The sequence below is a fragment of the Agelaius phoeniceus genome, chromosome Z (genome assembly GCF_051311805.1).
Source record: "Agelaius phoeniceus isolate bAgePho1 chromosome Z, bAgePho1.hap1, whole genome shotgun sequence".
Classification (NCBI taxonomy): Eukaryota; Metazoa; Chordata; class Aves; order Passeriformes; family Icteridae; genus Agelaius; species Agelaius phoeniceus.
In genome coordinates, this window is record NC_135303.1 from 71,073,261 (window position 1) to 71,307,680 (window position 234,420).

Below are 234,420 nucleotides of genomic sequence, written 5' to 3' on the forward strand. Positions count from 1 at the left end.
TACTTAAATCAATACTTATTATTTCATCAGCTGGCACAGAAAACAAAGTTCCATCCTCAAAATACCACTGCACAGTTCCCAGTGTTATTAATTTCTTTTTTATTAGCATGGATATTACCACAAAAATATGCTGCTAGCTGAACTTACAAGCATGATCCTGTAAAGAAATGTGCAACTATAGCCGATACCTATCGAAACCAAGTGAGCACAAATGATTTCTAGCTCTTGTGATTTTATCATGAGTCATATCTAGTGTTTTCCTTGAGTCACACATTTAGGAGCCTCAACCATGGTGCCCATAATTACATTTTATAATTTCATTACTGCGGTGAGAAAGAGAGGAATCTGTCAGTTTACATATATGCATCAAGACACTGAGCATGCAGGCGACACCCTTGGTCACATGCCAGACTATTTTGTATCAAATTTTGGTGATACAAAACCAAGGCACAGTTACAAAAGTGCTATCTGCTAATGGTAATTTTTGAGTGAATGCTCAACAAGATCCACATACATGAATTCCAACGTGTCTCCTTTGCTGTGTAAAAATTTCAGAAACTGAAAGAAGTTTCATTTTTTTTCCTCACAGAGAATAACAAGTATTTATTGGACAGCTTTTGATAGCAATGGTATGCCATTCCACCCATGTATAAGATGGAACAAGCCCAGAACTGCAGGGACATAGATGAAGTTAAATCTTATGGTTGGGTTATTTTTTCCTCTACCAACCAAATAAAATTAATGGTCAGTAAGTAAACAACACTGACTGGGCCTTGGTTGCTAAAAGCTGTTATTCTGTTCTATGATTTCAAAATGATTCAAATGTTATTCAAGGTACAAGTGGACATGTAAGAATCAACACTTTAAAAATCAGAAGGTGACTGAGAAAACAAGTGAAGACATAGTTTATATTTTAAAATTCATCTCCTCTGAAAAGCCTTGAAACTCTTACTAAGTTTTTAAAAGCCATAAACAAATTGCCTTTCAATATCCACATAAACATCTGCAAATCTGAACCATTGCTGAGAGCAGATTCTGCTATTGCAGCACTGACCAAAACAACTTAAGGCAGTAACAGGAACAAGAAAAAAACTTCTCCTGCCCTCATTTCCAACACGTAAAACTTTCTCTCAGGTTGCACCCAGCAGGAAGCAATTCTGATTCCACAATGGATAAAGCAGATGAACTAACAGATCTCTGTCACATCAAACTGTTACAATATTTCATATATAAACTAATTTGCCATTTAATATGGAAAACCAAAAAGACCCCAAAATAAACTCTCTCCACGAGACATATTCAAGCAAGCATGAACATAAGGGTTCAACAGAGCTTAATGCATTATGGGAAATTTGCAACAAAATCAACTATGAGCTTCTAGAACATGCTGTCATTTGCTAAAATAAGTAAGAATGTGCTCTGGCTGCTATTCTTAAAAACATTCCCATCTGGCCTCAGCAAACAGGAGAAGAGTGATGCAATTTTCATGGCACCCAAAGCCTCAAACCCAGACACTCATCACCTAGGTGTTAGCAAGCCCTTACACAAGGCTTCTCAAATTACTGCTTCCCACCAAGACCTGAAACTGGCTCCCTTTAACATCTGTTAATCTAATTGGTTCCTACGAGCCCATAACAATTAAACCTGTTGTTGCAAGGAGCAACAGGGAAAGGGGATTTTATATATCCGCATCTGGGCTGTTAGCAGAACAAATGGACTGCATCTTACCAAGGGCTCTCACCAAAATTTGGTTACTAAACTGTGAGAAAAAGAACAAGCCTCAGATGAAGCTGATGGCCTCAGCAAGTGGGCTGAGCTCAACGTACTGATTAGCTGCTCTGTCACAACAGCAGTCACAAATGGGGACCAAGGCTGCCCTATTTCTCTAGTCATCAAATGCAACAAAGTTAGCGAAAGGGATGTCTATATCCATGGCAAAGATGGATTGAAGAACTCATTCAAAGAGTAAACAGAATTTTTGCAAGATCTATTATGAAGCTGACAATTTTTGGTTAGCCTGTAATAAGAAGGAAAAGAATGGAACCAAAATCCTTGTTTAGATTCAAAATATTTTTTCAAAAGGGATGTAATGCAACAGCTGAAGAAACTGAGCTCTTTACTTATGCAAAACACTTTAGTGTATTTCAAGTAGAAATAACTTTTTTTCCCGTAAGAAGAAGTGAAAATGGAACTAAGTAATAGCCAGCTCAGTATCAGCCCTGGTCCCTTTTCCAGACATTTAAATACATCTCTGTGTACTCACAGCAGATTGTCACCCTCAAAAGGAATTTTCATATATCTAAGCAATGTGAATAAAGGCTTGCAGAGCAGGAGCTGCTAATGATACTCAGTATCATTAGCCTACAGAAGAAAAGGAATGAAAACTCTGTAGTAAGTTTTGCAGATGTCTAAGCACAAACATCTTACACTCTGAGAAAGCAAGTAAGCCCTGTGGTTTTATGGCAGTGTACCGGAGTAATAAAGCTTATTTCTTGTCCTTTCTACAGTCTAGTTTTAAAATGATTTAACAAAACCCCTCTCAGAAGTGTATTTGCTCTGTGCTCTCTGCTATACTTTCCACCCTAGAATTAAGCCCCAAAGCAGCTGAGCACAACACTGAATTGAGGTGACATCACAACCCTCAGAAGTTCCTCAGAAGCTCCTTCAACAGTCTAACATTTTAGACACCTCACACTTGGACACCTGAAAGTTTACTAGCTCCCATCTTGGGGTGTAGGAAGAACAACTGTTATTTATTTTGTGGGAGACAGGGAATTAAGCTTTCAGCCTTTGTGTCCTTGCTCTCTAGCCACTGGCTTTCATTTTTTAAACAGTTTTGCTTGCTATTCATCCCTTTCTTAATCTGCTTCTCTAATTTTCATCAATCTTTGTGAAACTCTACAAAGTCAACTTTTAAAAACAGAAATGCTTTTAACAGAGGAGTTGAGACTTGATACTCAGAAGTGAATGCAGAAACTTCTCGCTTTTCCATGTGTATTATTTCCATGCGTATATTTTCCAGAGTATTATAGAAGATCTGAATGTATCTGAATGTATCAGATCTGAATCTGTATCTGAAAACCCTTTCCCCCCCCACTTTATGGGTGCTTCCTTAGATGGTGACAACTACAGACAACTACTACATTCCACTACTTCAGCCAAGAAACAATTTCTTTTCTCTGATTATTGCAATACACTTCAAACATATAATAATTCGGTCATTTTGAATTGAACTCAGGCAACATTAGAAGATTGCTCAGGTTATGTAGAGATATCTGATGCTTTAATAGGTAAAATTATTAAAAGTGTGCCAACATAACCAGATTACTTCTAAGGATACTCAAATACCTTTAAACACACAAAACTTCTGATAGGCTTTCCATAGGTTTAATGTTTTGAGCTGTGCCTCCAGATGCATTTGGAAAAAAGAACATAGCAGTCTTTCAGACTGTCACACAACATGCTAAAAAATATGATTTTGCACAGCTAATCCTAATTCCTATCTCATCACTGTTAGTTGAGCACCATCCTAAAACAGAAGTGATGAATTTTTGAAATAACTTGCTGAAATGCAGCACAGATTAGTGTGCTATTATTGTCCATGCATTTCCTTTAATAAGAAGGAACTATAACATATATTAGTGATGAAAAGAAATAAAAATAAATGGGATAAAGGCTTCCCAAGTGAGAGTCGTGGCATCTGGTGCACTTTCTTTTGATTCACTTAGATTACTCAACATGCAGACAAAGCAGCATCCCCTCTACGTGACACAGTCTTAGTATGCTAGTATTAACTTTGAGGTAGAGTTGCTCCAGCTGCCAGGAAAACAATTATTAAAAAAAATACAGCAACAAATAAAAAGAACTTGATAACAACTATACATGAGAATGCTGGGGAGGCAGACTTAAAAAAATGCTTTAATTGCACAAAATATAATGTCTTTACATATGCCCGTGCAAGAGTATTTTATTATCATACAGTTTCAGGAAGAAATATGAGCAATAGTAGCCAATTTCATGAGAGAAATATGCTCAGCACAATCTGGAAAACTAGTTGGACTTCAATGGATGTTTTCAACCTCCCTAATATAGAATTTCTTTTTGTTCTTCTCAGATTCAACTCTTCCAATACATGAAAAAAAAAATATCTACAGGGAAAGATTTCTCCCTCATTTAATAAAATCCATAAATCTTTAGAGATTATAAATTTTTTTCACTGTCTACTGCATTAAATTTTACCCCCAAAAGAATCTTTAGGAAAATATTTATCTTCCTGCATGATTTCTATAAGAAGTGGATCAGAAAACAATGTGGAAAGGACTATGGCAACCTTCTACAAGTAGACAAAACTATTTTGCTTTAGGGAAAAAAAAACAGATTTAAAGAGATATAAAAAGCACAAAACCAAAGAAAATAATCAGCCTACATTTGGTACAGCGGGTTTTTTTTTTAATTACAGCAATATAGAATTTTATCAAGCTTTTAAACTATAACATTTAATATTTAGAAACAATAAAATACTTATTTTAAATGCATTCTTCATGGGCATATTGAAGTATTTTAGGATATTAGTATATAGCATAAGATTGACCCATCTTTGGGTCTGGTATGTTGCCTCACCTCCTCCCATCCATTCCTCCCATCCATTATATGGCACTGAAAGTTGGTAATGTTCTCTCGCTGTGATATAGCCCTTGTCTCAAGTCCTTCTGCACTACCTGGCAGGGATCTGTGACTAGTGCTCTGAGGGAAGCATTACCCCTATGCAAAACTGCAGCAGTATGATCAGAGCACAGCACTCAACTGTCAGGGATACCTTACTACATACATTAGTATATGTCCTCAATTAACTCACATCCATGATCTCATGCTGATTTAAAAATCAGTGAAGGAATTCTGGTGGTTTCCTGGTATTCGTAACAAGTTCAGCCAGCAATCTTTGCTCATCAGGCTGTTTGTAACAATCATTGAATGCTTTTTCCATGGTCTGCCTCCATAAGTTATTGGGGAAAAATATATTCTTACATTCCAATTATGCACATTTAGACGCACAAATTTGAACAGCCGTCAACAGGTTATTTTCCAGCTTGCTTAGAGGCTGTAATACCTTCTTCCATTTAATTGCTTTGGGAAGTAATTCAACAGCTCCAATAGTTTAAAGCAAGAAAGGCCAGAAGGATGTAAGAAAATTCCTCTAGGGGACATTGAAGAAAAATGGTAAGATAGCCTCAAGAAATGCAAAAGGAATTCATTATTTCAAGCAGCTCAGTTCTAGTTGGTAATAAAGTACTTGGCACCACCACTGAGCTCTCTGCACTTACTTTCTTCATAAAGTTAGTCATCCAGGGTTGAAAGCAGGTTTCAATGAAACTGTTGGTGAGTTCTGTCACAATTTATATAGATTTCACTGACAGTTTCTCTTCAAGAATATTTCTTTTCCCAGACATCATGATGGCCGTTTTTAAAATAATTATTTGCATGCACAAGGATAACACATCTGCTTATCTCCAGACACATGTTGAGCATTCAACTCACAGATCCTGTACTTTGGAAACAAGTCAGTAAGCTGCAGTATGTGGTAGAAGAAAGAGGGTGGGGGGGGAAGGAATAATGGTAAAATGTAGTCTATTTAGCACATCTGAAAATAAGCTTAAGCTCAGTTTAGTTCCAGCAGCTGCCTATAATGGAAAAAATGAAGACTGGCCGTTGCCAAAGAAGTGGGCAGTAAGAAATAACAGATGTGAATTTCAGCAACATCATTGGCTAGGTCCTTTTCACAGATGCTTGAGAGCCAGGGTCCCTCTTGGGCCGCAGCATTCTCAGAGGCACACTTGCTTTTTCTCCTGCTGAACTGTTGTTCCTCCTGCTTAGCTGAATTCACTCAGCAACCTCGCCCATGAATGCAACTGACAGGAAACATCCATGTCCTCACAAGCATGTGTAAAGGCTCCTCACTTAGTCAGTACATTTTCCAAAATCATATTAATATTTCATGTCTCTCTTCCTCAGTCCTGTTCATCCCTTTTTTGTTTCATGGAAACTTATGGTGAGTGGGGAAGACAGGTCCTTCAGGACAAAATCTTAGTACATGAGGCTCACAAAGAAAGCAAGATCAAAGAAACCAATTTAAACTGTTGCGTACATTTTTTAGAGAAAGGGCAATGAGTGAAAAATGCCCCTTAAAGAGTCAACTCCAATTACACAAATAATTTTCAAGGATGAATCAAGTTTCTTGATGGAGTTTAAAGGGGAAATTATGAATATAAGGTCTGTAGAAACTATCACATCAAGAGCAGCTCCTGTCACCCAATTTGCAGGGTTAAATTGACTTCAGTTTAAATTAAAATAAAATGAAAGGTTATATTTAGGCATTAGAAATATGCCTTGAAATTGTAATGCAGATAAAAAGATAACTGTTACTTTAGGGAAAAAAAAACCAATTAAAAAGTTGTATTAGAAAAAAATATACCCAGTACCAGCAGCTAATATCATCAGAACTGTAGCTGGGCTGTCACAACCATTATAAGACACTATTCTATTGAGTTCAAAATATGATTGTGAAATGCAGCTCTTAATAAGCCTAGGTTTCCATGCTATGTCTCATTTGGTATATTTATTACCTGTTGCTGAAAGAAACAGCATCACTCTTCCCACCTACTTCCAGCTGCTTATTGTGTCTTTGTCCCTTTTGTTGCATCTAATAATTTCTCATCCACAGGACCAGCTAGGCTAGCATAGGTTCCTGATTTAGTTTTTCTTCACTGGCAGTTAGGGGTTTTTTTTCTGAATCAGCTGCTTACCTTGAACTCACCTTGGGACTGGGAGCTGATGCAAGAGAGGGAAAGAACAGGCTGAAGTATCCCTTTTGGCATCAGCCTGAGTTGCACAAGACCAGATGCAATATTAAACCATGCTCTGGAAAACATTACTAGTTTTCTTCTTGTAGAAGAAATATTCAAGTGTTTTCAGGATTCCACATAATACAGTAAGTTTCTGAGAGCTAATGGGAAACTGAGAGGAAAAACTGTAATACTATAGCAAATGAAGGACTCCACAGGACAACAAAGCACAGTGACAAGGACAGAGGCTCAATATGTGGACAAAAGGTTTTGCAATCTAAGTCGACAAGAGAAGTAAGAACTCATTACCTTTCCTAATATCACTTAGCAGGTTAATAACAGAGGCAGAAGTCAAGTGCAGGAGTTGGGACAGGCAGCTCTATGCACTACATCACACCTCTTCCTGTAGCAGCAATTGCTATTTACTCACTGCTTCTGGTACGGCATCTCCATGTCACGAACCACACTAGGTTCCATTAATAATAACACAAAAATGAACCATTGCATTTGCTAATCCATAAGCAAATTATTAGTTCAATGTAGTTTACTCCACCTGAAAGTTGATAGTGCCTTCTGAAAAACTTGAAAACATAATATTTTTCTGACTCAGTAACATGTCCTTTATTCCCTCTAATGACAGACAAAATTAAAGAAAATGGAAAAAAGAATTCCAATTTTATTTTTGTTCCTATTAAATGGAAGTGAGGTGAAATTTGGAATTAGTACTTTTAGATTATAGGTGTTTGTTTTTTGTTGTTGGGTTCTACAGGGGGTTCACCGGATGGGGGAAACTGTTTTGTGATAGTTTTGTGTTAGGCAAAAGAGACACACAGGACTTTTTTGGTCTTTAGCTTTTTGTTTATTGTTATCTTATCTAAAGTTTTGCACACTGTCTAAACTAGACTCAGCACGCAGAAAAATCTACTTGTGCTGAGTCATCTCACTGGAGTGTGGATTACCATCAGCCATGACGTGAGGTCCTGGAAGGATCTTAGCACCTCTGCACTAAGCAATCACTTTTTGCCTCATATTATATGGAAAACAAAAATAACTGGTGCTTTCTTGCCTAATACAATTTCAGAGTCTAACCATTATGTTTATTAGAAAAGGCATTAATAAGCTTCTATCATACTTATATTTAAACAAAAGGAGCACACACAAGTGTGCTATATGAATGCTCAAAAGAGTAAGCAAAATACTGAAGATTTTATTAAGAGATTAGCAGAAGGTAATTTACTCCTTTAGAGTTTTATCTTAGTTGTTTTTTTATTGCTTCCAGTTACAATCTTATTAATTATTTTGCTACAATGGAAGATTTTTATGCAAATAAGTGCTTAACTATTTTCAAATGTTTCCCCAAGACAAATTATGCCATGCCTTTGAATAAAATGTAGACAACTTGATTTTGCTGTGTTCACAAGAGAGACAACATTATTTACATATTTTGTTATGAAGGAAAAGTTATCATTTCAATTTTCATTTAAACATATTAGATCCTCACAGTTAATCTTATCGGTTGTGCAGTTTTATCATCACCACTACACTTAACCCTGTACACTGGTTTCCCACCTGCTGCTGCTAACAGTTGCTCAAGTTGTTTTTTAAGTTTGGTTATTAATGCACATGCTGTGTTTTGGTTCTGTTAAGTGTTATAGGACTCCCCCCTTAGCTGGTCTGAGGCACATTATTATAAAGTAAGTTATATTATCTGTAACACTATCCAAAAAGCAATTCAAAAGAATTTAATAAGAGTCTCTTCAATTCTTAAGCATCTTGTTCTTAAACAGCATCAAACTTGGAGAAAAGAATATCTGTATTTCTTGTTGAATATAGATTTATGAACTGTCTATAATGCTTTCATTCCGTCTGTGCACTGATGATTACATGGATACAACAGTTTAGTCCTAGTAATTGTCAGGCAGTGGAGGATGGCAGCAAGGGGCAGATTAAAATGTAGGCAAAAAAGAATTATCCAGAACTAACTGAAAAACTTTAAATTCACTTATCTAGTTTTTCTAGCTAAATGCTAGCAGAAATAAAGAGGACATAATAAATACAGACCTACATGAATGCAAATATTCTAAACTGAGATGCATTCTAAGTTGTTACTAAATGCTAATTTTTGAAAGGAAGAGTAAACATACTTTTCAGAGACCATTACAGCAAAAAAAGAAAAAACAAAAAAATCAAGGCAAAGGCTTCTCACTGCATTGGTCATCAAAGTAAACAGCACATGGAATGAAATATATGGGTTCTAAACATTTGCTGCCAACAGCACTGAAATCAAACAAAATCCCTTAAATATGAAATATTTCACGTAAGTTGGCTCTGCCATGGAAACCAGAGAACTAGAAACATTACATTATTCCAAATAACCATCTCTTGGTAAGAAAATGCAGTTGGTTTTTGGAAGTATTATTTTGCTCTTCTTCCATTGGTCTCTTTCTCCAGGCAGCCAGAGACAGGACAAGAGGAAATGCCTTCAAACTGCACCAAGGGAAGGTTCAGGTTGGACATCAGGAAGGATTTTTTTACTTAAAAGGTGGTTAAGCATTGGAACGGGTTCCACAGGGATGTGGTAATCACCATCCCTGGAAATGTTCATGAAACAACTGCATGTGGTGCTTCATGTCCTTAGCTGGTATGGTGGTGTTTGGTCAAAGGTTAGACTCAATGATCCTGGAGGTCTTTTCCAATCTTAATGATTCTATGATTCTTTTCTATTATATAATTATTAAGTACAAGTAACACTGATTTTATCTGTGTGTTTATAAGGCTGTCTCTGACAGCCTACACCTACAGACAGGGAAGTGCAAATAATATATTCATAAAAAGATTACAAAACTCACTTTTTAAAGTATTTTAAATTTTTAAAATTCTTTCTTAGATCCTTCTTGTACTGTTCTCTAGTCAAAATGATACATATTTGGCACACACAATGCAAAGAATCAGCAATAAGCATAAGGGATCAGGAAAATAATTTAACTTTACAAAGGATACCACAGTTTGCAGAGGTGGAGTTAAAAACTACAAAGACTGCAGTTTAAAGAAAAAAAATTAGTCTTGTAAGCCGAATTTGGTAAGTAATTTATTAACTTACTTCAGGTTTCTAGAGTGATATTCTATAATGATCTATTCTAGAATGTTATCTCATTCTATAATTGCTAAACATATAAATTTACATTATTCTGAAAAGCCAATTCAGGCATCATTATTTTAATTTTATAATTCTTGAAGTTACCTTCAAAAATTATCATATTAATATTTTTCAATATATAATTTTTGAAGTTACCACTTCAAAAAGTACAGGTAGAACTGTTACTTTAAAGTTTTTTCAAAGTCAGGGTGATATGAGGAGAGGCTTCACTTATCAAGAGCAGCCAATGAAACTACCCCCTCCTCTCCTTCTTAAAATTTCTACTTAAATGCTCTGGACAGGAACTTGGTGCTCAGAAGAAAATATTCAAAAGGTATAAACTACTGATCAACTTCCATCCTTCCTTTGCAGTAGTAAAACTTCAGCATGTGAAAACACAGAAAATATGATCAGAATTTCATGGACTCACCACTGTTCCAAATCCTTAGGTCTTAGTCAACCACTTCAAACACCTGGCAATACCTATAGAAAAAAATTATGTAAAACATAAGAAACATACAAAGACAAAAACATCAAAACAACATTCATGATTACTATTGGTGACTGGAATGGGAAAATTTGTTCTTGTAAGAGATTATGTGCACATGGGTAATGTTTCACTACAAGGCCACTTTTGCTTGGCTAGAAACGCAGCTATTCTAGACATCACTCCAACCACGAAGGCACTAAGAAAAAGCACAAACCCTCGACTTCAGGAGGGTAGACTTCAGACTCTTCAGGGGTCAGTTTGGTGAAGTAGCCATGGGAAAAAGCCCTGGCTGGGAGAAAGGCCCAAGAAAACTCACTAATATCCAAGGATCACCTCCTCCAAGCTCAGGGACTATGAGTCCTAACAAGAAGGAAGTCAGGCAGAAATGCCAGGTCTGCATGGATGAACAAGGAGCTTGCAGACAGACATACACCAAAGGGCAGAAGCAAGGACAGGTAGCCTGGGAGGAATGTAGAGAGAATGTCTGAGAAGCCAGGAATAAGGCTAGGAAAGCTAAAGACCTGATAGAATTAAACCTCTCCAGAGACATCAAGGACAACAAGAAAAGTTTCTTCAACAGGTATGTTTGTGATAAAAGCAAGATGGGAAAATGTGGTCCCTCTCTGCAAGGAAACAGGAGATGTGGTTACCCAGGACATGAAGAAAGCTGAGGTACCCTGTAGTTTTTTTGCCTTGGTTTTCACTGGCAAGTGCTCCAGCTATGCTGCTCGAATTGCAGAAGGCTAAGAAAGACATGGAACTACTGGAGAGGGTCCAGTGAAGGACTACAAAGATCATCACAGGATCACAGAATATCCTGAGTTGGATGGAACCCACGAGTCCAGCTCCTGGCTCTGTGCAGGATAATCCCCAAAATCACTCCATATGACTGAGAGCACTGTTGAAACACTTCCTGAACTCTGTCAGGCTTGGTGCTGTGACCACGTCTCTGAAGAGCTTGTTCCAGTGCCCAGCCACCCTCAGAGTGAAGAACCTTCTCCTGATATTCAGGAAATACAGCTTCATGCTGATTTCCCATGTCACACCACTGCTCAGCAAAGAGATCAATACTTATCCATTTCAGCTTGTGAGGAAGTTGTAGACTGCAGGGTTTTGGTTAGGGGACTGGAGTATTTTTCTTCTGAGGAAAGGCTGAGAGAGAAATCACACAATTTAGGACAAGATCAGGTTTGCAACCATCCTCAGCACCTGAAGATGCACATGTCCATGGAACCTAATGTTGCAGAAGTCCATGGGACCCCATGAGATACATTCTGAGTAAACAGGACAATATCCACCACATTTGAGAATTTGTGGCAGTCTGGTGAAGTTCCCATTGACTGAAAAAAGGGAATTGTGACCTCCATTTAAAAAAAAAAAAGGGTAGAAGAGTAAGACTACAGGCCAATCATTCTCACCTCTGTGCCCACCAAGACAATGGAGAAGATCTTCCTGGAAACTATGCTAAGGCACATGGAAAATAAGGAGGTGACTGGTGACAGCCAATACGGCTTCACAAAGGGCAAATCATGCCTCATGAATCTGGCCTTCTATGATGGGATTACACTGTTGAAGATGAGGAAAGAACCACTGATTTCACATACTTGGACTTGTGAAAAGCATCTGACATGGTCCTTGTCTCTAGACTGGAAAGACATGTATTTGACAGATGGACCACTCAGTGGATTAAGAATTGGCTGGATGGTTGCAGTCAAAGAGTTTCAGTCAAAACTCATGTCCAAGTGGAAACCAGGGCTGGTGTTCCTCAGATGTTGGGTTTTGGGACCACTGTTGTCTAACATCATTGTCAGGGACATGGACAGTGCAACTGAGCACACGCTCAGCAAGTTTGGTGACGTTACCGGGCTGTATGTGGTCAAGACACTGGAGGGAAGGGATGACATCCAGACAGAACATGACAGGCCTGAGAGGGGGGCCTGTGCAAACCTCATCAAGCTCAAGAATGATGCATCCTGATGAGCAGGAAATTGGGCAAATGGGGCTAGGGATCTGCACAGACAAACAAGGAACTCCTGTCATTAATCAAGAGTAAGCAGGAAATACACAGGAGATGGAAGCAGAATCTGGCCATTTGTAATGAATATAAAGGGAGGCTGTTAAAACTAAGTAGAAATGACACAAGGAAAGTCAAGGCCCACCTAGTATTAAATCTGGCCATTGATGTCAAAGACAACAAGAGAGACTTCTTGAAATATATCAATAACAAAGAAAAATAAGAATTTTGTGGTCCTGTTGCTAAATGGAGGGAGGGACCCTGGTAACAGAGAATGAAGAGAATCCAGAAGAATGACATTTCACTGAATGTCTTCTTTGCTTCAGTCTTAACTGACAAGACCAGCCCTCAGGGTTCTCTGACCCAGGAGACATGGGTAAAGCAATTCGGAGTGAAGACTTTCTCTTGGTCAAGGAAGACAGGGGTAGAGACCACATAGGTAAACTTGACATCCACAAGTTCCACATGTCCTGATGGTATTCATCTATAAGTGCTGCAGATATGACTGCGAGACTGCTCACAATGGAAGAAAGCAAATGTCAACCTAGCGTTCAACAAGGGAAAGAATGAGGACCCTGGAAACTACCAGCCAGTCAGCCTCACCTTGATCCCTGGAAAGGTGATGGGAACACCTCATTCAGAAAGGCTATCCACATGGGTGATCAGGAATAGTCAGCATGGATTCACTCAGTTAAATCCTCCTTGACCAACCTGATTGCCATCTTTAATGAAACCAGCACCTGGAGGGATGAAGGGAGAACAATGGATATTGTCTACTTTGACTTCAGTAGATTTCCTTAGACAAACTCAGGGATGTGGGCTGGATGAGTGGACAGTGAGGTGGAGCAAGAACTGGCTGAACAACTGATCCTGGAAGGTTACAATCACTGTCACAGAGTCTAGTTGGAGGCCTCTCCCTAGTAGTGTCCCTCTAGGTTCAATGCTGTACTGTTTAACTTCATCCGTGAGTTGGATGAAGGGGCAGATGCCTGATCAGCAAATCCACCGATGATACAAAGCTGGGCAGAGTGTCCAATACCTCTGAGTGCTGGACAGGCTGAGGCAGCTGGGCCTGCTCAGCCTCGAGAAGAGACAAGTGAGAGGGGACCTCATCAATATCTATCAGGATCTGAAGAGAGGTATCCAGACAATGGACCAGGCTCTTCTCAGAGGCACTGAGTAGTAGAACAAGAGGCAATGGGCAGAAACTGATGCACAGGAAATTCTACCTGAACATGAGGAAGAACTTCTTAACTCTGTGGCTGACTGAGCACTGGAACAGATTGCCCAGAGAGGCTGTGGAGTCTCCCTCATTGAAGATAATTTAAGAACTGCCTGGACACAATCCTGTGCCATGTGCTCCAGGACATTCCTGCTTGAGCAGGGAGATTGGAACGCAGGATCCACTGTGGTTGGTCCCTTCCAACAAAATCCATTTCATGATTATGTGACCTTCTAGCAGACTTCCAGTACCTGAAGAGGGCCTAAAAGAAAGTGAGAGAGTGTCTTTTTACAAGACCATGTAGGGATAGAACAGGAGGGAGAGGCTTTAGACTGAAAGAGGACAGGCTTAGATTAGATGTAAGAAAGAAATTCACTGTGAGGGTGGTGAGAGATTGACACAGGCTGCCTGGAGAAGTTGTGGATGCCTCATTCCTGAAATTTCCACAGCCAGGTTGGATAGGGCTTTGAGAAACCTGGCCTAGTAGAGGATGCCCACAACAGGGGGCTAGAAGCAGAAAACCTTTGAGATCCCTTCCAACCCAAACTATCATCTGTGAACTTATGATTCTATGAAGCAGTACACATAAACTAAACACACAAAAAATCACATATTTTTCTGTTCCTCTATTCTACTAATGAAGTATACCTATCAAAATCTGAAAATACATTTAGGATTATTTGTACATCCTGTGGCAATTTATAATAACACTTTAAAATCAAGTATGACTTAGGAAGAACTCCAAAAGATCCTAAACCACTGCAAAAAAACCTGACCAACATAGCCTGGTCATTCCAAAAATGTACCTATAAACTTCTGCCACCCTATTTCATGGAATTAAGCAAGGACAAACACAAATTCTTGTACCTGAAATGGACTAATCCCTTGGAGAAATTGGGCACTGGCCACTCAGGGCACACTTCCTGAAACAGAGTTTGGGTCCAGGCAGAAAGTGGTTTAAACACGAGCCAACAGTTAGCCTTGGCAACAAGGAAGGCCAAAAATATCCTGGAATATGTCTACAGGCTAAGATACCACCAATAAGCTATTATTCACCTTCAGCCAACACTTTCAGGAATATACATCTTGAACAGTTTTCTATCCCCACTACCAAAAAGCGATAAATTAAGGTGACAAAAGTAAGGTTAGGTTGATTCAGCAATACTGAAATACAGAATTTCCCATGGTAATAGCAAATCCTTCGTTTTTATACATTCATCAGGACAAGATATATGAAAAACTTCCCCTTACATAAACAAACAAAGTGACTCAGAAAGTCAGTTCACTCTTACAAAGGGAGATAATCTGGCCTTGGTGAAGATGGTTTAGCAACAGAAAAGCTGAAGTGCAGAACTTCCAACAAAGTGTGCTTCTGAGGACAAAGGAAAGTGTACTAGGAGCTCTGCAAAGTCAAACATAGCTTAAAATGGCCTCTGAATTCCTGGCACATAGACTATTCCTTCAGGAAAAAAAAAGAAATAGCATCAAAAAACACCAACTGACTGGACCAAGCTGCTGTGATTTCTTCAACTTTTCAGTCTCAAAAACAGCTAGCACAGCAATGAAAACGTAGCAGTGTTAGCAGAGACAGAGACTATTTTCAGGAACAAAAAGGGCCAAATTGTTTTCCTTAAACTCAAGTACCAAAAAATGCAGGATCAATTTTAAGTACATGAAACATGCCTAATTGTCTGAATAATCCATTAGGTGCTGCTTATAAGGAAGAATTCCTCGCTTGGAGTCTGAGCTCCCTAAAAAATAGTGCAGTCAGGGTAAGACAGGATCAGCCCACAGAGGAAGCTGTAGAAAAGCCTCTCTTTCACAGAGCCATCCACCTGCCAAAGGCACTGCAGTGTTCTTCCCCACATGTACACAAAAACTCAAAAAATACTAAAACTTTGAAAAAAGGGGAAAGTAAGTATATCTTAAAAGTCTCCTTTTTGTCACCACTTTTGTGACAAAGCTAATAAGAAGAAATTCCACACACCTTCCACTACCCCATCACCACACAGACACTTCCCTTATGCTGCAACAGGCCAAATCCTCCCAAACAAATCAAAATGGGAAAAACACATGTATGCTTTCATTCTTTCTCTCAGGAGGTCTTACAGATTTTGCAATAGCTCAGAGAGATTTCTAGAACAGCTGGCAAAAACACACAAAATCTGTTTCTTCCTTTCTACCCAGCTAGCTGTAAGTTTGATTGCATTAGCTCCACCCGTCCAAAAAAGGTGGAAACACCACATGCTTCATTTTTAGCTCCTTTCTCATTTGCAAGAGATAAATGTCTTAGCGTAACTAAGAGAGAAAGAGTCTCTATAACAAGCAGAGCCATTGATTTAAAGTTCTCTTATTTATAGTCAACAGGAGAATCAAATAGACTGGATACTGCTAAGAGAACACAATGGGTTTGATAACATTCCCATGTCACATACCCTGTCTTTGTACACAGTAGGAAGTGGGTATACTTAGGCTACCCAGCACAAATACAATAAAAAAAGAATACAGATATATCTGCTGTATCTTAAAACATCCTTTTCAAGTAGCTTTTTCTTCAGATATACTACTGTGTGATACTTCCATGTATTATATAACGGCACGTACTGAAATCAAAGAAATATTTGCTTACTTCAAGAAGGTTTGTATGACCAATTATGTCACTATGAATAGAAATAATGCATTCAATGGGTTCTTTGTCTTTTGCTATCGATGCAGAACAACATAAAATGAAATTAAAAAAAAACAAGTAGCATTTCATATGCGTCATTAAGGCTACCTTCATAAATAACAGCAAAACAAGAAGGACAAAGTATGCTCTTTAGGGATACTCTGATAGTAGGTTAAAAAAAACCCTCACAAGTAAAACTGCCCTCTAAATTAATGAGAATGCTAAACACCATAGGAAGATAAAAGCTCAAGATATATAACAGATTTTTTAACAATTCTTCTCAGGCTCATTATTTTCTCTTTCACACAAACCTACAAAAGAAAAAAAATGCAGTTTTCCTTTTTCTATAATCTACCTAATTTGTTCAATCTAGATCATGCTATGTATCTATCTGTAAGTAATTTAAAGCAAATTTAAAAGAGTCATAGAGAGCAGCTTAATTTACAAGCTGTTTCAAAGAGAACAGAAGAAAAAATCCTATTTCATACTACAAAAATATTTTCCCCTGATGCACCTGTCCTGAAGTTTACACTTAATAAAAGCCAGATGTACTTCTAATACACTGATCCCTGTTCTTAATGTCAGTTTTCCCAGTGCACCACCTTTACCAAGAAGGCAGCGCAGCATAGTTTTATACATCATTAAAATGTTTAAACCAAATAATACATTTTTATAATCCTAGCAATTCTCACAATACCAAGCAGAATAAATACAGAAGCATTAAGAGACCTGCACTGCAGATGATAGATCCCTCTTAGCCTTTTACCTAATACAATAACACTGAGTGGTAAATGAATCAAATTACGTTTCTTAAACAAGCCAGTCATTACCAACCAAAGCAAAAATATGCAAATTCGGCTTTAGTAAAGTTATTATGTAAAATTTGTTTTGGCTTCTAAAGTTTGTTTCAGCTAAGCATAAATCCTTATTTGAAGTTTGTAATACAGAACATCAGCCATGAGCCTGATACCATATTCACTGAAGTCAGTGGGAATTCTTATCTTTAGCATTATCCATGAGGATAAAAGGACATAAACTGTTTATTTTAAAGGCAGTGTAACAGCACTTAACAAGTTCACTTTACACCATGCCTCTTGAGTCACATCTCTGAGCCACAGGGACTACAAAGCAAAATGGCAAGTCCCCCTTCCACAACTGCCCCACAAGTTATACCATAGCCAGCACTTCGATCTTCCTCAGTACAACCCTCTACCAACTCAAGGCAACCTAAGCTTTGCAGCACTAGCTCTACTAAGTAAATCTACAGCACTAAAATTGTTCTTTGGCTCCATTTTGGTCACAGAGCTGCTCTAGTGGCCACCACAGAGAAGAACCAGACAAGAAATGATTCAGAAAGCAGCTTCACCCTGGGGCCAGCACTGCCTGCTGCCTGCATGCAGATGGTGAGAGGAACAGGTCCCATGGGCAGCCCAGTGACCATCAGACACAGGCAGGCTCCAGGCCAACACCACAGCAGGGTGGGGGATGGAACAGGAACATTGGCAGCACAGCTCTAACACGGACTGATGGCACCAGGCTGGGCTGAAACACACTTCTGGGTCCCCAGGCAAGAGCACGGGCAGGACCCAGGGGAGGCTGAGTCACAAGAGTGCCCTGGAGCCCTGACATGCGGTTGCTAATCAAATGCTCTAACCAGTGGCATGCTCCTTAGCAGTGAGCTAGAATCACTTGGCAAGCTCAAGCTATTCTTCCTAAATGTCAGCTGGCTTAATAAGTAACAACTTTTGATGAGTATTTATTAGCATTTGAATTACTGTTCCCAGATTACCACACACTGGCCTGCAAAATCCTAAATTTACAAACAAAGCTGTCTTCTGGCAGAAGTGAAAGAGAATGTTGCCAAGGGAGACAAGTCAGTTATCTTTTCCTGAAGGTCTAGAGGTGGCAACTGCAGAGTTTCATTACGTCATAAGCAATTAACAAATTCTTTTATTTAATCTGTACCACACACACTCTTTAAAGCAACAGCTGCACGGTTTTCATTGGTTTTCAACCTCACACCTCCTGCTCCAGCCAAAATTATAGTCAGAGTATCATCACGGTGATGTGACTATTACAAATCAATGAAACAACCATTAGACTGGCCAAATTGCCTGATAACATTCCTGCATTTTCCAGTAATGCTGCATTATGACTGAATTAGGAACCCATTTGTTTTGTGGTTTCATCCTAAAAAAAAAAAAAAAAAAAGAAAAAGGCTTAAAGCACCATCCTTCTCTCCCTCCAAATAAAAACAGACCTGCTTTAACACTTGAGCTTTCTTTACATTTGGGACATGATATCTAACAAAGCAACCAAACACAGAACCAACTTACTGAGACACAAGCTGTTAAGAGTTCTCAAAATACAAATTCAAACTTCTCTATGGTGTCAGGAAAACAAAATTGTTTATGCATATATTCTACATTGAACTAACTTCCATACCTTCTTTGCAGTTTTCATCTACATTGAAGCAACAAAAATATACACACAAACAGTAGTTTATCAAACTAAAGCACCCAGAGGTATAACCTGTGACCTTCTTCCATTGAAAAACTGCTTTTTAAACCTGAAAGACTTCAGTGATTCATGCAATGATTTTGCTAAGTGACAAAATCTTAGGCCATTCAATTTGATGCCAGAGCAAACTTCTTCTATCAATAATTTATCTAGTCATTATCCACCTAACACACCTATCATGCACTCAAGACCTTAATTCAAGGCTAAAAATATTACATATTAATTACACATTAAACTGTAGTCACATCTGCTACAGCTTATGTCCCAGAACCCTTCTTCAGTCTTGTAATAAAAGAAAACTCAAAATCCAAAACCCAAACCAACTGTAAGTAAAACTAAATGAAGATGAGACTCTGAGCAACATTACACGTGCCTTTGTTGAGCATTTCAGTAAAATCATGTTATAGAAATGAAAATCCTTACTCAAATACTATCTGCCCAGTTTTCCAGCTCTGGAGGACACCCTGCATTTTCTGCAGACCTCCAAAAGCCCTGAGCCATTTCCATCCAGCATGCTTTTCCAGCTGGACCTTACAAACCCCTCCTCTGATGCTAACCCAAGAAAAGGAAATGAGCAAACCACTGCCTAGTAAGTGTTAAAGGGCATATTTAATCTGCAGATGGAAGAATTAACTAGCCCTGGGGATGGTGGGAATTGAAGAGCAACTAAAAAATACATTAACTGTGGTTTTGTATACCACAGTGATGCTTTTTTTACGCCTTTTAATTTTTTTTCATTTTAAGCTTTTTCTGAAGCAAATTTACTTAAAACACTACTAGAGAAACAATATTTTCAGAAATGTTCTGGCAATACAAACAGAAAATCTAGGTTTAGTTTTTCCTGTAGTCAGTAACATCCTCTTCAAAGACTGTCACAATATGTATTTTGTAAGAACTTATAAATATCATTTAAACTCCTTTAAATATTTTAAAAATTATTATTTAACATCCATTTCTGAGTAAAATGGAGATATAAGTTCTTGACTATCTGAAAGAGCAAGATTTTCACAAGAAAAAGGGCAGAGATAAGAAAACTCTCTAGTTCTATGTCAGAGGCTGATACGATGAAACAAATTCACAAAATTAACAAAATTAACAAATTAACAAAACATAATATGGGGAACAACACAAGCATAACAAGGAAACAAACTCCCTTGCTAAAGGCCCTCTCATGCCAAGATCTTTTTTTTTAGGTGTATTATCATACCTCCCACTCACCTCTCAGCAAAAACATACTAAAGAGCTTGAAGCTGTCTCAAACCCCTCTGTCAAAACCAAGGCATGCAATCTAAACCCATTTAAAATATTCTCAAAGTATTACTCATCAAAAATCCTGTTTCTCATTTGAGTTCTACTAGCACCATACAGACCTTTTATCTGTATCCCAGGTTTTGGCTATTAAAGGCAGAAGACAACTACTTTTCTACTTTTTATTAAGTCTTGATAATGTACACAATGTCTACATTGACAACATCCACTAAGTCATGTTTAAAGAACATTAAATACTTAGCCACATATTTCATTCTAGACAAAGGCTAAAAAACAAGATATGGGGATATAAAGATGTTTATTTTGAATGTTATTATATCTTTTTTTCCTTCTGCAAAGCATATAAACAAAATAATATCCATGATAGAAAGTTATTTTGAAAGAAAACATGAAAATTTAAGGTCAAGCAGACCTCCCCAAAAACAAAGAAAAGCAAGAAATTGGTCAGTTCACAAAGAACAAGCAAAACAGCTCTAGGAAATCCATATGAAAGATTTGTTTAAAGAATATATAAACTCTGATCTAAGCTTCACAGAGCTCTCCAAAAGTCAAGCTAAGAGACAACATGGCTCTGGAACACAACAAACATTTCTGAAAGTTCCTTCTGTTCTCTTCACCTCTCAAAACACTGTATTTTGCTATCTTAGTAGGAATTAACATTTTAATTGGCTTTGGCCATTTGCTCACTACCAGAATAAACATAATGATGAACCTGATGGTGAGAAGTTCAGGAACAGCCAATGATGCAGTTAGGTGGAGAACGCTGTGGGAGGCAGGAAAATGTACCGTTACTAATCTCCTCAAGCCCCATTTCAGGTTTTGGGGGCAACTCTTTTATTTTCAAGCCAAAAACCATACACAGCTGAGTTCATAGCCTTTTTAACCTTTCAATATAATATAAGGCTAAACATCTAAGGGAGTTTAAAAACTTTCAAGGACCTACCATAAACCCTGAAATATGACATAATCTTGTCTGCTTAATCAAGTTCATCAGATTTAAGAAGTGATAAATTTATTAGATTCTCTCTTCACACTCCCACTCCCTTTTTTTTTGAAGTGTCAGTAAGGCAAATTATTTCCAGGCTACACGGGATCAAGTAACTGAAAATAACCACATGTATGTAAACTACACATTTTAACAACAGATTCAATTTGGCAGCAGCAGAAAATGCAGATTCCTATGAGGAGGTACTATTTTTCTAGACCTATACATACTTCAAAGAGGGCAATCACACAAGGAACAAATATCAACAGTTTTTTTTCTATGAGTTTTCTTATCAAGTATGGAAAAAAGTATTTCAAAGAAGAATCCAACAATTCCTTAGGTCTGAGTGACCTTCTAATGCACTGATCCATAATAAGAACTCTGTAAAGTTGAAGCTCTAAGTTTCAGAGTCCCCAAATAGTGATCCTTTCTCCCCCAAAACTAGCTTTCTAAAGTATTTATATAAGCTGCCTTTTTAAGTGATTTTTCCAATGAATGCTTAGGTTTAGAACACAACATGAAGAGGTTTTCTGACATAATTGCTTTCTTATGGTTTTCCAGCAATTGAACATGGACTTTAAATCTCTTACAGGCAAAGCTGACTGGTTTAAGTTATTGTTTTTGAGAGCACACAAATGATATGCAACTACTCTTCAGTATTCTTTACAGCATCAAGAGAGCTCTCAAATCAATGAAAATTTAACATACATACACAGTCTCTCTTCCATATCCATTCACATAGTATAGTCCAGCTCCATTCAGATGGTCCCCTGAGGTTTTGGCTCTCTAGAAAGAGTTAAATATCTGAAACAGACCCTTGTCATGTTCACATATTAGTACTGTTTTCAAAGGGCTGTTCAGAGGATGAGCACTGAGAACAATGCAAATTCTCCACTCCATGCTCAACTAACAAAGCATCCAATCGGTTCACACTGAGCTCCAGTTCATTTTGTGTCCAGATGTAAGTGATTAACATTACACTGTTTGAAACTTAATTCCACATCTGTTCTTCTGTGGGACTTGGAAAACAGATGAAGTTTTCTGACAATTGTTTGCAGAGTAGATAATCGCAAGCATGTGTAATAGTATCCCAAAGTGCAAAAACACCATGAGTATAAGAAGCTTTTTTTGCTGAATGTTTTTGTTGCTTTTCTAAGTAAGATAAAAAAGTAAGATACACTCAGATGGAAATGATTAATGCATTCTTAAAAAGTCATCATCTATAACTAAGAAGGCAAAGCAAAATCGAGACTTTCTTCCTAAAGATCATCATTTCACATCCCAGTATTCTACCCAGTCAGCAAAAATTCATTTTATGGCCTATCAGGTAACTTTTAAAAGTTACGCAGAAGTGGCAAATTCCTGCAGAACTACAAAACACAAAATATATTGTTTTGTCATGGAGCACTATAGTAGTGAGAGAATGTGCTGGGCTATAACAGTATGACAGTCAGCATCTTTTGAACACATCACAAACTTAAGTGATATGGCTGAATTTTCTTTTGATCCCTAGAAAATAGATAAGCACAGAAAGGAAAACTAGATAGCAATTCTTCACTGTATTTGCCAAAATAAGTGCAGACAGCATCAAAGCATATTGGGAAATGTTAGGCTCATGAAAGCACTTCTTCTATGGAAGACACAGTTATACTGAAGAAATCTGCCCAGTTTCCTCTGGATGCTTAATTCCATATTTGCTCGAGAAATGATGGAACAAATTACAAAATAAACCATCCACTGACAGACATCAAATGTAACAAGTGCTTCCTCCACTAAGTCCTCAAGACGAAGAGCAGTAGAAACTATGAAAACATTAGTCCAAATTTCCTCTGTCTTTTAGGCAATACTTCTACTGACCAGATAGTTCTAACTACTTTATTTATGGTCTTATGATATCACCTTGGACCTTCATCTGACCTCCACATAAAACAAGCACAAGAGTTACATTATCTACACTGATTGAGAAAAATTCACAGGGAGGGCTCAAGGTAGATGAAAGACACAGTTTTTAAAAAAGATTTTCTAATTAATTCTGGGATAAAAGTAAACTGCCAAGACTAGCTTAATTTGTTAGAGCAGTGTGCTAGGGCTGTGTGTTTGACCCCCTAATGCGCCATTCACTGAAGAGTTGGGACTTGATGATCCTTGTGGGTCCCCTTGCAACTCAGAATATTCTGATTCTGTGAACTATTAGTAAGCTATATATAAGAATGCCTCTGAGAAGGGCCAAAATTTCAGTTCAGTCACACACAAAGAAACCAGATACTGCTGCCAAGGGCTACCATGATACTGTGAACTTCCAAATACTTAGTGTTTTCTTAAAAATGTCTGAGAGACTGAATTACCTCACATTGGAAAAGGTGTTTTCAAACTTTTCTATACAATCACTATGATTAAAAATATGGATTAAAACAGAAGCTCAAAAAAAAACCCAAAAAACCCCAACCCAAACAACCAAACAAAATCATAACATTTTATTTGTAAAATAAGGAAAGTCATTATTTTGAGTTCTGTTACACACACATGTATGCACGCACACACACACGCTCCCCAGTACTGGTGAGAGTGGAAACCAGGTTAAACTTGGATAGTTCCATGCAGCCAGTGTGTCACAGCAGATGAAGAACAAGAATGAGAAATAGAGAAACTTCCTTAAATCTAAACAAAGAAAAGGTGCAGAAGAAATCGAGTTCAAATAACAGAATCCATATAATTTATGTAAAAATAAGCTATTCCAATAAGAAAAAGAAAGGTCTGTCTTCTATAGAAAAGGACGGTGATGGGTTCTAAAAGTATTCTGATTAACACAATTGCTGACACTACTTAATTAGGACAGCCATTTAAAATGCATATGATAACTAATTACACGAATTAGAAGGCACAAAGAGGATGCACTGTATGTTATAATTATAAATTCTCATTTTCATTATGTAACTTAGAGAGTATCAGAAAGGCAAAATTTATAATGCAGAGCATGTGATCAGACAGCATTGTGCTTTCAAATAAATGTTCCTAACAAATCTGAATTAAAGTCGCTACAACACTAAAAGGATAGGCAATATGGCTTCACTAAAGATTAAAATACAACAAATATCCTTAGTTATACAGAAAAAGTAGGCAGGTTGCGCAGATATGAATGCCATGTCCATCAACAAACTGCAAACAATAATGACTTTGAGTTTTATTCTTTGATTAGAAATGTGTTTAAAGAAATCACTGAAGGCTTTCTGAGGCAAGTGAAGATCAGACAAGTTATTAACTGTCTGCAGAGAGCATCAGGTGAACAAATGAAATTCCCTGCTACACGTACTATCCTGCTGATGTCAGGACAGCACCAAAGCTAAGCATCCATGCTGATGAGTTATGCACCAGTCCCATGCAAGTCCACTTCAGCTGTTGGGAAATGTCCCAAGGAAGGGTCTTCATTCTTCCATGTGCTGTGGGCACTGAAAGAGAGCTACTTCTATTTTTTTAGTTTGAGTACCCTCTGCCAACATAATTTCCTAAAATACTACCGCATAAATATAACATATACATGCATAAAATACTACTGCAAAAATATAACATATACATGCATATGTAAAAAAAAACCAAATAACAAAAAGCGCCATATGCCCATATTTATACCCAAAAGGCTACAAGCATATCTACTTTAAAGACTGCTATAGGACTTTTCTCCAATTGTGACCAAAAAGCTAAACGAAATTCAATATGCACACAAGACCCATGGGTCTCTTCCACTTTGTCCTTCTGTAATTGTACTAAAAGCTTGTCTGGAGTCTCTCCCTCAGGCATCTGGAGTTGACACTTCTCCTATTTATCCAGCTAAAGAAAGGTCCCCTGCTTCTTCCCTGCCAATACCATGAAGAATTTAATGTATCAGCAGGGACTCGAAGCTTGAAACTCGATCCACTATTTTCATAAAACGATTCACAGACTTACACTAAGTTTTTTGACTTAAGAGCAAAGGATTTCCATAGAGCAATTTGGGGCTAGATTAAACCACTCATGTTTCCATCAGTGGGGGAGGGAGGAAGAGGACCATAACATGCAGCCACCAAATTGATTTTAACATCCTGAGACAGAAAAGAAATTCCTATTCAAGTCCCTTCATACCTTCTTAAAAAATCACAGCAGCTATTTAATGACTCCCGTGAAGTAAGAAGGGATGAGCACAAAGCAATAAAAAGCAAATTGAGGAAATAAAATAAAATGGGAACCAAAAAAATATTTTGTTTTTACTTTACAGGAGGGAAGACAGTGGTTTGGAACTTGATTTTACTTCATACCAATACAATGGTATGGTATGGACACGTACAGTGGTATGGATAACAATAAAGAAAAATCAATGGAGAATTTGCATCAAAGGAGCATTGATGTGCAAAGCTGAACCAATTCCCCTTTTCATATCTACAAAAGATGACAGGTACTCAACACAGAAGGACATAATATTCTATCACATATACTGAGGAACCTGTAGGCTGCCTTCACTTCTATTATACCAATAGGTAAACTGAACAACAGCAAGGCTAGTTATTCTAATTTTAGGTTTTTTTGAGAATGGAGTACTACTTTGACTGAAAAATTGCTTGCTTGTGCAAGCATCTTCAGTTTCTTTGAAACTCTAAAAGTGTTCCATTAACACATCAGCCAAACATCCAAATGTGTAAAACATGGAATCTACTTATAGTAAAAAGCCTTATCCCAGGATTCCTGAAACAGATAAAAAATTTACAGCAGGTTTTCTTCCAGCTATTTAAACAAATAAAAGATGATAGCTCTCAAAGATGGAGTTCTTTTTGGTCACCAGAAATCAGAGAGAACTGCTAGTCATCTATACAGTCTTTAATAATATGAAGTCTCCAAGAATATTAAACACCTTTTTAATTGATAGGGTACCCGCCATTGAGATCCTAAAACCTGTTTTCATCTTCTAAATTATGAATCAAAGTCACTAAGATATCTCAGAGAGTTGGGATGCATAAATATAATTTTTTGATTTTTAACGAAGAAGCAGGTTGTTATAGAGACTTTTCTAGAAGCACAGCAGAAAATAAATTCATCACAGGACAAAACTCTTGGTTTACATATAATGATACATTCACAAAAATCTCAGAATCACAAAATAGTTAGAGATGGAAGGCAGCACTGGAGATCACCTTGGTCCAACCCCCCCTGCCAAAGTAGGGCCACCCAGAGTATGGGACATAGGAATGCATGGGTTTTGAATGTCCCCAGAGAGGGAGACGCCATGGTCTTCCTGGGCAACCTGTTCATTGCTCAGCCACCCTCAATATAAAGAAGTTCTTCCTCATTTTGAGGTGGAACTTCTTGTATTTATTGCCACTTGTCTTTGTGCAGCTGGGCACCACTGAAATGTCTGGCACCATCCTCCTGGCACCTGCCTTTAAGATATCTATACGCATTGAGGCGATCCCAACCCAGTCTCCTCTTTCTAGACTAAACAGGCCCAGCTCCTTGTAGGAGAGATGTTCCAGTTTGTAGCCTCTACTGAAGCATAAGGATTGAGGATGGACATTGGAAGCACGAGCTGCCTGTAAGAGGAAGATTGTTTTCACTAACAGGAACTATGTGTCTTTACGAGTTATAGGCAGGATAGCCTTCACAAACATTGACTTTACTTCACAAATAGCCCAGAAAGGATACCAATATGCTAGAATAAACACTGCCAAGTTTCTGCAACTTTTTCGTATCTTCTGGAAACAAAGTTCATCCAGGTAAGGCCATTTAAGATTCTCCACCCAGGTGCAGTGTTCAAGCTCGCAAAACTGCAAGTAATTTAGAGGAAACGCTACGTTAAAAAATTCAGTCATTAAACAGTATCTTCCTTTCTTTCTCTTCTGAATATGGTATATCTGCAATATTTCAGCACTTACAAGGGGCTTATAAAAAAGAGGGAGAGTGACTTTTTACACAGGCACATAGTGATAGGACAAGGGGAATGGTTTTAAACTAAAAGAGAATTTTAGATTAGATGTTAGAAAGAAATTCTTTCCTGCGGAGGTAGTGAGGCATGGATCAGGCTGCCCAGAGAGGTTGTAAATGTCCCATTCCATGAAGTATTCAGGGATGGTGCTTTCAGCAACCTGGTCTAGTGAAAGGTGTCCCTGACCATGGCAGGGGGATTGGAAATAGATGATATTTAAAGGACCCTTCCAACTCAAAGCATTCTATGATATTTCTGTTAAAAATACTTTAGATGCTAAAAGTGGTTTTAGAGAAAGAGACTAGTCATAAGCACATTGATGAAAGATTAAATATAATCTTTCATCAATGTGCTTATGACTAGTCTCTCTCTAAAAAAAATCTTTTTAAAACTCAACTGAACTTTAAAAAGAGCCACAGAAACTAAATAATGTTAATTTCTAGGTGTACATTTCAGGCATTTGTAACATTTCTCTCAGATATTCATGTGAATTAGTACCTCTTACAATCGGTTATATATAGTACATACATAGTTATCTGTAGCACATGTTCTTCTGAAAGACTGTACTTCTAAAAGGAGGGTTTCATCTCTTTTTTTTAACTCTTACAGCCTAAACTGCTTTCAATGAAAGACAAGTAGGTTTGGATGAGATGACAGCATACATTGCTATTATGCTTGGCTCTCAAATATCTGTGCCTAATATAATGGCTTCCCACAGACTCAATCAGGAGCATCCTGCTCCTGAAACAAGTTTTTTTTTTAATGAATAGAATCAAAGATTAATTAACGAAAGGCTACTTCATTTTCTCTAATCATCAACATTATTGTCTTTCTAAATAACACTCAATATTTCTGCAATCACATTACAATCAAACTCCAAAAATATTTGTATGTGACTTTAAAAGCCTAATCAGGGAATGTTCTTCCTGATCACTTCGGATTCCTCAATCATTCCTTCTCACAATATTAAAAGTCTATTAAAGTGGACCAGAAGTAAAGAACCTAAGAGTCCACAGATGTAGTTTCACCTATCCTTTAGTCATACTTGGGGTTTTTCTTCATACTTTGGGTAATATTAAGATGCCTATAACATTTGGCTTGTTAAAATTTATTGCCTACAATTATCAGCTAGCAAGCATGAAATTCAGAGGTATAGAAAACTTCTCTTTCTTTATCTTCAAAATCAGAAGCTGTGGAGCTTTTGTAAAATTATATTTATTTAAAATAATAATGTTAGGCTACAAAGAGCAGGTTCTTCACTAAAATAAGTATTCATAATTTTCAGGTTTATCTTAACATTGCAGCCAAAATTATTTTTATTGAATTTTAGTTCATTTAAAGCTTTAATTTAATTAATAGTATTAACTACCTACCACTGAACAATTAAATTACTAACATTCAATGAAACTATTACTCTGGTGTGCCTTTTTTGATCAAAGACTATATTGCAACACCACGGTCTGCCTGAAAGGCAAAGCCCTGCTTACTGACAAATTTTCAGAGTTTTGTTTAATGTCCACTTGCATTCAAAGGACTGAATTGCTAAGACAATAAACTGATGAAGAAGAGTGAGCACAATGGACAGCCCAAGAGTCGCTGTCTGATGATGACCCTGGAAGATATTCTGATCTTCACACCTGTGATTCTGTGATCCAACAGTATGTGGACAAGACTTAAAGAAGTTCTTAATAGCAATGAACTGGTTGGATACAAATGCAAAAATGCCTTTCAGACAGATAAAATCTAATCTGCAGTACTAAAGAGCCTGTGGCCCAACAACTCATCTCTACACCAACAGTCTGGTCATAGACAAAAATTCTGTTTATTTTTCCTTTCAACTCCATGGAAAACATCCAATTCTTTGGGAATCTTGTCCTAGACTGATAGACTACTCCCATCTTTCTATCTGTATGAAAAGACAACCTTGTTCAAAAATTCTTTTGAACCTTAACTTTGGAGTAAAGTTTTTCAATTTTAGCACAGATTATTTAAAGTGAAAATGTCATAAGGTTATTTAGCATTTAGAAAATTATTTAAAAAATAGAATGAGAAGGAAAAATACAGTGGCAGAATGCGTTTCATTATTTATAAAGGCAAACAGAAGCAAAAATCCTTCTCTTTAATCACCCATTTAATGAATATCTGAATAAAACAAATTAAATGCTTTTTTCTAGATTATAAAACAAAAGTCTTTGTTATAAAATTCAGCACATGATAATTATGCTTAACACTTCCAGCAGAAGAATGGAACAACTTTGAGACTTGTACAGGAAAGTTTGTGAGGCCAACCATGGGACCAAAAGAAATTTTTAATATTCCTACAAAACAAACAAAAAATCTTGCATGGCATCTTGCTATGCCATATTTATGCAGCAGTCAAGTATGACTTTTAAGCCACAATTAACATAAGTAATAAATCGTAAGAACTGATACTTTAAGCTATTGCCTGAGAATGAGAAAACATGAAATTGCTACTAGTGTTTTTTTCATATAGAAGAACACAGCTCTTTAGTACTGAGACTGTGTGCAGTAGAGATGAAAGACACTCATCATGAGGAAGGACAAATAAACCCCTTTAGTCCTTTACAGTTTATATTGCTTATTGTATACATAGATTGTGTAAATTACTACTACTTAAAGTAAAACATTAATTCCTAGGAAAGCAAGAAGGACACACTTCCTTCATTGAAGTGTTTTGGATAAATAATATGCTTACATTGTCCCAAACAGTTTTTACATTAACTATTTCTACTGCCTTTTACAAAACAAATAAATTCCTCTATTCAGTCGAAACAATATCGGTAAATTAAGAGTACTTTCCTGGTTCAACACAATGTCAATGGGATTTCCACTTGTTTCCTGCTTGAATTTTAAGGAAGAGTTTTTCTGATAAATGCATCTTTGCTATTTCTTTGTATTACACACACACACAAAAAAAAAAAAAAAAAAAAAAAAAAAAAAAAAAAAAAAAAAAAGATTTCTGTCTGCCAGACAGGCAAGGTGAGACTCTCAGCCAGGTGAGTGACAGCAACTCTATTCACATACCTAACACCATGAAAATCCATCTAGCTGAGATGTTCTGTGAGATGTTCTGATGTGCATATAGTTCATTTTATATGTTATGCAGTTTAACTTCACACCCAATTATTTTCATTTTCTTTCTTCCTATATTCAGACATAAACTATGCTGCAGCCACCAAAACCAATCACAACCAGCTGCCACAGTGATTTCAAAAGTATACTTTGCCCTGAGAAACTAGGCTAGCAAAGTAAAATTGGTTTAATAACAGTAAGCTAATGGATATCCTTTCATGGACACACATACCAGGTTAAATTCGTGATACCAGGTCAGCTTGCAGCAATTTCCTGTCTCACATCCCCCAGTACAAATACAAAAAGCAAATGTTTAGATCAAAATGAGATCCACGGAGAGGTCTGCCACTGTTCAGTGTTTAAGGCCGTAAGAACCGTGTCTGCAAGAGAGATGTGATCTCCACTCTGTTCTCCTCCAGTGCTAGTAACACGATCAGGGCCAACATCCCTTTCCCCACCACACCAAGAGAGCTCAGCTCCCAGCTGGGCACTGGCACAGCTTCAATAGGACCAGACAGGGTGGCCACATCCTAATGACCAAGCCAGTTCCAGCCCCTCTGGCCAGGAGAGGTGGGACAATCTGAACCACCTCAAAACAAGGACAGAAACACACCTCCACAGCCAGGTCCCCTAATGATTTGCTGACCATATACGTGGGGAGCAGAACAGCGCCTTAATACTCAAGTAATGCTTTTTTTTTCTTTTCCTTTGCAAAACAATAATGCAGAAAATTTTTTTCAGGAAAGAGTTACAGTGCTGGCTTCACTTCCAAGCCAGTAAAGTGTGAGATCATGGGGGAAAGGTTTCTTCCCCTCAACATCCTTGTCATGGACCATTTACTCCTCAAGGAGATGCAGAGGCTGAAACACACTTATGCATTTTCCTCCTTTAACATATCTGTTCTATGAGGCAAGGAAGAGATCTAAATTTTAAAAATTTACTTTAAAAAGAATATAAATACATTTGATTTTCACATAAACATTATAGACTATACACATGTTGCTTGCAGTTCTCCCATACCTGAATGTATCTGGTGACCAGATCAAGAAATTAATGTACAGCCAAGATGCCTCACATGCATGCACTGCTTGCTTTTTAGAAGTTTTCACTCTGCTTGCAATCAGCCTCCTTCAGTTGTGTTTGGCCCCTCAGCTACAATATCTCTGCTCCTTTCAAAGAGAGCTGTTCTCTCACTCTTTCCAATCTGGCAACCCACCCTCCATGACCCATTCCACCACCATTTTTAAAGGACTGTATCAATGGCTTTTATCTTTGTTCCCTTTCCTGTGGAAACTAAAATTTCTGGAAACTTTATGCCTCCAAACAGCAGCAAAGAAAACTGATTTTTTCCAGTGTGCAATTCCCTTTGCTCTGCCCATCCGGAGCCACTGGATTCAGCAAGTCACCTACTTGCAGACATATGGGCCAGCTCCTCCACCCAAGTCCCCTCATAGAATCAATACACAGAAAAGGGATGTAAAATAGTTGCAAAGATACAAAGAGCTTATAAAAGCATAAGAGTTTTCTAACATAACCTTTAGATTGCACATACACAAATTCCCCAGTGCTATACAAATACTACGGATCAATTTTAAACCTTTACTTACATGTATTCAACACCTTAGTAATTTCAAGATTACAATAGAGGGAGCATAAGTGACGCTCTTTTTACTTTCATTACATAGTTTTAATCTCTGTTCTAATGTATGTTCAGAAAACAAAGAGCTTAGCTAAAGCATACATTTTCTAGAGAATTATTTTTAGTTTGCTTAACATTGAAGGAATTCACTACAAGCTCTCCACAGCATGGAACAACGCTCCCACCAGTCTCTCTGTTACAAATTAATGAAAAGCTGACTGCTCATTCTCTGCCTAAAGGCATCTACCATGCATCATAAACTTCAGTCATGGGCACTGAGGAGCAGATCAGGGTACAACCTCACCAAAGCAGTCCAAAGGAAGCTCTCCACATTCAATGCAGCAAGATGATACCTTAAGCCTTCTACACAATTAGTTCTCATGTACTCTCCTCTTTCTCTCATTACCAGATTTCTCCAAAAGCAACATACATTCAGAAAAAAATTTACAGGCTCACTGACCCTCTTTAAAGCACAGTATGCAGGAGAAGCTATGTATTTTTAACAGCCAACTCCACTGCTGAAATGTCATGTTGAATTTGAAGGAAAGAACAAGTATCAAGTATTTGCAAAATTGCATCAAAAAGACTCAACAGTGATCTTTCCATTAAAGGCCCTGCTCTAAACAAAACCTATGAAGTATTTTAGCTGTGTACTTTGGAACAATGCCTAGAAACAAGGCTACAAAGATCCCCCCACCCAAACCCCTGCTCTTTGACTGGTATTTATCAACAGCAAAGGAAGTATAAAATTATAATATGAAATCACTTGCCTACACAAAAACAATAACCCAACCTCTAAAGTAACAACAAAAATGTTATATATGCTAAGTAAATTTTTGAAAGTGCTAGATACTGCTTTAATTCAACTGCTCCTGCTTATGTGTGAATAACTTTAGGCTATTACTGACTACTGGAAAATGACTTAATTTTGAAAGACAAAGAAAATTTAAATACTATACCAAATTCAAGGCTTATAAGCCTTGTCAGTCAGAATTCTCTGTTCCCAAAGAAAAGGAACATCTTACAATTTCAAACAGAGAAGAGCCAATGGATTGTAATACTCTTAACATGAACACTGTGCAAATTATTAGATAATAGTACAAGCTATTTTCTCAAAAAAACCCACATTTTAGCTCATCATTTATGATCAAAGGGCTAGAAAGCATTAGTATACCCACCAAAACTTATCATTTGGTTTTGACTTCTGTAACTCAAAACAACATTGATAAATGTGCAGAGGAAAGACCCATAAAACATTTTCCTTTGACTTTAAGTTTAGTTTTTCACAGCAGGCCATGTATTTGTCCCACCTTTTGCCTGCCAATCTGGCGTATTCTGCATTCTGGCAGTCTTTCCTTGAAATTCTTCAAGGTATGCAGCTCCAGGTTTACACATTATAGACCATCACAGGGTCAGCACAGACTTGGAACTTCTAGCCTGAAGTTGAAAACTGCACAATACACAGTATCTTTCATGCAACCTAGCAAGGATAGATGAATCATCTCTCCAATCCTTCTCAGGCTAAGGTTCCTAATACAATGTATGAAGAAATCACACAAAACAAAGAGAGCTATATTTCATCAAATTTTAGAGGAGTGAAGTCTGAATTTTTTTAGTTAAAATTTATAGTGTTTGTCTGCTAATGGAAAACTTGCATCTGAAATAAATCCTTATATGGCAAAGATTTCCTCAGCTATGGAAAACTAATTAAAGCAAGCAGATCCATGAGCTCTACTACTAATGAAGCTTACTATTGTCGGATTCATGCTTCACAGTTGATCAAGCTTTGAGAAGTCTGCCTTTCTGCTGGTGGCTGAAACCAATCAACTGAACAAAAATATTACATAGAGAAAGAAGCACCTACAGATCCCAGCATAGAAATCCAGGACAATGCCTTGCATCAGGACTGCACAAATTACACGGGAGGGAAGGTCTCGCTGTGCATGCTCCTTTTTTCCCTGTCACCACAGAATTATGCGGTTTCCAGGCAGAAGTGAAATACTAAAGAGGACTCAGACACTTCTCCACTATGTTCCAAGAGCTTCTTTGTTAAATCTTCTCCCAGTACCCACTGTCTCATGCTCAACATGCTCACATTCAGCAGTGCTACAATGTCCAGCCCTGCCCACTGCTCCCTGTTCTGTAACCCTTTGCACTGCCCAGTGCTAATGCACGAACCAAAGCTGCCACAACAAACACCCACAGTGCCCTTTCCACCACTGTATGCCAAATAAACTCTCTCTTTCCTGCAAGGCCACAAAGGTGCAGCACTGCTGGATGGGGACTAATAGGGCATTTCATAAATCACAGATAGGCCCATATGCAGGTCAATAGGGAAAACAAAAGGCACAACTGGACAGCCAGGACACCTGGAGAGAGTTCTTTTACAGGCTCAACAGACTGGTCACAGTTCAGATCCACTTCATGACCAGGTAAATGGATGATTTTCCTTGGAATGAAAAGCAAGTGTTTGGTGTGGGTTTTTTTAATTTAAAGTAATTTTGCTCCTATTTAAATGAAATTTATCTAACTGAATTGGTACTTCAGCCTCACCAGCTGTTTGTCAACATGCTTTTCAAACAAAGTAAAATGCTATAATAAGATTGCCTTCATTATTCTTAAATTTTTACATAAAAATAAAGGGAGAAACCATAAAAATACAATTGTTGCAAGTGCTTTTGGCACCAAAAAATGCCTGTGGAAATAACTTTCATCAAATAACAGCAGCCACTGTTAATGACTATGTACAGGACACAAAGGGAGGAACTTCAGTATTATACGACTTGTAAAAATTATCATAATTTTCACAATCTCGTTCCTCCTTAGTTTATATATGTCACCTAACCTCTAATTCATAGGATCTTAGTTAACTAAAGAAATCTTCACTCCGTTTTGCTGATAACAAAGTAAAAAATTTCAGTGCTTTGGCCACCAAGTGGATGGTGGTGCTTTCACAGTCTTGTGAGATTGACTCTTCATCAGAAGACTGTCAGACCTTCCAAGCCCAGGTGGTTAGAAGTCTTCAGAAAAGAAAAATCACCAAGGAGAAGTACACAAGAGGTTGACAGAATGACTGATGCGTGGAAAAATCAAAAAGGATCAATTTCTCACAACAGAAACTATAATGATAGTTCTGTAACAAACTAGGAAATGCTTTTTCTTCGCAATGTACACCTGAATTTTGGAATCATTGCAGCAAGACACTGGACACATAATGCACAGACTCAACAAACCCCTAAATTCTTGAATGATAGACCCCCTGCTGGTTATTGAAAACACAGATGCCTGTGTTCAACCAAGGACACTCCTAAACCACTAATTAAGGGACCTAACCATGGGAAAGAATTACTACATATACTTCATGCATTTCTTACATTTTTCTCCCTAAGCATGTTTACTAGCTGCTTTTGGAAAGAGTATGAAACTAAATGGACACTTGGCCTGACTGGAACATGCCTAGTTGTCTGTTCTCATGAAATACAGGAAAATATGCCAAATACCAGATGAAGGCAGACAAACCAACAAGCACAGAATGCATGCAGACATTAGACTCTTTAATTCTCTGCTGGTTTACAAACAGCATTAATCACTATTTTTGTGAACAGCATGATATAATGTAAGACACAACAGATTTAGACAGAGTTATGTATAATTATTTTAGAAACAAAAATTGTGAATAAGAAAAATTATTTTGCTTGTCTTATATGTGTGATTTTATTCACTACTGGGAAACAAGCCATGATCCATAGCCAGCTCTGAAACAGGAAAACAAATTAGGTACACCCACTTTTAAAAGCCAAGGCTGTATTCTACAAAGAGGTTAAATTTTGGTCCAGTTTTAGAAAGATTTTTTAATTAGTGGCAATTAAGCCTGGACAGGTGGACCTCATACCTGTGGAACAGAACAGTACACAGCTCCCAGTATAAGGAGAAAGTTGTAATTTAAGCCAACTTCTGTTCCCTCTGTGTATTAAATGTCGCTTTTTAATATGGTTAACTACTGAATTTCCATGAGGATCAATAATCCCTTCATATTTATCTGAACATTGGTAAACTGGCCAATCAAGGCCAGTTACGTGGCAATGGGGTGGATTTGCGGGTGTTTCAGGGATTTATTTAGTGGTAGGGCTATTTATTGTGTTCTTGTAAAGCAAGAAGAATTAAGTACACAGGAATTTTTCGAAACTTTTTCTAAAGATGAGGCTAAATCTGATATCTTTTTTATGGGGAAGACAACACACCAATCTCGATTTAATTTTGTCATCACCTGTTAATAATGAAATAGGATTTTGGTTTTTTGGACAGAGTTTGCTGCCCAGATTCCATTCACTGCTATGCTCAAGAGCCTTTAGAAATGACAACAACACTTCAGTCTGGAAAACTAGCATGACTCAGACGCCTACTGTCACTGAGACTCCCTATCTCCAGTTATGTGACATGTGAGAACCTGTCCCTTCTAATAAACAAAAAGAAATGAGGTATTGAGAATATGCAAATGGATAAATCACACAGTAGACACCAAGTATTAGGCAGCTGCCACAGAAAATGGCATATTTAAGACAGTTCTTACTTTTCTATTATCCATTCAAATTATACTATTTTTTTTCTGCCCTACTCATAATGAAAGACAATATGTCCTATAAAGATATTAACTTTTTGTGAGAGGTCTTCCACAGCTCTCATTTTTTTCCCGTGAGACTAAACAGTCGCTCCCTTTGGAATCTTCTTGCAGGTCATAGTATTAAAGCACTTTATTACAGCTGCTATGTGCACTACTCTACCCAAGACCTCACCAGTGCTAAACAGAAAATACCAGCTATGTCCCCTTACATGCAGCATTCCTTACTTACGTATCTCAGATGCATAAACAGGTGTATTTGTCCTTTAACTATACACTCCAGATTTTCACTCACTAAAATAATTTAAATTTTTATTCCTCTTCCAGGAAGCATGCAAAACATAGCAAGTTGTGCTCACCTTTTGGAATTTCAATTCATTTTGTTTGCACTGTCTCTCCAAATTGTCAAAGCAATTGCCTTTCAGCCATCCTTTTGGCCACATGAGATCCATCTAAATTTTCCAGTTGAGGCACAGCACCCTGTAGAGTGAATCTGGGCCATCTGATAATAGGAGTGCTTTTGCTACTTATACGCCATGACTCCTTATATGCAACAAATGGATTCATAGGGTCTGCTCAATTGCCATTTATCCTATTATCTGTGTTCTACTAGCCAAGTACCCAATAAAAGTACAGAATAAAACCAGAAGATATACTGGACCCATCCAAAATGCCTTCTCAGTAGTTAGTAAACCATTAATGACACTTGGAGACCTTTTCTCAACTTGGAGACCTTTTCTCAACCACTTGTGTGTTCATTTTACAATGACTTCATGTGGAGTTCCCCACCTTCTTCTGTGAGTGACTAGTCAAGAATATCACACACAGTCACTGCATGAAAAAATAATAAAGTCAATATACCTCATCCATCTACCACTCGTCTTCTATCTGCTAGGTTAGCTATACTACTAAGGAAGGAAATTAAAATTGCCTGACACAGTTGACTCTTGATAAATCTAGACTGGTTGCTTATCAATTTTATTATTCCAGAGGCACTTCTGCTATTAAAGCAATTGTTTAATAACTTGTTTAAAAAAATGTGCAGGGATTAAGGTTTTATTGACCAACTTGTAATTCCTTTCTTCTTTCAGGTTCTATTGACTGGCTTACAATTCCCTTCATATTCCCCAGCACCTTTAAAATATACATATATTTATATTTATATTTATATTTATATTTATATTTATATTTATATTTATATTTATATTTATATTTATATTTATATTTATATTTATATTTATAGAAGCAGGGAGTGTAGGTTCACATTTGGCCCTACCCAGTCTCCTGAAGACTCTCCTGTTTCAAAGACTCTCTGAATATCTGGACTAGTACCTGACAAAGAGGTAAATTATAATCTTGAGTTTTCAATTTAGCAATCTTCCAGTTCTTATCTGAGCTATTAAAAACAGTGAAAGAAAAACATAAGTCGATCACGCCAGACATTAAACATGAGAGAGGGAAAAATTATGAGAACTGGACTTCATTAAGAGTGACTCCTAGCTATCTAGGTTTAAAAAAAAAAAAATTAAAAAAACACAAACAAACTCCAACAAGAAGTCACTAGTTTTAAGCACTTACAGCCCCTAAGGCAGTAAATGTTTATGGTTGGTTGTTTAGGTTTTTTTATGTCAACTAAGATAGTAAAAAAGTGGTCTAATCCACTAACCTTATTGCTTAGCTTCAAAAGCTTGTTGAGGGGCAATAAAACAAGGTTGTTCACTGGAAATTTAAAAAACTCCTGTGAAAAACTTACTAAGCCCCTTTGGGCAGGTTTGGCAAGTGGAGATCTACTCAGGCATTGCCTTCATCTGCACTGCCGGGGAAGCGTAGGAAGCTGATGTCTCCACTGTTCTGGTCCAAGGTACTTCTTACTGCTATAGTAGGAGGAGACTGTGCTAATCAAAGTCCCCTGCTGGCTGTCAGTTGCAGTCAGCACAATCACTTCCCTGTCAAGTTTTCCCAAAATATCAATGCAGCCTGCCAAGACAAAGAGAATGCAGCAGGAGGGGCAAGAAGGCACTCTGTGTTTCTGCACCTGCCTTGAAGGTGGAAATGTCAAGTTATCTAGCAGGTGGGCTACACACTGCATTCAGCACACAAAAACATGGCTCCACTAACAGGTGTTGTTACACACTGATCAGTTAAAGTGACCTACTGGTACTGCCAAAAACCACCCCATCCTTTGTGTACTTATTTAAATAATTTAATTATAAAAGGTCACACTAACCTAGGCATATCAAAAAGGTGTTCTCTGTCTCTTCCCCTCTTTTGTTATTTAATAGAAGAAAAATTAAAGAGAAGGAAGTTTTTTAAAGAAAAATAAAACCAAGAGCAAGAGACACCAATAAAAAAGTAGGTCCCCGTTAAGTAAAAACATACAATTTCTAGAATTTATGCCCTCTAGCTCTATTCTCCATCACTGTTTACTGACACTACAGATGCTGAGTTAACTCTCATATTGTAGCTTCAAACTTCCTTGTAGCCCAGAACGTATAATAATAGAGTCTCTCACCAGTACCCCATTCACCAGTAAAATATCTATATTCAGCTTTCGGCTGATGATACTACTTGTGCAGTTTCTGCACAATTTCAGTTTGCTGTATTCAATGCATACATGGGACGTGAGAAAGTACAAACAAGACCTCACATCTTCTGTGTGTTGCCAATACAGTGCTGTACCTCATCAGAGAACATACCACTGGAACAGTTACTGTTTAGAATTTAGAAGAGCTAACACATTTAGAAGAACTAACACATTTAGAAGAACTGAAATGAATACTAACATACTAGAGAAAAAAACCACAATAACATACATGGATGAAGAAGGACTGATCAGCTTATTTCTTAACCCTTATTTCTCACAGATGTCCACAGTGTCCACATTTCATTAATTAAATTCGCAATTTGATTTTTTTTCTTTTTTGGTCAGCAGTAGCTATTTACACCTTACCATTCAACAAAGACTTGAAAAATCAGCTATGTCTTAACATTAGTCATCCAGAAACACAGCTGACAAGGGATTCTCAATTCACCCAGGCAAAAATCAATTTAGGCAAACAGAAATCCTTCTATTGGGATGTGGATCAAAATTCTACTGAATAGGATCAAGGTTACAGTATCTATACTGTACTTCAATTACACTGCACTGAATTGAACTAATTGTTTTTGACTTCTTAAAGTTATGTATTATCAGAAAGAAATACCATTTTTCACAGAACATGGCAGTTGAAGAAACTGAATTGCACAGACTCCTACTAGTTTAAGAAAAAGAAAGAGGTACTGACTGGCTGACTCTGAGTGATCCTTTGCTCAGGAGCAACACGCTTGCACTGGCAGACTGCAGTGTGCCCATGGGAGAGATACACCTCACACTGCCTCATACTGGCCCATCCTGCTCCTTCAACCATTCTGTAAGGAACTAAAGGTAACAGAGAGGTGAGCTGTAACATACCTGCCTGAAGTACAGCATGAGGAAAGCCAAGCCAAGCATTTAACTAATTTGTTGTCTTTCTACTGCTTAAAAAATATGCAGTTTCTATTAACATGATGAAACATTCTGGAAAAGAAAAACTATGTCGATCTAGAGCCCATTCCATGTTTCCCCCTTCTACAATATTTTTCATTATTTATTTCTTTGCACAGGACTTAAATAAGTCCTGTGCAAAGAAATACATAAAGGATCATTTATACAGATCCTTCAGTCTAGAAGGGTGGTTTATAGTTCTCAGTTTAAACAACTACAGTGGTGCCTACTTGGCTATCAGATTCTCTTAGTACACCTTAACAATTCAGAAACTTGCAGAGAAAACATCACAGAAGCAAAAATGCCAGTGTTTGTATTAAACAATGGCAAACTGAGGAGTAAGCATCAGCATCTAGTTTTACATTGTAACAGTGACCCAAATTAATTCAATTGTATTTTCCCAACAGATATATCAAAACCAGCAGTAATTCCATCTCCTTTTTTTAAACTCTAGGATCATTTATTTCAAGACAAAAACATATTTACCTGAGGTGAATAGAGATGAATGTTTTTAATAAGATTTTTGTCAGACAAAACCATTTTCAGAACCATAAAATATATTTATTACTCAATTAACATACATTTATGCTACATATTAAGACAAACTCATGTAATTGGAAAACTAATTAACATGCTTCTAATGACATGTTAATTCATGTAATTAGAAAACAAAACATGTATTTCTGAATTGGACACCATGCCCTCCACACATCTCAACCAATTTAGTCTCCTTCATTACTGTTCTTTTCAGATTCCATGGGTTTGTACTGGTTGTTTATGTGACTACACTAGAAAAGCACTGTAACTTGTTTTATCTGAGGCAAAGAAAAACATGCACATACATATACATTCTACATACACATACACATTACATCCCTACCAAAAAAAAGTAAAAGCTGATAGCTCCCATTCAGAAAAACAACTTATCTGCCTTCAAAAAGAAGAAAGGAATTTACTTTTCTTGATTTCACAATACAGCCTGGCACCATATGTTTCATTTGGATTTTTCTTCTATTTTTGTTTTTCTTCCCTCTTGAAGGACTATAGCAAGCTCTATTATGGATGGATTCAGAAACTACAAGTCAGCCAAAAGTCACAGATCTCTCAGGATAGACATGTCCATCTGTCATTTCACAGCAGGAGAACAATAGCAGCTTCAATATAGACACAACAAGCCCACACAATCCTTACACAGCCAGACAGAAAATCTGCCATAGCTGATAGCTAGCTGCCTTTGAAACTCCAGACAGATGTTCCTGTGTAACACCACGATCAATTGCTGCTTTCTTGTTTCTGTATTTTCAAATTCCTCATTTTTTCCATAGCAACCAAGAAACAGTCAGTTTACTACTTGTAACCTCTACAGAGCTTTGGGAAAACCACACTTCAGAAGCAACAGAACCTAAGACATAGAAGCATGTTCTTTAATCTGCAATTTTTCTGCTCTTGGGGCCTATTTTAAAAGTAGGTTTTTCATAAAGCTTGACAGATATTGTGCTTGTATAATGATTTTCTAGAGCTTTGTTTAACAGCCTTCAATTATCTTCTCCATGAATCTGTTTAAGAGCATACTGCATTGCCTATTGACTGTGGAAAAAAATCCACTTTGATTTTTTAAAAATATTTATTTCATATCTGTAGATCTTGAAAATAAAATTTATAGACAAAAAAAGAAATATTTATAAAACACTCTAATTTAATCTTTGAGTGACTATGAAGAAAAAATTGACAAAGCAGTGGTTGCAGTTCAAGTAAGAAAAGTGTTACTCCTAACATTCAACCAATTTACATGTCTAAAAATAATCTCAATAGGCCCATCTGTTAAACTTTTGTTTCAGTAGTATGCCATGGAGGTTTTTCCTGATGAGTCTCATTGGGTTTTGATTATAGCAGATCTGCAACACTGGCTCCTTCGCATTCTCATATTTTCCAGAAGTAAACAAATTAGTCCTTTCAAACAACAGGATAGTGCCTGTATCCTACTGTGAAGTTTGCTTCATTTAGAATGAGCTTCTAAAATGCTGGACTTCTAGTAACTGAGGGCACACTGACAATATACACTTTGGAGTACCTTCAGAAGTCCATGCTGGGATTTAAAATTAAGCAAACCCAAAATTAAGCAAAAGAGCCTCAAAACTTACATAACTGGACAAGATGAAGGTTGACATGTTACATTATACTAGCTCACCAGTTTTTGTTCAAGAACAATACCATCTGAATTCCTTCTTTAAGAACCTCACAGACAGCAAAAGGTAACAGTCCAGGAAAGGAAAGAAAAATAAAGAAGCTTGAGAAGGAGCAAGAATAAAATACTCAAAAGACAAAGCTAGAAGGGATGTATATGCATATGACTGAAAGAATGTATGCTTTTTAAAACATCCAAATTCCAAGGTTTCAAATCAAAAATTTACCTGTGTCTCTCAAATATTTCTGGAAATTTCACAGACACTGGAGGTAAAGTTTTCGTTAGCAAAATCAATATGCTATTTGAAACCATAACACAAACTCATTTTCTTGTAACTTTCCACAAAGATGCACTTCAGTCCCACCCAACTGGCAAAGGCAATTAAGCCTGCATCAACTGTAAGTCCTTTAAAATCTGTTGGGTAGAAACAGTATTTAAAACTTGAATAAAGATCTCTCAAATACCAAGAGAGAATATGTATGCCACAGCAGGGGAAAAAAACACATGGAAAACTCTTCTAGACGGACTTTGTTTTAGTTTAGTTTTTGGATAGCAGGGGTTGTTTACTCTCTTATCTGTACTGAAGCTTGGAATAGCCTGAGGCAATGAATAGCACAAATTAAGCAGGAGTAAGAACACAGCTGGAAAAGTTGAAAGGTAAGATCAAATTTAATTCCTCACCATTAAGCAACGGGAACAACAGTTAAACCTGCCACAAAGAAAAATTAAATCTGAAATACCTGCTTTTCACTTGTAGACAAATCTCTTAACATGGTTGGTCTTTTTCCTTTTACATCACTCCTTTTTGTGAAGCTGTGTTATAGTACATAAGCCCTGTATTTTCCATTAAGAGGTGGTTTCTTAAATAACAGATTACTTAAAGCATGCATCAATAAATTTCTCATTCTACAAAACAGGTTATGTTCTAAATACTCAACTCTAAAATTATTTTCCATTTCTAAGCAAGATTAATTAAACTGAATTAGTTGATACAAAGTTAGTCTGTAAAGAAAATTAAGTTTCTGCTGAACATTAGAGCTTTCCTTTTCTTCCTTACATCAGGGACATGTGCCTCCAGGAAGCAGACTAGAGTGAGGAAGAGTGTGCTTCTCCAGGAAGCAGAGCAGAGCAGAGCAGAGTGTATGTCCATCCTGGACATACGGCACACTGTAAATGTGTCCATCTCCTGCTTTTCTCACCATACTGTATTCCAGGTATTTTAGATATACCAGACATCTGCAGTAAATAGGGACCGAGGCTGAAAAGTAAAAGCACACAATAGTTTGATCTGACAGACAACTAGATCCTTACTTAAGTTGTACGGCTGTTCAGGGTTGAAAATTACTAAGGAAATACAATGAAGGAGTAAGAGTTTTCAAATTACACAAGAGAATGAATGGCCATGAGAGTTAGAGGAAATGGTTTCATGAAAAAGAAACAATTATTTTTCCTAGGAAAGTTCTTAAATTCAAACAAAATCTCACACTGGAGATTCAGTAAACCTCATGATACAACAAGACATTTTAGTATAGTGTTGGAAGAAATTAAGTCACAATCTATAAATTGCAGGGCAGGAATAAAATTTGTACCTTAAGGAACAATTTCATGCTGGGATCTTTGCAGAGAATACTTCTCCTGCATGTGTTAATATCATTGATATATTACCATCATACTTTTACCCTAAACTCTCATAAAAAGCCATTAAGGTTATGCTTCATGTGTTTAACACGGGATTTAACTGCTGGACTTTACGGACACCAATACAACACTTGTTGACATCTTTCTGGAGCCTAGCTCAGCAGTGCACCAAAACACTCTTTTTAGTCTACACAAATGCAGATGGAAGCCTGCCATTCACCAGGAAACTCCCTCTGCCAAGGTGCATTTACAGAGCCTCTGAGTTTTGTTAAACAAACCCAAGAGCAAGCAGTTCTACAGACAGAAAAGTATAAAAACAGTGTCAGGACTGCTCTCCTGCTCCTATCTTTTGTTCCATTACAGATGATCACTGAAATTTTTTAAAAATGCAGCCCTAAAACACAAAAAAAATAAAAACAAAACAACCCAAACAGTTTCCACTGTGTCCTCATGTACTGGCTGGCAGAATGGGATTATTACTAGTAGTTTCCAGATGCAAAGAGACTGATCACAAACTCATTGGCAGGACTCTGCTATGTACTTTATCCCAGCTGCGAGAGCTGCTCTGCCCCCCAGCACTGTCACACAAGAACTGGTCCATCTTCCTTCATGTAAACACAAGAAGTGCATGGACAGTTCACAAAGTAAGGGGAAACTGATTCCCCTGAAACAGGAGGATTGCCCTGCAGGTCAGGCATAACTGCAGCTTTCACAGCAAGCACAGATGAACACACCGGCACATTCCTGCTACTCCTGCAGGCAGAAGTAGTGTGACACTCAGTGAGCAGTGTGAAAGTGAAGCAGACCCTTAAATGCCATTTGCCTCAGAAGATCCCTTCAAACAGAAAATGTCTTTACTGCCTACAGATGCAGAAGTGCATGATCCCAACAGGAGATGAGGACCCATATGGAAGACATCTAGAGTATGGCAAGTAACTCAACCTCAACCAGTCTGTCTCTGCAAGACAGCAAGTATTTTGATAGATCTCAGAATGAGCAGGCTTTGTTTCTGTGATATCACTTAACTCGTCACTGCTGACAACTGTCTTCCATTTATGTTTTTCTAGGGCACTGGCTTGTACCTGGAAACATTCATCTTAGCGTGGCCACTGCCACGTCTGCCAGCCACTCCTCAATCCAGAGTACTACGTACAAGGGTCACAGCACCACGTCTCCTCTTTCCATAAAGCACTGCCTCGATTTCCAGGAACAGACCAGTTTATTTTCCTCTTTCCAAAACTAACATTACTGCTACTGTAATCCTGGAAAAGAGATACCCAGGGGAGAATCAAACAGCAATAACAGAAGTTGTGAAAACAAAATGGCTTCCTTCCATCTGTGAAACACAACCACTGGGGAGGGAAAAGGCAGAATGCTTTGAACAGGAATCTCTGCAATAAGAGTTTATTTAGATGTGTCAGACAGACAGTGTCCTGCTGTGCTTGTCCCCAATTATCTGGAATTAGAAATAAGATGGGGAGAAGATTGCAAACCTTTGATCTGAAGCAGAACAACGCCAGTTTCACGGTATCAGTCATGTCATACCCTTAGAGGCAGCCAAGCCTGAGATCTGTTCCTAAAACTCTCATATATCTTATCCTGTATCCACTGACCTCCTTTGATCCAAATGATGAGTAACATACACAAAATGAAAGCATCTTGTAGAAGAAGATGAGACCTGCCTGTAACCCCGTGGCTGCAGCTTTGGGAGAAGCTGAACTAGTTTAAAGTTTTTTGCCAATGAAAAGGAACATCAGGATGGGCTTCCCCTCCTCCCCTCCCTTCATTCTGCCCCTATACCTGAGCAGACAGTATCTTCCCTCCTTTACATAATCACGACAGACCATCCTAAGCCTGGGTTCTTTTTGTCTTGAGTTAGTCTGGGAGAGGCAGAGAGAAGGGCTGGTCAGGAGCAGAGCAAGGCTATGCCCTCCCTCAGTTCTGGGGAATCAAGACACTGGATCACCCCCAGTACTGCCCTCCTTGAATACCATTGGAAAGGCTGCCCATCTGTGTCACTTTAGAGCATCTCTAATTTGCCTCACCTGTAATATTTTTTTAATATTATTTGACTGGAGTTAGGCCCACACATTATTTTTTTCTGATTACTCCAGACATCTCTGCTTTCTATTAGGACTGCAGTACTGCACAAGCACTCAGCCTTGGTAATTGCTCATGTTAAAGTTTTCTGCAATCATGTCAGAAGAGAAATAGAAACTCAGATTTAGGAGAGACCTACCTAAAAATGTTATTAGCTTGCTGGTTTATTTTAAATTATGAAGGGCACAATCATTTTAACTTAAAAGCGTTTTCTTATTGAGCAGCACAAACACAGTTAAGTCTGTAGCACACATTTCATTAAAATAAAATATCTGTTAATTAAGTAACAGATTTACTGCTAGCATTGTGAGTCCTAAGTATTTTAATGCACATATTCACAGCATTTTGTGTAGTAATGTACAAATGCATATACTTTACAAATGTATGCATAACTATCCAACTTCAGGGACAAATGCACATTTCACAGTTCAGTTAGAAAATACAGCTCTTCCAAAATAATATATCCAATGCCTGACACCTATTTTCACTTATTTGAGATAACTAAGTTTAAAGCATAACTGCTAATAATATACTGTCCTCCCTTTTTAAGGATACTTAATGTCACAACATAACACAAACCTTCATTTTCCACTTCCACCAGGAAAGCATTTGAGATCTCCTAGATCCAACATGTATTTTAAATAGAGGTTTAGAATTAAAAACTTGATTAAAGAACAGGAATTTAAATAGCCTAAACTTATCTATCAGTTAACAAACAAATTTATGTGGCCATATCTGAACACACACATCTAACCACTTGAAGTGTGCCAAGAGATACAACACTTCCTTCCTGTGATTTTTAAACCTAGAGGGACAGTGAACTTAGAAAAATTTGTCCAAGCACCACTGTTTCGAAAATCAGCAGAGGTTTTCAATGATCAGATGACCAAAAAAGCAAACAAAAATGTTAGCTGCCATCTGAAAAAATTATGTATCATTTGAATACTCCTACTTAAATGAGAGTGTTAGAATAATGTCAGGATAAACTTCATACCCAAGCTTCACTACCTGCAAGGGTGAATACCTACTGAAGCTAAACTGTCTCCTAAAAAAACCATCAAGAGATGAACATTGCTGAGAAACAACCTTTATCTCTTTAAGTGGTAGCAGAGTAAATTGTGACACAGGAGGAAACGCCTGTTTCAACCTAGATAAAGAAGTCTTCTTTCAGATAAGATTTCATTTGCATCCGCGTTTAGCAGCAAATTAATTCACAAGCTCATCTCTCAAGATGGTGGAGACGTTGGGAAAAAACACCCAAATAACCCAAATCAACAAAACTTCCTACCCTTTAATAGAGAATTTCCAAGATTTCAGGCACAGCACCCAGTTATCACAAATTTAGTGCAAGCTGGTAATAGAGATGGAATAGTTGTCTTAACATATGAGCTAAAGACACAACAATTTCTGCAATTCTAGGAGTGACAAAAATGTATGCACATAAAAACAGGCTTATGAAAGCATAGGGAAGGGAAGGGAAGGGAAGGGAAGGGAAGGGAAGGGAAGGGAAGGGAAGGGAAGGGAAGGGAAGGGAAGGGAAGGGAAGGGAAGGGAAGGGAAGGGAAGGGAATTAACTTGACTCTTCTTCCTAGCTTTTCCTCTCTGTAATAAACTCCTATAACAGGCCTTGCAGATAAAACCTGACAGGCCTATACTTTTAATTAGTCCTCATGTGGCCAGGATACTATTTCCCTACTATATACAGTGTTCAGTTTTCAGTAACTACAGGAAAAATTTGAAGCAGTCTCGAAGTTAGTCCAAATTTTAAACCTATACACAGATGAGCTGGCTTTAATTCAAATGAATGCTTTAATTCAAATGAAACATATGTATTTGTGTGTCTGTGCATCTGTCATCTATATCTCTAATAAGCAAAACCCCACAGATATTAAGTTACCTGTGTTAGTAACTTGGAGTATTTTCAATGGTTTGAAAAGAAAAAAAAACAAACAAAAACCCAAACACCCCACAACACTTCTCTGACAACCACATGAAATAAAATTAGATCCCACTGTACTTCAGAAAAAATTCTGTTAAACCAGAGTTCAGTCAATAAACATTAGCCCCTTACATCAAATGTAGCTTATAAATGATTAAGCTTTAACAATCACACCCCACTCTAGTAGGTCAGATAAAATCTGCTGCTTCTTAATTGGCAAAATATTTCACCAGTCTGACTAATCATTTGACAGTAGTTAACCCCTTGATTCCATGTGTTTAAAGATTAATATTTACAGTGTTCAGAAAGTATAAGCCAGTTACTTAAAAACCCCTATTTGCAGCTCATTTCCTTTGATCTGAAAATACATACAATAGCTACTAGCCAACAACAACTCTACGCAGAAATAACTTTTTTTAAGATTTACATTAATTACAACTAGAAACCTGGTGGTCTGAATTCTATTTCTGATTCTTTATGATCCAAGAAGCTAATTCAACTAATTTTCTCAATTAAAATCTTTACAATCATACCTAACAAAAAAAATCCCTGAAAAAAATCACCTGCTCAAACATGTGAACTCTACTGCTGAACAAATCTCATTTTCTCAACAAGCCAAAAGCAGAGGCTTTTCTTATATTTCTTCAGAAGAGGAATACCAATTCTAGAAAGCTAAACTTAAAAAAAATTGTTTCTGAAAATCTCTTTGGAAAAACTAACATATATTAACACAGCTCCAAGTAAGGATTTTTAAGCAAGCACCAAAAGCAAAAGATATGCTAGAGAATAGCTGAATTTTACCTTTAATCCCAGCATGTTAAAAAATCTTTTTTCCTTTTCATCTATAATAAAAAGCAGTCATGTATAGCAAGCAGTACATCTTCCAATGCTTTTTACGGGAGCCATTGGGTTTCAGCTCCCTGGAGATAATCAAGCCTTGAGTAAGAAGAATGCATCACAGTGACAAACAAGGGAGGCATCACATGACATACTTCCAACATATTCAAGCAAATAACTCTTAATTCCCTTCTTCTGGTGATATTGTGAGTGAAATTTCTAACACAGCTGATCATTCAGTGTGCAAAGTTAACATCAAGTTGCTCATGCTGTAGAACTGGGAGGAAGCTGGTTTCTGAAATACACATCTAATGAGACAGCAGTGCAGCAGCCAGCCTGCCTGCCTGCCTCACCACCCTGACAGCTCAGCAGTCAGCTCCTTGATGGGCTGGAGACTTCCTTTCACTGGTGACAAAACATGGGCACTTGTAACATGCATTTTTTTCTGCATCAGAAACCTAGCACCAGCCTTCATCACCAATTGGTGGTAAAAAAACTATGTTCTGATTAAACATGAGATGGCTGTCATGCCTCACATTCTCCCGACTCTCTGAAGTTTCATACATTTTCCATATATTTAAGAAGTTACCTACAACCAGCCATGCTCCTAAGTAGAGGACTCAGAGATGGTAATTCCCAACTCCTAACTGCAGGCACCAGCTAAGTCTCAGAAAATCAGGTTCTTTCAAGCATTTTCTCTGTCCTCTTGGCTCTCCTACTCTCGAGGTCAGCTTCAATAAGATGGGAAAATCCTCCAACTCCTCTCCTTCTGACAATTGTGTGACCTGGTGGTGAGGATACTTGGAGGTGGTGATGACAGGTGGGTTCCCCAGTGTGCAGAGAGATGGGAACACAGGTCATCCACTTTCAGTGGAAGCACCCCAACTGGCAGGCATAGGGTGGCTACAGGACTACCTCTTAAAGCAATACGCTGTGGGACTACAGGGCAGGCACAGTTCTTTTACCTACACCACCTCAGGAGAGAGTCCCGTGTTGATAGAGATGCCCCAGCACCCACCAGCCAGCTGGTGGCACCATGTCAAAAGTAGACAGGAGGTAAGCAGCAACACTGTCCATGGGCTAATCCTGCAAGACTCACCATTCCCTTGGAGGTCTCTGGCTCTTTATACTGACTCTACAAACATTGCAGACTCTAAGATCAGGTAACACGACTCAGGTGGCAAATTTTTCAGCGCTACATGGGATTCAAACATGGAGTTGCTTTGAAGCTGCATCCAGCACTTTTATGACTGAACACACTTGTATATCAATTTCTGGCAGAATTTTAAAGTATGCCATTCTGAAAATAAATTAAGAGAAGAGAAATGAGTCAAGGGAAAGATTCAGTTTCCTTTTACATGCATGACTCATTTTAATTATCATCCTGCAGGCAGATCAGTTAATTGCTAGAAAGAACTGATTATTTACTCCTTTTCTCATTAGGTAAGAGCCATTGCACACTCAGACTGAAAAATCATAACATGAACTAAAACCAGACCATGCTTTATATTTCTAGCATTTTTACTTCCTTTTGTATTTTACCCTATTTCCAAACAATACTTTTTGGAAAATAATGATAAGTCTACACACTGCTAAGGCATGTTTTTATTTTTTTAACATCTGAACTTGGTTACATCAGCTAATAAAGCATTATAGTATCAATTTTTTAAACTAAGTATCCAGATGCATCTCTAGAAGTTTATATTTAAATCAGTGAATTAGGAATACTATTTCACAGCATAACTCAGTACACGGGATTTTCTTCAAAGCACTTATCAGATCGAGTTTGTTTTTATTTTACTATACTGTAAGGGATCTCAAATTAAACTAATTTTTCAGACAAGAGAAAAAAGGACAGAAATTTTAACTGCTTTTTAGGGTTGTGTGATATCCTTCAGGGTTTTTTTGTGGAACAGCAGAAGTAATGCTAGAAAGAGGACAAAAATCAAATTGAGCCCTGGTGACATGGCAAGTGCTCAGCTAATGAAATCATGCCAAAACTAGCACCTATAATTAACATACAATGGAATGGCAATGATAAAATCTCAAAAAAAAATGTTATCTTTCATTCAGTATGAAGGAGTTGTATATTATGGGTGGGAAGGTATCTTTTTTTTTCTAAAGAAATCAGATACATACATTGGTATTTCAGCCTGGAAATAAGACACGGCAGGTATAAATAATGCATCTCCCAGCTGCCATGATTTATTATTGAAGAGTAATATATCTAGAGAAATAATCTGGATTTATGAACATTCTCACTTATGCTGAGAATCTTCAAGATTGCATTATTTCAAGGACATATTATTTCAGAGAGGAGATGTCTCCAAAAAAGCATTCAAACTTGTGAGTGGGCAGAAACCCTAGGCCACTGGTTGCTGGCAAGGTAAGCACTGGTAGGGTCCATCTGGCCAGCTAAGTGTGGCAATGACTGCATTGATGTGGAGGTGACTGCACAGCAGGGAGGACTATCCCACAGGCTAACAAGGGCAGAAAGTAAAGCCAGGTAGAAAGCACAGGTGACTCTGGCTGACATGGCAACAGTGTTGTGTTTCAACAACTTCCCTTCCCCTTCCCCTTCCCCTCCCCTCCCCTTCCCTTCCCTTCCCTTCCCTTCCCTTCCCTTCCCTTCCCTTCCCTTCCCTTCCCTTCCCTTCCCTTCCCTTCCCTTCCCTTCCCTTCCCTTCCCTTCCCTTCCCTTCCCTTCCCCCTCCCCCTCCCCTTCCCCTTCCCCTTCTCCTTCTCCTCCCTCCCCTCCCCGGAACTTGCCTTCCCAGAACTTCCTTCCCTAAGAACAGGAATGACATGGAACTGTTGGAACAATTCCAGAGGTGGCCACAACAATGATGAGAGGGCTGGAGCACCTGTCCTGTGAGCACAGGTGAGAGTTTAACTGTTTCAGCTATGAGATGAAAAGGCTCCAGGGTGCTCCACTTTACAGCACCTTCCAGAATTTAGAGGGGGCCGATTAGAAAGCTAGAGAGGGACTTTTACAGGGGCATGGAGAGACGAGACAAGGGACAATGGCTTTAAACTAAAAAAAGGACAAATTCAGCTTAGATATAAGGAAGAAGGCTTTTACAGTCAGGGTGGTGGAACTCTGGAGCAGGCTGCCCAGAGATGTGATGGGTTCCCTACTCTGGGAAGCATTTAATATCAGGTTGGATGAATCCCTGAGCAACCTGATCTAGTTGAAGATGTCTCTGCCCATTGTAGGGAGGTTGGACTAGATGACCTTGAAAAGTAGCTTCCAACTCAAAGTATTCTATGATTCTATTAAATAGATTCATACCTCATCGAACTAGAAAGGCAGAAATGCTACATAACTCAAGCCATATGACTTCCCTGAAATAATTCAGCATTGAACTACAGTTTATTTTCCAGGGTGGAGAAAGCTATGGGGTGAGGGAAACTGTTATCTTGATTCTAGCATTGATTTTAACTTTCTTAATGCTAGCCTATCTCAGTCCACAATAGATTTTTATGGCTCTTCTCTGGTAACAGTCAACATCATCTTATGATGTATCTCATGATAAATAGGCATTAGCAGGTCATTCCAGTAGCAATTGTACCAGTGCCAAATACATGATATAAACTCTACTCCTAGGCAGAGCACCTCATTTTTATTCTCTCGAATTGTGACAGGTCTTTCCTCTTATCCTTGGATCTTCCCTCTATGTTGACAACTTATGTTGAGCTGATTATCTGCTGTGACCCTCTTTTCAGAGTTGCCACATTTCCACATGACATGCCAATGGAGTTATTCATATTTCTCATCAGGATGACTTTCACTTCAGAATTTCCAACCTGTCCACATTACCCTCTCTTTCTGTTATTTGTCATTCCACTATCTGCTGTATGTTACTGGCATGGAAAGCATTAACTTTTTGCATCACTGGTGATTTTTAAACTCTCTTTTCACGTGGCAGGTTGAACAAGAATTAATCCAGAAATATATAATGCCTCCACTGCCCTGAAAGTCAGGCTGCATGACCACAGCAGGGTCAGAGCCTTGCAAGCTCTGGTTTTGTGACTCTCCAGAGGCTCACACGGGTAATGTGATTTCTGTCACCAATAAAATAACCAGTGAAGAGACAGCAGCTTATCTGCAAATCCAGCTAAACAAGAACAACTCCATATTTACTGTTACATTAGGCACCTGTCAGTTAGCCAGGTCAAAGCTGATACTTTGATTTTGTTTTGGTTAACTTTGTGAACAAAAACGATTGTTGAAAGGTTAAGTACTTCACCTAAGTCTATTACACAACTTTATCCATCAACTGAACTTGTCACTTCACTTAAAAAACAACCTAGAAATTTTCATCAGATGAATCTTCCACAAGCCTGTAACAGTCAGCATTAGTTTTATACACTTATTCTATTGCCTATTAACCTCAATCCCACCAAAGACGGCCCAATGTCATGTACACAGCCTGCCTCTTCCAGCATTTCTATCCTGTCCACCCAGCACCTTTTCCCTGGAGGAAGGAGAGCATGGTTTCCAAGGCAGTACCCACTGCTCGAGGAGTGAAATATTGCTGCCTACCACAACCTGATGCAGAAGGTCAGGACTGAAACTACAAACGATGGGGCCCAGTGGCCATTCCTAGTGTATCACTGCCTGCTACCTTCTCAGGCAGCAAGGGCACTCTGACTGTTCAGGGCTGACAGCACAGTCACTCACACATCTGTACATTCAGCTCTCCTCCCCAGCAGTCCATAACAAAACACAGATCCAGCCCATAAGTCTATTGTACAACATTAAGTCATCACATGTAATCTAATAAACTAGATAAACTAGAGACAGAACACTTATGTCATATTCTAGTCTCTGAAACTTCTCCAAAAGAAAAAAAAAAATTGGTGGGAAAGGTGAAGAGGATGGAGGTGAAGAGGATTAACAGAACAAAGAACTTAACTACTCAACTTTTCCAGATTTTCTGAATGCACTTTCTTTGGCCTTGGTGATTTTAATGGATTCTGTTTATGGCTGTAGTTATTAGACTGGAGCCTGTTTTGTTACAGATTTCTGGTAAGTGCTACAGTGTCTGTTCCAAATACTGAATAACATTAATTATAAATATCTTGTTAGTTTTGCTCTCTCATTTACAGTTATGACACTCATACTAATACCCAAACTGTAATGTGCAGCTCAATTTGCTTCTTATAGAAAAAGCTCAACAGTCATGAGCACAGCGATCAGGACAATCAAACTCAAGGGGCAGAGTTTTGACTTCTCCTAAAGAAGATTTGTAGGTGACTCCTCAATATCCAAAAACTGAAGTCACCTGTGAGATGAAATAGGTGTGAAACTAAGTTCTGATAACACTGATTACTACTCTCCCCTAATAATTTAAACCACAAATGATTAATGTAAAAAACTATTATTTTTTTAATTTCAGATTTAATACAGATATACTGTGTATCTTAGAAATGAAAAGACATCTGAAGTTTAATAGCTGGCACTGGGAAGCATTCTGAGTTGTGTCATGATGAGAAGACATACTCTGCAAAGCTCTTAAAAATTAAGAATCTACTGTATAGCTGCATACAATGGCTAAAGACCAGACTCTGGGACCCACAAACTCTCCAGCAACTGTATGCTCTCAAATAATTTAGAAAAAATTTGATGTTCTTTCAGAATTTTAAGACAATTGAAAATGAGGATGGAGCACTTACTATTGGAAAAGGGTTTTTACTGTGACTACATCAGCTATGCTGGATTTGGGTTTTTAATTAAATTTCTAGCCTACAATTTACATTTCTGCACATGCAGAACGAATTTCTTCTCATCTATGTGATCCTAAGCATATATACCATGTATAATTTTGATGGGTAGAAGCCACACATTTCAATTCACTTCCTTTTCCCCTTCATAGTACCTCTAAATTTCATCAGATCTCTGTGGTACTGCCACACCATCACTGCCAAATGGGTCATCTGTCTTTCATCACTTTTCAGAAAAGTAATTTTTTTCAATTTTAGATCAACAGATCCACCTAAACTTGAAACCCAAATATATAGCTAAAGGCTGTCTACAGTTATTCCTAGTTATTAAAATTTTCAGCACCAGTTCATATTATAATTGATGCTGGTATTTTCCAAGTGTCAGTAAGCAGAATTTTATAAAGGAAAGGAAGATTACGTCTCATAAGTGTCAGTCATCTTCTGAGGTAACTTTAAAAATACTCAAAACTCTCATCAGCAGGAGGTCAACACTGCATAATGGGCCTCTCTACAATTCCATACAGCTCCAGACAACATTAATCATTAATTCCTCCTGAAGAGAAAGAGAAGTAGCTAGGATGTTCATAGTGTTATTTGACATACTCCAGTTCCTTTTTGTTTTTAAAACCCTAAATGAAAGCTGTGTTGTGTCACCATAACAACTACAGTTCTCCTGAAAACATCTGAAAGTGTATCTCAGATAGCTCATGGTGTATCTGTTACACAGTCTTACCATGTTTTAAGAATTGGAATTTGTGTCTTCAATGCCATATTAAATAAATAAATAAGTTAGTTAAATGAATAGAATTAGGCTTTTGTAAGTGACTGAAAAATAAAACCTGTTGGGTTGGTACCTCAAGACAACCTCCCAGTACTGGACACCCCTTCCAAAGCTGCTGACTTGCAGACTCAGAACATTCTACTTCTACCAAAGTCAGATCAACCATAAAAAACCCAAACAAACAAACAAAACCCTCCAAAAACCAAAACAAACAAAAAACTCCCAACCAAACCCCCAAACCCCCAAAAAGCTGAAACAAAAAAACCCCAAACGAACAAAAAAAAAATACAACCTAAAAACCCCCAAAACAAAACATTAAAAAAACCCCAAACATGACAAAATTAAAAAAAAAACTCAAACAGCAACAGATTTCTTAAGTCAATCTTTCTCTCCTTTCACTATTATCTACACCCATTTCTTTCTCAAATGTTTAACACAACTTCATTACTTGACTGAAAGAATAATAAATACAGACTCTGAGGAACTGACAGGAGCAGGAGATTAAAAAATTCAAGATACTAAAGTGAACATGCACTTTTTTGAAGCGATTCTCTTCATTTCAGCTGAAACAAGATAGACGCTCCATTTAACAGACAGAATTTCAATACAAAAATCAATACTTGAAATTTTATCACGAAACTGACACCATTTAATTTTCTGCTATTCTGGTCCTATCACAATGAAGTCCAATTTAACATCTAATTTTGCCTCATCTGTTATGAGAGGAAAGCAAAGATATTATTGGAGTCTGTTTCAGAATAAAACCATTACACCACAGATAATGCTTTAAATTTTCATGTTAAAAAAATCCCTAGCTATAATGAAAGACCAATTGATAACAAACATGTTTTCCTAATGGCAAAACAATGTCCCTCAGTTATGTTCCAGAATACTGAAGTTTCTTAGAAGCACTTTTTCTCAACAGCAGCCATGCCAGAATATGGACAAGTTGGGGAATTGGTTGCTGCTTTAAAAGTCAATCCATTCAAACCATTCATGCAACTAACAAGCCTAATAGTTCAGCAATGCAGTGAAAAAGTAACTGTAAAAACGGATGATCTAACTTTACTTTTACAAACTTTTGATTGTTATAATTTTTTGGGCAACATTTATCTTTCTAAAGCATCAACCATAAATGCACAAACTATAAATGAAAGCAGAAAGAATCACAGAAAGCTTCCTCAAATTATGAAGTGAGCAAGTGCCTCATGACTTCAAAATTTGTCTTTGCCAGGGATTGATAATTAATTTAATGAACCACACTTCCTGGCAGTGTGTCAACCCACCTCTTAAGGAAACACCAGAAGACTGTATGACTAGAAATGCAGTTGGTAACTGATTTATCTGAGAAGTAAATTGTGAGCAGTGCTCATTAATTCATAAGAAGAGATATAGTTATGCGGTTCTGGAAGAGGAATGGAAATATCTCAGCAATTCCTTTTATTCAAAAAATTCTGCTTACCTGTTTTTAAAAACAGAGGTCTTATTCCTTTGTTTTGTCTGACCTAGTTCATTGCCTATTGGTTAAATTTAAAATTTCCAGTAACTGATTACATTAATCATCAGACATCATCACACATTAAAGTTTCCCAGACATGGAGAATGAAAGGGTTAATGATAAACCTACACATCTAAGTATCACCATGCACATTCTGCATATTGAAATCAATATTTGGCAAATATTTTCATTACAACTTCTAACACAAGTTCAAAAACTAACAAACTTTAGCAATAATGAAGCTAAAGTTCATCTAAAAACAGCACAAACCCACAAATGGTTCTCAGAAATTGGAAGTAGGCAATAGACAGTCTGCTCAGTGTAGGTTAATGCAAGACTGCTCATTACAGCACTGCTTTCTGAACAAAGCAACCCACTTAATTTTATTTTATCTGACTAATGCAATTTTTGGTATTTGATGGGAAACAGTTCCAGAGAAAATTATTTCAATACAAAACGTAACACTGACACACAGCTCACAATTTTCTTCATTTCATTATCACCTTGTTTCTTTGACCTAGTTTCAGCACTGTTCAAAAAGTCTATTAAGAGTAGTTTTGTTTTCCTCATAAATCTTCCCACCAACCCTTTGATCCTTCTAACACCTTCTTCTTAATTCCTGTGAGTCCATCAACAACTTTTCATAACAGGTACCTTGAAATGCCTGCAATTCAAACAAACATAAATGTAAATGGACAAAGAAGTGTTTATAAAACAGGAAAGAAACATTTTTTCTCTCCTCACCTTTGTTGGTCCCGAAAATATTTTTTGCATACAATTGGAACTCATAATTTTTCCTTACTACCTCAAACTCAGATCTTACAGATTCTCCTAGTTCTTTAGTAGTTTTTAGGTTTCTCGGACCCATTTTCTTTTTAGTTTAAACTGCATAACTGCATAATATTAAATAACGTATTTCAAGATAAAACTCAGTCTCTTCCTCTTAATTTATTTGGGATGCTTGATGTTCAGTGAGATATGATAATATGATGTCTATCTGATGATATTTTCTTCAAAAATTTCTGTCATGGAAAATCATGTATTAGGTGTTCTGCATGGCAATTACGGTCAAATGGTACTTTTTTCGCATGTCTAATCAATCAAAATTAAGACTGTGTTTTTTTCTGAGACTCAAAATACATCACAAAAGTTACCAATGTAACAAACAATCACTTTATTATAAATATTAAACATAATAAAAACTGCAACACACAGACATTTGCTTTTATAATATTTTCCAGACAGTACACATGTTTAAAAATTTAACTATTCACACATTTAAACAGCTATATATCTTGTGCTGGGATAAACCAATGTGTAGGTGGTGAATCTTCCAGCTGAGCTGCACAAAAACATTAGTACACAGAAAAATAAGTGAAAGGGAGCCAAAATATTTCCCCTCTACAGGCAGAAGCTCATTTAAGCCTATGAAAAAACATAGTCATTAGGAAAACTTAGTTTATCTTCTGTTTCTGAAAGGATTTAATAAATAACAGACATAACTACAGTGTGGGCCATGTTCAGGAAATCTGTGAGGTCTCTTGGACCACACACTTCCTCCAGAAAGTCACACATATTAGTGATGAAGCAACTCACCCACCCAAGGCAATGCTCAGATCACTTACATATGGCTGGAAAAGGAGAGAGAGACATTCACCAAATGGTTACCAGCACCAAGAGCTACCATCATTGCCAGACTCAATGCCAGCTATCCCAGTGGCATTTGAGGATGCAGGAATAGCTACAGGCCTCTTCACAGGCTTGAACTCCCCAATAAGCCAATGCAAACGGGAAAAACAAAGTCTTCTGTTGACTGCTTCATTTACTTTTCAAAACTTCAAGATGCAAAAGCCCTCAGAGCTACAAAGGTCTCTGAGCCACAGTCAGCAACCACAAAAGTGGGTATGGATGATATTGTGCCAGCCTACAATGCAAAGGAAACCTACATGCAAAGGAAAAGGAAAACCAACTACTTCCTGATCATGTTAAATTACAGAAGAAGTAATCTGAAATTTTTCATTCAACAGCTGCTTCTCCTCCAACTGGCTGACAGGTTAGGTATGTCAGCCCTTTCCAAAAAAACAAATGTATCCTATCTTCAAAATAAGATAGGTCACAAAGGAGCCATTCAAAAACTTGGCTCTCAACAGATCCATAATCCAGTGGGATGGACCAACTACTGAATCATTTATTCCACTGTGAAGGCATGTGAACTTCAAAGAAAAAAGGAGGGGAAAAAAACAGAAAAAAAAATCAAGCTTCTGCAGCCTAGACAGTTTCATGCTAACTATAGCCATATATAGTTTTCTGCTTTAAATCTTTATCTCAGTCAAATGAAAACACACACACACAAATAAAAACAAGTAAAATAAATTATGCATGGAGAAATTAAGATTCAAAGCTTAAAATCAGCCTCTACTCACTAAGGACAATGCTGAGCAGCAATGTTCATTCCTCTTGGTTCATAGACAAAGACTATACTAGATTATTAAACCATTAATGGCATGCCCATGTTAAAACAACAGAAAAATACAATTCGAACTAGTTAAATTCGGAGCTATGAGGACATGTAACTCATCCAGGATCAAATAATTAATTTAGTTATATGTAAAAACAAGAACAGTGGCGTACAGCAAAGAGACTTTATCAAGTTGCTATTTGTAAGCAGCAGACAGAAGAGGTTGGTGGACCTATTTATTGTTCCTTAAGCAGGACACCAGCTTCACTGCAAGACCAGCACAAAGACTATTTCTATTATCAGGTAATGAGGCAAATGCAAATACACTCTTCACTTCTCTCAAACAAAATCAAGATGCCTGTGGCTACCCAAAGACAGAATGCTCCCTGTCCTGAGCAAGGAAGATCACAAAGAGGGGCCCCTTGCACTGTCACTTGGACCTTCTGCCTTCTCCTCTCTTGATGACTACAGTGCCCCATGCACAGGACTCTTCAAGACATCTCTGTATACTAAGCCATATTAAATCCTTATTTGTTCCTATTTAATGTAAAGCATTTTTTGTTATTCTCACCAATTACAGTTCCTTTAGGAAAAACAAATATTTGACCATACCTGCTTCCTCTTTAAATAAGAAGATACATAGTGATGTTCCGAACTTCTGAGGCTATGCAGAAAACCACAGGAAACAAACTTAAAAACAAGCCTCTGCTTTCTAAAGAAGAAACTTTGTATTTCTGAGAATTTGAGGGAGGAAGGACACATAATGGTCCAAGTCAGCCCGCAAAAAGTAAGTAGCAGAAAATTGTGTTTCCCCCCAGACTGCAAACCACTTCACCGTACACTGGGACTGGAAGTGCTCATTCCTCAGCTATCAGACCAACTTCCTCCTATGAGCTGTAACAGCTGAAGGCTTTGGAGTGGATGTGGAGTATATTTCACTTTTGTAAAGATGGCTACATATAAACTGCTCTCGTCAGCTGATAAACTTGTGTCTGTCTCAGGCCAGACAGACACAAGTCTGATGTACTATTACTACTAGATTTTAATTAACCAGTGCTTCTAAATAGCATTTAACATTATCAGATAGAGAAGAACACAAGAGAGCAATGACAGCACTGATACTATCAGTTTTTGTTCAGTCCTTCCAGTAAAGGAAGGTGCATTGGAAAGGGAGAGATTTGTTTTCCATATTATTTGGTTTGTTTGACTCAAATATGAGCTTTTCATCCTCACTGGAAGAAAAAAAATTACTCAGTCAATATATGAGGTCAATGAACAATCAATCATGATAGATACCTAGATACAATGGCACTTTTTTTGTTCTTTTTTTTTTCAGCATTACTCAATAGCAAAAGGCTAAATGGAGAAAAACCATTACACAGATTTTTTTTTTTTTTGTTTATTGTTTTCACAGATCACATTTACAGTGTGAGCCTCTCCAATACATTCCCTGAATGTCTGGCAAAGAACCTTGCACTATTCTTCGGCTAAAAGACAATTAGATATCTAAACAGTAGCTTCATGTTACCTGGCACACTTATAAGTATAATCAGTTAAAGACAGGTGAATCTTTCTCTGTCCATACAGGAGAGGTGTTTTAGTCCAACAGAAGAACTGGAAAACTTTACTGCCTAAAAAGAATAGTTTCTTTTTTCAGTTCCAAAATACCCAGCTGTGATGCTGTTGACTGTGACTAACTGAATTTGGCATAGCTTTAATAATCCCTCAGAGAAGAGAATTCTGTTTGCTATATGCAAATACATCATCAGTTCAAATATCTGCAAGTATCAAATGATGATATTTGAACAAAAGAATACTTTTAGGGTTTCCTACAGTCTATTCTTAAAGCAGTCAGAAAACAACTTTACTGTTCTAGCATTAATTAATGTTCACTCGCTATGTAGAGATCAAAGTAGTTACTATATACAAATATCGCAACAATAACAGAAGAGCACTCACAGTTCTTTACAAGAAACTTCAACCGTCTCACCTACACAAACCAAAATGTTGCCTTTCCCTTCCTACCTCCAAAGCCCCACACTTCAAATAAAGCCCACTCTGGTATGTGAAGCAAAGTGTATGGAATAAAAGCATGATCTATTTACCCAAACAGCAGATGTAGTTACAGACTAGAGAGGCTCAGAGAGGAATTTCCTAATACCTACATGATCCTTTCCTCTTCAACTTAGAGTCCATTGCAGTAGCACAAGATAAATCTGGAAAATCAACCACCAGTAACACAGAACAGCCTAATACCTGGCATAAAACACCTTCACTGCCACTAGGATCACTGCACAGGCTTTCCACCTCCTGGCAAAATTGCTTTTCCTCATGCCCCAAACCACTGAGAGAAGGAACATAAAATTGTTTATTTGATATTACAAGAATAGAGGAAACTTTTATGGGGTAAAACATGAAGCAGCCTACAGATAGCGTCTGGAGGGAAAACACTATTAACTTAACCCCCACACTCATTTTAGAAAACTCAGCCAAAACATGTTAAACATATTAATACATGACAGAAAAGTAGACATGTGCAACATATGTGTCGGTGTGAAGGCGGTGTCTTCATTTATGCCAGATTACCATTTGGTACATTACCATTTTGTACAACCACTATGCAATACAAATTTATGCCCAAGCAAGCACAGGCACAAGCACACTTCTGTCAAGTTTGCCTGAGTGCAAGATGCTGCATTCAAGCCGACTTCACATCAGCTGAAAAAGTACAAATAATATCTATCTGTTTAGGTATTGTCAGAGTCACAGAGAGATGAGCAACATCTCACAGAGCAGAAAATCTACTAGTATAAGGTTAACATTAAAACTGGGGATGAAAAGTTGTATTTACATGAGACATTTGCATCGTGTGATTATGGGTTTTGATTCACTTACAAGTGCCTTAAAGATGCATCATTGAATCAACAATCTAAATCAAGCCAGTAAATCAGTGTCTGTAGGGTAAAGAGCAACAAAGCATCCTCCTCCTTCTACACCCCTCTGTCCCCATCAGAGTCATAAAGGCTTTCAGTCTTTCCTCTAACTCTGTGGGGAATCTCATGTAACGTGTTCATGTAAGCAGTTAAAATGTATCTAGAGTAGAAGGGGAGATGGGCAAAAAACCAAAAAACTTTCATATTAAACACAATTTCACACACACGTAGGAGAAAATAATTCAGAAAAGCCAAGTTAAGATTACAGACATAGCTGCCTAGATTGCCTAAATGAGACAATATGTATTATCTCATCTGGCAGTTTAGCATGACTGAAATGAAACATAATTTGCAATTCACGCCAACTGGCAGGAGACAAATGTTCATGGTAATCTTTGTGTTTTATTAAGAAAGTTCTTCTGTCTTAAATTACACGGAAAATGGATTGGAGGCTTTTGCTCTAAAAAGTACAAGGGTTGCAGATGCTACCCTGAGCTGTTAACTCATAGAAAAATGTGTCTTGAGTTTTTACAATTTAAAAGGACAAATCTAAAATTATGCCAGGTCAAATTGTCTACCCAGTACCTCTGTCTCCAAGAGCAGCCAAAAGCAGATGTCTGGGGAAGAGCATGAGAATAGTGTAATCATTTAGTCATACTTTCCCCAAATACGCTTGTCTCCAATAATTTGCAGCTCAGGGACTTCCAAAGCCAGAGGTCATGCTTATGTATTTAATAATCCCTCACAGACTCTTTTTTCCATTAATTTTGTCCAGTTTCACTTCAATTGGTATAAATTTTCAGTATCCACAACATCCTGTGGAGTTACACAACTTAATATATGTGCATGACAAAATTCCTCTTTTTGCTATTCCAAACCCAACACCTGCTAGTTTCATTTTCATGCTCATTAGCTCTTGTACTGGGACAGAAAATGAACAACTTATCCCTAAGCCCCTCACAACACCATTCAAGTTTTTATAAAAGTACCATCACATCCTAGTTGTCTCTTCTCTTCACCAATTTAACTGCTGAAGAGAGTCATAGAGCTGAAAAGAAGATCCTCATCACGTCAGTAAGTATGAAGAGGATCCCATTCTGTTTTATTCTACATCATTAGAGCATCAAGACAAATATATTCTTAACTGGACAAACAAAATAGATGTGAAGTAATGAAAGGTAACCCAAAGAAAAGCAACAAAAATAACTGATGTACAAAACTCAGTGCCTGTGAAGTGAAAAAAAGTAGGCTATTATAGCTAAAAAAATACACCATACAAAAAATAATTACTTGCTTTGTCCTAGACAGATGTAGAATGAGCAATGGTAGTATTAAATTACTACAAGAAAGGAATTAACTGGATAAGACACAAAGAAAATTTTCATAAGTCATGACGATGTAAGGGAGACCACTGAGTTCCTTAGAACAAGTCACAGATGACAGATACGGATGATCCTAATCTGAGGCAGAAGAATGGGGTAGATGATGCCATAAGGTCTCTTCTAGTCCTATCTTTGTATGATCTTCTTGAGATGTCAGGTGGAATCTCTTCCTCTCAATGATTTAACAACAGCAAAATAAAAAAGTGGGAGGAGTGGAAGGTTAAATGGAGCTACAGAGTTGACTGCTCTGGAAAATAAGAAGTTACAACATGCTTACAAATAAATTATTTGTTGAGACCCTTTCCTTGCCCAACTCCAAGGAACCTGTATAAAGAATGAGGGACCACCAGCCAAGAGCTGGAGAAATTTTGTTGAAAACGTGGACTTCTATTCTCTGACCTTGCCTGGAGATTCTTTAAATCTGGTTGGGAAGTGGAGGCATACTATACAGAGTACACACATGAGTATGTGAGACAGCCCCAGTGTACTCTTAAGGATTGTTTACCTACTGTGCAATGCATGCAGTGAGCAACAGAAAAACAAAGTAAACTGTTGATACAAGCTAGTCAAACACCAAAAAATTGGACTATTCCTAAAGCTCTGTTTTAGACAGGACCTTCACTCTTTCATGTTAACATGTACCACTTTTGCAGTAACCAAGCTCAAGAAAGGCTGGATATTTCCATACTCCAAATTCAGCTGCAATAAAAGGCAAGCTCTAATTCAAGCTGCCAGGGCTGTCATGGAATGCGGTCTGGGCCACTTAGATGTAAAGATTGGTTGAAGGTAATTGCACTGATCTTATGCAGTCATGATCATGACTAATGATTGAATAAACATGTATACACAACACAAACCAACCTCATCCACATTCTTGCAAACTGGATACCTCTGCTAAATGATCTACCATCTCAGCAGTGCAATCAGCTGGGCAGTCTGTGGAATATCTTATATGCCAGCTGTCATGTACTATGTCTATTAGTACCTTTAAAAGCCCCAAAACAGAGAAAAATGAGACCTTTGTTAAGTCCTCAAAGGGAATCCATACCAGATAAAAACTAGCTGGAGAAAAATCAATGCACAGAGATAGAGATAGAGAGAAGAAAGAGAGAGAGAGAGTGATGAGATGCAAGAATGCATGAAACTTTTACTATTATGCCATATTCATCCCACCACTTATGTTAACTTAAAACGATTTTCTAAGAGCACAGAATCATAACCACAAATATGACTGAATATAAAATTAAAATATATGCTACTATTTCAAATTTATGCAAAATAAAAGAATACATTACAATATTAAAACTAGAACTTATATTTAAATTTTTCTTGTAAACTTTAAATTACTCAGACCTGCCTGTGCAGAATGGCATTCAGGTTTTATCAGGTAGCTATTCTGAAATAGAGTTACAATTGCCAAAATTTTCATGATGACTATGAATACCTACTGCCTTATTTTCTGAAAAAAATTCATAGAAGGCTGCAAGAACTGGAATATTTGCACAAGATATTCTCCAAATTTTTTTTTATTTATTTCAAGCATTTTTATATTTCAAGCATATTTCAGTATGTACTATTTATCAGTATTAACAGTTGTGCAGAAAGATGCTGCCATTCTTTGCACAAAAGAACTCTGTTGAGGTACTCTGTAAAAATACTGCTTTCGTTGTCATGACTGTCACTCACTCTCCCTCATGGGAATAGAGAAGAGAATCAGAAAAGGGAAAATTAGAAAACTTGTGACACTTTAATAGGTAAAGCAAAAGCCATGCACTTAAGCAAAGCAAAACAGGGAATTGAACTAATGCTTCACATGGGCAGGTCAGTGCTCATCAATCACCAGCAGAGCAGCTCATCAATCACTAGTAGAGCTCCATCACAGGTAAAAGTGACTTGGGAAGACAAACGTCATCACTGCGATCCCCTTCTTCTTCTTCTTCTTCCCCTAGCTTTATTACTGAGCATAACGCTGGTTTCACACCATAGGACTTGGTGTGAAACATCCCTAGAGCCAGTTGTGGTCAGCTATCATGGCTGCGTCTCCTTCCGACTTCTTGTTCACCCCAGTCTATTTGCTGTCAGAGCATGAGAAGCTGAAAGTCCTTGACTTGGTGCGACTACACCGCAGCAACAACAAAAACATCACTGTGCTATCAACATCAGTCTCATACTAAACCCAAAACATAGGACTATATCAGCTATTCTGAAGGAAAATAACTAACTCAGCTGAAATCAGAACATCAGTAAACTCCTAATATCTGATAGAATACGTACTCCTATCTGCAGCACCTTCTCTTCTGCAGGTACTTTAACAGCAGGAACAGTAACTATATTTACAACACTGTACATATATATGACTTATTAAATATTAAATAAAAAACCTCACCCCTTTATATGAAAGTATTTTTGGCAGAGCCTTCCCTCCACACACTTACTATTTGCAGATGATGTATCGAAGTAATACACACATGCTAAGAGACAAAACAAGAGTACATAACCATTAAAGACAAATGTATCTACCAACATATAATACTGGTGTATTATCACCACCACACACTTCAGTGATGAGGTCAGGTTTAGACAAATGAAAGTTCAATGAAAAGTCTGGAAAACTTGTTTACAATGATCCCAGACAAAAGCCTTGCAAGCTGCAATTCACTGACCTATGTAAACTGATTTGGCTTTCAGATAATCTCCCAGTGAATAGTATTGCAAAATCTATAAACACAGATGGCACCAACTGGCACCCTATCTGCAATCTCAGCAGAAGATCAAATAAATACAGAAGATCAAATAAATACAGAGACTGAATTTATCTTCCCACATCACAGGTAATTCTTTCCAAACAGGTTTAAGGGATTATCATTGAAAGCTGAACCAAGAAAGTCCTGTCATGGCTAACCGAAGTCTCAACCACCCTGAGAAGTCACACTGCTCAAACAAAACAGATTTTAAAACTGTATGGCTTTTAATAAAGTAATGCAACATTCAATTCAGACCAGGCCCTGGTTATAATTGCTACAATCACAATATTGACCATTTCTATTAGCAGTAAACTCACAGGATTTTCTCCTAAAGCACCCTTACAGAAAAACTTACTTGGGATCAAGAGGGATGAAAAGGCTGGCAAGCTACCGTCAAACTTTAAGGTAAAGTATCAGTTGTACTATTAAGGCGTAGTATATTATTTTATCTACAAAACTTACTGCTACTGATCTGGAACAGAATGACAAGATTGATACTTATTGCTGAATTTCAGAAATGATGTACTATAAAGGCATATATGTATGCAATATCAGGCATCAGCAAGCATGAAGATCACTTAGTCAACTCTAAAGCTACTACTGTTTGTATAATTAAAATCCAAAACATATTCATCAGTAAGATGTAAGATACCACATAGAATGCATCAGTCCAAAAATACCTTTACCATCTTTAAGATGACATAAGACAAAGAAGACTGAAAATACAGCAGTGACACCAATGACAAAGGAGACTGAACAGCTGTTTCAGCAATATTGCTTCATTGATTGTTTCTCAGCAGTAGAAACTATTAAAGGTGAAAAAAATCAGCTAAAATAAGCCTTCCTTGTGTGTCTGGGTTCATTATAGTACTCTCAGTGGCTGAAACACAAAATTATGCTTTCTTCAAGACATTTTTGCTCTTTTTATGGTATTTCATTCTCATGGTTTATCATTTAGTTCATGTGTTTTCCCCAAAGGCTTCAGAGAAACCCTTAAAGAAACCCCAACCAACAACATCTAAAACAAAATACATAAGAAGTATTTTAGGGAACAAATTGCAGCAGCATTTCTCTCATGCATCAATGTCTCAGATATTCTGGATTCTCCTTTGAAGAATCCACATCTAACTTAACTATAGAGCTCCAAAATGAAAAAGACAGTATGATTATGAGAACCAGAAGACAATGAGAACTGGAGAAAATAATTTTTAGCAAAAGACCATGCTTTTTTTGGTTTTTTGTTTGATTTTTTAAATTACATTAGTGAATCAGAAACTGGAACCCACTGATTATGTGAACAGCACAACAGTCCCTAAATATCTTTTGCTGTGATTTATTTATACTCAATCATGGATACATAGTGGAAGTGTCCAACTGCTACGTATATTGCCACAGTTCAGAATTTCAGATACGCTCCTGATCCATTCACATAGATCAGGTACATTTGCAATCAGCTGTTTGCTGTTACAGCAAATTTATAATTTAATTAATTTTCCACTGTAAAAACAAACTGCATTTAGTTTTCTTTGGAATTACCTACCACAAAAATGTCTTTTAGGAAAATACTTCTAGGAAAATTGATTAACTGTTGTTGAAATACTTATTCATGGTTAATGTCTCACCTGCTAGAGTTGTAAAGTGAAACAAAGGCATATTAAAAAGAAATTAAGACCTCAGATCTGCAGGTTTTTCCAAAATGCCTCACCTTCTGTCAGCAGTACAACATGAAAATATCACTTTTCTTACAAGACAGTAAAACAGTACTTGTTTAGACAACTTTCACAGTATCTGGCCACATCTCCTGAGCAATTTTAAAAAGCAAGGGATAACAATACTATTTTTTTAAACTGGGCTTTACAAATGCCTTACATTCAGCTTTATTCCAATTCATCCATATGTAGGACAGTGATTTTGGAAAAATGCATCCTGTTAGTTCCACTTTCGCAGGGCAGATTTTAGTCACCACAGCTCAGGAGTATCCTGCCAATTTTCAAGAAAGATAAAGAGATAGAAGGGAAAGCTGAAAAGCCAGAAGGGAAAAGTCTTTCATATTATTTTAACAGACTTGTCAACTACATCAGCAATTGTCTTTGCATCAAAAAAGGGCTCTGAGAATCAGTAACATCTTCCAGCAACTTGCCACCTCTTTCCTTGTTCCCAAATGAGTTCAAAATGCTGACTCCCCCAAAAATTATTTATCATGTAGGCAGAAAGCAGCAGAATGGGAACTCTTGAGAGGGAAGGGAGGTACTGAAAACACAGAGGAAAGCAGGACAAAGGAAGACACAGAAAGCCCTTATTCACAGGGAAGGAATGGAGACATAAAACTGTTTCTCTTATTGCTACCAGCAGTGAGAAGCTGAGCACTGCTCTCCTCCCTACAGGCTGGATGGTGTGAAGGATCAGCCAACAAGAGGAGCTGTGTGTGCTTGTGCCGGGGCACAAACACACAAACACACACCTGTGTGTAGGAAGTGAGGACAGTTAGGGACAGCAGGGCAGCCATCACCCTCCCACTTTAAGCTTTAATAAATAGCTCTGAGGCAAACAGCAGCTTCACCAGGGGCTATTTGTATGTCGACAGACTCTTTCGTTTTAGTCTTGTAACAAGCTAGTTTAAGATGCTGAGGGTAAAATTCCCAGAAACTCTTATCTTGCCTGATTTTTTTTTCCTTCTGATTTGCAGAAATCTTACATTAGCTAGGAGCTGCCATCCTGTGTTCAACACATCCCCAGCATTGCAACCACCACTTCTCTTTTACTGGGGAGCCCTCCAATGGGTACTCAATGTCTAACAGAGTAGAACCTTCTGGAAACACAAATTTTGATGAATAATAATTCTGTTCTCCAACACACTCAAATAATGAAGCATTTCATTTTCATGTAATTATTATTGAAACAGCAATGTTTACATCATATGCAAAATAGAACACCAAGTTTCTTGCCTGGTTGCCAACTTAACAGTCACCTGTAGCGCAGTCAGGTTCTGCTGATGCAACAACACATAGCAGTTAATAAGTTATTGTCCTACTGTATTATAGAACACCACAAGCAATCTTCACAGCTACAAGCTAGAACATGAAAAAGGATCATGGCAATTATTGGCTTCCTTTCAGTCTTTGCCAGCAGTACTTCTGATCCTAACTTACCAGCCCAGCACAATCAAGACTGTCTTAGAAGATGTGGAGGAATGATGTTTTGATTAAATAAGTAATAAAAATAACTGTAACATTCTTACACAGCAATGCTGCATCCATTCCCAGGGATTCACAGTTGTAAAAGAAAATGACACACTACTACTATTTGCCTGACGTGTGGGTACATCATCATGCAAACATTTCCCAGAATGCTTAATAAAAACAGACGATTAACTAAAAAAAAAGATAAAGTGGGCAATTTCCTCCATACTGATTAAACCCACTGCATGACTCAGAGGGAGAAATCCTGTGAAGAAAGCAGTGCTGTGATTAAAGCTGGAGTGGCTGCAACTAGCATATGGAATGAAAAACTGAGCAATGGTCCCATGAAACCATATCTGAGATAAAACCATCTCATTAACAACCATCTTAACAGTCTGCCTATACCCTGACCTAGCAATGCATGAACATGGATAGAATACTCAAGAAGATCCCAGAGATTAATTTGGTTTATATTTTTGTAGTATGTTTGGTTTAGAAAAAATAAAATGTAATGTCACTGACATTTCCCAGTTAGCCACTCTCTGTGCACAGCATAAATTTAGGTCTCTATGAATTACCATAAGGAGCATAAGGTGTCTGCCACCAAAGCAAACCCATTGAAAACAACAGGACCCCTTGCAGGTATGAGCTTGAGCAGTCAGAACCCACTGCAGGATTGGGACCAAGGAGACATCTTCATTAAGGGATCAGTAATGGTGCCTAAAAATGTTTCCCTAAGAAAGCCAAACCTTGTTATTAACATATATAATATTTTCTTCTGGATGAGGTCAGCTGGAGCTCTGTAATTGTGCTCATTTATTCCTACTTATACATCTCTCATTAGGATGCACACATTCGCAGGGACTCGTCTGCTTAGCTCTGGCTTGGTGTAAACTTACTGTGATGGTGCAACGCTGCTGCTCTGCCACCAGGTACTGGCAGCGTGTGCACTTGTCTGGACACGGCACTGCCAGCCCATTCTGTTTTACTTGATGTTGCTCCAGCACACCCACAACTTCTGAATTATGGGATCCAATCTCACCGGTGTGTTACTGGGTGCCTTTGGAGTGACACCTAAACTACCAAAAAAATTGCACCAGTAACCTGTGCCACCTACTTCCTGCCTTTCCTTGAAGGGCCCTAAAAACTAAAATACACACATACATACACGCAGACACACACATCCCTCCCTCAAAAACTGGTCCCAGAAACACGACGGGTATGAAGAACTCGTGTCAGCGATGCGAATGCACCCAGGTGAGCTTTGAACTGCCGCTCCCAGAGGCAGCTCGCGGAAAGTCAAGAAGCTCCCGTGCCCGCGGGGAGAGGCTGCAGGTGCCCGGGCCAGGGCGGCCAGGGCAGCCAGGAGCGGCCCGCCTCCCGCTACCCGTCCCGCACGAAGCCGACCGGGGCCCCTCGACGGGCGGTGCCCGCCCGGCCCCGCCCTGCTCCTCAGGGCGCGGAGGGAGCGCGGCCGCCCCGCGGTGCCGGACGTGTGCGCGGAGCACGGCCAAGCGCCGCGGAACCCCTCCCGCTGGCCGGAGAGATCCGCGTCCCGCCGGGAGCGGGGCTCGGCAAGACCGCCGCGCGGGAGGAAGGGGAGCGGGGAAGGAGGGAGCGAGGGAAGGAGGCAGCCTGGCGGCCGCGGGCGCCTCGCCGGGTCGCGCCCTGGGTCCCCGCCGCGCTCCCCGCGGGGAAGGCGCCCGGGCGCCGTCCCGCTCCGCCGCTGCCCCGGCGATCGCCGGGCGGCTCTCGCCGGTGCCACAGCCCCGTCCGTGCCGCCACCTCCGCGCTGTGCCCCGTCCCGCCGCGACTGTTCCCCGGCCTGTCCCTAAGGCTACAGCCCTGGCCCAGGAGAAGCAGCAGCCCGGCCGCCGCTCCTGCAATGAATGGAAGCGCAGCCAGCGGTCCCGGTCCTCCCTCCCGTCCTCCCAGTCCCGCACAACTTCAGCGGTGCCGCTGCCTCACCGCTGCCAGGCAGAGGCGGCTCCTCCGCGCTCGGGCTCTGCTCTCGCCGCCGCCTCCGGCCCGCGCCCCGCCGGGCTCACCCTCCTCCGCTCCCGCCGCGACCATGCACCGAGGGAGGAGGAATGGGATCCCGGCGAGGGCCGACCCGGCCGCCCCCAGCCGGAGGGAGGGAGCCGCGGCGAGGGGCGGGGAGGGCCGGGACGCGGGCGCCCTGCCCTGCCCAGGACCGGCCCCCTCAGGCTGACGTCCCCTGCTCCCACATCGCCGGCCGCGGGGAAGCGCCCAGAGCGGGGCCGGGCGGGAGCCGGGCCGGGGCGTGGAGGCACCGCGGCCATGGGCGGGCTGGCGTGCCCCGGTCGCTATCTCAGCCGGGGAGAGAGGCTCTGGAAATAGCACAAATAACCGCTGCCCCGCCATCCTTGCGTTTGAATTACCAATGTCCAAGGGTTCTCCATCTGCCTCGTCCGACATCCAGGCTGAGAACGGACCGGGCAGCACAACTGGCAGTGTCAGGCCCGGTACTGCCTAATGCACGTCGCATCACAGTCTGCACCACCGGACCTAGCCATAGTGGATGCACTGAATGGGAAGCAGGAGTGGTAAACAGCAACTCCTCCTATCCAAAAATTCCTCTTGGTGTAGACCTTCAGAAATACAATTTATATTGCAAGAGAATGTCTAAAAAGTCTACAATGCTTCCATTTTCAAACTTTTCCCCCTCAGAACAAATAATTTCCCACTGATACCCCTTTAAAATCATATTTAACACTCTTCCAGTTTCAAAGCAACACTCTGATGACCCAGGCTTTTCCAGAACTTTGTAATTTTTAAAGTATCTTGAGGTGTCTAATGCCAAGCACATACGTGTCTACAAGCAGTGACACTCATTTAAAGCATCTGCAGGGAAAATTAAGGTTTAGGCTTGGACATGTCTCTGCATGCCTCTGCTATCCCACACTGTTGCACCCTTGTGTAATATGCTGCTCGTTGTAAGTGGATGACAGGTGTCTAACTTCATACAGCTCATCTCGGTGTCAGCTTCACTTGCTAGATTGCAGCTGGCTGTTGCAACAGATAAAACCAGCTGCTAAGTTGGTCAATAAAATAAATCACTTTGGGTATCTCAGGGACATAAATGAAGTGCTACACCAGTGCAAAATTTGATTTGCTGCAGCTAAAGCTGTCTTTCTGAAAAAAAGCAAGGAGTTGTCTTTTCACTGCTATCGGAACAGTATCTTTCACAAACACTAGATTTACTTGAAGCTATGGCTTTTGACTAAATTATCCTTTTACTGACATGATACAGAGCAGGCTGATCAGTGCAGGCTGATCCTGTTGACTACTTGGGACTCCAAAGTCTTCAACTCTGCAAGAGCACATTCCATCTGACTGGATTCAGTTGCTGGATCTGTGCTTTTTTAATTGGTGTCTGCTGCTCAGAAAACCAAAAGCCAGAAAATGATCTCCTAGGTACATAGGCTGAGGAAGAAAAAACAAATACAAAACTCCAAGAATTATGTTCCTATGCCAAAAACAAGAAAAACATAACCAACTCTCAACACTTACTGAAAACAGAGCATATGCTTTCATGTCTGATTATTGTCCAAACTTCTGTCCTTACATTACTTTTCCTCTTTCTGGACAAGTCATCAAATGAAACATTCTAAAAAAAGTTTTATTAGAGACATTTTTGAATGTTCCCATTAGAGAGTCTGAAAATCCATTTTCTACAAAATAAGGGTGTCTTTGTAAAACTGAACTTTCTGTGACCTTTGAGAGCAGCTACTTTAACATACAATAGGAGACAACTCAATAGGTCTGTCCAAAAATAAACATCTCTTTAAAGAATATTTTAACCCTAGAGACTTCACACAAGTAGCGTACTGACAACATTATTCAGTAACACAAAGTTAACATATTAGTCATATTAGTTTTCAGAAAGCTGGAGGCCTTTTGCATTCCACTTTTGGAGTGCACTTTGAGCTAATACCTACAATACATCGGTCTGCTGCTTTTGGATCAGTTTTTTCTGAAATAGATACATGCTCTATGCTGTTTCAAAAAGATAGAACCATGATACTACAACAACAATGTGAAAATAAAAAGTATTAAGTCTATATTGCAAATATGCACATAGCAAACATCCATTTTCTCATTATTAACTTTTTTAAATATTTATTTATTAACTCTTAAAAAGATAAAGTTAAATGCTAATTGATTTAATAAAGTTTAGCTAGAATGAAGGGAAAGAATTATTAAAGCATTCCTACTATCTTCATATATGATGTCAGCTTTTAAACACAGACACCCACATGTGTCCAAATCACAGTTAACATGACAGCAATTAACAGACTGAATATAAAGAGTGATGTTGTGATGCTTGCTGCAGTAGTGGATCCAGTGGCAGCAGCAGCTTTTTCTTCCTTCTCCATTAATTGTTTAAAAATTGTTTGCTATTTAAAAATACACAATAGGGACAATTATACAGTGCTGCTATCAGTAAATGGTAATGTGCAGGCTTAGCCACTGGATAAATAATTACTAATGGGAAAGATGACACCTGATAATAAGCAAATAACCTATGGAACACTGATAAAGTTTTTAAGAAACTTGTTATTGACTTACAGCACTGCAGGTAACACAAAGGGCAACCATGTCTTAGAACATTTTCATTTGGGCTAGCAGATAGTCTGACCCCATTGGATTCTGGCTGGTCCACAGCACATATTGTTACAGGTACTCTTTAGTATACTACCTGGATGGTAAAAGGAAAACTTGTGTGGCAAGCTCGGTGCATTGGGTTGTGAGGCTGAACAAGTCTGTGACTTAGAAAAACAGCCATGAGCAGGCAGTTTTCACAAGGAGATAGGAAGCAGCACACTGAAATCCCCTGATGCAGTCTGAAGGCCAAGGATTGTGACCCTGGCAGATCTAAGCATAACATAAAATTTTCTTAATTTGAACACTTCTTTATTTGGAATTGGTGTGAGGAACTTGGTATTTCCTTCTATCCAAGTAGTGGGGTTTTAATGCTAACTAATTATTATATTGTCTTTGATGTGCAGCTCTAAACATTTTTATTTAGCTTATCTTAAGCCCAACTGCACAAACAAATAACTCATCACCAGAACTTAGCACATACGCGTTATCCAAACAGGAAACAGAGACGTCAAAGAAGCACACTTTGGATTAAGTAATATATGAGATGAAAAAGATGATCTAATGTTTTTTTACTCTTGTTCACAGATCTTTCCAAGTATTAACTTCATAGGCATTAATTTGTTTAGTCAGTTTTCCTCCCTAAATATTGGTTTACTTATAACCCCAATAGTAATAAGTGATCTCATTTTGCTTGATCGATTTAAATTCTCCATGGACTGTTAGAATGAAGGATTATTTTACCCTGAAATTTCCTGAAGTTCACCTGAACAAATACAGCCTTGGATGTGGCCCAGAAAACATTCTCTGAAGGTTGTAAGAATAGAATATAGACAGGGCAGACAAAACAGGATAGCAGAAAGTACAACCAAAGAGACTACGACATCCAAATAACTAGCAAATAACATACAGGTTGGAAAGAAGAACCGACATTATTTGGCTCAAAATTTTGTTCTCACTTAGCCTGTGAATAGTCACTGGAAACTATTAAAATATTGGATAAGCCACAACAATTTATATATAGAGCCTACAAAAAGCTAAGAATGAACAAAGTGAATATCACATGTACATACTGGAATTAGTAATTAGGCTAAAGAGCTAGTCAATCTCAACTTTTTAAGCTTCAGCTATATTCATACCTGATTTGTTCCCTCATTGCACTTACTCTTCCGTTGCTTTTTGTTGTTGATATTTTGGTTTTATTTTTTAAGTGGCTGTTGTTCCAAAATCTTCTCACTGTGGAGGAATGGAATAAATGTTAATATTCTATTCAAATGAATGATGTGACTACAGAAACACACAGGGAAGATTTTTTTGGAGTAAAATAATGTTAAAGAAAATGCTGCATTTGGAACTTGTTCTAAAACTCCAAGGAAAATAGGGAAAGATGAGTTAATAGGCAGAAGATGGTGGGAAATATATAAAAGAGAGGACTCAGCTCTGGAAGAGTGAGGAAATTGAGTTGGGACATGGGTGTTATTTTATTGTGGGTTTTTTGTTCTTCTACTCAAAAGAAAAGTAAGATGTAAAACATCAGCTGAAATAAATCTTCGAGAGAATGTGTCCTTCTCAAGTAACACTTGTTTTCGTTTGCAGCTTCAGAAATTTCAGTTTTTCTAAGCACTTAGCTATGATATTTAATTTTTCAGTAATTCATTGCTCTAGTGTCAACTAGTATATGGTGTTACAGAGAAGAATTTATCTCTCTACTATATAGCTGTATCAGTAAGGACAAAAAAAAAAAACAAAACAGAAGACATTTGAAGAATGGGAAAACCCATCTGTTCATACTGGAGACTTCAGGAGCAAACAAGAAAAGAGAAGAGGCTGTGGCTAAGCTAGAGAAGGTCATTCAAAATTATCACTTTATGTTGTAGACAATGAAAAGGAGCAAGAGCATCCACAGTGGATAACAGCAATACTATATTGAATGTATAGATTTCAGAGGAAAGGAATTTTATAGCTCAGGTCAAAAATAAAGTTAATGTGAGAATGTAGCCATAGATAAAGAAAAATTACTACCTCAAAGTTGTTATGTACACAATCAATGTACAATATCTAGACTTACTGGGATGTGATGACCTAGGGAAAGATCAGTGCTGAGCAGCAGAGAGCATGGAGATGTCTGCAAAGAGAAAGGAAATAGGAAGAAGGTTTGGAAGGAAGGACTGGAAGCTGTCTTAAATCATACTGACTCTGAACTGATTACTTAATTCCAATCTATTCAGAGACATATCTTGAGATTTCCATCTCTACAGAGATGAAGGAGAAAGAAGTCGAGGGTGACTCAGGAAAGCTAGTCTAATGACCTATTTAGATAGGAAGAATAAGCAAAAGGGACGAAGGACAGGGCTGCTTAAGCCTCCGTGGGAAAGCGATGAATAAAGCACTCTTCCAGACATACAGACCAATGCAAGGCAGCAGCAGGCATTCATCAAAATAAAAACAAATTGAAAAAATAAGGTCAGTTAAAACAGTGTCTCAGAGTCTGAGACCTTTAAAAAGAAAGCAACATGAGAAGAGACAAAGGCTTGTGGTGGGTGTCTGAGATATCTGTTGACCCTGGCTGAGTATTCTGGGGTCTCACATTCCATCTCTGAACCAAGCTTCGTGTTTTGGGAAAACTAATTGTTAAACTAATTTGGGACTCTGCCAATATGGTACAATAGAAGAATCTACCACTGTATTTTAAGAAGGCTTTAATTGAATGCAGACACTCAGACTCGCTGAAGGGATCCAGATTTATCACTTTGCCTAATCTCTATTTTTGAAACACATATTATTGTAACTAGTATGTAAAAAAAAGCCATCTAGCCAAATAAATGCTGCCTGACACAACAGCAGTAACAGCTGTTTTATCTCCCATAATTTGACGCTGTAGGATAGAGAGTATTTTAAAGTGCACTTTGATGCAGTAATTAATGGGAATTTAAATTATCAGTATTCTTTCAACTAAACAAACCAAGACATCCATTAGGTATAAATAATTAAAGAGGTTGGGTTTTAAATAAGATAGTCAATTATTGAAATTCCCACATTAATAACCAGCTATGCTAATCTGTTTCTCTTCTAATGTCCTCAGGAGTGCTGAGAGAAATCATACACATTCAAATGACTGAGAAGGCTACTACACATAAAACATCTGAAATTACTCTATCAACTCATATATCCAGTTGAAAAAAAGCAACTCTGATACCTTCTTCAACTACTAGCTTATTCATCCACAAATGAGGCATTTTCTAGGACTTTTTCCAAAATATCCTACAGTTCTACTGGCTGTGTTACAAATTATAAAAGGAAATAGCATAGTGCTATTTCTAGGAATTATATATGTCAAAAATGTTTAATGTTTCATTCATCAGTGTAAACATCATTAGAGATAAATCTCAAAGATTGTAACATTGCCAAGTTTTTCAAAGCAATTTAACACTTGAAAAAATTGCTTAAGAACTGGGAAGATTCACCCAAACTATCCAAAGAAATTCAGTGAAATAGTCTTATTACGCCATATTCCCAGTTCTATAATAAATGCTTGAAATGTTTTTCAGAATTAAAATTGGCATTTCTAAAAATTCTGACTTAGGAATAATTCAGAGATGATTACACTTAAGTTTCCTAAGCACCACAGCATGTCAGTGAGAACCAGAGCAGTACAAATCAGAGCAGTTATAGACACCCACTGCTCCCGCTGGCAGTATATGCTAGTTTTGAGCTAATTTCTACACATTCCCCACATTCAAGGATAGGAAGTGGATTCCTAACATATTTTATGCTTATCTGGATGCTCAGGATTTTACATGCTGATCATGGCATTGCCAAGATCCAAAAGAAGGAACAAACAATGATGCAGATTGTTTTTTGTTGGATTCCCCTTTGTTTTGGTCTGGTTTGGTTTTTGTTGGATTCCCCTTTGCTTTGTTTATCCTGTAGACTATCGCATTTCCACACCTTATACTCTGATAAAACTGTCCTTACAGAAGATATAATTATGCCCTCCAGCCCAGGAGTGTGAATTAGTAGTTTATTCTCGTCGTCTATTAGTAGTTTATCCTTGTCAGCTATCTATAATACTGTAATCTTTTAGGATGTTTTTGAAATCCCTGTCTTGTCTCGCGTGACTCTAGTTTCACTGTTTTCCTTTCCTGCTCCTATCACAAATGCATCGAAACTCTTCCTACTTCTAATACTGATAATATAAAATGATCACATCCATCTCTAAAATAGGCTAAATGAGCTTTCCAGGCAGTGTAAAAGAAGGATAGAATTCTCAGGGTAAACCATGCTGTCCTGAATCACGCTTTCAACCTTGATCATTGTTTCTCCCTGAGAAGCCTTTACTTTCTGTTTTCAGGCTAATTGATTATAAAGCCAAATTGGAAACCATGCAGTGGAGGACTTTTGCCAGCACTGTATATTTTGGTTTATCCATAACTCTGAAAATAAATTAAAAACAAAAACAAAATACAAAAGGAGTTGTTGTATGTTTAAATTTAAGCTTCCTGAGACGTAACTCTTTTACCATCTGCTTGGACCTTGCCACAAGCTATTCCAATATGCTCAAAATTTAAATGGCCCCTAACCTTTGGAGGGCATATTGTACAGCAATATCTTTCATTAGCATAATGAATTTAATTTTTCCAGAAAGTAGTTAGCACATCATATATAATTTAAAAAGAAAAAAATAATAACATTAAGTCAATTTTAGCTATAGAATACCTGAAATACCCATAAAATATTAATTTTAAATTATAATCTTACAAGTCAGACATACTCTCTCTGAAAAAACCTCCGACAGCATTAAAACATCCTGTGGGACTACATCATGTTTATGTGAATGGCCTCATAAAAGCACTAATCTGACAAGTGACAGATTAAAGAGATTCAGATGTCCTAAGAAGCCTGGGGGCACCCAACTTCAGTGTCTTCCAAAGAACAAAAGATATTTACATACATACTGACAATAATTTGGGGACGATCTTTTATGTGGAGGATCACATACAGTCTACACAACCTGGGGAAACCCGGATCTTGCTAAAAGAAAATATTTGTGAATTGGAAAAATGCTTTTTAAGGTTGAAGCCTGTATTTTTGATATAGCCTGCATACTAATTGACACCAGTAGGCTTTTCTTCGTCAATCACTAATCACAATTATGTATTAACAATTACAATGTAGCAATTTCCTTGTAAATGGGGAAACTACAGAGTATTATAATGTTAACTTCCTCAGCACAAGGCCATGTGTTCTGAATTCCAGCAGAAAAAAAATGGAACGTGTACAAAGAGGTTTAACCACAAGTCTTAAAAAACTCCATCACTTTTGAAATCAGATTTCATTGTTCATTGCAGCACACAACACTAAATTTAAGTGACCCTTAATATTAGATACTTTCAAAGAATATATAAACTGAATAAATGATGAAGATTGAAGCATTACTGGCTTAAAACTAGCAAACAAACCCTCTGATTTTACCCTACACAGAAGAAAACATATAACCTCAGAACTTTTTCAGAACTCAAAAAGGAATCTATTAAGAAACCCCAAATATGTGTCAGCACACTTAACAATTGCTCCAGTATCTGTATCTTTTAATGACACAGTAATGAAATCTTTTTTGGGATAAAACTGTTAAGCCAAACAAATGCAATAAATGCTTTCTTTTAACAAAACCCACTGAACTGTCTTCAGAAAGATCATAGTTCTGCATGAAGCTTCCTTGAAAATATTGTGCCTTTTCATTAAAAAATGTCATTTCTGTAAATAACAGTCTGACTTTGTATTTCAGCTTAATAACAGCTTGTATGTATAATTAAGCCACAAAAAGTTCATCTAGTGTTTTTGCTTTAAATTCCATGTAATTGAGCTCACAAGGTTTCATCGGTAAAGACTTGTGTTCACCAGAACTCTGGCTAAAAGAAAACTGTAAAAAATAAATTTAATGACAGCGAAAACCCTGCTGAAGGATTTATGGTATTCTCTTGTAGGAAGAATTTTCTTTCTCCAATTATTCACTGAAACCTGAATCAACCACTTTGTTTGATATGGTATCTCTATATCAACTTTAAAAGAATGTGAAAATCATACCCAATATAAATACAGGAGACCTATTTAGGAGCTTTTGCTAAAAAGGCTTTTGCTAGAGTTTGAGGATTCTGGACAATAGGCTGCTGAATTTCTTTAGGGATCCAGCCCTTTACTAAAAAACACATTTCTCACTAGTCTTAGCTTTCCTTTAAATTAAAGACCATCATTTTCGTAACAACTCTTTTCACCTTATTGCTCATTTACACTTTAGGTACATATCTGCATGTTAACATGAGAGATTTGCTGGGATCTCTAACTCAGGATTCTACTGGTCACATCATAAAAACTCAGAATTTGAATCACTATCTTTAAATAGGATGGTGGCCCTCATGGAAAATTACACTTACTTTTCACAGCTCTTAAAGTCATCTACACTTCAAACACTCTTAACAAACACTCTTAAAGTCATCTATACTACAGACCTACATCTCGCTATAGGGTGTGTAAATTTCCCTTCTATGTCATTGGTTTGTGTGTGTTCAGGGATCATCCTGTCTGCTGATGAGTCAATTGCATTGTGTCTCTGCTAAATAATCAAATAATCTTACTCCCTGCTAATGATCAGTTCTAACTGCAGCATAAAACTTCTTTCCACAGTATCTATCCTTGTTAAAGACAGATGCCTTGGATCACACACTTAGAAGCACAACAAAACCTTTTATTTCTCAAAGATTCTCTTACACACTAAGTTACACTTCATCTTTAACTATGTTGTGTGTAAGTAGGAAACTTTAAATAGCATTTTTATGTTTTTGTCTCTGAAAGAATTAAATTAGCTGTTTAAGAAGTGATGAATGATCTTTATTAAAACACAAGTGAAAATAATTAGCTGGAGATAACATTAATAAAACATTACAGTGATTAGTCCTAGGAATTCATGCTTTCCTTATTTGAACAGATAAGATGGAATCAAAACAATAGGTTGGAAACAAACAATACTGATATTGCAAGGACATTGCAATTATTGAAAATAATTAGGAAAAAGAAGTAAGAGCTGAGAATTAAAACACCACAACTGATTAAAAGTAAACATTGTTAATGATGATAATTATAGGGCTACTTAAGAGAAGAGGAAAGAGAAAGGAAGAAATTAATTATGGAGAAAAAAATGAGGCACATATTGACCAAGAGTATTACATAGTTATTAATGCGTGCTTTTCCTGCAGTTGCAAAATATCCATAAAGAGGTAGTGAATAAAGAAAATTCTAATTTCAAAAGCCTAAATAATAGAAATTGCTATTTCAATGTATAAGATCTTACTGAGCTTTTGCCTACAACTTGGTATCATAGCCAAATTAAATAATTATACAGTACATCAACAGTAGTTCACGAAATAGTACTAAATAGAGAAAATATACATTGAGGCCCCCATGCAATAATAAGGCTGTCTGACTGTCCCACAGAAACCTTTAAAAGACGGGGGTTTGCTAGTTGAATACGTTTTAACAGAATTACAAATTTCAACTAGTACTGTTTCTCTTAACTTTTTTTTTCCTGCCCTTTTCTTATGTGGTATTCACAGGACGGTTACACAAGAAATTGGTGGGTACATTTGCAAAGTCACTGAATGACAAGTAAGCATAGGTCATATTTTAACATCAAAATTAATTCAACTGATGATCTTTCCTGGGAGTCACATTTCATTATGAATTGTTGCAACAACTGGAGCACTTGGAGAAAATCCTGAAGGAGAAAATTGTTCATTATAATTTAGTAAACTAAGAAGAATTACACCTTTTTCTTTTGACGAAGTGATGCATCATGTTCTGTTGGGGGAATTCGCAGCGTGTCCAGGACGTAGTGCACAGTCATTTGTAGTGCTGCAGAAAGAAAGTCAAGGTGCAAGGTCATTAAGAAGTGGTTCCATGAAGCAGTTTCTGACCAACTTCTGACACTGAAAATTAGGATTGAAGTCACTGTCAATATGCAGAGTATATATTCTGGCCTTGAAACAAAAAACCCCAGCCTTGTATGGGAAGGTGCCCATGGTTTCCAAGTGATGTAACAGCAGGAAAATTAATAAAACCCAAAGTTGAGGGTATATCAGGAGCTTTTACCTGCATACTCTCCTTACCACGTGTATGCCAGTCTTCTGGATTCACACTTGTGGAACAGTCACTGTTCCTAACAAGTTAAGATTCTTGTGGTTTTGGCTATCTGATTTCAATCAGAACATGCGACTCAGAGCCAAATCGTGGTATTTTTTAAAGTGATTGTAGGCCAAGTGGTCTTCAGGAAGCACAGATAAGAGTACATGCAGTGAAAACAAGTAAGAAGCACCTTTTTATTTCTCATCTGTCATATTAATGGAAGAATTATAGTGGCCCTGAACCTCTATTAGTCCTATTCTAAACATAATAAGTGAATCACTCTCTCTTTAAAAAACAACCAAAGAGGAAACATTGTTTTATTCTCCATAGTCTGGTCATAAAAAATGAAATCCAGTGAATAAAGATTTTGCAAGTCATGGGCCTTGATAATTTAAATGACAAGTATCTTACTTTTCTTATGTAAATACAGAGAAAGAAGAAAAGTGGACCAACTCACAAGAATAAAAATAAAGTGTTTTTACTCCCCTACTTGGGGAAACCATATTTATTACCAGAGAAGTGGATGGTCTGTACCAGAATTTGAACAAGTGATAACCACAGCTTGAGGCACAGATCCAGATTCAGAAAAACTCAATAAATATAAGGAGATTACACATTTAGGCATGTAGTGAATCACCTGAAATGTCCTCAGCCCCAAAAAGGAATTTTCAGTGAATTATTCTGCATTTAGAACCTGTAAAAGAAAAACAAACATAATAAAGTGTTCAGCTAAAATAACTTGCAAATAACTGAATGCATAAATCCAAAACCTGGGTTAACTTTGTTGTACAGTAAGTTGAACTACATTCAGCATCTTTATATTGCTTTATTTTTTCTCATAATGTTCAAACTAATAAACTTCAACTATAACATTAAAATTCAGTGTTACTGATCATAATTCATCATGCTAGCAATTTTAACTATGTAATTAGGATTTCCTGTTGATTTTTTCCCTGATTACACTATTTCTTTGTTTAGATACAGCAGGCATTTATGTCTCTATCTTCCAGAACTGCATTAAAAACTCCATACCAGAGACAGCAAAGAATGCATAAAAGAATGACCCTTAGCCTCATAAGTCAATGGAGAAAGTTGGTATCACCCTCAGCAACAGCACATTCTGTCAACTCATCTGAAGTTGCCAATATCATCACATTTACGATAAGATGCAATTATGGCTGAAAGATTCCCACAGTCCTGCCAGATTCCTCAAGGATATTAGCACTTGTCTGATTGCAGTACACAACAAAGACATTGTTAAAAAATCAGTGCATCAATCAGGAGGAATTTGGAGACTTTGAAGTTTAAAAAAAATAAAACACCAGTGTGGGAAAAAGAAGCAGCTACAGCAGTTAGGTGCAGTTGTGTTTGTCAGGTTTAGTTAAATGACACACTCTTGGATAAGAGTTTTATTCTTAATTTGTTAGCAACATATGCAGAAAAAAATTTTCTTTTTAAAAGAAATTCATTAATATCAATAGTTATTTGAAAGTACTTCAGCTTTACGTGATCTTTTCCCGCAAGGAAGAACTAGCAAAATAGAACGAACATTAATCACCATTAACCATGAGTCTCAGGTTTCTAATTAAGGGAGTGCAGAGCCTGAGACTGCATTTCCTTAACACTGTTGCCAGTGTTCTTTCCTCCCAGCAGCTAATTTCAAAAGGGTGTGCAGAAAGTCTGAGGTGTTGGATCTATGAAGAACAGGGTGTAATAAATGTAGTAAATGTATTCTCTTCTAAATCACACTCTGGTTTTTAGGCAATGCATAAACTTCAGATGTACACAATTCACTAAGAGTGACAATGAAAAAAGCCCATATCATATCCTAGGAGTAAAAAATTATTGTGCTGGAATTTACTGTTGCAACCTCCTTATAGTAAACATATGGAAATGTACAGGCTTTTATTTTTCTAATTTACATTCATATTTTCTGTCACTGTTTCGGTGCAGATCCAAGCTAAAAGTCATATACCAGAGGAGTCAGCTATAGGTATGTACTCAAATTCAAAGTGTAGAATTCACGAAAACCTTGGTATTATTTACCCAGAAATTTGTACTAGCTGCAGGAGTGGACTTCTCAGAATTTCTTCTGAAAGTCCAGAAAATATAATGGTTTTAAGAAATGTTCCAAAAATACTTATCTCTTAGGATCTTTAACAGATAGTCACAGAAGTGACTAGGGAGGTTCAGTATATGTACATAAAATGCAGCACATATATAGAAAGCACAGAGAAGAGCAAAAGAGATCTCCTAACTGCCGTCCTTACTTCATTTGTTCCTGCTACAAACAAGTCTTACGGAAGTTTACGAAGTTCCGACTGAGTTTGCAGTTTGTATCATGCTTGAAAATAATCTGATTTTTTCAAATAGCACTGAGGTCTTCCAATGAAGTCAGAGGGCATGCTGACACCAGCATGAACTTGAACAAATCCTTAATGAGAACAAGCAGCCAAAGCAACTAGATAATTTGCCTAGTCCAGAGTCCAGAGACTTTGCAATTACTATTGTAAAAATACATATCCATCACAGAAAGATGCACGAACAGAGATGATAGCAGCAAGTAAAACTGTGTGTCAAGATGTTTGTTCTTCCAAGTGTCTTACAACCATATTCTACAACTGATGCAGCCATGGTCATTGGATTAGCAGGCTTATGTGCCATTAGGACAGAAGTGTGCTTGAAGAGACATACTGTGCTTACAGAAAAATTGTATTTTAAAATTGTACAGCTGCCCTTAACCATAACCATACCATCGGGAGAGAAATAATGAGCCTGTCAGAAAGAAACTACAGACTGACTAGAATTGAGTTACTCACTCTGAGCATGAAAAGATCCAATTGTTACCACTGCATACATACATATGCAGAAGCATGCCACCACCACATGCTTGCTAGAGACCAGATATTAAAAAATAGAAAAAAGGGACTAATATCTTTCTAATCACTGCATTCTTATTGGTATGAACTAGCATAGCTCTGTTGGCTACAGTCAAGCTCTATCAGCCTCCCAGTATGAAGATCTTGGCTCTTCCACGACTTTTTATTCCTCATGAGTTTGGAACAATGGGGCTGAAATCAGAGAAATGCAAAAACATGAATTCTCAGTGAAACGTGCATAACTAGACAATGTGATGAGAGCAGGAACTGACAAGAGAAAGACCAGGTCATGAAGTTTTCAGTTTGTACATGCCAACGAATCATTAAATGTGCGTGAAGATTTACAAATGCTACATGATCTGAAAATCTGTTCTGCCTTTAAGTTTTTGGTTTACTGCCTTTGAGAGGAGAGGAATGAAGAGTGTCAGATTACAAAGTGGAATTCCTACGGCTGACCAGAAAACACTGGATTTCCTTGTTCGGACCCTAAGGGAAAGAACAGTAGCCACTGTTATGGCTTTTTGGAAGTCAATTCCTAAGCAGTAATGTAAACTTAAATATGGGCCCATTTTAAAAATACAGAAATCTTCCAGATTTACGGGGCTCTCTGTCTCTGTGGGCTTTACTATGGGTCTACCAAAAGCAAATTCTATTTTAAACATATTTCTTTATAGGGTTTATAGCTGTAATTTATTCCTTCTTCAAAAACTTTCATTACAGGTTTTTGAGCAGAAGGATGAGAAAATGGAGATCATAACATTTTCAATGCAGTAAATTTTATTAATGACAGCTCCTAAGGTCTGTTCTGCAGGTCTGTTTAGAGACCGAAGTTCAATGAATAAATGTATGTTTGCTAACTTTCTCTGGAGTCATATCTAGATAACACACAATGAAAAAAACAAAAACAACATTAAGCAAGAATAGAATGTTTGTAATATGCATATATTTAAAAACTGGTTATTAGCTGAGAGAGTAACTCAGTTGAATTAGAGTTATTGGCTGAGGGAGTAACTTTCTCCTCTTACAGCAGTGATATAGAGTAAAGGTTGTCATCTTATCATATTTTCAGATTAATGTTCAAAATAAGCCATGATTCCACTACAAATATAACTTACTCAGTGAACAATAATTAAAGAGCTTTCCCTGAACTAAAACAATGATTCTAGTTTATATGATAAACAGGAGTATTTAATTCTGCTCTACAGCTTGACTGGGCCAGTTTCTAAAACAAACTGGAACCATGACTGCACTCGGGCTGAGTGACCAACGCCCCAAACAAAGCTTTTCCAAGCACAGCCCTATCTGTATTTCTCACAATATCCTGTCCTCTCCACCTTTTCACATGGACAACTGAGACACATGGATGTATCTTAATCATTAAGTAATTCCAAATCTTCTGATGACAGCTCATGGGCAAAGACCTTTCATGAGCATTGATTGCATTCACTTGAATCTATGGCCTTGAGTGAAATTATTCTGACTTTCCCTTTGATAATTCAGAGATCTATGAAGTAATCAGCTCCTAAGACAGGAGTGGAAGGAAACAGTGCTACAGGTGCACTGCAGTTGTGTGTGCATTTTGGGCTGACAGTTATGGACCTAGGCAATGCCAGATCTCAGCTGTATCTAGAATTTTGATGATTATCAGTGTATTATAGTCACTTATTACCTGGATAATGTTTAGGATAAACCAAGTGTTCCTAAATCCTTTCTTGTATTCTTGTGCATCAGCAGTACGTTTATGACAAGCACAATGAAAATAACCTACAGGTAAAACCAGCCTTTGCATTTAAAAAGAGGCCATTACTTATTTGAACAAGTCATCAAATAAATGTCATTAAATAATATTAAGTAAAAGGATGGATAGTGGCTGTTGTTAAAAACTCTGCTTTTCTCACACCTTATGATGCTTACACTGCTATAGGCTCTGAAATGAATTCTTGTTAAACAGTGTTGTGATAGCAGGGTCTGAGCATCCCCACTGCTTCTGAAAAAAGCAGACACTAAGTAATTTAATATTGGTATTTAGAACCACACACTCAAAATATAAAATTCAGGAATACAACAAACTTAGACAATGTAGGAGCTTGCTTTGTTTGGATTTGGGGTTTGGATTAGGTCCACGCATTTAATGTATGTTTTGTCACAAGTCAAGTCTGAAATGTGTAACTCACTGCGTAATATAAAAATCCTCAATGATATTTGTGGGTTAATAATTATACTTGCCTCTTAACACTACACTCAGTCTTTGTCACCAGGAAGATGGATTCTTGCAATTGCACTTAATGCTATAAATATAATAAACATTTGCATAGAAACTCTTATTTTTGTAAGAAAATTGTCTCCAGTTTAGAGTGTTGGAATAATAATTTTTAAAAATTCCTTTTAAAATTTATTTTCCATATACCATGGCCTTTTCTTTATCAAAAAGTACATACAGAAAAAGGTGAATTCTAAAAAGTTCTCCACATTAAGCAATGTACATTAAGTTCTTGTGTACTGTGGGCAGAAATATTTACCAAAAAATCCTGTTGTTAACAAGCAATTATAACTCAAAGGAATCTCAGACATCTTATACCTGCTGCCTCTAAGAGACAATCTCTCAATCATTCACATTCCTAAATGTTTCTTCACAGTGGGCTACTTTCTAGGGCAAACATAAACAGAAATGCAATTGTTCTACTCTATTCCCTCCTACATTTTTCAAAATCCAGCTGGGATATTTTCATAAGTCTCCTTTGATATTATAAATATGTCTATTTTTTACTCAAAGGCTATGCCATTTCAGCTGTTCTGGATTTTTTTTTCTAATGCTGAATTTATGGCAAAAGAAAACTGTCAGTAAATTCCTAGCCAGGCTTCTCCACTATATTAGTTTTGGAGCTTTAGTTAGAAGCAGAGTGATGGTAATGTATATGTTGCTCTTATCCAGTTGTTTAATATACCATGACCATGCTCTCTTCATTATAGAGTAAAGTCAAAACAGAACTGAAAAGGCAGGAGAATGACTTTGTTTCTACAACATGTCACTGCTGGGGCTGCAGGGTATGACTAGACCAGACTAAGAGCCACTTTGGGATTATTTCAGGCAGTGCTTTTTCCATCAAGTATGACTTGTAAAACAGCAGATTTGAAAACAAAGTAAAAGGGACAAGAATCAAAGTGAAAATTCAGTACATCTATAGAGGCCACCTACAGGGCAGCAGTGCTTTCATGGCTCTTGTGCTGGCAGTTGCAATGTTCACAGCCTTTTAAAAAAGGCTCCTCTTACCACATACACAAGGGAAAAGGGGAAAGATTATGATCCTCCAGGAACTGACTATTTTCCTGGATAACTGCACACTGATGAGCAACATCAAGAAAACAATTTGGAATCATAGAATTTCCCAGACTATAATCTATAGCTAAAAAACCCCCAAACTATTTTTTACTGTAAATTAAGTACAGTTAAGCTGGAATTGAGAGAATGTTTGCTAGAAGTTAAGTCCCGACTTTGACTCAATGCTCTCAACATTTATCTTTTCATCGTCCAGACAGACTCATCAAAGTTTTTTCCCAGTGAAGCAGGATAAATGTGAAGAGTAAACTTAAGGGCTCAAATGTCCTTGAATAAGTTATTTCTGAGTTTTCTATCCAATAAAAATCAATGACTCCTAGTTCATGAGTGTGCTTGGAGAATGTACACAATCCAGAAAGACTTCAACATCCCTGGTTAATAGGGCCATCGAGTGATATTTCTGGCAGATTTGCAGGTCCCATGAAATTATTTGGGCAGGCCACAGATGTCCTGATCAAAGTTTTCCATTCATTACCATGGGCTCTATGCCCAAAATTACTCAATAAGCATTGCTGAATACCAAACACAGCTTACTTTGTTTGTACGTGTATTCACTGTGTTCTGACTCCTTGTTTGCTTGAAGAAATAGCAAGAATGCACAGCTGAAAAGAAAGACAGGGATTTTTTATTTTTATCACTGTCCTGAATGCCAAAATCTGGCAGCCCAGAACTGTGGCTTTGGTGCAGTACCTTGTTGTGGCTTTTGAAGATTTGTCCAAATAAACACTGCATTCCTTAGATCCAAATCTAGCTATTCGGACTATACTTTTTTTTTCCTAACTATAGTCCTGCAGACAAAATATAACTGCCTTTATTGCTATTGAGTTTAGCCAGGATTAGGGGATCCACATCCAGTAACTGCTTTGATGATGGCAGCCAGCAGTCACTTCTTTGAAACTTGGCAGCAGATACATGGCCAACCTTTCTAGTATCTCTGCACCCCACCCCGCTAAAACAACACTCTCAGGAGGGAACACTAACACAACAAGAAGTACTGCATCATCCTCCTTGCCTCTGCTAACCACGGTATGCAATTATCACAAGGGCCATTACTGATCCCGTCCATGGTTGGATAGCTGACTCATTCTGACTGCTCTGTGCCAAACAAAGTTTTTACTGTTCCTTGCAGCAGTTCTGCCTGATGCAGATGAGCTCATACATGAGTTGCAATGCACTGGAAGAAGATGGGAGAGCACTGGATTCAGAAGCAGCAGCTTGGAACCCCAGGGAGCTCTTTACACCATGTATTCAACCACGATCTTCCCACATAATAACCCAGCTTGAAACAAAATTGAGTCCACTGCCTGCAGCTGACAAAGATAGGAGCTGAAAGAGTTAAAACATTCAGCTGGAAACCCGCTGGCAAAAATATTGCTTAACCTCCTCAAACTTAGAATTGGCAGGGTTTTTTTCCCCTTCTCTTACCAAAAGCGCTACTTCCCCATTACAAACCTCAGCTTATTTATAGTTGAGAGACATGAAACCTATGGGTCTGCTCGGGGTGGGGCTCCAAAGGGACTGCCAAGGGAAGGGCTGGGTTGCAGAAATGGTCCTCTGACCCCTCCACCAAGCTGAGGTTAAAATTATGAGAGAGACACAGCCTTGGGGTCTAGCTGGAGCAGGGCCTGTGGCGGGCTGCCAAAGGAGCAGGTAGGCAGGAAATTCTCCCTTAATAACTGCAACATCTTGGAAATGGTTTGGTGTTCCTACATTAGGACAGCCCTAACCTGTGGTTAGATTCTGGATCCCCTGATAGTGCTTGACATGACGTGTTTTTCATTTGTCAAGTAATCTTTCATTTTGGCTTTAAGTGTTTTGCAATTCAGCTGCCTCTTTGTCATTTGTGTATCTCTGGCCCCAGGACTACAAACATGGCTGCACATATGGACTGCATCTCCTTGTGTGCCAAACTCCAGCACACAAGGATAGGAATGCTATCAGTGGCTCTATCACCATCAGCCCTTACATCCAGACTTGTCTGCAATAGGGTGGGACAAGTTTAACAGGATTCTCTGTGTAACTTGGTGCTCACTAACTGTTTGTTGAGGAAAGCATGGAACAGTTTTGGGTATATTGCTAGTAGTCTTTCTACCATTAAACCACTTTGTCAGAAAGTACAATGAGAGGCCAACAAGGACTGGTAGTGGAGTTTCAAATCCACGCAGACCACAAGTGTTTAAACTCTGGGTTCTTCATGGGTTCTTCAATTCAGAGATTCTGAAGAGGATTAAACTCAGATCTTTATCCAAGACCCATTTATCAACCTTAGGAAAGTTGCACAAATTATTTTCAGGTTGAATATATGACCTTTGATTCAAGAAAAGATCCAGATCTTCTTTTTTGTTTATAAGATCATCCACTCTTTGACTGTGTACATCTTTTTTACAAGTAAACAATGCAAAATGAGTAGCCAGTGTCAGCATTCTTCCTAAACTTGGTTACTTTTCTGAAGCTTAAATAATTTTTAAAGCATAAAGATTAAGACTTTCAAATTCATAATGCTCAGATGTTTGCTAGATTAAGAATGAATCTTAAATTGGAAAGGGATGAAATGAAGTTTTATTTAGAGTTCAAAATACTTGCATTTTTGAAAGTTACTCAAGTAACCACATAAAGAATTCTCTATTTTCCAATTCAAAACAACTTAACAGTATACAACTCTTTGCAGATGCCAATCTAAATGTGTCAGCCAGATGTTTTTTTTTCCCTAACACAGTTCAATTCAAATGTTTTATGAAGGACCACCCATGGAAAATAATTATACAATTAAAAAAATAGAAATTAGGTCTACTGTAGCTGAGAAAAGAATGAATCTTTGAATTTTAAAACATAACAAGAGGAAACAGAGAGCGAATTGAATACCTGTGTGAGACAATGATGTGTCACAGTCACTTCCTAGTAAATGAAATATATGTTAGAATATCAGCAAGACATTAAAATGCAGATTGCAGGACATAGAGAAAAAAGAACACATAAAAGCTCTGCTTACCTCTGAAACTAAAATTAGAATTTTTTTAATCTTTTGTAACTTCAGCCAAGAAGCTGAAATTGCTGGGAGTCAAGGACATTAATTATTGAGCTTTTACAATTTAGGTGATTTTTTTTTGTCTTTTCCATGAAACTAGCTATCAGCATAAAAATCCCAGTTAAAAATATCATTAACAGAAGTTTCCACTTCTGTGGGTAAGACACCTTTCCTCATGTAATACAAGTGCTGAATGCTGAAGGACAGACAGGAATGTCAGCCAGAAATTCCCCCACCCCCAAGTCCAGTCCCTTGTTATTGCAACAACCACATCTTGTAATGCCTACTGTAAATGAAAATGTTATATGTGATATTGACTGAGAACAGTTAGCTTTCTAATCTTACAGGACTGCATTCAGGACACTAAATAAATATGTACTATGAAAAAAGAGAGGATAACATAAATACTTTGGATCTATTTGCCTTACTTACTGGGGAATGGCTGTCAATGTCTCCATTTGCATTTGATTGCACAAATAAATTGTACCAAAACATTCTGGATGAATAAGAACTAATGGAACTTCTGCTCTTTGAATGATTTATCTCAAAAAGACATTTGAAGGACAACATGTATCATTATGACATATACAAAAATAGTAAATCCAAAGGTCACAAAAGGTAATTTAACACTTCACTCTTTTGGAATCCCATACTTGAAACCATGTTACTAACTGTATGCTACAATTAGAATATGGAACTTGCAGTTGCACTAAACAGGTCAGTTATAAACTAAAATAAATCATTGTATCAGTATAAAATAAACTGACTGCAACTGCTAGAAAAGGGAACTTTAATAAAGGTTTTTTGGAGCTACTGAAGGAAGATCCAAGCTTTGTCAACATGGTACAATAGCTTATAAAAAGGTTTTGTTACTTACATTTTCCCTCCCTCCTTGATGTGGTCAGCAAATAAGAGAACCTAAGCCTCAGTTATCACAAAGAATCTTCAAAAGATTGAAATTGAAATGCTGTTGTACTCTGAAGCCAAGATTGTCATGGTTCAATTGGATATCTAATTTACAGGACAACATGGTCTGTAAATTATGAGCTTATGAGCTCTTTAGGAAAGGAAAGAAACACATCAAACAAAGGCTCAATCTCCTTCAGACAAATGAGACTAACATGGGAATTCACTAATTCATTCCTTAATTCATGAGGTTTTTTAATTCACAAGTTGTCTAAGTCATAAGTTAAAAGATACAAGCAAAATACTCGCGGAGCTGCTGCTGAGAGTGCTCATCCTTTCTCCTCCACCACAGTACAGGCCTCCCATGTATCCCATCAGGAAGCATGAAAACCTCAGCAGATTGGCTGATGCTGGATATGCTTCAGAGGTGTTTTTGGGCAAGCTGTCATGTTTGTGACTTCCAGCTTTGACATTCGGTCTACGTGATTCCCATAAGTTAGTGGATTCTGAAGGAACTGACATCAGTAGGAAGAATTATGTCTGTAGCAGACAAGTAATGTCTTCATAATGACCTGAGCCCCTCCTGTAGGCTTCCTACGTGTTGCTCTCTCGGATCTCACAGCACTGGTCCCAACAACATCAGGTCTTTCTGTGAGCTGTGTGTTAGCTAAAACCTGAGCAGGAACTGAGTGAAGAGCCACATGACAGAAAGAAAAGCCTAAATATGTTTCATGAAATGGAAGGAGATATGATCAGGTACCAGTTTGGAAACTGCTTCCACAGAACGTATAAAGTTTTTAATTTAATATTTTAAATATATTAGTTCATATGAAAGTTGCTAACTGTAGTATAGTAAGAGCTTTTTTCACAATAGGTAAGTTTTACCAATGAAAATATAAATTACCTGGAGGCAGGTAACAATCAGGTGATTCTCCCAGTGTCTAGATAAGCTGTAGAAATGCATGTCTGTGTGAATACCAACAGCTTAGAAAGTATTTGTAAGGCTGGGCACTATGCCCAAGGGTCCCAGTGGAAAGGTTGGTGCAACCTAATGGGAGAGAAACTAGTCTTTGAGGCACTGAACAACTGTTTAGAAGGTGAGGAACAATCTGAAGAGCTTGCCTAGTCATATCCTGCTGCAACCATTTGCTTTTAGCCACTGATGGATGAATGGAGAAGGAAATTGAAACTGTCTGAAACAGGATTCCGTAGGAATGTATCCAATTAAACCACAGAGAAAATATATTGTCTATTATATGAGAATTACTTTTTCTGAATCTACATTTCTCTTTGTCTTCAAGGCTGAAGATAGTGAATGAAACAGAATAGGAAAAAATACTGATATAAAGGAGTAGAAGTGACAAAGGAGCGAGAGAAACATAAAGCTCTTTGGGAGAAAGATAAAAAGCTGAACAGGTTTCTGGAGAACTTTATCTTCACTTCCACTCATAGAAAAAACATCAAAGGTAGAAAAGACAAGCACTCAAGATTAGATTTAAGACAGTGTAGTGGTGAATCAGCTGTATTAGAAAGCATATGTGTTTTCAGTTTTCTTGTTTCATCTTTTTTTCAAACTTTATTATTATTTTATTTTAATGCACAGATTTTGTCAAGCCTTTCTCTTCATTAATCTATTTGCTAACAATTAGCATAAGTCTCCCAAGAGAAAACTGGAAAGTTTTGCAAAATTTTAGTGCAATTTATATTAGTTGGTCCTGGAGCCAGAAAAAAGGCAATTAGATTCCTGCTTTCTGGAGATGATGACAGATTGAGCTCTGCATCCTGAGAACTTAGCCAAGGACACTGAGAAACAGTACCAGAACTCAGGGTCTGAAACACTAATAGAGAGCTGGCAGGTTATCTTGCATCAATTTGATGACTAACTGAGAAATGTTGCTTGGCTTGGTTTCTTCATGGCTCAGAGCCTACTTCAGGATGAAAAGAGACTCCACTGTGGTAATAAAGACAGGGTACTTACCAGGCAGATAATAAAAGTAAGGTTTTGTTCATCAGAGAATCATTGAGCAATTCTTGCAGAGAGGGGCCTTTGGAGGTCACTGGTTGCTCCTCACCACCTCTGCCAAACCAGGTCAACTTAAATTTGATCCAGCTTCAGGGATAGAATTGTTCAGAATCTTCTCCAACCAAAGACTGAAGATCCCCAGGATTAGGGTTGCCACATTTCCCATACTTAATTAAACTCAGGGTGTGATTTTTTTTTTCCCTTTCCTTATATTGTATTGGAACACCACATGTTCCCTCTGTGCTTTTCATCTTTGTGCACATCTAGAAGAGTCCTGCTTCCTCTTCTCTATGCTCTCACATTAGGTAGCTGAAGGTAGCAACTTCCCTTTTTCTCACCACCATAAACTAACCCATTCCTTTATCCCTTCCCATGATCATATTCATAGTTCTCCACTGAACTAACTCCAACTGGCCAATACTTTTCCTGTATAGGGAAGCTCAAAATGTGATGCTGTGCTCTAGCACTGATAGAAGAGAATTAGACAACCCCTAGCTGCTGGCTATATTCTCTTATATGGAACAACAATGAGTTACTTTTCTTCACCTAGAGAGAAAAGGGCAACTCTTGTCCTAATTATTGTCCAGAAGAATGCCTAGATGTTTTCCCCATGAAAATGCTTTCCATCTGGTCATGGCTGAGCATGAACTCCTGAATGCAGCTGGTCCAGCCCAACTGGAGGACTCTGCAACTCTTGAAATTCATGAAATGTTTATTCACCCATTTTTTCAGCCTGTCAGGATCCTTCTGCCTGACAGCCCTGCACTCCAGTTGATCATCACTCTCTACTCTGGTTTGATACATTAGAAGGAACAAGAAACAGAGATTTTGTTGTATTTATGAGGTTTTCTTTTTTTACTCTTCCCTTTTCTGGATGGAAGTACATGTGAAAGGCAAAAAATTTTATGCTAATACAGATTTATAATAACTTTCAGTAGAATTTGTCTTCTGGACAAACATGAAACCAGTATTCAGTATACTCCACAAGACTGATTAATTTTGGATGTCCCTGCTGCCATGATTCCTTACAAGGAATTCAATTCCTTTCAATTTCTTTCAAGGAAGGAGGCAATGTTTATCTTCTACACTAGAAGTACATTCCAGACAAAGAATATTAAAAAAAACCCCTAACATTTCACATATAATTGTTGGGAATGAGAGAGTGGGAAAAGACTGAAATAAGATTCCCAACAGATCAAGAATAAGAAATACTGAATTATTCAAAGAATAAGTTCACAGTTAGCAACAGCTCATTAAAGAGAGTACAAAATATGTCACTAGGACTCTGAGTCCATAAACCAGACTCTGCTACAGAGGTTTTTTGCAGGGTGCAAAATGCACTATGCCCAAGGACCCCAAACCCCAGTTGCTGCTGGATCACAGGCGGGGTCCTCATCAGGGTAGAACACAGGCACTGAACGTTTGTGATAATGCTGAAGCCGTGAGAGCAGTTTTTCCACTACGTGAGGGTATTTTTCAGACACGTCATTTTTCTCTTCAGGGTCATGAACAATATCAAACAGCCAAAGTCTCTTTGTGGATGGATCAGACGACTGAATCTGTGACTCATTGTACAAGGACGGTGGAGGGAACCAATGACTGCAGCCTACAGGAACAGGAACAGACCAAGGGTCACTTCTGAGGTACAGAGCAGCAGTGTGGAGACACAGTTTTGCTACAATTGATTAATTCACTAGGTCTCTTGACAAGCCACTGTGTAGTGACAGTTGCTGCAGACCTTAACTCTAGTTCTGCACCAGAGTCTCTCTAGTGCAGGGCTACCTAAATAGGAGTCTCATTTATGCAAAAAAACCACTGCACCATTGAGATCCAAAATTCCATGTAACTTTATTTCATATCAATTAATTAATTCAGTGGCCCTTCCTCTTGGATGCTATGATCCTTATGGATCCCAATATTCTATAAGTTTTTTTCCCTACAGTTTAAGTAAGTTGCAGACAAAATATTTCGAAAATGAAAAAAATACATAGTTTGCATTTTAGAAGTGCTAAATTGTGCTAAATGCTAAATGTGCTAAATGCTAAATTGTGATAAGTGCTAAATGCTAAATTCTGTCATCTTTGCATGTGATCAAAAACCTAAGAAGTTAGGAGAATTTCTAAACATATGAAACAAAATTAAACTGTTTGTGGTGGGTGGGAGATAGGATACACTGTACAAAAAGGAGGTATTTTGTTACCTGGATATCCAGTTAGTAACTTCCATTTTCCATGTCTTATTGCTGCATGTATGGATGTATTGAAAAGCGAATCATCCCAAGGAGAAGAATTGCTCTGTGCTAAAGATGTCCTCTTATCAATGCCAAGACCTTAATCAAACAATAAACTAAGTTAGGAACATTGCATATTCATGAGGTAATTTTTAGAACTCTGTTGGAAAAGAAAGCAGTATCACCCATTTATTTTTCCCTACTGGATAAAGAATTTGTTATATATATGCCAAGATCTGTGCTATGACTAAATGGATGTATTTAACTCTGAACCTGAACTCCATTTTAAAAATTTACCAGTGGAATGGTAAGTAAAATGTCACAGCTGAGTCCAAATAACTGGATTCATTTTGTACACAGGTATTATATGTGTATCTCATATACCTGTATTAAGAACAATCAAAATTGGAATTGCTAAATTTGGTCATAAAAGTGCCTGTATCTTTTTCCAGGGAGGAATATAGGATTGAAAGATCTCCTGAGGTCAATGTTACTACTGCTAATTCTCTTAGGTCACTTCAGGGAACAAGTCCCAGGTTCTGACCAAAACAGAGAGCTGTCCCTTTGGGCTGAGCTGGCTGTGTTCACAAAAATCAGCAAGCTTCTTCTTTGGCACATCTTCATACTGTCTCTGGAGGAGCTGTGTATGATGTGTTCCCATATTCTGATACTATTGAAAACTGAAATGTCAGCTATGCACACATTCCCTCTCAATAGGGAACCTGAAGCTCCTTATAGGAGGGAGCTCAGTAAAAATAATTAAAATGCATTGTCAAGGGATGATTAGGAGACCACTTTGCTATTGAAACCAACGGGAGGAAGCAAGTCAGACAGACAGCCCCGGAGCATCCAAACTAACTTCCATGTCAGCCTTCATAAATAAAATAGGCATTCAAGACATAACATCTAGAAGTTTTATATTAACTGTATCAGCTGAAAACAGTTTACCAATGACTACCAGAAGGCAACTTTAATCAGACTAGAAGACACATTAGAAGATGGAGAAAAACCAATGTTAATTTTCTAGCTTCTTTCCGAAAGAGATGGTTTTCAATCAGTTTAGGGAATCTGAAGGACTTAGATGACAGATTTTTGGATGAGAATCCATGAGATGTACAATGATCATGTAAGAACCAATAGGAAGCAGAACTAGGTATTTCTAAAAAGAGTAAATTTTGCAGAACACAGTGGGGCAAATACACATCTAATGGAAAGAAGAACAGAAATTTGGGAAAGGAAATGATAAACAAAATTTCTCCATTTTTTATGAAGGACTTGCAGAGTTTCTACTTTCTTGCTGGACTTTACACTTTGAGTTTATTTTCTTTAATGAACAGATTTGTGCATACCGAAGTTCCCCATCTACATCAGACTTGTGTAATGTTCCCAGATTGTAAGGATATTGGATGAGGAATAAGGATATAAAAGGGGCTACTTTTTGGAGTATGCATACACAGACTGGGGAGGACTCAGCTCATCTTAGATCAAGAAGCACTGAAGCTGATCTAAAGAAGAAAATAAACCTCAAACCCCTATGAAAACAAGGAAAACCTCATAAGTAAGCCCAGCAGAATTTCTTCTGGAAGATAAATCGTCACACAGCCATGTGATCTCCATAGAAAATATGAAACAGTTTAAAGATTAATTCTACTTACTTTTCAACATCATTGTGTTATGTGTTATTCTGTCATTTGCTTTGCTACTCCTCCTCGACTACTCCTCTTTGCCATTTACTTTCTTAAGCATAATGAAAGACATTCAGCAGGTCAAAAAAGAGAATCATGCTTTTTAAGCCTTCTGTCTCAGAACTACAATTTCAAGGCTTGGTCTAAAGATAAAATTATGTGAAGTTGCATTTTTGATTTTAAAGTTTATCATGAAGTATATGCTTCTGCTTGCTGAGCTACATGCAGTATATGTGGAACTACAACATTACACAAGATAAACTATTTAAAACACTTCAAATAAATGGTATGAAAGATTGTATTTTTAGATATACTTTGCAAAATATCCTTAGAATGCCATATATGAGACTCAAAATAAGATTCAAGGAGATAAAATAGTTTTTAAACACTCTGATTTGGTCCAGGTAATAAAACTATACTCCTAAATGAAAAAAATGCTTTTACCAGAGAATGAAGCTCAAGTTATTTGGTGAAATACTGTGAAATACAGCAAACTTTCTTAAAGAAAAATTGATAAATTCCCTCATGTTGAGCTGTTATAAACAGAACTCTGTCAGTCATGTTAATTCACCCACTGCAAGCACTTGTTTTGTGCCAAAGAAATATACTGTCTATTATTCAGGGAAGTGCATTGCTTTCCAGACAGTACAAGTCAAATTTCATCTGATGTATTGGTCATGGAACACAGACTGATGCTTGTTCAAATGCTCTCTACAAGGATACTTACAGGACTGTCAGTTTAGTACATTACATAAGCACCAGACACAGAAGTATTGTAAGTATATAATAAAAATTTTGCTTGATAAGAATTCTTTTCTTCCCATCCTATGACTTGCAGCTTAAACTCAGATATTCCTCCCTCTTTTTCTTTTACAGGGATCCCTTTTCTGATTTCGCAGACTGAAAAAGTCATATTGGTTTTTTTCCTTTTCAAGACAAAATGTTCACTCCCATAGCATCTAAGCAGGTTTTTTTTCCTGCATTTGTTCTATATTGTGGGGGAGGTTTTATTTATTTTTTTCCATTATGGATGACAGGAACAACAGCCCTGTGGACTAATTCTGCAGTCAAAAGACAGATGCCTTTTATTAAGCTCTGTAATCAAGCCAGGCTTCATAGGTCTGCATACTCTCCTTACAGATTTGTATATTAAAACATGTGATGCTTTTGCTTGTGTAGAGGCTAAACATTTTACTTTTTTACCATTGGATCAGTGTATCAGTGGCTAATGAAATAAGCCTTTGTTTTTACCTTGAAAGAAAGTCCCACAGCCTTTCCCATGAATTTTATTATTGTCAAACAGAAGCCACTGTTTCCTGAAGCTCAGCTTTGGAGCCTCACCAGCAGCTATATTTCTTTTTTAAGTAGTCTCTTGGGAAATGATAAAACTTGTATTAGTTAAGAAAGCAGTGACCTTTCATTCAGATATTTATTTTCAAATATTTAATGCTAAAATGGATTTTTCTAATGATTTCAGAGTTTTGGTTAGAGTTCTAGGTCACCAATTAGTATTCAAATAGCTTTTATATCTCTATAGTAAAAGAGAGATAAATGTCTCTCAGAAGACATTGCCCTTGGCAGATGATTTTGGAGTTTATAGCATAGTTCCAGAAATCCTTTGTATTGACAGTCTTAACAATGGTTTCAGGATCAGATTTTTAAAGGAGTTGAGGTGGCCAACTCTCACTACCCACAAAAGTAAATACTTTAGAAGTCTGGCCCTTTGCCCTTTACAGAAACTTCAGCTTAGTTCTTTTACTTTTGTTATCATACATTTTTCATATTAGGATGAAATATACATATTTCAAATTAGGATGAAAAATCCTATGTAATTTTCAACAGGTAATCTGCAACTTCAAGAAACTTAATTTTTTCAAAGGCCAATGTCATTAACTCTGAAAAATCTACACAAGATGCTCAGAAAGCATCAGTCAAGATGTGGGCTACTTTTGTAGAAATAATTGCCATTTTGATAATTTGAATATTCCATAGCATACTCTTCAGGCAGAATGTTGGAAAATTTACTACTGGATAAGTACATAAGTAATATCCTGACTGTTAACCAGAGAATATCCTGGACCTTTTAGGAAAAGTGAAAAATCTTTCAGTGCACTAAGTCTTGCTAATGCACAAATGTAAGTGCAACAAAAGGGAAAGTAATGAAGATGGCAGAGAAAAGCCAACACTCCACATACACAAGAGCATGTGCTCTGAACTAGCTATTGCTATTAGGGAAGTGTTTGCAAAGTTTTAATGAACAAGTATGGTCCAGAGGCTGTCCAGAAAAGCAATCCCAATACTAAAATTGGCAACAAACAGGACACTACGCCGCCACTGAGATCCCTCTTGTGCCTCACATGGTGTACTGTGCAGTTTTGGCTCCCATGTTATGAAACAGACACAGAAAAGCCATGCAAGATACAAAGGCCTGAGACAAGGACAACTAAAGCTATGGAACAACTTGCATGTGAAGAGTGACTAAGTAAATAGGACTCTTTATCCTCAAAAGTGGACAACTGACGAGAGAAAGGACAGAGGTCTAAGAAATTACATGGCCAGGGGAACCTGAGTAAGAACAAGAAGTCTTTCCCAATAAGAGCATTGAATAAATCAAGATGTCATGTATTGAAAATAAATAATAGTATATATTTCCTAATTACAAACCAAACTCAGGTGTGGAATTCCTTTACATGGAATGCTGTGGGTGCCAAAAGTTAATGCAGGTTGAATAATAAAAGGATTCACAAAGTGGAAGAAAAATCCCTCAAGAATTATTACATCCAAAATCACAGCCTAAAGACTAGGAGTAGGCCACGGGGGCCACACAAGAGAGGTGTATTTATGTGCTTGCCCTCATGTACTTTGTGCTACACAACTGCTACTCTCAGGACAATGAACTGGACAGATTTTTGGTGTGGTATTACACAAGATGTGTTACCAAATTACTTTCCATTCAGAAGAGGCAAATAAAAAATTAACAAAAGAAAGTGCTATATCGAAGTACATTCATACAACTTTTATTATATTAATCCCTGTATGCAGGGATTAATATAATGAAAGTTGTATGAATGCACATACAACTGACCTCATTTAGTATCCCATGTGTACTCCTGTTTTAAAACATCATTTATGTTAGGAGGATAGCTCTTCCAGAAAAAAAAACTATCTTCCTACATATTTTTGCATACACTTACAGCAGCCTTCTGCTTAGTTCATTAGTTCATCTATCAAACTGGGCATTGATTTCTGGAGATGGAAAATAGGAAGCAAAATGTTTTCACATTTCTACCCTTCTGATCAACGTATGCTTGAGAATCAATCATCTGTTTCTTGGCTCATACAATCCTAGTTACCTACCAGAAACTTATCTAAAATTAAAAAATTTGAATTTATCTGACTACCATGAAAATCACAATTTATTTTGAAAATCCATTTATTTTCTGTACAACCCAAAACCTTTTAAATTCTTCTTCTACTGCTGCAAACCAAAACAACTTCATCATCCTGTCATGCCTGCAATGCTACATGGTAATAGAAGAAAAGAAGGGTTGATCCAGTTTTACTGCATTTTACAGCTTTAGATGCGTATCAGAAGCTCTCATCTTCCTCTGTGGAGACTATAAACCTACTTTGTTTATCTGTTTAAGTCTTTAGATGTTTTCAACAGTTTCACTGATAATCTCTTAAATATTTAATATTCAACCAAGAGCAAATAATAGAAAAAAGTTTTCCTAATGCAACCAAAATTAAAATTAGCATAGGCAACAGCAAAAAGCCACTGCAACATGGTAGGAAGGCTGGAAAATTCAGATCTGTAAGCTTCTTTGCAAATATTTCCTATGATTCACTTCAATCCTTTGCTTTTTACTTTGCTAAGCAAATAGTCCAAGTACCACATAACTGTTACTTGTAAAAACGGTTGAGGATAGTCCACACCCACATTGTGCAAATTCACAAGTTAAAGAAAATAAAAGGTACAATCTGACCTGCTTTTTAAAGAAAGGCTTGCTCTTTAGGTTAATCTAAAACACAAATTTTTGGTAACATTTTATTAAATATAATTAGTTTCATAAGAGTATACTCATTTAAACATTGATATTTAATTTTTAACTGTCAGAAGGAAGAAGATAAACTAAATAAAGTGTAAATCTTCAGTCGTGATTTAAAAGAAGGACTATACATATTCTATATCAATATTAATGGTATTTTGCAGTTCTAATAAACATAGATCAATTACTCTTCTCATTCCTCTAGCTTTCCTTCTTTCATCCACTGAGACCAGCTCAAGCAATTGGTAGAAACTTAAAAAGTATGGCAACATAAATAGACAGTACATCTAAAAATAAAATATACTCCCTTCAGTGTATGATTAAGATGATGAAAATGACTGATGTTGAGAACAAGTTTTCTTGGCTGGTAAGAGATCAAAGAGTACCAGTTCTCTCTAACATGCCACTTAGCAAGGTCTTGACCACAAAACTTAAAGTGCCCAAAATGCTTGAAGCATGCTGTATTTCTGTACACTGTGGTCTACAATACAAGCATGTTGGGAGGCAGTGTTGGGTACTGAGGAACAATTTTGGAGAAAGACAAAGGAACGTTAATTTATTATCTATTTGTGAGCCAGAGCCCTGGCCAAAGAGTAATCTGAACAGCTAAGTGAATATCAGAGTGGCCATACCTACAATTTTCCAATATCCTACACAGTAACAAAAACATTCTTTTATAAGCAGCTTCATATAATCAGTGTCCTTTAAGGAAAACAGAAGCAAATGAAGCTTCTACCATTATTTCTTCATCTGCAAAACAAGGATGTTAGAAGTTATCTACCTTTCTCAGTATGTTTCCCAAAGGAAAAATGAAAAATATCAGCATTGTCTGTAGTTAAACTTCTACTTCTGATAATATAATGTAGCAGCAGTATGACAAGGAAAATAACCACAAAAATCTCCAAGATTAATTGCAACCTGCATGACAGAAAAGACTGAAAAGTCTGTATTAAGAAAAGCCACCAAACCCAGGGTGAATTAAGATTTTAGGTGGCTCACACTCTTTGCAGTCCAAATAAAAAATACATCTGAACAAATAGTAAACAGGTGCTACTGCTTAGCAGGTGTAAATCACATTAAAGAGCATTCAGCCCAAGTAGAAATATCACCATAATTTCCAGTGAAACAAGTGTATGGACATATTATGCTGGATGTCTCAATAATTTGCAACCTTGCAGTTTGTAGTGTCTACTGCACAAAGAAATTCCCTAGATATTTCCTTATTACTAAATTTTTTCTCTGTAGTTCTCAAGACATTTATTTCAGTACAAAATTTTGTCTGGCTATGCAACATTCCCTAGAACATTTTTGGTTACTCCACTCCAGTACTTGAATAACAGATAACAGGATCCACATAGAGCAAAAGTTTACTTCTCATACCACATGAAAATGTAGGTCAAGAAACTAAGCAACAAGAGAAAAAGACAGAAAGATTCTCACGTGGATAGAAAAGCACCTAAAAAATCAGGAAACAAAACCAGTTTCAATTTCACACTGGAGAGGCCACTACTGGTTTCCTAAAGGAATTTGTGCTGGGACCTGTACCATTGAACATATTCCAAATGACCTGGAAAAGCAAATGAACAGTGAGACAACAGTCTGTGAATGATGACAAGTTACCCAAAGCTGGCTGCAAAGGATGACAGAAGGCCTCTATGAGGCTGGTAGTAGGCATTAATATAGTTAGTGATTTTTTAACATAGATGCAAGTAAAATGATGCATGTGTGAAAAAATAATCTGAAATTCATATAAACATATAAAATGATGGCCTTTGTGACTCTCATAACCAAGAGTGAAACCCTGGAATCACAACAGATTGAGCTGACACTTTTTTAGAATTATGTCAGTGTTGTATAAAAAGAGAACTGAGTGAAAGGAATTATTAGAAAAGGACTTGTTAACAAAGCAAAAAGCCCCATGCAACTGGAAAATTGTCGTTTTGGTCTTCTCATCTCAGAAACAAGACTGAGAAAGTTGAGAAACCAGTTGCAAGGTTAGGTGGTATGCAATCCCTTGTGAGTAAAACACCTCTGGTAGATGTACATTCTACTTAATTAAATTTGCATTTTCTAAGGAACTCCAAGGACCAGGTTGCTTCTGCTCCCTTCCATTCTGTATAACATTGGCCAAATGCAATCATATAATCAAAACTTTATGGTTTTAAATGACAGGGGATATATCATTTAAACATGCACGCCAAATACTTTGAGTACTTTGAACTTACTACACAGTAAGGAGTAAGTTACCTCATGCAGTATCCTGTGTGAAATCCCATGACCTAGGTAGTTTTTAGTATTTTTCAGGATAACTTCAGCCTCTACCTGGCCTAACTAGAGATCACCTACAATACAGAGTGGCACTACTGCACAGTGTGTAGCCACAGTGAGGAAAACTCAAACATGCTGAAACTCTGAATGAGACATAAATTCTTTACTTAGGAAATTCATTGTCTGCTTTGGCTGGAAATGGCCATGCTCCAATGGGACAACATTACATTTTCTGAACAAAATGGATTGGTGTTTTTATTTTTGAACCACACCAGAGATGTTTCACAGAAAATCTCCATGTTATTCTACCACTTCTTAAAATCTTTTAATCACATCTCAGCTATCAGAACAGCTAGGACAACTCTCTGAGCTGCCAGTCCCTTGACATCCTTAACTCCAGGTTATAAAGGTGACAAAAGAGATTGCATTTTATCAGTGAGCACAATGGTCACTCAGACAGCAATGCAACGAAGCCCTGCTTGTGTTCAGAGACTCTTGGGGGGTCACTGCAAGTGCTCATGTTGTCAGACTTATCTCAGCTAACAGAGGCTGAAGGAACACACACAGAGCTACGCGTGTGACAAGAAGCTCCCATCATGGGTTCCTGTCAGACACAGCCCCAGAGCAAGGGACACAGCCTTTACAAGACTGCACCACACAGCAGACAGCAAGAAACTACTGAACTACAGAAACTAACTAGTGCTTGCTGTCAGGCGGCTTTGGGGAGTGAAGTGACACTTATGCATATGTTCAAAAAAAAGATATTGTAAATAATTTAAAATAATTCAATCTTGTGCGTACTGGCTATCAACTCACTGAAGACTCTCAATCTTAACAGACAAAAGGTAGTGTCACCTGGCAATGGTAAGTCTCAAGGCAATAAATTAGATGTTCAAATTCTGCTGAGATTAAACTCTAAGACATTAAAAAATTTTCCTTATTTTGTAAAAAGGTTTTTATTAGAGAGAAGTGAACAACTCCATATATGTTGCCGAGTAGAACTCTGCTTAATAGTTGAACCAAACCATGCAGACTGCTTCCACTAGGACTTAAAACCAACAAGCAGTAACGAGTATTATTTCCATAGTAAGGTAATGTATATGCCTCCCTGCCTCTTGTGATCTGATTAGTAGGCTATAAAAACCACAGAGGAGATCCCCAGACAGAAGTCTGGGACTAGCAAACCAAAACCCACTTACATATGAAACCCAAGCAGAAAGAGACTATTTTCTAGCATTTTCGTTATCATCTTTAAAATCAACATACTATTTTAATAATCCAGTGAATTCCTATTGTATCCACCATCTTGTATGTATTGCCAGAAAAATGGTAATTGAATCATTCTCCTACCTCTTCCATTAAAATAAAAGCTTCTGTTCTTAGCTAAGTTATCTGATGCTATTATCAAGATTTAAAATTTTTATTTACATGTTCCCCAGTGAAGAGAAAAAAGAAAACCCAAGAAATTAAAAATACCACACATGATTACTTTCCTAACAGACAGTGCAAAATCCTTATAATCATCTTGCCCCACTTTTGTGCTATAATGGCAGAAGTGTAGGTAAAAAAAAATCAAGAACTTTCTTAAATATTATCAAATTCCACATAAAAATTACCCTCATGACAGCAGTCTTCAGCCTCTTAGAAATCTCACCACATGCATACACTCAAATCCTGCGTGATTGGCAGGCTTCCCATGCCTTACTAATGCTCAACTGTGGAACAGTGGGAAGTCAGTTAGAGCTTCAAAAAAATCTACCCTGAAACAAATGGGAACCTTTCCATTAATTCTGCTGGGCTCTGGTTCAGACTGGTTAAGCATCAGCAGTAACAAACAAGGAATTTACACCCTACCAACTCCTCTTAATCAAATAAATGAAGCTAAATTCCCCTTCATCCATACAGTTCAGTAGACACAAAATATTTTCCACAAAACAGTCATATGAAAGGCTTTTTGTTGTAATTTTTTTTTTGTTGTAAATTTGCATTTGCAACAAACACTTCTGGCAACAACACATAAGCTTTAATCAACTCCTCAAATAAAAGTGATTCTGAAATCAAAACAAAAGTGCCAATACATGATTTACCAATTCTCAAAAGAGTTTAAGAAAATAGGAACACACAACGCCATGAATTATACCAAAAACTGAGCCTTATGGATAAGAGATGAAAATTAATTCCAGACTAATTTTCCTTGCTCCAAAACCCATGTCACCATGCACTGAAGTTCTAGAAATCAAAATAGTTTTTACTTAAACATATTTCCCTGCAGCACTGAAACAGCAGAATGAAGGCAGACTTCAGGTAACAGGTAACCAAACACTTGGTCCTTTACATGAACATGAAGCCACACATGGGAACACAAAGTCAAGAAATTAACTATAACTTTATTGCAGTAAAACTCCGGAAGCCACCCAGTAACTCTTCTTTGTGGTTAGCACTGCTTTTCACAACTACATCTTCTGAACTTTCCTCCAACAGCATTTTTCCAACTGTCCCATAGTTTTCTCCCTGAGGAAATTCCCAGACCACACCAAGAGCACTAACCAACTGAGTTTATTCCCTTTGTTACAAACAATTCTGAACAGTGACCTCCCATCTTCCAGGAGAGATTTCTCCCCAGCTCTGTGGAAGTCTGTACTTTACGTTTCACATCATGTAATTAATACAAATATTATTACTGACAACACAGAAAATAAGTGATGGCATGTCCAGATGGGTTTGGGTTATTTTGATTTCCATTAACACCAAATTTGTACATAAAACTTTCAATTTATATAAGAAAGTAAGGAAAGTTAGTGGGTACACCATTTGTAATGAATTCTCAACATTCTACTATCCTGTAAATCTTACTTCAATGATATACGTGTTCTTGAAGCGTTCAAGAAGCAAAATATTCTGTAAGCACAGTGTGGTTTTCATTTGCAAGTGATCTGGCCTACAGTTTGACTTGCAGACAGTCTACAAATACTTTAAATCCCAGGTCTCTACATTACACCATAAAAACCAGAATGGTACACCAAAAAAAAAAAAAAAAAAAAAAAAAAAAAAAAAAAAAAAAAAAAAAAAAAAAAAAAATCCAGATTTCCTTTGGTATTTCCCAGTTTTTAAGTACTTGGATACCTGGATCTGGGGAAGAGAGAGAAGGTTGCAGGAGAGTTGAATGAAGGAACAAAAGAACAGAGAAATATCTTTCAGAATACACCATTTCTAGTGAAGGCCACTTCAGCAATTAAAAAATGGTACCATCTACATTGTTCATCTGCACACAGGATAAAAGTAGTCTATAAATTGTGCCTGAAATGCCAATGGCTTTCCATTCTGTTTTAATTTCTTTGCTTTATGTTTTCAATTAAGCACCAACATGCTTTACACGAACATGAGATTTTTTTTTCCCCTTCTGAATTTCAGGAAATAATATATTGAACATGATTGAAGTTTTTTATTACAGATTCGAGACCACAGGTTACAATATCAATAGAAGTGTAAGAACTACATTTTTCATTTCCACTTATGAATAATGAATCAAGTCTCTTACATAGCCTGAAAATCTGGACTGTCTCTAATGTAGTAATATAATTTATTACTAAATTCCCTAAAATCTTAAACCACTCAGATGAATCAACTTCTCACCTACAAGATAAGACTATATTTTCAAAGAAAATTTTATCAAGAAATAAAAAAGCTAAAAGACAAAGGTTACAGTTAATATTTTTACAGTTGGAAGATAAACTTGGACTTCATATATCTTTTATTTATAAACATAAGGTTTTTTAAAATGCCACATTTGTTTGTTAACAGCATGAAAGCACATGGCTGTTCTCCAAAAATTTATAACTCTTCATTTTAACTTTCTCTCCCCTATAGCTACAGAAGCAGAAAAAGTCTTTAACACAAATAGAAAAGAATTTCCCAAGCAAAATTTTACCTTGACCATAAACAGAAAACTTTGCACTGTGTTTCACTATAAATTTGGTGGTGCTATCCTGCTAGTTTAGTTTTAGCATTTTATACAAAGGAAACTTCATGACAAGAATTACCTTTTCTAGACTTGATTCTATGGAGCAGCCTGTCACTTAGTTTTCATCAAGAAATGCACAAGACAAAGCAAACTCCTTCTGGAGTTTTAAGAATTTCTCCCTATTTCTTTGGCAAAGAGCATACTGTTATCTTAGCATGAATACAATTCATATTCTTCCAGCAACTGATTCAGTTCGTGAATTTGGCTCCCCTCCAGCAGACAGCTCAGTCAACTGAAGCATAATCAGCTCTGGCTAAAAATGCCAGTCTCACTATGATCCGTTTGATACCCTCCAAATTATCATAAGGCCTTTATTGATAACTGCTGAACTTCAGCAAATCTCAGTCAATGAACTCGAAAATGAAATTAGAGTGACTTTTCACAAAAATGCAGCAATTCTTTTTAATTTTGTTGGATAATGTTACAAATGTATAGACTGTTCTTTCTTAGGATATATTCTTTCATAGGATATATGATTTGAACAACTTCATTGTATTGTCTCTGAATTACCTCTTACTTACATAAGTAAAATCTTGGGAAGAGATGGAGAAACAGGCAGGAAAAAAATGTTATGGATATTTATCTTAACATTCAATAAAGCCAAAATTTGGAACTTACTGTATTTTCAAAAAATACACATAAAAATACACATTTAGACTCTTCATAAACATAGTGGAAAAGTTAAATATCAAAGCCCCAGCAGGTCACTTAGACTGTTTTAAAGAAAGTATATTTGAGTATCTTGTTTGGGAACAGACTGTTTTTGTTTAGACACTGATTGTTGTACATTAACAAACCTTTAATTATTATATTCATTAGTTCTTCTTAGACTTTTGCCTTCTTATGAAGCACCAAAGACAAAAAATCTCATGGAAATCAAAGCTCAAAATTACAAGGTAGCTTTGAATAGCACTGTTAAATTAAGTAACATTTTCCCTCTTCACAATATAAAACAAACACTTATCAATGGGAGAGCGGAACAAGTCCTTCACAGCTATTTCTAGGCCTGCTGCAATCAGTGGATTGCTGGCTTAGGTGATTGTCTATACTACAGCAGACAGAAAACTCTCCTCACCAGAAAGAAGGTCTTGCACATATTTTGAAAAGGCTTGAAGTCACTTGAGGCACCTTGTTCCATCTACACTTTTATGTCTTCACCCAGATAAAGTCAATTCATTTTTGCTCTTCTCATTCTTCTAAAGCCAACAATTTTTCCTTCATGTTTGTAGTGAATAAAATACTTATTCTACAGTGTTGTCTGAAAGATAGCTCATAGACAATAGAAAGTGATTTTTCTATTTCAGTTATAGAAATAGAACTTTTATATTGGCTTATCCCATTTATAAGGTGCATTTCTGAAGCTACACAAGTACCTGTAGCTCTGATGCCTTAATTAATGTGAAAGTTCGTGAAAATATGCCAGAAGGGAGAACAATCTTGGTACAGCCACTTTGAAATGCAGATGGCTCTGTGAGCTTACAAAACCTTTGCATGTATGTACTTTGTACTGATTCCTCTTTTTTTGAACCATGATGTGCAGAGCAATTATTTCACCTCAAAAAGGAAACTCTGGAAATGTCAAGGGCTCCGTGACAATGAATTAACAAAGAAATAAAGAGCTTTGCCACTTCACTGAGGAAAGACATTTTGTGACCTTTCACTGCTTTATGGCAATAATGAGTTTTCTACAAAACTCTGAGTCTTTCTCTTATTTTTATAAAATGAAAACATTTGAGGAATAGCCTTGGCCTTAACCTTGGGAGAAAGAAGAGAATACTGATCTTAAGAAGAGGATGAGCCCTGAGACACTGTAACTTCCTGACATCTTGTTGACAAGGAGCAGGAGCTGTGCTGCACACAAACTTATACAGTGAAGCTCATCTATCTTAATTCACTTAGTTAAATGCTATGAAGATCTAGATCTAGTATTATTACTTCTAATGTCAGTTTTATCATAGCAACATTTGATTCCAAAGAAAAGATTTATACTAGAATATCATATTCAGTCTCTTACCTTTCAAAATACATATTGTACTTAATTTCAACAAGAGTAGACATTTCAAGCATTCACCTTCTCTTTTAGAACATATTATTTCTTTTCAAAAATACCACACCATACAAACAATTGTGTTAAATCCAAAATCATCAAGGGCAGCAAAAAATCCCAGTGCACATCAGCTAGGTGAATCACTTATCCAGTTACTACATTCTTAGACAACCACAGAATAAAAAAAGGAAGTTATTCTAAATAAAAACAAACTTAATATTATAGTCTACAATGTTAAACATCACAAAACGAGACAGAAAAAGGAAACGCTAAACTTTCACTTCCAATGGGAAAATAAGGGAAACAAAAATCAAAATCTTACTTTTTCTAGGAAACAAATTTTTACTAATTGTACGGAACTTACGAATTATTGAAGATATATCCTGTTGTGATGGCCTTATATGTGAAACACCCAAACTCCATCCGCATCACTGTAAGAATGCTGTGTTGAAGGTAAAGAGAACTGAACAGCTACTCTAACAACCTGTGCTCTCTTAAAATTTTTCAGATTTATGGCTCAGAGATATTTAATTTGAAAAATGTAAGCTACCATTTATGTCAAGACTTGCATAAAAACATAAAATGCTAGCATTATGTTCAAATAATTATAGAATACAATCAAGCATAAAAAAGCAGTTTAGAGGGATTTCTGGATTCCTGTCATGATACTTGCATGACACACCTAATCAAGTGACCTAACATTTCAAAATTCTAAAAAAGATTATCTACATCCTAGAGGAAACATGGGGATTAGTGTTTATGAGGCTCACCAAACATGCAATCCTCTAGTACTAAATACTGCAAGGATTGATGGTTCATGCTGAGATGCAGATGGGCTAAGAGCCAAGGCAATGCACAACTACAGCCAAAACCTCCTGACAGCAAGAGCTACACCCCAAAAACTCACATAGCTGACAGCTAAAGGAAAAACACCACTTATCTCTGATGTGAATGGCAGCAGAGGTAGCTGGAACAGCAGCCTCCCATTAAGGAGTGGAGCTGAGCTCTGCCCAAATTGCCAGGTTAGCATAACACACACTGCATGGAGTGGCTGAGGGATCCAGGGTCCTATGTTGGCAATTCCTGCCTTACAAACTTCCAGGGGGTCATTGCAATTTATGATTTTCTTGAAATGGGAAGATGACAGAGTCAGAGTCCAGAGTCCAGCATGCACATGTACAATTTTGCAGAAAAGTGGTAATTTGGACAAGCAAAGATTTTGACTCGAGAGTAGGTTCTGTGTCTTAAGCCTGTCACAGACATGGAGTGTATTTATCCCATTCAACACCCACCCAGCACACTCATCCATGCATCTTCTGCTGCTACTGATTAACTCCATTATGACAATCTTTTTTCCCACTTTATTTTTCTTTTTTTTCCCCTTTTTGTTAAATAATTCTAAACAAGCTAGATCATCAGTAATAGAACTGGAGCAAAAGTAATTTCTTCCTACAAACAATCAGGAATCATCTTTTACCTGGGCAAAAGAAGTAATAAATAGAGGACATAGAGGACCCTGGAGTGTCTACTCCTTAATTAAGATGAATCATTTTGGTATATGTATGGATATAATATATAATGCTACAGGCATTTTTAATGCAATTTTAATATCCACAAATGACACATCAGTCCCAGAAGAGAAAAGATTTCTCTATTGTAATATATTATATGTTCATTCTGCATATAGCAGATCTAGCTCTTTATAAGCAATCATTTATTTTGGCAATTATTAGTGCAATATATGAGGTAATGCCTTCTTTCAAATGTCAAGGAGAGCAATGTAAAAACTGATTAATTTTGCTCTAGGCAAATAAAGGCTTGGAGGAAAATCACAAAATGTTTTTACAAGTTCTTTGTTTTGGATGTCTCCCTCTGAATAGACATATCTTCTAAATAAATTTACTACAATTAGTAATCCACACTGTTATTATGCCTTTGAAGTTTTAGTTTATGGTTAAGTCTGGAGTTTTAAATGAAGGTAAAAGTTTTTTCAGCCTAATCCAGTGCCACCCAAAACATATTTATTTTGAATACATCTTTCTAATTTAAATAAATTCAAGTTCTTTTTGAAGAGAAAGTGATGCTACACATGTAGTCTACAAGATTTTGTGAAAGTCACCAAATTTATTAATAAATTTAGCAAGTCAGATTAAAGCTAATACAGTGTGTACTGACAGATTCTGATTAACAACTCTGAATTAAAGGGTACATTTCCTTTCAGCATGTCATTTAGTTTTGATTCTCAAAATAAAATTGCCTTCTGTGGGATATGAAGTTTCAATGCTGCTTCAAGACAGGCCATCTAGCAATGACTGTGGTCAAAAATAGGTTTGGTTTAGCAGTTAGGGGAATTGAGACTTAAAACCAGTTGGGTTTTAATTTAGCTGAATCACCAAAACTTGATGAAATGCCATAAGGCTGTTTTAAAGACAGGAGATCTTTCCCAATGGAGGAGCTGATGTCATCGGCACAGTTGCCAAACTATCAAAAACTTGGCAATTTTTTTATTTTTAAGGAAAAATTCACAAAAATGGGACAAAACAATTTTGTTGCTTTTCTCTTCAAATGTATGTAAATCTGGTTTTTTACTTATGCAATTTTTAGGTTAATTTATGTATTTTATTTGTGCTTTCTTAACCTACACATTACAGAGAAAATTATACTTTCAACATAATTTCAGGTTTCTGTTTTTAATTTTCTTACTTTACTACTGAATCCTTAAACCTAACAGAAAATGTGGATGTTCCAGACCCAAATCTGAAAGACAGTAGATTTTTCATAGCAAATTTACATAATAGTGAACTCTCTAGTAAACTACAAGTCTCCACTGAGATCAAGCAATTGAGATGTATGTTCATCACTTCTGAAAACAATCAACAGTGTGATGAAGAAACAATCAGAAAGATGAAAGCAATGGCTTTTAGCAGGGAGGGAGAGAAGCAACCACCTCTGAGGTGAGCTCCATCTGCAGAGCTCACCAGACTGGTTTAGCACAGCGAGGCTCAGCCAGAAGATGTAGTTTCCCATTCCTTCCCCGTGGGGTTCTTGTTCCAAAAGCAGCCAGACAGTACTAGGAGGGTTGCCTCCCCTCTCCCAGCCACACACCCTCCTTGCCCTGCCTTGGGGTGCCGCTGGCATCCATTAGCCCCTCCAATGTGCAGATTCAACCCACATGACAGAGGAAAACCAGGCTAGCAAGTTGGATCAGTTCACACAGGTATCCAAGAAGTGCCAAAATGAATGCAAAAAAAGCACCAAGAGTGTGTGTCTGGGAAAGGGGAGGGGAGAAGGTAAAGCTCATCCCCAGCAGAAACCTGTTGGATCACTTAATCATGTATCATGAAACAGAAACCTCAGGGTTTAATTTCAGAGCCAAAGGAATCAGTCTCACTTGTACCTCAAAACTCCTTCTAGTCCCAGTCTTTGTGCCAAAATGAGCACTTGGCCATCCAGCATACATCCAGAGGGAGGAAAAAAAGGATTATTAAAATCTGAACCAGTATCCTGACCTGGTTCATAGCCCAGCTCTGTGAGTAGTTTTGGTGACCCATGAGAAAGGAAAGCAGTGGTGAGGCACTGTGGGAGGCAGGATATCCTCTGTGGTAGAAGCAGCAGCCTACTAGCTTAAACTCCATGAAATTACTGCCTCTGGCTGAGATTCCCAACGTGGTCAGAACTGATCTCAGCTAGAGAGTCCTGTGGCTAGACCCTCCATCTGCTACCAACCACACACTGATCCCCTGCTCCTCATCACACAGCTACAGGGCAGGTTGATTCAGCTCACTGATGTGGTAAAAACCTTTCCTCCTCTTTTGACTGGCTACCCAAAACAATCTGAAAACTGATCTAGCAGAAAAATCATCTTGTTACCATGTGATTTCTACATCTAACACAAGTGAAGGAGGAAGGATAGAGGAAAGGGAGAGGACAGGCTGGCCATCTTGGCAACAGCTCACCACCAGACAGCCTTTGCAACCCCCAAAGACCACAACCCACCCCTCTTTTCATCCTAGTTTTGGAGATCACACCCTAGTTTTTCATTCCACTGTATGCTCTTACATGAGTACATAGTTGCAGGTCTGCACCACAAACCAAACCAGTTTGTTAAGAGAAAAACTTGCTTTTAACTCCAACCACTCCACTGGCCTGCCAAAAGTCAGAGGGAAGCTACAGGCAAGGTCTGTGGCCAGGGAGACAATTGCCTTTTTTAGCACTAAAGATGAAAAAAAATTAAGTTTAAAACACTGCCCATGTGTGTCAGACCACAGGAAAAGTTTATATTTGAATGAAGGAAGTCTGCCTTCTGAAAAAGATGATCTACTTGAAGGAGTCAGTGAAATAAGATCTAAGCATTTTTTTGTAAAATGGAACTGCAGACAAACTATTTTACAGTGTTTTTCCTCTTGTGCTCTTTACTATTAACAATAGGAGATGTGCAGTACTTGATACAAGACTACTGCAGGGCTACAGTGTTTGCCACTGGACATCAAGTCCTGAAAAAATGTAAGCAGATGGTGATCAGCAGATTCATCAGATCTGCTGGAGTATCCCCAGCTGATGCTCAGAGATCAGAAACCAGCGCTCAGTCTGAGAATTTGTAAAGTTATACACTGTTACCTCACAAGTGGTAAATAAACACACAGCCCAAGGTCAGTGCTAACAGACCACAGCAGCAGAGACATTGCTAGCTCTGCAATCAAGACACCATGTCTTACTACTTTAACTTAACATGCTGTTGAATATTTGGCTGTAACAGTTGACTTGTCACTAAACTAATTACTGTCTTTTGCACTAATTCTTCCCTGAAGGAGTGCTTATTTTGGTGTAAAAAAAAATCTGAACAGAACGAAGCTCAGTTTTCCTGTTTCAGTTAAAAAACCCTATTAATTACATAAGGCATCCCATTTTTCATGCTACTAAATATATTTTTATATATATATATAAAATCATTTTTTTCTGATAGAGACGAAGATAAATGCATCCATTAAATAAAAATATATTATGGTGAAAGAATGTATACATTATAGACAAAACCACTCAAGAGTTCAGAACACTGAACTTGCCCTGAGTGTAGGTAAAATAGTAAGTTAATGCTCCACATTTGCCCAACTACAACAGTACTGTCTTCTTGTCTGATTAACCACAACAACCTGAAAACTCCTTTTTTGGTTACATTTAACAGAATCTTGATATTTAATTGAGAAAGAAAGTATTAGAATAATAGCAATACTTCATCTGACATCAGATGATTTAGGTGATGTGATTTTTCAAAGCAGACTAGGACAAGAGCAAAATATGCATAAACCAGAGTTTAGAAAGAACCCAGCAAAACCTGCAAACATGCATTTTAGCACCATAGACAAAAGAGTACTCCAATGTCAAAACAGTTATGACACAGAAACAATAAACAGTCAAGGAAAGAGCAAGACTCCAGAGTGACACAGTTAATCATCTTGGTGACATCTAAGAGTGCATGGACAGTTTAGGATGCTTAAAAAAAAAAAGGAAACCAACAAAACATGAAGAGAACCATGATTGCTGAAAATCTGAAATCCTTGTATATTCCAAGTTTTGTGTCTCACTAATCTATCCATAATAGAGACACTAGCATAATTTGTCTAGATATTAATTCTAAACTTATTATTCAGTTTCAATAAATGAAAAACAGACAGCAAATAAAAATCAGCTGGCTTACATACATATCCAATTACTCCTAATAACTCAGGCTTAAATAGAACTCAGGCTTATTATATAGAAATTTTAATCTTTATATGACAAAGCATAATTTCACTAGGAGGCACAAAGTAATTTGCTGAAAGAATAGGCCTGTGCTGAGAAGAGACAGGGAAACTCTATATGGTGCACAAGAACATGTTGGCGAAGAGTTCAGTTTTTGTTTTTAATTACTGCAGTTTTGAAAGGCACATAAAAACATTGTAAATTTACAGGCATGCATATAACCTCCTCTGTTCCTGATTCTTAAAAACCACATCTTATGCAGGAAAAGAGTTGCACCTACTACAGCTCCTGACCCCCAGCCCCACTTGCCCACATTTCACACAATGCACACCACTAAGGACATGATACAAGTAGCATACAGTGAATGGCCATCAGAGCACTGCATCATGGCAGCAGTTTGGGGCCACATTTGCTAAGAGCTCAGGTTCCTGAAAACCTCCTTTGCTTGTCCCCCGTCTGGTTACTCCAGGGATTTGTCTATTCAAGCAACTCAATCACAGGCTATTCCCACAAGGAAAATACAGTCTCTGAAGTAGGCCAGAGAATACGTCACCAGGTCATAACGTTGTACAGGAATCCTGTGACTCACTAAGCATTTTCTGAAGGGAAATTGGAGTAGCTACACCTTAATTCAATCAGTATGTAGGAACTATCTGCAGGCAGTGCTGCCCAGTCAGCATTAGATAGGGACAATGTTGCTCCTTCTCAGAAAAGAGTCACAGAACCAGATGTGCATTACACAATCCGACCCATTTCCATCCAGTTATTGCAGCACAACATGTATTTGTCTTGGAGGCAACAGATCACTGTCTCCATTGCACTACTTTTTCTCTGCCTGGATTTACTTCTTTATATAATGAAATACAGAAATGCTATAAAAACACTGGAAGGGACCTCTTCCAATGTTCTGTATGAAAAAAATGTCTGCCTGAAAAGCTTGTAGTCCTTAGCAAACTAGTAATGTTGAATCATAAAACAGATGGTGCTTAAAAAGAGCTATAGAATTAGCAAAGTTCAGCTCGAATTCATGTGATTGTGGCATTAAGGATCCAACCCACATGATTATGGAACAAAAGCAATCACACAGCTTGGAACTTCTCAGCTCCTTACAAACTCAAGCTTTCCATTTGCAAGGTCATATTATACAGTTGTATCAAGACGTATTAGGGCAAGCAGTTCATTTGGAACTTTGGAGGGAGTGTTTGGAAGGGTTGTTGGCAGTGTGCCTCACTGTGCACCTCAGGCACACAGCTGCTCCTCAACATTTCCATGTTCCAAAGTACTTTATTCATTACTCAGCAGTGTTTCAGAGCTCTCTGAAACAGGAAGCCCATGTTGATCACCTTGAAGAACTTACACTCTCCAGGGGATGATGTTTCTGTATTTTATGGCTATTAAAAGCAAAAGGCATCCTACTGTATTTTGTTTCACCTGGAAGAAAATACTTCACCTATGGAAGACAAGAAGTGTTCAAAAGGTAAACTGTGTGTTTAATAAATCTTAAGCATACTCACATGGGAAATCATCCACAAACATGGGGTCTATATTATGCAGCAGTTCCACTCTGGGAGAAGGTCTTCCTTCACTAAGAGAGATTTCAAAAGGAAATTTTAATTACCTCCTGTAGCTCATTAGGATTCTGCATGCTTTATTTTAATGCTTTTTGTCATCTTAATAGAGAGTGAGCTCATAACTTTGAATTGATTACTATCAACTTTAATCTAAGCAGCAACAACCTTTGCCTCTACAAGTTTTCCCTAACTTCAGTGATGTTTATTTAGATTATTCATAAGTTTACTGAGTACGGAATTGGCCCTACCTTAGCAGGGTTTTACAAAAACCAATTTTAAGAGTCAAACTTCACAGCATAAGCTGGCATAGCACTTGCTATGCTCTCTGCTTATCTGAACAAGTGCTGGAAGCGTTATGGCTGGGTGCCTCAAAAAGCACCACAAGCATTGCTATACCAAAAAAAAACCACCTTTGATTTCTAATTCAGGTCACAAGGATTATTTAGATACATGTAATCTTGTATTAAAAAAGAAAATAATCCTTCTTTTTTTAGCCATTCAGTACATAGAGATGGTGAGGAGTCTGAACTTACCCATAAATTTTCTTACCTAAGTAAATCCCAGACCTAAAAAACTGAGTAAATGAAATTTACTCCTTATAAAGGGCAACATGAGTGGGAAGACATAATTAGAAAGAAACATGTCTACACAAAGACACAACAATAACTTATTATTTGACAGTGAACCTAAACACATCCATTCAGAAATTTCCAAATAATTTAAATTGCTTTTTCTTTCATTAAGGAGCTTAACTTAAGACACAAAAAATTCAACCAGGGCCCCTAAGCTTCCTGACATTAAGAATAAAAACTCAGGTAATATAAAACTCATTGGAGAGATAAGAAAAATTATACTTATTTTAACTATTTAACTATTTTATAGTTATTTTGTATATCATTAAACAGTATTTACCTGCAATTTAAATTTTGCAGTAACAAACAAAATAATATTTTTCTGTTACATTTCTAAAAACATTTCTGGATGATACATTTTGAGGGAATACAGAACTATCAAGCAGAACTAAAAGATTAAATGTATTCCGGTAATATAGTATTGTAATTAATACAGAGGAATTACATTATTTAAGCTACAATTTTAGTAATTCAATGTATAGAAACTGCCACAAAAATGGGTTTTCCCAAAATGTGGGTGAAAGCTGCCTAACTGTGCCCCCCCCCCCCCCAAGTGTATATAGTAGTCACACTCTTAATTTAAGAATGCTTGGCCTTATTTAAACAAACTTTATCTTAGATTTAATAAACTCTATGTGCTCCATAGACAGCTGTGTTCAAGCGTGCCTTTCACCATCTGTTCATAGGTAACAGTAACAAGAACCAGTTAGCAAAAGTTAAACTAGGTTTCAAATTTATAGCCTGTGATTGACTCTGCAATAACTGCAAAAACTGGGAAGGTTTTCTTTCAGTTTCTGAGCTGTATCTACATTTTCCAGAATATTTTAAAAGAACGAAACCACCAGACTTATGCTAAGTTACACAGTATCTTCCACCAGAGTCAAATACAGCACAAGTTAAGGAGTAAGTTTACTTACTCCTTACTCCTATTTACTTCTCATCTCTATAGATTCAATATTCCTATGGTGCTGCTCAGTATTCACACAGTGCTGAGTGACCAGCAGGGCCAGGGAGGGGATTCTGCCCCTCTGCCCTGCCCTGCTGAGACCCCACCTGCAGGGCTGCATCAGCTCTGGGCTCCCAGCACAGGAAGGACAGGGACCTGCTGGAGGGAGTCCAGAGGAGGCCACAGAGATGATCAGAGAGCTGGAGCACCTTCCTTTCTGGACAGGCTGAAAGTTGGGTTTGTAAAGCCCGGAGAAGGGAAGGGCTCTGGGCAGCCCTCACAGCAGCATTTCACTACTTAATGGGGGCCTACAAGAAAGACGGGGACAGACTTTTTTGCAGAGCCTGTTGTTACAGGACAAGCAGTGATGGTTTCGCACTGATGGACAGTTGATTTAGACTGGATATAAGAAAGAAATTTTTTATGATTAGGGTGGTGAAACAATGATACAGGTTGTCCAGAGAAGTAGTAGATGATCCATCCCCGGAAACATTCAAGGTCAGGTGAACAGGGCTTAGAGCAACCTGATCTAGTTGAGGATGTCCCTGTCTAAGGCATGAGGGTTGGCCTAAATGACCTTCCAACCAGCCTATTCTGTGATTCCGTATGAGCCTATGATTATACCAAACATATTCATAGCGTTCAAGCAGACTGAAGGTAACTTCCTTTATAAATTTTAACATGGACAGTGGATATTATATACTAAACATGGCTATTTACATTACAGCTGATAGAATGTAAAAAATAAAGATTATACTTGCATTAATGTAAGTGTTTCATGCAGCAGTTGCCATTATTACTGAATCCATTTTTGTTCTGGGATAGAGTACTGTTCTTAGTATCTTGGATGTGATTTATATGTAATCATCATATTTACTCCCTGAAGTTTATGGCATCACTGCATTAAGCTCCATGGAGCTACTACAATGGTACAGCACTGCTTTTCAGTTTGAGTGCTAACCCAGTAATTATTGTTGTACAGAGCATGGATATTAATAACCAGCATATATCACAAAACAATACCCAAAGAATCTGGCATTGCATGTTGAAAAAGCCACCTGCCTCACAGCAAAAAACATCAGAAAAACAGAAACAACATTGTGGAGACAACAGATAGGAAATTTATGCCTGTAAAAGAGATCTGTTTCCCTGGAACTGCCTTAACTCTGCCCTCCTTTCCATTAACAAAACTCCACAGAGACACAGATGCAACTAGAGATTCACCTTGACAGATGTACTGCAAGGGTATTTTGCATCAGGAATATAGTCTAGCCAGGAGAGCTACAATAACAAAGCAATAATATTCTCTAGGGAAACCTGTCTTTGTATTTTAGTAACTGCCTGGGTAACCGTATCTTACAATGCTTTAATTTTAGAATATTTATTTTTAGACTTCAATATCCTAATACGTCATCCCTCCCCCTAAACATAAGGAACTTTTTATATTGTCTGGTTATTATTCTACCCTGTCAGATGGTAGAATAATTAGGATATGTCCTTATTATTTAATTAAATAGCTAAAAGCTGCTGTTTTTCAAAACAGTCCTCTATGTAAGAACAGCTTAATGAAAGCATGTGGCCTAACTTCAGTGATGGTATGAGAATCAGCTAGTTTGTTCTTCTGATTTGCAAAGTTCTTAAAATGTACCAAAAGCCCTATTATTCCTTAGTGAGCACAAACAAAGACCTACAAGCAATCTTTCACTTTTGTTGTTTGTTAAACAGCCAGAAGGTGTCCTTGGCAAGGAATCCAGGGTTTTTCAGGGTAAGTGTGTTTGTCTTGCACAAAAACATTCACAGTGTCAGTAAGCAAAATCTGAGTCTTTATAACCTTGTCATTTTTCTCTAGGTCTTATTTTTAATGTTTTCCTAAAATGATTATATTTCAATATGTGGGAAATGAACATACTCTCAGCTTTACACTGCTCTTTCTCCTGCATTAATTTATATCACAACAATTAATTTTTTTTTAAAACAGGTGTTTGATTTCTAAAATAAATGCTCCCATTCAGTACAGAATAATTGAAGCTGATCTTACTTAATTTACTCCACCCAATCAGTTAAGATATTTCATCATTATAAAAGTATAAAAATGAAACCTGCCTTACAAAATATGTAAGTAAGACTTTAAACTCTCTGCTTAATAATAAGCTCTGAGAAAATAATAGTTACTTGTACTGTATTTAATACTGAATCTCTCAGTGCCTATCATACTCTGTCATGTGGTCTACAATTCCATTTTTCTGTTAACGCAAAATAAATACTTTCTCTGAGCATGGACACACTAGATATTCAGTGCTGAAAATAAAGATATATCAAAAAATGTATCAACGAAAGAAAAACTACTTTGCCAAGTGTCTTTATTTCAATAGAGTAGTAAGCATCTGGAGAACAGATGTTTCTTAAAAATGCAACTGCCTTTTGTGATACTTGCTTGGAAATATGCAGTACAATTTAGACTCTTTGACTGGTTGCAGTTTAATATCATTCTTGCTATTCTCAAGTGCATTTTTGTAAAATCTATCAGCGATATTATCACCGTACTTTCAGAAATTATTTGTAATACATTCACGGTTTTAGAGCTATATTGTTGTCTTACCCATGATAACCTAAGGCAAGATAATAGGGAAATATACTATGATTTATTATTTATTTATGAACCTTTATAAAATGTTGATACCTGAGACTGGAAAGATCTGATAGCTATCTAAAAATGGGTTGACACAATGACACCATGCTAAGTTATTTGCAAAAAGAAGTGAAAGACATCAAAGAGGAAGTTATACTTCATTTCAAATGCACTTGGAGAAAATAAAATTTACATAGTACTGGTTGAATTATATGCTGCAACAAAATTTTGCAGAGAAAAATAGTCCAAAATAGGTATGGATGGAGAAAGAGTGGTAAAATCTGTGTGTGAAGACAACATCATAAACACAAGAGCAGGGAAAGGCCTCTTGTAACGACCCATTTTAATGAGAATCCAGACCAGCATGTCAGCACAGCCCCAGCACATCGAGGCCAGTTCCACTTGACAGGGGTCTCTGGAAGCAAAGCAGTGATGACCCACAGAGGTACTGCAGGACACAGATGCAGCAGACACAAACAGGCATAACTGGAACCCATGTGCAGTTACCAACCTACGAAGAGCACAGAAGAAGCTTGAAGGACTTCACACCTGGCATCCCTGGACCTTTGCACCACAGCAACAGATGCTGGGCCCATGGGTTCACAAACATCATGGTGTGGGGATGCCAGGTGGATGGCTTGAAAACCTCTGCCCCTGTGTTTCGCTGGGCAGACTTCCTAGACACACACACACACACCTCTTGGTAAGACTGTCTGGCAGTGAGCAAAACCTGCTCTATTTAAGTTTCAATTTCAAATAAAATCATATTCCTCTTTTATTAAGTCTTTCACTGATACAGTGCTGAAACAGTAAAGGGTCAGCAGATGGACTTGGAAAGAGAAGACAACCTTTTGAGTTAAAAATCCCTGTCAAAGAGGTTTTAAGTACCATGCAAATTTTTACCTAAGAGTTCAAACAGTGGGAACCCAAACACTGTACTTTCTCAGTTTCATGCACTGTATGACAGAAACTTAAAAGTAGGTTACCAAAAAGAATGTATTTTTAGTTAAGAATGTCACCAAAAGAAGGTATTTTTGTCTACAAGATGTGTGCTCCTGAACATCACCTTTTCCTGCTATTTCCTTCTAATTGTTATCTGTCTTCTGGTTCTTTAGGCCAGAATTAAGTAGACAAGGTATGAAAGGAACACTTGGCTCTCATGTGACTCTCAGCACTTCTTTGCACTACAAGTACTTAATATTAATTGGTGTCATGTTAATGTGATTCCTAATTTGGACTACCAGTCATTTAAAGTCATGATAGAAAGTTCATCTTGGTCTAGAATTTCAGAAATCATTTAAAAATTTATGTTGAATTTCTGTGTATTGAATATATATTCCTATTTCTATAGTATATTACATTTATACATAGTTATTTTCGGTAGTATAAGATTTATTATAAATTATTGCATTATATGATTATATTTTTAGTATTACATGAACATCATATTAAGAACTCATTTTTAAAATACTGATCATTAATAGACAGATATCACTGAAATACATTAAATATTTTTTTGACTTCTGATATCTGCACCATCCCATATATTCTTTTGAATACCTAAATCAAGGTTCCAATTTTATGATCTTTTTCCTTTTGATTACACACATATGAACCAGCAGGCTCAGGATTAAAGTGTCCTCCCCCCAGAAAAAAATCACAAGAAGCTTATGCATTTATTTATATTAGACTGTACTGAAAAAAAAAAAAGATGTAACACAGTGATTAATTTTCCTTTTTCAAATGAGTTAGAATCTTAGCAAGTTATAATTTCATTCACTGTGAGTCATTTGGTCCCAAAAAAACAACATATTTGAACTTTTCATCAGATATCACCAAAAGGGCACTATGCATTCATTGTTTGCTATCCAATATTCAAGTGACCTTTTGAATTATGGTCATGAAATTTAATATACTCATTTATCCCTATTACACGGGAAAATCGTGTGAGATTTGACATTTTGGCTGCAAGGTCAGCCAAGGAATAGCCTAATAGTTAGAAAACCTGACTTGTTACCTGTCCAGACAGAGGCCCTCTCTTTGACCCACCCAAAAACACTGGTAGTCACCTGTTCCCTGGCAGTGCCAGTAAAGATTGCATTCATTCCCTTTACAAAGACAGAAATGCAAACGGCAGCAGCGTGCTGGCACAGTTGTACTTATCCTTCCCAACAACTCTCTTGCTGAAGTAACCTGATCTGAGAAGATGAATCCATTGCAAAAATACATGGTTGAAACTGAAGTTGAAGTAGGCAGGAATTCTAATGGTAGCTGGAAGAAAAGTCTATGGTGTAGGTGTAGCCTGGATCTTGCTGGTGCTAAGTTTCCCCACAGGAGCACTGACAAGTAAAACATTTTACTTTTTCTGGCTGGATGGGAGTCTCCATTTCTTCCTGGCAGTTAATGATCCTTGGCCTCAATTATACATATCGTTATCTTCTTCCACTTGGGAGAGAGCCACACAGTACACCTGGGCACAAGGCCATGAGCTTCCTGTAAACTCTAGCTACTGCAGAAAACCACCCCTTAGCTCTTTAGAAACACAGGCAACACTAAGAATGAAATCAAGATTACCAGCTTCAAACAGGTAATGCTACAGGTATAGACAAACCAATTCTGAACTCAAGACATAGGGTTTAGTTCTGGGGAGATTTTATTTTTCACTCCAAGATCCATATAGATTGATCCATGGATGGGTACATGGTTCAAATCTGCCTACTCTAACTCTCAATTTCTCATCTCAGTCCCTAACTCAGACAGCACTCCTGCTCATGCTTGTTTAGGAATTGCTTTTAACTATTGCAATTCCCAGTCTAGGATACTAAGACACACAAAAAAAGACGGGGACAAAAGGTGATAACGCACATAATATGGTATGATCTACGTGCTATAAAAGCAGAACAAAGGCTACCAAAAGAAACAGAACACTAATTTTCAACTGAATTGTGTGTAGGAAATGGAATTGTTAGTCTTTTTATTCTGCTTTAGCAGTATTGAACTTTCCATCCTAAATTATTCTTATGTGAATTGAAACTATATTCAAAGAACTACTAAAAAAACATAACTTCTAAAAAGACAGACAACAGGATTTAGCCCTATAATGAATACATTATATGCAGCACAGAAAATGAAGAAGAAAAGGAATTTAAACAAACCCAATTTTTGCAAAACTAAAGGCTGGTCACAGAACTTTCAAATTCTGCAGAAACTTAGGTTTTAAGGACTTTGTAATCCTTTTCAGTGGAATAAAAGAACATTGAAATAACCCAGCTGGAGCTATGTTGCCTCTTTTTCCAGTCATCTAAGCATGTCTGCACTGTGCTTTTGAGTATTTCAGCTTGCTTGAATCAGTCACAACATCATGACCTTCAGGAATCAGGTCAGGTGTACTTTGTACTCGATCTCAAAGGCTTTTCAAGACACTGGACAGCATGGCACAGGTCTATGCAAATGGTTAAACTATGAGCCAGGCTGACAATTCCTGTACTGGACTAACAAACCATCAAAGTGGGATCCATGTTCAGAGAATTTTATGTCTGCACAGATTTCCCATATGTCCAGTTCCAGATGCATACTGCAGACACACCTAACTGAGCTCTGTAGAGAGCAGGGTTTGGTCCATAAAATTTACTTACTTGTACTCTATGCTGTGCAAAATCAATTAGCCTACTTCAAGATCACAGAATGTTCTTGAAGAAGTATACCATGCTTGTGAGCTGTTATGTTCATACTGAAAAATTCAAAATACCAAGTTAAAGCTGTATGAAGGCTTTGCATCTGCAACCAGAATTCATTTGCTACCTGGATAATTCTCTCATAGCAGAATTGACTGCATTTATACCTTCCCTCTTTTACAGGAAATGAACAGGTTATATTTCCCTCCCCATTCCAGTTCCATTTCCTGGGCTGATTAACTTCTTCTTGTACCAGAATGATGACTTGGTGATTTGACATGAAAGTTACCTGATAGTGTTCCAAACATCAAAGCCATCCAAAGGCTTAGTGCCATTGGTATGTCCTCCAGCCAGGTGTACCAGAGTTGGCAGCCAGTCAGAGATATGGATGAGTTCATGACTTTCTACACCTTTTTGTTTCAGCAAAGGACTTGCAACAAAGCCTACACCTCTCACTCCTCCTTCCCAGAGGGTCCATTTTCTCCCTCTCAGTGGCCAATTATTCCCCCCTGCTAAAGTTTGTCCTCCATTATCTGAAAAACAAATAAACAAAAAGAAATCTTGGTAAGAAAGAAACAGAACAATCCTCCCCACAACACCTTTTTATCCATTTGAAAAAATATTTTCACAATACAGCTATGTCACATGAGTATTTGCATACTGCTGTTAGGTGTCCATATAACGTCAAACATTCAGGGCCAAGCAACAAACATATGTTACATTTCAACACCTACAAACTACATCAATGAAAAGCTATCACTAGGCAGAAATTATCCCATACTAGAAGACAGTAATTTAGAAAGACTGTGCTAAGAATGACTTCTGACCATGATTCAAAACACCATTAGGTATCCAAAGCTTTCAGAACCAAAGACTTCAAAAATTTAGTTTCAACTAATTTAAAGATCTCAAGGAAAATTGCTATCAATGCCATCATTAGTACTCAGAACACATTGGTTTCCAAAGCAGTATACTATGCTTAAAATGGAAACCCGTTATTCCAGTCGCAGGACAATACTCGCACATCCAGTTTTGAAAGCAGGGGTTTTTCCATATTTTTAGGCAGCCACACATAAGGTTAGACAAAACAGGGCTTCCTTCTCCTCAGACAGGAGGAGATAAAGCCCTAATAAAATGAATTTAAACTAACATAACTGAAGTGATTCAGAAATTTAATTTCTTGTTTGGTGAGAATAACATATAAGGTGGTTACAGAAAAAGCTGAATCACCATGACTACAGAAATATCTACATGAACTCAAGATGGCTCATGGTATGCTTTTATTTTTAAGTCTCTCTGACCAAGCTTCCACGCTTAGGATAAAACCCAGATCCTTGAAGTTAACAGTAATGATTCTTTGAATTTACTTCAGTACTCTTATACAGTTGTTCTTGCTTAAACCTACTGTAATGTTCTCATAAGAGTCATTGCTGGCCATTCTGTAAAGCATAATTTTCCTCTATTTTAATGAGGTTAAAATTACTTCAAATAGTATTTGCTGAATTGACATTCAGTACAATTTGATGGGTTTGTATTTTATTTTCTAATTAAAAAACTTGAATTTGAGGGAAGAAACAAGAAGTCCAATCCCTTACAGAAGAACTTCACTGTAACCAGCACAAAATAATCTTTCTGGTTGACAACAGTTCAAGAAGCATTTGGACATATTCTTGGGCACAAGGTGGGATCCTGGGGGATGGTCCTGTGCAGGGCCAGGAGTTGGACTCAATCGTCCCTGTGGATCCCTTCCAAGTCCCTTTCAACTCAGCATATTCCGTGATTCTGTTTTTAATTAGGAAGCAAGGTAAACCCCCACAACTTTCTACCGCACTTTTGTTTTACAAAGGAATAAACCACGGATATCTGTGAAAACTTTGAAAGGCAGAAGCCTAAGCTAAATGAAGCACTTGGCAAAAAAAAAAATTACTTGAAAAGAGTTAAATGTCCTGTGGCCCAACTAGCTTCCAGTTGGGTTGCCCATGTTCCTGCATTTTTGGATTAAAAAGAAATTAATGAAGACTGCTACTATTATTTCTTGCACAACAATGTTCAGCTCTGAGATCTGAGAACTTAAAGCAGTTGCTGTTACAACAAAAATGAAAAAAAGAATTATGTCAGACCACAACAATCAGTTTCAACAATTCCCTCTTCTCATAATGTAAACAGGAATTCCTGTCAGAGATACTCATGGGACAGAGTTTTCAGAAGGTTTTAACCTTTGGTGGCCTTAGAATAAAAGGCATTTGACTTTTAATACAGGCACACTGTATTAGAGCAGAGTTTGGACATACAGAGGAATCAGAATTTAAATATTTCACATAACTGCTTTGTATCACAGACTGCTCACTGTCTGTGTCTGTTCAATAGCAGTACAAGAGGATTTTTCTAATTCCTGATTATCAGCAACAAAGTACCAAGGAAATTATAGAAGTAGTATAGTGGTATTTCTGAAGAATAGGGGGAGAGAAGTTTCCACTTCTCGGGTTACAGTCAAATCCAGTCAAATCTTTATGTTACTTACTTTTTCCTTGCTTTCTCTAAAAACATTCACATTCTGCCAGTTTCTCTACACAATAACTTCCCTGATAAAGGGAGTCTATCTAACATACATTCTGAATTAAATTTGTATCTTTTATTAATAGTATATCAAGTTTAAAAGAAAAGGGAGAAAAATTGTGTTTTGATAGTTGATCTGATATGCAAATTAAAAAACAATGAACATATGAAACAAGGCTCATCCCCCTCATTTGGCTGCTCATTCTCACATTGTTAAAACATTACTTTTTCCTTCCTTAGGAATTTATGTTCAAGTGCTCCTTCCTGCATAATTTCTTGACTGAATTATCAAGAAAGTGTTGAAGGAGGGAAAAGGATGGTTTCTGTTTTGATTATTAAGGTCTGTTTCCTCTCTAGGTAGGCAGAATGTAAATGATGTGACACTAGCAGCTTGCATGTAAGGAACACCTTCTACACAGTCTGAAATGTTATCAAGGACTTAAAATACCTACACTTTGTTAGAGAGGAGCTGGTTACATAACAATGAAAGACCCTAATGGGATCTGTATTGATAAAATATTAAGCTAACTACTAAATAATAAAGGGAGAGGGAATAAACAAGAAGCCACTGATTGCATGGAGTACAGACCTGACAGAAAGTCTACTCAGGACTGTAATTGCTGTTGGGATCTTGGTTTTACCTCCAGGAGTATGTCTGGACAGCAAGAGACAAGATGGGCACCAGCTCTGTGTGTGTGTGTGTTCAGGTACATTTCCTCTAAATCAAGAGATGTGGATGTATATATTGATGCTAAGAGCTTGCATGGGTTCAGAAAGTCAGTGAAGTTAAAGTTGAAAAAAAGTATATAGTTCCTATATGAAAACACATGACCTCAGTCGCAGGAGTTTCTTTGGCCACAAATGCTGAAGATTTGCAAGTTTTCACAAAAGTTTCCTAGACATGTGCCACGAAGAATTGCCACAGTGAGAGGGTTCCTGGCCAGACAGATCCTTCATCTGTGGAAGCACAACCACTCTTATTTTCTCCCAAATGAGTTATTCCTTACTAATTCCTTATGCTCTTTTACCCATGTATCTCAAACTTGGAACTAATTCCAAATCCAAGTGAAAACTCATATTTGTTTAAAACACATACTTAAAATCCATCTAGGTGTGAGACAAATGGAATCATTGCTCCTTCATGTTCTACACTGACTTCATATCCAATTCTAAATCCATTTCAAAACAATATTTTCTGAACTATTTATCATACATTTTTGTAACCATTTCTCTCCATGAATTATCCTATCTTATGTCAGAAGACAGTCTCCAGAGCAAAGCTTTTGGAATCAAGCTACCTACACTTTGTGGACCCGATTTATAAGATTGCTTAGAATTAAAGTTTCAGCCTCGGTACTTCAGCTGAAAACACAAGCCTCCCCCATGCATGATACTTCATTATTTCTTTGCTGGAGACAAACATCAAATAAGATTTTCATTAAAAATTGTGAAATAGTGTGGAAAATGTAGTGAGTGTATGTTTTTTCTTATCTGTAGAATAGCTTTTGCAATTACATCTACATAATTTAGACTATAGCAGTACCCACAACACACTAGGGGTATTAAAAATTGTAAAACTAACCAGCTCTTGTCCCTGAAGAAATGATGAAAGGGGAGTGAATAAGGCTGTATATAGAAATTAGGCCACTTGGCATAAGTATTATCTAGCCAATTTATGCAGCTTTGTTTTCTTTCTTTAATAGAAGAAATACACATTTCTTTAATAGACGAAATACACATTTTTAAAGAGCTTTATTCCTTTCTTGGCTTGGCTTGCTTTGAAAGACTTTGTTTCCCACAGCATTAATCACTCCTATTATGTATTATTTTAATGAAGGGGTTTCCTAGATGCTTTATTTCCATTCTCACTGAATTTGCTTCTACAAGTTGAAATTTGTGGCAACAAATGAGAATATGAGGAAGAGCCAGTTTCACTAATACAAGAATGGGCTGAAACAGAATTTTTAGCAGGCACCACCACCACCACCAATGAAAAAATGCACAGCACACATATGCTGGGTAAATGACAAAACAAGAGAATATAGGAGAGCAATGGAAGCATCCTGGCTACTTTAAAAGGTAGTTTCCATCAAAGCTGAATCAACACCAGCTTCAATGGAACAAGTAGAAACAACAAAAATATGTCACAAAGTATCTCCATCCCAGAAAAAATTAGGTGAAAATAGGACATATTTTCAACACAGAAAAACAGAGAATATAACCTATTCTTAAAATGCAGGTGATTGCCTTTCAAACTACTGTGGTTCTCTTATTAAAAATAAAGAAGAGGAAGGGTTACTTTAAAAACTATACTTAACAAAAACCTTTCAACATAAGAAAATCAGATGCAAAGTAAAGTTTGTGTGTCTTGAATATACAACTTTAAAAATGAAGGCAAATGTTTCTTCTCACAAACATCTGCTTTTGTAATTAATATTCATTGTCATATACATGAGAAAGAGTTTAATTTGCTAAATCTGTAATTTCTAAACTGTAAGAGATGTTTTGCAGGAGTTTTTAAGGGAATCAATAAACAAGACTATACAGCGAGGCCCTTCTGTTTCTCCCAAATACTTCTCTGAAGAGTTGCCAGCTGCCAAACATTTTGACTAGCAGTGTATTTATACAGTGATGTGGGATGCATGTAACTAGCAAGCAGTTTAATGATTAAGATTTCTTTAAAGAAGAGATGGACAATAAAAAACATCAATTCTGAGAGCAATAACTAACAAAGCACAGATTCAAGTCTTTGGATGGACTCACTTTCTCACAAAATTACCCTGAACTGAAGCAACAGTCTGCTTCGCACTCTAAAGATACCATTGGAAATGGATGCTCACAACCATGGGGAAAGCTTTATATGGGATTTGTACTTCACTAGACAGTGGAAAACCAAAAAAAAGGTAAAAGTGTTGATTTATGAACAAACTGACAAATGCCCGTCCCAGGATCATGAACATCTCTTGCCTGCATGCATTCATTGCCAAGAAAAATGCACAGTAGTTGCTGAACTCAAGAGCAATATTAATAGCATTAATAGATTTGTTTAAGCACCAGAGATGACTTCTCTGAGAAATTCAGTTTAGACTGATCAATGGGCTTGAAAGTTATTTTTAGGAAAAGAAATGAAATGAAAACAAGTACTGTAATACTGTGTAAGGCCAGCTCTCTAATAAAGTAAGCTTAATCTTCCCAAGTTGTTCACATTAAAAAAAAATAAATCCATTCTTGTCTAGGCAGTGGAATGAAAAAACTTATTTAAAAAGCTATAAAGAGACCTTTATGTTTTATTTTTTGGATAGTGGGCAAACACAACAATAAGAGTTTCCAAAGACCACCTAAATAAAACATAGGCAACACCCTAGCTTTTCCACAATGTGGACATGTGGGCCAAGCGACTTCCTCCTGTGACTTCTACTGCCTGCACATGCTATCTCAGCAGCTTTTGATCACAATCCTGCATCACATTAATGGTTTAGAATAGAGGTACTATTTTCTCTGCAAACAGGCCAGAAATTAGTCTTCATTTAAAGATATTCCTTGCTGGTTTTTTTGTCAAGTCTTAGATAGGGCTTAAGTGTGTAGATTAAAAGTGATAAATAGTACATTAAAACTTTTTGCCTTTTTTTTTCCCCAAAAGAAACAATGTGTTGTCTTGTACAGCTACCTATTTTCAAACAGACCAGGCCTTGTTTCAATTACACTACAGGAAAGAGAATTTTATTTTTCTTCCTAACAGAGCATATGTTTTTTGTCTCCCTTGTGACCACTCAGGTTGCTGCATTCTTCTTTCAACCACAACTGAGCTACACCCCTCAGTCCCATTGACATGCCTGGCAAATCGTTCTAGACAAGCTCTTCCGAGAGGGCTTCCTGGAATTTCTCCAAAGATTCATCCAGCACTGTATTTGGGGCTGTGATTAAGCAGTTTTCCCCCCAGCACTTCTTTTCATTTTGCATTTTCTTGGTTCAAATAATAAAGAGCTACCCATAAGTCTCCTTACAAGGGAAAAAAAAAATCACTCTTGCTGACTACTTGAGTCAGACAGCAGGAATACTTCACAAACATACTCATCATTTGCATAAACTGTCTTCAACTTATTCTGCACCTTCCATTCTGCTGAGATAAGTGTGTTTAACTGTGTGATACATACTATACAAGCTGGATTACAGTATCAGAACTTAATTTTAAGTATATGTCCTAACAATCTTAATTCTCAAGGTAAATTTAACAATGGTTTTTGGCATTTGTAGGACAAGGAGTAATACGGAAAATCTTTATGACAATAATTTTAGAAAATACAAAAGTAATTATTTAATTACTACCAGAACAATAACAATCTTAAGAAAAAAAGTTCTCTTCCAGCCAATAATCCAATATTGTAAGTATTTTTTATCTATATACTTCAGTGCACAACAAATTCTGCATAAATAAATTTTAGCAGTAAATTACAGAAGATCAAAAATGCTTGCTATCACACAGACACACACACAAAATTAAACATGTTAAATGTTTTATGTTACTGAGGTTTGCAAATTTAAATACTTCTTGGATACTTATATTCATTTTTTAAAATAGCTATCCAAAATTTTAACACATCTGTATGTATATAACTCCTATACCCACTGATCAACATTTATGATTTGACTTATTAGGAATCAGTCAAAAAAGAAAAAAAAAAGAAAAGGTGAGAGAAATCAGGTGCAATGAAGTGCTGTGTGCCAAGAAAATCTCTGACTGTGAAAATACTTTACTATCCTATTCAGAACACAGCCCAAATATATAATTTGAAATAATAAATCCGCAAGGGCAAAGAAAGAAAAAACTTTAAATATCTAGAATTACATAAATACAATTAGGTATTGTGAATCAATTCAGTATTTTTTTCATGTACTTATGACAACTTTAATCAACCATTAGAGTCTTTAATGATCTAGTATAACATTTCTGGTTCCTGGCTACCAATGCCCAGGTCTCCTTTTTCCTGAAAATAATTATAAAACACTTGCCAAATAATCCTTATGTACCTACAGTACTTCTCAAATCCAATATTGGCGTGCCCCAGCTTTTTTTTCTGTTTTCCACCTGTACTTTAGCTCCTAGTCTTGTTTTGAATTGATTAATTTCTCTAAAGCTGCGATAGAAAACTCCCATGCTCTTTGATTTCTCCTCAAGGGCCCCTGCAGTAAGCTGATCTAGCACACATCTGTCTGATATGCAAACTGTGCCAAGCTCTGTTTGAAAGCCCTGTCTAAAGCCACACAATATTTTTGAAGTGAGTACAGACCAGAAGAAAAAAAACAACTTCAATTTATTTTATAATGTAGTGCACTTCAATATGTTATCAAATGAAAGCATCTTCAAAATTAGGAGAAAAAACCTTTTAAGCTTCTGCTACTCCTGAAACTAAAGGCTGCTACCATCCTAAAGCCATGAACTGTATGCAACCTAACGTGAAATATGTGCATAAAAAGTTTGAAGGGGAAATGTGGTCAATAATGACTCCCATTCCAGTTTCTTGCCTCTGATTAATATATTAACGGTTTTGTGAAGAAAAGAGTGAAACTAAGGTAGTTTCTCTTTGCTAAATGGAACAGAATCTCTCCTATATGCTCCCTCATTGCATTTTAAAAAAATAACTGTTGTAACTCAGAAGGATGTTCAGCTTCCAAGTGCATCCCCCATCCCTCCCTACCAAACAGAACAGACATGTCCATATGGTAAACAGACAATAATAAGAGGAGGACAGGATAAGGCCAACATATGACCAAAAGTATGCTGGGAAGCACTGAATTTTACACATTAAATTTTCTAAGGGCAGAGACTGTCCAACAGCTGGCAGTACCTAGGTGTTTTTATTCAGTAAAAGCATTCAGAAGTTTATTCTGCATACATTTGGGTTTCTTCCTTTACTTCTGGAAGCAGCATGACACTTTTAGAACAAGTCTAGTGCTATTATCAAAATAATCCTATGGATCTAATTAGAAGTCATATTTATAGCAGCTTTTGGAAGAAAGAAAGCAGGAAGTAGGGATGCTTTTACTGTACTTACAGATACTCTTTATAAGCAGCAACCAGCCAAAACCACACCTTCAGAGGTATGGAAAGATCTGACCTCAGACCTGCTACATTTGTACTTTAGGCTGCAAGTTGTAAGGTAAGAAAAGAGGATGCTATCCCAACTGTGAAGACAGGAGCTGGTGGAAAACTAGTTTCATATTTATTGCTGATCAGAGCCATATACTAGAAAAGAGATCACTGAATTCACATGAAGCAGAGACAGTGAGGTGCATACGGCCCACAGGGAAACTGATAACCATAGGGGAGCATCATTTCACTTTTCTCAAGTGTCATTTCAGGGAGAGAAGAAATGACTACTTTTAAAAAGAAAAAAAAAAAGTAAGACAACCCAAAAACCCACTTCCAGGGATAGGAAGCTGCCAAAACTTAGAATTAAAATGCAAACAGCAGAGACCTAATCTAATATACAGGCATTAAAGCCCCAGGGTTCTTCCCAGAACCCATATTTTCCATCCTAATATCCTGTACCCCCTTTTTCTTGGAGTTTATTTGAGAGGAAGCTGCTCTGATTGCCTTCTGTCACTCCTCTGGCACACAATAAACAGAGCAATCTGGAGTTGATTTAAGCCATTTAGCACATCAGGATACAGCTGGGAAAGGTTTTGAGAGAAAGGCTGGGGAGAAAGAACAGAGCTGCACACAGTCCAGCCCAGCCTGTGCACAGGAAGGTGGTGCAGATGGGCACCTTCCAACACCATCACTTGCAGACAGGGAAAACTGCCCCATGGTGAAACTCTCAATCAGCCCAGGAACAGCAGAAACCTCGGTGCAAGGAATTTAGAAATCCATTCCTAAAAGGAGGAGTGGCAGGGCCACTCCTTCATGTAAGGAGTATAACAGCTGATCCTTGGCCATCCAGTAGTAACCCAATCCCTCCTCTGTGTCTACCACTTTAATATTTCACCCTCTATAAGCCAGATGTCTTTTTTTCTTCTTAAGTTTAGACACATGCATTGGTTTTACACTGTGCAAAGGATGACTTGATTCCGGCCATTGGACAGATTTACATCTGTTTTTTACATCACTTTTGTTTGAGCTCTTAATCTCTCGGGGCCCTTGCTATACCCAGAATATATTGACTGAGTTCATTACCAGAAAGAAACACATACCTGCCAGCAAAATAATATAAAAATGAAACAAAAGTCTTTAGTTATTACTTACCACAGGGGACATTTTTAAAAAGTGCAGCATGCACTTTAGGAAGAAGTATGCGTCCATATACTAATTCTCACACTGAGCACATAAACCACAAAAACTGAAACTCTTTACTCCAAAGAGTGAAAAAAATAATATTCTTTATAACACTAGTCTTACAGAGGGGATGAGAAAGGCTAATCATTTTGTGATCAGTTGTAACTGTTTTGCTTGCTGTAGGCTGTGTCATTCTCTGAGAGATTTTGATCATGAAAAGAAATAGGTAATTTTATTGAACAATGTGGAAATGCAACCATTTTCTCGTCTCATATAGGCACGTCTAGCATTGTCTGAGGCTCTCCCAACAGCCACCTCAGCTTTTGTTAAATGCAACCAAGTTTGCAGGGGAGGAAAGGGGTTATAAGTTAATATGGTGATAGAGAAACACAAGTAATGGAGAGTAATGGAAGTTTACATAAATAATATGTGTTCCCTCTAATGACCAAAGCAGGGTTTTTAACCAGTTTCCATATATCCGTTCTTCAGCAATGGATTATGTTTTCCAGGCAGGGAAATGACAAGTAAGCTATTTGCTGAACGAGTGACTCAGAATACGTTTTGCTTGTTATTCCTTTCTTTAACAACTTTGCTTGGTTACAAGTAACAATGGCTGAATAATATACTGCTGAATCTAAAAAAAGGATGTTAAGCTGGACAAAATTGAGCCTATGTTCTCCAAAAACCAGAAAAAAATAGCATTTACAGTTGTGCCTTATACTCTCCTCTCTTTCATTCTGTCACGTCAATGCTACATTCAAGTGAGTGACAAGAAGGAACACCTAAATTCAAAATTTTTAACTTATTAATGATTATTTTATTCCAACTTTGTTATTTTTTCCCCCAGCTACATGCCAAAACATGCCCTCTTTAATTACTCCCATGTTTGAATCTCTGCAATCTGCCTGCACCATGCTAGTTCAGTAAGGTCACCAGCAATTTCCTTTTGGCAAGATCCAACCTTTCTCCAATATCATCATCCTTGAACTTTCTGCCACTTTAGATCATATTTCCTGAATCCTGAAGTTGTGAAATCTCTCCTCTTGGCAACATCTAACTGTACAGACCACATTCAGTCCTCAAATATACACTATAACTCTCAAACATTTTTCAGGGGAGTTGTTCATATGCACAACAGAAATGACTGTGGACTTCAACAGAATGGTTAAATTGCATATTTTGCTCTTTGTGGGCATTATAGTTTTAATGGTTTTGTGCCTAATGATCATTCCCTAGAAACATTTACCCTGGAAAATCTATCCTTTACAGGGCAAGTTTTTTTCTATTTACATTCCCAAAAGTGGGAAAGAAGCAGAAAAATCCAAAATGCACTAACAGATTCCTCTGCTCAAAGACAGTATTTCATTATACAATGCTTTAGGGCCTGGATGGTCAAATGATTCACAGTACACCCATACTTCAGAAATAAGCAAATCCTATCATTTTCAGAAGACATCTTGCCTTCTTTTTCTCTGCAAATTTCTTATCTAATGTAGTGATATTAAAGCTATAAAGCAGATGTGCTTTATGATTCAACCTATGCTTGCCAAATTAATTTCTCCACTATTGCTTGACATTCCTGATGCCACCAGCAGTCAGAATTTATAATCTCATTTATATCACTGATCAAACCACCCACATCATCCTTCCTCAGCCTGCTTAGTCCAACCTGCATGAAGAAGTATTAAGTCATAGGGTAGGTCACTGCAAATGAGGGGTGGCTAGAGGTGATGGTGCCATCTCAAGCGGTGAGCTCCCCTAATCTCCACATTTACAGCTGCAGTTTTATCTTCCTTGAAAAGGACTTCTGCCCTCATGAGTAACCACTACCTGACTCATATATTAGTGAGTCCAGAAGTTATATATTCCCTCTACTCCCACTTTAGCAAGGGAGTTTTACTAAATCCTACTTCAGATTTCTCTCGGGATTTCAGAATACTTGACCCATTAAATTAGGCAAGGTCTTCAGGTCTATGTTTTCCCAAAGCCTATCTCCTCATTTGCCTTAGGCTGCAGGAAGGCTCTGATGAACTAATTTAAAGAACAGAGGTAATTAAAACCTCTCAAATCACACAAGGGGTAAACAATCTCTAAAAAAGGCTGATATGATTGTAAGTATGCTTACTCTTCACACAGTTATGTCAAAATTATCTAGATTAATAAATTGAAACAACTGTAGCTATTTAAAATTCAAAGTACCCAAGGTCACTTGGAGATAATCACAGGAAGCCACATGCAGGCCCTGAGCAGCTGAGAGACCTCAGGGGCAACTGCCTGTGAAAGGAGGCACCTGAGGGCAGAAAAAGCCCCTAACCTTAACCTTAGCACCACACATCCTTAGCATCACTGTCTACAGAGCTATTCTGCTACCTGAGGCATGCACTTTTCCTTTTATTTTTTTGGAGTTTTTGTTTTGTTTTGTTTTTGTTGTTGTTGGGTTTTTGTTTGGTTGGTTGTTGTTGTTGTTGTTGGGGTTTCTTGCCCTTGTATTCTTTCTGGTACCTTTGACTTTCTAATGAACTGTAACAGATGGTCAGCAATAGTTTCTCTCTCCTAGTCAATGTAAAATCTAACAATTAAATTTTTTTAAACAAAGGCTTTGATTTTTCAATCCTGTGAAATCACTGGAACACAGCTTGATGGCAGCAGAATGTGTGATACATTCAAGAAGGCAGATATCAATTAATATCCCCTGCAGTCAGAACTGCAATTATGTACAACATTACAGAGAAAAGTAATGGAATGCACCTTTTGTTTTTTAACCCCCATGAGTAACAGAAGAATAGTGTTGAAAAAATTTGGACTTAACCAAGAAAACATGCACATGATGTCTTTCTTTATAACCACTTGTTACAAATGCTAATTTGATTGTAAAATGCGTTACAATGCTTCTGTGCAAATAGAAAGTAGACTTAAAGCAGACTTAGAGATACAACTATTAAAACTCTCATTAGGTTCTGTATACCAGATGTCAGCATATGCTAACTCATTGTTGATTTGATAAAGTATACTCTTCCAGGTCATCAGAAGCAGTACAATGCTTCAATACATCCAGGCCTCTGCAGTGATCAGTAACAATCTTTTGCATAGCCTAAAACATGAAGATCATCTACAATACTAGAAGTCAGTAATGAAAAACCTGCACTATATTTGCTGCATTATTTGGTTTTATGTGTTGTAGGTTAAAGCCATTTACTTTAAAATACAAGTGAAATTACCGCTGCAGACTTCTGTTCTTCACAACCAGTTCAAGCTACTCTGGAATCTTAATACAGAATTCAGGGTCAGCTCACTTCAATGTAAACAAAGCTCTGGCTGTATTTTAACTTGAGAAAACACAATTGGAGGTCAAATGTTGGAGCAAGCACAGGCAGCATTCCACACGGCAGCAGTGCTCAAAGTGCAGATAAAAGAGGGGGTGTTTCTTCCTGCTTAAAGAGAAATGTAAAGATAGATGCTGTATTGTAAGAGACAGATACTCCATTCATAGGAGGCATGTCTAGAAACAGAGATTTCAAAAGGGCATAAAGAGGTTTAAGAAAGCAGAGGAATGATTAAGACCAAGCTGTAAGGAACTGAGAAAAAACAAACAAGGAATCTTCCAAAAGGAGAGGAAATCAGCTTATTAGTTTCAGTGTTAGGATGAAGAGAGGAAAAAAAACTACAGTGGATACTGCAGTAAGAGCTCTCCAAGCCATTTCCACATCAGACATTTACATAATCTGATACACTTACCTGTGCCAAATCTTAGCATCCACTGCCTAATAACTAACAAGCTCATGGATTTCAGTGTTTCTTCTGGTATTTCTGACTCAACAATCTGTAAAACATATGGCTTCCTTTGCATTCAGCACATCTATGTTCTGACCATTTAAATAAATTTTGCTGGTTTTACTCTCCCATTAATTAAGGCAGAGAGTGAAAATCTTACTCTTTTAAAGGACAATAAACTAATATTGCCCACCAATATTGATCCATTATTCTATGTATAAGAATAACATGAAATAATGGAAATAACAGTTGTGCAGAGCTTTTATTTGGAAGTTCTTACATTCTTCTGTAGAGTTTAGCCTAGCAGCATACTTTAGTTCTAGAATATTCATAAATATATGAAACAGATGTACTAACCAACCCATAGTTTATATAGACACATATGAAAAAAAAGAAAAAGCAGGGAAGGAAAACAGATCCAAAACATCTCAGCAGGGATTCAAATAACCTTTTTCAGATACTACTCATTTGACTAAGGCCGTCTTACAACACCTGCAATTTCTTCCAAATTCTTAACCCAGACCAGACAACACTGCATTCTTCTTTCCCAAGTGAATCAATGATTGATTTTCCTTGTGTTTCTATAGGGCTGTCACTGATTGACAAAGTAAGTCCCTAGGAGAAGCAATATTTCTAAATAAATACTAAAGCTTTGTGTCAGATGGTTCTGGGTTGTTTCAAAGAGTATTTATCAGTTAAAAGGAAACCTAAAAATGCATGTATTTAAAAAAAAATCAAACTTTGCTTTAGTACTATTAAGCAATTCTTGAAAAAAACACTGAAATAAAAAATTGTAATAAACTAAGAAATTACATTTTGATAATTTTTGAACGGCCTTCTATTATATAATGTATTGATAGAGTTCTCAGTCCTAAGAGATATGAGCCAGGTAAAGAGTGAAGACAGGAAACTGAATTTTAGGGAAGCAAACTTTCAGCTCTTCAAGAAGCTAGTCAATAGCCCCCCCCCTGAGAAAATGCCCTTGTGGACAAGGGAGCAGAACAGAGCTGACAGAACTTTAAGGACATAAAGGGCAAAAGCTCCTGAACCCCAGGCATAAGAAATCAGGAGAGGAAGGCAATGGCAGAGTCAATCTATTGATAAAACTAAGGGGCAAGAAGAAAATGTACAGGTAGTGCATTTCACAGTGTGGAAGTGCAAACAGGTGTTCTGGGAAGAGTACAGGGATGCAGTCCAAGACATGTATCAAGGTATGGCTGGAGCTGAGCATCCCTTGGTAAGGGACACAAAAAGTAACAAGGGCTTTACAGCCAGGATAGAAAGGTCAGAGGAATGGAGTTCTCCCACAGTGGAGGTGACTGACCAACTGCTAAGAAAGAATGAGGAAAAGGCTGAGGTATTCAACAACTTTTTGCCTCAGTCTTCTTCTTCTGACAGTCTCTTTTCTCACACCTCTTGAGTGGATGGACCACAAGAAAGAGAGCAACTGTAAGAGAAGATCAGGTTCGTGACCACCTGAGGAATTTACATTCAGGACCTGACAAAATGCATCCCGGAGTCCTGAAACTGATAGTGTTGCCAATCTGCTCTCCATGATACTTAAAAAGTCATGGCAGTCAGGGCAAGTCCCAGGTGACTGGAAAAGTGAAACATGGTACCCATCTTTAATAAAGGTACGAAGGATGACCCTGGGAACTACTGACCTGTCAGCCTCACCTCTGTGCCTGGAAGGATGATGGAACAGATCCTGCTAGAGTCTGTGCTAAGGCACATGGAGGACATCCTCCATGGGACAGCCCACATGGCTACAGGAAGGGCAAGTCCCATCTGATCAGCCCAATGGCCTTCTAAAACAAAGTGACTGCATGTGGACAAGGGAAAGGTTACAGATGTTCTCTATCTGGACTTCTGTAAAGCCTTTGACACAGTCCCCCAAAACATCTTTCTCTCCAAACTAGAGGGATGGATTTGACAGGTGGCCCCCTCACAGCAGAATGAATGTGCTGTATGGTCACATTCAGAGAACCAGTCAATCCCTCAAAATCTGGACGTAGATCAGTGATCAGTGGTGTCCCTCGGGGTCTGTATGGGGACTAGCACTGATTAATATCTTCACCAATGACACACTGGGACCAAGTGCACCCTTGGCAAATTTGCAGACAACACCCAGCTGAGTGGTGCAGCTGACATACCTGAGGGACAGGATCTCATCCAGAAGGACCAGAACAAGCTCTGGGAGACAGCCCGCAGGAATCTCACAAGGTTTAATGAGACCAAGTGCAAGGTTCTGCACCTGGGTCAGAGCAACCCTGGCACCAATACAGGCTGGGGGATGGACAGACCACAGCAGCCCTGCCCAGAAGGGCTTGGGGCTGCTGGTGGCTGAGAGGCTGGACATGACCCAGCCATGGGCACTCACAGCCCAGAGAGCCACATGTGTCCTGGGCTGCATCCAAAGCAGTAATTATTTCCTACATTTTATGTATCTCATGCTCCTTTGAAAGGCTGGGGCTTTAGGAGCAATCCTGTTCTTAAACTTAATCAGAACCACATGGAGGTCAGTGTGATGGCCCATTCAACTGAAACAGAATTGGAAAGTATATTAAAAGTTAACTAAGAAATTATTTCATATGTAACCTACAGAGTTTAAAAAGCCATTTTAATGTTAGTCTTGGTATTGTTGAAAACAGCGCATGTCAATGAAATGCCTCACGCTACCTTCAATATTTCTACAAATCAGATTTCTGAAGTTTGCAACTAAAAAGAAACAAAAGGTGTAACATGCAAACAACCTCAGACCAGTGAAAAAAATAGAAAGTAAGACAAAACCCCTATTTCAATACCTTTCCTCTGGCTGCCTATTTCTGATGGGGAGACTACAGAAGAGCCAAACCCTGTAGTTTCATTTACATTAAGTGTTGACATCTCTATTCCATAATGTAAATCTGGACTTTGTACTATTTTGTTTTAAATACTATTGAAATTACAGAGGCAGTAATAGCTCACATTAGTAAAGAGCAAAGAATGGCAACCACAAGCAAGTGATTCAACAATTTAAACCTTCACAGGTATTTAGCAGACATGACACCACCACATATCATTTAATGTGTATTATGTTATTTAAAAATGAAGTAATGTATATAAGCAGGAGACAAGTCTACTTAGTAATTAATAGGTAATGCTTAATAGGCATAGTGCTTAATAGCACTACAATTAATAGGTAGTGCTTAATAGGTGTGCACAATTTTGAATGAAAACCACAATCAGTTGCCAGTATCAGCAAAACAAGCAGGTAGCTAGTCCTTGGTTTACTTGGGCTTTTTTTAGCTTTTTGTGTGAATTTTGCATAGATGAAAGGGAATTAAATAGCACTTACTAGTGCCAGACACAATATGAGCAACCATGAGCGACAATATGAGCATTAGACACAGCATCAATGTATAGCTCTGTATATGCATCTCACTTTTGACCTCCAACATTCTTGCTGAAAGTCTAGATCACAGAACAGGACTTCAGAGCCCTTTGTCTGAGTGATTTAAGCTCATGGTTCTGAGTCACAGTTAAACAGACAGCCCTGTCAATAATACTGGTAAAGGATCACATTTGGGGAAAATTTCTCCCCTCTGATCTTCACAGCATAAATAATGCTTACTCTGTACAAGTTCCAAGTGCAGAACTCCCACTGAGGTTTCATTAAAAAGAGTACAGAATACACAACAGAGATCTACACTGTGGATGGGAGACTTGCAGCATGAATTGGAGAATAACTTTGCCCTTAATTTGAACTCATGTTCTTCCCTTGTTCCCCACATTGCATCTGAAAGATCCGTGTGTAGCTGTGTTTTCCAGTCATGCCGCAAATATGAATGAAGAACAATCACACTCCCTCTGATGACTCATATGAAACATGTATTTCCAACAAAATGAACCAAAATCATTTGGTAGGACCAGCTGATGAAGAAACATCAGTTGTGTACTTCACTGTGCTGTTGTTTACTCACAGTGGGAAGAATATCCTTGAACATTCAATTTTCAATGGCAGAAATGCCACTTTTTCTTCAGAGTGCTGATACATTATTGTATTTTCAGTGCTTGATACAGATTTATTTGTGTATGTGTGATGGAAGCACTACTGAAAGCTGTTCAATTAGAGGGACAATAAAAAACTACACCTTTTAATATAAAATTGTTAATGTAATTCTTATTGTACTTTAAATACAACCATAGGGGTTTTATTTTCCATCAAGGGTATATAATACCTTTCCTGCATCAGAGCACTGTTTACTGAACAACTTAGCTGAGCATTTACAGAGTAACTTTTATCGAGCTGTGCTCATATAAATCAACCTCTATGGTTTTTTGCAACTCACCTAAACTGCCTCCTTATTCTCCTGACTTTTCCAAAACTCTGGGGGAAAAAAAATTGATCTCATGGGTAAAGAAATTGATGTACACAAGCTTCCACTACTTACAGATTTAGCCCTACAAAAGGACAATCTTTTCAATCCCATTGAATTTTTTTTTATTTTTGGTTTCTTAGTACAGTTTTCATGATAGCAGCAATCCTAGCACAGTCACCTTCAGTCAAGTGCTTTCATTGTGAGCAGTCTCAGTAATTAAACAGGTCTCAGTAGCTACAGACTCTGTTGTGTCAATATCCACACCAGCACGCACCATCACTCAACATGACAGAAACAGAGAAGAAAATTTTAATCCAAAACCAACAGGAATAACCTGACAAACTGTTCATATGTCTGCAGTGAGCAAGTCAGACGAGACACTGTCAGGAAAAGTGTGGATTTGTCCCACTGACAGGAGAAGTAACCACTTTTTGGGTGTAGAAAATTCTGACAAAAAGACTAAAGACTTTGCAAACACAAAATTATTATGGAGAACAAAACTAGTATAGTTTAGTTTAATAGTAATCATTTAAGGCAACTTTTAGTGAGCTGTGGGAAATTATTAAACATTATTGTTAATATACAATATGAGCTGTTTTCAGCATTCACCTCATTCTGAGGAAGAAATTACTAGCATAGCTATTAACATGCTTAATTCAAAGATTTATGCAAAACTGGCCTGTTTGCAAAATTCTGGGCAAAATTCACTTCCAAGTTTCATTTACAAATGAACTTCACTTCAAGCACTGGCATCTGCTAAAAACAGGAAGAAAAATTAAAGATTCAACTTGTGATGGATTTTTTAACCATGAAGACAAAAAAGAAGCTAATATCTCTGAATGAGGTCCCTCCTTGTTCAGGAACTTGTCTTTGGAGTGTTAGGTTTTGCATTGAAAAATCTGGGAGGGTGAGGAGGGATTAATGCTAGATGAAACGGAAGATAAACATTTCCTAGAAAACATTCTGGGTTTTCATAGGATTTTAAAAGGGGAGGGGAGGAGGCAGTCAATATATTGTCTATCAACATCTTTCAGTATTGATTTAAAATCCATTCCCACCATAATATTTCCACCTTCGATAACATATTCTCAAAAATGTAATCTCATTACTATTATTATCTTCATCATATGACAGAGAATGTGTTTTTTAATTTCTAAATTATCACTCATACTTTAAAATGGAAAAAGCCTGAAAAAAAAATAGAAGTCGGCACTGGAATACAAAACACCAATCAGATGCACCTTTCACTGTCACTGACATGTAACAATTCTAACTGATGCAAATACAGGGAACTGTCAGAACCTTTTCCTGTATAAAAATAAGACTAAGTAAACAAGAAACACAAACAAACAAAAAAAATGGAAATAGATTAACTCAAATAACTAGTGTGATTGAAGGTGCTTGCAGCTAAGGCATCTGTGCTTTTTTCCACTTAGGAAGCAGCAGATGCATAGGCAATAGATGCCTAGGCATGTTCCTCACTGAAAACACACCATACCTCTCAGAAACCTCTGAAAGAACAATTAAAACAAATCTTCAGGTCTGCAATGAAAAAATCTGGAAGCACAACCTTCAAATTAGCACCTCAGACATCACAGAGTAACTGCTCTAGTCAGTTGACTTGGCCAATCTGCAATTAGAAGGCTCTCTGAAGCCCCTTATAAGCAAAAGTGAAGGAGCAGAAGTTCATTTCTGAACAGAGATATCAAGAAGATAAGAAAACTCCCTTAAGGAATCAGTGAAAGTCAGATTCTTGTCTTAAAGAAGGCATTGGAAAAAGAAAATCCCAGTATTTCATTAGCCAAAAGCCACAATATGAGGGCTGCAATGAAAGGGGAAAAAAAAAAGAAAGGGAAAAAAAATAAAGGAAAAAAAGGGTAATATGAAATTTTGTGGGGAAAAAAAACCTAGGGTTATGATAGAGACTGTATAAACATCAGTAAGTATGTCCAAAAGAATCTGTGCTCTTATTAATCATAACTCTACAATGATAATAAGACCATCTTTTGGAGTGAAAACAGTCATCACTGTCACATGCTCCATTATGGAAAGGATTTATGTGGTTTCCTCTTAGCAATGTAAACCAAGGCTTGAAAGGTTCCACGTGTTTTGCTTTTCAAAGCCCTCTTATGGCAACTACCAGGCATTACAGTGCTAATCCACATTCAAAAACAGCAAGAAATACTGGAAGAAATGAGTATTGCTCCACAGTGTTTCAGCATAACAAAGAGCTGAAAGTTTAATAAAGCAAAGGATAGTAGCTTTAACTGAAATTATGGGTCATACTCCTTTGCTTTAATGTTGGCATGTTCATACCAAAATTTCTTGTAATACCTTGCAGAAACTATAATGAATTGTATTCACAGCAAATCCCTACTTCATACCTCAAATCACAGTTCTGTATTTGATGCAAAATTTGGACTCAAAGCCCATGTTAATAGTTCTGAGCCGAATTTGTACCATTTTAATGCTTTTTATTACCTTTATTTTAAATCGAGGCTCTCTTCAGGGACATTGGTAGTTACAGTCTCCTGTAACATTGGTAGTTACAGTCCCCTGTGATTGCTAAAAGGAATCATTCTATCAACCCTATCTCATTCTCTTTGATTTCAAGTGAACAAAAGGCCATGTGTATCCAACCCTGCTACATTCATTTTTCATCTGTTTTGTTTAAACAAGCAATTACTTTATTTTCATAAACGATCTCGTTAGCACAGAGTTACTTGTATCTGCAGTGTAAAAAATGCTCCATAAAAGACAATTCTACTTCATATCAAACCAGTCAAGACTTTTCAAGCTACTACTTGATACACAAATATACCACCACATGCCATTGAACCTGCTCAACTTTTTATTATTTACTTGTAGAAATTACCTGTCTTTCTGTTCAAAAAGACACCTCAAAAAGAGGGTTGATTTACAGGACATACTGATGGAGTCAGACTTTGCTAATGACCAAAAATAATGAAGTTACATTTTTATCCTGGTATCTCCATCAGGCCACTTTAAAGAGGAACTAAAGTTCTTCTACACAGTTCACAAGACTCTTTCAAAATGTGCAGTATTTCCTTTTGTCAACTGGCATGTTTTCAGGGCAATTCCTCTCGAGCCATAACAAATAGGAAGAAACATGAAAGTATAATAATGAAAAAAAAAACCTACCACAAGATCAAATATTACATTATATTTGATGGTTTTTTTTAAATATGTACCCAGTAAAAAAAAATCTACAGTTTGAGGTCAACACCTCACAGAGAAGTAGTCAGAAGACTATGTTTGTTGCAATGCTACTTGCCATAATACAAAATACAAAATGACCACCTGTAAATTATTCTTTCGGCAGGACTTTTAAAGCATGGAGAGATACAAACATGGAAGTGTGAATTTTGGCCTCAACTAAAAAGGAAATAGTAATGAATCTGGTAAAATGTACCATAAAAGTAGGGCCTTCTTTTTCGTCTACAGACTTTCAACAACACCTTTATCAAACCACACAGCTAACAAAATAGAGAGTGCTTTTCTCTTAGGATGGTCTGGGTTTGAAAGTCATCTAGCCAAACCCCCCTACAATGAGCAGACTTCTTCAACTAGATCAGCTTATTTTAGTGCCCCATCCAACCTGACTTTGAATGTTTCCAGGGATGGGACATCCACAACCTCTCTGTGCAACCTGCTGCAGTGTTTCACCAACCCATTATGAAAAATGTCTTTATATCTAGTCAGAATCTGTTCTACTTCAGTTTAAAACCATCACCCTTTGTCCTATCACAACAGATCTTTTAAAAACTCTGTCCTCAAATTTTTTATAAGTCTACTTTAAGTACTTAAAGCCTGCAGTAAGGTGTCTTCAGAGCCTTCTCTTCTCCTGGAGAACCCCAACTCTCTGTCCTAATAGTGAAGGTGTTCCAGCCCTCTGACCATCTCTGTGGCCTCCTCTGGACTCCCTCCAGCAGGTCCCTGTCCTTCCTGTGCTGGGAGCCCAGAGCTGATGCAGCCCTGCAGGTGGGGTCTCAGCAGGGCAGGGCAGAGGGGCAGAATCCCCTCCCTGGCCCTGCTGCCCACCCTGCTCTGGATGCAGCCCAGGACACGTGTGGCTCTCTGGGCTGGGAGTGCCCATGGCTGGGGCATGTCCAGCCTCAGCCACCAGCACCCCCAAATTCCTCTGAGCAAGTATGATGATTCTGTGTCTTTAACACTGCTCATTAAACTTATGGATAAACTTTATCATTCCCTAGATTCTCCCTTGCAGTCTTCATTGAATTCCTTAAATTGATTCTTAATCCCACAAACTGGGAAGAACTTTCTTGGAGAGAGTTCTTGATCATAAAGAATTTATGATCAAGAATTTATGAGGAATTGTCCTGAAAACATGCCAGTTGACAAAAGGAAATACTGCACATTTTGAAAGAGTCTTGTGAACTGTGTAGAAGAACTTTAGTTCCTCTTTAAAGTGGCCTGATGGAGATACCAGGATAAAAGTGTGTGTCTCCTGCTGTGTCCCACTAAGCTAAAAAAGGGTTACCCAATGCCAGAACAGCACTTGGGGCAGGAAGAAGCACTTCTCCAAGCAGACATGTCCCCAAGACCTGAAGGTACATCATACTATAATCGTAGACTCATATTATAGCTACCAGTGCACAGCAGGACTCCCAGTTCCAAACGACCTGGAAGCTGTGCAGGGAGATCTGACACAGCACAGCTCTCTGCAAGAGATGCTCAACTGCAGGCCCTCACATGTTTCTTTTCAACCATATTCTAATGTCTGTTCTGAAACACAACACCTGCAAAAGCACTAACAAAATATAGACAAACCAAATAATTTGACAAGATTTTTCCTTTTTCTGGTCTTTAAAAAATATTTTATGGTTTTAACACTTGGTTTTTGAAACTGAGTCCTTATTGCATGCAATGTTTTATGCCTGTAAAGAATAACTGCGTGAAGTAAAGAGAGAACACTGAAAAGACCCAAATCACTGGCCCCTGTCCTGCTTTATTTAAGTCCAATTTCCATGCATTTTGATCATATTAAATTTAACTCCTGGAAGTTTAAACTGTCAATTAACTCCAAATAAGTCCCATTAGATAGGGTAGGCACTTGATTCTCCTGATTGTTTGACTGTTGTTGAAATATATCTGCAACTGATTGCAAAATCATCACTGTTAAAAAACAGGGTACACTGTCACAATTCAGAAAAAATAAATGCTTCATAAATAAAAAAAACCAAATTTGTCTTTTTAATTCACTCATACCTTGTAATTCTAGCTCAGATGTATTTAGTTTTATTCCACAATGTACTGAATAAACATTACTGAAATAACTCTTCCAAGCCCCAGCCTCAGCAAAGACTGGATTTTTTCCATATGGAATAAATACTGGTATAGTTTTCCATATGTCTTTGCTCACTTTCAGTTCTAAATATAAAAACATTGCAAACAGAAATAGGCATAGATGAGTTATCGAATCCTGCTAGAGCAAAACCTGGTCACAAATATAACATCATAAGGTTTGGACTCAAAATTAAACTCCAACATCCTGAGTGCTATAGGAAGCAGCTGCTAAACTCAAAACACATAAGTGCATTTTCATCAAACTTTGGTTGGTTCTTTTTTTGTTTTGCTCGTCTGTTTGTTTCAGTTGTTTATGTAGTATTTGAAGTGTTCACAGAAAATTAATTTGCCATTATGACAGCTCTAATATGTAAAGTGTGGACAAAAGAACAACTGTATGCATTGAAAGGCTACTTCCCATTTCCAACCAAACAAGAGTAAATATGTTCCTGAAAGCCAGCCAAGCAGCTGTATTTCAAGAAAGTTCTGTTTCATTCTTAATTTGGAAACAAAGGAGACTGCTTTGCAATGTATTATTAACATTACTATAATAACCTAGAAACCGGATCATGTGCCTGTACATACTTACATCATGTGCCTGTACAAAAACTTAGATTGTAACTTGGCTGACTAGACTGCTCATCATATTTTCAGCTGTTTTATTAACAGACCTTTGTTTCATGGGACTAAGATGCCAGTGAAATACTTCAAAAATGACAAAAACATAAACACATACATCAGTAAGGATTCAATTCTGACAGATCCTCAGTAACTACAGGGTCAAGTAGGATGCTTCTAATTCCACTGCACTCCTCAGATTTTATAAAGGTATTTTTACACCACCAGGAGCATCCCCCATGTGCACAGAGTTGTTTTTGTCAAGCTTGAGAAAGCCCTAAGAGAAGAGAGAGAAACTGCTGTTTCATATAAACTCCTGCTCAACTTTCATCACTATGATGTCATTAGAAGATATCCAGAGGCAAGACAGAGGGGCCAGATCTCTCTGTAATCAGCTTGTTAGCAAAGTTATTACTGAAAGAATGCTTGAAGGAACTTACCAGTAGAGAAAACAAAAACTGTGTTGTCCCAAAGACCGTATGTTTTCAGAGCATCAGTAAGATTTCCTACCGCTTCGTCCATAAGCGTCACCATTCCTGCATAATGGCGCCTTTTCACATCTTTTATGGAAGAATATGGTTTCAAGTATTCTTCAGGGACCTCAAGAGGTTCATGCACAGACTGAAAGGCAAGATAGAGAAAGAGGGGCTGGGGTGGAAGGGATAAAATGGAAATTAGTTGAACATAAAGTACTAAGTGCAAAAGTTACTGCAGCAAAAGCAGACCTCTTTTATCAACTGTGCAGGTAGTGCCTTTTGATTTCTTCTACAACTTCTACATCTTCCATTCTTTGCACATAAACTAAGAAAGCTTTAAAAAATTACTCTTGGAAAGCTGTGGAAAAACATCAGGTCTATCTTTTCTTCATCACATAATTGTTAATAATTTCTTTCTATTAAACTTGTCAGCTTAAGCATCCTTTTTCTGTTTAGAAGTGCAAACTACTTGCTCAACTATTTCTAAAAATGTATTCATTGTATTAAAATAGAAGAAATGGAGAAGGGTAGCAGGCCAGGACCATGCAGACAAAGCCGATTTTGGCAGCAGGTGAGTTTTACCACTGCTACTTCTCACATTTAGCTCTATGCACCTATTGAATAGCTGTGAACTGCAGCTCAAACACAGCTCTCTCTATTAATATTTCATCAATGTTTTTAGAAACATTCTTTAATGCTAAAGTTATCTGTACCTTCTCAGTTTTGTGATTTGCTATAAGATCTATAGCTCTTTCTGTGAATAAATTTGTAGAGTACACATTTTTAAATCCAGTTGCAACTTCTTCTCCATCTCGAAAGTCCAGAGCACAGCGCGTCACATTCTTTGCTTTGATGAGGACACAGTGGTCATGAGTATAATAATCCTCACTGCCCAAGAGATAGCCTACAACAGGAAAAGATGTCAAATAAGCAGGCCAACATCGTGTCACATAAACACATACATCAGGAGGAGAAAAAAGTCAAACACAAATGTCAAAACATTAGTGGTTTTGAGCTAAAACACTAATTCAACCCTGGACCACCTACTGTGAGACCCCTGACATGTCTAAGTAGCTCCACATTTAATACCTCATAGGCTTTTAATTGCTAATGCCAGCATTAATTTCAAAAGAAATTAAACATTTTGAAAGCAGTTTAATGACCTCTTATTTGTACTTGGATGTCCATGAGCACTAAACTAATGCACTAGGAGCCATGGCAGCGATCTAGCTGTGAACTAGTCTGATTCTTGGTGGTATGATTTCTATGTTTGTATTTTGATGTAGGCTTCCACCTCTATTGGAAAGTTTGGAATTTTAAAATCCATTTATTCAAAAACACCCAAGAATTAATCATCTATGTCTGCTGTAATGTAATTTCTGATCCACTGCTGACACCAGCTGGTCAAGAAAAGACACTATCATTTAGAGATCTCCAAAAGAAATTAGGTAAAAATCCTGCATGTATGGATTTGCTCCTACCTAGGGCTAGCCTGTTAGGCATGGAGCGCCCTTGTGTTTTAGCAGGCACAAATAAAACTTTTCAAAATCATTTGAATCTCAAAAATTACATTTGAAATGAGATTTTAGATTTCTCCCCCAATATCCTGAAAAAATTGATGAATCTGAAAAAAATACAGTCCTATGTTCCGCAAAAAAAAAGAACTTGGGACAAAAATCCAAGACTGAAGAAATTTACTTGAACTTTTTTTTCAGCAGCTGCAGCTGGTAATTTCTGCAAAAACAAATGTACAGAAAAAATAAAGTTATCTTAAATAAAATATAAATGTCTACAATATTTTTAGGAGAATAAAATGATTAGTTTTTCAAAAGGTGAAGTGATTTTATAGGCAGATTGCTTACATCAATGTACTCAGAGGCACATGTTGCATTTTTTCCATTTTGAATGCCCACTGGGCGAGACTGCATCAAGTGTGCCATGGAATCAAACATCCCTAATCATAATGGATGCCTACTGGAATCACATGAACATTGCAGGATATTAAACCACTATATCCTCGGAAAAATAATGTCACATTGGGCACCCAAAAACAATACCCAGACCCAGCCTGTCCTCAGGCTCCTGAATTAAAAGCCTGCTCAGTCCCAGGGTGAGATTTCACAAGGAACAGCAGCCTATCTACACCCATGCCACCAAGGAGATCCCAAGCTCCTGTGAAGGGATAGAAGAAAGCACAAATGCTTAAGCAATGAGAGCCATTATATCGCAATCCACATATATTAGCTTAATTCAGTTGTGAAACCATGGCCCTAAGCTCCCCAAAGAGTGAAAAGAAGGAAACCACCTGTTTTTTCCACCTCATGTTTGGATGAACATAATTTATTAAAGGCACATATATAGCACAGTCACATTCTTCATTTAAGCTGCAGGTTAGACAAGAGCAACACAGGCTTCTGCATTGAAATTAACTATTTTGAAATTCATCATTCAGGGAAAGTGTCTCAAAAACAACCAAGTGGAGATGGACCTCTTTGAACTCAATGCTGTGCAGAATGAGATGCAGAATGAGACTCAGACAGGCCAAGTCATATACCATCCATGACACTTGTGCAAAACTAATAAAAGTGGAATTGATACTGGGACAGGAGCCCAAACCACACTTGGAACAATAAACAATGCATAGCTATAAGTTGCTTTGCAAGTAATGCACTCACACTTAGACAATCTACTGTTTAGTCTGAGAGCTTCACTTCCTAAGTTATGAGTTTTTGGATACTACTTTATAGAGGCTTTCACACCATCTCATCACCAGCTCTGGAAAACCCAAACTACACAAACTGGCTGTAACCCCCCCTTCCCTATTCCCCTGTGCTGCTGTAGGTAGGAGACAGAGAATTCAGAGTAAAAAGTTAACTCTGGGAAGGAGGGAGGAGTGAGAGAAAATGGAAAGAGAGAAACACTTTACTTGGAGCCACACAGTAATTCTGATACTTTCTTCAGTAAGTTGTAAAGCTTGAGCATACATTTAAGGCATTATCATTTTTTAAGCAGTGGTACTTTGGAAATACACATACCCAGATATGGCTTTACTTATAAATCAGCAGTAAATCTGCTGCTGTTACAAGAATGGGGCAGTTTCTCATCCTTTTCAACACTGCATTTATTGCCCATACTAATTCAAACCATTACCAAAGTAAGTGTCAAATCCTCTGCGGGTTGGAAGGCATTCTTTTCTGTACATCCCCAAATGCCACTTCCCCACCATGTGAGTTACATATCCCGCCTCTTGAAGTAGCTCTGGGAGGAGTTTCTCATCCAGTGGCAGACAGCTGGGCTGGCATGGCCATATTATCTGGTGTTGTAAACCTGTGTGGATCTAGCAGAGAAAAGAAGTGTGAGAGATCCCTTACAGTGCAGCCCACAGGTTAATTTATAAGCAGGGCAAAAAAGAAGCACAGCTGCATAGAGATTAGGATTATTTTTAGGGGCTCTTCATTTTACCAATGTAGCACTGAAGATGATGAGGAAGCTGCAGGTGGAAGGCAGGGGCTGCATGGAGGAAAACAAGAAAATAGCACTGCAAGAGTTAATATCTTCCCAGGCATAAATCAAGCACTTTAATCAACAATTTAAAAAATGACGAAACAAACAAACGAACACACACGAACCCTTTTATGCTTTTAGCTAGAAATCCAACAGGTAAGAATCATCATTATGGTCTGTTTGAAGGCTAGGAACATCTCAAGATGGAGTGAGAGATTTTAAATGGGACTGAAATGGGCAAAAATGCACATGGCGGGTGAATCTATCAAGCTTTTGCCTGTGTCAGAGAACAGTCACTGGAGGAAAGGTCAATAAAATAAAACTATTTTTCTATTACTCTTCTGAATGGCCATTATATATACATACTTGTATATTTATTTGCATGCTTTAAATGAGTACAAGCACTATAGAAAGCATTTGGATTTGGGGAAAGCTTCGCACTGACTAGATCTGATATTCAATAGTTGTACTAAAGTTTCCAGTCTTACTAAGTGATGAATTTTGTATTTGTTTACAAAACCATCACTGATAACAATACTTTAAGTAGTATATCACACTCGATATAAGGAACCTCCTCAGTTAATGATACTATAAACTGTTTTGTCATCTCTGTCTTCTCCACAATCAAAAAGGCACTTCCCTAAACCTAGACCTGCAAACATACACGTACAAGTATATATATCGTTTATATATTAAACATTTCTAGCAATCTTCATGCTAGAATCTATGTGCATGTCAAACACAAAGTCTCCAAGATCCCCTGTAGCAGATAATACCTGATTTTATGACTTCACTAAGCAAACCAGTGTAGCAAGCTGCACTATTAACGTTCAAAGCATTGCTTTGAAAATTAGCAACTCTCTAAACTGACTTTTAAAACAAATAAGCCATGATCTTAGGCAAGTGGGTAAGGCCCTTTTCTAAAGGGTCTACTACTTCCTCATTTTCTTTGAACAAGGAGGTTCCAAAAATAAAATTATAGTATAGATTTTCTATTAACATAAAAAACATTTAAAATATTTTAAAATGCTTTATTACAGAAAGCATTAATATACCGAATGCACAAACTAGCAAAGCATCTTGCACTGTATCTGGAAAATGAGAACAAGGAGAAGGAGGCAATAATAATAATAAAAAAATATCTATAGCTATCTTAGACCAATACCATTGCTTTTCTTTCAGATGGATTGCAAGGTGACTACCAAAATTTCATCTCCAGATTTAGGTTACTTTCTCAAGTTTCTAAGAAACTATTAATCATATCCATGGGTTAAACAATTTTAAAAAAGATCCCACATATTTGCTGCATAATAACTGCTGCATGGAATGCCTCCTCTATTTAAAAAAAAAAAAAGAAAAGAAAATTAATTTTCTAATATTATTTGACCCAATTGCAATGTGGTCAATATGAAGATTATTAAATTATCAAGACAGATGTATGGGATGAATTTAAATCCAGACTAACTATAGGTATTTTCAAAGTCCACTTCAAAGATGTGATGCAGCAGTGGCCACTTTCTTAGAAAGCACATTCAGATTATGAACTGTATTTTAAAAATATTCACTATGAAAAAAATATTTTAGGTTATTTAATAGAACAACCTCAAGGGTTGGTAAAGATAATGTAAATTGCTTTTTCCTATTCATCATTATCCATTCTTCGACTTTTCAGGAAAGAGAGAAATGTTGCTTGGAAAGAGTGTCACCTAGAACAACATTCCTGCAAGAAGAGACAGCGTCCACTACTACAGGATGACATTTATGTTCTTTCACTCAGAGCAGTTTATTTGGCAATCACTATGGTTAACATGGATGTGCAGGACTTCTTGAGACAGAGGGGAAGTTTCTGAAACACACTTAACCCTTTGAGAGTTTCTTCCTTCTGTCTATGCTGTGTGTCCTTACTTTCTTTCCTACCCCCACTCCCCAGGTTTTTGCCAAAACTGCAAAAAGAATGGGAAAGGGTAGAATGATACCAGTATTATAAAGCCCAAATCTTAAACCTGCACAACTGGGGGGGGGGGGGGGGGGGGAGATAAAGAAAGGAAAAAAAACCTGGGAAAATCAGGATCATCACTATAAAATCATTATGAACTATTTAAACACCCAGAACTAATGACCACTCTGTGGGCACTCCATCGAGGAGGGCAGAACATCTTCACCTCCTGTACCAGGTGGAGGTGAATGTATAGCTACTGACGCATTTGGGCGCTGCACTGGAAATATGTAGCAAAAACTGAACAAGTAATGCTCATCTGCTCCTTTCTGCATCTCGACCGGGTTATCCAGTGGAAAAACATCCCAAGAGTCAGGCGACTAGGGCAAGGATATTTTCCACGACAGCCTGCCCTGCCTGTTAATCCAACCGAAGCAAAGAGAGCACCTCGGCTTTTCTGGAACAGAACAATTTGCACCGATTGATGTCTAGTTTACTCCCGAGCTCGCAAGGCGAAGTTTGCAGCTTCCGAGCAGCTGTTTCGGCAGCGCAGCGGCACAGAGACCCAGCAAGCCCCAGCGGCACGGGGGCTGCCAGCAGCGAGCAGGGAGCGCCCGGAGCATCCCGCGGGCAGCGCGGCCGGGGTGCGAGCGCCCGCCCTACCTGGTAGCGGCCCGACAGGAGCTGGCTGCGGGACGGCGTGCACAGCGGCTGCGTGTAGTAGCGCTCCAGCCGCACGCCGCCCGCCCCCAGCGCGTCCAGCCGCGGCGTGCGGATGGCAGAGCCGTGCCAGCCCACGTCGCCCCAGCCCAGGTCGTCGGCCAGCACCAGCACCAGGTGCGGGGCGGGCGGACGCGCCGCCGCCGGCTGCGGTAGGCACAGCGGTAGGCACAGCGGCAGCAGCCGGCTGAAGCACAGGCACAGCAGCCGGCTAAAGCGCGGGCACAGCGCGCCCGCCCGCCGCGCCATCCCCTTCATCCCCGGCACCCGGAACTGGGCCGCGGGGAGCGCCGCGAGCCGGGGCTCCGCCCTCCGGGCGACCGGCGCGGCCCACGGGGCGGGGCTCAGGCGGGGCCCGGGCAGGGCCGGGAGAGCCAGGCGGGGCCCGGGGCCGGGCAGGGCTCGGGCAGGGCTCGGGCGGGCCGGGAGAGCGAGGCAGGGCCGGGAGAGCGGGGCAGGGCCGGGAGAGCGCGGCAGGGCCGGGAGAGCTGGGCGGGGCCCGGGAGAGCTGGGCGGGGCCCGGGCAGGGCTCGGCCGGCGCTGCGGCCTGGAGCGGGGCATGGCGGCTGCGCGGCTTGAGAAGGGGAGCGGTGCAGCTTTACGCCGATGGGTTTTGGTATTAGCTTAAAAAAGAAATTGTAAAGGTTTTGCCGGTGTTGGCAAAGTATGCAGCCCGCTGATGCTGGCGGTCCCTTCTAATTTTGTCTTGCTTCAGCTCCGATATTAAACACCCGGTTCAAACCTCGAAGCATTTCCCAGGGGAACCAGGGAATTATGCGCAGGCTTGTATCTCAAGTCATCTGTGTTTCTAATGAAGTCAGTGCGACATTATGAGGACAGGACAGACTGCATTCTCGTAATATTATCTAAACTGTTACTTCTGCCTTTATAGCGGCTCATCCGTCTTTTATACAGCTAGGCTACAGAGCTTATTCTGTGTGCAAGCACTAAGGCAGCTGCAACACACACGGCCTTGCTGCCGGCCAATGTGCAGGACAGGGAAAAACAAGCTGAAGATTGCAGCTGAGGGGAGCGAGGCGGCGATTATTCCTGTTGGAGAAACTATTCTGTCAGCATCAGCTGCTACTCTGCACACACACACACACACACACACACACACATACACACACACACACACACACACATGAGAGAGAGATGTGTGTGTCTTCCCTCCCTCTTCAACCCCCACCCCCCTGCAAAATCATAAGCACCCCGTGCTTTTTCCTCTCCATTTTGTCCATTTAGATGAGAAGCCTGGATCTGGCTGTAAGATGGTGCTTGTGACTGTTACAGTGTAGGAAGGAAGTGATGCAGAAATAGCAGCAATGTCAAGGGGGCTCTTTCTTCAAACCATGTAATTGTTGAAAGCAATATTGCAATCTACCTTAGTTATAGTCTTGATGTAAAATTTAAGAGAGTGAAAGGACAGAAATAGCTGTCAGCTCTTTCACAGCTGTCAGCTGTCAGTTTTATTCATCCAGGGGACATATATATATATTTCAGTGTCCAGTGGAACATCAACCATATATTTCCCATTTAGCTAGAATGGCTAATATGTATATTCCAAATATAGCCATTTGGTAACAGGCAGAAGAAAAGTCCACATTAAAATTTGTTTTTATTGGTTAGAAAGCCAAAAATTGAGTATACTGGATTCCTGACTATTTCCTGACCAAGTCTCTGTAGGGAGAAAGTTCCTGCTTGTTTTAATGAAGTCTAGCGGATAAGCCTATGAAGCTACAAAGTTGGGTTTTTTAAAATCCCACAGGTTTCCCCGCTGGTTTGAAAACAACAGCTCTGATGAGTGATGTCAGCTTTTTTTCTGCAATGAAAATGTCCTACAATCTACAGCCAGGACTGGAATGAGAAGTAACAGTACTGTCCTAAAGTCAGTTTTCTCCAAAGTAAATTCCAGGATCACTGACAAACTAGTATGTGACTATGAGTATTTCTTTCTTGAAATGTGATTCATACTGTTTAAAAGCTGCAAGGTTCCATTTTCTCTTGTTTCTAGTTCAGATCCCATGACCAGTCTCAAATGTCTCACTGAACTGTTTCTTTTTCTAACTTCTTCCATGGCCTTATTACAGGTAAAGTTTCATTCAAGTGTTAGCACATTCCCACAGAAACCCTTTTTGTTCACTCAAAATAAGTACTTTGAAAACTGCACAGTGCTGGTGAAACCAGAAATTTTGAAACAAAATTCGTAATTTCTATTCACCTTTCATATTTTCAAAGTTATCATGGTGTTCAAATGTAGCTGAATTCATATTTCCTTGCAGAGAAACATCAAGAGTTATGTACTCGTTGTCCTGTTCCACTAGAACTGGGTAACCTTGGTTGCCTGACCATAGTTAGAACATTACATTGAACTGTCTTAAATATACACTGCAGATACTGCACAGTCAGCCTGAATATTGCCGCCTGTCAGATTTTCTAGGATTTTTGGGTTTTTATTAATTTTATTACTAGTTGAGGGAATTGGAACCCCAGTCAGAAAAAACTATTTCTCTCAGACAGTATTCTCTTGAATAAAAAGAATAAATCCAGGAAATGGTCTATGTTTAGCCTCTTATGTTTCAGTTTGTCTTTTCTGAATAATTTGGATGTTGCTTTGGGATCAGTGATTAAAGAAGTCATTAGTGTGACACACAAGGTTACAGTGTCAGTGTGGATTTATTATGCTGTAAAAAGCATGACTTGGACTCTTTTTGCAGTAGCATATGGAAACTTGGAACAAAAATTCAAATGGTAATAGTAACATCTACTCTGGTGTGCAAAAACTCTGGACATGGGAAAATATAGGAAAACGGGAAACAAAACTGTCTGAGAAAACTGCTTTTTACATATCCTGATTTGAGTATTTCAGAAAATGTCCTAGATGACCATCCTTTTTTCACCTCATTGCAGATGTGTCTCCTCTGTTCACTGATGAGGTTGAGAAAGACTCTAAAGAAGTCCCTGCCAATCTTTCTAGAGTGGTATTTCTGTTTGATTGGTTAAAAGCCCTCTTAAAACGCAATACTTTAACATTCTTGCTATAATTCACTTCCTCTTGCTGTGTCTTGGCACAAGTTTAGGCAACACCATATCTCAATCTGTAATGAAAAGAAGTAACAGGAAACTACAATAGCTGCTGAACGCTTCCCCCACTGCATTTCTTCAGGTTTATGTACTTTTTTTTAAAATAACTTTAAAGGATTGACTTATGTATGTGAACCTGTATGTTGGCATGATTTGTAAAGCTTTGTCCTGATACTTTTTCATTTATCCGTGCTGTGCAGAATGCAATGTTGAGCTGTTCTGATGGATATTCAGTAGGCTGACTTGGGTGTCAGAGCAGTAAGAAGAAGCCAGGCCAACTAGGGATAACTTTCAAACATTGCTATCACAGCTACAGCACCTCTAATCTCATCAATACTTGCTTAAAACTAGTTCTGATGTCTCTGCTCCTAATTAATTGTTGAAGACAAAGGCATTCTTAAGAAGTAACAGACAGCAACAAGATATTTAATTTGCCTTACATGTAGTCAGTGATGAATCCGAAGTTGTTTTAGTCTTGTAAGCTGGCTGCAAGAAAGAAACTATACTGCCTTGACCCAGAAACATAGTTAGCGTATCTAAATGGTGAAGTTAAATGAAACTTAGAACCATGGAATATGCTGAATTGGAAAGGACCCACAAGGCTCATTTGAGTCCAGCTCCTGGCCTTGCACAGGACAACTCCAAGAATCACCCTCTGTGCCTGAAAGCTTTGTCCAAACACTCTCTGAACTCTAACGAATTTAGTTTCATGACCATTTCCCTGTGGAACATGCTCCAGTGCCTAAAAACTCTGTGGGTGAAGAGCCTTTTCATAAAATCCAACCCAAACCTCCCCCAAGTGGGCTTCAGGCCATTCCCTCGGGTTCTGTCACCAGTCACCACAGAGAGGAGATCAGTGTCTGTCCCTCATGATGAAGTTCTGACTTCAGCAACTCCTCATACAGCTTCTACTAATTAGCCAAGGCTTGGTCTTGGTGTGTCTTGGGTCACAAGACCTGTCAGTGAGAAACCCTCAGAGAAATCAGTGTCTAGGCTTGGATAATACTAGACTGTAAAATGAGAGAAGTCTGGTCAGCTACACGTAGAAATTAGGGGTTGGGAGGTTACAGCTGGAAATGCAGCACGAGCTGCCAGAGGGTACAGGTCCTGAGTTCACTTGACTGTAGGAATTGTATCTGCTATTCATCCCTCTTTGCTCAAGCTGCAGAAAGCCTGTCCCCTCTGCAGTCAGATTGATCCAGCTGATGTATTAATCTTTCTTCTGAGTCAGAAAAGAGTTACAAACCTGATTCTTACTGTCAGGCTGGGATATGGAGGTATTGTTCAACACTTTTGGCATAGCAAAGCTAATTAGGAAAGTATAGATGAATCTGTCTCAGAGTAACTGTTCCACTACACTCCAGGATGTGGTGTCTAGTGAATTTGCATAATCTTGGGAAATACTAACATTTAAAACAATGTTTCTAAGCATCGTTCTTTTTCTCCACAGTATAAATAAAACCATACAACATTGGGTTGTACTTCAGATTTCTTAAATTCTCACAGAGTCATAGTGGTTAAGTGCCTCATTACAAATAATGTTATCTTTAGGAAAAGTAACATTTTGATGGTTCAGCAAAATAGAACTCAATCACTTCTGAAAGTATAACTGAAAATAATTTCTGAATGGATTTTTTCACTCAAGATAGCATGACAGGCAGAGCTCATATATTTAATTTTGACCTGCTTTATAAAGATATTCAAAACAGCACAATGTAATGTCAGCTTATTTTATCAAGAGTGACTGTTCATTACTCAAATTGTGTTTCTCCTGGTATATACTATTTATACATTTGCTTCTTTGCTGAAGATTTAGAGGCACCAACTCTCTTGAAGAAAGTGCATTTTGGACATGATTCATACATACTTCGAAAACATTTATCTATAGCCTAAAGGACTCCTTTACTAAGTTGGAAATTTTAACAGTGTTATTCAAAAGAATTGTTGAGAATATTATTGAATTACAAATTAGTGTTTTATTAATTTAGTGTTTTCCCATCATACACACTATCCCAATGCTGCTTACTTGGGTTATTGACTATTTAACACTCAATAAAACTCCTTTGCTATGAATTTAATTATATTTTTTCATTGCTAATATTTCTATGTAATAATATATGGCTCATACTGTTGCTTCAATCTATAATTAACAGTAAGAAAAAACTGACTATCTTTGGTGCCTGTCTAGTGGTTCAGATTTAATACAGTAAATCTGTAACTTAAGTTCTGTTCAGAAACTGAGCAACAATATACTGTTTCTTGTAGCATATTACATGTAATGTGCCACATGATTTATGTAAAACAGTGAAGAATGGGCTTCCTATAACCGTTTCATTGAGAGGAACAGGATTTTGGTCTTTTATGAGAATTTCTGCCAGGCTGACACACAGAAAAAATTCCCAGAGTTCAGCTTACCTTTAGTAATGCCTTTATTATTTTAATGGTTAATGGGATGTCTTTCAATTCCTTATGAAGCATTCTGTGTAGAACTAGTGACATGATTTTATGGTAAGCTTGCTATTCATGTGTAAAAAAGACAGGATAAGCTACCTTACCTCAAGGGCAGGCAAAGGAGGAACTGAGAGTGTGAGGGAAGGGAAGGAATTTGCTATTGGACAGAATCAAGAGCACATTTCTCATATGGCTTAACACAGATCTGCCAGCCAATGTGGGAGCAAGCTGAATCAATGATGTGCACTTTCTGCTCTCAAGTGCTGCTGAGAAGCAGAACACACAGCAGCTCATCAGCTCTGCTCAGCTCTCTAATGTGAACAGCACATAACAGGGAATTAGGAAGTAATGCCATCAAATTTCTCACTCATGAATGGCAATGAAGATCTTGAGTTTAGTAATTAGAAAATGTGAGTAGTTTAATTCTCTTAATTTTATGCATATTAATGGCACTATTTCCTACTGCACAATTTGCTGTATTGTCATCTGTGTTTATATTTTGGGACTTTCACCCTTTTTCTGAAGGCGCATTCTTGTTGGTTCAGTCAGCACCAGTGGCTCCTGTATAATGGTTGCTGGATAATTTTTACCTAGAAGTTCAACTTCCAATCTCTGTCCAACTTTGCTGAGTTCCATGGGAACATATGCGAAAGCTAGACTCTGCTGAGCTCCATAGCTGAAACATCCAGATGTGGTATTGCCAATTACCTGAAAAAAACCAAAACCAATTGTATTTATTTTCAAGATGCAGTGATTTTCTGAAGAAAAAACAAAACCAAAACAAAAACAACAACAATGAAAAAAATCCAACCAAAACAGAAAAACCCAACCAACTAACCAAAACAAAAAAAGCAGCAAACCCCAGCCAAGAACCCAAACAACTAGACATCTCACATTTTGGTTTATACACTTCAGACATCATGCAAGTTTCAAGTGTGTCATGCAGTTCATAATATTCTCAATAGAGAGTAACACCACCTGAAACCGCGAAGTTTTTGCTTCTTAAAAATATGTTCTTACCGTGTTCTTATTATGTTCAATTAAGTTTTCACTGGAACATATACAATACATATGCATATGTTTATTATCTATAATAATTTAACTGCTAGTGAGTATTTCAACACAATATGTGCTGAAGTGTGGAGCCCCAAACGTGGCTGTTTAATTTCTTTTGGGTAGCAAAGGTGTTTTCTTAAAACAGCAGTGAACTTGCAGAAGAAGAGAATGGATGACAATACATTAGTCTGTTCCAACCCTAGTTTCAGTGACTTGACATCATTTCACATCTTCTCTGTAGGTATTTCGTCTTTACTTCTTGCTTGAACATTAGTGTGTTTATCATAGCTTCAAATTGTTCTGCGCCAGTAAAATAGAAATAACGCATTCACACTTGAAACACAAAGATTCTGTTCATGGAGAATTAAGACTGATTTTTTGTAACATGAACTATAGTCCTTGCCTTGCCATTGTGCCACACGCTTTCATTTCCCTCTGGATCAACATTATCGGTTTCCAGGGTGAGATATACCAGTCGTCGTTTGAGCCCCTTTTCTTTAATCTGCTTCAGTGCTTGTTTTCCTGTAAAGTCTGCTGCCTGAAAAAATACAAGATAATGATAATATATGTTTATTTGGGTTCTCCAATATTTAAATGTATCTTAATGTGTTTGCCCATCACATGAGTATTCTATATGAAATATAGATGAAATAAATCTTTAGCAGATAGTATATCTTGTATCTTGGTATTTTTATACTGGTACATCGTATCTTGGTAACTTTATTCTGTGTATTCATTTTCCTAGATCTCAGCCTTTAATATCCATAATTCCAATGTATTGGAAACACATACATAGTGACCTGTAGTAAAGACTAACTGCCCAGTTAAGGCTGTAAACCAGAAGACTGTACATCATTTCAGTGTCTATGAGAAGAAGTGAATTCCAATACCCAGATCCTGAAGTCTGGGCCTTGCTCTGTCAACACACTTCCTTTTGAAGCCATCATCAATTTATGACAGTAACCTGCCAGTATTCCACTTTGATGTCTCTGCCAGGCTGCATAGCTGACAGTTTACTCCTTATCCTTTTTTTAAGGTAGGTACATTTTGTTTCTGTATCTACCATTTTATGGGACAATGCAGCATCTTTTGTAAAGAATACTGCTTTGTCTGGAGTTCCCTTTTTCAGTCTGCTTAGAAAGGTACAAGCAGTTTCTCATATTTCCAGAAGAAGACTGCACAAATGAGTGACTAGTGTGGAGGTAGTCATTGGCAAGTTTCAGAACCCTCAAGGGTATATAGGACAGTATTTACTGCATCTGATCACATTGAGCTTATTCTATCACAGGAACATTTAGGTAGGAAGGGGCCTCGAAGCTCATTGAGTGCAATCTTTCACCAATGATGGCCTTGTTAACTACAGCATAGCATAAAGTGTCATGTCCAGTTGTTTCTTGAACATCTCTAGGGATGGTGACTCTACCACCTCCCTGGACACACCTTTCCAATGCTTAACAACTCTTTCCATTAAGAAATTCTTCATGATGTCCATTTTTTCTCCTATGGCATAGATCAGACAGAATAAATGAATTGCATTTAAACTAAAATGCCAAATACACACAAGCCTCCCCATGGGCAGAAATATAACAGCAGTTACAAAGTCCTCTAGCTTTCAAGCCTTTTCTTCACTAGCAGTGAAAGCCATTTTAAGGCAGTTGATCTCAGGTCTGAAGAAGGAATTATATTAATTTGATGAGTGTTTAAGGGAAAATAAATACTATTTCTGGTAATGTACTTTAATTTCAGTAGAGAATTATTGCACTGTCAGAATTACAAGCAACATGTATGTGGAATAGATATTACACAGTTAGTTCAGTGTTCTTGTATTTCTTGAGGTCCATATAAATCCATGTGTATGCTCAGAAGAAATTATTTCAGTGATGAAGAGTTTTTGCACTATGAAAGGCTAGGATTTGTGAGCAGTTGTGAAAAAAACTTATGAACCAGTTAAGGAGCAGTTAGTCTCAAAATCAAGGTGATTCAGCTGGGGATAAAGCAGATACTGCACATAAAGATCAGAGCTGACACCCTTTAAGGGAAAAAAAGCATGAAATACAGCTCAGATCAGAAAAAAGACTGTGAGGATTCATTTTGGAATATAATGTCGAGATGCAACTGCAAAATATAAACCAAAGATCTAACACCAGAGAATAACCAGCTACTGGTAGTTCCCTCTCACTTTTCTGCTACATGGTAGGTGCAACTATAGGAAACACCTACAACTAGAAATGCAAATAAGACTGTGTACCATAGCATGGCTCACAGACTAAAATGCTTTGCATAACAAAGAGAAATACCAAGAAGTAAACATTCTACAGGGATACTCAGTATTTAATCAATTCCTTCCTATTCAAGCTAATTAATATCAGGTATTTAGTCACATGGAATGTAACTGTGGAACTAAATGCAAGTATTCAAATGCAATGTTATATGCCCTAGAACCAGCAACTAGCCTGCTTTAGAATCTACCTGAGCATGGATCATTTTTTGCCTGTTGTTTGCAGATACAAAATAAAATCCTTTCCCAAATCATTTTAATTTGGCCAAGCTTTTGGCCTCTTGGAATAAACCACTACATAGCTATTATGCTAACTGAAGATGCACATGGAGCATTTAATGTAAAGGGCTTGTTTTTTGCCATTTTCTGTTCATTGAAGGTTAAGAATATTCCAGTCTCTTTAGAATGATAGCTTGGAAAAATAACCAGGATGTAACCTAGAATTCAAACTCTTCAAAATACACACCTCTCATATATACACACACACTGCAAAAATGTGTGTATCTACATGTATAAATACATAAACAGATGCATACATGCATACATACTTGAACACAATATGAACATGCATAAAAATGTATGTGTGAAAATACATGTGCATATATAATGCACAACTACCAGTCTATATGCACTTTTAAATATTTAAAGCACCTTCTTAAATTCCAACTATAGGAATTCAAGTATTTCAGTTTACTTCTTTTACAGTTCTTGGGTACCCATGGCAATTTCACACTAATGTATTCCCACCTTTATTCATTTTTGCTTTTTAAGCGTATGTGTCATAGGATTGTTCATTCCAATCAAAACAGAATTTGGAAGCTGATGCATTCAACCTCAGTCTGGCTATTTTTGGTAAAAAATGCTTCCTCTTTCTAGGAGAAAAATAGTCAATTTTCATACTGCTTCTGTTGGCTTTATCCTGTCATACAAAATATAATGCAAAAAAAATCATATTTAAACCAGTATAATCCAATAAATGAATATAAAATCTCCAAAAACCAACAAAACAGAAGAAAAATAAACAAATGAAAACACTGAACAATTCCATCCTTGAACAAATATAAAATTTAAAGCTGTTCTTTGCTGTCACAGTTTAAAAAAAATTATGTAATGTGTAGGAGCAATGCAAATCTTTGTACTAATTGAAGTTAAGACAGTTCTAAAAAGCTATAAAATAGAGAAGACTTTCCATGACTTTGGCACAAATTCCCAAAGCATTAAGCTTTGGCAGATGTAATGGTTTTAACATAAAATAAAAATACTTCTTAGACACCAAAGATAAAGACAATATCTACTGTTTAGCTTCATTTAATTTGAGTGCAGTTCACCAGATAAAAAGATGGGCTTTTCCTTTTAATTTGTGTGTTAGATAAGTTTAGATAAAATTAGAATGAAAAATCATATCACAAAGACAAATCAGCCAAATTTTTAAAATAGCACGTAGTTAAAGGGATACCATTGATTAGTTCATCTATTAACACACTGTATTTTGCCTTATCCTTCTTATCAGGCTTTTACTTTGTGTTAGTGGCCATGTGTTTGATAGCACAAGATAAACCCACTGTCTTCTAGAAAGATTTCACAAGACAATAACCAAGGTGATTTTTTTATGCACAGTGAGGTACCTTGATGATGTAACTTACTGTGTTTCAAATGTACCTGGCTTTCAATGGCACCCCAATCGTAATTCTAATCCTCTGCAAAAACCTCTTCTAGTTTAAGGGACGCAAAGGAATAGAAATTATCTATAAGCCTTTCAAAAACTTTTCTTTCCATGTTTCTCAGTCTGTGCAGTTTATCAGAATTAAGTTGAAGTTTCTAAAAAGAAATATGCTATATCTGTTCAACAGTTACTTGCAGCAAACATATACAACTCTCTCAACAAGGAACTGCTGTAATTTATTCAGAATACCATTTAGGACTGTGGGCATAGAGCCAAATTATGAAGACAAAGTGACCCAACAGAGTAAGGCAGCACCAACAGCTGCTGTCATCTACATAACCATAATGTTACAACACTTTGGAGGCAGCCTCTATACAGGATTATGAAATTTTTCATAGCTAGATGCTTTTTAATTATTTCAGAGTAACACTCCAAATGATTTCTGCCTCACCAGCCTGATAAATGAAGACAAATTTCTTCTCAGAGAGCAAATATTTGACAAGTTTCTTTTTCTGTAGCAAATCAAAACTACAAAAAACACCACACAAAATTTTTTTAAGGGAGGTGGCCACTCTGTATGTATAGCACCTGCACCCGTGCATCTTTCACTCAATCCACCTAAGCTCTTCTTGTATGCAGTCAGCTCTAGGAAGTTGATACAATAGAAATAACTGATGAATTACTGAATTATTTTGGCTAAAAATCCCTATCTAAGTGGTGCTTATTCCTTTACATGGCCAAAGAAACACACAGGGAGTCACCTAGATGTGCATTTTATACAGATAAAATCTCTGCAGATTCCTTCTAGCATGTTTCCTAACCTGTATAAATTTATGGAATGAGTTCTCTGTTTTTTGACCCTCTGGACACCAAAAGATGTAATGATAGAATACAGTTCTACTCGCTCCTGAAATTCAATTTGAATGGGGATGGGACTTAGGTGGAAAAGTACACTCAACAGATTATAGGCATAATAAATGGGGATTGAAAGGAGGGGGAGGGGAAAGAAGTACCATGCTCCATCTCAAATTTCCTATCCATCACTCCTTTTTCCTATCCCCCAGCTCCTTAGCCCTTTTTCAGTAAAGCCTCTGCTCTTTTTTTTTCCTCCTCTTCCCTTTCTTGTGTGGAGTAAAGCTGGCATGGAACACAATCCTATTCCAGGTTATGGAGTGAGTCAGTGACCACTATTGTAGTCATTCCTCTCAGAACAAAAGGGATGCAAGCTGGAAAAGTGAAGCAAAGGCAGACAATGCAATCAGGGGGAGCTGCAAGAATTCTTGGAGCTCGGGCTGTTCCACGCCAGGACCATGGGAACACGAGCTGGACAGAAACAACTGAGGGGCAGTTTTGGTAAGTGGCCAGGAGAAAAACAAATGACTAGAAAGAGAAGGGAATAAAACTGTAAATCTAAGCCTGCTGTCAAAGAAATAAAAGGGTGGAGGCACATCCTTAGAACAGCTCATCCTTGTTTCCTGAGAGATAACATCTTACATATTGTTATGTTGGAGGATAGGTCAATACTCCAGGACTGGAATTTATCATTCACTTACCAATATGAAGCTGAAGGGTGTGACAAAACTTCTTTCATAATGCATACCAAAGCAATTATATACTCATGTGTCTAACAGATGTAATAGTAAAAACCACCAAATGTCTAAGTCAGAAAAAGAGGTAGCACTTGTAGCCTGAGAGATGTGCTTTGACAATGACATTCAGGCAGCCACTGTGCAGGGATGGAGGAGATGAAATGCAATTAGCGATAAGCAGACAAGGAAAAAAGCAAGAATCAAAGGAGAAGGTTTTAGGTTGGTAATAAAAAGGAAAAAAAAAAAAAGGAAAAAAAGCCCTGGTAGAATAGACATAAGAAAAAATAAGAGATTCTGGATATAGAAAAATCTGGAAAGAAGTTTGGAATTAAGAAAAAAAACCTGCCTCAGTAAATAAAGAGGGCTGAGGCAAAGAAACAATGCCTCGGGAAACAGTAGGTTCTCCTAGTGGAAACAGACAAAATATGAGTTTAGCACTCAGATCCTGACTTATAAGAGCACACTAGAGAGAGTTCCAAAGGGTTTCCTTCATCTACTGAACTACCTTCCCAAGCTCTGCAGCGAGCGCGACCAGGAGATGGCAGTCTTGGATACAGCAACACAAGCACAAACGCACCAACAGCCAACTGCGGACTTGGAACTCAGAAAAATCCTTCTGACAGAATTAATTTCCGTGAGCTAGTATGAAAGTTTTTCACTCTAACATCAAGTTTCATAGGGATTTCTGATCCATTAAAGTCAGTAGAAAAATAAGACTATTTTAAGCATTCAGAGGTGATATCATTGAGTACTCAAAAATCTGAGCAAGTGCAAATGTATGGAACAGTATTCTTGGATGTGGACCAAAAAGAATTGCAGACTGTCTTCCTTAAAGATACTCTGTGTATTTCCTGGCACAGTGAATAACATTAGGACTCTACTAAATATTTTGTAACAGAGTGCTTATTAATGAGATGAGGCTATCTAACAACTAGCAAACTAACTTACTAAATGTAATTGAACAGCCAAAAGAAAGACAACAGGTATTGAAAAAAAACCTAAACCATTGACAGAATTTTGTTGCAAAATTGTGAAAGCATTTTATACTCTAAATTATAAATTGATTTTGTTATTGTTCCTCCACTTTAGTTAAATTGCAGCCCATCCTGCTCATCTGTGCAAGGAAGCAACTAACACTAACATTAGTGAAACAGGGATTATCAAGCAGACTCTAGAGGAAACCACCTAGAACAAACCCTCAGAGTTACTGACAAAATGAAAGTTGCCACAGAAACACTGTGGAAATGGGTTTACTTATTGCCAGGTTATAATTTAATACCCTGTGAGATATTAAAGAAAGTCAGCTTCAGCTTTGAAGAGTTTTTCCTATTATTCATGACAAAAAAATTACTAGTCTGTCTGTACATGAAGATAATGCACACTAAACTTTCTAAACACAGAGACCATCAGGATTTTATGAGGAATTTACATCTCTTCATATATATTGCCCAGATATATGAATGTCCTTTTGTAGGAATTACATTGTAGAAATTAAAATTCTTTTTGATCATATTACTTTCACTGGCATCTGGCTCTTCATCATTTTAATCTGTTTAGAAACTGTTTTCATTTCCCATGACATACCATTCAAGATTCACTTATGCTGAAGTCTTTTTGCTACAGTTTTGTGAGTATTTCAGCTGCTTGTTGCACAGTAAGAAGCACTCTAGTTTTTAACTGAACAGTCTTTTGGTTCTGATTTACACAGAAATCAGCACTTTCCCCAGCTGGGGGCGCATGCTTAAAGGAATAATCTTTGTGAGGAGCTGAACCGGCCAAAATGTCAAAAAGAAGTATTTCATTATCTGTTGCTTGTAATTTTTATCTCATTTACCCTTTTTTTGAGGGGAATGTTTCTGCAACAATAGAAACAGGTACAAAATAGTGTTTGGCTTGTGTTGACTCACAGCTGCCTGTAAAGAATGGTGAGGTCTCTGCTATGACAGATGCGCAACAAAACCAGAGGCATGGAACTGGGACTCAAACTGCCAAGAAGCAGAGTAAATAATCTCACACTGCATTTCGTGCTACAGTGTTCAGAGTGCTTCCAATAGCTGAATTAGCTCAGGTACCTCTGAAGTGTCAACATATAGTCACAACTGCCCTCATTTAAGTCAATAAAAAAACATTGATTATTTCCTTTTTTGCATTAGTTCAGCAAAACAGGCAGATGTTTCAGGCTGACACACTGCATTTATGTGGGACATTCATTCATGTTCATTTATCTACAATGTGAGTACCTGCTCTGGAGAACTTCTCCAACCCTGCATTTCAACCATGCAGAGTCTGCAGAGCAACTAAAGAATCAAGTGCTTCTTGCACTTTATTGCCTTCCTATTATCCACATGGGTATCTTGGCAAGCAACAGCTTTCCAACAGCTTTCCCTGCTTATGGCTGCTTTCCTACTTAAACTAAAGGAAAGGGGGAAAAAAGAGAAAACGTACAGATGTATCAAAAGAAAGTGGAAAGAAAAACAAGTAAAAGTCACATTTTTTTATTGCCTTCCCTTCAATTCTACTAATCTCTCCTTTAGATGGAAAGGCCTTGATTTGTAAATGCAACTTAATCCTAAACAATTCTGTGTTTCCCTTGCACGTGTCACTTCCTCAGATTAAGGCAATATTATACTACCCAATGGAGAGAGCTGTAACTCTCTGTAACATGTAGGAACTGCCATTTACATCCTTGGGAACACCCTGCCTCAATCCTGAATAGGTTGAAGAACATTACCTTCTATAGACAGGTTCAACAGTGAGAGGAAAAACACCTTCCTGGGCTTGTTCTGTTATGTTCAGGGAAATTGTTTCATAAGTATAAAAGCATCCTTTTATGTTTAACATTCTTTCCTGTGCAAAGTTTAAGATTTGTTTTTATTTAGAGGTGTAACTTAAAGTTTGGGATTCTTCTTATCAGTTCTACAGTGCCTCCATATAACAGGGCAAAAATATCAAGGACTATTTATTATCTATTTATTACATTTTCAGGTATAAAGGGAGCATAAATAAAACCAGCTTGTTGCTATAAGACATTGCATCATTGTCAAGATTAAATGTTTTGCAAACATTTTTTCTTCTTGAACGAAGAAAAATATACATACTTTATATTATATACTGTATTTGTATTTATATACTGTAAATTTTATACTTTAATTTATAAATTAATTGAAGCAATAGATTAAGTCAGAAATAGCCCATCATTTAGGACACCTCACTTGCAATCTCTAGGACCAGATTTTTCATGTTAGAAACCTCAGATCCATTGTGCAGGCAACTAATGTTTGAGTTGATGCAGTAACTGATAGCAGCAGATGGCTTTAGATGTGCACAGAACATGATTTCACCAGATTTCATGGAAAGGTCCTCTATTTGACAGAGTTTAGACATTTGGTTTGTGATTCATTTGGACCAGGAAAGAGAATGACAAGCTTTTTTTGTATCTATTAGACTAAAACAGAATTTGAATTGCTAAAATATTAATACTAATATTAAAATATTAATAATTAAAAGTGAGGTTGCTAATTAGAGGAGATCAAACAACATATTTTCTTTTTACTGCACAGTTAAATTCAACTAGCTTAATTCTCTAACCTTCAAATCAGGTGAAAACAAGGTATGAGCAGAGGACCTCTTCAGAAATTCCATGAGCAACTAGTTATTCTTTTAACCAGTGTACTAATTTATCTAATATTTAACTTATTGTTGTCAGTTGTCCCTAGCAGTTCTAAAAAATATACTTTTTTCAGTAATTGTTGTAGCAGAGTAGCCAGGGAGAAAAATTCTAGAGATACCTGCTTCAACAAGAATTAATAGGTAGAATATTATCACAATATGAACAGGCCTGTTCAACTTCTGTGTGTGTGTGTGTGTGTGTGTATATATATATATATATATGAATGTGTGTGTGTCTGTGTGTCTGTGTGTGTCTGTGTGTGTGTATACACACACTAAAAGTACATGACTAAAATTTCCCTCTGAAAATAAATCACAATGAGTTATTTTTCATGTAGACAACATTTAGCATTTACAAATTTCTGATCTAATGTGTAATTTTGATAGCAAGGAGCATGGGGAAGATTTTTTTTACAAGTTGCTACTTGTAAAGTAGTTATAATTATAGTCATTGATTTACTAAATGTATGTTATTTTCCAGCTAATGGCACGTTTCATGTTCAAACACCTAAGGAATAATCTTGGACATAATAGAACATTTTAAAAATAGTAAGACATACCTTGTTTAGCTTTACAAAATACTCCAGTCCAGCTTCTAAGGGATTAGTGTCACAGTTCATCTGTTAAAAGATATAAATTCACCACCTATTACAGACCATCATAGCTTTTGGATTGGGCATTATTAATTCTATACATCCTTCTATTTACTCCTTTGCCAAACTCTTCCACACTGTGCATGCACAGCTTCTGTTGGAATACACTGCAAGCTTCCAGCATGGGATTCAGATCAGGTATCAATTAACACACCCAATATGACATATAGATGTGTAAATTAGTCATCTAAGTTTTCATCTGCAAAGTAAACACTTTTCAGAAAGAAACAGGATTTTCCATCAAAGCAGAATGGAACCTCAGAAAACTGAGTAACTGAGGTATGCACACCATTTGCAACACAGCAGAGTAGCTTAGCCAGAGAGGGAAATAAAACACAAACCGATTTCAGTCACCACCTTTCCATTAGGTGTAGGGGGAATAATTTCTTAGGAAGCTCTTGAAGAAAGAATGAAAATAACTAGCACAGGGTAAAGCAAAAGGACCCCTAAATTCCCACAATTTCAACCTCTTGAGTTCTTTCATTTCCAAAGGAAAAATGTAAGGTGAAATGAAATTATACTTATTTACCCCAAATTCTCTAGGCCTTTTGAGTAGCTCTTTATTATAAGTGAGCAAATTCTGCAGGAACAAGGTAATGGGAAACAAAAAAGTTCCAAATACATTATGAAGCAAAAAAAAATTTGCTTCTCATGACATAGTTGCTAGAGAAATAAAACATTTTGAGTACCTGCCAGCCAAACCTTTGATTTTAAAATGCTAGAGCTCAGCAAAACCATCATAATTTTGTTATACACAAGAGGAAAACCACCCATTTGTCAAAATAAGTGTTTCTTTGCCAGCAGTGCAATGGAGTATACCCATTGTTTTTATTTAGAAAATCACCAGCAGCTTTTCCTGCTTGAGGAAAATTTTCTTCTCATGCTAAATGGAGAAAATGGTACAAATAACAGTTGTGCTAACTATGACTAAAAACTGCATAGTCATAAGAAAATTTAAAAATAAAATTAAAAATCCCCACCAGCACAATATCTCTCACCCCACCAAAAAAACCCCAAAAACCCAAACCAAACCAAGCCATACCAACAAAAAAAAAAAAAAAACCAAACCAAAACAAAAAACAAACAAACAAACCAAAAGAAAACAAAATTAAAAAAAAACAAAACAAAACACAAAAACCACAAAAAAATCCCAAACAAACCCGAATTTCCAGAAAGAATAATGAAGCAGTTATATTTCCTGACCTCTGCTCCCCAGGCTCGGAAACCCTTTTCCAGCCTCAAAGCATTTAGAGCATATGTTCCAAAGTCATCAATTCCCTCTTTTTGCCCAGCTTCCATGATTGCACTGTAAAGACGTACAGAATCTTCTTTTCTATGGTAGAGCTCCCAGCCCAATTCACCTGTTACACAAAAAAAAGATTACTATTTTAATCATCTCAGCTAAATTATTCTAATAAATACACTCCTGTCGTTGGTCAAAAGCAAGGATCAATGCAGTTAGTGTTAATTCACACTCTATAATTTATCATATAGCAAGTCTAATCCCAGCAAAAACTACCAGGATTTGTGCCCTACATCTTAAGCAGTGGTACTATTATTCAAATTTGAACTGTTAACTGAAAACTGTGGGTAAAAAAACTATCAAAATAACTGATAAGGAAAGGCCATGTAACCAAGTCACAAGGATAAATTAAGGACATTATGAACAGATGATGACTTGGCAAGTGAACAGCAAATGTAACTGACTGTAAATAAGAATGAGTGTATTTAGCATATTTAGCACAACAGAAAGAGAATATGAATTGCAAGGATTTCAGCTGCTTCAGAATGCTCTCAATTCAGTCTATTACACTCAAAATTGATGTAAAAAGAAAAAAAAAGTAACTGGGAAAGCCAAATATTAAGCACTACAGCATTACATTTTCAAGGCACATTACAAACACTAATATACGGTAATCCAAAAACAGTTCTTGACGTTGGTTTTGCAGCAAATACCAAAGAGGTTATCAGAACTGGCCTTTTGTTCTGCAAAATAAATATTTACACTATAGGGTATTTCTAGAGAAAAAGGTCTTGGAAAACTCAGCACAGACCCTGACCATATCCCATCTGAAAATCAATGTACCATGATGCCTTCCACACTTATGTGTAAGATGCAGCAAACCTACTTTTCATGAATACATGAGAAGACTTAGTTTTCAACATAATTTTAGTGACATTTATTATTCTATTCATTGTCTCTTTCCTTAAGTGTATGTTTTTTCCATTGCTTACCTGTGTAAGATATCCTAATGGCAGTAACAGCAATATTGGAAAGTTTCAGATGTCTACACTGGAGAAATTTAAATGCAGCATCACTTAGGTCTTCATTTGTCAACTTCTGGAGGACTTGTCGTGCATATGGACCTGCTACACTAAGTACTCCCATCTCATCTGTCATGTTTTCTATTTCAACCTTGTATCCACCTCTTGTTATTTTGTCTTCTATCCATCTGCATATAAAACATAACACTGATGTTACACTTCCTATGAAAAAACCTGAATTTTATAAGATTTTACTAGGCGTTATTTTTTGTTAGTATTCATTTCCCCAGCAGCTCCCAGTCCCCCACTCTCAAAACCAACCAAATATGTGCTACATTAGATAGACAAATCCATCATTGATGTCAAACAGAGTTTTCTGGTGAGACACATAGGAACACAGGGATCTGAGACAGAGCCAGGAAAGAACAGCATTTAAAGGGGTAGAACAGTGTTTTCAAGATAAGAGAAACAAGTGATTTCCTACAATGACAACAGATTTGGGCTTGGATCCAGTATGTGTTAGTAAAATGTTAACATACAGGAAGAGTAAGGAATAAACACTATGAACATAAGAAATCTCTAAATAAATATCTGTGAGAACAGAAATGTATAAGCAGGTTTGTTGCTTCCTGAATAGAGTATTCAAAGTATTGGCAGGAAATTCAATTAGGATTTAATAAAAAACAACAGCTGTGAATTATCTTTTAGGAAGCTCAGACAATAAATAAAATGTGTATATTTAAAAATCTTATGGAGTACTACATTTTTAAGCAGTATTGTAGGATTTCAGGCCTAGGCAAGTAACAAACAGGACTGCAGAAAATCTATAGAATTAAATACATTAGATCTGGCTCTGCCATTTGGTTTCTGAATGTGCCAGTGCTGCTACTGATTCTTGTGGGGCTGTTGTGAAACAGTACACTATTCTTTGCCTGTTAGGGTAGTGAATTTCTGTCTTTAATGTGCTGATTCATTTTGATTCACTGACTTACCAGCAACATCCAGTAAGAGCACTAGAAATATCAATTCCAATGCTCATCTATGAGAAGTAATTTAGTGAAGTCATCTTGTAACTTTTCTTTTCTCTTTTCTTTTCTTTTCTTTTCTTTTCTTTTCTTTTCTTTTCTTTTCTTTTCTTTTCTTTTCTTTTCTTTTCTTTTCTTTTCTTTTCTTTTCTTTTCTTTTCTTTTCTTTTCTTTTCTTTTCCTTTTCTTTTTCTTTTTCTTTTCTCCTCTCCTCTCCTCTCCTCTCCTCTCCTCTCCTCTCCTCTCCTCTCCTCTCCTCTCCTCTCCTCTCCTCTCCTCTCCTCTCCTCTCCTCTCCTCTCCTCTCCTCTCCTCTCCTCTCCTCTCCTCTCCTCTCCTCTCCTCTCCTCTCCTTTTTCTCTTCTTTCTTTTCACTTTGTGAAAAGAGCCCAAAGTAAAAGACACAGCATCAAGAATACTGAAAACTGCCTATCTGTCTGGGCCAGGTCAGTGCCTCTGGGGTCATTCCTGTTAAGAGCCAATTTTCTTTTTTGCGTAAGAGAACACACTAGAAAGGAACAGCCACGCTTTGTTACATCATGCAATGCCAAATACAAATAGGTTCAACAACAAAACAAGAACTACCCCAATAAAGTATATTACATAACTGTTAGCAAGTTCTCCATCTTTTTACATCAGCAATAATCCAATATCCAATATTCTGCTTATACTTCAGAATTCAAGTCAACCAAGTTTCTAAGAAACTAAAATCAATAAACAAGTAGAATTCTCATGAACTTTGTGATAAATTTGTTGAGTAATAATTGAGAATTTGGAACTTAGCAAAAAATTTTCTGTACTAATGTGACTGTATAGAACTATGTACTTACTGCATAAAAAAATACACTAACCTCAAATCATGGAGTTCTGACCCTGACCCAGTTACAAGCATGAATTCTTCATGATCCAGTTGAGAGACAGTTAGCTCAGCATAAACTTTTCCTCTTGGTGTTAACATATGGCTTATATTTGTGGAACCCACCTAGAAAGTAAAATTTGTGATTATTAAGATTGCAAAATAAAACCTTTGAATTCTTAAACATCATTAAACATATGGTTATTTATCTTCATTTGAAAAAAATAATTTTTTAATGTTTGCTCTGCCATGCCTTAATAGGAGTGGAAAGAGATACAGCTGGCCAATCTCAAGCTTTAGGGTAGAAACTTCAGTTTTTCTTTTCTAGAAAAAATGAAAATTTTTAAAATAAGTTAAATCAAGACCTTTATACATATTTTCTAATTATGCATTACACAAGGCATTCTTAAGCTACATTTGTTTTGTCCAAATAAAAAATTCTCCATGTAATTAACATGAATATTCTTTTTCAATCTTGTGAATAAGGTTTTAGATCTCAAGAGAATAACATATGCTTTTCCCCTTACTATAAAGAGAGAAATACAGAGCTAGCTTATGCTTTTGTGGCCCTGATTTATGAATGCTTTTCTATTTTTTGTAGCTGCTGACTATGAATCTATATGTCTGCACATTTGAATCAGATTCCGTACAGAAACTCAATCCCTAGAGTCAGAATTTCAAGTAACAGTTACTTAGCAGTGACAATAAAACACAAACACGTTCATACATATATCATCCTTAGAAACAGAAATGTGAATATGCCATAGCTGTTGTGCTGGCCTGGTTCCAGAGGCAGAATTTAATCTCTCTGCTTTGATCATTCTGCTTTCACGGAAACTTGTCAATAACCTAGTCAGCAGCCAGATTCTATACAATGAACCAAGCAAGGAAAAATATATTCCAGATATTAAGATTATTTTTCAGGCCTTATTTAATCAATTAATTCTGCCATAGTTATAGTTAGGTATAGTTATTGGCATATTAGAGGCATACAGTTGAATTTTCAGGATCTGATGCTGGTCATTCTCAATCCAATTGCAATACAAATATATCTCTGGTAACTCCACTGGATCATTTTATGATGGAGACAAGCATGAATGGGGCTAGAAATCAGGCAACTTAAATAACAACAGCTGTGAATATGGATTTGGAAGTGGACTCATAAACTGTACCTTCTGCTTTGCCACCTAACTTTCCATTAGCATTGCTGATTAAACTCGGTAAAAAGCATTTGGTTTGTTCACATAATTTCTTCTTTAGTCTTGATTTCCCTTTACCACACATTCATATATTCAGCAAGTATTATCCACACCCACTGATGACTCAGTTACTCTGCCTCTACCCCAAACTAGACTGAAACGTTCAATTCAAATTGTTATCACAAAGTTAATAGAGTAAAATATATCACTAGATGGAAATTCAAGTCCTTTTTTCTCCTAGGATATCAATCTTGTGCCTTCCCACTGAGTTGACTTTAAGCTTTCAGAAGAGCTTATCTATCTTCAAAACTATACTCTCAGCATACTTGCTGTTTCCCTGTGTTTTCTCCCTTTGGTGTCTGAAGCAACAAAAACTGACACCTACTGCAAATACTTAATGAAATTCTGTGCTGAAATGACCAACCCAGGTTATCCTGCAACTGCAGGGTCAATTCAGAAAGGAGCAATCTGCTTGCTGGAGGTGTATCTCTAAAGTTAAAGACACTACATGAGAGTGTTTGACAAAGTAGGAAATAAAAAGGACTCAGGACCAAAACCTGAAGACCAAGAATAAGAAATCTGGGTAGTTTGTCACAGCATGCCATTTTTGAGCACAGGATCATACTCTCAGGATCTGTGAACAGCCACACTTGAGAAGAAATGATACATGTGAGGTGAAGTGGAATCTCCTAAGTATTTGCAACTCTGCCTGCACCAGGCAGCCAGGTATGAAGCAGAGTATGAGTAGAGGAAAACAATGGGTTTCATTTGAAAAAAAAAAGACAAAACTTCTCCCTTGGGAGCTCATTCAACTGGGGTCAGGCAAGAGCCCCTTCCACTGTTCTCTGCTGCTCAAGCTGCCACCTTAAAGCACAATTTTAGGCAGGCAGGCAGCTGCCAAGCTATTCTACTGTAAAAAAATTCCAGGTAGGATTCATTTGCATTTTTCGGAAAAAGATTTGAAACACAGGAGGCTGTCTGTGGAACATAAGGAAATATTTTTTTTACTATAAAGTGGCTAAGCACAGGAGCGAGTTGCCCAGTTAACCCAAAAGCCATCTGAACATACTCCTAGGCAATGAGCTCCAGGTGACGCTTGTCCAACAGGGGGTTTGACAAGATGATATCCAGAGGTCCCTTCCACCTCATCCATTCTGATTCAATGATCTCTGCCAAAAGGCACTTCTGTGTGGGGCTAGTCTAGTATAAACTCCATTTGTGTGCTTTTAACTGAGAGCAATACATCTAACACAGAAACTTCTCCAAAGGATCTGTGTATTTGGTATCCAAGAAATATTATTATAATATTATGGTCCATTTTCATATCTAAAACAGAGCTTGTCTAAGTTGTACATTACAACAGTTACCACTGTCCCATTTACCTTCGGAACAACATTTGCAAATAGATGATCAAGCAGTTTAACAGAATCTGTGCCTTTTACTTTAAACTTGCCAAATGGTGACAGGTCAATCACACCAACTTTTTCCATAACCTGTTTGTACTCACGACCCACAGGGTCAAACCAATTTGTGCGCCGAAAACTGGGTCTGAAACAGAGCATTTAGACACATAAAACAAAATTTAGAAATTTTGTACTCTTTGCAGCAAAACATAGTCTTCAGTTTTTTCAGTTTAATAATCATCCAAAAAAGATTGACTTTCCTAGTTGTAGGTAGCTTACCCAATATTTTCCTTAGTCTAACACAGCTTGATAATTAAAATCCTTTAACAACACAGAAAGATATGGGTTGATATTATATCAACCACTTTGTATAATGAACTGTGAACTGTTCAAATGTTAGAATAAGTAGTGGGCTGTCATGAGTAAATTTACAGCATACTTTGTTGATGAATCATTTATTTAAGTTTGAGGTGTCGAAGGCTTTATTTCTGAACAGCAAAATGTGTCTCTTTATTCCTTTATGAGCCTCATTTAGATTAGACTCCAATATCCCACAGAAAATATTTATTTGCTGGAGACTTCCTGATGCAGGCAGGTTAACTAGGTAAGCAAGAATAAAGAAGAGGGGAAAAAAAGCAAAGATAGGGCTTCTCCTCTCCAGACACTTACACAGAGAGGAATGAGATTTTTCATGAAAATATTGTACTGTGCTGCTGATCAAATATTAAGAGATGGAGAAAAACACACATTGATAGTGAACAAGTTGTTTTCCAAGCTCTTCCTTGAGCTAGGTTGCTTTCTGGTATCTCAAACCTAGAACAGATACAAGATACCTTTATATGTGTTTTGAAATATCTTCGTTATCAGAATAAAATGTATTCTAAACTATGGAAAAAGTAAGAATGGAAATTAATCTAATAGATACCTGTTGCTGAAATGAATGATAAATGCATGCTTCTCATTAAATTTAAATTGACAGCCTCTTGCTATCAGGACAATTATTTAGGGGAAGAAAAAAAAATTAATATTTCATTTACTTGTATCCAGTCTCATCTCCAGGTTTGTAGAACCAATGGGGTTGCTCCCATCCTGCATGGAATCCCATTGAACATTTTGACTTTAGCAAATCATACAGCCCACTAGTTCTCTTTGTTGGTCTCCCAGCAAATCTTTCTTCTTTAGGGTAACCAACTAGAGAGAGGGAAAAAAAAAGCAAACCAAAATCACCAAAAACTATGGCATGCTAAGATCATGATCCAAGATAGAAAACGCATCTAGAAGCAGAGAAATCTAGATACAGGCTTTGCTGGAATCAATCTTTAGGATATAAATGTATTTTAAAAATATCTTCTTACCAATGTTATTAAAGCCATAAGATTCTCTTGCTTTGGCTGCTGTGTATTCTGTGGTGGTCCACTTTCCATAGCGGTTTGGATCTACTTCTATCAGGTCAAATGGAGGTTCCCCCTCAAGGATCCAGTCACTGAGGTACTTTCCCATGCCACCAGCATGTATAATACCATACCTTAAAAATAGGAAAAAATGTCCTGCAGCGCCAAGTATTTCACATTTTGCTTTTTAAAATCAGTACTAACATATACTACTAACACAACCCCCAAAGTATTTTGAATTTTTCCCTCTTTGTTTTTTTTTTTTTAATTTGTTCAGTTTTGTTCTCTTTTCAGAAATTAGATTTTATATTAATGGATATTTCTACAGCCCCAATGTAGAATGTCATTGGTAATGTACAACAGTTGCAGTTTAATGACAAATAATCATTAACATCAAATGATTTAAAATTTTTAATACCTTTTAATACCACCATGTCGTCAAAAAAATTGCCAAAATAACCTTCTGTCTAGAATATGTCTAAATTAATTCTTAATTGTTTGCGAAATGCTCCCATGAGCACAAAAGAAAAATCCTTGAATAAACAGTAAGTCTGTCCCAAATCAAGTTTAGATTAACATGCAGCAAACCACAGACACTCATACAGAATAATGAAGCTAAAACCAGCTTAAATTGCTGGTCATTAACTTTGCAATCTGAATTCTATGTCTTCAGTTAAAATAGACAAGGGCTTCACCAAGAAGAAAAAAAAGAAGTAATCGTTTCATTCTAATCCATATGCACAAGAAGAATGAATCCATAATAGCAATGATATTAATTTGATATAGTATCTTATCCATTATTTACTTATTTATCTAAATAAAATAGAAACATAAAAAAACTGAGTACACTAAATAATTTTGCCAACTACAGTCAGTACAGTGCAGCTCAGCACAAATCTTCAGACTCAGCAGAAACTTCTATCACTGCAGTGGATGCAGGAAGGATGAGTGCTTATAAACTGCTGCTACAGAAGAGTTAGCTGTTGCTGGTGCCAATTCAATTAAGCAACTCTTAGTTATTCATGGGTACAAGCTTTGGTACCATGAAAGCTTATGGTGCCCTCAAGTACAGCTCCAGATGAAATCTTAGGCAGTTTAAGTCTTCCTGTGCATTTCACTGCAGCCAAAAGCAAAGGAGAGCAGCAAAGAGATTGTGAGTGGTGACAGACCAAACATAATGAAGACCTTTAGCTTCACCTGAAGACTGCTGAGCTGATGGCAGGGCAAGCCCAGGAGCAAGGCAGTGCAGAGAAGGCTGCCCTGCTACTACAGATACAGCACTGCAACTGGACTGCATTTTGCAGTTTTGCAGCACTGACTGTGTAACGCATTGATTTTGGTGCTCTTAGCTGGGCCTACATTATCAGAGATTTTATATTACACAGGGTGCCCAAATCCCTCTTCATCTTAGATAAGAGGGAGCTGACTGTGTAAATGCAACCACTGGAATTCTGATGCACAAGAATAAAATATGTAATTCAGGGACAGGATTTTTACAAGTAGCTATGAAGAGTGGTACAGTGTAGGAATCTCAGCCTTCTTATGATTCAGACAAAACTTCCTTCATGAACATGAACTATTTTTCTCCAGTTTTTCATCTCTCCTTCCAATCCCTGACAGACTAAGTCCCCATTGTATGTGTCACATTCTTGTGTCTTACTTATGAGGTGCCGTGTGTCACCCACTTTCAAGTCTTTCCATTCCTATTCCTAGGAAATCTGAGTCTCTGCACACTGTGGTACCTTTTCTAGTGTTTTTGTCCCAGGTTATGGAATGGTTTCACTGCTTTGAATTAAATTTTTCTGAATAAAATCCTTAAACTACTCTCGTTAATATTTTCAAAATTTTAAGTAACTAAAAATGGGAAGCATTGAGCAATCTTAATAATAAATAGTGCTACGAGCTCTGCAAACTATACTTAACTTCTTTGCATGTTAAAATGCCTAGCAAGCTGCTAATTTTAGATAATAAAAATCCTCTAATCTAAAAGCACTAAGTCCTCTGTCACAATGTTCGTGCTAGTTGACTGCAAGATAAGGATTTGCTAATGCACACAAAAAATTACAACACTGGTAGAACCACTGCAGTGACCCAGAAGCATAGAACAGAGAGTCAAAAGTCCCTGAAAAGCAGACAAAGTAATCCAATGACAGCCATATAACAGCAACCCGTGTCTAAACATTTTGAGATTAATCAAACTCCTGAAACAAATTGTTTAAAGAAAATTAGGCATGTAACACTAGTCTTCAATTTTTTACATATGGAACTTGATTCTGCTCCCATTGACAACAACAAAGAAAACATGTTCCAAAGTCTGGCCACAGAGTAATGAACTTAAACACTCGTTTTGGTGAACAAGGTCTAGGCAAACCGCTTTTGTAACTATAAGTTCTGCAAATGTTACTGAAAGATAACATTATTTTTTTTAAAATCCAAGCAGCAAAGGTGAATACCTTTCACAATGAATCATTGCAAAATTACCAAGCTCTTTTATTTTGAGAGCCTCAGAAAGCACGTTAGTGATACTGCCTTATCTTACTATCGGAGGGTTTGTTTGTTTTGGAATGAAAGAAATCTGGAAAAAGCTGAGCTGGATTTTGAACAGCAAATTAGGCAATTGGAAAAACAATGTAAACAGAATGTGTTCAATAAGATCTGCTTGGAATTGTATTTGGTTCATTCTATCCATCTTGAATCAATGGTCAAACTAAGACAACTAAAGAGATGTTGGTGTTTTAACACTTGCTCAAGTGCAGCCGTAATAAATAAGATGTAAATCACATTCAAGAAAAACACCATAAGGGGTGGGAGAATAACACCAGTAAACCATATATTTCTATCGTTGCACTGCCCTTTTTATTTGATTTCCTCCAATACCCAGCAATGTAATTTTTCAGCTTTTTCTTTTTTGTATCCCTAGAGCAGTCAGTCACACACTATACTGGAATGTCTTCTATTTAATAGGCCTTCAGTTCTTCACACAGAACTGTATAATGGACACTCATTTTTGTCCACCTTCAGTGAAACCAGATTTACATACAACAAACAACTGTAAAATACAGTGCAATTCAAAGCAAGAAATAAAATTAACTGGAAAGTATACTTTTAAACCCAGTATTTTTGTGACTTTAAATTGCTACACAGACAGTACCAAGTACTACCATTTTTTGTTGCTTCATAAAGTGTCACAGGTATTGGCATCCAGAATAAAAGGAGGAAACAAAAATTACTGAGAGTAAAGAAATAAGAGAAAAGGATGATCTTACATTATAGAGGTTGTGGTTATTAAGATTATTTACAATTACATTTTAACACAAAATATGTGCAAAACAACTCCCAAGTGCATAAAAATGCACAAAGCTTGAGGTGACTACCATTTTAACAATATGATAGGCAAAAATTCACAAGAGAGATAGGCAAAATGTCACAAAGAACTTACTCACCCGAAACCAATAGCTACCCAGTAATTTCTGACACCCTGATGTGGTCCCACCATAGGAAGAATGTCTGGAGAATAGGTGATAGGACCTGAAATTGTGTTTACGATGTCTGCTTTTCTCAAAACAGGGACCATTTCCATAGCAGCCTCGATATGCTCCATTATTCTGTCTAAATCAGACTCAAAAAGTTCTTTTCCAAATCCTGCACAAGTAATTGACTCTTATTATATATACTTATTTACACAGAGAGCACATACATTTTCAATACAGCTATAGTATCTATATATAAATATAGGTGTCTATACAATACAGCTATCTATATCAATACAGCTATCTATATATAAAAGTTTTATGATAATAATCAGTGCATATGTTCAAGCCTTTACTGTCCTACATAGGAAAAATGGCATGCATAAAAACCTAGTTACCTGCAGGACCAAGTTTATTTGTCACTGCAATTATACTATCCTTTATACATATTTGTTTAACCCTAAGGTCATGCAAATTCAACAATGAAGTAGAAAGGAAGTGAAGATACACAGAAACTTTCTTCTACATTAATAAGACTCACTTATTTTTCTCAATATGCCAATAATTTGAGGAGGGGAAAAAAGGTACTTCCTGTATCTGCTTATGGTTTCCATGAAATCATACAAATTTCTGGGTACATTTCACCCCTCAGCCTGGACTCTAAGCATGGCTGAACATCATTATGTAGAGGCACTTGATGCTACTGGAGACAGTAAGATCCAGAAGCCATGACAGGGCTACCCAGAACTGAAGTGTCTTAACTGCCCCTCCTTAGGAAATACTGTGTTTTTTAAAACAGCAATACTAATGACTTCGTATAACTTTTTGTCTGGAAGTGAATGGAAAGCTGGAGCCTAGATATAACACAACAATTCATAATGGTTTTTAGTAAGCAGCTGTATGACATAGGACATCTTTGTATTCTATACATATCTACAGCTCTCTTGCACTTATATCTAAGCACAGCATTTTGTCTAAGACATTCCTTTGCTGTTCCTATTTGACAATCACATTATCTTGGGGGTATCAATAAATATCCAGGGCCCCTGTCAGCATGCTGGAGAAAATTGTAAGAAAAATTTCTATTCAGGCAAAAAAGGCTATATAGCGCAGATTTGGTGACTGCCTCTAATTTAAACACACAAGCAACTCTTCAGGAAGTAGGGTAAGACTACATTGTAGCAGGCTTTTCTTACATTACATTTGTATTTCTGTTATCTTTTATCACTAGAGTTACAACTATTCTTTGAAAAAAGTTTTTGCATTACAATCATGCAAAATATTGCATGATTTTAATTGCAAATTACAATCAAATTACAATATTGCAAATATTTTGTATTTTCTGTCACATAAGGCAGCATGACAGCCTGGGATTTATGCACATTAAAATGTGTGCTAGTGCTTATTATGTTTAAAGATTTAATGTTCTTAGTCACCTGGTGGGACTCCATTTGTTACCCATGACTCCTGGAGCTTCATTTTCTCCTCACTTTCATACGGACCAAACAAAAGACCATCCCTTTCTTGCCTTAGATAGTATGATCCTTCTAAGTCACGGATCACAGGCAATTCTGTTTTTAGGGCTTTCACTTCAGGTATAGTTGATGTTACAACATACTGATGATGAACAGGTATTAGAGGGTGCTGCAGGCCAATCATCTTGCCTACATCACGGGCCCAGAAGCCTAGAGAAGAAAAAAAACAAAACCAAAATAGAAATATTCAAACATTCATTTCAGTGAATGGAAAATGACAGTAAAATATTTACAGTATACACTGTGCTTTTATGTGAGACAATTTTTTCCCCCATACTTCTAATTTTCACTTCATTTTTCATATTACTAGCATATTTTTCCTTCCATAATTCCATGTCCTTTTTTTCCTAATTATACTATTATATATTATTATAGTATGCACATATCAAAATATAACTAGTAAATTATAAATTAGACTTCTAAAAGTTCAGAAGAGAATTTAATTAACAGTTCCAGAAACCCCATGGCTTATTTCAGTAAAGTAGGTCTGCAGTGTACTCCTAGCAAAGTTAGAGACACTTAAAATCCAGAATAAATTAATTTACATTAGAAGGGTCAACCAAGCCCCGTACTATCAACCAAATGAGCTAGCATGTTTTAACAGTACACTAGTTAAGTCCTAACATCCCAACAGACTAAGGCAGTACTTTTCAGGCAACTGACCTCAGGAATTTGAGTTTCTCTCCTTTTTCATATGCATCATGTGACTCACATTAATTAATGTCTCACACAGGATTCAATTCATAATGATGCTTGTATTGGTGAATAGTCAAGTGTGCTCTCCCACAGCCATCACATTAGAAGTTCTGATACAGACTCTGACCAGAAAATGCAAGCAACCATTTCCCTGCCTCTGCAGCTGGCTCAAGATCCTTCACGCATACCGTGAGACAGAAGTCAGAAAAGACCTAATTCTCCTGTTTTAAGGTTAAATTGGTAAGGCACACTCACTTAGTGAAGTATCTGTGTCAGAATGAAGGAGTGGAAAACACTTAACTGCCAAACACTAGTTTGGGCTCTGCATCATGGCTCTCACATCTGCTGTGAGGTTGGAATAGAAGAGACTTGGGAACCAGACAGGTACAACTGACTGGAACAGCAGCTGCTCTAAGCTGCTTTGAATATCCCTCAACCTCACTCTCCTGACTTTTATATCAAGGACCAAAGGTCTTCAAGAGTGGGAATGAAAGGGGAAAATCCAATTAAATAAGAGTTTCAGGGGAGTTTTGGAGTGAGGGTTGGAGGAAGACAAAATGAAAGACAATGAAGAGGTAGCAGGGCCTTCCAAATAAATGGCTGTGTGCCATATGGCACCAAGCAAAAGAAGGCAAGTCAGCCTGGTTCCTGGGTAACCAGCTGACTCCAAACTGCTTAAGACAAAATATCTCCAGCAAGATTTTCTCCCTAACACAGCTGTCCCTTCTTCTGGGACATAGACTTCATGCTGCCCAGCTTAATGTCAACTTTTCTTCCTTTTTGCTGTTTACTTGTCTTAACCAAATTCTCCTACCTCTCTCTTCAATTACTCTCCAAGACCTGGTCAAAATTTCTGTGCCCCAAGGACACCAAAAGGCATAAATGAGCTTGAATAGCTTCACCAGGCATGTCCACCCATACCTGTGGGCACAGGAGTCCCATTCCAGGTCAGCTCAGGTCCTTCAGAACCTGTCTGAGCTGGTTTGATTGTGTGCCTGTTTACAGCTCTGTCACAACCATGCCTGTGCCTGGTCATGGAACTCATTGATCCAGACCCTGATCCGTGGACTACTTCTCAGCTTGACCTCAGCTCAGTCTCAACTCTACAGTCCTGCTTATTGATTGGCGGGCATCATTTGACCTCGGTTACCGTCACGAGGCCTGTTCCTGACCTGTGGTAACATTCCTGGCTCGGCCTCAGCCTGGCATCATCAATATTGATCTGACTGTGCCCCATCTTCACAAGTCCATCTGGAGGCCTGGACCGCGGGCTTACCCCAGCTGCAGGTCCTGGGCCTCCCCTGCTCAGTCCCCTGTGCCCTGCCGGACAGAGCCCTCACTGGCTCAGCCACCCTCGTTTCCCTGCTTGGCTCCCTGTCCTGTGGGGAGCAGCCGGCTCATGCCGCTTGCTGACATTAACTGGGAATACATCCTCTCACCTCCGGCATGGCTTGAAGCCAGGACAATTAGGAAAGTTGAATTGGGCTGTGCTGGCCTTGTGCCATTCCCCTGTGCCAGGATGGCTGTCAATCTCTTATTTAATATTACAACCAGCCACAGGGCCTAACACCATGGTTTTAAAAAAATGTGAAGTTTCAAGGAAAACATTTTCTGTGGTTATTCACTTAACAGTTACTGACAGCCAGGTAAGGAAAAGCAGCAGAGGAAATTCAGCATCAACTTCAAGAGACCTGTTCAGCTAAAAGCCCTTGCCCAGTAAATGCTAGAAACTAGCACCTGTTGCAGTTGTCATATGTAAGGGTTTTGCTTCTAAATGGCATCTCAGCATTTGGAGGAGACTCATTGCCAGAACATTTGTTCTATCAGTTAAATTGGTTGAGGCATGATTGTGCCATAGGGTGATCCAAAACATCCTTCAAGGCTAATGCAACATTACTTATGTTCTCCTATACAGAAGACAATGAAAAAATTTGAATAAATCTGCATTTCTAGCACATATGCAAGGGTTTCCTTCATTACACAGGAGACATGCAAATGTGGATTTAAGTGGCAGCTAACAATCTTTAGGGAGCTCCTTTTGATTTTGGGAGGAGCATTTGGGCATTTCTGTGTCACCTACAAATAAAACTATTTTAAGGTAAGGTGAGCTAGTGATCCACAGAGAACAGAAGAAGTTAAAGCAGCAGAAAATTAGGTCTTTGAAAGAGCTTTGTTTCTTTCTCAATAATAAGAAATTTCTTAGCAATTAGATTTTGAGAATAACATTACACACTGAGCTAATTTTAAAGTGTTTTTAAGTAAGAGACAAATAGTTAGGTTTGTTTAAAATAAAATTTACAGCACGGTTATTCTAAAAAAGTCACACATGATAAGTACTTTTTAATTGCTTAAAATAACAAAAGGTGACATTTACTAAAAGAAAAATACTACAGTTTCTTTGTTTAAGGTGTTTGAACAAAAACAAAAATGGAAAAAAGAAGAATACATTCTCTGAAACAAAATTCTAATTGGAAGCAGATGTCAAGTCATATCACACATAGTAGAGATAAATGAAGGCATCCATTATATCTCTAGGACATTTGTGAAGATTAAATTGTAGACACTGCAAACATCTGATGCTGAAATATTTAGTGGTAGTATTACTTAACATATCTGCCAAAGTATGTCATCTGACTATTTCTTGGTTTTGAAAAAGAGAATCTTCTGCCACTATATATAAATGCTCGTATATATAGCACATGCATGTCTGAAAATACATGCTTATATACACACACCCACACTGTATATACAGACAAAATTCACAATTTTTGAGACTTTAATCAAACATTCCATTATAAATAGGCTGCAATTAACTTCAGCAGGCTCAGTATGGTTGCTTCATGTCAGGGATTATTTATCAGGCATCTGCTTTCCCCTAAAATGGAAATCTCACATAAGGAACAGCTAAAGATTGGTTGGAACTAGTTTGTTCCAGTTCTGCAGCAGATGTCAGTTGCAGGGTGAGGCGGGGAGGAGGAAAGGGAATGTAAAGAGCCTTCTGATGTATTTTTCTCTGCAACATGAGCCTAAAATTATACAAGTCATGATCTGTAGTGGAATGAGGCAAGGCTGAGAAAAAGAATTAATGTTATCTGAGAAAACATTTATAAGAGATATGTGTTATACAGTATTGATTTTACATCATTAGCCAGAATGTTAAGCAATATGTGCTTCAAATATTCATTTTGGCTGAACAGTTAACTACACAGGAGAATTAAGTAAATACATTGTTGATTTATAAACTTATTAAATAATGAAAAAAAGACTTATGAAAAGTCCACAAGAGTGCATTCTAATATTTGCAAATAAGCTCTGAAAAGTATTTACCAGAAAACCCTGCCTAATATCAACTTGATATATTAGCCAAAGAAAGATAACTATACTACAAAAATATAAGAAAATTACTACATCTGTGATAATTCATCCTTACGATGCAGAGCGAATAGGTGGGAATAATGAGTGTCTGGAATTTTGTGGCCTAAATAAGTCTGATTGCCAAGAGAGCTGCCTTTCCCTTTCATAATCTTAGATCTGTTCCAGACCAATATATCCACACTGTGTAAGAAATGACATAAGGATCCTATTTGTAAGAGAGCTTGTGATTTTGTAACTGAATGCTGTTCCATAGTTCATGCCTGAAAGATATGAACTGTCAGTCCAAAGGCAATCAAATATTGACACCTCTCATTTTCCAAGTGCTTGACTTTGTGATTTACATAATTTTTTTTAAAATTTGGTTTCCCTGGTTGTGTGACTGATTGCCTTCTAAAAAGCTTACTAAACTCTTCTAGTCCTCTTTCTCTCCAAAATTCATTATGCGGCACTCATGAGCAAGCTTAGAGCCTCAGAATCTTGCTATTTTAACGAGGCATATAGCAATAGCAGCTGATCACCAATGTATGGAAAGCATATATAAGAAAGTGCACTTTTCCATGGGTTTTCCTGTAGGTCTTTACCAAAAGCCTGGAATGATTTAACACAAGACAGGGTTGTCTATATCCCAGAATCTGAAAGAAAGACCTCTAAAGCACATCCCCTGAGAGTCCAGCTGTTTGATCCCACTGTCTCTAAATTTCTCTCTCTTTTTTTTAATGCTATCTCAAATTCTACTTTTACTCCAGTCCTTACATCCTTCAGCTATTTTGTCACCATGTGCTAGTCAGTCTCCCTCACTTGTCAAGTTCTGTCCCAGCAGCCTTCTCTTCCTTCCAATCCACTCCTACCTACCCTTCCATTTCTATGACATATTTCACCAGTCTTTCATGCTTAAGCAGGTCAGTTTTCCACTAGGTTTCCCATACAACCATTGCTTGAGTATCCTTACTAATAATTTAATCTGAAAAGCTCCTAGCTTCAGTTTCCTTAATGAAACAAATCAGATACCTTCCCACTATCTCTCTGGTGTCATCCCTACTGCTGCCATTCACTCCCAGTTGGAGCTTCCTTATTCAGTATGTCCTGTATTATCTAACTGAGCACTGTTGCCAGTGCTCCTAATCACTTCCAGAAATCTTTCCAAGGCATTTTTCTCTCCCAGCCTATTACCCTTCCAGTCCAATTCCTTCATAATTCCAATTGTCACCAATGGTATTTTACCCCCCAACAAGAGTCCCTGTCTCACTTAACTTCATTTTATCTGTCTTGCACTAGAAATAGGTGCTTTTATTTTTTTTTTTCTGTTCCACTGCAAATATAGAGAAAGGAATCATAAAGGTTTATTCTTGCTCTCAGTTCACTTGTCCATCTGAGTAAGAAAGTCAGCTTGGTATATCACAGCTTCCAACTGAAGCCTGATGATTCACTGCAATGGGAGGTATGCGGGACTAATGCCCTAAAAATGCAGATATGATCCAGTTTGAGGCAGAGTCAGCAAAACTTTAATCTATATGGTAAATATTCAGCATGTTTTGAAACAACAGAAAACAGAAAATCTTCTACTAGGAAGCAGAAAGCATGCTTCACATAAGACCTTTCACCAATAATTTATTTTTCTACACTTGTATAAAGCAGCAGAATAATAAACGAATAAATTTAGATTTAATATAGGTTTTTAGACTTATTAAGTTGCTTAGGAAAATAAACACAATTCCAAAGGACACTTGCCCAAAAGTTCTTTGAAGCAGAAACATCAGTTTGGCCTCTTTAACACAATGAAGAATAACATTAGTATATGTAAATACAAGCTCCCCTGAGTTAGGCAATTTTTATGACATACAAAAAATGCACTGTTAATCCAAGCACATGTTTAAAATGTGACTCAAAGGACAACATAAAAATCTTCCATTTCAAGGGTATGTGTGTGGACAGAGTTAAACCTTGGAGAAAGATCGTAGTGAAATAGGCAAGGTCAAATTCTCAGTCTCTTAAAAGAAACAGTGAAGTTATTTCTATTTTGTGCGTACATTCAATCTGCTTCCTAGGTATGTTTCATTAGGTTTTAGAGACATGGACAGTTCACCTATTGGGCACTGGAACAGGCTCCCCAGGGAAGTAGTCCCAGCACCAGCCTGACAGAGTTCAAGAAGTGTTCGAACAATACTCTCAGGAAAATGGTGTGACTCTTAGGGATGTTGCTATGCAGGCCCAGGAGTTGTAGTCCTTGATCCTTGTGGGTCTTTTCCAACTTAGAATATTCTATGATTCTTTGACTCTAGACCTGGACTCTCTCCTACACAACTTATTGTAGACCACTAAAGGTCTCTTTTGCTACAAAAAACCTAAGAGGGCAGTCTGATAACTAACTGCTGGAGACAAATCAGGGCAAATACTTTTAATGCCAAATCAAAATTTTCACCATACTGTGAAGAAATATGTGCAAACCACAAACCAAGGGAATGTTCAAGAACACATATATTCCCTGTACATGTAACTCACACAATTCAGTACAGGTGCTTTGTGTTAGCTAGTACGTAAATCTGAAAAGCACTCTAAAGCTTATAATAAACCTTACCTGCAGTATTCACAATTCTCTTTGCTTGGATTATTCCAAGTGGAGTTTCAACTTCCCATGTCCCATCTGATCGGGAGTTCAGATTAGTCACTTGCACAGGATAATTTAGTTGAGCACCGTATTTTCTGGCTCCTGCAGCCAAGGCCATAGTTAGAGAATAAGGATCAATATGACCGTCTCCAGGGTTATACAGGCCAGCTAAAACCTAAATGGAGGTAAAATCCCCCAAAATGAAAGCAAGTACAATTTATCAAAATTAGATTTAAAAAAAAAAACAAACAAACTACTTTCTTACTTGAATACAGTAAACTTTAGGAAATCAAAGAAATTTTCAATATATATAATAATTTTACCCAACCTAACAATAGCCTATGACAGTCAAATTCCCCAGATCTCCCATGCAATCAAAGGTTGCAATTCTTTAATGCTATAATATTACAGACACAGTAATTAATAGTATGTACTCTAACATACAGTATGCATAAAATTCACAAGTTCTGATTTTAGGCTATGATACATCTTCTTTCCAATGAAAAACAAGAAACTGTTGCACAATTTGTAAAAAGAAAGGAGACTGTTCATGTATATTTCTGACAGACCAATATTTAAGTGCAACAGAAGTTACATATCATAAAACTAGCTTCTTTACCTTATCCATGTTCAATAAGGGAAATAGCTCTTGCACTTTTTCAGGTGTGATTAAATATTGCTCTGTTGGGTGCCAACCAGCACGAGTCATTTGGTATTTGAATTCATCCACCCTAGTAGGGGTTGAAGCAATTCTGATACTGCCAGGCTGATGAAACCCCACGGGCTAAATCAAAGAGAAACAGCAAATTACTGAAAGAACCTTTGCTGATTGCCATATATGTATTTTTTCTGAGGAATCTATAGGAATTTTTCCACTAACATCATTAAGAAAAATGCAAGTAAGCTATGGGCCCTTGAAGGAAGAGGTCTTGGATATAGACTCCTAGAAAAAATAATTTTTCATGAAGTTATCAAATTAGCTCCCTAACTTAATACATACAATCTTCAAAACAGTTGAAAGAATTATTCATTGAATGCCATGATACATCCATTTTTACTAACAACTAATATATACTTGATATATGCACTCACACACTTTCAAAACTAGAATCAGATACTTCTCAAAAATAAGTATATATTATATGTATTATTTTAAAAGCTGTCATTGGCATGACTTCCTATTGAATGTATTTAACTAAGCACCTTTATAAACACAATGAAAAAACACTTGCTGGTTTTGTCTTTTTAATAAATTAACATCCTTACAGAGCTGGACACTGAATGCTTACTTTTCTTCACCTTTTCTATGTTATCTCACAGGACAGTGATAAGGCTGAATAAGTCTTTCACTGGAACTCACAATGATAATCTGATGTGCCAGCTTATCTAGTTGAGTAGCAGAAAGAAGCAAAAACATTTTATGACAAATATTAAAAATATATGAAATTTGTAGACTAGTAACGTGAGGTTCATTCAATTTCTGCTGCTGTCCAAAACAAGCACAAGTTAAGTAAATGAAATGTATAAGGCTGAGAGATGTCAAATGAAAAAGATGACTCCTGTGTTTCACCACATATCCATTCCTTAAGTCACTAAATAAAAATGCTGAAAGGGACGCAAAGAATTGCAGCAATCTTCTCAAGTAGAGATAGCATAATATCATATAATTTTTTAAGCAGACATATTTAAGGCAGGAATGTATCATAATCAATCTGTTCATTCCAGATTCCTTATACTATTTTAGCTCCTTTATCAAGTTAAAATTGCAGACTCTCTGTTGTGTCTTGAGATGTTTTATGAGCATCATTTTCCTAAACTGTAGAGGGATCTGGGAAACTATCTACAAAATGTAGTGACTGGGTATGAAGAAGAATGTATTTCAATAAAAAGGTATATACTGCTACTTCACACCATTATCAACTACCCTTTTTTGTAAGACTATTGATACAATTGATATTGCACTGAATTAACACTTCAAAGGTTAAGGGGATTACCTGTCCTGTCTCTTCTTCCAGCTTTTCATAGAGTTTGATGCTGTAAGCATGGATTTTCTTCAGGTTTATTCCAGGATGAAAATAAGTAGTTAAACCAGCCTCAAATAAGAAATAGGAACAATAGATTAGAAATGCAGTATTCTTGCCTTCCTTCCAACTGTCATTTAAAAAGGAACTGCCAAGATACTGTAAAGAAAAACAACACATGGATAGAGCCAACTGCTACAAAAATAAAAATAAGTATTTTCTGTACTTTACCATTTCTGTATCCTGCACAGGTGTTTTCCCATCTGTCTTTTCTCACCAAGTCTGCCAACCCATGATAGTGTTGCAGTTGTTCTCGCCTATCTGAGATCTCAATTTATATACAATATCATAGTGCACCAGATTATTGAAATGCCCAGATAATCCAGTGGAAAAGAGTGTAAAATTAATAATTTGTCAATATAATATTTTACAGTTCTATCTATAGTCAATTCATAAATTTGACTAAAAGTATTTTTAGCAATTTTCATTACAATCTGAGTTTAAGAAGAGATCACAGAAACCTACAGGAGGGAGATTCATCTAGTAAGGGCCCCATGAAGAACAAAGCAGGTATGATGATTTCAGGAAGTCCTTGGGCTAAATTAATAGTCTGGTAAAAATATTCCTTGTTCATTTCTTATTATCATATTGAACCATTAGCATCATACAGGACACAGCTGAAAACTACATATTTGACTAAATGTGATTTTTATCTCATTTGATACAAGTGTGTACATGTTGTGAACACATTTATTAAAATTACCTTAGAGTAAGCCCCAGGGCTGTTTCAGTGCTGAGTTTTTAGCTGAAATTTGTCTGTTTATCAAAAAATGTGTTTTAAGGGCCTTTTTTCACTGTGTACAGAATGAAGAAATAAAATAGGCATTGAAATATTTAAATTTCCTTAGCCATGAACAATGTCTAAGATTAATTAATTTACTTCTACTTGCAAATTTTGTTATCCCATTTTGGTTTTTCCTGTATTCTTTTATTTATGTAAACATTTTATGGTCTTCTGTTATTCTTCCAAATGTAGTAATAAATCTTCCAGATGTAAGGAAATTCCATTTTAGTGGTCACTATTAGTGTAGTCATTTTGAACTAAATGAGTCACAAATCACTTGCAAGTTAGCTACAAACCCATATATATTCAAGAGCATTTAATTGCAGGGATTAAATAAATACTTCAATCTCTTACACTTTCAAGTGAAGAAGTTTAAATGCACTTAACACCTTTTGGGTTGAGATAATAAATGTTTCTGATTTCAAGAGTGCAGCTGGCAGACAGCTATAACCTGATTTCACTAAATAAAAATTGAGATAATAAAATCATACAATAATTTTAATGAAACAAAAAGATTGAATGGGTCCTTAGGAGATTACTCTTAAATTTCATATTCAAAGCAGGGTCAGCTACAAGATCAGACCACATTTCTCAAGATTTTTTCCAGATTCTTTGAGAATCTTAAAAGACAGTGGCTGCTCTACTTTCCTAGATTCATATGGAACTTTACATTTGGCCTTGATAAATTCCATAAAACTGTCCTTTCATCCTTGCAGTTTGCCTAGGTCCCTCAGCATGGTTGCCCTGCCCTTGAGTGCATTGTCTACTCCTCACAGTTTGGTGTAAACTTCAAAAGTGGATGAGCATGTGCTTCATCACCTACTCCAAATTACTGATAAAGACTTTAAACAGGATGGGTCCCGGGGCAGATTCCCGTGACATTCCACTTATTTCCAGGATTTGGGTAGAATATGACCCATTCACCCTCTAAACCCAGCCATCCAAAGAGTCTTTTAACTTTCTAGCTGTCCAGCCACACAGACTATAACATCTTCAGCTGAATAAATGGATAGTGTGGGAGAGGGTGTCTAAAGTCTTGCTAAAATCTAGGTAAGTCTCATCCACTGATCTCCCCATGTCTAAGAATTCATAATATTCCATAATAGACAGCAATCAGATTTGATCTGACATGATTTATTCTTTGCAAATTTATTTTGTCTCTTGCAAATCACATTTTTTTCTCCTTTATGGACCTGGGACTCACTCAATGATTTTCTGAAGAACCAGATTAGGGGTAGCTGACCTTTAGCTCCTCTGCTCAGTCCTTTGGCTTTTTCTAAAAGTCATATATATGTCCTTTGCCAAATCTCTGACACCTCCACCAATTTCAGTAGTATTTCAAATGTGATACATCTGTATCACATTTGCCATGAATAGCAGCGTTATTGGATGCAGCTGGTCTGCTCCAACACATGAGCACGTGCCAAATTACCCCAGTAATCCCTGGTTTAGTCCTCATCCATTGCCTGTAGTTACTCTCCTCCTTTAAACCAGAGGCAAGAAGGCACTGAGACCTTATGAGTGTAAATTGTAACTGAATTACTCACCTCATTCCTTTATTTTCATTTTTTCAGCCTTTTGCTATTAATGCAGGAGTAGAAGCAGTTTGTGTTGCCTTTCATTTTCCTCACAAATCTTATATTTAGTTGAGACTTGGCTTTCCTAACATCCCCTTCACATACACAGGTAACTTTTCTAAATTGCCTGATTTTCAGCTTTTTCCTGCTCTGTCACCAGTATACTGCATTTTTCTCTAGAATTCAGTTGTGAATTTGTTCTGGCCCAGCTGCTTTCCCAAGGCATCTACATGTTCTCCTGAATTTCAGTGTGAACCATTCTTGTAGTTGAAGGAGATTTTTCACTAGGCTTTACTCCATTTTTCTAAGAGATTTGTTATTCTACATAAACAAGATCTGGAAAAATAATTTAAAGAATGGCAACTTTGCTATGAGAATTGACAAAAATATTTTAAAGCATTTCTATAGTTGAAATTTTTAAATGCTGAAAAGTTCATGCACCAGTTTTGTTCTATTTCAATCAGTTTCAGATTTTATTCTAATGCCATTATTAAATTAGCTTTCTGAAGGAAAATGTTATTAACACTGTTATATACTAAACTCTTTCTTGTTGCAAGTGTGACCAAATTGTAACAAGTTATTATTTGACTTGCGCTGTGCTTTACTGTGAGCAGCAAAATCAATGGCGTGTTGCAAGACAAAGTATAATATAACATGTAATAACTCACTCTGTTACATCTTTTCATAACTGGTAATATAAAAATGTGCATATTTGTTGTGCTGTCTTAATAGCACATATGAAAGTCAGTCAAAGTTATCTCAGACCTGAGAAGTGAAAGAAAGTTTTGGCAGCAACACCAGCAGGAATATTAGCTACCTGAAACATGATCCTGAACTCTGGCAGGATCTTCCTGGACCGTCTAAGAGGTAAAATGTTGTGTAGTGCAGCAACATCTGAACCAGACTTTCAACATTTGTGGCTGCAGGCAATGTGCTATGTGCCATTCCACATCTTAACAGGATGTGTAACTGTCATCTGTATTTAGTGTCTTCTGTATTTTGTGAGGAAAACACTGATAAAGACAGAGTATCTGGTAGAACAAGGAACTCACTGTCATAGTTTTGATCTTTCTACTCATCTGAAACAGACGTCACCAACTTTTTCATCTTCAGACAAAGTCTTCTAATAGTGAGTTCAATGAAAAGAGACAATGAAGAAAATGAGAAGATACCATGTAGTCATCTATTTTAACATGGCCCATAACTAGGGATTTTGCTGTGTTAATTGCATCAAATTCCTTCTAAGAGGTGTCATGAGGCATCTCTGTCAATTTTGGTAGTGCAGGCATTTTCTCTGCTGAGCTCCAGCTCCTTACCTTTGAAACTGACCCTCACTCAGAGCTCCAGTGCTGCACTCACTAAGAAGTCTGGGAAAAAGTACTGGAAGAAGGGTTGCTTTAATACTGCTATGAGCAGTAAGGGTGAGTGAGTGTAACAGCAAGAACACAGGAAACATTCAGTAACAACACCATTCATGATTCTGGTTCCTTATAGAACTAGGGGATTTTTATTGTTTTTTTACAAACATATTGTTTTGTATATGCATTGAGCAAATAAAATTCAGTCTGTGCCTCTATTTTGTAGTTATGATTCAATACACAAGATGCATGATCTGGCATTTTACATGGCATTGCTCTGTTTGCCACACTGTTGTATTGTACAATTACTGAATGTTGTTTCTTCTTACTACACACAGCGTGGTTTCTTTTGCTTTGTTTATTGAAAAGCAAGTAAAATGAAGTATACTACTTATACACTGCAGGCAATGATATTTTTTTTTTAATTTCTTTTTTTAATATTGTTCTCTCAAAAACCCCAAAAAACACAAAACATCTGCACTAAGATGAAGCATTGCAGACTTCAGACTTCCTCCTCTGGGAGAAGTATGAGAATGCAAATAAAATATAATTAATTAATTTGTCCTCTGAAATGTAAATTATTGCATAAATGCTCTGTTGTATGAACAGAGTAGATCTAGAGACATCAAACTATTGGGTTTCTGCTCTTTTGTGTTGCTACATACAGAGATAACAATCTCCCAATTTCAGTTAAGAAAAGCTGGAAATAAATGGGAAAAGCATCCATTACTGTATTATTGTGGCAAGCTTTATTTAATTTTGTTACATTACCTCTCCAGATGTAGATTCAGAAAATATGTAATTACATAAATGCACATCGTGAACCAGTATGACCATGTGATTACCGTTATGAAAGGAAGCGTTGGTACCCTGACATTATTACATGTATGTCTTTTTAGTTCTTGTCCTCAGAATGCAGACAATACGCAGGCTTAAAAAACCCAGAATGTCTATTTGTTACCTTTGCTCCTCCAAGATTTTATGTAATGTCAGCAATGGCATGAAAGAGAAGGAATAAAAAGGTAAGGAAACTTCCACTACCATTGTATACACAAACGACTGTTAATTTGAGACAGGAACAAAATATTTCTTACTGCATGCCAGGTAGATCCTGCAGTGAGCTCAGATTTTTCTAGCAGAACAACATCTTTCAAGCCAGCTTTAGCCAAGTGATAGGCTAGACTCACACCAACACAACCACCTCCGATGATCACTGTGTCTGCCCTGTCTTTCCCTAAGGAAGGAGATGAGGCTTCTTTACTAAAAAAAAAAAAAAAAGAAAAAATTACAGACAGTTAGAAAAAGCCAAACTTTTCCCCATTTCTTTTGTTTATAGCTTCAGCCATAATACACATGGGTTTCTACTTGGGAGTTTACACACATAGCTTAAGACTGAACCTGTTCACTCACATCCACTTTTAAAGTAAATGTTGTCTGAGGGTCATATAGGTAAACAGCTGTAATAAAAAAGAAAAAAAAAACAAAACAGAAAACAACAAAACAATTTTGCTGCCACTTGCAACTTTAGATATTATTTATCCAATGTATCTGTGCATTGGATCCAATATGTAGATCCTATTTCCTACCTATCCAATAGGATCCAATATGTAGATCCTATTTCTCAAAAAGAAGCTGATGCATAACATGACAATATCAAAACCTGACTTTTCCAAAGTACTGTAGCATGTGCAACAAATAGGCTTTAAAAATACTTACTTAGTAAGTCCCCTTAATAAATTTCTAAAACCAATGTCAGTAGACTAAGCCAGTATACATGTTCATGAAGAAAAAAGCTGGATACTTACTTTCATGCTCTGTCTATTTTGCCATGTTCACAGAGTCACAGAATATTCTGAGTTTGGAAGGTACACACAATGAACATCAAGTCTAACTTCTAAGTGAATGGCCCATGCAGAGACCAAATTCACAACCCTGGTGTTATTTGCACCATGCTCTAAACAACTGAGCTATTCCCAGAGTTGGCATCTCCTACTTTGCTTAAGACAAAACATTATAGAAACAGGTTTTTGTCAATGGCTCACATGTGCTGCTCCACACTGTACTTTCAAAACTACTTGAGTTCAGCGTAAACCAGAACTGCTGCCATAAGCAGCTCTATTCTTCTGCAAGTGATCCTCCTCTCTTCTGCCTCATCCACAGACAGCCAAACAGCAAGCCATATGTGGAAATCTAAAACAAATTTTTAAGAAGCAATTTTTTTGGATGTGAGACAAGGTAGCACATGTTATTACAACAGCAGTACAGACTACCATGAATCAACAGTATCTTTCTCTCCAGTTAATCTATACTCAATTTTATCTCTCCTCCTCGTACACTTTCAACTTCTCTGGCAACAGACTTTCTAATGTATAACTAGTCTCCCATGTCTCCCACTCAGAAATAAAGGCTACCAGTTTTATGTCTTATGAATGGAGATCTTATAACATTTTAAATGCAATTGCAGGCAGAACATGCACCACGCTTATACAATAAATAGTGGTGAATGAAAACTAAAATAAGTGGGAGCACAGGACACCACAGCTGTTCTGTATTTGGTGCACCACACACATGCACAGGTTCTTTTTTCTGATTACATATTAATTTTTGCAAGTTAACAGTAAGCTGTTTAACAGCCAGATGTGCGGCACTTACACCTGCTTCTCTACTGAATTTTGAGGCACAGGGTAACCAAGGTCAAGCATAAAGACTTTTCTTATTGTTCTTTTATGCTGTGGATTTGAAATCTCCTCATGTGCCTTTCAGATTTTTAAAACCTTTGCCCAGGAGCCTGGCAAGAATCCGGGGTTCACCTTCCCAGTGAACTAAACAGGTCACCCAGATGTTTGATCGTGCCAGTTAAAACCGGCCACTGTTTGCTTATCGGTATGGCCCAGAAGACAACAGAAGGGACCTTGTTACACCAGGTCAGCAACGCACCCCGGGCTGGTTCTGCTTTGGCGCAGCAGTGCGAGGCGCAGAGAGGCACCTCTGGCCACAGGTGCCGCAGCCGGAGCTGGCTCCCGCCGCCAGCGCCCCTTCTGCGCATCCCGGACAGCAGCGGCACGGGGGCCGCGACCGCGACCGGCCCCTCTGCCCGCGCCCCCTGCCCGGCCCGGCCCGGCCCGGCCCGGCCCGCACTCACCGCCCCTGGGCGCCGAGGGGCCCGGGCCGGCGCGGGGGCCGCAGCCGCCGCAGGGCTCCCCGCAGCACCGCGCTCATCCCGCACACGCCGCAGGGATGGAGAGCGCTGGCTCCGCACCGCTCTCCGCCGCCTCCCGTCCCGTCCCGTCCCGTCCCGTCCCGTCCCGTCCCTGCCCCGCCGAGCCCGGCCCTCCCGGAGGAGGGCGCCGGACCGCCCCTTGGAGCCGGTGGGGGGCAGCTGGAGGGGCAGCCGGGGGGGCGCCTCCGCACCTGGGGCCGGGCGGGGCAGCGGGAGGGAGCGGAGCTGCCCCGGCCGAACCAGAGCGCTCCGGGGAGTCAGGGGCCGGGCCGGGCGGGGGTACCGCCCGCAGCGCTGCCCACAGCGTCCCGCCTCCTCCTGGGGCTATAAACGAGCGGCCGGAGAGCCCACCGAGCGAGCCGAGGAGAGTACCGAGCCGTCGGGGCTGCTAGCGTCCCTGGGCGAGGAAGATGCTGCCGATCAGGAAGACCGCGAAACAAGGCAAAAGGGTAAATCTGTTTCCCTCCCTCGTGCAGACCCGGCCGCTGCTTCCCCCCGTCGCGGTGCCCTCCTCTGGCCGCCGCGGGCGGGCGCTGCCCCGGCGGGACGGGACGGGACGGGACGGGGCGGGGGAGCAGGCCCGCCGCGGGAGCCTGGCACAGAGCAGGGCCTGGCACAGGGCAGGGCTCCCCGCCGCCCCTCCCGCCTCCGCGGGGTTGAGTCCGCTAGAGAAGGGGAGCCGCTAATTGACCGGCGCGACCCTCGCCGGTTAACCTCCCTCTAAGGTACTCGGTATCTCCGCAGGTAAGGCGATCTTGTGAAAACGTAAAATAAAGCCATAGTAATTGTACCTGTTCAGCATCGAGACGTTAAGGGTATTTGGACATCGTTATGAGACAGATAAATTAGCTTGATCTTAACGCAGTCACAGCCCATATAATCTTGGTTTCTCTGAACACATAGAATGGAGCCACCAGAGTACAAAACCATGTAGTGTAACATTATTTGATACACAAATTAAGCAGGACTTGCAACACACTTTAAAATAGTAAATTAAAACTAAAATAGTAAATTAAAATTAAAATAGTAAATATTTTAAGGATAAACTGTCATTGGATGAGATTTCTGTCTCCTGCCTGCTCTGTTTAAAAGGTCCAGATTTCTCACCCCTTGATTAATATGACTGATGTTTGTATAATATCAACCCAGACTCCTATGTATGCATGCCCACTGCTCCCCCATTTAGCTAAAGGAATAAGCCAGGAAAAAGTTATCCAGGCACCAGAAATTCATGCCATTAAAGCAAAGCTATGAGCAATATCTAAGTCAAGCTCTCTGACATACATCAGAACTGGTACCCTGTGCTGCTGCTTGACAAGGTCAGCAGAATCATGTATTCTGTCTTCTATTTAAAGGACACTATTGCCATTAGTAGGGCATATCTTTCCCAGAATGGGTTTTACTCGTTTTTATGTGTAGAGCAAAAGAGCAGAAAGACATGGGAAGAAGTCTATGAGCTCTAGGTCCTACAGGTAGATTGATTATACAAGAAGAAGGTATGGGGTATTTGTTCTGCTTTTTATATTTTGGCATATACCACCTAATTTCAACATCAAGCAGAAATTCCCCCTACAAGCAGTGGAGTTCTCTTTAGGGCTTGAGATGTGAATAGTATTTTCAAGATTTCTTTTCTCTCCACTGATGAAAAGGTGGGTTATAGGTTGACCAAGCAGGATTTTCACTTACACAGTACAGTTACATGCCTAAAGATGGTAGTGGGAATATCTTCATAGGGCCACTTCCACTCACGCTTTCCATGTATAGGTGTAGGGACCATGTGGTGTAACTTCATTCATAGTAGAAAAAAGGACAGCTCACAAAAGCCTTGGATAGCTTTTTACATGTACTGTTTTTTGTAATTTAACACATTTTTTGTCTCCTACCAGATCACCTGACAGTACAATATTGATCTGGATTAGACATAAGTGCACAGCAGTAGGTCTCTGAACAAAACAATGTTGATGCTGAATTTTGGTTAGCCATATGGTGGTTAAATAGGTGGTATTTTACACAAAATAATTTTTACATAAAGTAAAAATGGTGTGAAGAGAAGATAGCAGACCTATAATGAAGTCTGCAAAAAGGTTATTTCCATTTGAATCCAGCATGACCTGACAAACTAAGGTTTTATTAAGTATTTTGTGTTTTGTATTTATCTCTCCTGCCATTAGATACCCTGGTGCTAGACTTAATAAATCACAATATGTTAAGGTGCCATGGTCTATTCAAACATGGCTTATGTTGCTTCTGTGTGTTGAAAATGATGATTTGTACTTCAAAATGAAACAGAACTGTGAAGAAAAACTGCTATTAAATACTAGAAGTGACTTTTTAGAAGAAAGTTCTGTTGTAGTACATTTAAATACATAATATAATAATAAATATAATACCTATATATGATGATGTCATTTTGTGTCTATTACTCAATGCCCAGTTAAAAAACAACTGAGGCTGCCTTTACATTAAAGATTTCATTTCTTCTGCATGCCTCTTCTCTGCATATCAAATTTCTGAAGCAGGCTTAATCTACAAAAGATTCTTTGGCAGACAGAGGAAGCAGGGACTCAAGCAATGAGCTATTACTGGCCCCATTTGAGGCATTCTGTTATAAATGAAAGTAGGTTTAGTGCAAGTAGGTTTAGTGCACAATCTTCACAAAACCACCTGACATTTACTCTAAAATTGTTTCTCCCCGATTCTGTGGAAACAAAGATAAAAACTTGCACACTTTGTTGAAGTTTTAAAGTCAATTGGCTCAATATTTTGGCAAGTCCATAGTGGAATCTGATGCAGAGATTTGCAGGCCAACACTTGGCAGAGCTGTGCACAGCAGCACTGTACAGACCAGTCCTGACATTTTGCTGCAATGCCAGTGCCTCAGCCAAAGTAGGTGATGCTCTCAGCCAGGACTTGTAGCCTCCAAGGAGCCTCACCCTGCTGTGCATGGTACTGAAACTGGCACAGCTGGCACACTGCTCCTTACTGTTGGAAAGGCCTTGTTCTTGTTCTACCTAAACAGCAGTTCTGAGACATCCTAAGGGTTTGTCTTTGTTGGATATATGGCATGAGAGAATTGTGTTAATGAAAGATATGAAAGATAAGAAAGATAAGAAATGATAATGAAAGATAAGAAAGATAATAGCTGAAGTTTGAAGGGTAATTGTAAAAAAAACCTGTCCACTCAGCATGAAAATCACACTCAACTCTATGTCCATAAGGCTTTTCTTTTTTTCTTTTTCCTACTCCTTCAAACTTCTTCTGTTGAAATGAAGAAAACTATGGATGGAAATTTCAGTCCTACCCTTGATTAACTCTTATCCTTTATTCACTACATATATGTAGTCTTCATTCAACCCCTTTGTAATATAGATGGAATTATGGTTGCCATCCAATTGTAGAAATCAATCCTACTGTAATAGTAGGTACTTTTTAGAATGTTTGAACAAGGAAATGAAGCAATTAAAGGAATAAAAATGCAATGTATTTTAGAACAAGCCAGTATTTGTTCTCATGTTTTTCAGTTTTACAAAAAAGATAATTGCCGCTTTCCTTGCATTACTGTGGCGTTCAAGGGAGAAGCAAGGCTTATCTTACATAGGGTTTTGTAAGGTTTGTAATTTGGCACTCTAAAACATTTCAGGGCTGTGCAAAACCAACAGGATTATTTTTTGTTTTGAAAATCTGGGTAAGCAAACCCAGGCCTATGAAAAGACTGTCAGAAACTGCAAGTCAGCTTTCTGAGATGTGTCTTGTTTGGTAGGAAACTGTTGCATGCTTACTTTTCTGTGGTGCCTGTTGTGCCATCTGGAGTCACAAGCTGCTTGTGGTAAGGCTCTGTGAAGGTGGCATTGGAAGCTAGAGAGCAGATGAGCTAATAGTGAGATCAGTGGTACTAGTGTCTTATTTTAAGAAGTTTCTCATTTTACAGGAGAATTTGAGATGGTGTATTACTTTCATAGGAACATGACTGGACTACTGACTTGCAGTTCTGGAAACAATATCTCTGGAATACAATATAACTGACTAATGAGAAGCCTTACACACATAATATACGTGTGCATATTAAAGCCTTGTGCTGCAAAAGAGCAGGTCTACCATTCTTTATTTAGAATTTTACAAAGGAAATTCATTACTATTTATTATTGTGGCAAAAATATTTCTGCTTGCTCACAGATATTTATGTCTGCCTTGCAGATACAGAAAATAGCCATCAAATTGAAGAACTATAATTGTTAACCTGCCCTCATGCTTTCTCCAGGGTATTCTAGAACGCTTGGACGCTGGAGAAATTGTGATCGGAGATGGGGGATTTGTTTTTGCTCTTGAAAAGAGGGGATATGTAAAAGCTGGGCCTTGGACTCCTGAAGCAACTGTAGAACATCCAGAAGCAGGTCAGTTTTACTGGGAAATTATATTGCTATAGTGAATGTAAACAATGTAATGGTTGGCTAAATAATAAATATATAGAGCTTTTAGTAGATTTTTAAATAGAAGTGTTCCTTGACACTATAGAATTACATTAAGAACAGCCTAAAACCTCATTTTGCCTGTTTTACTTGCTCTAACACTGGCCAAAATCAGTTTGCTCTGTAGGAATATGAGTAGTGCAAACATCTACTGATACCTCTTCAGAATGCTCTCCCAATTTTTAATAACTTGCATCCCAGGGACTTTTTCATGCAGATGTAGTTATATTTGTGTTTAATAATATTCAGTGATTTCTTTCTCATGGATTTGTCCAGTCTGTTCTTGTGCTGATCATTTAAAACTTGTAATTTAAATACCTTAAAAAAAGGAATTCTGCAGTTAACTATCTGATTTGTTCTGGTAATTCAGTTATATTTATAATCCAAAATAGTTTTTTTATTGATTCTTTCAGAGAAATGGCAGTTTTTAATAAACATCGTAATGGGAGTATTTAATGTTTCTGGCTGCACTGTAAAATGGGGAATGATAAACCTGATAGGAACCTAAAAATTGCAATAAACATTTAACAGAGTAACTCTCTTAAAGTGGACAGAGAGAAAATAACCAACCATTTTATGCCTTCCAGTGTAAAGACTGTAGTGTTAATGATAAATAGTGCAGAAGCGGATGGTATTATCTATTTATGCATGCTTCATTACAAGAAAGCATTTGCCCTAATAATATGATGCGCACTTAATCCCACAAGTCAATTCAGAATATCCTGGGGAAAAAATTTCTTTCTTCTAAGTGTTTTCTATTCCAAGTTAGTTTTTTCTGCTATACAGGAGAAGAAGGAAGGAGTAGAAGGAGAGATACGTTAGTTCTCTCTGCTACATCACTTTGTACAATTCACCTATTTATTCAGCCTAATCTTTCTCAGCCTTCAAATGTCACTTCTGTGTCACTTAGCATCCCTAATTTAGGGTTATGGGCAGCTTTAGATAATGCAGAGCTCCAGGAAAGGTTTAAGGATTGATGACCTAATTTGCTGACTCTCATCTCCCAAAGAGACATTCTATCATCTCTCTATTTTTCTCCATGTCTACCTCTGTCTGGCCCTGCGTGTTCTATTTTACAGCTCATAGCCCTTGTCCCATGCTCTTTCTTTCCCCTTTGCTTGTTATTTTTGCACCTCAAAAGCCCTCCCCACTCTGCACATGTCTTTTATAGGCTATTTATAAATCCACCCTTCAGGGCAAATCTGCTAATTTCTTTTTGTGCAGTGGGGCTTCTTTCCCTCCATGCTTTTGCTCCTGCTCACTCAAGGGTCATGTTACTTTGGAAGCAGATGTAATAGAACACAAGGAGCAACTGGCAGAGACAGTGGGTGTAACCATACAGCTACCAGAGCTTCTTGTCCTTATAAGGAAAGGAAAAGGAAGGAAGTTCTGAGAAGGAATAATAAAAAAAAAGAGTTCAAGGCCATTAGCTGTATTACAGAAGAGAGGATTTGCCTGACTGGTAATTTTAGAAATTAGGAGATCTATATTTTTCTTCTGAGACAGACTAGGGATTGCTCTATGCTGAGCCATGTGCATGGGTGCTTATTGCTCCTATCTCCTCACAGCTTATGTCTGTGTCTTTTATGTAATGTCCAACTCATGATGGATTTAAATGAAAAATTAGTGTTACACATCTGACTCCTAAAATGCATCAAATTATTAATAATGGTTTAGCCTCATGTGTGACTTTTATTCCCATTTCTCAAATGGTGGAGGAAGCATACTGGAAGTCACACAAGTAAACTACAGAGTGGTTTGGGTTTTTGATATTGCACAGTGCTGTGGGTTTGATAAGAACAACAGTGTATTCTACTGGTAAAGCCTATTTGCTTGAGGTTGAATGAGATTCAGGCTGATAGTTATAGCACTATTGTTTCCTCAAAGTGTATCCCATGTCTCCTATTCACAAACCTGGTATTTTGGGGTATGAAGTTCCTTAATCACATGTGTTAGATTTCATTTTCCTACTGATGTCACCATCCATATTCACACAAAACCCAGGCCTTCTTCTAGGAATGGTCTATTACTGAAATGTCATAGAGCATTTGTGAAAATATTTGTAGATTTTTTTTTCTTATTTCCTGACCAGTTTTCATCAATGCTTCCTCATTCAGGAGGATGAAAAAAAACCCACTAGAAACACACAGGGTCCTTTTATTTGGGATCAGTGGCCTATTGTTATGATGTAGGAAAAAGAATACTCCCAGCACTACAACTTTTTTTTCCCTTCATAAAGATGTGAAAATGAAATTTGATCCCAGGCATTCAAGCAGATTCCAAAAACTTTTTGAACAGTACCTCTGCTACAACCTATGTTCCTGGAAAGATTTTTGTGACTGCTGGGCAAAGAAACACTGTGTTAAATCACCTGTGTAGTAAAAAAATAAGCGCTTTGAAGTTACCCAAGGCAGCAACTAGAAATAAAATACTGTACCAGTAGACACAAGCAAGGGACACTACAGCGATCCTTCATTGAAAGCAGACACGCTTGCATGTATGCACATTAAATCTAGCAACACAAAATGTTTTTTGAGCTTTTCTGCTGCAGAAAGCTATGTTTGTTGCAGAATACGGGAGTAATTTTATTCTCATGACAAACTTGCACTTTTTTTAGTGACACAAACTGTGTCTGTGGACAATGAGTTGTGATACACTAGGACTTCAGGAAAACCTTTCTAAACATCTGCCATAGAAATTGCAGTGTTCTTGTGTGTGTAGGTAATAAGTATCTTGTGTGCAGTAAGTAAGGAACTCCTGTATTTTCTATAAGCTGTTAAGCATTTAACTCTGTTTTACATGATCAGTAGCATTCTAGTAATTATTGTAACTATTATTCTGTGGGTATATATATAAAAGCAATTAACAGTTCCTGTTCTGTTGTGGCAATTGAAGTATACTGCTTACAGCCAGAAAGGCATGGCTACCATTACAGAGCCTTTTCCCAAAGTCCTAATGTAGGAAATTTGTCTATTCAAAGTAATGGTAACCTTTCCTTTAAAAGGCTTGTTGTCGATATAGTAAAATCATCATGTGGAGACATATGGGAAGAATTAACTTCGTGCTGTGAGTCACTTTTCTGGAGCAACAAATCTTCTTTTAAGTGAGGATGTATTTAGCAAAATAGATCTTTGGTTTGGCTGACTATACTCTTTAAAAACTTTGCTGGGGGAGAAAACTCAAAAATGTAGACTAGAGGAGGTGATGAAACACTGTATTCTTCCATATAATTATCATGTCCCTTAATTTGTTGATATGATACTTTCTTCTGTTTTCTTCTTCATAATATAGAAGCTAAGAGAAGATAGCTTTTTCATTTGAAGCGCCTTTTGTCTGGTATTCCTTGTTATGCCTTCATATTCTTTTGTCAGTCATCTGTTATCCCTTCCTAAATCACAATACAAAAGCTCTATCCAGCCCTACATCTGGGAATCTGGAGGACTACAGAAAACAGAGGATTGTTAAGGTGGCAGGCAAAACTGAATCTGCAGCTAAACTATATAGAAATCTTCAGTCATTCTTAACAGAAAAGAATGAAGAAGAAAATTTTCTACCCAATGTTTTGATGGTGAGAAGAAAGAAATTCTATGCAGACTTGGGTACTGCTTCTAATTTCTCATAATTGGTTTCCTAGTAAACACAATGTCACTTATTTTACAATAACATTACATCAACAAACACTGGATTTGGGGATAACACAGTAATAACCTTGTCTCTTAATTTGCAGTTCGTCAGCTTCACCGAGAATTCCTCAGAGCTGGATCCAATGTTCTGCAGACCTTCACCTTTTATGCCAGTGAGGACAAACTAGAGAACAGGGGCAATTATGTAGCTGAGAAAATAAGTGTGAGTAAACCAGTTTTGGAGATACAAAATAAGTTGAAAATAAGTTGTTCAATTTCAAAAGGTTTGGCAAAGGTATTATCAAGTTTGTCCTAACAGTTTTGGGTATATTTGAGGACCAGAGAATGAGATGATGGAATTACAGAGTTTGAAATAGCAAAAAAACAAGGTGAAGTGAAAAACCCCAAACCAAAACAAAAATCAAACACAAAATTGGGAAGGGATGAAGAGGGGAAAGAGAATGCCCACATTGTATTTTTCTGTATTTTTATCTGAGGAGATGGGTTTATGGAGTTTAGGTACAAAGATTATAGAGAGTACTAAAACTAGTGAAAAAATAGAGATGTTTTAGAATCCAGAGAAATTACTGAACTGTAAAAATGGTGAAGAATCTTAGAGAATAATGAACAGCTAATGAGAACAAAATGTTTTTAGAACCACATCTTCATTAAGTAGCAACTAAAATAATCTAAGCTATACACTGTATTCAATATTCCCCTCCTCTTGTGTGAAGGTAATTTTTACATCAGCAGAAGTACCCTGTCAGTGTTTTCTTACCCCCTACATAGAAGAATTGTAGGATTCTGGGTGTGTTTACTAGACACAGGCCCAAGGTCTAGTGGAATTCCTGGCCAAACATAATAATACCTTTGATACTAGAATGTTTGGCATTGAGTGGTTTCTCTGATCCTGTTCCTTTGGTCCTACTGTACATTCTGTCTTCTGCAAACTAGAGAAAATTCTCCAGGGCTCAGGGAGGAAGGAATAGCTGTATCTGTGAAGATATCCTCAGTCTGAAATTAGAACAATCTGGACACTAGGGAAACACTTGAGGCTTAATTGAGTTCATCCCAAAATGTCATATGACCAAATTAATCTGAAATGCTCTGCCTTTTACAACACTGAAATGTCTGAAGTGGTAGTCCCAGAAACACAGTAACCCTGGAACAAGTCAATCTTCAAGTCTTGCTGATGTGCAGAATTATAAAGGCTAGAGAGCACCTGGTATTTGGATTGCATTACATCAAACATCTCAAAATTTATTTCCTGCCAGTTCTAGAATCAGGTTGCTCCAGGATTTAATTAATTTATGGTTCCACCTCACAGAGTCCCGAAACATGTACCCGTGCACAAATGCAAGTGGGTAGCTGTCAGCAACAGCTTTAAAAATCAGCTGGGTTTTTGAGGCAGCCATGTAAAACTGTATCTCTCTTCAGCAGAGAGAAGCTTATGGACTTAGAGACTTCTAAATAGTCTATGGACTGCAGAGAACCTGCTGTAATCAATACTTTTGAAATACCACAAATAATGATTCTTTTTCCCAGATTTTTTTTTTCTCAGTTTGACCTCTTTTTGAAAAGCTGTTCTGGTCATCCTAGTTTAGATATAGAAGGAATATGACTTCCAGTCTTAGTGATTAATTAGCAATATTTTTCCCTTTCTTTAAGTTGGCAACTTTAATATCACATAATTCATGCTTTCTTTAAAAAATGTCTTAAATAACCCTGTATGAATATTATATTGGGTGTGGGAGGTGTTAATTATCAGAACAGTAAAATATATTTAAAAAAAGAAAAGTTAGAATTCTCATATATCTTGTTTTCCATTCAAAATTTCAGAATGAAAACATATGCTTAGGTGTAACTAATTCATTTTCTAAGAAGCAAAGAAAATTCCACTTCAAACCAAATATTTGTTTTTTATAGGCTATTTGTGTAAATCTATTAATTGTAATGTATTTTGTAGTATTTGACAATATGATAACTTAGAGGAGGTAAGAAATTATTTTTCTAATGTTTGTTACTGTTTAAAAGAATCTTATCTTCCTAATCAAGATTACTCTAAAAATCCATTTGATTTTAATTATATTTAGTTTAAATTTAACAAAAATATGAAAAAGCCATTATGACTTCTCACTATTTTTGTCCTTCTAGGGTTCTGCATACCTCTGGTAAGATAAAACTAACAGATTCTATGTTCACACAGTGCCACAAAGTGAATGAAGCTGCTTGTGACATTGCAAGAGAAGTGGCTAATGAAGGTGATGCTTTAGTGGCTGGAGGAGTCAGTCAAACACCATCTTACTTAAGCTGCAAGGATAAAACAGAGGTTAAAGCAGCCTTTCAAAAGCAACTGGAAGTCTTTATGAAGAAGAATGTGGACTTCTTAATTGCAGAGGTAAATCTGTAAAAATAAGTATGTGCCTTCAACTGGCACAGTGTTAATTTTTAAGATGTCGAGCCTATTTTAGGAAGCATCCCTACATGTTTCTACCTACTTCAAGATTTTCTGCTGTGCTTTTATCTCAGTAGTATCAGATATTTTTTTGTAAATGCCCACCAGCATCTGCAGGTGTTCTAGAATAGGATCTTTGAACGCCATTTCTACCTAAGTCAAGTAAAATTCTGTACGAATACAAAGACAAAATGTTGCTGGGATCTGGACTAATCCCTATTTCTTCCAGTACATGGAAAGCAACCTAAGAACTTTTCTAGTTGACTATAGGTCTTGGGTTAATCCTTGATTAATCTCCCCTATCGGCATTCTTGTTCTGAAACAAAAGTAACATTATTTTTAATTTATTTTTACTCACTTTTAAAAATCCTTTTTTAACTGTGTGGCCAGTAAACTCAATTGAATTATGTTAGTATAAATCAGAAAATTATCAAATCATTGTATTGATGGTTAATTTGGGGTCTGGATAGGAATTTTTATATTTCTTTGCTGAGAAACAAAATAGCCTAGTTTTAATTTTTTTCAGTATTTTGAGCATGTTGAAGAGGCTGTCTGGGCAGTTGAAGTTCTAAAAGAATCTGGAAAGCCAGTTGCAGCTACGATGTGCATTGGTCCAGAAGGAGACATGCATGGAGTGTCCCCTGGACAATGTGCTGTCCAGCTGGTAAAGGCTGGTAAGAATCTGTTTTAATGTGCCCTTTGAAAATATGGAAAAAGTCCCTAATTATTTAAATAAATAGGTGTGTATGCCAAGTAGGTAGCTTCCCAGTTGTATCTCATAGGAGTTATAACTCTGTAGAAAAGTCTTTATGAGTACTTTACTAGAACAGTCTTGTAAAAACATATGGGAATAAAGCTTCAAATCCTTGCTTATCTGTATGAAATGGGTAAGAGCAATAGCCATAGAAAACTGATACTGAATACAGCAAAATCCTAAACCTGCTCAAATTTCATTGCAGACCCATCCCCAAATTCTAGAATCACAAGCACAAAGCTGCTTTTGATTCTCTGCTCTTGTTTTTGCACACAGTTCAAGCTCAAGATGAGAAAATTAAGAGAATGACAAAATTAATAATATTGCCTATGAAAGGCTGTTTTCTACGGAACAAGGGGAAGGGCAGAAGAAATTAATCAGGGGCATGATGGGTGAAGATACACAAGTTTACATATCTATCCTGAAGTGCTCTTTTCCTTTCAAGTTATAGTTGAAATCCAAAGGTAGAACTTCTGTTAGGAACCTGCCACCTATTTCCATATGTGGCTCTACATAATCAGACTTTACTGATTAAACACTGTAGGAGGGTAGAAGAAAAAAACATCTGTAGAAGATGTGATTCATCATTAGAAAGGTAAAGAGGAGTGCAGCTGAGATGTAAATGGCATGATCAACCTCAGGAGAGTTGTGCCTGGCTGTAGCACAGCTGCCTTGTTTCCATAGCACTGGTGTGAAGGTGGACAGCACTGCTTCTAGAGTGCTGTAGAACTTTCATCTCCCACTTTCTGGGGAGCTGTGACTTAAAGTTACTTTCCTCCTCCTAGGTGCTTCTATAGTTGGAGTCAACTGCCATTTTGATCCAGAAACTTCCATCGAAACTGTGAGGCTGATGAAAGAGGGCTTGCAGGCTGCTAAACTGAAAGCCCACCTGATGTGCCAGCCACTTGCTTTCCATACTCCTGATTGTGGAAAGCAGGGATTTATTGATCTTCCGGAATTTCCCTTTGGTAAGACAAGGGTGTATTTTTTGTTGGTGGTGTTGCTTTATTGGCTGTTCCTGGCTTTTATTGCCCCCAGCTTTTAGTACAGCTGAAGCTGCAAGGTGTCCTTTTATTCAATATGATGAGTCCTAGTTATCCTAGTCCTGGCGTTTTCCAGACAGATCAAAATGTAATATTGGAGTAAAGATCATCCACATAGGGAGAACACTTCAGTAGTATCACAGCATGTAACTCAATGTGTAATTATGATGAGAAGAGTTAAAATGCCACAATATAAATTAATTTAAAAAATATTCTTCCTCATGCTATAGAACCCTGTTCAGGACTGCTGTAAACAGTCCAAAGAGCAGCAGCAAATGTAGTAAAAAAACCTCATTTTTCTGGGTTGTGATATGTATCCCACAAGTCCTACATTTACTTGTGTAAGAGTTTAATGTACAATGCAGTACAATGGATATAGGAACATTATTATTGCACTCATAATATTTAAATCTTGTGACTGTCTAATGTATGTGACATTAGAGAGACACCAGAAAGAGGACTTTAATAATTGCTAACAAATTAGCAGTTTGGAGAAGAAATCTCCATGTATGCTCAGGAGAAACTCTACAAAAACTGGGAGAGTTAGCCATTTAATATTTATATAAGGCTTGTGTATTTAGGGCTTATTTTCATGTGAGTATTTTGCCCTGTAACTAAGGGCAAAATCAGCTTAAACATTTTAAGACTGATTAGAAAATACTTTCATTTTCAGATAACATACACCCTTCTTTTCAAGATCAGAGTAAATGGTCCCAAAACACTCACAATTTGAATTTGCAGCAAAAAAACCTGAGAAGTAGATGTGATTTTCAGGAAGCTCGTTGTTTTTCTTTAAATTCCTCTTTTTACATAAATGAAGGAAAGAGAATAAAGCATAAGCCTGGGGCATTCATTAAATGGTAATAACATGTCTGAGTCCTGAAAATATCTAAGATGTTTAAAAGTGTTAGGAACTCATTTATCCTATTCATTCCTTCATATAGTTCCGCTGATTGCAAGCAGGAAAAAAAAAGTCAAACAGACGCAGTAAGCAATCAAGTGAATGGAAGGATTCACTCTGGTTTGTTACAGTTCTTGGCTTGTGTGCTATAAGCAATCTGTATGACATCTCAGCATTTAGAATTTCCATGAATAATTAATTGGTGAAGACCTGCTCTGTGAGTGTTTTCAAAACCCTGAAGTAGTAATTGATTGCTTGACAGCAGATAATCTCTTCAGTAAATCATTTTTAAACTGACCAAATTACCTGGTTTTCATGAAGGCAATAACAGGGATATTTAGATATCTGAAGAGTACATATACTCTCTACAGGGCAACAAGATCTCAGTTTCTAGGGAAGCATTAGGTATGTTGAATTGACAAACTCCAGCAATTAGATGCCAGAAAGATTTATTTTTCTGTAGATCTATTTCCATTTTTCTATGTTTTCTCTTCTGTTTTCTTGCAATTTCTCTGAAATGTCACCAGTTAAATAAGGACAATGTTTTAGAAAGAAATGACCTAGTCACTGAAAACATACCCAAGGGTAGAAATATTGAGCGGGCAAATCAAAGAGCATGTTACAGTTTTTCCTCATCAAGAATTGTTAAGTTAGAGATACTTAATTCTGAATAAAGCCAAGAAAAGTATTGCATTGACAGACATGGAAAAAATAAATTAAATGTTAGTCAGTTTTGGGAAGGAATCTCTCCAATTTAAAGACAAGGATGTTGTGTGGCACAGTATCAAATGCTTTGTGGAAGTCCAGGAAGGTGACATTCGTCACTCTTCTCCACCAATGCTGTAACCCCATCACAGGAGGCCACCAAATTTGTAGGCACAGTTTGTCCTCAGTAAAGTCATGTTGGCTGCCACCAATCACATCCTCATTTCCCATGTGCCTTAGTACAAGTTCCAGGTGATTTGATCCAAGGTTTTTCTGGGCATTGTAAGACTGACTGGTCTCTCTTTCTCTGGCTTTTCCTTTTTCTGCCTTTTTAAAAGTGTGGGTTATGTTTCCCTTTCTCCAGTCACTAGGAACTTCACTGGACTGTCACAAGTTTTCAAGTATAATGGACAGTGGCTTAGCCACTTCATCTGCCATCAAATCAATGCATCTCATCAGATCACATGGATTGTGACAGGGTGATGGAGATGACAGGGAAACCTATACTGTTCCCCTGACGCTTAGTTGCTTATACAGGTGTAAGTTGAGTGCACAATGATGCATTCTTACTGTTGATCATTTGTATAAATTTTGCATTAGCTTTTAAATAATATATGAAAGAGGAGGAAATAATGCATTTGTGCTTCTGATGCTTTCTATCATATCTGCAGCACTGTACAAAAGCTTGTTTTTATTTGAACAGCTCTCTAAAATGCTTAATCAAAGTTTTCCAGGCCATCTACTTTTCCTTTGTTTCATCTTTCCCTCTGAGAGCAATAATTTTCTTTATAAGAATCTTCAGTTGTCTCCCTTCTGCTTTTTTATTTGTAAACCTTATTCTTAACTACAAAATGGACTTAGGGTATATCTGCTTTCTATCAACTTCTTGCATGTTAGACATTTTTGGGACAGGACATTGGGACATTCTTCAATCCTACTCTCCTTTGTTGCTGGAGCCTTACTACCTCAACCACAGCTTCTTTGCCCAGCAGTGTTCAGTGCACAGACATGATGCTGCACTTAACTGATAACCATGCTGGTTCACATCCTGCAGATGTGCATATCCATTAAGAAGTGGGAGGATTTTTGTCCTTTTATTTCTGTATTTTCATTTCTTAAAGTTTCTTCTTCAGTCCCCATTCTTTTCTTTCCAGTTGTGCCTCCAGCTCCTTGAGGTGTGCTTTTACTTTTTACTCCTTTACTTCCACAAGTCTACTCTCTCAGGTCTTGTTATTCCATCACAATGCTCAAAAAACTTGCAACAGAGATGGCATTCTAAATTACATCCACACAGAACTTTCCACAAGGAATGAGGTGTTTTGAGACAGCAAGCTGCTCAGGACTGGGATTATACCTAAGGGTTGGTCTAAGAAATAGCTAAGATCCCAGCTGAAACAACTGGCTGCCAATATCCGATTGTGGAAAAAAGAGCAATAAACATTTTTGAGGAATAATTACCAGGATTATTCCTATGCCAGTAGGCTGATACGTTCTCCTGTCACAGATCAGTGTGTGGAAATCAGTTTTCCCAGATATTGATTGTTTATTAGGAAATATAGCCATAACATTGAAGGTATTCCAATTCTTCAGCTAAGAACTCCGCAGAATGGTAAACATGATCTGCCTCAGAAGATACTAGGTGCTGTTTTGGCAGGCCAAACATGCTTACAAGCACAGGTCAGTGGAGCACTGCAGAAAAAGCTAGCCTTCTAAAGGTTTCAATCTCTGATTCTAGGTCAGACAGTTCAAACACATACATCTACATCTACAACCACTTTTGCAAACAGAGTGCAAGTGTTTCAACAACATGATTTCTTACCAAAAAAATGGATACAAATTGAATGGACCATGATGGAAACTTAAGATAATGTCTTTGCAGGTCTGGAGCCAAGAATTGCCACCAGATGGGACATTCAAAAATATGCAAGAAAGGCCTATGACTTAGGAATTCGTTTCATTGGAGGCTGCTGTGGATTTGAGCCATATCACATCCGAGCAATAGCTGAAGAGTTGGCTCCTGAAAGAGGATTTTTGCCAGAAGCTTCTGAGAAACATGGTAGCTGGGGTGATAACCTGAGCATGCATACCAAACCCTGGGTCAGAGCAAGGTACGTATATCTGACCTGGAAGCCAACACACCTTTTGCAAAGGCTTACATTGCTCCACAGAGCACACTGGCTTAGCTGATATGGGCATCTAAATATCACTGTAAAGATTTTATGGTTAGAATTATATGTTTTATGTTTAATCTCCAAGAATTAAAGCTGACCTAAGAGCAGGGAAAGGGGTGAAGGAGAAGTAGAGGAGATCCTGTGAATGTAATTCATGACAATGAAAAGGAGAATATTGTATATCAGCTCCCAGTGGTGGCTTGCTTACAGTATTCCTTTCAAAGACGGAAAGATACTTTTAAAACATGTAGCATTTAATTGCATATTTTCATTCATACTTCTATATATAAATATAATGTCCATCTTTACATGTTAGATGACCCTTTGCAATTGTCTTCTAAGTCACATTTCCTTCAATATTATGAAGTACTGGGAAAAAAACCCTGAGTTTCTTTTTCTTTATTTAGGGCAAGAAAAGAATACTGGGAGAATCTGAAGCCTGCTTCCGGCAGGCCATATTGTCCTTGCATGTCAAAGCCAGATGGCTGGGGAGTGACCAGAGGAGCCAAGGAGCTGATGCAACAGAAAGAAGCAACAACTGAACAGCAGCTGAAGGAGCTCTTCCAGAAAAAGAAGTTCTAATTCACTGCAGTTATGTAAATCTTAAAATGATTTATCTACAGGCCATCTCATGCTTCAGAAGAAAATCTGTGAAGATGAGTACTGTGTTGATCTGTCAGTCAAAATATAATGAAAGAGACAAAATGAAGAAAAAATGTGATTACATATGTCTAACTTTGATAATAAAATCCTTCTCTGGACAAATAGTTTAGAGAATACACAGTCAAAAGTAATTTTGGATTCTCATAATAATTGAGCTTCTGTTAGCTGAGTGCCATTAATTGGGTAGACACAGAAATACCTGGAAAGTCATAACTGGCTCAATTCACCTGTGAAGAAAGAAAAAGCGATCTATAAATACAGTGTCAACAGACTTCAACTCCCAAGTCTTTTTTCAGTTTGGTTTTATAGGAGCTTCCTCAGACCTCAAGATTTGTTGAGAACTAGTGCAGGAACACACAAACTGCCAATTATTTGTGGTCACTTTCTTGGTTTCAAGAGAACAAAAGTAAACTTAAAAATGTATCTTATAATTGTTATCAAAACCTAAGGAAAATGACATCTTGCAGGAACTTCTTATATGCAGAGAGCTTTTAGAAGAGAAAAATGGCAGGTAGACAAAATTCAGTTTTTGTCTTAAGGTACCATGTACACAAGATTTACTCTTCTGGGGATTAAAAGGCTTAAGAAATTACTCTGCAATCTAAAGAAATGTCAAATAAATTAAAAATAATATAATTGAATAGTATTGTATTATCTTCACACCTTAAACTGTAAAACCTCAAAAAGTATATTGTTTCTCCAGTAAAAAAATAATTTTCAAATGATGCAGTTTATTTCTGGAAATCTCACTTTAATTACTTGGTTATCTTAAAACAGCAGGTTTCTAAGATATAACTCCCATTTAAAAGAGCAGTACACATCTTTTTTTTTTTTTTCCCTTTTTTTTTTTTTTAATCTGATTGATTCACTCTGCAATCTTAGTTTTAACAAATGAAAAACTCTGTTAGGAAATAGATCCATCCATTCAAGTTGAGAAAACCCATGGAATTTGTACACTGATTTGTTTTCAAACAAGATAAGGTTTTCATAGGAAGTGTACCACTATATTTAGAACTTGTAAAGCCCACATTTCCATCATTAATTTTTGTAAGTACCACCCAACTTCAATTTCTGTTTAGAATGAATTTTCACCCATCCTACGTTAAGGCAACTACCTTTATGAAAATCTCATTCTCACAGTCAGTGTTGAAAGATGTAGTTAGACTACTTTTCATGTATAAGCTTATTTCCTTGTTTCTATCCATGCTGGTATTCTGCAGTTCAGGAAACACTTACATAGACAACACTTCAGTGAGAAACTTAATGCATCCTTTTCAGACTGTTATTGGCAGACAGGTTTAAGCCTGCCTTCCCCAGGCTTAAAACATATTAAAAAAACACTTACTAGCTAGAAAAAAGCAGACAAATCAAGAAAGTAGGTATTTTAAAATGCAGATTATTTGGAAAGCATCCATGTGAGTATATATTTTATATGCTTTATAAACTCCTTTCCTTCCTAAGTGATTCTCAACATTACCTCTGCAGAGAGTGAATATTGCAGAATCTGTAAAACACGAATGCCAGATCTTTGATCATCATCAAAATGTATGTAGCATTAAGAACATATGCTTGATTAGGTGGCCTAAAACAGAGGCTACAACCAGTACAGAAGTGTTTTGAACAATTATTACCTGTTTAGGGACTTCTTGTTGCACAGAATGCTGTTTGACCATCATACACTAACTATACGAGTAGCTGGGCTGATTTTTTTGAAACTGTCATAACATACAAAAATTTGTATTGAAATGAATGACTTCACAACACAGAATACTGAAGAACCTGGTATTTATGAAAATATGATTTTTTCATTTTTGGTATCCAGTTTGGAAAGGATGAATTTTAACATATTATAATGAGAAATACTTAAAGGCCATTTAAAGACGTGGAACATGAGAGCTGGCCCAAGAGCAGGGTGAAACAAATATTCCCTGTTTTATTCATATCACAGGCTGGGTTTATAAAGGACTTCCAGTGGGATGGAAACAATTTCAGCATGCTTTATTGATCACTAATAAACCCAATCTACTAAGAAAACCCAAACTCCACCCAAAAAAATCCAACACTGCTGTCCTCAAAAAAACACCCCAAACCCAAAAAACTACCAACCAGCAAGCCTACCAAGCTTTCTTTCCCATTTGTTTCTGTGTAACAATTTAGGCATAAGGAAACTGTTAGATTTTCACATGTTTCTAATGGTTACATGACTTGTTAAGGAAATAAGCCAACAGCACAGTCCTAGGAAATTTGGTTACCTGGAAACCTTTCTGAAAACTTTAGGAGGTGAAAGGGGCTTTAGAGGGCTAGTTCCTGTATTTAGTACCCTAAGGATCATTTATTTGTAGGGCAAGATCTTTACTTAGCCTGTTTGGAAATAAATCTAATGATGTAGCTTCCATGACAACACCAGGTTAGTTCAATGTCTACAATGCAGAAACAAAATATTTGGAGATCGAAGGGACCCCCAAGGATTGTGTTTGGTTACTTCACCCTTAACAAAATTTTCCTAATTTGAATGTTCCTTGGTGGAATTTATTCTTTCTTTATTATTTTTCATTGTTTTTCTCCATTATTTCTTTACAGCTCCTTAGAGACATGAAGACACAAAGAATTTCTTCCTTTGCTAAAGTCTGTTATGCATTTGAAGATTTAAGTACATTCCTTGTTTCTCTCTCAATCAAACATACTCTGTTAATTCATTCTTCCCTCTGAGTCTATGATTTATCATATACCCAGAAATCACCTCCATCAGATCTTTATCCAGACCTTGTTATCTCCTATGTTTTTTTTATCTGTGAGCTGAAGTGAAGTGATCTGAACATCAGAAGTACAGATCCAGAAGTGAAAAGCTAAAGTCTTTGACATTTCTAAAATCTAAATAATTCTTACTCATGACACTGAATGTCAGGCCAAGAGGGACCTGAACAAACCATAAACTTCAGAAACTACTAGCTATCTGCACTACTCATTAGGAGATGGATACATATTAAGTAAGCTCTGAAGTTTCCAAGAAAAAAATTTTCATGCAAAAAAGGGCCTAAAAACCTGCTGTGTAATGGTCAGTTGTTGGTCTGATTTATCTGTAAACCAAAAAAATGCAAGAGGGTGTTGTAAAGAAGGAAAATTGGGAGTTAGTAACAAAACCCACTTTTTTTTTTTCAGAAAACACAGCTTTTTTTCGCCTGCTCTTTTGAAAAGAAAGTTTTCTAAGACTCCTACTAAATCTGACATCCTCAGGTACCACAAATTTCTTCCTAAAGCAGTTAAGGGCTCCACCTTATCTTTCAACTCTATTCACAAATGCAATGGCAGGTTCAGTGACATTTTTTAAATCTAAATGTCGAAAGAAGTGGATTCATGTATCTGTCTTGTTCTGCTCCATTGATGTAAAAAAATATTGAACATAAACTAATCTACTTTAATCCTGCATTTAAGAATAGACACCAGTGAAATAGGACAGAATATTATGGTAAATAATATAGGGCAGAATATTATGGTAAAATACATTATTTCAGCAGCTTGCTCTGTTACAAAGTTCTTTGTTACCTTTTTCTTATGTTCCACTTTATTCAGATAGATGGTATTTGACACAAATTTTATGAAATCATGATACTGAATCTTGCCAGTGGTGTGTACTTTTTCATGTACAACTCCTGAGAGAGACAGCAATCAATTACATCCATACGTTAGGGAATCTGAAGATGGACTTTCCATATATTTTGGTCAACTACACCTCAGAGTTTCTGTGTCTAGTAAAGTTGTGTATCTGAAAGAAAAACAAATTTGGGTAATAGGACTTGATGCTATCAGAGTGGAGAGTATGAATTTCAAATCAGATTGAGAAGTGTATATTTGGAATGGGGAGAAGTATGACTTACCTCACAATTGACAAAGCAACAGCAAACATGCATCAATCAAACTAAGCTTTACAAGCTTTGCCAGTTGTCGCTGGGTAGTTCAAGAATGTTTTGTGGCAGTCATTTGAAAACATTTGCATGTTATTGTTTCTGTGCAATTGAAGAAAGAGATCAAGTGGCAACTGTAACACGGGAAGTTCTCTATCAGTTTTTATTTATAATCAGTCAATCAATCAAACAAACAAAAAATAGGTCAGTTCTACCCAAGAGAAAAAACAAGAATACTTTAGGTCATACTTTAGGTCAAGCAGCACTATTTTTTTCCTCCAGGCAGGAAATTTTGCATGTTCTTTTCAATTATGTCAGCTGTTTTGCTGGAACATCCTGCTGGCTCTTCCTACAAAGGTTTTTATAAAAAAGCACTTCACAGGAGCATCACAGTATTACAGACCCACGGAGAATCAAAGGTGCATCCTATGAAGGCAACGGCTTTTTTAAAAAAATCATGCTTTCCAGTATATATTTTTTTTCTCTGATGTTTTCTGTATGATGAAGTCTGAGGAAATTGTACTTAGCAGGCACAGGTCTGAAGCCAGCTGTGCGAACACTGCCTCCAGGTGGCTCTGTACGAGGCTACGGCGCTCGGGAGGAGGGGCCCTCTAATGGCTTCTCACATCTGCACGCACGGACGCAAACCAGAAGAGCTGTTAATTCCAATTTAACTTCACAACAGGCTTAATTACACCTGTATTTGCTACTTAACAAGGAAGCGTCTTCTTTACAAGAAATGTAAAAGCTAATTAAGTCTCCAGTTGTGCAACATTTTAGTATTGTTTTACTTCCTCAATAAAAGGACTGACTGGACTAAAGTTTTTCCTTGAAAATGGCCAGGTCTGCCGTCATCCTAAAAAAAATCAAATTATATACACTGTAGACAACCATTTTAAATTATAGAGAATAGACAAAGGACAGAAAGGTTGGAACAGGGACAGGACACAGCCAAAGAGGCACCATGTGCAATATTAAATGATGTACAGCACTGCATCTACCACACAACCAGGCAGAATTTAGATGTGATAGGCATGAACATCCATGTCCTCTACAGACACTTCTTTCTGCAAGGGTATACCTTGAAAGGTTTTCCTCTGTTATTTTGGCAAAACTGCCCCATAACTGAACAACAAATTGAGGCTATATTCTTTAAATCTTCTGTTTTTCCTAATGCTTCTATTCATATGAGAATTCTTGTCTCAGACAAATCATTGTTATTCCAACATACTCTCATACTGCTACACCTATGTTTAATGTGACTGGTTCTGCTGGTTCTTCTAGGCAAACAGGACTCTTAAAGATAATTAGTATTTGCACCATTGATCTGAAAGACAATTTGCTGGGGTTTTTTTTTCAGACCTGAAGCTGTACACGCTCCATTCAGTTCACAGTGATACTGAGGCACAAAGGGACACAAACAGGATTAGCTGTTTTGCCTAGGAATGAAGCAATCCTCATATATCATAATGATACACCTTATCCATCGTGTGGGAATATAAAACTTCCTACATGTGGGAATATAAAACATTGCAAAGGTGTGAGAGCGTGGCCAGGACAGCCCATACTCCAGTTACTTTTGGCTAGAAAATTAAAATAGCTTATCAGTTTTGTCATGTTATCCTGTGGAAGAATGGCTGGATAGGAGTATGAAAGTAAAGAATTATATTAAGTTCTTTACTTTTATGCTTGACAGAATTGTTACAAACTGCCCAAGGTGTAACAACATAGTAAGTCAGACTTTTGGTTTTTATGTGTAATTTTTACCAGAATACTTAGCTGTGTCTGGAAATTGTCCCCAGCTAAGGACAGAAAGGACATAGATAAGAGTATGTCCAAATATTAATTGCTAGTATTTTTCAAAGTGCATGCAGAAAATCATTTGGCTGAAAAAGAATTTGGCCCTTGGTTCAAATCTTCATGCATAAGCTATGCAGAAATCCTCTGCAAACCTGATTAGCTATTTTGTTCTCATATGCGGAAAAAATATGGATCTAAATCACTATTCCCTTGGGTTATTAACAATTGGGCAGATCACACGGGTGAGCATCCAATGCTGACAAACCAAAGGGCTTCACTCCAGACCTGTGGGCTGGTGTGAGTCCCGGTAGCCAGGATCGGAGCCAACAGACAGTCACATAAGGTAGCTAGAGAAAGCAGAGGTACTAGGACCAAGAATATATTGCACTCACTCCTGGATGTGTCTTTACTGTTCATGGACAAGCTTAACAGTCTGACTACAACAGGATCTGTGTTATCAGAGTGTCTGGTTATTTATGTATCTGAAGTATACAGAGATTTCTGAGCAACATAGCCTATTCCATTAGTCAGCTTGTTAGCTGTAATAAATCTAACTAATAAATCAAGGTTCTTATCATTCTTTTATCCTAATGTCCTGGCCTCCTTTCTAAAAGTAGTGCCAAAATGTGTGCTGTGCATGTGACAGACTAACCTATTAATTCAATCTTACAGGCACCCTACAGCCATAAATGGGGCTTTGCAGACACTTGTGGGACATTCTTCAGGTTTTTTCTACTAATGAAGAAAAAATACATCAAAATTCCATAAACAAGAAAAAATCATGTTCATTTACAGGAAAACACAGTGAAACCTTTGTTATAGCCTTCAGTGATCTGATGCATGGAATTCATTAAAATAATCAAATGTATAATACTCACAGCTCCAGATTTCCTTACACATGAAAACCTGTTTCCATGTGAAAACCTGCTGCCCCTCAGCGGCTTCTAAAGAAAACAACGGAACATCATCAAACATGCAGAACAAGGAGGACCTGCTTAGAATCTGCTCCTGTTGGTTAAGGATAAATTAACATTTAATTATTATAGCTAACTATTTGGTTAATACTAAAGAACAGTCTGATGCCAAGGAATAGTTTGTAAACAGTGTCTTGATGATAATGCCACTTTGTTCTGCTTATTTCCTGAGCTTATCTCCTTCTATCCAAACAATGTCTGTTGCAATTCCTGTAGGGTGACAACAAACTTCGAGTTAAATGTTAGACATAGGTCTTATTAGATCTGGGAAATTGCAAGAAGGTACTACAGCAGAGAAATTTTGCATTTCAGAAAACTGGGCCTGATATTTAGAAGCACCGAATGTTCAGAACTATGGATTAAATAAATGTGACCCAGCACTTTCTCTGACCCAAAAAAATTGTTCATTAAGCAAAGAAAATAAGACTGGGATTCATCATCTGAAATAACATCTAGTCCCTACAACCACTAATAGCTCAAATAAACAACAAGGACATAGCAGAAGGCTCTGGTAATGAAAGTGTAATTCATCTGAAGAAGCTTATATAATTAGATTACATTTATATAACCTCCCTTCTTGCAATATCTCTGTGATTCATATTCTTTTAAAGTCCTTAATTTCACAGGCACCCAGTGAGGTAAAAAAATACTGACCATCTATTTTACATCTGGGAGGCCAAAGCAAAAGAATGAACAGGGGCAACATTCGGACTGGGTCATGTAAATTTACTTCACTATCATAAATACTTTGTCCACTAGTGCCTCTGAAAGCTGGATCTTCCAGTCTTGTATAAATAGTGCTCTGAATTGCTGCGTGGCACACTCTTATAGCTAGATGCCATGGCAGTTGCAAAACCAAAGGTTTGTACTGACAGCACGCGGTCTGACTCTGGCCCTAAAGAGCCTGTCCATTGTCACACTGAGGTTGAAGAAGAACAGAAAGCTGTCTTTGGATGCTTCCCAAGTCCTGCAGGTCAGGCAGGAAAAATCTGGGCAAAGGAGGATTTCTGAAAGTAATCCTTTAATATAATGGCTGTTTAGGCAAGTCAGAGGAAAGCACAGTGCCCTTACCTGGTTTCATAATGTCCTATAGGAGCTTCTGGCAGATATTCACAAACACACTTTGCTCTGGGATTCCTTTTTCCCAAGATCTACTTAGCTCCCTCTCTGTGACTTTTTTTTCCCCTTTTTAAGAGATCAAGAGCTTCATTTTCAATTCAAGTGAAGATGATTATAATTGATGTGAATTATGCAAAGCCTTTTGTTACATTTTCCATTCTGGCACATTCAAAGCCTTGGATCTGAAACACCACTCTGTATTGTTGTTCCAGGTCTCAATCTATAGAGCAATCCCATTTCTTGTTTCAGAAATTTTTGTCTGGTGGATCATATTAGTAATTATGATTAATATGAATATAAGTCACTACATTTAAATTTGGGTCAGTGGATGAATACCATCAGATGAAACTGTCCTTTACTAAGTCCTTTGCAATCCATAAATAACCCTGATGAGAACATAACAAAGGCCCTTTGTGTTATTGCAGAGTGGAGCCAAAAATGTTCTTGAAGCAAAGTTTGTTTTCAATATAATTACATAGAGCTCATACATAAAACAGCTTCTTGTGCTGAAGCCAAAAATGTAGTCTTTTAGATGCTATGAACATCCTCATCTATATTAACAATAGAAACAAATGTATGGCAAGATCATTCATGTTTCACAGGTTCTTTTTATTCTGTTTGATATATTACTTCTAAACTGAGGACACAGTCCTGCAAGAATCTTACTGCTGGCACAAATATCTGCCTGTACAAACAGCCTTGAAGCCCTGGGAGTTCAGTAAGTGAATGCAGGGCTGTTTTGCTGTCTTTTGCAGCACTGCCTGTTGCTGATCCTGACTGAAGACTTAGTAATCCTCGGAAAATGTAGCAAGTATATTTTAAAACACTGCAGTAAAAGTTGAAAGTAAATATCTAGGGTTTAGGTTTTCTTATATTGTGTGTACTAAGATGCATTCAAACTTCCCAATCAAAGTTAGACAGTTTAAATTTTAGTTTAGGAAACTGAGTACATTCTAAGCCACCTCCATCAGATGAAGCATCCTGTTAGGATGATCCATTTTAAGACTCTTCTGCAATTAAATAATCATTCTGGTTGGCATGATGGAAACAATTTTGAATCCCACATGTTTGGTGGGACAACCAGACAATTTTCCCTGCAAGGAAGTACCATAATTCACCTAGGAAATTTTGTTCCTTAGTCATTTGTCCTCACATCACTGCACCCTTCTGTGCCACAGCATAATGATGACAGAGTCAATGCCAATAACATCCTAATTCTCCATTGACTTGACTCATATATTTCAGCATTTAATCTTTCTTTTTTAGAACACTAGTGGAAAACAAATTATGATAATCCACAGTGCTGTCTCACTCCTCACTAGCATATGTTTCTCTGCCATTGCAACATCTGGGTTTGTATGGTTCCAGGAAGAATCATTTTTTACAGAAAAATTGCCCCTGTATAGACATTTATAGTGACCCATCCCATCTTCATCATTATTCCCACTGAAAGGACAGAAGACATGCAATGGCTATGCTACAGTGAGAAGTGGAACAGACTAAAGGACAGAGGTAATTGGAATACTTCATACAAATGTCACTCTTCTCTGCTGGGGACAGGTCAAAACCCTGGAGGCCTTTGATCAACATAACCAATATTTGTGCATATTGCAATTTACTTTGCTAGGAAGGAATGATCCAGATGCCACAGTTGGAAAATTTCTCTTACTGTAAGAAAAAGATTTTTTTCCATCTTAGTTTCTGAGAAGTTCTTTTTCCAACAGGCAAAGGACAGTTCTGATCCTGACACAACCTACACAACAATGGCGGTATGTAGCTAATATTTCCACCAAAAGAATCACATCTTCAGAGAACAATAGTAGTCTGACTTTTCTCTTTCACTTTCTTGCAGCACTCTGGGAAAGAAAAGTATTCTTGCAATAATGCTATTGTACTGTGACATTACCTGGCAGCTCACCAGGGTGGAGCTAATGCTTGAGCACCACCCCTGTCAGAGAAGCAGGATGTAATAGAAAGCAGTGACTCTACAGGAGGCCTGCAGTACATTATAGTAACAGCTTTGCCCCCTCCACTGCTTTATTTCCATTTTCTCACACTTCATACTCTACTGGTAGTAACAACTGGGAGCAACAAAGGCAATCAAAAACCCTTTTGCATTTCCCACACACATTTCCCTGACACATTGGTCAGACTAGCCTTGTTCTAAATAACAATCTAGATAAACACAGCCTGGAAATCATTGCATCATTTAGGTTGGAAAAGCCTCCTAAGACCATTGAGTCCAACTGTTAACCCAGCACTGACAGGCCCACCATTAAATCATGTCCTTAAGTACCACATCTACACATCTTTCAAAGACCTCCAGGGATGGTGACTCAGCCACTTCCCTGGGCAGCATGGGCAGTTCCAATGCTTGACAGATGAAGAAACTTTTTCTTAATATGCAGCTAAACTTTATATCATCCTGTTGTCATATCAACAATGACAACCCAAAATTGTAGCATAGGGCATAAAATAAGTCCCTCACTGTCCCCTAGGTTTTTGGCTTTGATAAAAGTAAGCAAAACTCCAGAACACATTTTTCTAATGGCACTCAAAGACAGAACCTAGAAAGAAACAAGATAAAATACCTAGACATATCTGACCTAAAATTTAAAAACTGCCTGCTCATTACCTTGCAGAAAATGAAAATGTAAATTCTAAAAAAAAAAAAAAGTTAATAAATACATGAAAATACAAGGTCCCTACCCATGATGGATAATATCATTACATGGAAAGCATAACTTTGCCTTTTCCATGGTAAGTAACTATTGGTTTCTTGAGGCTGGAATTGAAGGCACTTGAGATGGTAGTTCATGTTCGGACTCAGGTGTTTATTATTTTTTATCAGTGAAACAGTCTCACAACCACGAGTTTGGCAGCCTTTCATTAGAAGGCACAAAGTGTCTAAGAATCCCTTGTTACAAGGTCTTTTAAGACTAAACTATCCAATTAAGAACTGACACCTAGATTATTTTCCCTTTTAACCCAATAACTGATCCCACAGAGCCCGCAATGCAGACTTTTCTGTCCAATTACAAAATGCCACCCAAACCCATGAAGAAGAAGGAAGAAGAAGATGAAGAATGTAAAGAAGAACAACCTGCCTCCGACCTAAAACCTCCATCTTGCTAGATATTTATTTCTATATTCTAAAACCACAGACATTAAGTTTTTCACCCTGTGACATTACACCCTTCTAACTAACTACACCTGTAATCCTAATGCTATCAATCAATTTTGGAAGTCTTCTCCACAGCCTCAGGTCAGTTGCAGTGTTCTCTTGTGGGTTTGTGGCTTTAAGCACAGAAAGTTTAAAATTCTTACCATCCAGGATTCTAACAGTAACATCACAAGGGAACAGATTATTTTACAGGTATGACTTAAATAGACCTCATCACCAAATAGAAGATATGCCCCAAGGATTAATATGCATTTTATATTTACTGCTAAATCTCTGGAAATAAAAGAGTTAAATAACTGCTTGTGTAAGCAGTTTCAAGCTATCTTATAACATGCAGTGACAAAAAAAATACTTCATATGAGATCCAGAGGAAAACATAAATCCAATAAGGAATGTGTTGTGTTAAGGCAGGAAACTTCCCTATACACAATTCAAATGTCATAAATAAAGGCTGACAGAAAAGGGTTCCAGAAGAGAAGAACCTACAAAACAGCTTTTTAACATTTCAGCAGAAAAAAAAATTGAAAAACTAATAATAGATTTTGACTCTTGAAACCTTAAACCATGGGGAGAGTCTACCAAAGCAGAACTACCTGCAGCAAACTTTAAGGTAATGTGGCATGTGTTCTCAACACACTGTGTCTTTATATCTATATATCTATGTAATCTGGTAGCACACAGGCAGCCTGGTTCCTAATTCTATCCTTAAACTTGTAGTTCAATAAAACTTCAGAATTAAGTAATGAAAACAATTATCAAATGCACTAGACACCTAATGGGAAAAATTAGAAAAGCTGACCTGAAATTTTTACTATAGAACTTCATTCAAATATGTGGCATTTATTTAGACAATCCAGTACTCAGTGAAGAGCAAGCCTAGTAGTAGAACTAAATCCCTGTGTTTTACTTTATTTCCTAACATAGGAAATACTCTGTATTCTGCCATAAAGAATATTCCATAGTTCTCAATCAGCTAACTTCCCAGTGAATTAGTTTTTGTTCTGTGGGCAATTGCTTTGATGAAGTTGCTGGCATAACAATTATCCTTCATCCAGCTTATTTCAGGAAACAATTTGGAGGGACCCTGTTGTTCAGCAATGGCTTAAATAGCAGCCGATCTGTCACACAAGGACTAAGCCACTGAGGGTGGGGCAACTGCTCAACCGTAGGGTCCCATGAGATCTCCCTGAGTGTGGGAAATGGCTCAGATCTATGGGATTGATTTGAATGCAGAACAATGTATATGAGTGCGTGTATGCATTCACACACAAGTGAACATGTGTTTTTAACAAATATAGCAGTGAAGAGAATCTCTGCAGATGCAGCCAAACAACTCGGCAAAAAAAAGCAAGATATAGCCAGCAAAGGAGTGGCAGGAACAGGACTGTGAACAAAATCAAAGCAGCTTTTGGGCTCTCTGTGCTGTAAAAGGCTTCAAACTGAGAAAAGAGACATTTGCTTCTGTTACTTGAGTTCAAATATACTCAGAAAATATGCTCAACCTCTTTAAAATCCCTGAATTGCATCATAAAATACCTTGCTTCATCTTCATTTTCTTCTTTTAGTGGAAATACCCTGAAATACTTTCCAAACTGATGAAATATTCATGCCAATAATTGTGAAATAATATTTAGACAGAAAATTTGTGAAGCTGTACAGGAAGTGGAACTAAAATCAGAATCTGGAAAATATCTGCAGCTAGTTTAATTTCTGGGGTTTGGATGTATGTTTTTGAAATTGAAAGAAGGAATGCTTTCAACTACTTGATTTATGCAAGTTGCACAATGCTATGTCTGTACTTATGTTCATATAAAGCCATTGAACAAAAATTAGGTTGTAATTCAGTTTTTATTTAAACATATCTTGCTGCCTTGTGTTGCAGCCAAATTGCTGCCTCCAGCATGATGTTTTAGTCTTGCCTACTCCTCCCTCACCTTGCCTATCAGAAAGCAAACCGAATACACATCATGACAGTGATAATGAGAACAGAAGAGGCTGTTACTGACTGAAATTACTACATTGGAAAAGAAACTATATCACATATATACTACAAATGAATTGCAGAATCTTCTTTATTTCTTTAAAAGCAAACAAACAAACCAAACAACCAAACCAACCAAAAGTTAAAAAGAAGAAAGAAGTGATTTAGCAGATGTATTACACTCTATTTCAGAGTAGCTGTGCTGTTCCAAACATCATGTTTTTGATGGACATCCAAAGTTATGTACATGCTGAATACTGGAATATACTCAAAATATTACTTTCCTTCCTGTTGTAATTGTAGGAGCTTATAGAAAATTTAAATGATGTCCCTTTCACAAAGATGACTCCATATTAGAAACAAAATATCTCATGGGAACTGGCAATTATAACTAGAAATCAAATCCAACCCCTGTCATGAGCAGTGCCAGTTGCAAAATGGAAGAAAAATGAAGAAAATGGAAGTAAAAATCATGCAGAAAAGAGCTGATCAAAGATGAAGGCACATAAACTATTGCTTTGATTTAAATGTTAGTAATATTTCAAGGAAGAAGATGAGAAAATAAAATACCTCTGTGATGTATATACTCAGAGGCCAGTAGGAAAATCACTTGGAACTATTAACATAACTATTGACATAGGGTCAACAATTCAATTTTGTTATACACCAAAAACACTTTAAGTCAAGTTATACTGTCTAAGGAGAATGTAGTAAGGAAAATATTTCTTTCAATCCAAAAGTGTAGTTAGATTTTAATTGGGACACTCAAAGGAGGCCAAGTGACAAATGATGGAGATAGACAGCAAAGAAGAAAATAGTAACTAAATTAGGAAGAGAAGAAAAGTAGGGAAAGTAGAACAGGAGGAAGGAGCAAAACAAACTATTTAACTCTTGTTGCAGCCCCTGAAAGCTTTTGTGTTCCGCATCTCTTTCACATTTACTGTGATCTCCCCAAGGATCTCTGTGTTTTACAACTGTAGAGATCATGAAAACATATTTGCACCACAGATTATCCATTTCTCAACCTTCATTTTTCTTAACTTGCTTCACACCTCCATCATTGACTACAATCTGCTAAAATTATTTAAAGTGCTTTTCTGAGCCACCAATCTGTCTCAAACAAACCCATCACCACAGACTCCCACCCAGCAGTCTCCTGCTCCTCTACAACTTCACCTTCCATTTCCCTCCAGGCTGCAGCTGCTCTTATTGATGGAGTTTGTAGGTGGTAAAATGTATTCAGGTCTCTACATTGGAGAAACTGTTTCTTTCGTGACAGTAGAAAACCTAATTACAAAACCACCCCTAGCCCATAGTTAGGCACCAATTAATTCCTCTTGGGCCCCAAAACCCTTTCATCTTCTACATCGAAGAGACCTTTGCAGTTTACAAGTCATAGTATTCCAGCAAAATAAGTTTGAAACTGCTCAGTATTTCACAAGAAAAAGGTTTATGTTATTTAAAAGATTCAAAAACTTTCATTTTCAAAATGAAACAAAAATATTTTTCTCTAACTTCTGAGAAAGAAAAGAAACAAAAAGCACAAAACCTGTTTTCATTTCTATGTAATGTCACTGAAATATCTTCTATTTCCAGCTGAAGGGAAATAAATTAACAAAATTGAAAAAAGTCTTTGGCTTTTCTTTAAAATATTTTTATACCAAATCATCTGGCTTTTCCTACAAACCAAACAGAGTGAAGAGGCTGGGCCTCCCACCTAGGCCGTGGCCTAAGGAGCTGAATCTCAAGTTGTCCAAAGTACAAAAATCCAGCTCAGTTGATATGAAGAAGATATGAAATCAATCTGATGGGAACTATTTAGTGGACTGCAAGATGGGAAATTAAATATATTAAATGTAAGTGAGAGCACATGTGCTGCTGTCTCAAGAGAAACGCAAGGGTTGGCATCCTATGTGGAAGCCCAGCCAGAACAACAGTTTTGAACTGGGAGAAAAAAGGGACATAGAGACATCATCTGGTTCTAAAAGAGATTAAAAAAAAAAAGAAAACTAAATAAACTTTCATGGTTTTTTAGTTGGCTGGTTGGGGTTTTTTTGCAGCCAATTAGTGAGACACTGGAACAGGTTTTCCAGTAGATTCATCATCCCTTTAAATGTTTAACCAAGGTTGAACGGAACTTCAAGAAACCTGGTGTAGAAGAAAACTGGTGAACCTAGTGTTCAAGAAACCTGGAGTGCATCTGTGTCCACAGCAGAGGGAGGTTTGAACTATATGGCCTTGAAGGTCCTTTCCAACACAACCTGTTTTACAGTTGTGTTATAAAATTAATGTTTCCTCCCACAGTAATGAAGACAATGGTTAATAAGGGCCAGTTGATGTTTACCCTCTATCCATTCCTACTCAAATAAAAGTGTAATGGTTCTTTAAAGAAGAAACAGTCAGTGGCATGGAAAATCATGGTATTCAAAGAGTTATGAATAGCTCTCAAACTGTAATAGCAATAGCATCTCAGTTTATCTGAATACCTGATTTCCAAAGGCATTTGCTCTGAGAGAAGCTCAGAAAGGGAAATAATAGTCAGGCAACATCAGAGTTAAGCAAACTGTCAGTGTTATCTACATAAGTCAAGAAGAAGATTAAAGAAGATTAAAGCTTGAAAGATCTCCAGATACCTGTCCAAGCACCATGAAAAGATTGTGTGGCAAACAAGTACATCCACTATGACCCCTCAGGGTCTTTACTCAGTCCTGAAAAATACCGTGACTAGAGCAATGCCTCGTGTGTGCATGATACTGACTCTTCCTCCAGCTTTAGCAAATGCAACTGTTGAAGACAACTTTCACTCCTGCCATCACATCTTTTTACCAATGTCCCTTTCACTCCCCAACATTTTCTTCATTCTGGATCACTTGCTATGCCTTCAGCTTACGTCTTAGTTGGCTAGATCACTCTTTTTGGCAGCACCAATGCAAGTGTAAAACAGGCAGAGTAAAACAATGCTTTTGAACGGCTCAATGCTCATAAAAGCCAAATCTTGAAGTCACTGTGTCTGCTCTAAGAACAATGC

The 234,420-nt window shown here is 37.5% G+C and overlaps 4 protein-coding genes across 6 annotated transcripts in view; 1 reads left to right on the top strand and 3 right to left on the bottom strand.

The window, feature by feature from the left end:
* Nucleotides 1-71,905, bottom strand: part of LHFPL2 (LHFPL tetraspan subfamily member 2) — a 120,251-nt gene extending 48,346 nt beyond the window's left edge. Inside the window, exons 1-2 of one of the 3 annotated variants that reach the window (XM_054652275.2) lie at nucleotides 71,333-71,627; nucleotides 10,406-10,458 (exon numbers count right to left, since the gene is read on the bottom strand). The gene's annotated coding sequence lies outside the window, so the exon portion shown is untranslated. Of the gene's footprint in view, nucleotides 1-10,405; nucleotides 10,459-71,332; nucleotides 71,628-71,766 lie in introns of those variants that run through there. The other 2 variants (XM_077171977.1, XM_077171976.1) reach the window with 2 other exon arrangements.
* Nucleotides 71,906-90,922: 19,017 nt separating this feature from the next.
* Nucleotides 90,923-156,695, bottom strand: ARSB (arylsulfatase B). The gene is made up of 8 exons (XM_054652117.2): nucleotides 156,313-156,695; nucleotides 153,360-153,546; nucleotides 150,923-151,113; nucleotides 150,174-150,381; nucleotides 126,116-126,359; nucleotides 117,889-117,959; nucleotides 96,536-96,664; nucleotides 90,923-95,941 (listed from the first exon to the last, which is right to left on the bottom strand). The coding sequence occupies exons 1-8, from the start codon at nucleotides 156,625-156,627 to the stop codon at nucleotides 95,676-95,678; spliced, it is 1,611 nt and encodes a 536-aa protein (XP_054508092.2). The 5' UTR covers nucleotides 156,628-156,695; the 3' UTR covers nucleotides 90,923-95,675.
* Nucleotides 156,696-160,940: 4,245 nt separating this feature from the next.
* Nucleotides 160,941-201,902, bottom strand: DMGDH (dimethylglycine dehydrogenase). Its single transcript, XM_054652531.2, has 16 exons — nucleotides 201,574-201,902; nucleotides 199,526-199,691; nucleotides 194,626-194,724; nucleotides 193,251-193,415; nucleotides 192,602-192,806; nucleotides 185,857-186,105; nucleotides 184,394-184,592; nucleotides 180,915-181,084; nucleotides 180,597-180,750; nucleotides 179,539-179,704; nucleotides 176,953-177,083; nucleotides 175,048-175,265; nucleotides 174,016-174,173; nucleotides 172,720-172,779; nucleotides 163,364-163,498; nucleotides 160,941-162,612 (listed from the first exon to the last, which is right to left on the bottom strand). Exons 1-16 carry the CDS (start codon nucleotides 201,648-201,650, stop codon nucleotides 162,397-162,399), a joined length of 2,568 nt encoding a protein of 855 aa, XP_054508506.2. The 5' UTR covers nucleotides 201,651-201,902; the 3' UTR covers nucleotides 160,941-162,396.
* Nucleotides 201,860-219,068, top strand: LOC129132955 (betaine--homocysteine S-methyltransferase 1). Its single transcript, XM_054652503.2, has 8 exons — nucleotides 201,860-202,100; nucleotides 205,910-206,042; nucleotides 209,845-209,963; nucleotides 211,947-212,138; nucleotides 212,722-212,869; nucleotides 213,735-213,917; nucleotides 217,478-217,706; nucleotides 218,177-219,068. The coding sequence occupies exons 1-8, from the start codon at nucleotides 202,062-202,064 to the stop codon at nucleotides 218,349-218,351; spliced, it is 1,218 nt and encodes a 405-aa protein (XP_054508478.1). The 5' UTR covers nucleotides 201,860-202,061; the 3' UTR covers nucleotides 218,352-219,068.
* The last annotated feature ends 15,352 nt before the right edge of the window (nucleotides 219,069-234,420 follow it).

Bases quoted from the DNA above. Each gene is read 5' to 3' on its own strand.
- ARSB (XM_054652117.2), bottom strand. From the start codon at position 156,627: ATGAAGGGGATGGCGCGGCGGGCGGGCGCGCTGTGCCCGCGCTTTAGC. The intron at 153,547-156,312 runs GTAGGGCGGGCG...TTTCTCTGCTAG, and splicing joins TCCTGTCGGGCCGCTACCAG to ATCCACACAGGTTTACAACA. The intron at 95,942-96,535 runs GTAACAAAATAC...CTGTTCCTGTAG, and splicing joins GTTACTAACTGGATATCCAG to GCTGCAGTCATTGGTTCCCT.
- DMGDH (XM_054652531.2), bottom strand. From the start codon at position 201,650: ATGAGCGCGGTGCTGCGGGGAGCCCTGCGGCGGCTGCGGCCCCCGCGC. The intron at 186,106-192,601 runs GTAAGGTTTATT...TTTCTTCTCTAG, and splicing joins GAGAATTGTGAATACTGCAG to GCTTCTGGGCCCGTGATGTA. The intron at 172,780-174,015 runs GTCAGGAAATAT...ATCTTTTAACAG, and splicing joins TCCGAGCCTGGGGAGCAGAG to ATGAACTGTGACACTAATCC.
- LOC129132955 (XM_054652503.2), top strand. From the start codon at position 202,062: ATGCTGCCGATCAGGAAGACCGCGAAACAAGGCAAAAGG. The intron at 202,101-205,909 runs GTAAATCTGTTT...TGCTTTCTCCAG, and splicing joins CCGCGAAACAAGGCAAAAGG to GGTATTCTAGAACGCTTGGA. The intron at 206,043-209,844 runs GTCAGTTTTACT...CTTAATTTGCAG, and splicing joins TGTAGAACATCCAGAAGCAG to TTCGTCAGCTTCACCGAGAA.